At 40.9% G+C, this 288358-nt stretch overlaps 1 protein-coding gene across 4 annotated transcripts; it reads left to right on the top strand.

Moving 5' to 3' along the window:
- The first annotated feature begins 46348 nt into the window (after window positions 1–46348).
- EGFR (epidermal growth factor receptor) lies at window positions 46349–275054 on the top strand. 4 transcript variants are annotated; one of them, XM_030551430.1, is made up of 28 exons: window positions 46349–46390; window positions 193205–193356; window positions 195870–196062; window positions 196731–196865; window positions 201829–201897; window positions 212863–212981; window positions 214345–214486; window positions 215554–215670; window positions 219295–219421; window positions 219543–219616; window positions 220939–221029; window positions 222379–222578; window positions 224909–225041; window positions 226718–226817; window positions 230718–230875; window positions 236927–236962; window positions 239730–239871; window positions 242236–242358; window positions 243643–243741; window positions 249836–250021; window positions 255490–255645; window positions 256469–256544; window positions 258266–258412; window positions 263530–263627; window positions 264500–264667; window positions 264806–264853; window positions 265088–265193; window positions 266295–275054. In XM_030551430.1, exons 2-28 carry the CDS (start codon window positions 193246–193248, stop codon window positions 266669–266671), a joined length of 3531 nt encoding a protein of 1176 aa, XP_030407290.1. In that variant the 5' UTR covers window positions 46349–46390; window positions 193205–193245; the 3' UTR covers window positions 266672–275054. The 4 variants fall into 4 exon arrangements, with proteins under 4 accessions (XP_030407290.1, XP_030407288.1, XP_030407287.1 ...); XM_030551428.1 differs by lacking the exon at window positions 46349–46390 and adding an exon at window positions 46698–47147 and having other exon boundaries at window positions 265091–265193; XM_030551427.1 differs by lacking the exon at window positions 46349–46390 and adding an exon at window positions 46698–47147.
- Window positions 275055–288358: the final 13304 nt, after the last annotated feature.

Genomic DNA, 288358 nt, shown 5'->3' with positions numbered 1-288358 from the left:
CTCCAAAATGTCTGTTAGTCTATAAGGTGCTACAGGACTCTTTGCTCATTTTCCAGGATAATTCAACATAGAAGAGATTTTCAAAAGTACAGATAGCAGTGAGGTGCCTAACTGCCATTTGTGCCTTTGAAAATCTCCCCCAAGCTCTGAAATACCAATTGGAGAACATGACTATATAATTTAGGTCCAAAAAGTGACACACAGTAGCTGGGGTCTTGACCAAAACTCTGCTCCCTTTCCTTTATGCCTTTAAAATATGGTCTTTTCAGAGCTGGCTGAAAATGTTTAAATGGAACAGTTTTCAGTGAGAATCAAAGAGTTCCACAGAAACATGATGATCCTGCCCAAATTTTTGATGGAAACTTGGCCAGCTGGCCAGCTTCCCTACCAACCTGCCTGGTTTTCTGCCAGCACTCCCTCCCTCATGCAAGCCAGAATGAAATGAAACATTGCCAATCATGAATTTCCCATGAAATGGAAATTCCCTTGTTTGGACGGCTCTAGTCACACGTTATCCAGGCCTCCCACTATTAACAGGGAAAGCCAACTGACTGTTTTTTCTCTCCTCTTTAAATTCTTCAAACTTTTTTTCAAACTACATGTTTGCCATCTGGAAATGATTGTTTACTGCCTTACTTTATTGCTCTTTCGCCCCATACTTCTTCCTTGAAGGCATCTCTTATTTGGCAGGTAAATCCACTGAATATGATTCAGTTGCAGCCTTGCCATTATATGAGTTGCAGGTAGCTGCTGACCCACTGATTTCAGCTTTGCAACCCCCACTGACTTTACAGGCTGAAGTTGTATGGAACACAACTTAAATATTATATTTTGTGCTCAGAGCACCGAGTCAATCTCTAACATGCTCTAAAAGGGTGAAATAGAGACTAGTAGAACTAGGCGGTTACTATGTTGGCAAACAAGGCAGCCATTCTATAGTCTGCAATAGATTCCTAGACAGTTGGCGAGAGATAGCGTTGGCCAAGACACTAATATTTTTCTCTTGTTCTTTCAGAAAAGCATCAAGTCTACATTGAGAAGGTTGAGAAGAGATCTGCTGCAAGTTTTCAGCCAAAAGCAAAGAATAAGTCCAGGCTGTACACAGCCCCAGCACCATGTTCAAGTTTAATAGATAGTCCTCAGCTGGAGGTGGTCAGGCTCTTCCTCTTAACCTTCTGAGCCCTCTTTAGATTTTTCTAACAGCATTAGGATAGCCATAAGGAAGACTGAATTTATTATGATGGGCCCTGTGAAAGGACCAAACATCAAACAGCATGCTCTTGTTTTATCTCTGATGGGCTTGTTCAACCTTGCAATGAAATGATTTGACAGGGTGGGAAAAACATTCAAGAGTTGTGTAGCATTTATGCATACTGTGAAAAATAATCTATTGTTTGTTGATTGTTTTCTTTTTGTGGGAGATTTAAGGTTAAGTCCAAAGCTGACTGAAAAGTTACAGGGGGATCTCACTACAAAAACTGGGTAAGTGGACAACAAAATGGCAGATGCAAAGTAATGCATACTGGAAAAAATAATCCTAACTACACATATATAATGATGGGTTCTAAACTGGCTGTTACCACTCAAGGAAGAGATCTTAGAGTCATTGTGGATAGTTCTCTGAAAACATCCACTCAATGCAGAACAGCAGTCAAAAAGGCTAACAATGTTAGGAACTATTAGGAAGGGGATAGAAAATAAGACAGAAAATATCATAATCAGGTCTTCAATTCTTAAATATTATTTCCCAGAGCCCTCTCCCCATTTGGGGCTCCAGGCTTTAGCCCTGCCCAGGGGTGGAGGTGTATGCCAGGGCTTGGGATTGAAGTCCCGTGGCCAGGGCTGAAGCCCCGAGCCCTGGTGCCTTCCCTGGGGCTGAAGCCCAGAGCCTCCCGTGGGACTGATAATATTTACCAGTGGGCTCCAGCAATCTATAAATCCATGTTGCACCCACACCTTGAGTACTTGTCTAGTTCTGGTTGTACTATCTTGAAAAAGATATAGTGGAACTGGAAAAGGCTCCATGAAGAGCAGCAAAGATGACCAAAGGTATGGAACTGCTTCTATCCGAGGAGAGATTAAAAAGACTGGAACTGTTCAGCTTAGAAAAGAGAGGACTGAGGGAGGATATGATAGAGGTATATAAAATTATGAATGGTGTGGAAAAAGTGGATAAAGAAATGTTATTTATCCTTTCCCACAATACAAAAATGAGGGTCAGCCGATGAAGTTAATAGGCAGCTGGTTTGACACAAGCAAAAGTAAATACCTTTTCTCACAATGCACAATTAGCCTGTGGAACTCATTGCCATGGGACACTGTGATAGCTGAAAGTACAACTGGGTTCAGGAAAGAACTAAATACATTCAAGGAGGATAGGTCCATCAGTGACTATTAGCCAAGATGGTCAGGGATGCAACCCCATACTTGGGACACTCCTAAACCTTTGACTACCAGAGCCAGGAAGAGAAGACGTGAGGGATCTCTCCAAAATTACCCTTTTCTGTACTCCCTCTGAAGCTCTGGTACTGGCTACTTTCTGAGACAGGATACTGGACTAGATGGATATTGGTCTGACCCAGTATGGCCGTTCTTATGAGGAAAGAAAATCCATTTCAATTAGATATGTCTCTAGTTAAGCATGCGCTTAACTGTTTTGCTGGATTAGGGCTGGAATGTGCAACCCTTTTGCAGGATTGACCCCTCAAAAAAGAAATTCCAAAGACTGGGGAATCCACTCATTTGTTCTCCCATTTAAACACACTAGCTTGTAGTCATAAGCAAGGAAAGATTAAACGTATCTTGGCAAACAAACTTGTATTAAGTGCACTGGCTAGAAATGTTTATACTTTCTTCCTGAAAAATATATGGAATATATTAATAGTAATGCTCAGTTTGTATAGTGTGAAACATGGGCTGTGTGTATGCATGTGTGACGTTGCAGTGAGAGGCTGATATCTAGTGCAGGAAGTCAGGGCTGTCCTCCCTTATTCATTTTTTTATATATATATATATCTGACATTTGGCACAATCTGATGCATTTCAAAATCAAACAATTGCTTTAATGAACTTTGGAGTGAAGTCCTTTCTGGCAGGGATGATTCAACAGCATCCAAAGAGAGGGTGAATTCCCACAGGCTAGGAAACTACCCATCCCTACATTTCAGATTGATAGAAAGGGGCTCATAGTATTTCCTGGGAATCCCCTACAGCACATCCCTACTCAAGATACCTTACAAACAAGAATGTAAGCTTCTTGGAACAGGGCCACTGACTCCTCTTTGTTCTGTGTGGCACAGTACAGAGTGTCTGGGCTCAGCTAGTAATGACTGAAAATTAAGCATTACAACACCTCTGTTGAGTACATGAATGATGTCCTAGGAAAACATAACTTATGTTCAGCAGCACACAGGGACACTACACAATAACTCAGGACAGGAAATGATAAAAACCTCATTGAACTGAACCTGAAGGACATGTTTTGGGAAGCAGACTATAATATCCCAAATTGGAATTTGGTCAGAGCATGGGACCTAATGCCTCTACTGTTATGAAAATGGTCATGAGATCCTTAGGAACCACATATGGCCAGGCCCTTGGTTTTCGTCTCAGTTGAAGGCCTCTCAGCTGACTCAGTGCAACCCTTTTAAATAAGATATGTTTTTCTTTGCAATGGCTGGCGATAGGCTCCAAAATGAAATTTAGTGCATTATCAGCATTTCCCTGCTGCTTTTTGGTCTCATTGTATGTTTCTACAGGGGAAGCCCTGACAGAATGATTTAATATTTGTGATTTGAAGGAAATGGGTGTAACCTTACAGCTGTATATTTTTAATAGGTTTGGATTTAAAGAAAGTAGTTTTATTTGGAGAAGAGTACAAAAATAATTGGTGTTTGGCTGCCGATAAACACAGACTACAGTAACTTAAAATTCTTACAGTGTGAGGCAACCCAATGTAAACAAATCGAAATAAAGAATGTAAGTAGCTCAAATTCATTCTTTCCATGTGAGGCCAATAACTGTGAGTTCCTTAACCGAAGAGAATTCAACTAAACAATGAAGGTGCATTTAATCGGTTTATATCACTCCACCTTACATGTTCCTAGGACTTCAGTCCCACACAAATATTAATCCACAGAGAGATACGAAGGTGTATATGGCACAGACTAACTATGGTAAGAGCACTTCACCATTTCATATCAGATACTTATTGCTGCCAGGATGTGAGTCAAACATCATTTTTAGTAGTCAAAGTGAGATGATGTAGTTTTAAAATGTGCTATGTGGCAAATGGAGCTTAAATAAAAAATGCTATAAAATAACAGCTGTCAAAAAATCAAAACCACTAATTGGTAAATAGTTAAGTCCCAAAGCAGGGTTTTATTAGTTCTTGATGAGTTTAGAAGCTCTGCCAGGGTAAAAGCATGGCAATATTAAGGGTATTACATTTACAAGAATGTAAATAGCAGGTGAAAAAGAAGTACAGAACACGAGGTTTGGACTGGGGGCATAATCTAGTTTCTAGCTAGTAGCCAGATCCTTCAAAGTGTTGAGTGACTCACAAGAGGTACTAAACCTCCTTAACTCCCCTTTGATTGCAATGAAATCTAAGGGGAGTTAAGTGCTTCTCAGATTTAGGCCCAAAATTAGGCTAATTGGGAGGCACAGTGTACACGCTCTTTTATACTGTGAAGCATTTCTTTCTTCTAATGCAGATTTCATTGATTTTTCCAGAAACAGGAAAGGGGCTACAGCAATGTGTAAGACTCTCATTAAAGTCATTAAGAGTTGGATCAAGGCCCAAATACACTTATAATTTATGCACAGCTGGATGTAAATGAAGCATGTAGGATGGGATAAGGAATGGGCTCTGTAGGCTTCATCTAGATAAGGGGTCGGCAACCTCTGGCACATGGTTCGCCAGGGTAAGCACCCTGGTGGACCGGGCCAGTTTGTTTACCTGCTGCATTGGCAGGTTTGGCTGATCGCGGCTCCCATGAGCTGCGGTTCACTGTCCCAGGCCAATGGGGGTGGCAGGAAGCGGCACGGGATGACAGATGTGCTGGCTGCGGGTTCCTGCCGCCCCCATTGGCCTGGAGCAGTGAACCATGGCCAGTGGGAGTCGCGATAAGCTGAACCTGCTGACGCGGCAGGTAAACAAACTGGCCTGGCCCACCAGGGTACTTACCCTGGTGAGCTGCATGCCAGAGATTGCCGACCCTGATCTAGATTATAGAACACCTAATTCTACAAAGTGTTTTTAGTAGCAAGTGTGGGAGGGGATGAATTTTTTCATTGACTAATCACAAATTTTATTAACACTGTGATTATCTGATGATCTTGGAAAAACAACCCAATATGGATGAAAAAATGTTGCACCTAGTGAGTGGCCAGCTGTCCTGGAAATATTGTAGATTAGCCTTTCTGACTGTGTTTCTATATTCCCACTGCTGATCCAAAACAAAACCAAAAATGTAAACCAGATTTTTTTTTAAGCATACAAATTAGTTTCTGATGTGTTCAAAGGATAAGTAAAGATTTCACTGCACTTCAGGTTGATACCTGCGCATAATTGTATTAGCATCAAGTTGTGACTCTGTTTGATCAAGACATCTCAATGCAGAATACTTGCCCTGTAGAATAAATAACAAAAAGTGATGACTCTATATGAGCGTGTTCCATGTCTCTGTCACAAACGATTTTCTCTCTTTATAGACCATTTAATATTCTGGTTGGAACTGCTATGTGGAAAAAACCTAGTTGTTTGGACTAAAGCCCTGTCTCTAACCCAAGAGATTTAAATCCAAACTGTAGTAATATTATTAGACTAACAGCCGAGAATGCCAAATGGCTCAAGGGAAATGAGGTCAGCGTGGGTCAAAAGGGGTAAAAGTATAATATTTTGGGCCAGTTGGTGTGTCACCTAGTTAAACTAAGGGCAACAATTCCGTAACACAATTCTGAGTGTTGGTGTAAACTGAAGGTTTCTTACAGCCAGAATTAATATAAGGCTTCAGTCTGAAAGGGTTCAATAAAAGGTCATGCTTCTTGCAGCTCAGAATCAGTTGTAGGATCTTAGTTAGTAAGTGAACTCATCAAGCTTTCAGTAGGTTTTTGTCTACATTTTTCTCTTGCAAGGGTGTTTCCAGATCATACCTACAAATGAAGTAAATTTTGCCATTACCTACCTGTGCCTGACTTTTCTAAACAATTTGCTATATGCCTTTTAATATGCAAAGCAGACCTCCAAAACGTGCCTTGGCCATAGAATTGAGCATGGCTGTGATAAAATTGTTGGTTACTAAAATAGATTAGCCTAAATTTACTAAGTGCTGAGTGATTTTTGGGAGCCTGACTCAAAACACCTTATAGAAGTCTGATTTTCAGCAAGTCCTGAGCACCCTCTAAAAATCGAGCCCCTTGAAAGTGGGCACCCAAAAGCACGGGTCATGTTTTTGAAAATTTAAGTCACCATATTTAAAAAAATATATTTAATCACATATTTACTTGCAACACAGAGCAAAAAGCTGGCCCTGCCCCAAAGAACTTGCCTTGGTATTCTGGTAAAATAACTCATAATGATGACTCTGCAGTCACTATTAGAAAGCATGCACACAACCTGCTGGAACACTGCTTCCTTTCAAAATTAAGTTGGATTTAATTGATCTGTGTGATCCATCAGGTAAAATTCCTGTTTGCTGGGCTTGTTTCTGTGATCCTCCCTCCGTTCTACAACACATCCACATGGACGTCGAAGGAATGTCTTAGTTCAGGTTTTGACCCCATAAATGTTAGTAATATTTCTCTCATAGACGAAGGGAGTTAACATACAAAACGGGATGCCTTTCAAATTTGGTGTTAGTCGTTGCATTTCAAATATGAGACTTGTCTGATCCTTCATACATAGTTTTAATTCTGGTAGACAGAATGCTAGTTCTGTAATTACATTGCTCACTTTGTTGGCCTTAAAGTCACGCTCTGTCACGTTCTACGGATGTAGCTGCTGCGTTGAGAGTCAGCAAGCTGCTGCTGGTCTGATCTCCACCATCATTGGTTCTTTACTGGGAATTCAGCTCTAGGGTTTTGTACCCTTGGGACACTATTAAATATCACATTGTGCCTCCTCAATGCTGACATAACTGAGCAGCATACCAAGGTACAGGAAGGAGAGATGTTAGTCTGTCAGGAAAAAGTGTGTGCTTCATATGGGAAAGGCTCCTTTGGACCTTGTAAGATATGAAAGCACTGATGAAGAGTCCCTGCAGACTCTGTAAGGTGCACTGCAGAGACCTTGGCTCAGCCCCCACTGGCAGGTATGGAGAAGTTCCGGTGTCTTAGAGCTGGGCTCCCTCTGTCACACCTTGGTAGGTGTGCAAAACAGATGCTGTGGATGCGTGTGCAGGGGAGGTACTAAACTTCTTAAAATTAAGTCAGGTAAAGTGAGAGCTTCACAAACCATTGCTTTACCTTCTCCGGTCATCTTAAAACACATGAAAGGACTGAGTAAGGGCTTGTTTGGTCTCTGATTGTGTATTTAAGGCTGTAGAGAATATGGTATGACTTTGTATTGTATTTGGAAAAAAGTTTCAGACTATATAACTAAAGACTTTGTTGTAATACAGTGGCAACTAATCTCTGGCACTTGAGGCTCTAAATTGTGGCCTTCAAGGTCAACTGTTTTAAAGAAAGATAGATGTATCTGATTATGCTGTAGCTACAGTGATGGTAGAAAGTTCCCCTTTTTCTCCCCCAAAGTCTTCTTTTTAAGGACTTCAAAAAGGTGATGGTTGAATAATACATCTCATTATTTATCCACAAATTAGGCTTAATTTCTGACATATCAATTTTGGTTTATTGATTTCTGCTCCTCTGCTCCTCTTGTTCACCAGTCATAATCATAACGCAATCCTTGAGTGGTGTCAGCTGACCCTTTCTGTTTAAATTATTCAGTCTTTCTGTCTCCTTCTTGTATCTTTTCTTCAACAGTGTTATATAATAGATGGTTGTGACAATTGCTCACTTTTTGCTAATTAGGCTAACAATTAAAGTAGACCTGCTAGGCCCCAATTATTACAACAGTGCATATATTATCCAAATTTGCTTTTATTGTTGCAACCCCAGTGAGTTCAGTGGAGTTGCATTAGGGTAACTAAGGGCAGGTTTTGGTTCCCATTCTCTACTTCAATCCTCTAAAAATGCTCAGTACAGTTAAATTCATATTACAAATACAGCCTCAAATCTCGCATTTCTATTCTACTGCTAACATTTTTTTTTATCTATTGCCATTGCTTATTTCTTTAAAACATCAGTGTTCTTGGACAGGAAACCACATGTCTGCCAGGCCTGTAGCTTTTCTGATTTGTGTATGAATCACTGGAGAGACTAAGCAGTTTGATGGAGGAGGAGTGACAAAGTCAGACCGTATGGTTTCAGTGTGGGGTGTGTCTGTCTGCACATAAGAAAAATATTATGGGATTTTTTTGTTCAGATGTTTCAGTCAGGAATACTATTAGAGTACTTGGTTTAGACACTTTGTAATCGTGGAAGGGAAGTTAAAATAAGTCTGAGTTTTCAGCTTGGCAACTGGCATGTGCTTTACCTGGGACAGCAGGTGGCCTACACTTTCTTCTGAAGCTCAGTGAGATTACTTCATGTACTTAACCTGGATGCCATTAAAGAATATGTTCTGGTTGCACTGGGCCAAATTCTTGTTTAAACTTTGGTCCCATTTACATCACTCTTCAGTGTAAAGAACCATCGGTATAAATGAGAATCTGGCCCTCTGTCATACCCACTTTTGTTGTTGTTGAATTTCTTTACAATTTTTAAAATTAATATAGTCCACATGACAGTGCTTGTGAGTTTCTGCAAGCACTGAGTAGACCCAGTCTGTTGAATGAGAGAGTGATTCAAGCTGTGATCTCAGAATATGGATGTATATTAAAGATTAGTGGACAAATTCACCAATGACTTGCACTTTGTAAAACCACTGAAGTCAGTTGGTTCTAAACAGGGTGTAAATGAGCACTGATTTTAATTTTAATTTTATTTTATTTTGATCTAGGAATCAATGGGAAGGGTCTTCTAAATTACAGTATAACTTCTACAGCAGAAAGTCCCAAGCTGTGGCCCAGAGATCTGATAGTTCACATGGTATTGGTTCCTTCTTGTTTCTAATCACTAGATTACAATGGCAGAGACTGGGAAAATATTTAATCTGTTTTAATGTTAATTTTCCATTTAAACTTTTGTCATAGTTGCTACATGAATGTTATGTAACCATGAATTACAGGGGTGTGGAGGGATGAGAGAGAATATTGTCAGTGCAGTTGTGAATGGTAGGAAGGTATTAAGTATCTATTAAGATGTCTACTTTAAGAAAAGTGGGAAATCCTCTGTTGCTGAGAAACCAAGCCAAGCAATGCTTTAGCTGGTCTGGAGGCACTGATAGCCCATAAAAAGTCTGCAAGAGCAAAGGAAAAATTCTCCTTATGCTGTGCTGGGCAATCTCCAGTGGCTTTACAGAGACTTCCCTGTGCAAGTCCTGGAATAGTAGTGGGCAAATGAGAGGCAGGAGGAGATAGGGATATAGCATATGTCACTATGGCCTGTTGTATTAATATTGATCTCAGAGGCCTAAAGAGTTAAAGGTGTTTAACCTCTGTTCAACATTAAACAGTGATAGATGGACAGGGGGATATTTTCTAGAGAGACCGTGGATAGACCTGGTTAATTGGCGAACACTCAATTCATACAAGCAGAAAGTTTATTGATTAAACACACTCAAAGCACAAGGAATTAAAAATAAATACTTATATTGAAACTGTAGCTGAATAATCACAAAAACAAATTTAGTCAGATGCTATCAAAGTTACTCTTCAATTGGAATAAAAAATCAGAGTCTTTAATTTTCATTAATAACCTTTCTTTGATTAAAAGGAAATGGTTAATTTTACTCTCAGCACTGATGTGCCCAAGGCATTCACTTATCCTGTTTTTAACAAAGGTGGGGGAGAGGAAGAGGACAGAAGGTAGAAGAGAGAGAGGATAGAAAAGATGGGTGAAACATGGCTTTTGCTGAGGTTTTGGAATACTGGACTGCTGGTTAGTTACAAGTGGATGCTTTGACCAACAAGTCCACCATGACACCTGCTTAGACCCTGGTTCGTGTTCTGGTCCGAAACATCTATTTTGATCCTTTCTCCTTAGGCAAGGCAGGCTTGGATGAATGCAGTACAGTTGATTTCAGGATTCAGTGAATAGCTGTGGGAATAAGAGATAGGATAGGAGGAAAGAGGAAGGGGAACACAACAAGGGAAGGGAAAACTATACAGGATCTTGTATGTCTCTGCGATGCAGACAATTAGGGTACATCTACACTACGGGATTATTCCAATTTTACAGAAACCGGTTTTTTAAAACAGATTGTATAAAGTCGAGTGCACGTGGCCACACTAAGCGCATTAATTCGGCGGTGTGCTTCCATGTACCGAGGCTAGCGTCGATTTCTGGACTATTGCACTGTGGGTAGCTATCCCATAGTTCCCGCAGTCTCCCCCATCCATTGGAATTCTGGGTTGAGATCCCAATGCATGATGGGGCAGAAACAGTGTTGCTGGTGATTCTGGGTAAATGTCGTCACTCAATCCTTCCTCCGTGAAAGCAACGGCAGACAATCATGTTGCGCCCTTTTTCCCTGGATTGCCCTGGCAGACGCCATAGTATGGCAACCATGAAGCCCGTTCAGCCTTTTTTCACTGTCACCGTATGTGTACTGCATGCTGCTGACAGACGTGGTACTGCAATGCTACACAGCAGCATTCATTTGCCTTTGCAAGGTAGCAGAAACGGTTACCAGCCCTATTGCACCTTCTGCTGCTGTCATGGGTATTCCTGGCTGGCCTCGCTGAGGTCAGCCAGGGGCACATGGACAAAAATGGGATTGACTTCCCAGGTCATTCCCTTCTTTATGTTTTGTCTAAAAATAGAGTCAGTCCTGCCTAGAATATGGGGCAAGTCTGCTAGAGAACCAGAGAACACAGCCACTCTGGGTCAGAGCCCCAGGTATCCCACAGAAATGATGAGCTGCATTCCATTCTAGGGGGTGCTCCTGCAACAACTCCCCCTTTTACTTCCCTCCTCCCACACCCCTCCTGGGCTACCATAGCAGTTATTCCCTCATTTGTGTTATGAAGTAATAAAGAATGCAGGAATAAGAAACAATGACTTTTTAGTGAGATAAAATGCAGGGGAGGCGGCCTCCAGCTGCTATGATAGTCCAGGCAGGACATTAAGGGGTGGGGGGGAGAGGAGCTCAGCCTCCAGCTGCTATGATGAGGACAGTTACCAGCCCTATTGTACCATCTGCCAGGACTGAATCTCCAGGAGACAAAGCTTAAAGAAGGGAATGACCGGGAGTCGTTCCCATTTTTGCCCAGTCACCCCTGGCCAACCTCGCCGAGGCCAGCCAGGAGCACTCACAGGATGATGATGAAGATGGCTGTCAATCATATTGCACCATCTGCCGTTGTGGAGGGGAGGGGATGCTGCTGTTTAGCGCTGCAGCACCCCATTTACCAGCAGTATCCAGTAGACATACAGTGACATTGAAAAGAGGTGAAAAACTATTTTTTTTCCTTTTCTTTTACAGGAGGGGGAGGGGGATAAATTGACAACATATACCCTGAACCACTGGTGACAATGTTTTTGATCCTTCAGGCACTGGGAGCTCAGCCAAGAATGCAAATGCTTTTCGGAGACTGCAGGAACTGTGGGATAGCTCGAGTCCTCAGTTCCCCACCCGCTCCCTCCATGAGTGTCCATTTGATTCTTTGGCTTTCCATTACACTTGTCACGCAGCACTGTGTTGAGTCCCTGTGGCGGCCTCTGTCTATCATAGCCTGGGGATTTTTTCAAATGCTTTGGCATTTTGTCTTCTGGAACAGAGCTCTGTTCGAAAAGATTTGTCTCCCCATACAGTGATCAGATCCAGTATCTCCCATACAGTCCATGCTGGAACTCTTTTTTGATTTGGGACTGCATGGCCACCCATGCTGATCAGCGCTTCACACTGGGCAAACAGGAAATGGAATTCAAAAGTTCGCTGGGCTTTTCCTGTCTACCTGGCCAGTGCATCTGAGTCCAGATTGCTGTCCAGAGCGGTCACAATGGTGCACTGTGGAATAGCTCCCGGAGGCCAATACCATCGAATTGTGTCCACACTAACAGTAATTGGAAATGGCAATACCGATTTGAGCGCTACTCCCCTCATCGGGGAAGAGTACAGATATCGATATTATCAGCCCTTTGTATCAAAATAAAAAGCTTCATTGTGTGGACGAGTGCAGGGTTAATTCGGTTTAAAGGCTGCTAAATTTGGTATAAACACATAATGTAGACCAGGCCTTAGATAGCTCCACTGATGGCTGGATGGTATGATAATGTGATGACTTTCAGCACTGGCAGGTGAAAATGAACTTCTTTAAACAAGAGCAAGGCCAGCCAGCCTTCCTCTCAGGAAGAAAGTCCCTTCACCACGTCTGCTCCTGCTGCCTCAAGGTCAAGGAAGCTGAGATGAGTTCCAAAGCTGGCAGGTGAGGGGATGAGCTGGGGAGAGGTTAATTCTTGTTTTTTTTCCCTCTCAAAGTGTCTTTTTAAGAAACCCCCAAAAGGAGTAAAAGTGTTTAGTATATTTTATCCTTATTATTTTGCCCGCCAATTAAATCCATTTCCATTAAAGGCCAAACTTGGCAGGGGTAAATTCATTTCCACATTTTCTTGTTTACCAAGTATGACCCTCACCATAGTCTTTGACTTATATCAGAAGGCCATTTTTGTTTGGACTAATTCCATTTTTCTGTCTGGTTTCTTACACCTGTTCATAACATTCATTTATTTAAAATAACGGGACCTATATTCCATGTTAATTTTCAGTCAGGCAAAAAGTCAAAAGTTATTGTGACATCTTATGAACTTTCACATACTTTTCACTGTTACTTAGAGAAAATGTTTAGGTCCAAAAATCACAGTGGCTTATTCTGCCAAGGCATAGGCAACACTGGGGAGGCTGCTATAACTTCAATTGTTAGATGGGCCCCCAACCCGGGGTGGTGGGGAACAATTATCTAAGTAGCAAGGAGATTACTTCAAGTTGTCCTTGCTCTCCCTCTCCCACTCCTTGTTTTGGAGGTGCAGCACAGAATCTGACCCAGAGTCTATGATAGTTGTCGGTTACATGTACAAAGTAAATGTGCTAACACACACCACTACAGATTAAAAGTCATATCCCCAGCTGGTCTGAATCCATTTGACACCTCTGATAGATCTTCACCAATACACATGGCAGATCTGACTCTAGGGCCACATCACCAGCTTAACATGAAATCAATGTGAATACATAGGTGATGGCTGCCAGCACCAGGAATTGAACCAGGGACTTATGGAGGGGAAAACATCAGTCTCTACAGTCTGAGCTAAAGAGTTGGGCTCTCTAGTGGGGGCTGTAACAGACTTGCATTCCCTGTGGATCAGGCACAGTGGGGGACATGTAACACATCAGTGAGTAACACAGATATGTTGTTAAGAGCAGAACTGGTCACACTATGTAGCCATCATGGAGAAAGCAATTGTAGTTTTGAACTATTATTTTTGTCAAAATGCCCTATAGTCCATGGGTGTTCTTCATTTGCATAGCAATCGCTGTGCACTGCACGGTACAAAGATACCCTGTTAATATAATGAACACCAGCATTGGAGCATTTTGCTTATGCAGGGGCAGGCATCATATTGGGACAAGAGGACTAATTGAGTTCTTCTCTTCAAGAGAATTCCCTTTGATCTGAGCTAGAAATACCAAACCTAACACTGCTGACCTGAATTTTAAATCTTCATTCCTGAAGCATTTGAGTCCTGTGCAATTCTACTGCAATTTTATTGCAAGCTCAGTACTACCATATCTTTTGCTTATATTACACCTTTACATTAACAACTGTTAACAACGTATTTATTTTCTGCAGGCATTGGTATTGCTTTAATGTACCAAAAGGTGGAGGTTGCAAACTGAGAGAATATAAGTGATGGTGGCTCCATCAATCACATTTATGCTTATCCAAAAATTACGATTATATGTATATTTTAAATGTTATAATTGCGATTTGGCATCTGGCCTTTAATGGGCCACTTGATTACATAAAAACATAAGAACCACCATACTAGCTCAGACCAATGGTCCACCTAGCCCAGTATCCTGTCTTCTCATGGTGGCCACAGCCAGGTGCTTCAGAGGGAATAAACAGAACAGGCAATCATTGAGTGATCCATCCCTTCTCGTCCACTCCCAGCTTCTGGGAATCAGAGGCTAGGGACACTCAGAGCAAGCAGTTGCATCCCTGCTCATCTTGCCTAATAGTCATGGATGGACCTGTCCTCTATGAACTTATCTAATTCTTTTTTGAACCCTGTTATAGTTTTTGGCCTTCATATTCCCTGACAATGAGTTCCATAGATTTGTGCTGTGTTAAGAAGTACTTTCTTATGTATGTTTTAAACCTGCTGCCTATTAATTTTATTGAGTGGCCCCTGGTTTTTGTGTTATGTAATTAGAAGTCTGAAGAGGTCGAAGGTCTTTAGGTGAAAGGACGTATGTATACATGTTACAATGGTGTATGATTGATTATAACTTTTTCCCCTGGATGCCTTTGTAATTCAATTGTTGTTTTAGGCCCTAATCCAGCAGAGGCTTACACATGTGTTTAACTTCACCTGTTGTGAGTGGTCCCACTGAAGTCTAAAAAAATATTAATAGGAAAATTTTCAACCAGCTTTAATTGTATTTTAAACTTTTAAAAAAATGGCATTTCTGTTCTTTAAAGTTTGAAAGCAGATGCATTAAAATCAGCGGCCCTCTCCCATGGCGGTAAGCTGTATCCAAATTTGAATAAAATTATTTTTTTTCTAATTTATGAGGAAAAAGATGTTAAAAATAACAACTCATGCTATTATCTTCATATGGGTTGAATTATTGTAAATACAGACATTTACATAATGGTTGGTATAGTGTCATCATTTGCCTGCTTTCAGATATCAGTGAACAAGAATGCCATTTGTTCATTGAAGAACCTGACCCTTGCCACAAAAAATATCTTGTTTTGCCACAGATGAAACAGCTGCCTTTTGTTCAGTGCTACTTCCACATATAAGATAAAAGTCTTTTTAGACTTCATCATTCCCCTCCTGCTCCCACTTCCCACAGGGAATAGCAACCCTTCAATTGTCTTCTTTCTGCGTCTTAGTGCTTTGCATAAATCAAAGGCAATGACAGGGTCCAATGACATTGATATTTCTTTCTAGTTATTTATTACAGGTATTCAGTCCTCCCTTTCCCTGTACATGTGTGCGTGTGCACATACACACGTGTTTGGCATCACAGGCACCAACTTTCCAAAGTACGGGTGGGTGCTAGACCTCTGGCTCTGCCCCAGGCCTCCTCCATCACCCCCAGTCTCCTGCAGCCATGGAGCACTCACAGAGTTGGTGCCTATGTTTGGCCTTATTTTTTCACTGGGCCTCTACCTGGTCTCCACTTGTGCTTATGCAATTTCTGCACTTATACCTACACATGTGATAGTCTGTATTAACCACATACCTCAGGGTGGTGCACAAAATGTGCAAACAACCACAGTTAGAAGTTGTCTTTTGAAAATCAGCCTGTTTGAGCCCTAGACCTTAGAGAACCTGGAATCAACACACTGAAGTCCCACTTCTGCCAGTCAAGATAACAAAAGTTGTACATTGACCTTCAGAGGCCTGGCCACAATTACACTCCAGTTTGTATTATGATTAGACTCACAAGAACAATGCAACTTATTTGTGTATGTATTTAATACAATCTAGAATATATAGAGTGCAGTCTTTCTGTATAGCTCTTACTATGTTATTGATGATTGATATACCTTTAGCAGAAACTCTCTCTAAAGAACACATGTAGCATCTGAGCATAGCCCTCCTGGGTAAATAAATTTAAAAAGGCAAGTGGACGGAGAAACAGCTCCCACTTGTACTGATGGGACACATTGCTCTTTGCTATTAGCCTCACACGTTCCAGGCATTAAATAATTGTTATTCATTGCAACCCATAGGTATCATACCCATTGCAGTGCACCAGAAAGATGTAAGAATGGGAAATATTTCTGTCAGCCAAACAGGGAACAAATACCTCCAATGACTGTTAGAATCCACGGGGCTGAACTGCTAAAACTGGTTACTCCTTGTAATGGGCCGATTTTAGAAGGAATTCAGGTTTGATGTCTAACAAGAATGGTTATCTGAATGTCTGGAGGTGTCTCATTCCAACTCCAGGTGGCTTTTGCATCCATTCCCCCAAAACAGACTTAGTTCCTTTCCGAGTGAGGTCAGGCTTAAGCTGCCTGGGATGCTGGGCAGCTTTCACCCCCTCTGTTTTCCATGATGATGCACTGGTTTATGCTTTTCTTCTCTTTCAGCATTCTTAATGTTATTATTCCATACTGCTTCAATTCCCAAATCAAGGCTTGATAAAACTAGCTGCAATGGTTGTTAGAGGTACCACATTTATTTTGCTGGTGGACCTCCTCATATCCGTGCTGGCACTGCCATGCTACACTGCTGTTTTTAGCACGCTAACTCAAGCAGAGCTAGTACATGTCTGTGTACCTGTTCTGGGAAGCCCTAGCTGTGGTGTAAACAATACCCAGTGAGAATACGTGAGAGTAGCAGAAAGCAGTACTTGGCCCACTAGCTATTGTGGGTTTTTATTAAGGAGAAAACTTCCTTAGATACTTTGAGTGATTTTTCTGTATGAACATACAGATGAGGAACAGATCTGTATTGGGCAATGTCTTTACTAGATACTTCAGACCTGATTTTGCTCTCTGTTTATCCTGTTGTAAATCTTCTGTAACAACTCTGAAGTCACAGAAGTTATGCTGGACTTACGCCAGACTTCAGAAAATTACAACAATTAATGTCATTAACCACCCACTTAGCTACTTTAGTCCTAAATTCAGCACTGGACAAATGCATCTCTATTACTCCAAATGTATGTTAATAATGTCTAAGTTAAGTAGCAGTCATTACAGTTCACTGTCATTAAGTTAAACTGGTTCCTTTTAGGAAACACCCTCAGAAAGCGGCCACCCCAACTAAGCTGAGTTTATCCTGTCTTCTTGCAGTGTACATACTGTTATATTCCTGTCAGAGAGATTCTGTCACATCAGGAGCTCATACACTAACTGGAAATAGCAAGTAAGCAACCTAGATATTTAGAACCCTTTACTACCCTTGATCTTCCATCAGTGGGAGATCTGTACATGGATCAAAGGCAGTATGTGATAATGTGTGCATGTGGTTTGTTAGAGGAAATACAGGCATGTAAACAGAAGTGTGACTCTCCAAACCCTTCCAAGATTAGGAGAAGGCGAAGAATTGGTGGTGCTATTCTTGACTGACATTGAAGAGAGAGCATGTACCACCCTTCAGGAGACGTATTTCCAGTTGTTTCTGCTCATCCGGTTTAGCAACTGTTTTGTTCTTCCACGCTTTACCTTGAGCGAAGGGAGTGTTCAGAATTTAGTTCACCTCTTGGGACTGCCTTCCGTTCTCAACAATGCTCATTTACTGAGGGATATATTAATTAAAGTTTCAGTAAGTATTCCTAAAGAGTAATAAAAATGTTGATAAGCCTTCAAGCAATGTTCACGTGCTACAAAACTGTGTGATTTCATAAGATGGAAAAAAATCTAATGCTCTTGCCAACACTTTTGTAGCAGTTCTACAGGACTTCATGCTTGACAGCCACAAAAGTGAAGATGTGTTCCTGTAGTAATGCTTGTCACCGCACCTAAGCCCCAACTAGAAAGGTGTCATGGGGCAAGTACACCCCATCCCCTCTTGGGGTGACGTGTGGTAATTCCTTCCCCCTGGTCACATCCTTACAACCAGATTTTGTCTTGGGGTGATGGGGACTAATCGAAAAGGTCAATATGGCCACTCTCCTCTTAAGGATATGTGGCCCAATGGCCAGGTCAGTTATAGTGGCCCTTGTGTACAGATCATCATGGCCTAGCAGCCAGAGTCAATATCACAGCCTCCAGACACAGAGCAGTGCAATCTAGCGGCCAGTACCCAGAGGGCCACCACCATGTGGGGGTGGCAGCCTGGGTAGAGGGGTCTGGGCCCACCTGACTCCACTGGGCCCCAACCCAGGGCCCTAACAGTGGTGGAGTGGTCCACCACTGGGTGAGCGGGGAATCCCACTGAAACACACTGACCTCACTCGGGTGGGAGATACCACTCACTCACTCTCCCTGGGTCACTTCCTGCCATGTTTCCCGAAGCCACAGTCCATGGGGTATCAGGGTCTCCAGGCTCCTCAGCATGGATGATTCCCTTTGACTCTGCTGGCCACAGACCTCCAGTCTACCTTTCAGGATCTCCGGCTCCTGCAGGCAATGACTGGGACGGCTCTTCAGCTGGAGCCTCTGTTCAAGGTCCTTCCCCGCCGGTGACCAGCCCTGAATGAGCTGAGCTTCTTCCTTTTATACCTAATCTCCAACTGGAGCTTGCCCAGCAGGGCCACGGGGGTGTGGCCTCCTCGGGCCAAAGAGTGGCATTAACCCTCACAGTACCAGTGTGGGGCAAGTGCACCCCATCACAGAAGGTAATATGATTTTCTCTAAAAAACAATGCCCATTCATGTGCACAGTTCCATCTGCAGATAGAGCAATAAAGGGAAGATGACAGAAAGTACGGTCTACTCTTTTTCTGTTATGAGCTAGAATGACCAAACATAATGCTCCTGATTTGCCCATAATAATGTTCTAAGTGTGCAGCATGACCACTTTGTGCTGTGATTGCTTCAGAGTTCTTATGCTAAGCAGAATCCTGTGGTACCAATATTTGTAGAAGATTTCAAGAAACACCTAAGAGTTATAGGATATAGGTAATTCAGTAGATGGCATTCTTCACTCTGAAACAGAACCAAAACTCCATGCTGTACTGGGGGTATAATGTTTCTTCCAGCTCTGTCTTCTTAATAAAACATACATATGAGGTCCTGATCACTTTTGGTCTTTCACAATCCCATTCTAATTTTTTTAGTAGTAAGATACTTGCTCTGGGGAATGTGACCAAATTCCAACTCAGGTGTTTACATTCTGCTGTCCAAAATTCCACCTATAATTGCAGCTGCAAACAAGTGTCTTTTTCTTTTTTTTAATTTCCTGTCCTATTGGGTAGTATAACTGTTTGCTGTTAAACAGTTGTTGTTTTTCATCCCAGAGTTGGCTGCATTTCAGTGGAGATCCTTATGTAGAGTCTGTATAATTGTGTGAGAGGCAATTTGAGAACTTCGGGGATAAAAGACACTACATATTCAATAGACAAGCTATTAGTAAGGCAGTTCATAAGGAACCTTGAACTAGTGGCAATTGGGCATGAGTTCTAGGTTCACTATATCTTATGATTTGTATGGAAAGAACATTTGCCAGCATAGAAATACATTAACTTCTACTGCCAGGCAGCCAACATCTTTCCACCATAATCAAAAGCTCTCTGCTTCCATCACTGGGATCCTCCACTTATGATTGATGACTTCATGGAAGACCTGTAGGCCTCTTTCCCCGAGTCTGGGTGGCTCATTCCCTAGAATCTTATGGCTGCTTCCTTCACCTTATGCCTTTGGTATGTGGACATCGGGCAGGGCCACTGTCCCACTAAATCTCAAGGGTATTTTATCTACCATGAAGTAACCATAACCCCTGTATACCAAGTTCAGGTTTCTTGGGAATTTGAAGATTTTGTAACTTTTTAAATTATTATTATTATTGTCAACTCTAACCAGAAAATCTTATTTTTAGACAAAAGCAAAATGTATGGAGAAAGTGGAGCCAGTTTTGGATTTGGAACTAAGAGAAAGATGAGAGATCTCATCATAGAACAATTTTGTTTATATTTTTCATTCTTCTCTGCACTGCCTGGTTCTAGACTGGACTAAAAGTGTAAGTACAGAGATGCCAAGATTTTCTTCTAGTGCTGTAGGCCCATGAGACTGTGGTATAATTGAGATAAATTTTCATTAAGTATTCACATCTTTGGGAGTTATACAAACCAAATTTTACTGCAGCATTTCTTGTAGCCGGGGCGGCTCCAGATACCAACACGCCAAGCGTGTGCCTGGGGCGGCAAGCCACGGGGGCGCTCTGCCAGTCACCACGAGGGCGGCAGGCAGGTTGCCTTCGGCTGCATGCCTGAGGAGGGTCCGCTGGTCCTGCAGCTTCGGCAGACCTCCCGCAGGCATGCTGCCAAATCCGCAGGACCGGGGAGCTTCCGCAGGCAAGCCGCCGAGTGCAGCCTGCCTGCCATGCTCGAGGCGGCAAAATACTTAAAGCCACCCCTGCTTGTAGTTCTCCCCAGGTTAGCTGCTATCTGTACATTATGGACTAAATGGAAACCAAAATACTTCTCATTGAACAGATACAGTCTTGATGCCTTATAATTGCATTTGCCCGACAGCGTGAATACCTTTGAGCAATATACTCTTATGGTAAGTTTCATAAGGTGGGGCTGTTCACGTAGTCTTGCAAGCTCTTTTTCTTAGTGTGCAAGCAAGTTTTGCCTCTTGAGGAGACGGGCTGTCACTGTTAGTTTTGGATTAGGCAAGGCTTTTGTGTAGAAGCAGCTTGTGGAGAGAGGGAGTTAAGCAATCAGCACAAGAGTTTGTTGTTTGCCTCAGACTCTGATTAGAGTCAGTTCTTCAGGCAGAATTGCTCCCTGAGATCTGGGCACTGGTGTTGTTCTGGGATTCCTGGAGGAAGGGATTGCGTGCTGTCTGACCATCTCATTTCAAGACTGGATTATGTGTTTAAATTAAGCAAGTCACACTTAAAGTATCCCAGACTTCACATCACTGACTTCTCCCACACTGGGAAGACAACTGGCAAGGTCCCAGACACCTGCTACCGCTTGGCAGAAGGACAGTATTGGCCTCAGAACATGGCACTGGTATCAGAAGAAGGCACAACAATACTGAGGGCCAGATTCACTGTTATGTTCTGTCTCCTTTGCCTTGCCTTGGAAATACAAAGAAGCTCTAACCCCCGTCTAACCAGACAGTGAAAGTGGGTTAATAATGGTTGCTTTGTGTCACCAGAGCTGCACAACGTAGCTGGAGTGTACTAGCGAATCTGGCTCTGATTTCTATTTTAAAAAGGCCCCACCTTCCAGTAGGACAGGTGAGATTTTAAGGCTCCAATACTGTATATCAAATATGAATCAATTTCAACTTATTTGAAGTCAATAGGTGAAAACAGCGTAGCATCCAGCTCTGTGTTGCTGTCCTGGCTGAAGCTGTAACCTTTACTGGGACTTAACAATCTAACCTCTGTTATTGTGAAGACAACCCTGCAAATGGAACTCACTGTCTGCCACAATAGGGCTCTGATGCTAGCTGAAGCCCTTAGGGGCTATTATAATACCAAGGATACATTATACCTAAGGTTGAAAGTTTTTCAAGATGATTTTTAAAAGTCATGGTTCACTTATGGCTCCCTCCAGTAATGCAAGGCTGCCCTTGGGGCACAGGAAACCCACACTTGTGGGACACTTGATCTTTTGAGTAACTCAAGACCAATTGGAGAGTATGGGAAAGGGTCATGTCACTCACGCTGCTGTCAATGATGCTAGGGCTCCTGAGCAGGGCAGGGCCACCCAGAGGATTCAGGGGCCCTAGGGGGCCCCCCCTGCCGAATAGCCTCCGAAGACCCAGCACTTCGCTGGTGGGTCCTGGGGAGGAAGGACCCCTCCACCACCGAATTGCTGCTGAAGACCCAGAGCGGAAGAAGCTCCAGGGGCCTGAGTCCAGCGAGAGTTTTCCAGGGCTCCCAGAGAGAGTGAAGGACCCCGCTCCAGGGGCCCCAAAAAACTCTTGGGGCCCCTGTGGGGTCCAGGACCTGGGGAAAATTGCCCCACTTGCCCCCCTCTCTGGGCAGCCCTGGAGCAGGGCTTTGGAGCGGAGCCTGGAGCAGCTCCGGAGCGGTGGAGCTGCAGGTTTTTGCCTGGATTTGGAGCGGAGCTGGAGCACAGCTCCAAAGCCCCGCTCCTGAGTACTCTCTCCTGGCTGCTGGCTGCCTGCAGTTGAACCAACTCTTCTCCTGTGTAGCCAACATGGCCTCTGACCATAGAAGGGGCAACTCAAGAGCACAAGTGGCAGCAGGATCTGGTGTACTAAGCAGGGAATGTAGAGCAGAGTATTTCATTGTTCTGGTCACAGCTCTGACACTGATTTCCCTCTGTAGCCTTCATCAAATCACTGTGGCCTATGATGTGGACTACATGCCCAAACAGGGGCATAAGGAGTAGTAACCACCTCCCCATTGAACAACTGCACAGATTACCCATACAGTGGGTGTGCTGTGCAGAAGTAAGTGGCCATCTCTGTCCATTACTTCCTCTCTCCTGTAGCAGATGGGAAGTTGACAGAGCACTGGCTCCACCCCCAATAACCAATTAGACCAGCTTGCAAATTGTCATAATACGCAGCTGTTATAGATCAGCAACAAATTACTGTATTATGGGCCATCCCAAAGCAATGGGGAATCAGGTAGGTAGGGAATTATAACTTTAGAAGAGTGTCTGTGAAGCACAGTGTCTCCTGGGACTGCTTCTTGGGACAGTGCCACTTATACAGAGCCCTTTGCTCAGGGCTGTGTTTATAGGCAAAATCTAGTCCTTAACCTTTCTGCCTTAATAAAAATGGTATGAAGTATTATTAGTCTCATATGAAAAATAGGTAAGATAATACTTACCTTTCTCATGGTAGGGTGTCGTAACAATTAAAGTTCATAAAGACCCAGTAATGTCTAAAAATATCTGATGAAATTTGAGCAAAATTTATTAATAAAATGGAGAGGGAAAGATATGGGACCTTCCTGAAAAATAGACATTTTGCCACAAAAAATGCACACATCTGTGTGTCAGTAGAAAAATACACCAACTACCCACTACAAACAGAAGCCCACGTGTTTGAAAGTGTATATATATTTCTAGCCAATGGGATCATTTCTATGCAGCTTGCGTCAAGAGTACAGCCATTTCCTTCGAGTTTGTGGGGAGTTCCATATCTAAATATTCCTAACCAGCACTATTAGTTAGTTATAATGTTTTCTTTTAGAATGGGAACTAGAGCTTTTTAAACTTCCAAAATATATAACCATCTAGACAAATTATCTGCAAACAAATTGATATGTTCCCTATAACCTCAAGGGAGGTCATAGGTCAAGCGTGGCCCTGCTTCCTGATTCAGCATAAAACAAGATCTCATGGCTGCTTCTCTAACCCATGTGCTGTGGCAGTAGTCACAGAGTAGTTACAGAATTGCCCTGTGCTCTGAGTTTGTTTAAGGAGGGGAGATTAGGAGGGTAAGATTCCATTCTCCTCCCCGTCCCCCCATAGTTGTTCTTCATATAAAGGTCATTTTCTTGGGCTTTGCTCAGCAGAAGACAATTGCACCCCAAAGTGAAATAGGTGTCTGTTGTGAAGGAATTAGGTTAAATATTAAGTGTAGACTGATGCAATCGTAAGCACTGAAGCTAAAAGGCTGAGCAGGAGAATCTGCTACCTTAATTCATTTTGACTAGTACAGTACTCTGGCAAGCAGTAATATGGTAGTCAAGCATGAGTAAAGGGTGCAAAATCTGGCCCTGAATTATGACTCGATCAGACTGGTTTATTTTAATTCAAGTGCAGTTATCAAAAGCACTAAGCCATTGTGCATGGCCATGTTCATCTTGGATGTACTTGAAAGCAACTGTGAATATCTTTACAGCTTCAAACTGGACCAAGGCTCCAGTAAGTGAAAGATATTATACAGTCTATATTTTACATTCTGAGGGCTAATGTTTTGATGTCTGTCTTCTCTTCATGCTACCACAAAGTTGGCAAGTAACAGAGTAAGCATATTTTCCCAGCTCCCAACCACATAATAAATTCAGCACTCTTATAAGTAACATTTATTCTGTTGCGTGGTATCCACTAATGCAGAGCATAGAAACACTTTTAACTGAAAGAATGGAAGCTGCATCCCTAGAAGGTAATTAGTGCAAACAATTGCTTCTGAAGAAAGTGCTTGACTATACTGTGGGACAAATTTTTTGAAGTATAATTCCCTTTCACCACATATCATATCTCTAGTATAGCTCTGAACTACACCCAGCCCCCTCTGGGGATCGCAGAAGTGTAGCAGGGATCCAGCAACACCCCTTCCCATTGGGAACACCCTTGGCATGCCCTCTAAACAGGAGCTAAAAGAGGGATGAGGTAGGAGCTAGGGAAATCCATCTGCAGCTGGAGAGATCCAGCTGCTTTCAGATCCCTCTGTACTACTTCTCTGACACAAAGGGAGTAGAGGAGCTGGGCTCTGGATTCAGCCCATAAATCTGGACTAATTGAAATGCAATGATAATATAATAATTTGTATCAAGATGAGTAAGCTATATGCTCTGATCTTAGACAGCACAGTATCAATCAAAATTAATTAAATAAATATACAATAATCAAATCAGGGTGGAATTAGCCCCTGAAAAAAGTTCTGATAATTTTTGCCCCCTACTGATTTTTTTAAGACTTTATTTTATTAGAAGGCAGTGAAAGGCACTTAAAGGCCCCATAGAAGTCAATGGAATTTGAGGTGCAAAGCACTTTACAGAGTCTGTCCACAGGAAGCAGATAGAAGTAGTGGAAGTATTCAAACCGTACATAACCCAGGACAAAGCAATAGGGGAATACTCTGAGTTCCAAGTTTATAAAAGGGAACCTGCATAGTCAATTTGTGGGACCTCATTTAGGAGGCACTCCCTCTTGTTCTCTTGCATGCCATAGAGTCAGCATACAGACCATTGTAAGTCATAGGGGTAGATTCTCAGCTAGTATAAAGACAATTTACACCATCTGAGGATCTGCCCCATAGTCGCCTTGACTTCACCAAGGTTGGCAGACTTTCTCTCCAACATCCAAGTCCTCCTACCATCAGATTCAGTGGAAAGATGCCCATTGAGTTTGTGGGCACTGGATCAGGCTCCAAAACAAACATCAACTTCATTTGTCTACTGTCCTGGCTCCAGCTCAGAGTTCTGGAACAAGCTACTATAGGCAACTAACACTGTACTCCCAGAAGCTGTGTAATTTAGGGCAAGACCACCAACACTGAAAATGGGTTTCCACCTTGCCACATTGTCTTCAACGGGAAACTGAGTAAGTAGAACTGAATTTCTTACATAACAATTCCTTATGCCTAATGCATATGGAAACTTATGGGGCACTATGAAAAACCTCAATGGTTGGATTTGAGAGAGAATTTTTTTTTCTAATCAAGTAATTGAGGTTTATTTTTGTTTTTGAAAACTCAAAATTTTGATGAATTAATACTTTAAACTTACATAGATAGCACCTTTCCTACGAGGATCTTAAATAATCTAGTTAAGGCTCACAAAACTCCTGTGAGATGGATAAACACAAAGGTTAAGTGACTTGCTCATTGAAGCACAGCAAATTAGTGACAGAGGTGGAACTGGAACGCAAATATACTGCTGCTTAACCCTGTGCCCTAGTCATTGTACAACCATGTCTGGAGTAGTTAAGTGTAGTGGTATAGGAATGTCCCTGGCCCCTGTAAGTTTTCTGTATAAACACCCAGGCTTCTGACTGTCAGGCATCTTGTTCTTTTTCTTTGGTTTGTCTTTTTTATCTAAATCCCAGGCTAATATGAAAGGGATAATTTTCAAGGCAGTGCATGGAGAATTAAGCACACAACTTCTTACATAACCGCATTGTACTGAAAATATTGGCCTAAGTCATTTTATGGTCACCGCATTTTCTAACTTCTACAAACCCTACTGCTGAAGGGTAAGATAAGGTGGGATGTTGGTCAGACACTTTTCTACAGTCTCAAAGCAGCACTTTTTTGTAATCATCTCCTCCTCTGGAGTCAGATGCTGGAAAGTTTTCTAAGGGTATGTCTACACTGGCAGAGTTACATCACCAGCAGTTACAGCGCTGCTCAGAGAGTGCTGAAGGGAAACCACTGTTGTGTGTTCACACTGTCAGCTGCCTGAGCAATAGCATGTTCACACTTGTGGCACTTGCAGCAGTATTCAGAGTGGTACACTCTGGGCAGCTATCCCACAGAGCATCTCTTCCTCTTCTGCCTCTAAGAGTTGTGGGAAGGCGGAGGAGGGTTGCAGAGCATCCTGGATCCTGTCCCAATGCCCTGTGATGCATCACTTCACATCCCAGAAATCCCTGTGCTTCCGTCGCATTTGGCGACATCTTTCAACAGTTTATGTACTGCACACCCTGCCTCTTTGATCTGCAGGAATAGATCCCACACTGTTGACCAATATGCTGCTTACTCTTACCAACACATCACAAGTGACAGTGGAGTTATTCCTTTAACTACAAAGGCAAGAGGAGTTCGACATTGATCTCGCCATGCATACTAACTATGTCATGAGATTGCTAGTGTCATTCATGGAGGTGCTGACCACAGTGAAATACTGCTTTTGGGCTCGGGAAACGAGCACTGAGTGGTGGGATCACATCATCATGCACATCTGGGATGACGAGCAGTGGCTGCAGAACTTTCGCATGAGGAAATCCATATTCATGGGACTGTGTGATGAGCTTGCCCCAGCCCTGTGGTGCAAGGACACGAGAATGAGAGCTGCCCTGTCATTAGAGAAGCACGACATGATTGCACTGTGGAAGCTGGCTACTCCAAACTGCTACCGATCGGTTGCTAACCAGTTCGGAGTGAGAAAGTTGACCAACGGACTCGTGTTGATGAAAGTCTGCAGGGTCATTAATCACATCCTGCTCTGAAAGACCATGACTCTGGGAAATGTGCATGACTTTGTGAATGGCTTGGCACAAATGGGCTTCTCTAACTGCAGAGGGGTGATAGATGGGACGCATATTCCAATCTGGCACCAGACCACCTAGCCACCAAGTGCATTAATCAGAAGGGGTATTTCTCTATGGTTCTCCAGGCGCTTGTGGATCACCGTGGGTATTTCACAAACATTAACACAGGCTGGTCTGGAAATGTGCATGATGCACGCATCTTTCAGAACGCTGTTCAGGAAGCTGCAAGCAGGGACTTTCTTCCTGGACCAGAAGATCACCATAGGGGAAGTCAAAATGCCATTGTGATCTCAGGAGACCCTGCCTACCTCTTAATGCCATGGCTTATGAAGCCATACATAGGGAGCCTAGACAGCAGCAAGGAGCAGTTCAATAACAGGCTGAGCAAGTGCAGAATGACTGTTGAGCTTGCTTTTGCCCATTTAAAGGCCTGCTGGAGCTGCCCATATGGGAGGCTGGACCTGGCCAATGACAATATTCCTATGCTTATAGTCGCATGCTGTGCCCTTCATAATACTTGTGAAGGGAAGGGTGAAAGCTTCACTCAGGGCTGGACCGCTGAGGCTCAACACGTGGAGGCTGAATTTGAACAACCGGAGAGCAGGGCTATTAGAGGGGCGAAGAGCGGGACCATAAAGATCAGGGATGCTTTGAGGCAGCAATTTGAAGCTGAAAGCCACTAATATTTGTTGCTGCACTTGGGAGTGCAGTGCTTGTAATGCTAGTAGGTTATCGTGATTGGTGCAGATGATGCACTGTGAAGGTTTAAGAAAATTTCCTGTTGCTTTGCAGGGCTCTGTTTGCTTTCAATTAATAGAATAATTATTGTTTTCAAACCAACACAATTCTTTTATTAAAAAAACAACAACCGGAGGAGAGAGACAAAAAAACCACATCCCCACTGTGAGGGATGCGGGGAAGGAGGAGGAGGAGAGATCCTGGGACGGTTTAAGATTTTTGTATGTCCAGGTATCATATGCGACCTTGTCCTTCAACTGGGCTAAACTGCAGAGGGATGGGTGTTGAGTGCAGTGAGTACTGGGATTCCGCAGGACTGGACTGTGACGGGGCAGGAGTGGAATGCTGCGGGTACAGAGTGGAGTCAGGAGGTGTATAAGAGTGTGTTAGTGGTGTTAGTGGTGCCTGGGGGGCGCATAGGAAAGAGTTTTGTGACAGCGGCTGCAGGGGAGGGCGGGCGCAGAGCTGCTCAGTTTGTAGTGCTTGGAGCGTGTCTGCTTGGTGCTCCATAACATTTAAGAGCCACTTCATGGCTTCATTGTGGCATGCTGAATTGTCCTTTCGGTCCCTCTTCTCGCTGTCCCGCCGCTCCTTCAATTCTTTGGCCGTGGAATACATCATGACCTCACTCAGAAAGTTCTCTTTAGTTCTTCGTGGCCACATTCTAATTCTGCGCAGCCGTTCAGCCAGTGATAACAAAGAGGGAAGCTGGGCTCCCAAGGTCATCTCCGTGAAGCCAAAATGCAACATTTTACAGAAGCAGTATTGTTTGCAACACTGAGAACATTGGTTCAGTGATTTAAAACACAGCCACTATTCACACACCTGTCACTAACTGGCTGATCCCCAGCAAGCACACATGAGCCACAAGACCCCCAAAATGGTGAACAACTGCAGGGGCAGGGGAAATTAGTGTTCCAGAACCATACTGTACACTGGGCATGTGGCTTGTGACGGGGACCCTTATAATCATTACTGTCCCCACATTTTCCACAGGCTGTGTTCCTTATGGAAGATATCTCACTGCTGAGGGTGAGCAGGGAATCAAGGAGTGTGTTATCCAGGACTGTGGCTTCTGCCCTGGCTCTTATGCAGCTCACTTGTGTGCAGCAATGGTCCCTCTGTCCCCGCAGTGATGGCATAGTGGTTACCCTTAATGAGGAAAGAAACAAAGCAGCTCTGCCAAAGAACCTGTGGCAGCAGATTGCCCAGTATCTCCATGAGAGTTTCCTGGAGCTCTCTGAAGCAGATTTCCATGAAGTGAGGGAGTCAATCAACACCCTGTTCCACTGTTCAGACTAGGCATGTGGTGGTACATGCATCATACAGACAGAAGTCTGCTTTCTGCAACCCTTCTGCCCCCAACAACTCGCTTCAGTGATTCCCAAAATCAAAGCCACTTATGAGGGGCCTCCTCTCCTGTTTGTGCTTCACCAGGCTCCAACAGCTGTGACTGGCTAGCCTTCTCCAGGGTAGAGAAGAGCCCCTGGCTGCATGCATCTCTGATGGTCACCTGAGGACAGGGCAGCAGAGTTCAAACTGATGACTAGAGAGGCTAGAACAGGCATTGTGGGACACCTCCTAGAGGCCAATCAAAGCACTGTAATCGACCAGCCTTTCTGTAGTCCTGGTGCAGAAAGCTCTACGCCTCTCATTGGGGTGGTCTTTCATAGCACTGCAACTGCACAGTTTCTGCGCACTAAGTGGCTTGGCAGTATGTACACCTCGGGAGTTACACCACAGAAAGCTGCTTTACTGTGCAGAAACTTGCCAGTGTAGACAAGGCCTGAGGTGTCATTTTAGTGCTCATGAAATGCAATAATCCTTAGGTACTTGGATGCATGCCCTCAAGAGTGAGCCATGTGTAGCTAACTCAGCAGATTTCTCCTCTGAGATACTCCTGTGAAGGGAAGTTTCTATACAAAGAAGATAAGGGTGAGAATGATTCTCGTGGTCTCTCTTGGGGGTTTCAGGAGCATAGCGGTTTCAGGAAAGCTGGCTGTGTGAATAGTGTGGAGATACAGGGGGAGGAAATTGTAAATGTGTTCAGGAAATCTAATGAGCTGGATTTAGCAAACATTTGTATGAATGGGTTTTATTTTCAGGTGCTTTATACCATGCCCATCACCATGGTAGCTGAGCACTTTCCAGAGGTTCACTAAGCATCTTGTCTAGTATGCATTACATTTGTTCACCTGAATGTTCGAGGGAAAATCTTTATTCATCCAACTCCAGATATCCATGCATAAATGAGTGTTTTCAAGCCCAAAGTGCTCATCTGGTCAATACATGCAGGTACATGGTGGGAATATAGCAAGAAAAAGTACAAGTATTAAATAAGACAGTCAATAAATCTTGTGTGTTTCTCTTAAGTTGCCTGGGAATCCGCCTATTTTAAAATCAGAGATCCATGCATATAAACATATATATAATATATGTTCTACTGCCACAGGGGACAGTAACATGTTCTAAGCCTGTTTACTTCTTACCTATTTCTCCTTACCTTTTTACATGGGAAATTACATGTCTCAGTGATTTCTTTGGTCACTGATCCTATTTATTTAGAGGATAAGTTATCAATTCAGGGAATGGAAACCATAGGATGTAACCAGTAGCCAATCACACAGAATTCTAGAGACCAAAGGCACAGAGGAGTGTTTGCCTCATGCCGTTTGTAAAAATGGAAGTATATTTGCTGAGCAATACTGAAAAACAAATTCTATAAAATCATGATTTGTGTGTGGGCAAGTCAATGTGAAAGGAGGACCAGAACAGTCACATTTTTGGTACTGTGGTTGCTTAAAGAACTAGAAGATGTAAGTGGGAGTCTGAGAAAGGAACTACAGTAGAAAGATCATATGAATAACTCTGTTTGTACTGTCAGCCAAGCAATGAAGTCAGCTGGAGCAAGCTGGAGGAATAAACTTGCTTTCCTATTGGTGAGCTTGCTCGTGACTGGATAACTTGATCCAAGTAGTTTTATACAGAGTCATCCCATGTCACCAGCCCAGTGACATACAGAGTGATCTCTTAGTAACCTTGTTAAGTACATGGTAACAATTAAAAGTTAGGGTGATTGATTTTGCCTCTTTCTGTTCCTGGAGTGTCTGCAAGCCCGATGTGATTCTCAAATTTACTAATTATTGTATTTAATCATCTAAATATTTGGGATTTTTTTAAAATTCTGAACTGATCACAAATAGTTGTATACTTGACATATGAAAATTGTGCAGTATTTATTCACTGTGACTGATTAGAAATCACCTGGTGGTGTTTCTGTTCCCTGATTGATTGAAGGAATGAATAACTGGGAAGAAGAAGAAGAAAATTTGAAGAAGCTGCAATTTAGGGAGAGGTATCAGGAATAGGGACTCTTAAATCTTTTGATTTTGGACCATATGTATTTAACAATAGAGACTAGAACAGCACTTAGATTTATTACTGTAAACAAAAGAGTTGCAGAACAGACCAAAGTAGCAAATCTTACCAATGCTGTTTATTTAACAAATAAACTGTGTAGTCATTTGCATGAAAAAGTTAGTTAGATTAGCTTGTAGAGAACACACATAAGCCGTACTGGGGATTGTGTCTGGGTGGTGTAAGTGAACCAAAAAAGAATTAACTTTTGTATAAAGCTTCTGATTCCACAAAGGGCTAGCAACAGTGTCATGCCCAGAGCTGGTAGGGATTTTTTCAACAAAACAGTTTTTCATTCAAAAATACCAATTTGTTGAAGCAAACTTTTTGCACAAATGTATGTGTTTCTGAGAACCTTTCCCAACAGAAGTTATGTTGAGAGAGAGAAAAAGAGTAGTCCAGTAGTTAGGCCACTCGCCTGGGATATTCAAAACCCAGGTTCAAGCTCTCTGTGTCCGAGTACTCTGTATCAGACATATCAGGGACTTGAACCTGGGTCTCCCACCGCTCAAGTGCAGTAACCACCAGGTTATAGTTAACCTCTCTCTCAAGCTCTCCTGTTGGAGCTGTTCTACTTTGTAGAAATAATTAAATATTCACTGGACCAGACAGAGAGAAACTGACTCTATAGCCCAGAGATTACGGCATAGTTGTGGGTTGAAGTCCCTGCATCTCCCACATCCTGGGTGAGTGCCCTAACCACCGAGGTATAGAATATGTTTCTTTCTCTGGATCAGTGAATATTGAGAGATGTTTGCTCTGAATTGGGCAAAACAGAGACTTGAATAGGGGTCTGTCATATCCCAAATTAGTGTCCACACTGAGATCTTCTTCAGTGGGTCTCTTGCTGCCTCTTTCATCCCAGTACAGAATGGGAAAATGTTTGAATTCAGTTTTTTGCAGGATGGAAAAACCATTTCCCATCCAGCTGTACTCTTGCTCCCCGGGTATGACCAGTGAGTGAGCGCTTGTTCTGATAACTAACATGATCTCCTGTGGGAGGGCTCTGAAAGTGTGAGGATTACATTGCATGGAACCGTCTGGTGTTAGTTCTCTCCAGCTTGCTTGTACAACTCCACTTAAGCTCAGCTGAATTACTTCTCCTCTTATTAAAAACCACTGTTTTTTCTCCTTGTCACAAGACTTGCAAATACTGTTTCTCTAACAACAACAAACGGAAAGCATGCATGTCCACTGAGACTGCATGCTTTGAAGAAAATTTTGAACTAGATTCACCTCTAGAAAGTAATCTTATTGTAGCCTAAATGTAAACCAATCATGAGCCCTGATATTTGCTCAGTATTGTTAATTTCACAATGACTTAGTAGAATGTGAAGGTTGCGTTAAAAAAAAACCAGGTTCTTTATAACTCCTGAATCATTTTGCATTTTTTTTTTTTGTCTTCCCTCTGGGTGCAGAACTTCCCATTTGAATTTGTTAGAACAACTAACAGCACTGCACACGTGAAAGTATCTGTGGAATCTGCCCAGCAACAACTGCATTGCCAACTATTCCAACTGATTTGGATTTGGATGAGATTACAAGTTTGGTTGATGAAGAGAATAGCATTGATGTAGTACACTTAGACTTCTGTAAGACATTTGACTTGGTATGTCATGACATTATGACTAAAACCCTAAAACAATGTAAAATTTATGTGGCACACATGAAATGAATTAAAAGGTGGCTAAGTGATAAGTCTCAAAATGTAACTGTAAAAGGTAACCATCATTGAGTGGGTGTGTTTCTAGTGGGATTTCACAAAGATCGGTTCTTGACCTTACCTTATTTAACACTTTTATAAAAGAAAACATAAAATCATCACTGATAACATTTGCAGAAAACATAAAAATTGAGGGAGTAATAAGTAATGAAGAGGACAGGTCACGGATACAGAGCGATCTGGATTGTTTGTGTCCAGTTTATCAAGGGAACAATATGCATTGTAATATGGCTAAATGTATATATCTAGAACATGAGGGATTCTACCCGAGGAAACAGTGATTCTGAAAAAGAGTTGGGAGTCATGAATCATCAGTTGAACATGAGTTTCCAGTGCAACATTGTGGCTGAAAGGTTAATGGGACACTTTGATGCATAAAAAGGGAAATCTTGAGTAGATGTGTGGAGGTTAGTTTACTTCTGTATATGGCACTGGTGCTACTACTACTGGAATACTGCGTCCAGTTCCAGTTTATTTTGGGTAAATAGCTGCTAAATGCAATTTTGCTCTACAGAAAAATGAGTACAACTTTAAAAAAAAACAGATTTCTATGCAAAAAGAGGAAAAACAAGCCCTGAAACAATTTTTAAAAATCCAAAAATAATTCAGTTAAATTGTCCCTATTCCATGCTGCAATATGATGAGTTTTTCCACCTTCAGTAACACTACAATCTAGATTGACTTCCCTGTGTATATTGAACCCCAGTGTGAGCCAATGCTGAGATCGTGTTTCTGCCCTCTTATATTTTTTGTAGGTCTGTAGCACAGTGGTATTTGTATAAAAATCTCTAAAGGATAAAATACTCTTCTTCTTCTCCTTCAGTGCAAACCATTTCAGGGATTCTACATCTAGGAGTGAATGTCCTAGACAGCAAACATTATGGTTTTGAGTGATATTGTCTTTGTGAAAATTTCTATTACGTGTGGAACCTCTCTCTGTAGACAAGTAGATGCAGGTTCATCTCTTTTCATATTCATTTTCATGCCATGTATATGAGTATGGGGCATATCAGTTAGTACGTGGACAGATTTGATAAGTTAGCTACTGGAAAAAAGGGAGCAGATTTTTAGTTATCATCAACATCGTGTTTCTGCAATTTATTGTGAAATAAAAAAGTAGGGCTAAATCCTCAACTAGGGTAAATCAACATAGCTCCATTGACTTGGACCAGCTAAGGATCTGGCCCAGGGACACTACTGCAGTATACATTAATTTTAATAATATTAGTCTATTCATATAAATGCGTACAATTTACAAAAGTATATAACCAGGGCAAGGTGTTTCATGGTTCAGAGTACTGTTTTAGCATGCAAACTTTCATTTGTATTAATTTTTGGCTTCATGATAAATAAAACCTTTTGAATTTCAAAAACAACTGTATAGTCTTACACATCTCTAATAAACACAGAAATTCATGATTATAATTGTTTTATAATAAGATATACAACAGGATATACAAGGCATCTTTCCACATTTCACTTTTTGTGATGTAGTATTTTGATTACTAATATTCATATTGTATATTAAATTTGGATTTAAATATTCAATATTACTAACATATGTTTGATATCACATATTAAATGCCAAATTCTGATACCTTCATTCATGTTCAATATTGCCTTCCTCCATGATAATACCATGGAAGTCAGTGGGTCAAAACGTTTCTGTAAGTGGGAAAACATATGAGTCCACTCCCCTCCCCCCAATGGAAGAATGCCAGGTGAACTCTGAGTTGACACTTGGTGTGCTCACTTTTCCCTGTATAGAAATGATGCTGGAGGATGGGGTATAATCTCTCTGACAAACGAAAAAGATACACATGAGATCAATGAATGACTCAAGAGATTGATCCCAGGATCTAAAGACTTTCACCTCTAGCTTTCCAGTTCTAGTTCAGTATATAATGGCAGTGAGGGAATGTTATTACCATCCGATGTCTATATAGCCTCTGTGAGTTTGGTGATCCCAGTTCACTTCCAGCTGGACATGTGTCCACAGCACAAAACCCCATATGAAAACTTGCATTTGTTAGCAATGCTGTTGGCACTTTTGATGGGTGTAGGCGAATGGGATGAAGGCCAAATGAGCATGAAGACTGATCAGCCCTCTTATTCTCTAGAAATGGTCCTCTCCCACTGCGAGTTGAGGCATATGGGTGGAGCATTGAAAGGAAGCTGACTCTCCTCCTGTACTTGTTCTGTGAATGAACGAAGAGAGGCTTTCATTTTCCCAGGCTGTCATTCTGGCATATTTTACATGCACTAAAGTAAATAAATACCATTTCTAGAGAGATGCTGCTATTAAAAATACCCTGCATTTTTAAAACCAAATGTTTCAACCCCTGTTATATTCAATTGTAGTGAATTACCTTATGTGTTTTCAAGCATAATATAGTTTGTATCCATGTGTAACCATTTTTCACCAAAACTCATCAAAATCATTTGCAGTGTTCCTGTCTAGAGTGTCTTCAGTTGTAAATGGATACAACTCCATGGACTTCTCTGTAGTTTCATCCAGTTACACCAGCTGAGAATCCAGCCCTATGTTTTTCCCTCTAAGCCTTTAATAAATTAAAAAAATAATCCCTCATAGAGACTGAAGTGTCAGATGTTAATATTAATGTAGTGGTTAACCACAACATGGCAATTACTGTTTATCAAGCAAGCTTGGTTTATTCAGTGCTCATCACCCCATGTGTAATTAGGAGTATAGAGCAGTAGTGTCAGTACAAGAAGTTAGCTTTACCAACTTTCAATTTCAGGGAGAATCTCCTGAAGGTGGAGATCCTTCACTTCTGAAATTGTTAAGAAAAGATAATGAGACTCATTCCTAAAACATCAAATATGTATCTTTCACCATCTCAGATACCTCAAACCAAAACCCAGATAAAATAACAGAATTTTAATAATAGCATTTTATAGTGTTTTACAGGTCCAAAATATTGTATAAACACTAACTAGTTAGTCCTCGGAACACTCCACCGTGGTAGGTAAGAAAATGTTATCCCCAGTTAACAGATGGGGAAACTGAAAGAGGAAAAGGCAGACACTTGCCTAAAGCAACACAGTGAGTCAGCACTGAGCCAGTATCAGGGCTCAGGGTGAGCTGACTCTTAAGTAAGTGCTTGTTTCTTGCAGGAGAATTTATTTATTTTGAGGTAGATTTTCAAAAGCATGTAGGGAATAAGAAACAGAAGGCCTATTGAAAGCCAATATAACCCGTGCTCGTACCTCCTTTAGATGCTTTTTGAAAATCTCTTGTTTTAATTCCTTTAGTTTCCATTTTCTCTGTATCAAGATTAAAACAAATTTGGCATAAAACATTTGTAATATATTCTGTATCTTGGAAAACTTAATAAAATAAAACTTGGCAACCCTGGTTATCTTTCAAGACAAGTTTGCATGGGTTGTTCAATTCAGAAAAAGTTTCTCATCCTCTTCGCGGGCTTGTTCAAGTGGGTCTGAATTCCATTCCATGTTATGTCATTTTATGGTGAGATTTCAGAGATAACAAATTGAGGTCAGTAAGGGATCTGTGAATGACAAACCTCAGTATCATGCTGCTCCCGTTAACCTTAACCTTCTTACTAACCTTATAGTGCACTGATGAGGGAATGTATTCTCTTTAAACTAACCTTTAAAAAATGGGGGGGAAGGAAACATTCAGACCTACTGCAAGTAACTCCAGTTCAACTGAAGTCAATGGAGTTGTACCCTCCTATACTAGGTCTGAACTTAGGCCATTATGCCTGACTTGCTACCCCATGCCACTTAGGTGTTTTAAAGCAGGCAATTGTAACATCTTTTCTAATTGCTCTTCTTTTTGTTAGAACCTGCCAAGGTTAGAACTTGAGACTTACAGGCTTTGGGTTCTCTGACACTACCACCTCAGGCTTAGGCTTAGGCTGGTCTCCCATGGGAGGACCCTTTAAGGCTGGGCTCAGCAAGAAGTACCACTCAGCAGGACCAGAGAGGTGGCCTCAGACAGCTCCCTGATTGGCTGATTAACAGCATATAAACCAGGAAGCCATGAAGGAGAGCTATCTGAGCAGTTGTATAGACAGCTTGTCTCTGCTCCAGGCCCTGCTTGTGGGGGACCCTAGACTCTGGCTTCTGACCCCGTGTGATGCCTGACTCTTGGTTTCCCTCTGGTCTATCCTGGACTCTGACCTCCCAGTACTTGCTTGGCCTGACTCCTAGCTCCTGGTCTGACCACTAAATCTAATGCCAGTATCCTGGTTGTTACAATTTTAAATTGTGGCCATACAGAAAACAGGGAAAATCTTAATCAACTAAATCCATCTGTGGGATTATTTGCAATTCCTGCAAGACCTTCACTGCCAAAGGGCTAGATTGGGCAACTCTTGTGTGAATGGGAAATTTGATCACACAAACAAGACCATTAAAGTCAGCAGATCTACTTGCATGAGTAGGGTGAATAAGGGTTGCACAATCTGGCTCAGACTAATGGAGAAATTAGATTACTTCCATTTCAAGGCAGCTTGAGTCATTTTTTTGCCTTCACAGAATCAACATCATGGAAAAAGGAAATACTTTCCTGTAAAATATTAACTTGGATTTTTAAAACTGACTAAAGGAGTTAGTTGCAATACCACACTGAAGTTCAGTGAAAATTGGGGACCTAACTCCAATAGCCCCTTTGAAAATTTCAGGATTAGTTCTTTTAATTCTAACCAAATAAACTGAGTGTGTGTGTGTAGGGGAGGAGGGGAGGGAGAGAAGGGTTAGTAAAAGGAGGGGCCCGCAGAAAGACTAGATGGGTTCAGAGCTCTGGTGATGCATTCAATGGTTAAAGTTAACTAGGTCCCCGGTTTTGCAGCCCCAGCTGAAAAAAAAAACAAAAAAAACCAATGCATACAGTTAAATAAAGAGTCTTTTGCAATTGGTCTGTTGATGATGAAGGTACGTGATACAACAGGATCTGAAATAGCCCACCAGACCTGATTAAAGGGAGGACAATGTTGACCAGCCCCAAGCTATTTTGTTGCAAATTTTCTGCTCGTTTCAGCATACCATGTTATTAGCAATGATGCAGAAAAATGCATGTTCCCTGCTTGGGAGGCCTTCCAGCAGGGAGAGGAGCATGTATTTGGAATTGATATTATGTTAATTTCAGGTTGGCAATAAGTGATGTTTATTTTGGATTGTCTTCTGGTTTGTTGAACTTCAGTTTGGGTGAGAGGAAACTATAGTTGGTCAAACCTTAGTGGTAACCAAGAGAAGGCAAAGATTGTCCACCTCTCTGAACAGGAGAGCCTTGTTGGCAAGGCTGAAGAGCTAGCAGCTCAGGAAGGACATGAGAGCGAGTTGGTATGAAGGAGAGGGAGAGAGAGGATGGATATTCTGAGATTTGGATTAATCAATAGGGAGGTGCAATGAGCATGGCATTCAGATTATACCCTTCTTACACCTCTTATGTGGATGGACCCCCAAAACAGCACTACAGTCATCCTACTGAAGCTGGGAGTGGGCAACAGGGTATAGATTGCTTGGTGATTACCTGTTCTGTTCATTCACTCTGAAGCACCTGGCATTAGCCACTGTCAGAAGAGAGGATTCTGGGCTGATGGACCTTTGGTCTGACCCAGTATGGCCATTCTTATGTTCTTCTAGTTCCCATATCTGGTGGTTTCTAGGTAGAAGTAAAGGATTGAGGTTGTTTGGATTTTGAGTTTTGGTTCAACCCATTAAAAGACAGGGAAAACTTGTTAAATTAAGATTCAGGTCCAGAATTTCAAGTGCCCTATAATTTGTGATTTTGGTTTGTTCTAGAAATAAAATGTGGAGGGTAAGGAAAACAGTGAGGAGAGGAGAGCTCTGAGAAGGAGGAGCAAGGAGGAGAGAAAAGAGAATTCAGGTGGAAAGGTGGAAGAGATGAAAGCACAAGGATCAAGGAGAAACTGCTCAAGAGGAAAAAGGTTAGTTTGTCTAAGAAAGAGAGAGAAGAGAGAATCCTTCAGTGGGAAATAAATTGAGATGGGGGAGAAGAATAACATGGAAAGGGGGAGAGAACAAGGAGAACATGTAAAGATGAGAGAAGTATTTAAAGACAACCACAATTCTTCCAGTAGTGAACTGTATTGATTTATGTTCCTAAACTTGTCTCTATTTTCTGCCTCTCTTGAGTGGCAACTGAGACCTGATCTAAACTTTAAAAGGTTGATCAGCATAGCTCGAACAGTAGGGGGTGCATTGTTTTTTTCTTCCCCCAACATTAGGGTGACCAGACAGCAACTGTGAAAAATTGGGATGGGGGTGGGGCTAATAGGCACCTATATAAGACAAAGCCCCAAATATCGGAACTGTCCCTATCAAATCAGGACATCTGGTCACCCTACCCAACATAGCCATGCAGTTATACCAATATAAGTGTACTTATATTAGAATAGCTTGTGCCAGACAGGCTACTGAGCTTAAGCTATTCCAATATCAGAATATTTACAAAGATAAAACTGCATTCACACTAGAGGATTTTGCCATAAACATTAATCTTAAACAAAAACATCATCTATGAGCACTGAATGTTTTTCTGTAGAAGCATAGCCAAAGAGAAGCCATTCATGGGTATAATCGATGAGGATGAGAATGCTGCAAAAGGCAATGATGTGTTTATGATCATTAGCATATCCATTACTTTTATAGGGCTGAGAAAAGAGTTGTCAGTCCCATGTTAGCTTTCAAAGAGAGATTCACCTCCAAGTTGTGTGTATCATCCTTTCATCTACTGCTGGTTATTGGATGACTGGGTCTTGGAATGAAGTAGAGGATAGAACTGTTGGCCTCAAAACACTGGTAAATATATTTTGTTTGAGTGAAAAATTCAAAAGTAAGATTAAAATGTGAGCAAGTCAAACCCAGAAACATGTTGGTCTCCATCATCCAAAGTAATGAGATCTTGTTCAGATGCATGGAAATCTGAATTTTTCAATTACTAAGCAGCAGCAGATAAGAACTGGAGGCTGCAGATATTTTGGGGTGTCACAATGTCACAATCCCTTGACATACCTGCCTATGTCTTTCTTATATCAGACTTAGATGGATGAATAAGAAAATAATTCCATTAGCTATTCTGCTCATATTATTCCTTCCTTTGTCCACTGACTCAGTGTTATAAACTCATCAGGACATGCATCACTTCAAACAGGTCATATTTTACATCAACTTACCTACGTCTGTCCTAGCCATACACCTCATTTGCTGGGAACACTTGAGGAGCTAGTCTTGGAGCAATAGTTTGCTATGTTGGAATGTGCTATTTAACTGAGGGTGGATGTTGGGAGAGGTGGCAGAGAGGAAGAAGCTGACTTCAGATGGAAAGGACTAGATACAATATGTGATCCCAGTCCAGATCCAGCTGATTTACATGCTCAATCCCTGTTCTGGGGTACTACATGAGGCAAAACTTCTATTAACTGCAACAAGAATAAGATCAGGGCCCTGTCATTTTCTGCTTTGCTAAGAAATCATTCAAAATGGCAGCATACTCAGTAAACAGGAATTGTAAAGAGAAGGCAGAATACAGGATTGAACAAAGCTGCTTCCTTTATCAAAGAAGCCTGCATTGTGACCATTATGTAATAAGCAGTTTATTAATATGGACATTTTAATAATAGCTTTCTTGTATAATTATGCAGTCTGTAAAGAGCAAAACTTATATTGAAGTCAGGTGCTTTGACAACAGATTATAATCTCATTGCTATAGTATAAATATACATGACATTTGTCCAAGAAAAGTAGTTACATAGCATACTAATACAGATACCAAACAATAACAAAATATTGAAGTGAAGCAAACTGCTTATTCTCTATATAGGAAGCTACTGGACTACTCAGGGTCAAAGATTTTATAAAGGGTGTTCGTCATCATCATCCCAACAGAGAGTCCTGAGGTCCTCTCAGTCAAACTCCCAATGACTTCATTGGGAGTTTTGCTTAAGTAAGGACTGGCTAAAGATTTCAGGATTTGTTCCAGTGTTAAAGGATGTGGAGTAGCACAGGCATATGAATAACACTTCTTTTTACTCACTCTTTTCTTCTGAATCTCTTTAGTGGATAGCAGTGTCAACGCCAAGTCCTCTGGCAGCTTTAGAGAGATTTCAGAAGAAGGGTAAGTAATAAGCATATGGAAGCTACAATCATGTATTGCCTTTGATAGTTATTCTGTTCATGTGTTGCAGTCTAATAATTAGCAATCTTTAAATTGGATATTGACTGAGTTTTATCCTTACATTTGGCATTTCGTGTATTCACCTTAAGTGATATCCAAAATACACCCGGACTGTTGCTACATATTGGACAAAAGTGCGGTTTGTTTTCATCACACCAAAGGAGGAGCTATGCTGGCAGAGAATAAATAGATAGCTGACAGTTAGAACTAGGAAAATCTATGATATCAAAAAAATTTCCATTCTGAAACGGAATGAAAGCAAACGAAAAATAGAATTTTCCTGCAAAATGAAAATTCTAAAAAATCTTCACTTTGGATCAATGTTTTGTTTTAATAAAATCAAAACATTTTTTATTTTTTTAACTTTAAAAAAGTATGTTAATATAAAAAAATGGATTTTGTTTTGAAAAGTCACTGTGAAACGAAAAATTAAATGAATCTGTTCTGCACCATTGAGTTTTATCCTAAACAACATTTTGTTTAAATCAGCATGTTTTTTTAAAACAATATTTTGATTTCAACAGAAGCAGCATTTTTCTTCAAACCATTTTGGAAAAGAAATTCAGACCAGTTCTAACTGTGGTGTAGGATTTTGGGGCAAACCAAATCTCAATGTCATACCCATGCGTTAGACCAGGGGTCAACAAACTTTCAGAAGTGGTGTGCCGAGTCTTCATTCATTCACTCTAATTTAAGGTTTTGCGTGCCAGTAATACATTTTAACATTTTTAGAAGGTCTCTTTCTATAAGTCTATAATATATAACTTAACTATTGTTGTATGTAAAGTAAATAAGGTTTTTAAAATGTTTAAGAAGCTTCATTTAAAATTAGATTAAAATGCAGAGCCCCCGGACTGGTGGCCAGGACCTGGGCAGCGTGAGTGCCACTGAAAATCAGCTCGCATGCTGCCTTCGGCACCCGTGCCATAGGTTGCCTACCCCTGCATTAGACTTTATATGGGTACCCATTTGAAGTCTGGGAATAATCCACTGCTGCAAATACCAGATTTATTTGTTTATTTTAATTGACTGAGTACTCATGGAAGGTGCTTTATTTATACATTGTTGACTGAAGCCCTCTGTTATCCACAGAACAGTGACACTATAAACTTGCAATTAAAAACCTCTTGATTTGGACACAGTCACATGTTCTGTAAAGAAATATTGACTAAGGCATTTATGGCAACAAAGGCTTAACTCCAGTGCCCATCTGTGTACCTGCCCACCTCTTCCTACATTCTGTTATGCAAACAACTAATATTTGTGTCTATGTGGATACATATAACATATGTGATATATATATAGCAAGTATCTTCTCTGTAGGCAGCATGATCTGAGGGTTTGTAGACAGCATTTAGGCTTAGGTCCTCCTGAGTTCTAACCCCAGTTCTGTCATGGACACTCTGCCCTGCCAAATTACTTCTCTAAGGCCTGATCTACACTACGAGTTTATTTCGAATTTAGCAGTGTTAAACCAAATTAACCCTGCACCCGTCCACACAATGAAGCCCTTTATTTCGATATAAAGGGCTCTTAATATCGATAGCTATACTCCACCCTGACGAGGGAAGTAGTGCTGAAATCGGTATTGCCATTTCGAATTAGGGTTAGTGTGACTGCAATTCGATGTTATTGGCCTCCGGGAGCTATCCCATAGTGCACCATTGTGACCGCTCTGGACAAAAATCTGAACTTGGATGCACTGGCCAGGTAGACAGGAAAAGCCCTGCGAACTTTTGAGTTTCATTTCCTGTTTGCCTAGCGTGGAGCACTGATCAGCACAGGTGACAATGCAGTCCCAGAATCAAAAAAGAGCTCCAGCATGGACCGTACAGGAAATACTGAATCTGATCTCTGTATGGAGGAGATGAATCTGTTCTATCAGAACTCCATTCCGATAGACGAAATGCCAAACATTTTTTAAAAACTCCAAGGCTATGAGGGACGGAGGTCACAACAGGGACACGATACAGTGCTGCGTGAAACTTAAGGAGCTGAAACAAGCGTAAAGGAAAGCCAAAGAATGAAATGGATGCTCATGGAGGGAGGGGTGACTGATGACTGAAGCTATCTCACAGTTCTCGCACTCTCTGAAAACCATTTGAATTCTTGGCTGAGCTCCCAAAGCCTGAAGGGTCAAAAACATTGTCGCGGGTGGTTCAGGGTATATGTTGTTCCCCCGTCCTCCACTATGAAAGCAAAGGGAAAAAAATCTTTTCTCGCCTTTATTCAATGTCACCGTATGTCTACTGGATGCTGCTGGCAGACACGGTGCTGCAGCACTACACAGTAGCATCCCCTTTCCTTTCCTTCCCTTCCCTTAACCCTGTTAATGGGCAGATGGCAGATGGTACAGTAGGACTGATAGCCGTCATCATAGTCCAGTGAGTGCTCCTGGCTGGCCTCGACGAGCGGGTGCTTGGGGCGGCAACTCTGGATCGGGGCGGCGCTTTCAGGGATTGGGCGGCAATTCGGCGGAGGGTCCCTCACTCCCGCTTGGAGCGAAGGGCCTCCCGCTGAATTGCCGCAGATCACGATCGCAGCTTTTTTCTTTTTTTTTCTTTTTTTGCTGCTTGAGGCGGCAAAAACCCTGGAGATGGCCTTGTGCCTGGGCAAAAATGGGAATGACTGCCAGGTCATTCTCTTTTTTAAGCTTTGTCTAATGGAGATTCATTCCTGCCTGGAATAATCATAGCAGCTGGAGGCTGCCCTCCCCTCCCCCCTTTGATCTCTGCTTGCAGAGGCAATAAAGTCAGTGTTGTTTCAAATTCATGCATTCTTTATTACTTCATCACACAAATGGGGGGATAACTGCCACAGTAGCCCAGGAGGGGTGGGGGAGGAGGGAAGCCCAGGAGTGGCGCTGTTGCAGGGGCACTCCCTAGAATGACATGCAACTCACCATTTTTGCGGGATGTATGGGGCTCTGACCCAGAGCGGCCATTTGTGTCTCTCTGGTTCTTTAGTAGGCTTGCCTGATATTCTAGGCAGGACTGACTCTCCATTAGACAAAACTTAAAGAAGGGAATGATCTGGGGAGTCATTCCCATTTTTGTTCATGCGACCCCGACTGACCTCATCGAGGCCGGCCAGAAGCACTTATGACAGCAGCAGACAATACAGTGTGACTGGTAACCGTCATTGTCAACTTGCAAGGCAGCAGACGGTGCAGTAGGGCTGGTAAGTGTCTGCTAGCTTGCAATGGGAAGGGGATGCTGCTGTGTAGTGCTGCAGTACCGCATCTGTTAGCAGCATCCAGTAGACATATGGTGATGGTGAAGAAAGGCTGAACGGGCTCCATGGTTGCCCCATCAGGAACTAGGATCTCAACCCAGAATTCCAATGGGCGGGAGAGACTGCGGGAACTATGGGATAGCTATGGGATAGCTACCCACAGTCCAATGCTCCGGAAGATGACACTAGCCTCGGTACATGGACGCACACTGCCGAATTAGTGTGCTTAGTGTGGCCGCGTGCACTCGACTTTATACAATCTGTTTCCAAATATTGGTTTCTGTAAAATTGGAATAAGCCCATAGTGTAGACACACCCAAAGAGTGTACAGCATAGACATGACTTCAGACTTCCGTTGGCCTTCCATTTAGGTCAGAAGTGAGGTGGGAGTTCACTCATGATCAGTCAGTTTCATACAAATTCACATAGAAAAGATGATTGACCATAGATAAAGTAGATGTGAAATTCTCCAGCTCAGAATTGCAGATGGTTTCACAACCAGAATGTAAAACACTTTCAACACCTAGGACTTTTGTGTGTTCTTTTATTGGGTTCGTGTTTTGAAGATGGTTTCTCTTTCTTTTGTTTAGTTTGTTTTTCAGTCATTACTTTTTTGATTTCCTTCTTGCTCATTTTAAAAAAGCCAATAACCCTTAATTATTTTTTGTAAATGGTATCTTTATACTGCCTGAATATATATATTTACCTGCAGAATTGATTTGGGGTTCATTTGGTTTTTGGTGAACCCTGTTAATGTCTGGTTCTATTGCCATATATAAACAAGTCAGCACTCAGGAGGCTAACAGTCTGCATTAAATAAATTATTCTTGCACTATTTTCAAGGAGGTAGCTACGTTAGACTTTAAATTATACTTTTTTCTTTTGCTTCCTGTGACAAACTTCTTTCCCAGTGGCGTTAATCCAGCATCCATCCTTAAAGTGCCGTTTGCTACCTTTAGTATGTGCTGTTATCCCACAGTGCTGCAAAGATTATTTATATTGGCTCTGTGTGATTAAAAAATCCTATTTGTCTCAGGTAAATGAAAGCTAGCAGATCTACCCAGAATGCATCTGATAGTGTAACAAGATTTCCAGATGCACAAATTCACAATATAATGCTTGCCATATAAAAACATCATTTACTGTGGCATATGTATGTATGTATAATGGCTTGTACAAGGAAAAATACAGTAATACAAAACAAAGATTTATTTATTTTTGTTTAATTCAGTATTCCTTAGTCAAGTAACACTTCTAATGATTTTTGGGTTGTATAAAGATTGGAAGATCCAGGTCAAAACAAGAACAGAAGCATACAGTATAGCAAAAAAAAAAAAAAAAAAAAAAAATCCCAAGTAGGATCAGTGCCAATGGGACTGGGAGTTACTGGGGGAAGAAAGGATGCACAGAAATAATGTAGTTTGTCTTCATTTTTCTCTCTTTCATACAAACTCCTTAAAGTGTTTTGAGGTAAAATGCACACAGTGGGAACAGGATCAGTCCCATAGAAGCCAGTAGCAAAACTCCAAGATCTAGTGCTATGTCAAGCTTTTCAATCATTAACTTCGCAAGGTAATGATTGATTAACTGACTTTTCCCTATGAGGTCCTTTGTGAAGCTCTGTTGGCGTTTTTTTAAGACGTTCATCTGCAAATCTCTCCTTTGAAAGCAAAGGCGCGACCGACTGGTTTTAGCCTCCCAAGTCCCGCCTCAATCACACACAATTGCTCCTTATCAGCCTTTTGTTTTCTGAGAGAGTTGCTCAGTAACTTATTTCCATTCTCGCCTCCTCAAGAACATAGGAGACTAGATTTGCCAGTTCGCCTTTGCCAGCCATCCTACTCTCTCTCTCTCACGCAGAGAGCAGGGCTGATTCTGCGTTTACTTACAGGGGTGTAAAGCAGGAAAAGTCCAACAAAGTCAGGCCACAGGCCACATGTCGTGTAACCGCCCCAAAAGAGAGCGAGTGACTGTGCAAGCGAGCAGGGCTCCAGTCCGCTCCTGGTTCCCTTCTAAGCGTTCCCCAGCAGTGCCTAGCTTACTCTGCCGCCTATTGACGAATCGGGGAGACTTGAGGCAGCGCTTTATTCCTGCCCTTCCCGGGTGGCGGGCAGGGCTGCAAAGCTGCAGCCAGAGCTAAGGTGCGAGCTTCTCTTTAGCAAAGGCTCCAGCTGAGGGGAGAGATGCCCAGGCTGGGCAGGGGGGGGACAGCTGGAGCCAGGGCCTAGGGAGACGGGGGCAGGGAATTTCCTTCGCTTCCTCCCCGCCCCCCGGGCAGGTGAGCGCCCAGGCCAGCCCCTCACCTGGAGCCCAGCAGGGCGAGGCGCCACCAAGGCCGCCTCCTCCCCCTGCTCATCTCCGCCCCCATCCCCGCCGGCCCGCCCCCTCCTGGGCGGGCGGATTCCCCCCAAGGAAACCCCTGAGCGCTGCTGGCTAGTTTGCTCGCTCGCTGCGTGCGGGGAAAGTTTTGTTGCGAGCGGAGGCGTTAGGAGGAGGGGGAGAGAGCGGAGCTCCCTCAGCCCTGGGCGCGCAGCCACCGCCGGAGGAGGAGACCCGGGAGCAGCCGCCGGCTCCCAGCCAGACCCGCGGGCACTTTCTCCGCTGCGCACATGGGGTGGGAGCCGCTGCCAGCCGCCGGGGAGCGCGGAGCCCGGAGTCCCTTAGCCTCAGCGCCGCCGCCGCCGCCTGGTGCCCGGGTAGCAGCTCAGCATGGTGCGCGGACCCGGGGAGAGGAGCTGAGCGCCGCCGGAGGGACGAGGGAAGAGCCGCGCCGAGCCCCCGGGGTTAGTTCCCAGCCCCGGATGGGGGACTGGAGCCGCCGGCCTCGGGCAGCAGCCGCTGTCCTGGTGCTGCTCCTCGCCCGCCTCTGCCTCAGCGCCGCGGTGGAGGAGAAGAAAGGTACCGATCGCGCCCCGGGGGCTGGCCGCGCTGTGGGGGGCGCCCAAGTGGGGCGGCTCGGACGGAGCCCCGCTGCCTCCAGGGCTGGGGGGCGGGGAAGCTTTAAACTTTCCCTCCGGGAATCACGCCGCGCTGCGATCTCCTAGACTAACTAGGGGGCCACGTTCTGCCCTGGCGTGGTTCCGCACGTGGGGCTGCCGGGGTGTGACCCAGGGGCACCTGGCCCGATGAGTTTCCTAGGCAGCTTGGTCAAGCAAACCCTCCCGGCGTGTCCGCGTGCACATCGTGTCAATATACTTGGAAGTGTTTTAGTGCCTTTCGGAAGCATCGGTGGGGTAATAAGCCACGAGGGGAGAGGCAGTGACAGGCTGCTGTGTCGGTTTCACAAGAGGTTAGGTTGCCCTACTAAGGGGTTACTGCCCCAGGCTTATGATCGTCTTCCTGTAACTAATACAACATGGGGGGGGGGGGAACGCCACGAATGATTCACATGCCTGCGTGAGCCAAATAACTCTTGTTATAAAACTTAAGCTTGAATGGAACAACTGCAGTGATGTTGGTCTCTTCTCTTGTCATTCTCACCTGCTCCTGATCGTTTCCTGAGCATTGTTTATCTGTTCGGCAGAAATACATCAAGGAAAAAGCTCAATATGTGCCCATTCCCCTCACTCTTCTTAAAATCGGGAAGCACTTGTACGTGTGGTGCCCTGCCTAAAGAAATTGTCAAGTTTTATGAATGAACTGCATGTCTCTTACTGTCAGCTGCGCTTGCTGTTTCTCTCACTGACCTGGGCATATTGAAAATTGTGTGGACTAGTTTATTGCAAGATTTTAATACGTTAAGGAACCGGTTTCAATGTCAGGAGAAAAACAGCTTCTGGCTGGTCAAACTCTTCTCCCCCCGCCCCCCCTTTTGTAAGTTTCAAGAGGAGGCAGCCAACTTCAGTTCCAGGGAAAATCGTTTTTATCTTGGAAATCCTCCAACAACAACAACAACACAATGTAGATTTTTGTTAAAAAATCGCTTGAGAAGAGACCTGATAGTTTTGTTTGTTAAAAAATCGCTTGAGAAGAGACCTGAAAGTCTTTTATAACTGCTGAGCATAAGTGAATTTGGATTTTGTGACTCTGACAATAAAACCATCTTTGAAAAGGAGAAACAGGCCTTTTAGAAAAGCTAATTACACAATCTTGAAATCAAGAGACACTCTGGTTCTAAGAAGCAAGTTTGTACCTGTCGTTGATGTAACGAGGGCAGGGTTTTGGGGGGAGTTGACTCCCTTTGCTGTGATTGTGCAGCTCAGATAAAATCGTTTTGAAACACAGGCTGAGTTTAGGTGCAAGGGTAATACTAAAGGTTACAGTATAAAGAGGTAGCAATTGTTATTGTTTTATTGGTATTACTGTCCTGTCTAGGAGCCCTGGGTATGGACCAGAACCCCAATCTATTAATAGCAGTAAAGAAGTGCTAAGGAGTATGTGTTTTTCCACAGTATAACTGTTTGGCAGTAGCTTTTCACACCAGGAGAATTAGACCTGTTGACAAAGATAGAACGCAGTATGCCATCTTCAAAATGCCAGTTGCTTGATAGTTCATTGTAATGTATGATCACAAAAGGTGAGCAGCAGAAGAGTGCTTTTTGGTGGCATGTTTTACTGCTTCCATTGAATTAACTGGTAAAATTACCATTGAAGTGAATGATACAGGATGAATCCTCATCTGAGAATCATAAAATAGCAGTTCTAGATTTTAACATTTCTTTTAAAGTAATAGGTGGATGATAGATGAGACCATCATCATGACTCCAGAACCTGCCTCACTGTTCAGATACACGAGATCATCCTTTTGACACCACATATCCTGAGCCCTGACTCAGGGGTGCTGGAACTAGGGATGCTGGGGGTGCAGCAGCACCCCCTTGCTTGAAGTAGTCATAACAACCAAATACACTGTTTCTGCTTTCAGCCTCCTCACTATAAAAACTGATACAGCACCCCTGCCCTGACTGTAAATCTAAACATATTGTAATGAATTTGTGCAGCAATACAAACCAATGAAGTGCTACAGTAAACTAAAAGGGTGCATCTGAGAAATTATAAATTGGATGTACTTGAGCATTCAGTTTTTAAAAATTTCAACTGAATGTCACTTCTTTATTATACAAAGAGCTGATAACTCTTTTCTTTTTTTGTATTTAAAAAAAGAAATCAGATGCTAGTACAGTGCTCATTGGAGTGCCAAAAATGTACAACTCTAAGTTTTGGTTTTGGTTAGGGAGATGATTTCAGTGTCAATTTTTTATAAAGTTATATCTTTCTCCAAACTTTGAGAATTAAAAACAAATTTCAATACAGCTGAGAGACAACTGACTTTATTGTTAATGTTGTTGACGTTTTAATAATAAAAAAGGAATCATGAACATTCCAAAACCAAACAAAACAGAATTATTGAAAATGTAAACACACAAGATCAGAATCTGTCTCACACGTGTTGGTGTAAATCCAGATTAGCAGAACAGTGAAGCTAACATACATTTTCACCAATCCAGTCACAGTAATAGTTTTAATAGTAATTTCCAGTAATAGTCATGCCAGTTATTGCCTAGTGCACTTTATGAATAGCAAACTGAAGTGTAACTGGCAAATCAGAGGTAGCACTACAATTCAGATAACTTGCTTTCCACTGTATTCTGCATCAGTTTAGTTTTGATTTTCAGTGGTCAACCATTCATGTGAGCACAGTATTATACACTGGGAATGTGCAAGGCTAGATATTGGGCAACTCATTAACTACAGAGGTGCTCTTCGGTTTCCCATAGTGTCTGGTGTTTTGGATCTCTACTTTTATAAGGGTTTTTCATTTATTAATTTTAATATGAGAATTGTCCAATACAATGCAATATTTGTACATCACAAAATGTATATTAGTGTGCATGTTTATGGTGTCTTTAAATTATTCTGTAGACTGAATGGAACAAAATGTTTTACTGATGTTCAAATATTGCTTTGTACTGCTAAACCAATGGTAAAAGTTTCTTTTACAACTTTTGGCTCACATATTGTCATCTGTCTACCAGATACCAATGGGAATTGCATGTACGGGTCAAGGACATTATATGGTCCCAGATTTGTATCACCGCCGTATATTACACTACATTCTAGCACAGAATTCCCATTGACTTGCAATGGTAGTTTTGCATAAGAAAAGAAGGTGGAATATGCCCTTTTAGCATCTATGGGTTTGTCTACACACACATACTTTTTGTAACAAATTAACTGTATTGGTTTACAAACTGATATTGTTAAATTGGTGCAAACCCTGGTGTAGATGTGGTTATACCAGCATAAAAGTGTGTATATTAGTATAGCTTATTTGGATAAAACAACATAAATTGTTCAAAAACTGTGTGTTGATCAGACCTTATTCTGGTACCTTATGTATGAAAGGCTTAATCCTACCTGTTTGAAAACAGACACACGACAAAAATGTATATCCATCCACTTAGGACCCTATTTTACCCCCAGCCTTAGTGCAAAAATTTCATTTCCTTCAAGGAATTTCTCAGTTGTAAGGAGGAAACATATACATTTGGCTGCACTTTTACTGCCATATCATATATGGCCCTTGGTTTTCATCCTCAATCTATGGTTCTGGCAAAAATGGTCAGATTAAAATCTTTTGTGTGAGCAAAATTATTCTCAACAAAAAATTGGGGCTTAAATTAATAATAATTATAGGAAATATATAGAAATGAATAAAATATATGCATAGCTGAGAGCAAAAAATGCTAATATACTGTATTATTTATTGCAACAACAGCGTAGTAAGTGCTTTACATACAATAAAGAAAAAAGGTACCTGCCCTTGAACTAGTCTAAATCCATTGTAATCCATTTATTAATTTAGGGAGACAAACTCCTTCATGGAGTGTCAGACAATCTCATGATGTTTCTGAGGGCTGGCTCTGGCATTTGGGTATGTCTGTTTGCTGTAATCTTTGTGATAGACCAGTTTTAGGCAGCAGTATAAGTGACTGGTCCAACCAGTTTGTTCATAATGTTACAGTTCTTCCATGTTCCTTTTAGATCAAACCTTACTTTGTTTTGTAACTCTTCAAGAACAAGCATAGTGAAGGTACATGCCTGCCTTAACTCACTCTCATCAGACTGCTTGTATCTTAATGAATTGGTTTGGCATAGAAGTTGCTGATATTCCAAGCAGTGCTTGGGTTATTCCAAATCTTGGTGATGCGTATGTGCATCACGAGGTACAGTCACCTTGTATTTATGAATATTGTATTTAAGAAATGTACTAAGTTCACAAATATACAAAATTAATAATCAGTATGTCATATTGTTTGTCTTTATATCATACACATAATGAATATTCCCAATTTACAATTACAGGAATTTCCCTCTAATTGCATTTTAGAAGGCAAATTTCTATCCGGTAGAAATAGCCTCCTAGCCAGAACAATCAAAATTTTGCCTAAGCTTCTTTGGGTTTCAACCTGCCAAGACTGTGGTAATGTTGGCATAACGTGAAAGCTATTTAAAAAGATGGCAAAGATCTTATTTGCCCCCATGCTGGAAAGAGTGTTAAGATTCTTGTTATGCAGATTTGCAATATGGCCATCATGTTAGATCTGCGGTTGCCTCTTGATACTTACGTAGTTGCTATTACCATGAATAGGATTTTGCTACAATTATTCATGCCTTTCTCACCTCAAAATTAGGCCACAGTAATATTTTCTATTTCAGGTTACCTCTAAAGACCATTTAGAAACTAAAGATAGTGTGGAATCCAGTGTGTCTACCTCCTAAGCTGTGCTTCACACATAGCTGTTGTACTGGTGATGCGTGAGCTGCTATAGCTGTCGGCTAGAAAGTCTGCTTCTCTTCCCAGGCCGTTGTTCCACAGTTGCTATTAGCATAATCTGTGGTCAGTGATGTGATATTACTTGAGGGGCCTGTAACTCCAGAACTCGCTTGTCATGTAAGAATGGTCAAACACAGTCTAGACATCTTGATGATGAGGGTGGTACATTCATAGATACTAATCATTGAAAGTCATCCCCTCTTAAGCAATGCTGTCATTCATCCTTATCAGCTTTAATGATTCCATGCAATGCATAAAGATGTTAAGGGCTGGTGATAGTTTTATCTAGTTTATGTTGGTCCAGACACAAAACATTCAGTTGAGTTTCACTTTGCACTTTATGGCCATGAGGTCATGGTACATGTTGTGGGAGTCTGTTATTTGATATCTCATTTGGACTCTGACATGTTGAGTTGACAGTTTTTGTTAGACTTATGAGCACACATGATCTCATTCTTTAACTCGTATCATTTTTATTTTGTTTGTTTTTCACATGCACTTTACGGCAAGGAAGGACAATAGTGCTATTTGGTTAGTGTGTACAGTATGAAGTCTGATACTGTTTCTGTCTATATTAAACGGTGTGCCATAACAGTTCTCTGGTACTGTAATTCTTGGCTTTCAACTATGTCAAAATAGACTATAATACTTTTTTATTTAGGGCCTAATTCTGCCGCATTAATCATACCGAGTAATAGTCATTTTGCAAGTATTTTGGGAGCGAGATAACACTCGGCAGGAATAAAGGTGGCAGAATTGGCCCCTGTGTGTGTGAGTTAATGTATATACAGTGGGGCCCTATCAAAATAAGTAATTGTCTGGTTATATTGCAAGAAGAGTGCTTATTTACTGAGCCAACTATGACATACCTTGGCTGTTTTCCTCACAGGGAAAATGTGTGCATATGGTGGCAGGGTTGTGCTGCCAATAACTTAACAAGAGCTCTCAATTTTTGCTGCTTTAGCCTGAGCACAAGTGCTTGCAGAATAGAGAGGGTTGAAGAATCTATTCATTAGTTTTTCCATTTAAAGAAAAAAAGCCTTCTTATAACCATAATCAACAGAGAAGGCAATGTCAATTGGCAACCAAACTTATAAGTGCACTTGCTGCAAATAGTTATACTAAGGGTATATCTATACATGCAGCACTGCAGTGGCACACTTGTACTGATATAGCTGTGCTACTGTGGCGTATCTGGTGCAGACACTCTAAGGCCACGTCCAGACTAGGTATTAAAATCGATTTTAGATACGCAACTTCAGCTACGGGAATAACGTAGCTGAAGTCGAATTTCTAAAAGCGAGGTACTCACCAGTCTGGACGGCGCTGCGTCGATGTCTGCGGCTCTCCGTGTCGATTCCGGAACTCCGTTCGGATTGATGGAGTTCCGGAATCGATGTAAGCGCGCTCGGGGATCGATACATCGCGTCCAGACTAGACGCGATATATCGATCCCCGAGCTATCGATTTTAACCCGCCGATGCCGCGGGTTAGTCTGGACGAGGGCTAAGTGGACCAAAAAAACACCTTCGCAAGCGGCATAAGCTATGTCAGCGGAAGAAGCTGTGCACACAAACACTTTCATCGGTGTAACTTATGTTGCTTTGGTGTGTGTGTGTGTGGAATATTCACACCCTGAGGGGTGCCAACATAGGTTATGTCTACACTACAGCCTAAGTGCATTTGAGGAACAAAATATTGATAGTAGAGTACAATACTCAACTTATGTAAATTGAACTGGTGTGTGCGTGTGTTTAAAGCAAGGGTTTAGTACTGTATGTGTTTTGTCTGCTGACAGCTCCATCTCTGACAGATGCACAGCTCCTCCACTTATTAAGTTGGTATTTTAATTAGTCTCCTCTAGTGTGTTATTATGTATGTCTATGCATATGAAAGTGAGTATCTGTGTGTTCATATGTATATACCAATATATGATAAATGCAAATGTATATAAAATCTGAAGTGCTTTTTTCTGCATTTTAATTACCAAAAAATAGAATACTTGCTATTTAGGTGGTCTTTACATATGTGACATCTTCTCAGTACAGTGCAAACATTTAAGTAATTAATTGCTTTGGAAAGTGCTAATGGCTTGCACATTAGCAATCACTGATGTATAAGCACCCGTTAACTGCATCCCAAGACTCAATAAAGGTATGTTAAAGCTCTGTAAGGTTATAGAAAGGAAGGTTAAAGCACTCACCCTTGTCCGATAATTTAGGCTTTGCAGTTCCTTTGTGTTGCAGAGCAGCTACACAAGGAGGGTAGATTTCAGAGGAGAAGCCCTGTTAGTCTGTATTCGCAAAAAGAACTGGAGTACTTGTGGCACCTTAGAGACTCATAAATTTATTTGAGCATAAGTTTTTGTGGGCTACAGCCCACTTCTTCAGATGCATAGAATGGAACATATAGTAAGGAGATGTAGACTCCTTTCAGGCCATATGGTCTACCCTAGGAGCACTCTGCTATAGCTACACTGGTCTACTATGTTGCCAAAGTGTTCCTAGTATGGACACAGCTTATATTGGCAAAACTGCGTTTTTGCCGACATGGTGTATTCCTGTCCCCCCTTCTCCCCTCCAAGCAAAACAAGCTATGCTGGATAAAGCACAGTTTTGCCGGTACAGCTGTCTACATTGGAAGCTTTGGCCCGCACAGTTATCAATCACAAATCACACCCCTGACTGACACAGCTTTGCTTAGCCATGTCTACGCTACAGAGTTAGGTCAACATAAGGCAGCTTATGTCAACCAAAATGTCACTAAATTTATGTCACTAAAATGTAGCTCCCACTCGCTGATTACACTGACTTAACTCCACCTCTGTGAGAGCTTAAGTTAATGTAATTAGGTTGACACAGTGTCAGTGTAGACACTGCGTTGCTTACTTCGATTGTTGCTGCCTTTCAGAAGCCATCCCACAATGCCTCACACTGATCGTTAAATTGGTGCAAGTGTTCTTGGTGAGGATGCACAACGCCAACACGAGAGGTGTAGTGTGGACATGCAAAAGCGATTTAATCACTGCGGTGGCTATACATCAACATAACTTCGGTTGACTTAATTTTGTAGTGTAGACCTGCCCCTAGAGACGTCTCAAGTGTAAATGGTGGGCGCTGGGGAAGGAAGAGGAGACTATGAAGCTGTGAGGCTATGGGGAGAGGAAGAGAAGGGCACAAATCAGCTGCTCAGTGGACAGGGCAATGGTGATTTACTTGAGGTTTCTGCAAGAAGAGAATTACTTGTGTCCTGTTCAGTGAAATACTATTTACAAAGTGCACTCAAGTAAACGTATTACAGGAAGATGATATTTGATTCAACATTAGGTTATGCTCCAAATGGGTAACTGCTAGGGCCTTGCAGGTCAATCTGCTACTGCTTGGCAAAGGGGCAATGTAACCTTCACAATTTCTCTCTTAGGTAGCTAAGTATTACTTTGCCTATTGGCAGATTTGGAATCTGAGGCACAGAGAGGTTGGGGAGAGCTGAGATTTAGGATTTTGGCCTCCAGCCCCATGCTCTAACTATTAATCAACATTGTCTGTCATTTTAATGTAACCCACCTCCTACTTCTCCAGTTATGCTTATTGTCAAGCTTTGAAATGATATATATTTCATTCAGCATTCTATTTCCGCTGGTGCACACATGTAAAGTCTGTTTTAGTATTTGCTGGGCTGGCAAGGACTGTGTGCTTCTGTGTGTTTCTACAGCTTCTATCACAAGGCATTCCCATCACCTGACTGGATCTTTGAGCACAACCACAATATAACTAATAATCATCCTCATAAGGAGAGCTCTCATGGACTATGCCAGGTTTGATATCTCACAACCAAAACACATTAAATCCTATCATATGCAAAAATTCTATTTCCGTATCCCCATTGCAACTGCTGATTGGGGATTATGATTAAACACTTTAAGAGCCAATAAGAGGGACCCCTGTGGATATTTAAATAATAGAGAATTGTAACGGTAGAGCGAAATTCTGGGCTGGTTTAAGCAGCTGCCTACTCACATTGGGTTTGAATTTACTCCTAAATCACTCTTCCACTGTAAATGCAGTGTAGTTTTAATGGTAGTTCTGACTTCAGTGGTTTGGTGCTTTAAACAAAATTTTACCCTATTATTTGTATTACCATAGCAACTAGATATGTCAATTTCTGAGTTTTGATATGTGTTCACACTGCTGATTAGATTCAATGGAAATTGTGTGCACATCTGAGTAGAATTTGCCCTGAATGCAGAATAGTTAATACTTCTTTCCAAGTTCTATGCACTTATTTCCATTTATTGCTGCTGATGGTTCTGTGGTTAAGTCAGTCCAAATGATCATTTGGTCTTGAAAATGCTACATTTTTCTTTGATTGCACACATATTTTAACAAGTTGTGAGTCTGTGTTTTTAAATTGCATGTTTGAGAGTAGAAGTGTATCTTTGAAATGAATTTGTGCAGCAAATTCATGTAGGTTTCCTGACACTGATCCAATATGTGGAGATATGTAAAACTGAAAGGGAATGAGGCAGGCCTAGGGGAAGAAGCTTGTTTTAGCAGTTGGGTCAGTTATTTCAACAATGCCTTCAGCAAAGAAGTAAGAAGTTACTTACTGAAATCAGTGGCTAGTTTCCATGATTCAGATTGGAACACATATTACAACTTATTTGGATGAGTAAATGACTGCTAGTAAAGGAGACAACCTCAACAAATAGCATGGCATGTCACATATCTCATGTTATTTCCTGTGTCCTTTAGAATCGATGCGGTTAGGTTGGTTGCTGCAGGAAAGCTGTTTCATGTTTTGAATCAAAGCCACTTAGCAAAAGCTTACATTAAAACAAACGTGCACCTTTTTTTGTACAGAGGGTGAAGTATTCTCAGCCTGTGGTTGTATTTTTACTTTTCAATAAACAAAATTTTGACTGTGAAAATGCTTTTCCGGTCCTACTTAAGTTTTTATAATTTTTGAGAATTCTCAGGCAAGTTTCTCCTTTTTTCCTGCAATTGCTGTCCCATTAGGTGTCCTGCTTACACTGTTACCTCGGTTTTTTATGATGCTCCAAGTGAAGCAGTGCAACATCAATCTATTATCAGGTTCATCCTTTCTCGAATGTGTGTATGTGAGGTATGTATTATCTCTAGTGCTTCCAAGAGGATATGCTCCATGATCAATCAAGTCTCTTCCATCTCCAACTTCTATTGTCCTGATTGAACTTCTGGTGACAGCAACAGTTTCCCAAGATATTCTCAGATAAAGGTTGAGCTTGCTTTTTGTTTCCTAGAAATACTGTGGTTTTGCTGTGGTGTAACAGGTAGGACTGGGGACCCTTTTGGGTGGGAGTAGGGGATCAACACCGTCTACATACCTAATCCCTGGAGATTTCAGTCCTCTGTTTCCTCATTTTCCCTTCCTGCTTCTTTCCCCTTAATATAAATTAAATATCAGGTAATCTACAGTTAAGACATTGAGGATTCTAGTTTAACATTGTAGACTTGTAAGAAAATAAGGAAAACAAGCTTTCAGTGCCCTATGAAAATATATTATTTCTATATGTGGATACTATTTCTTTCACAAACAGAAGTTCAGGTTGGAGTCCTTTCTCATACTTGAATGTCTGAAACATAAATCTGCTGAACGCCTTATTATTTTCAGCATTTTAGCTGGAAAATTAGGCCATAGTGTGTTTTTTGTTTTTTTTTTAAACGTAGATACCTTGGCAAAATTAAGTATACGTTTTTCATTTTGGAGGCACATAGTGGATTAATATTGTCTGTTATGGCAAGTGAACATAGAACTTTAAACAAACAAACAGAAAACGCCCCCAAATGTGTATTAAATGAAATTGCAGTAGTGACTATTCATTTGGCAAAGTTTACTGTTATGGAATGACAGAACAAGAATTTGGTGCTTTTAGCCACGAGCCAGTTGCTATTTCCATTTTTAAACTTTGTTTGATGTTATAAATCAACTTCCCATGAGGCTGAAACTTAATCCGCCTGCTTTTTAAAAAAGGATTCATTTTGTTTAGTGCTATTCAGACTGGTCAGTTTTTGTTGTGACTTCCAACTTTTTTTCTTTTCTCTGGCCTGTTCTAAATTACAAAAGACGTATTTTTAAATTGAAATTTTACAGACAGTGAGGCCCTGATTCTGCAAGCTGTTTTGTGTAGGTGGAGCCCCACTTAAGCCATTGGGGCTCTGCTTGAGGACTGGGTCGGCTCACACTGAGAAACTTGCAAGATGTGGGCCTATAGTTCTTCATATAGACTGGTGTCTTGGTGGTGGTGTATTCAAAAGTGCTACTTCACTATGTTGGATTGACACTGATAATACACTGTCAGATAACTTTAATTCCATCCCTGTTATCACACTAACTACTATAATAGGATGTCAATGTAAAATTAAGAATTTGCTTGTGTGTGTGTTGTATCGTATCAGGTGTCTATCACAAGATCGTATACAATGTAAATAGACGTTACTATGTATGGAGCAGAAACATTTTACTCTCCTCAAATTTATTAGCTATATGAGTGTTGAACCATATAGCTGGTCATTTGTTCTTACTTTAAAGACTTCCACTATCCAAAAAGCAAAACAACATAGATTTCAATGACTGCATGCACATTTGCCAGTGAAAGGATGAGATGGCAGTGCAAATTCTAATAGAATGCCAGAGCAGTATTTATTTACTTTTACATATTTTGAATTTCATTATACCATGGGTAAATTCACAAAGGAACATAACCTTTATTTAAAATTTCATATAATGATCTCACTAGAGGAAGTTAGATTAGATTTATGTGGCCACTTTGTCCAAAAGAGTGAATGAAGTGCATATTTAACATAAAAGATCATATCATGCACTTTACTGAGACCAATGCAGTAACTAGACACCATTCACAATATTGCTTCTCTGAAGCCAGTGTCAAAAAGTTGATGTCAGTGGGAGCAAATTGAAAAAAAAAAAAAAAAAGCTGCACCAGTGTAAACCAGGAGTAAACCAGTGAGATCAATTGAGTTAAAAATTGAGAGCCTGTTGTTTACAGTGAATAACCTGACTAGTTCTAGTGGGCAGAATTAAGGCTGGAAAAAAAACTTTTAGCTCTTTGTTTCTTTGCTTTAGCTAGTTGATAAGTCCTAAAAGTTACTTTAATATGCAGGTTTTAGATATGCATCTTATTATTGGATCAATTTGAGCACTTCCTCAGATTTTGAAAGGATTACCACAGGCTTATTTCCATTTTCAACGAGGGATGCAATTATTTTTGAAAAAATGTATTTTCAGTCTATTTCCTTCTTAATAAGCTTGGCAAGCTGCTCTTGTTTAATGATTTTATTATTTCAAAGCTTGTTCTTTCTTTTTCTCTTTCTCACTTTTTAATCAGACTGTCTTCTAGGCAGCATCATTTGGTCACAGATATCTATACCAGAATAAGTAATCCAGCAACATCTTCTCTGGAGTCTTTTTCCATCAATATATATGCTGCTTCCATCAATACGCATACATGATTCCCCTTGACACTACCAGGAGAATTGTTTGGGCACTAGTAAGGGGGAATAGTAAGGGTTGGTTAGTACTTCACATGAATGTATTTTAAATCTTGAACAGCAGTCTGTTGTGCTTCAATTAATGCAAACTACCAACTGGATTAAAAGAGTAAAAATTAACTATTAATTAACAAAGCATCTGTTTCTTTTGTGTCTGGTCAGTACTAATTATGAACCTAATGAATTAAGGGTAGCATAGAGCATCCAAGAAGCTGCTGGTATCAAAAACATATCGAAGTTCTTGGAGAAAATTTATTGCCCTCTGATATAAATTGTCCCCCCCCAGCTGCATTTCTAGGTCATAAATGTCTGCTCATGTACTGTCTATATTTTGTATTTTTTAAATTACATGAAAAGAGTACATAAGCCAGTCATTGGTATTTACAGGAGAGACTCCGAGACTGTTTGTTTTTTCTTTTCATACAGTGGAAATTGGACCCTGCCTGTAAACTATTATCAAATAATGTTTCAAATGCTCAGTCATTTTAGAAGGAGAAAGTGTGTTACTTCTATCTGAGTAAGCAGGCTAGCCAGAATAGATGGGATTATAAAATAGATTGTTCTGGAGCAACACTGTGTTACTGAAAATGATGCTATCTCACTGGTAATCATATTGTTAGACTTTATGGCCCATAAATTTAGATAAAGGCATTTGTAAAATTGTCTGTCAGTAAGAATTCTTACCTTTTGGAGCGTTTCAGTGAACTTCTTCAGCTCCCCTAATAAATTAACACCATCAGCTGTGTTTTTGTAACTATACAAAATAATACTTTCATTCCATAGATGTAATACCTCTGTTGGAAAAAAAAATGACACTGTCAGCTTAAAATTTATGGGCCAGATCCTCAACTAGTGTAAATCAGCAAAGCTCCATTGATTAGCTTACACCAACACTGTTAATTATCTATGTTGCCAATAACACCTTAGGTTTTTGGGAAGGAAGGAATTTTGAAATTTGTTTTGTTATTAGTTATATTCTGTGTTTAAATGTTTTTCTCAATTTGGACAAAAAAATCAATTGTCAGTTTTACTTTGGTTTCATTGTCAGTTTCATTTTCAGGCTTTTAATGATGTAATACTGGAAACTGACCCTGCAGTGGAATGTGTGTTTAAAATGTGCTTTAATTGGCATTCTAAAATATTGCGGAAACGTTTTAGCTTGTTTAAAACTTATATTTTGTGTCAATCGTAAGTCAATCCTTTTAAGTTTTTGTCATGGTTACTATTCCCCATTGCCCCCATCTCCTCCTCATGACTGGTTAAGTAATAATCATGTAACATCTGTTCATAGGTGATGGGAAATCTTCCCTCTGGAGAGAAGATGAGTGAGAACAAACCACACATGACAAGTGTTTGTCGGGTTGCTTAAGGCACTGTTGGAAGATACTTGCATACCATGGTGATGAGGGAAATTAGAATTAGTTCACACAAGCAGGGAAATAGTCCAAGTCAGATAGCATTGGTGATAGTTGATACTAACATCTACAAAGGGAAACACTGATAATGAGAAGCAAAGCAGAGAGCTGAAAATGAACTCCAGAACTTTCCAGTTCTGTAGTACTAGTGACATGGGAACAGCCTGTCCACCTGCCCAGCCATTGAATGCTTTGCCCCCAGCCCCAGTGTGCTACTAACAGAGAGATGAAATTACAGGCGCTAGTCACAATACAACTTTGTGCACTACCTCCAGCTCGCTGGTATATCTGGTAGCAGGGGAGTGAAGTTGGGGGTCATCATGGAGAACTCAAGAATCTCCTTGATGTTCCCTGATATCTTTCCAGATGAGGATAATCTGGCCTGTAATTTTGCAATGCATTTCTTCTGCAGAAAAAATTGCAGTGATGCATAAACACCCATGGAAGTTAATGGGAAAGAGGAAAATTATGTAGAGTTGGAGGAAAAAGGAGATTAGCTTGGAACTCTGATTTCTTAGTTACAGTGACACTGTGCAGTGGGGACATGATTCTGTAATTGGTCTTTGATCTTGCTATCCTTTGGCATGAAACTCCCCTTAATGCCTATGGAGGGTTTTGTTTGTTTTTTGTTTGTTTGTTTGTTTGTTTTTGCATGTACAAACTGCAGGATCAGGCTTGTTCTAGTTTATTTGCCCAGGCAAGCTCTTCTCACTGGATTTAAAGGCGAAGCCCTAGTCATTGAACTGTTGTAACACATGTTCTATTTTATGATGCTTACAATATAATATAATTCTCCTGAAACAAAAAGTAAAAACATAAATTATAATCAGAGCTGGTGCTAGGGCCACTAGGGGCCCTAAGCAGGACTTCCTCCTATACTACAGCAGGCAAGTTCTTCTAATAAAAAGCAAAGGGAGGGCCCTTGCGCTGCTCAGAGCCCTGAGTGATTGCGTAGTCTCCTTATGCCTAGCACTGGCGCAGATTACAGTCATATTGCTACTACAATATATTACAACACTGAAACTAACTTATGTCCTATATGATGTGTTTGATTGGATGTGTGGTAGAAAATTTCAGTCTAATAACTGGATGTGCTCATCATTCCATTTTTTTCTCTGAGAAACTGATCTCCCATATTTTGCCTTATATGGGAAAAGACCTTCAGTTTGTGTACATAGCATAGCTCCCATTGCCAGTTTACACCAACTGAAGATCTGGCCCTATATGTCAGTGACAAAGAGATACTGCTGAAATTCACTGGTGGTGGGTGTGACTCCACTGAATTCGGTGGCATTGCACTTGCGTATCACTAGTTTGAATCTGACGCAATGCCTGTAACTGGGAATTTATATGTTCATATGAAAAAGGGGAACTTGAAATGAGTAATTTAGTGTAGCCCCCAGGAACTACTTACTGGTCAATTTGTACAGGCCTCTAGCACTCCTGCTTAACACTTAAGAAGAAAATGGTGTTAACACAACAGCTGCTCTACATGGTACTTAAATTGCCATAGTCAAGTTTAAGGCCAGATGGTACCACCAGATTATAATTTGTTGCTGATTTGCAGAGAACCTCAAAAAATCAGACATTTAAAAAATATATCTGATTTAAAGTAAAAGCAACAACTATAATAATGTACATACTGAGTTTGTGCAATGGGAGCAGAGGGGAAATCCTTCCATTTAAGGGTAGAATGTGTTAGTTGATTTAAAGTAAAGAAGTATTCTTAGCGGAAGTAACACACTATGGCTCCGATTCAGCAAGGTGTACTTGAACTTTAAGCATGTAAGTAGTCCCATTGTTTTCAGTTGGATTACACACATGCTTTAAAGTTACAACACAGCCTTAAGAATCTTGCTGCACTGGGGTTTAAAGGCCTACATTTTCAGGAGGGGCTAGTGACCTCGGACTGCCTCAGGTTTTGGTTGTCCAACTCAAGATGACTTAAAGGGGACTGATTTTCAGTGGGTGAGTGCCCAGCACTCTCTGAAAATCAGACTCCTTTAAAGCATTTTTAACTGAGCACCCAAACAAATTAAGGCACCAAAAGTCACATAAAACCTTATATAGATTTTAAGTTTCTATATCTCTTTTATTTGACACAGCAAAAGGGACATCTATGTCTGTATATACAGAAATGCATCATTATAATAAACATAAAGTTGTAGTTAATACAATAAAGGTTTCCAATACAGTAAAATCTTATCAGTGGGAGGAGGCAAGAGATGGGGAGGGAGACCATAGATAAGGTAGTAAATATCTAGAGCCAATGCAGACTCAACTAAAAAAATACCTTATCACTTATAACCCGGCTATAAGATTAATATGCTGTCTTGAAGTTTATCTGAAACCGCTGGAGTAGGAGAGGAAGTTGGGTAAAGCTCAAAGACTTGTGCACAGTTTAATTTATGAGGTTTCTTCATATCCTTAATGTTTAGTTTAATCGTCAGTGACTATTAGGAAAGAAGTGAAGCCAAGGGTATCTGCATTAATAGAATACATATGTCCAGACAAACCATGTCGGGATTAGGAGGAATCATTTGTCACTGTTAATAGCACTCATGCAAAAAGAAGACAGCCATTCACTGCTGTTACTGTTGCACAGAGGGCTGTTGTTTTTCCAGCTACTAGTTTTTATCAGGCTATATAATATAAAAAATAAATGCATATTTTTGATACCTGCAATAAAAGGAGGAAAAGGCTAGACTCTGAAACAATTTTCATTTGGAATCCCTATCTTAATCCACAGTTATCTGTAAAAGGGGTATTGTTTACCTACCATTTTGGAACATTTTGAAATCAGCAGATGAAAAAGCTCTATGCAAATACTTATGCATATCTGGCAGATGTTAATGCTGTTCTTTGCAGCAATAACTTCCAGCCCACCTCTGTTAATATTAATTGGCAAATCTTAAGTGAAATGTGATGCCAGGGACTGAAGGGCTGCACCTTGCAGGAACAGTATATCTAGTAGTCTGGGTGCTCCTCTTCCTGCTGTTGATGCCTTCTCCATGGTGCAGCCAGGCACTATTCCTGGCATTAAAGTTAAGCACGTGCCTAAGTGTTGGCAGAATCAGGGCTCAAATCCCTCCTTCTCTGCGAAGAGCATTAGCTGGAAATGATGAGACGTGAATGTCAGAGTGTCCTGTGCCCTCTGCTTTCCTGCTGCAATTTTTTTCAGTGGGAGATTACCATAAGGCCCTCAGGGTTTGATCCAAAGCCCAATAAAGTCAAAGCAAGGATTGACTTCATTAGAGTTTGGATCAAGCCTTTGTTCTTTTTTGTGGGCACATTACACATCACAGGAAAGCCTGCAAAAAACATGTCTTCAGATTCACAAAAAGTGAAAACTGTCATTTTTACATAGATATTGTGCAATGTTGAAAGGCAACCCCGATTTTCTATTCTTCCCCTGCTGAGCTGAGATAAACAGTTCTAAAGGGTAACTTCAAGCAAATTTTCTGCCTTTCAAACATTTTTCTCTGGGGCTGGTAGCCTGTAATGCACATGCTGATGTTCTCCCACACCACCCAAAGTGTTAGGTCCTTCATTGTACCTCTTCAATAGTTGCCCTTCAGATATGTGCCTTCATTGTCACTAGAGAGAGAAGATGGTTGAGGTAATATATTTTATTGGACCAGCTTCTATTGGTGAGAAACATAAGCTTTCAAGCTGACAGAGAGCACTTCTTCAGGTCACCTCCAGGTGAGGTCAAAAGCATGTCTCTCTCACCAACAGAAGTTGGTTCAATAAAAGATATTACCTCACCCACCTTGTCTCTTTTATAAACCAGGACTGATAGGGCTACAACATTTCATTGTCGCTAGTTAGTTAGGTGTGTTGTGGCATATTTGCATTGGTAACCTGCCTGAAACCTTGAAGTTTGTTTGAACAAATATCAAAGCACTTTAACAAACTTCACTGAGGTTGAGGACAGTACCACTGGTTGAATCTTGGGCAGTTGGCAGTACAGTGGGTGTCAGAATTTATTAGGACCAACTACAAAGACAAGAGAGTACCTAGCAGTAGGGTGGGGTGAAGTTCACTACGAAAATCTATTTAAATAACTTATCGGGGCCTGGGCCTAAAAAGCCCAATAGTCTGTGCAAAAAATTTGTGTAAAGCCAGCGAATGTTGCCTATATCTAATTAAAGGCATTTAAACGTGTGGTAATTTGCCTTGAACTTGAAAAAAGTCCAGTTCATATACTTGAGACAATTATAAAAACAAGCAATACAAACAAACAAACCAAAAAAACCCCAGTACCTTCCAAACCTCCCAGAAGTCTGACTTAATTGTTCGTTTCTTTCCCACAACCAGGGCTCCACTAGCAATTTTTGATAGCCAGTGAAGAGATAGTCAAGCAGCATGATTTGAAAATGAGAAGTCATGTTTCTGTGTTTGCACATAACAATTTGAATAAATTACAGCCCATTGACAGTTGTAATTTATTTTGAGAAAATGTGCATACTTTTACAAGTACAACTCCCCGCCTTTCCAATTAAGTTACTGTACTCTTGGTGATGAAACTGACATTGTATGAAGTATACTTTCCTCTAAAAGCTGTTTTATATGTAAATTAAAAAAAATGCTTTTGGAGTCTGAAACACCAAAAATAGAAAAGCTCAGGAGTTTGATGGTAATTTGTCTGAAAGATGTTCCTAGTGGCGCACATGGTTTAAACAATGAGGGCATTTATTTGATATTCTATGTATAAGTAGGTTGAGGGATGAGGTGACGTCCATTTCTGTTAGTGGTCTGCACTTTGATTTCTTTAAGTTGCTAATAACACAAATGTGGTGTAATGAAACTTGAATCCATCAAACCTGAGTATGTTTTCCTGGAAAAGAACGGAATGGACACCATCCAGGCTGTGAAATAATTTTCTGTGTGAGGGATTCTGTCCTGCATTTGCGGGGTTAAACCCCGTGATCTACTAGGTCCATTGCAGTTGTAACTATTGGTCTGATCCTCCAAGCAGTTACCAAGGATAATAGTGCAAATCTTTACTACTAAGAATAACTTATCATACCCTATGATCTTGGACCCCATTTTGGCTAGGTACTCAAGCAACATGCTTAACTTTAAACTCATGAGTAGTCCCATTAAGAATGAAAATAGTCCTATTGTCTTCAAAGTTAGGCATGTGCTTAATTGCCATGCTGAGTCAGGGCCATAGAAAGCAAGGATTTAAAATGAGGGAAAGTGTTTCTTTGTTGTTTTTCGAATTTGCTGTAAAAGCAGCAGTTAAAAGTGTGTGTCAGAAGTTAGAATTAAAGAGAAATTTCTCAGGGATTAGATGATTATTTGGTCGGCTTTGTGTTTTGTTGTTCCAAGTTCAGCAACAGTATCTGGCCCACCCTGTTAGAACATATGTACCTTGTAGCTGCATTTCCTGATTATATATCATGTGATGCATTCAAAAACAGATTAAGCTTGTTGGTTTAGGGGTAGCCTCTTCGCCTTTAGTTCATGTCCATAACTAAGGGCTATGTCTACACTGCAAAATAAACCCCCAACAGCCCTGAGGCAGTCAGTCTCAGGGCATGGATCACACTACAGGGCTAAAAATAGCAGTGTAGATGTTCCCATTTGAGCTGAAGCCTCAGCTCTGGACCCTGGCAAGGAAAATGGGTCACAGAGCCCAGACTCCAACCCAAGTGGGAATGTCTGCACTGCTAAAAATAGCTCGAGCCCCGCAAGCCTGAATCAGTTGACCTGGGCTCTGAAATTTGCTGCCCGATGTTTTGTTTTGTTCGGTTTTTGTTTTGCATTGTAGACGTACCCTTAGTTATGGGCATGAACTAAAGTCTGCTGCAAGACAAATAAAAAATGAAAGATTATTTTGGTTTGATAGAGGGAGATTTCTTTTATAGGGTGGAATAGCAAACATTTACTTGTGCAGCAGCAACCAGATGTATGGGCAGTTGTTAGCTTTAGATAACAGTACCACAGTGTGTACAGGTATGGAACTCAAGATTTTAAGTAATCGGTATCATGACGTTATGTAAACACAGGGCCAAGTACTGCCCTCAGTTAAGCCAGTGTAGGCCAACTGAAATAATGAGGGTACATAAGTGTAATTAAAAATAGAATTTGGGCCATGATACCCAGAAAAACAAAGGCAAAAATCTACCTTCTTTCCTGTAAACTATGTTGCCCTATATATAGAATTTGTGGCAAAGCCCCAGTTTTGACCTTTATGAACTGTATTCAACCCTACCAGCTCTTATGGATTAATCCAGTGGTCCCCAACCTTTTCGTGGCGGGCGCTGGACGACTAGCCGCCGAGGAGCGTGGTCGCCGGACAAGCAGCCGCTGAAATGCCGCCGAGAAGTGGCGTCATCAAGAGGTGTCACTGCCGAAATGCTGCCGAAAATCAGCAGCATTTTGGTGGCGGCGCTTCTTGATGTTGCCACTTCTCGGAGGCATTTCGACGTCCGCTTGTCCGGCGGCCAGTAAGTGGGCGCACATAGATGCCCTGGCAAGCGCTATGGCCCCCGTGGGCACTGCGTTGGGGACCCCTGGATTAATCCTATTGAATTCAATAGAGAATAACTTTTTTTTGTTTTTTGGACTATAGAATTGAATAGAGAGTTATGTTCATGCTATAATATTCTGTATGATGATTCACAAAAATTATTGAGAGGATATTTAATCGGTATTAAATTCAATTGATTATTTGGAATAATTTCTGTAGAACCCTACTGGCTTAATCCTATTACATTCTAAAAGATTTTTCTATAAGGAAACATTCAAAGCCAGGAAGTACCAGTCGCTTCTCTGTTTTTGGCATAGAGTTGATGAGAGGATGAATGAAAGGAATAAAACAGGGAAGAAGCATTTAACAGGCTTTAGGGCTGTTTAATGCGGTGAATCAGATCACTTGAGCTAGCAGGACTGCACTTTCACCTACATGGTAATATTCTTTGCTATGAAATGGAAGACTTAATTTGTAGTCTCCTAGCAATATATGCTGCATGCCCATTGCGCACTGAAGTGAGCAGGAATTGTGTTGCTCTGCTTTTCTTCAGACCTGGCCCTAAACTGGTTATGTGAGATGCTTATAGATTAATATGCATTGGTCTCAAACAGTACATTTATACAGACAGCAATCATTTGTGCTCATTGAAGAAAAACTGGATCCTCATTGGTAAAGTGAAGAGTAACAGACATTTATTTCCGTAGCCTCTTTCATCTCAAAGCAGTGGGCTTAACAGGAGTAAGCATCCTTGTTCCCTTGCCTTTTTGCAAAGATCTTGTGTGACAGTGGAGCAATGAAACATGTTCTGACTCAAATTGTCATGCCAGTGTGCTGTGAAGCATTTAGGATTGTCAGAAGAATTTTAGCATAACCTTTAACTCTGTGTAAAGCCCACATAGTTACATATTAATTGAGCTCAGTACAGAAGTTCCTCACTTAACGTTGTAGTTATGTTCCTGAAAAATATGACTTTAAGCAAAACAATGTTAAGCGAATCGAATTTCCCCATAAGAATTAATGTAAATGAGGGGGTTAGGTTCCAGGGAAATTTTTTTCACCAGACAAAAGACTATATATAAAATACACACACATACAGTATAAGTGTTAAACAAACAATTTAATACTGGTACACAGTGATGATGATTGTGAAGCTTGGTTGAGGTGGAGGAGTCAGAGGGTGGGATATTTCCCTTACTGCTAAATGATGAACTAGCAATTGGCTGAGCCCTCAAGGGTTAACTCTCTCTCTACACAAGGCAGCAGGAATGGAGGGAGATACACCCATTTCCATTAAGTACACTGCCTTGTTAATTAGATCAGCTTACTGAGACCGCAGCTGCTGGAAATTCCGTCCGTCTTGAGCCCTGGTGTGTCTCCCCTGCTCTATGGAAGATGGGGTAAGTGGGGTGCAGGAGCAGGAGGGAGGGGGACACCCTGACATTAGTCCCCCTCTTCTATCCCTCCCCCCCTGCACAGCAAGCAGGAGTCTCGGGAGCAGCTCCAAGGCAGAGGGCAAGAGCAGCACATGGCAGTGTGGGGAGGGACACAGCTGAACTGCAGGCAGCTGCTGCACAGGGAACTTAGGGGAGCAGGGAGCTGATGGGGGGAGCTGATAGGGGACTGCCGGTCCACCTGGTTCCAAGCCTCCCCGCTCCCAGCTAGCTACAATGGGCTGCTCTTTCTGCCAGTAGTAGACAAAGCAGGCGACTGCCAAAGGACGTTAGAAGGGAGCATTACACAACTTTAAACGAGCATGTTCCCTAATTGATCAGCATAGTAACAACAAAACAACGTTAACCAGGACGACTTTAGTGAGGAGTTACTGTATAACATTAGGAGAAAATGTTTCTGCACTATATGAAGTGCTACTTTTATTAATTTTATCAGAAATGTATTGTTTGGGTTTTTTTAATTTTGTTTACTTTAACTGCAGGGAATTTTGGTTTAGTGTGTCAAATAATAATCCAGTGACCTGTGGGCATATGAAAGAAATACAGCAAGAAAAGTTGCTTTGAGGGGAGCCTATTATGAAAGACGGTCTGAATTCAAGCATTAAATCCGCTGCATGCTCTGATTTTTGACCATATAGGGATCAGAATAATGGATTCCCCTTGAGATTACCAAAAGAGGATTATAAGAGCAGTATCTGTATATTCCCTCTGACTACTTGCACAATTACATATTTTAGGTAAGCCTTGAAAGAAACATTAGAAATTGTAAATAAAATAGAAATCATATTCCTGAGTACGAAATACATGGGTTAAAGGGATCTCTTCTTAACTTTTATGTATGAAAGGAGGAAAAATTCATGGTAAGATGTAAGGATGATAAAACATTAAGGAAGAACACCTTTGGTTTTTTATTTTTTTTTTGCATGTATCTTGAAAAAGGGTGCGTGTCTGTGTATCTGCACGTGTGTGCGTAGACACACAATTAAGTGTTTTTAAAAAAGAAAAGAAAAGAAAATTATTGTAATACTCTTCTTTTCTGGGAACTTCAGTTTTACATTAATAAAGCTAATATTGTCTCCCTCTTCTAAGTGGGTTCATAAGGGCAAGGGGGCATAAGGTGTGACCTTACAGCATAGTGTGGGCTACCTATGTTGCAGGTCCCAGTGTAGGAAGGACAGCAGCTTCCATGAGGCCACTCCTCCATTTTCCTTTCCGATGGTCAAGGTGTGGATGGACAGAGGTGAGAAATGAGCCACACCTGGCTTTGTCCTCTAATGCACTGTTCCATGGAGCTGAGACATCCTGGAGGGGGAAGCAATTTGTTCTCTGCTTCTTGTTCCTGAAGTGAAGTCACCTGTTTCTGGTCTAGATCATTATTTGATTTCTGGTGGTGCTGCTGGTACAGACCAGAACCAGATGATTTCCATTCTGGCATAATGGGGGAAGAAAAATGCAAATTATGGCTCCTGAAATTGCAACTCATTCCAACGTCTGTTCCTGAGGGCAGTGCCACTTGTTATATCACCATCTCCTTGTATGTCCAGTGTCCATGAGGGATGTAAAAGGTTAACTGGTTAACCATTAAGCATTAGGCTTACTGTTAACCAACCTTAACCATTAACCCCGGTGACCCTGTGCTGGCCAGAGGGATCCCAGCCCCAGCCACACTAGGCCAGCCGTAGCAACCTCGGTTAACAGTTAACTAGTTAAACGATATAATTTTAATCGTTTGGTCCTCAGCTGGTTTAAATCCACTTAGCTCCATAATCTGGACCTTGTTTGTTTGTTTCACAGAACATGTGGATTTTTTTTAACATGCTAATACCTTTTTATTTAAAGGCCTGATTCAAAGAGACGGGCTGTGAGAAACCTCCACTCTCACTAAAGTTGAGGATGCATAGCACTTCTCAGAATCAGGCCCTAACACTGCATAAGAAGTCTCATAGAGTCACAATTACCCTCCATATTAATAGCCCCAGAAACCTTACTAGTTGAAGCTTAGTTGTTCTGGGTCTGTAAAGTTAATCCTGTGTTGATAAACTTGAAGGTTCTGTTTGGATTAGACATGGTTCACTGTGTTAAAAATATGGGTATGTGATTATATAATCAGTAGTTTATTAAATTAATTCTAATTTATCTACCTACACCATAGACTAATAAAGTCTGGTAACCTGTATATGTGATGGAGTAATTAAAGGCACAAAAATAAACTGTTGAACCACACGCTGATTAACTACAAATCTGCCCCCCCCTCAATCCAATAACAAAAATGTATTTTAATAGTTCAAGTCTTTGGGATTTTTTCTCTTCCAATTAATATTGAAAATGAACATCCATTGTTTTTTTTGCTGTAGACCAAAATCAACTGTGGATAAAGATGTAAATTTGATATTCCTGATGCACTTGCAATTAATTTTATTGTTATTTTTTATTTCAGTTGTCACTCTACCAGGATAACTGATAGGTATTAAAATTTATTTCATGTCTTTTAAAAAAGTGGTTGATCCTATATATGCTCAGTGGAGCTAAGCTTATTTATGCCAGCAGAAAATCTGGCTCCTCTTTAGCTGAGAAATATAAAGATCACAGTGTAATGTTTTGTTTAAGGTTCTTATAAACATTTAGAAAATGATGATGATCTGATGCAAAAACCTGAAGTTTTGTTTACTGGGAATCTGACCTGAAAGGTTCTGAGAGCTGAAAGGGGCTGAGCAAACTCCTGTTGAAATCGATGGGTTATGAGGGCACTTAGCAATTGGCAAGATTGAGCCCTAAGGGAGATGGAAACTATTCAGTAACAAAGAAAAACTTAGCCAGTCATGGGTGTATTATTATTTTTTCTTTTTTCAGCTAAATTACATTTAACTCTTCACATTGCAATACCTTTGTACTGGCTCACAGATTTGTCTTTGCACGGAAGTTTCACTGTGAAGTGATAGTGAACAGCTGCGCTACTGCAGCGTTTCAGCGTAGACTCTCACTACAGCAATGGGAGAAGTTCTCCCGTCACTGTATTTAATTCACCTCCCCAAGGGGCAGTAGCTAGGTTGATGGAAGAATTCTTCTGTCAGCCTAGCATTGTCTACACAGGAAGTTAGGTCTACCTAGCTACCTCTCGCAGGAATGTGGATTTTTCACATCCCTGAGAGACATAGCTATGCTGAGGAAAGTTTCCAGTGTGACGACCAGCCTTAACATCCACAGAATCAAACAATCACCACAAATCTTAGCATTTTCCAGTCCCAGTGCAAAGCACATTTTTTTCCAAACTTGCTTTCTTGCACATAACATATCAGATTAACTCCCCCTCACACATAGGTGTACGTTATACATATGCAATCTTTCCCTTTAGGGTGAGGAATGAAGAGGAACACACCTTGACAAATATTAGTCATTGGTTATTTTTAACTCTGGAAGATGCTTGGAACCAGGGTGATGAGTGTGGTATAAGAACCTGAAAAGAACAGAATTTTGATTTTTATTGACTTTCTATTATTCTAACACTATTTTTCTGGCACACAAAAAGAGCTTAATGTTCATGGCAGCTGGAAAGTAGATGGAAGAAACAATATTTGTGCTTTATCCTTTTTTTGTTGCCTTCCTAGTCTGGAGAGTGACCCTTTCTCTTATCATAGATTTAAGTCCATTAAAAAACACATCTGCACAGATTATGTAACAGACAATAGCTTCTCATCCAAATTTGAAGTATAATCATGTACAAACATTTATTTGACCAGCATTGCTAGTTGCTTTAGTGTTAAGTGGACAGTTAACAGTTTAGTGGCCCCTTTGAAACATAAGTGCTTTATTTTTAGTATGTATTGACAAAATTGTGTTGGGAGTGCAACTTACTCTCATCCATACAGATCTACAACCCAATGCCTCAAATAGTTGTAATTGTTAGCCTGCTCCAGTTTCCAAATAGTCGCTTGATACAGCTATTTGGATGGACTACAAACATGGTCATATTTCATCCAGAATGTAACAAGTTTATACAGTCTTACTAGAATTTTAGTGAAATGTGACATTTGCTGGGTAGCTCATTACTTACTTCCCTAATCATTGCGGCAAGGCGAAACCTGCCACTTAAATCAGAAATTTATATGATGCAAAAGAAAATCCATCATGCCTTAAATCAACATAGTTTTGAGTATTTCTTTGGCAAGTTGTCATAAATAGGTCCACTTTCAGTACATTGTGTAGGGAATTCAATGCACAATAATTATTATTATTGGTAATACAGAATGTGTGTTGCATTCACTGGTTAAAATGTTATTTGAGTGGGTTTTTTTAAGGGGGGGCAGAGGGCAGAAACTGAGGGAAATCTGTTTCTATAGCTTACAAGGTTTTAATATTTATGGCAAAATTAAAAATCAGAAATCAACATAACAGTTATAAAGCAGAACTGGCAACAGTAAATGGCTTGAGGTTTGGTAATGGAACAGATTGTTAGTGGAATGGAACCTTTCACTTCTAGGTCACCAGTCTGAATCTAGTGCAGGTGAATCTAGTCCAGGTCAGTTGTTACCAAAAGTCATTTCCTTATGATGGGTGGTTGTGCTCTTAGTCCCGCTCCTGGTAAGCAAGCATCCATGTCACAAACTAACATTAACTGGTGACCTTGTTAGCAGTTCTGGTCTTAGAGTGGATCCCTTGAGTTTAGCGTTGAGGCACTTCAGCAAGGTAGATTGGGGGGAAGAGGAGGGGAGATTTCACTATTGCTACTTGTGCTCCCAACCCAGCAACTTTCCCCAGCACTAACTTCACTAGCAGAAAAGTTAATAATAATAAAATGGAACAGATGGTAAAGACAGAATGTACTAGACTTGGCACTAGTCTTCTCATCCAAGTTTAAGATCCATGAGACTTGAACATGTGAGGAAGCACCTCCTGTTGTTCTTGAGCAAGCTCCTCTGGCCAGTACTCAAAACAGCTGCAGGAACCACAATAAGCCTCCTTTGCCAGAGGCGAGATTGTTGCGACACAGAACCGTTTCTGAGTATGGGGGGACAAGTAAAGGGAAGAAAAGAAGGGGCCTTGATAGCTGTCCTCCAACCAAACTCCTCCCAAACAAAAGTGAATTGCCTAATAGGGGGAGTGAGTCCCAATTTTATTCATGGGATCAATTTCAGGATTTTAGAAAATGCCCTTAGAAATGAGTATATGCATACTAAACTGAAGGGACATTATTTAAACAGAAGTCAGTTTACTTTCCATGGATTTGTGGTTATATTCCTTGAGCAACTGGTTTGGAGTTACATATGCATATCAAGAGGCAAACAGGCTCCTTTGTAAACAGTGGACCTCTCCTGCATAATCTCTCTCTTTTTCTTGTTTGTTCATTTCTATTGATGTGGATGGAAGCTGTGTGTTTGGCTCGAGAGCAGTGCAATACATGGCCCTGAGAAATCTTTCTTTTCATTGTCCTTGCTAATATCCAGTTACCAGTTTCATGTCTTTTCATTTGTGGGAGCAGGAATGGAAAGCTGTTTTCTGTCAAATACTTACAGAAAAATGAGGATGGGGGAAAGCAGGATAGTCATATTTGTGATTATTGTCATCTAGGCCTCTGAAATCATATTCTTACTTTTCTAAAGCCTCTAATTTTCACTTTCTGTGGAACTCTTGTTGTTAAGAAATCACTCACCTTTTTAAATGTCCATCTTTGAAAATATACAGTGTGCCTTTGTGATCAAATGCTCAGTCCTATTCCTGTATAATAAATTGGCTAGACTGTTTCTTTAAAAATCCTAAATTAGAGAATAACGTCTAGGTTTTTTTAAAAAAATGCTGTTTAGTGATTGTTTATATAGCAAAATTATGAAGAGGCAGCAAAATATGCATGAGTGGATTGCTTGTTCTGTGTGTATGCATGTGTGTAATTTTTTTAAGTGTCTTCCAATGCACAGTTTAGTAATAATGGGCAGAAAACTATCCCAGAATCAAAGTCCATGTTGATTTACCACTGTGAATAAGTTTTGAAACCTCCTGTGTTATATTGGATGTCAGATAGTTCTGTTGTGAATGCAGTATCACTTTTATGTATCCAGGTAACAGTACAACAGTTGTAACATGTATCTGCATATTGATAAATTCTGGAGTTCCTACAGGTGCAAGTATAATGTACTCATTAGTGGGTATTATGCCCTCCATTGTGCTCAGTCCACAGAGTATGTGAGTCTTTTACAGCTCTCAGCTAAGAACCTGGTTCTTAAACTAAAGCTGCGGATGCTCATACTTCGACTTCTTGACGTCTCCAGTTTAATCCCCAGTGTCAACCAAGATGGTGGTTGCCACACAAGTAACACCAGTTCCATGCAATAATAGATTACTGGTAGTGTATTTGCTTGATTGGGATATTTGAAATTTAGCATAAAACACAGGGGGCCAAAACTGCCGTTGACTTCAGATAGAGTTTTGTCTGAATAAAGATATCTAGACTATGACCATTATTTTTCACAGTGGATTCCTGTTTATCTCAGACTTCACCTTAGTTTCTATAAACATTTAACTTTATTTGAGCTGATGGAAGTGGAGGGAATGCTGAGTGTTGAAGGTGTTTGCTGAACTGTTTGGGAAAGGGATGATAGCTTCACTAGTACACATCTGCTGTTCTCATGTAATTCTTGGAACAGAGCAGTAGTTTCTTTAACCCTTTTGATTTTTCAGTTCAGTTGCTCAGTACCCATTTTTGTCTTATTCATTATCATTGTTTTCACATTTCAATATAATTTATTTGCCCGGTTTGAAGAAGGGAACTTTGGAGAAAAGTGTAATTACATTGCACAGTGTGTGAGCATGCAAAGAAGATAGACACATTTGTTGGAAGTCATTAGCTGACATAAATTATGCTTCCCTTCTGCATAAACAGAGCTGATGAGCAATATACAGTTCTGTTGCACAGTGATTTTAAGCTTAAAAATAACTTGTGGAACTTGCATCTTCTGGCAGATCACAGGCCTTTACCTTTGAAAATAAACTAGACAAAATGCTATCCATATGGTTACCTAGTGGCTGAATGACAGGTTATAAACTACAGACCGTTTTTAAAAATAGAGTAAAACATGCAATGTATTACAATTCCAGAGAACTATTAGCCCAACTTTCATTAGTCTAAGGTTACATTTTAGGATGGAAAAGAAGAGGGGCTCCTTAGCCTCTATGTCCTGCAATAACATTTTATCAGCAGGCAGACTCTCATTAAATACACCCCATCGGCTGCATTCAGGCAAATTTCTGAGTTGAAATGTTATATTAACTTGGCTGTTCCTTGCAGGTTATTACTCTTGGAAAATTATAACAAAGTGAACCATCCACAAATCAGCATTTCTCATTTATACCAGGCCTTAATCTAAACAACAGTATGGAACCATGACTACATGAAGAGTTCCCTTTGTGCCATAGTGAGAAACAGAATTATTTTGTGTGTGCCTAAAGAAAGAATCTCGTGATTTTTTTTTTTAATACTTCACAGTTCACTGTGGTTTTGATAAGTTTTACCAACGCGTGTGCATTATATTATGCCTACTGAGTCAGTCACAACTATATAATTGCATAATGCATGTCATTTCTGGGAACATACTTTAACTTTTTATAGTTGTATTATATGACAAAGTACATTTGTCTGTACAAAAATGGTTCTCTTGCTCTCTTTCACCTGCCAGCATTTTGGGCCACACCTACAGTAGATCATTCAACCTGAAAGCTTTCCAAGTGAAAGCAAGGGAAATTTTATGAATTCTTAATTATACCTTCCCATCAAACCTTTGTTTATAAAGGAATTTGAGGGGTCTAACTAACTAAGAAAGCTGGCTCCTTTGCACTGTAGAAACATCATAAATTTAGTATATGGCAAACATTGGTTTTTTTTTGTTTTTTTGTTTTGTTTTTTAATTTCATGGCACTGCAACAGTTCCAGTAAACTTGGAAAGCTTTAAATACACCACTCCCTAAATCTTTGTGAAAAGAATAGCATATTATGCCATGGCTAGTAAGGGGGAAGCAACATTTTTTTCATACAGCTTTCTTTATCAATGTTAGCAATTTATCAAATGTTAACAATAAGTAAAGACTTGCAGGGAGTTACTCCCTCTTGCCTGCATAACAGTTTGCCCTGAGAAATGAAAATATAAAGTTCTAGACACTTACATTGTAGGCTTCCTTCTCATAGATGGAGTGAGTTGCTAAATTTCCAGAGGAATAGAAAAGCTCCTGGGCTTAAAAAAAATTGGATTTCCACTAGGCAAGGGTGATGGGGAAGTGTGTGTGTGTGTGTGTGTGTGTGATATATAAATAACTTATGAATTACAATGAACATACTTATTGCATTCAGTTTTTATTACTTGCCTGCTTTATTTGTCTACATCCACCAATTCTTACTTTGGCATATTGTTAATTAAAATCCTCTTCAGTGCTACCAGCAGCATAAGAAGCTTCATCCCATTCTAATGAAATGTATTAGCGACTTCTTCCCGCCTCCACCCCCGGTGCAGTGCACGTGCTCTTTCTCTCACTCTCATGTGTGCATTTCTGGAGAATAAGATGAGATTTCATTTTCCCCAAGGGCTTACGTGAGAGAATAAAAGAGGCTAATTGGATCTGCCTTGCTTCTTGTCTTCAGCACAGAAGATTAAGAGCCAACCAACACGAGATAGATAATTTTGAATAAATGCTAAACATTTTTATGTATGTTCATGGAGGTCTTTTATGCTGTGTGTGTTTAAAAGGAGTACAGATACCTCAGTGCATGTATGAGGGTGAGCATGAGGCGGGGGAGGGAGATTAGAGAATGGTATTTATCCATTTTTGGATATCACTAAAAAGTAATACTATTTTCATTATTGTTCTGTGGTTTCTCTGGTAGAAGGAAAAGATCTATCTGAATAAGGAAGGTTTTTCTTTTTTACATTAAAAACATTTGTGGTGTCTAGGGTCTCCTTTCCAAATGTGTTATAAAGAACAGCATCTATTAAGAGACTAATTTCTGATGGCCTTATAGGTGAACTCCTAAAACTGATTTTCATTTTATATTCATTGTATAATGAAGAATAAAAAGTAAACACCTTTTCAGGAGTGTAATAATTGAAATGTAATCCTCAGCAATATCTTAGGCCAGGGATTCTCAAACTTTATTGCACTGAAATCCTCTCCTGACAACAAAAATTTTTACACGACCCAAGTGTGGGGCTGAAGCCTGAGCCTGCCCAAGCCCCACCACTCCAGGTGGGGGAAACAAAGCCTGAGCCTCATGCCGCAGGCTGTGGGAAGAGGAGGGGCAAAGCCTGTAACCTGAGCCCCACCACCAAAGGCTAAAGCCCTCAGGCTTCAGCTTTGGCTCCAGGTGGTGGGGCTTGGGCTTTGGCCCTGGGCCCCAGCAAGTCTAACGCCAGCCCTGGTGACCCCATTAAAACGAGGTTGCGACCCACAGGTTGGGAACCACTGTCTTAGGCTATGTCTATGTGCCCCGCAGTTTGGACTTAGGGGGTGTGAACAGCAGTGCACAATGAAGTTCTGTGCTGTAACTCCCCCGTATGGATGCTTTGGGTGAGAACTAAAAGGTTTCTAGTTCTCATTAATATAGCCTAGAACTAGAAATCTTATAGTTTTTGCCCTCAGCATCCATCCCAGAGAGTCACAGTGAAGTACTCTCGTGCGCACTGCTGTTCACACATCCCTGTAGCCAAACTGGGGGGCAGGAGAGGTGTACTCTTAGAAACAAGAACAGAAAGTGTCCAGTGAGTAAATCCAAGGACTTTATACGTAAGCAAAAAACAAGACCACAGATTTAAAAAAACTGAATGATCATTAAATCTGGAGCTTTCATTGTTTTAAAAACTTCTTTTGGAATGGTCATGTAAACAGTTGGGTTACTTGTTCTTTGAGGGGAAAAATTGATATTTTCCACATGACTCTAGCTGGGTAAAACACACCTTGAACCACATACACTTGTGTCGGAGGGAGAACGCTTCTCTCTACTTCTAAGAGGAGAAAAATTAAATGACCTGGCATCACCCAATGTTGCATATGATCTCTATGCTGATATCAGTTACACTTGCCCATACCTCTTAAAGGACAGAGGATCTCAAGATGAAGAGAAAACTAGTCGCTAGAGAAACATACATTAGGATATCATATCTGCTTACAGTGGGCTGGTTACCCAGGGTGCAAATAAAGATGATCGGAAACTGAGGTGGGTCTGAGGCAAGACGATCACTGTTCAGGAGGGAGACACATTTCTCAGCTGGAATACCAGGAAAGTAGCAACAATTGTCCACACTCTCTGCCCCCTTCCAGTTTTTTAAACCACCTATCTAACTCCTTGAACATCTCCTGTGAACTAATGAAAATCTAGGCAATGACAGAGCAAACATTTCTTCAAGCCACTTTAAGCTGTTGTAAAGAGGTTAGTTAATCTGCTCCCAGAGATAGTGGTGATATTGGTGAGAAGATCCATCAGGTCTTTTGAATAATGTTTAAAAGGTTCTATGGAAAAAGTAACAACTTGCTCATAAAATGCTCTTTTGTTTTTTCTGGTGATGAATCCATGTATTTTTCTCTGCCTGTGGAAGTGCTTTATGGATCCTGAACTTTTCAGGTGCTAGAGAATAGCTGCTTTAGGCCTTCAACCTGCAATTGGCTCCACACAAGCTAACCTGCACCTGTGTAGAGATCCCTTGTATTTATGGGGTGCAGCCGTCTACCTGCATGTGCACAGTCATAGGCTGAAAAGTAGAATGGATTTTGGGAAAGTTCTAGAGATTTTGTGTTTCCCATTCACTTTTTGTTTTACGTGAATTTTTTTTTAAGTTTCATAAACCAAGTAATGTAATAAAGAAACAAGCATCAGAAGTGACTCCAAATCAAGAATAATTGAGATCAAATAAGAAAGCCCAGCAAGTCTAGGAAAACATTTTTATCCCAGAAAGCTATTTTATTATTTATATTGAATACAACTCTTTAAAATTACTGTAAGTATGTCAAGTGAATTTGAAGCAGTTGGTATTGTTGGTTGAGCTGACTTAACTGTATTGATAGTTACTGCATAGACTGAGAGTTTAATGAAGAGAACAAAGAAGTGTACACTGGAAGGGGTCCAGCCCTGTAAGCCTCTACACACAGAGAAGATTATTTGAGATCAGTGGGAGTTCCACGAGTGGCGGGTGTTTTGGATTGGCCTGAAAAAAATGGTTCGTTTGTCTGTTTCTCTCCAAACTTGGATGTTTAAAGTTAGTCCCTGGAGTGTATGTCCTGATTTTCATAGAAATCGTTGGGACTTGTGGGTGTTCTGCACTGATGAATATCCTAGATTTGGCCTTAGAAGCCCAACTTTGGCACCCAGGTATGAAATTTGGTCAGGCAGGAAGAATTTGTGAATTTAATGCAACTTTCTTATGAGCTTTTAGTATGTTTTTGTGGGATAGGCAGAAATAATGTGGTGTGTTTTTTTGAGAGAGACCTTCTCTCACACAAGTACATAAATGGTACAATTCTAGAGATGTCCCCAGCGTACTAGTATTGGAAGAGATGGCCCTTGTAAGCCTAACAGCAGTGAGTCAAAACTTATTTCTTCTTGTGAGACCACGTGGTAATGCTCTTGAAAGTTGAGTATAAAGAAAATGTTGGAAGCATGATTGTTGAATTAAAATGGAATTCTGACACCACCTTTCAAAGGAATTGCAGATGTATCTATTGCACAACTTTATGTAGAGTGCGGTGGATCAGTTACTAAGGCCTGAAGCTTGCTCATTTTCTGAGGTGAAGCCACTGCTATCAGTAAATTACCTTGCATGGGAGAACTTCAGCTTGGAGGCAGTGAGAGCCACACTAGATCTTGACAAAGAGGGTTTCTTAAATAGAGATTATAATACAATAAGTATCTTCTGTACTATATGACTAGCTGCTGTAGATAAACTCATGAAAAATAGCTGCCACATGTAAGCAAGACTCTGACAGCTGAAGCAAGCCATGAAGTGATTTTTGTGGAGCACATTTGAAATGGTCAATGATGGACTTTTCACACTAGGCATCCAAGTTTTTCTTTTGGTATACTCCTTCCTACCATTTGTGAAGACCTCAGGCAGCTTCCTGGAGACAGCAGATCTTTCAGCATCAGTCTTCTGAGGCATAAGTAGAAGAGAAGAGGTTTTCGAACAAATTAATGAATTAAACAGCACTAAGACACCAGGATCACATGATAATTCACCCAAGATTTCCGAAGGAGCCCCAATATGAAATTGCAGAACTGTTAACTGTGGTATTGTACCTATTGCTGAAACAAGCCTCTATCCCAGATGACTTGAAGATAAATAATGTAATGCTAATTTTTTTTTAAAAAAAGAGCTCCAGAGGCAATCCTAGCAATTACAGGCCAGTAAGCCTAACTTCAGCATTAGGCAAATTTGTAAAAATTATAGTAAAGAACAGAATTATCAAACACATAGATAACCCCCATGTATTGGGGAAGAGTCAACAAGGCTTTTGTAAAGGTAAGTCATGCCTCAATCTGTTAGAATTCTGAGTGTCAACAAGCATGTGAATAAGGATGATGAAGTGAATATAGTATGCTTGGATTTCCAGAAAGCCTTTGACAAGTTCCCTCACCAAAGTCTCTTAAGGAAGTTAAGTAGACGTGGAATAATAGGGAAGGTCCTGTCATGGATCAGTGACTGGTTTAAAAGACAGGAAACCAAGGCTAGGAAGATGGCATATAGAATATGAAAACAATGGTCAGTTTTCACAATGAAGAGAGGCAAACAGGACAATGGGCTAGATGGATTGTTGGTTTGACCCAGAATGACTGTTATGTTCTAGATAGAAGCCATGTTGGCAAGGATCTTGAGTCAAGTGCTTCGTCTGATGGGATTGCACTGGGACAGCAGTGAGAAGTATATTTGCCTCCAGAAGGAGGAAGCTCTTTGTAGAAATCAGGGCCGCCATTACCTGATTCAAGGAATGCTATTAATTGGTTTGGCCTGTCTGTGAGAGTGTTATCCTTTCCTGACAGCTATGTGGCAACAAAGATGTCATCTAGTGGGGCACTGCCCAGTTCCACACCTGCAGGCGTTCACACACAGGATGAATGATCTTATTACCTTCCTGCTTGCTGATGTAAAATATAATTGTCTGTCATTTGAATCAGGGCTATGGTTTGTAATGCCACATCTGACTCCTCTTAGTGCATCCAGGACCTCTCTCATCTCCAGAAAACTTGCATGCACATGCTGTTCCTAAACAGAGCAAATCAGTATCTTGGGTGTGATCACTTTAATGTGGTCTCATTTTTTCAGGAAAAATGTATTTGTGATTCCTATATTTTGTATAGGAGGAATTTGGATGTCCCTTCTGAAGTTGATTGCTCCTGAACAGTCACCACTGCGGCATCAGACATCATTTTTCACCTGTGAGAGATGGTTATGAATGTGACCACTGACATTATGGAGGGTCCACTGAAATTATCTCATGTGAGATAATTCACATGGGGAGCACTTTGGAAAAAATTGTTGAATCCTGTAGCTTCACTTGACAATGCTGAGGACTCATATGGCCAAGTCTCTGCCAGTAAAGGGTCTCTAGTCTCCCTTTCAAAGAAAAGTCCTCTAAAAGGAATTGCTGGTCGAGTAGCTGTTTCTGTCAGAGCCTTTTAAAATCATGAAGGGGCTTAGAAGGATGTACTTCCCTTCAGCTCTTTTAGGAGGGAAGCTGAGCATCCTTACTATAGCAATACTGAGCAACCTTGTAGTCTGACCCGAAAACATATAGTCTTCTTGACTAGTGCCTTTCCCTTCTCCCACTGTTGGATAAGAGAGAGGGCTGCCGGAACGACCTTGGGAAATGAAAGATGTCTTCCATTATCTTGGCTTTGGTGAAATTAACCTTTCCCATAATGGTTTCTCACTGTCTTTTGCAAGTCCTTGAGCTTCTTCTGCACTTTCATAATGAAGACTGGATGCTTGCAGCTGTGCAAGTTGGCATGCATCTTTCCCAGAGGCAGTTCCTCTTGCTCAAACATCAGATACATCAAGGGCTGTCCTAACATGTTGATGGTATGTCTCCGAGCTCTTGTAGATAACATGTTTGATTTATATCCATATATCTTTGGACAGATAATTTACAGATTTGTGGGCCTTCTTCCATATTTCAGATTGCTACATGCCTATGTAGGACTGGTAGCCAATAATCAGCATTGTGGACCGGTAAAAAATCCCGTATTTGGAAGATGGTGGATGTGAGAGCCAAACCATGTGTTCTGCCAGTCTTGCCAGCAGCATCTGTAAAAACCAAAAAGTATTCTTTATGTTCCTTTAGGGACTGCTGTTTTGATGTGTGGAATCGGCCAAACATCCCTCATCATAACACAGCTACTCTATCAGCAGAAAGCACCATCTTTAGGTTTTTCAAAATACCTGCCCTGGAGTAATGGACTCCTTCTGAAGTCCACTGTGCAAGGAAATACTGTAATCATTTTCTTAATTTACAGGGGAGAGGGGGAAGTCAGGAGGAATCCCAGTTCTCTGGGAGAGTTACTGGCTTTTCTCTCTTGTCCCTGAAAAAATATAGTTAGTTAAAAGAGTGATCTGGCTTTTTGTGCCAAGGACTGCACTTCTGATAGGTAAATAAATATCCTGTAATAAAGATTGTCAGCGTAACTGGTAAGGATGTGGGTTATCTCAATAATTTTGTTCTGTTTAATTGTGAAATACTTTATACTTGCACTGAATCTTTTATTAAGTGTCCTGTTTCCCACCCATTTAAGCTCTGACAGAGCTCTGTCACTGCTATCAATCAGGCATAGACTCTGGTTATGGAAAATTCACTGTCATGCATCTGATGAAGTGGGAATTCACCCGCGAAAGCTCATGCTCCAAAACGTCTGTTAGTCTATAAGGTGCCACAGACATGTGTTGACTTACTCAAGGCTTTGTCTTCATAGCTTTCTAGCCCAATTACATCAGGCTTATGGTAGTAGGTAGTAGGTCCCAGGGTGAACATCTGGGTGCAGCCAGCACAGTGTAGCCACTCGTGCTCCACCCTAATGTGCTGGTTGTTCTTTATCTATGAGAAACATTGCACATCTGTACTTGCACCATTTAAAACTGAGGCTGCTGCTTCTTTGCCACAAAGGGAGGTGAGGTGGACAAGCGAAAATATGAATTAGAGATACCGCTGCAAAAAACAAATTTTTTATTCTTTTCAGAGTGTTTGAGACTGATCTGAACACTTAAGTAGGCTTGGCCCTGTGCCCTTGCTGGAACAATAATTTTCCCAAACTTGTTTTCTCAAAATAAGTTTAAAGCCGACAGAAGGAGATACTAATAAAACCATACATTGGAAATGAAGAGGGTTTGTTATGGTTGGGGGAAGAGACAACTCTCCATCAAGAGTGCAGATGTAGTGCAGCAATAGCTGAGATCAGCAGCACAACAACCCCCAGGGAGCTCCTGCATGATCTACAGTAAGAGGGAAACTGACTTTTAGATCCTCATAAGCAGTGGTTTTGTTGGATGGATCCCTTTGGAAATCGTAAAAATAGTCTGCAGACCGCCAGGGGTCCATGGCCTCTTGGGAGGCCGTGAGCAGGTTTAGAGGGTCTGCCAAGTATTGCTGGCATTAAACTCGCTAGGGCCCAGGCAGAAAGCCAAAGGCCCACCATGTGGGACTGCAAACTGGGACCCAAGCCCCACCACCTGGGGCTGAAGCCAAAGCCTGAGCAACTTAGCTTTGTGGTGCCCCCTATGACAGTTGCCCTCCTCGCTCTCCCCTAATGGTGGCCCTGGCTTTTATATGCAAAAAAATTGTTGTGGCACAGCGGGGGTGGGGGGGAGAGAAGGGGGTTCAGAAAGAGAGAGGTTGAGAACCCCTGCTTTAGAGACTGTTTTGGTTCCAGTTAATGGATGATGATGATGCTTTAGCCAATGATTAAAGCAGGGGTTGGCAACGTTTCAAGTGGTGTGCCGAGTCTTCATTTATTTACTCTAATTTAAGGTTTTGCATGCCAGTAATACATTTTAACGTTTTTAGAAGGTCTCTTTCTATAAGTCTATAATATGTAACTAAACTATTATTGTATATAAACGAGATAAGGTTTTTAAACTGTTTAAGAAGCTTCATTTAAAATTAAATAAAAATGCAGAGCCCGCCCAGACGGTGCGCAGGAGCTGGGCAGTGTGAGTGTCACTGAAAATCAGCTCATGTGCTGCCTTCGGCACCCATGCCATAGATTGCCTACCCTGGGTTAAAGCATCCAGAGCTGTGGTAGATCTATGGCAGCAGGTGCCTTCTGGAGAGAAGTTTTAATAATTTTAAACCAAACTATAGAAGTTAACACTGCCTTCTCCCTCTACTTTTCTGAAATTATAGATCCATTTTATTTTGCACACAGGGCAGAGAAAGAGTTTCATAGAAACACCTGCTTGCATCTGAGAGAGTGATGTATGGTAATGCATTTAGGGCCTAGTTCAGCAAGTACTCAAGTACGTACATAGACTCATTGACTTCAGCAGGACGTCTCATACTTAGTACGTTATGTGTGTATTCAATATGTTATGTTCGCACTCGTGTACCTTTCTGAATTGGGGCCCTAGATATTTATCTCCCTCTGGAATGTGTAACTTCTTGTCCCAGTGGAAAGACTGCTTGTTATATTACCACTCTCCTTGTTTAATAAATTGTAACTTAGAACCTGAAAATTGGGCTTTGGCAGACAGTCTTTCAGCTCATTTTAAAAATGATACTATTTGCAGTTTCAAAGACTTGTTTCTGCAGCTGTGCTGCATCCTGAAATTTAGACTTGTTTCACATATGGAGTAAATCCAGATCACATGCTAATTTTACACCTGTGCTTTGTTAAAGCTTTGAGATCTTAAATAGTTCTCAGTTTTGTTTAAAATATTTGTTTTTTAAAAAACATTTTAAATTCACCTTTTAATGAAACCCTTAAGATAAGAGGATATTGTATTTTCAGGTGTTTAAAAGGCTAGAAGAAGGAATGCAAATTGAGTGCATAAAGTGATTAGGAAGTCATGTTTAATAATGAAAACAGGCCTTTTTCATGGAGGCTGTGGCATAACTAGTAAATGACTAAAGGTATAAATGACAGATTGATTAAACTAGTATTGAAAAACTGTCATTCATCGAAACATTTAGAAAGGAAAAGCTGTGGTGAAGGTAGTGAGAGGGGACAGACCAGACCTCTCTCTTTCTTTCTAATGAAGAATTCAATCTGATTAATATAGAAGTTTGGAGTGGTGACTTTCATCATATTTGTGCATGCGAGGCCATATCTGAGCAAGAATTGTTTTCTTTTGGTTAATAAACATTTGTTCTTTGCCTCAAGTACTAAACAAAGTTGTTCTGTTCCACCATGTGGAACACCTCTGTAAGGTTTATAAAGGAAACAAAAAATGCAAGTTAACTAAATAAAACCACTAACGCTTATATGAAAATCTAGAACAGGGATTTCCAAATTTGGTTCTCGGCTTGTTCAGGGTAAGCCCCTGGTGGGCCACAAGACACTTTGTTTACCTGAGCATCTGCGGGTACGGCTGCTTGGAGCTCCCAGTGGCCACGGTCAGGGCCGGCGCTTCCATTTAGGCGACCTAGGTGGTCGCCTAGGGCGCCAGGATTTGGAAGGGCAGCAGACTGCTCCAGTGGACCTCCCGCAAGCGTCCCTGCGGACGGTCCGCTGGTCCCACGGCTCCGGTGGAGCATCTGCAGGCACACCTGCAGCAGGTCCACTGGAGCCACAGGACCGGCGAGCCGGCCCTGTGCCTAGGGCGCCAAAAACCCTGGTGCCGCTCCTGGCCACGGTTCTCCACTCCCGGCCAATGGGAGCTGCGGGAAGCTGCACAGGCTGGACCACCTCTTCCTGCAGCTCCCATTGGCCGGGAATGGTGAACTGCGGCCACTGGGATCTGCGAGTGGCCATACCTGCAGACACTTAGGTAAACAAAGTGTCTCGCGGCCCACCAGGTGCTTACCCTGAACAAACCGCGAACCAAGTTTGGGAACCCCTGATCTAGAATAAACACATTTTTTGCTTATTCTTTCTGTATTGTGAATTTGTTTGTTGGTGAAACTACTACTCACTGCTCTATGTCATGAGCTTCAAGTTCATGCAGTCTCTGTAGATCTACCTACCCACAGAGCTTCAGTAATTACAGCTGAATCTTGCTATTAAGCACTTGTCTACACAGGAAAGTTCTACTGGTATAAACAAAAGACTTAATTTAACCCAGCCCCATGTGGAAACTTATTTTGGCATAAGAATGGTTTTTTTGTTTTTTTGTTTTTTTTTTAGTTCTGTCCTCACTGTGGGCAAGGCATTTAGATGCAAGTGATATCCAGAAATTAAAACATATCATTGTTTTGTTCTCCTTGAGGAACACACCTGTCCCACAAAATGTTTTTCTGGAACACAAAATGGAAACCATTCCACAGACTCATTACTAATACACCAACAATGTATACATGCATGTGTCCTGCATGACTTGTAAATGTGGTATGTGGTGGCATGTCTGCTGGAAACTTGTGGTTTTGAAAGTCAATAGGTAAAAAATACATTTCAGGGTGATCGTATGTCCCCTACTTCCCATTCTCCTAGAGGGCTTAAGAAATCCATATATTTAAAATTATTAACAAAAAATGGCAAAGTTAATTGCTTTTTAACAGTAATTCAATATGTCCTCAATAAATTCAAGAATGATACTGGAGGAAAATAAGCCTGATATTCAGACTTTGCAAATGTAAGTTAGTTGTAGAAATTAGCTAATTTATTTTAGGTGAGAGTAGATCGAATTCTTCTGTTCCTGGCTTCTGAACACTTCTGTACTTGCAGAGGTTTACCACTTCTTTTTTCTGGTAACTCATACTTAGTAAATCAGAAAAAGGAAAGTCGAACAGAACATATAGAAGCAAATCACTTAAGGTTTCTGCTCCAATAATAAATCATGACTGCGAACTCTCAGCGATTTAGATTTGTCAGAATGAATTACCACCTTTATCTGATTATTTTTCATGTCTTTTATAATAGCAATATAACCTACACTGAAAACAATAGTTTGATTGCCTTGCTGGTTTTAAGATGGCAATTGGGACCGATCAAAAGAGCTCATGAAGAATGAGGCAGGGTTGTTTGGATTCTGGTCAAGTGCAAATGTTCTGATTTTGGTTTCCCTTAATTATTGAAGATTCATCCAAAGATCTCATTTTTAAACTAAAAACAGGATGTCATACAGAATGTGAAATAGCTCTGCATGCACCTTCAGGATTTATTTTACTGAGTATGGTATCTGAGTTTATATGCCGGTTGGAGTCATTGGTGCTGGAACTAGGGGTTATGGGGGGCTGCTGCATCCCCTGGCTTTAAGTAGTAATAACAACCCAAATACATGGTTTCCACCTTCAACACCCCCACTGTAAAAATTGTTCCAGCATCACTGATTCGAGTAGTATAAATGAAGTAGTAGTGGCCTTGCACTCTTAATTATTTGTAAATTTTCTATTATTCACAGACTGCAAGAGAGAGTAGCATAGGTGGGTCCAATATCTGATTTAATAGGGCCATTCTTACCTGTTCCTATTGGCTTCATGGGGAATTTCAGCTAAGTAAAGACTGCAGGATTTTGTATGTGTTTATACTAGCTGTATGCTGTGTAGTTGTCTTTCTCGAAAGCTTGTCTTTCTCACCAACAAAAGCTGTTCCACTAAAACAGTAGCTCTCAACCTTTCCAGACTACTATACCCCTTTCAGGAGTCTGAATTGTCTTGTGTAATCCCAAGTTACACCTCAATTAAAAACTACTTGCATATAAAATCAGACATAAAAATACAAAAGTACAAAATACAGTGCACAATTACTGAACAATTGCTTACTTTCTCATTTTCAACATATCATTATGAAATAAATCAATTGGAATATAAATATTGTACTTACATTTCAATGCATAGTCATTGTCTGTATGAAATTTTAGTTTGTACTGACTTCGCTAGTGCTTTTTTGTGGCTGTTGTAAAACCAGGCAAATATCTAGATGACTTGATATACCTCCAGGGATATGTATATCCCTGATTGAGAACCACTGCAATAAAAGATATTACCTCACCCACTTTGTCTCTCTTTGTGGTAGCTGTCAGTCAGATTTGCTGAAAGATGAGTTTTTTCTTCCAGTTTATTTACAATGATATGACAGAGACTAGGCAACAAGTTTCCCCAAGTCTCCTGTATATTGGGTGCTTTAGGGCCAAAGAAGGCTGCTTCAGCCATTACACTTAAAGGAGTTCCATAGCTTCTCAGCAGCCTGAGTGGAGGATTCCTTCCTATTGCCTTGGGCTGGCACTGGGGCTCTGTATTGGCCAAGAGGACCATTTTCATTTAGAAAACATTTTACGAATGAGCCATACCACATTTTATCTTTATCTGATATTTATTTCTTCCTTTAAATATTCATTTGGTGAATTCTTCCAAATTTAAAGACCAGGATTTGGAATTTCACACCTGTTTACTATCTGGTGAAACCCCACTTTACTGCTTGCCACTGGGTAGGTGCACTTTGCCATTAAGCAAAATTTAAGCTAATTATTGCCCTGATGAGTCAGCAGTCATTCCCACTCACTGGATAAAATGAGTTCCTGGGGAGATGTTCTGGTAAAAGTGATAATTAAGCATGCCCCAATTAAGTGAAGTGAATGCATATGAATGTGTGTAATTTATTATTATTGTTTGTTTGTATTACCATTGTACCTAGGACTCCTAGTGGTGGACACATTGTGTTAGGCTCTCTGACACAAAACAACATATGGAATCTGCTATAGAACAAAACTTGGAATCTTCAGTTTTTGAGTTTGTCTACACTATGAAGACTATACCAGCAGAGCTATGATGGCATCACTCTGTACTGTAGATGCAGCCTAGCCAACAGAAGAGGTGCAGTAACACCACTTCCCAAACCACATTAGTTACATTGACTGTTCCAGTGACATTGCTGTGTCTACCCTGGTGTTATGTCGGTTTAGCTAAGTCATTCAGGATTTTTCACTTACCCAATTGATATAACTTTCAAGTTTAGGCCAAGCTGTTCTATGAATTCTTTCTGAGTGAATAGTGGAAGAACTTGTCTGTCCTTTCTGGGCACATGAGAGTGATTGTATGGTATCAGAGTGGCATTTGAGTGGAGTGAGCCTGTGTCCACACTGCAAAGTGATCTTTTTAGCTGCTGACAGGTTATGCGAATTCAAGTTTTAGCCTATCCCCCAAATGGGCCAGCCACCTCAAGTTAAAAGCACCACCAAATTTGAGTTAAAGGATGTATGTGTGGATGAGACTTGAGTGAGCCAGTTAGGGACAACATTTGAATTATAACTTGAGTTAACTTTGCTGTGAGGGCAAGACCTAAGTATTAATAGTCCAAAAATCTGTGGACAGGGAAGTTTTTGTCTATACTATGTCAAGCAATGGCATGCTCAGTTGCAAGGGAGTGAAATTAGACACCATATTATTCTCTCAGTAACACTCTTATATTGAGATTGTTTTTCATGTTGCATAATTCATTTAACCTGTTGTTCCACAGCACTCATATCTCTAGGAATCTAAGAGTAATTTATGCATTTATGTCTGCAGTACTATTCAGCATGAATACGTGGGAGACTTTTTCTCTCTTTCCCCTCTCACTCCTTCCCCCAACTGAATTGTGCTGCAGGTAGCTAAACAGTTCACACATACACACAACTCCCAATATTGCTAACAGGTGTATTCACAAATATCCCAGTGCAGTGCACTGAATATGTAACCCTGGGACTAAAATCCAGATATGTAAATGAGGCTGAGAAGATGTAGGTTTCTGCTTTCAAAAGTCTTTAAGGGATTTTTTAAATACTTTGATCTCAGACTGTTAAAGTAACATTATTTTTAATTGTTACAGATACAGGGTTCTGAAAGCAACATATTTTAGAAGGCTTAAAAAAACTCTCAGAAAACCAAGTCGTGCCTCCAAAAACTACAAGCCTATCAAAGGAAGCTATTGTCTTGTGAAAAGGCATTTAGGCTCAGGTTATAATGCCCTGAGCCAGGTAGTAAATGTTTTGAATTCTAGCCTTCCAGGGCATTTCATTCACAGTGTTGTTCTTTTTGACCTTTTCTTTGATGCCATTTACTTTGCTGTGAGATCCAGATGACACTAAAATGTGTCTCACAGTAGAGCAGAATTTAACAGTGCTGTCAAGAGTCACACTAAAGCAATATTAATACTTAGTACTCATGTGGCATTTTACATTTTCTGAGTAGTATAAAGCTAAACGCTTAGGCCCCAATCCTGCAAACATTTACACACATACTTTTCTTTAAGCATTTGAGGAATCCCATTGAAGTTAAGCACCTGTGTAAATGTTTGTAGGACTGGGGCTTTAATCACCTCTCTAGGCATGGTCCCAGTCTCCAGACAATTCTGAGATCTGAGGGGTTTGAGAACCAAATATACTTTGTCCATTTGACACGGCATGTTTAGTTTCTTCCTTTTGAAGGTACCAAATTTGCAGTTCCATAATCACCAACTTCTCCATCAGTCCATTGCTGCATGTGCTCAGCTGGTGACAACTTTTGTTATGGATTGGAACTGGGGCATAAGGTCTGCTTGTGGAGGGGAAAAATGCTAAATTTTGATTCTCTTCAATGCTGTGTAACTTCCTAAGGCTTTCAATATTTTATGTTTCACTGGCAACAAAGAATAATAGAAGTACCCTGGCAGGTTGAGCTTAGCATTGAATAAAATCAGGCTTGCATTTCCCACCACATTATTATACATTTTTATTACAGTTGTGTGCCTAGGGGATCAATTGAGAATGATGCCACTTTATGCTTCCTCTGGTACAAATGTAGACAGGCCCTGTGTTTTTCACTGGTAAGTGATGTTACTGAGATGGAGTCAGTGTATAACAGGGAACTCTCAGAGCAGGAAATTGGTGATCAGAACTTTAACTTTGGGGACTTACAAAAGGAGGGTGATGGGAACACCAAAATGTAATAGCTCCTGGAGAAATTGCACATATTATTGTTTGCTCATTCAGCCAATCCTTACAAAAACTGGTCTATGTTCTCCCTACTGTAAAGCCCTGTGTAATGCTCTTCTTTAATTTCAAGGATGTTTTCTTATTTAAAAAGAACCTCAATCTCTGTCTGTTTCATCTTACTGGACTGCTAAATATCAACACACAATATACGGTCCTGTCCTGTCTCCCACTCCACCCCTATTTGGTGAAAACTTTCAAACAATTAGCAGGTTTGTAAATGTTCTGTGGTTAACAAGGGCATAGCTGAATTGGGCTACAGGCTATTAACTGGCAGTCGTTCAATTAGATTGATGTGATTCATGTTGATCTGATGGAATGGCCTAATGCAATGTTCTAGCCCTTAGATAGTTCTCATAGTTTCGGTAAATAGATTTGTAGAACAATTCTACTTAAGTTACCATTATTCCCTAGGGGAAAATACGCCTATATTAGTTGTTGTCTCATCTTGACAGGCATATTCAGAAAGGCAGAAGAACAATTTGTTATTGTTTGTGCTTTTTCCCTTCTGGCTTGAGTTCTTCTTCTGTTTCAGTAATTTTGAGTATCTAAAAGGACAACATACACCTGTATTTATCCTTCACTGATCCCATGTAAGGTAATCATTCTGTACGTTCAGCCAGTGTAGCTTCTCTTCCACAGAAAATATCGATCCTCTGCCCTTCAAGTGTTCATTTGCTTGTCACATTCAGGGTTAATTGCACCTTTGATTCTCCCCTCTTCATCTTCCTGGAGGGCACCCTCTTAAGATTTCTGAGTCCCAGCTGTCACCTCTCTTAGGCAGAGACTTCTGTCACTCTCTCCTTCCAGGCTTGGGGTTTAGACTTACAGTCCCCCTTCACCACACTGTAGTTTCCCCAGCAAGTCTGCCAAAGGTCCATCACCTGTGGTTAACCTCTCTCCAGGGGCCACAACAGTGTACATGAGTTAACAACCAGCTTTGCACAACAATCTGCATTTATTCTTATGATAAAATCATTAAAGAGAAAACACATACAAAACAATGTAAGTTCCTATACGCATATTAATAGCTTACCAGAGGTCACCCATCGGTCTTTTGGGTCCTAGTAGGCCAAAAGTCCTTCCAACCCATCTGCAAGGGTTGAAGTCATTGTACAATAGATCCTGTCCATTTGCTGGATCAGAACAAAGGCCCTGATCTGGTTTAAATGCAGCCTTTTTAAGCCACATACCCTTTCTTTATCTTCCTAGTCTGTGGAAAACCAATTTGAACTAGTATATGTGAACCTGCTCAGAAAGTATTTACAATGGGAGTGAATCACCATCACCTTACTCACACCCCACTGTTTTAGAACCTGAAGGAGCTGTGGAGTGGACAACAATCCCTGGCCAACAGCGATACATAAGCTTAATGCAATAAGTTACCCCAAAGGTACTGCATGCAGTTACAATATCCATCACATTGCTTACCATTGACTTTGTATCTCTGCCAAATCAGTGGAAGAAGTGTGGCAAATCGCCCTCTTTCTAATTTGCAAAATTCTGTAAACTCAAGAGAGAACCAATATTACTGCATCAAAAATGTACCCCGTTCACTTATGACAGCTGTTGGGTTTATATGGTAATACTTTATAGTGTACAAATGTAGTGTAGAATATTTTATAAAAATGAAGTCTTAATCTAAAATGAAAATTCATTATGGTGACTCTTCGCTTAGGTCTGAGCTCAAACCCTGTGAGGTCAATGGGAATCTTCTCTGGTGTTTAAATCAGAGACCAGACCTGAGAAATGGGGAGAGATCAGTGTTTTGGGAATTATAAGATATATGGGATAGTGAAGCAAAGATTAGTTAAAATTCTACTATAGTAGTAATAAGGGCCAAATTTATGTCCTTGCTTGCATATGTTGCAATTTCTATTGACTTCATTGGGAACTAAGCATTCATGTAAGAGATGGATTCATTTAAACAAAAACTGTAATGGGAAAATTGAATTCTGTAGAGAGTGTAGAAATTAGAATGCATCATGGAAGTATTATCTGTTTATTTACAAATAATATAATCCTGGATCAGCTTGTGCCTATCCTGTGTGTACTTAAAGGCTATTGAAGACTAGACAATACATCTGCTGCATAGGGCTTATCCTTGAAGACAACAAGACTATGCATATGCATAAGGTTTGCAGAATCAGGGCTTGGAAAAAAACATTACTAATAGATAACAGTAATCGAAAGAAAGTATGTTTCTGCACACATGCTTAATGAATGTAACTGGAATATGTGACTTGCCTAATATAGCATATAAGTGGCACATAGTCCCATTTTTCTTTTACTTTTACTTTCCAGGGTGGATTGCCTGATGTATTGTTGTTTAATTAATATTACAGTAGTATCCAGAGGCCACAATCAGGAGTCTCTTGAGTGCTAGGTGCTGTACAAACATGTCTGAAGCTATAGTCTCTATCTTCAAGAGATTGGTATAGTCACATATGCATGTAACTGGTAATGAAAATAGCTGTTTTAGTATTGCAGTGGGAAAGTTTTATTGCTCACAAGTATTGCTCAAGCAATCAGCAGTCTGAACTTATTGCATCAAGACAGCTGCGGGAATTTCCTTGTTCTAAACTCTATCCAGATTCCAAACTCAAGTACATGCCAATTACACGTTGTCACTGGAGGCATTCTTCGAACTACATGGAATTATGTATGTGATCTTTCAGTGTGACAGTACATAGGCAGAAGACAATGATGCAGGTTTAATTGAGCCTAAACATAGGAACCCCCCAGGACTAGAACTAGGAACTACAGGCTCTACACCAGGTGCCACTTCCCCATCTGTACCAAGAGCCTAGGTAGGCTTGTCATTGAGAAGTACTGTGAGTCTAAGCCTCGCAGAATACCCTAAGGAGTATGAGCAACAGCCCTATGATTCCCTGATTAGCTTGCAGTCTCCATATAAACCAGCCATTTCTGGGAGTTGTCTGAGCAATTCAGATTTCTGGTATGCTTCTGCCCCAGACCCTGCATGCCACTCTTCGCTGTGACTCGCCTGGATTCCTGGCTCTTGACCCTGATCTTAGGATGATTGCTGACCCTGGTGAAAGACTCAGCCTAGTCTGAACCTGATTCTTGTCTCATGCTCTCAATTTAGTAATGGACTCTGTGGTTTTGACCTGGCCTGGTCCTTGACCTGTCTTTGGCCTAGATACTGAACAGCTCACCCCATGCCCACGGGCTGCCCACGACATGGCCCTGACACTCAGACTGGCAAGTGTCAGCTAAATAATATTGAAAGAGAAGTTTGCTATTATATTATTGGAATTCATGGTTTCTGTGATACATGTTGTCATCATTTTTTCCTAGTCTCTCATATGATAATCCATACCTGTATGCTTTCCAAAAATACCTTCCCGTAAACTATCAAAGGGAGTACAATAGTTTCAGGTTGTGGAGAACCTGTTAAATCATATTATATCTGACTAGAGAACTCCACAGATAACAATTTTAACTTACTAATGACCTTTTACCATTCTAGCTGCTATTTGTTCTTCACTATGAGAACAAAGGAATTGATGGCTAGGCAGTCCAGTGAGTTAAGAGAGGACACTTTTTCATTTGGTTCCCCAAGTTCAAATTTTTTTCCCAGCCTAGTCACTAACGTATCCATCTAATAAAGCCACATTATAATTTATGGTAGTGCAACACAATTGTCTGCCTAAATTCCAGGGAGGTTTAAATAATTATGGTGATGAGTGCTATAGAAATACCTGAGAGAGTGAGAGATTTAGGCTTAGAACTGGATCAGGAGGGGTAAGGCAGGTCAGGATCAGGATGTGATGCTGTGGCACAATGTCATGATGGCCAAACCTATAGTTGGACTGACCTGTATTAGCAGTCATCTGGGAATGTTGATAGTGATTGGCATGCTCTATTCAGTGCTATTGTAACACAAAAATAATATAAATAATTTATCATGTCTTGTATATTATTGTATGACTGAAAGTAGCTGATATTTTTATCTGTGTCCGATTATGTAGGCAGAAGGTGACTTTTAGATTATTACAAAATGGCATTAGGAAATCAGGAGGTCCAATCATCTGTGTTTGTGGAACCTTACTGAAATCACAAAAAGTTTGGTCCAGAGTGTGTACAGAAGACGTTAATTTTTATCATATAATAACTACAAATACACTATCTGCACCCTTCAGCTTGCGACTCTTGATGCCAGTTTTGGAAATTCTCAGTGGACTCTGCTTCTTTCTGGGTTTTCTGTATTTCTTTCATCATACTAAACTTGTCCTTCAGAGCTGGAGCCAGGATGTGCCTGGCCTGGGGAAAGATAAGCCTTGTCTAAGGGGATTAAGGCAGTCCATGTGGGTAGCTACACTTGAGCAGGTGGAGCTCTAGTGGGCTATAGGAATTGAGTAACACTCCTGAAAAGCCTAACCTTTGGTCATTCAAGCCAGGTTCAAGACCATATTGATAGGATGCTCCCCATACTCACTGGCTGTGACTATGTTTCCTTCCAGCCTGTGTGTCATTCTCTTTGCTTTGAGTTCAGTAACTAATTTGTGATTAATATAATATACCATTAATTAATAATATGTGGAAACAAGGAATAAAGTGCCTTAAATGAAGAGATTTGTCTTGCTGAAATCTTTTAAACCTCTAGGAGTAAATAAATTAGAGCTTTTGCATATACAATTAATGCGTTGTCTGCCATTAATTCTCTTTCTATTTCTGTGAAAGTGAGCTATTGAGGCTTATTAGGGAAGATCTATCATTGTGAGGGAAGGAATCATATGGGATAATTATACAAAATACTGAAGAACAGCAGGTCATTGAAATGCACTTGTGTTGTATATTATTCCCTTTAGAAATCTCCAGTATTTTGTATTTAGTTTTCCTTTTAGGTATTTATCTTCATTTCCATATCTTAGCTTTTAAAGTATCAGTACACCAATACATGAACAAGTTCAGCTATATTTACCGTGGAGAAGCTGTTAGTGCTATTTAAACAAAGCAAAAATCACAGCCCTAATGCACTGATGTGTTTTTGTCCTTGCCAACAAGATAAATACCAGCAATTTTTGTTTTAAAAATATTGAACAAACAATGCTGCCTAAATTGCTCAAGGGAGAATCAATAAGGTATATCCACTTTTAATAGTCCGTTTACTGACAGTTTCCTTAAATCTATAATATAAAAGCTTTGGCATGGATGATTATTGTGCATGTCACTCAGCAATATATTGCTTGTAACAAATGTTACAATTCAGGGCTACAGTGAGACAGTGGTGAGGATGCAAAGGAAATGACAACCAACTGTGACAAAAGAAATTATTGTCTCAGTGTCTTGAAATTAATCCTCATATAAACTTCCTTTTATATAAAACAACCTCTCTTTTGTTTCAGCTGAGTTGTGTAATATAGCATTTTTGTGCAGTTTTAAGCCAATTATCTTCTTACTCTGTTTTTTTTTTGACCACTTGCAAGTGGAAAACAAGTTATCAACTTATACAAGGTGATTTTGTTCAGAAGTTCAGTTACTGTTGAATTTGAAATGAAGTTTACAGACAGACTCTCTTTATCTTTTTAGTTGTTATATGCTACAGGAAATGTGTATGTGCCCTTGTAACTGTAACAGAATTTATAGGTTAAAAAGAACTTGTTAATGACTGGAATAATTTATGATGAGAAAACACAGGCATTGGGAAAGGGTTTTTATTTATTTATTTATTTTTTAAAAGTAAAAATATGTAAAAGTAAGTGCATTAAATGTTAGTTGTTTCAGTGAATAAAATGACCAAACATTCTTCTTTCTTGTCTCCTGTATTTGACTGTTCTGATAGACATTAGTGGGAATGGTTCATGGGAGTAAGCAGAGCAGGATTTGATCCACAGTAAGTTTTTTGAATGGGAGGAATTTAGGTGATTCATTTGGATACCTTCATATCTTTCCTTAGAGTTCTGTATTTTTTTTTATCTCCCTGATTGTCTAATTACCCCCTCTCCCCCACTTTAGTAAGCCATTCTATTCTATATGTTTCCAATACAAATCCAATGCATCAAGAAATGTCTTTCAAACTTCCATTGTGTCTGGTGTGGATTTTTTTTCTTTTTTGAAAAACAAAAGGGCTATATTCTGCTCTTGGTTTTTAAGGAGAACTTGCCAGGGCATTCAACTCCACATTGAAATCAGTGGGAAGTTTTGCATAAAATTTGTGTAGTATGGGGAGTGAAGATGGCCCGGGAAGCAATGCCTAGTAATATTGGAAAGAAGTTCATGAATCACTGCCATTAACCTCAGGATTGAAGAGTCCTCTGAAGATACTTGTCTGCATAGTAGATACTAATTGACTTGCTTTTAATTTGGTGATACTAGAATTTTGGGTTTGTAATTTAATAAAATTATATCTAACAGTCTGACCTCTTTGTTACAAATTCAGTATTTTCCTTCCTAAATATTAGACTACTTCTTGTAAAACTTGTCAGGAGTAAATAGTATTTGTGTCTGCATGTATCGAGAAGGGGGCAGTCTCGAGAGGTGGGCATAGCTTACAAGGGGGTGGATAAAGTAAAATATTGGATCAGCTTTCCTAAAAGCCTGGTGCTGTGAACCCTTATTTCCATCGCAGTCAGAATCAGGTCTCTAAGTGGAAAGCAGGATATAGTCTCTTCTCAAACTTTTAGGGTGCTTGGGGAAATAATGTATGTGTGTGTCTAAGTTAGTAGATCCAACAGCTAGCGTTAACTTCTATAAGCAGCACTAACGCTGCATGTCATCAAGGTCTCAGTGGCTTCTTTAGTGTTTAGTATTCACTTAGTACTCTTGACCAACTCCTCAAACATTTTTATTATGGACAATGTGAGGAAACCCTCACTTGGCAGTCGTGTTTTCAGTTGTCTAGACTCTTCTTACAGTATCCTAGGGCAGTAGATTGCTTCCTCGTCATAGGGGTCTAGTTCCAGAATATAGTATGGGAGTAACTTGCAGAACTTATTTTCTCAACGCCAAACAGTGTACAGGAAAAAGAGAAATGATCCTGTTCCAGACATGAGCAATGTCAACTTTTGGACTGAACATAGGTGAGGAAGTTTCTGTGTGTTCGCGGTTCCTGGTAGATGCTATTTTATGGCTGAAAGCAGTGAAAAGTCCACCTTCTGCACAGTAACTAGCATTGTTTCCCTCTCATGGTCAAAATGAGTCAGAATTTTTCAAGTCCATATTTGAAAAACACATTCCAAGTGAAGCTAAGCTGTTATACACCATATGGAAGGTCTTGGTCTCTCTCAAATTAGCTCTGACCCATAGACTGTCTATAACCATAAAAGTTTTGCTTGAACTTTACCAATGTGAAAAGAGACTTTCAAGTGGATTCCTTCGATAGGCCAGTGAAGAACTGAATACTCATCAACTCTTTGTCAGTCAGATTAAAAAATACAACCACCTCAAAGTCTACTTGATTATCTCTAAGCTCAAGTTTTGGGAGATTTTGTTATTTTAGCTCATTAGGCAACTGAAATGTAACATCCTTGCTTAACATATTAATAAAATGAACGTGTTCGGATTATCTTTTACATACCCTTTTAGCTTGGATGAATTCTTGTTGTTTTTCCCCCTGATTTATATAGGAAACTTTTGTTCAAAAAGTATATTATTTTTAATGCATGGCTAATAAAGTTGTAAATGATTCATACTTGTCTTATTATACTTTGTCATGAATATCAAACTTATGATAACAATAGTAATGGAAAAAGCCACCTTTCTACTCCAAAGTTTGCTAGAACTAGCCTTCGGACTGAGTTTTTACTTCAGTATTTGTTTTTATCTCATTTGGTCTGTCTTCACTTTTGCCATCAATAAACATTTTTCCATTTTCCTTCAGAAACAGCTGTAGCTTGTCTCATGATACTGTTGTAATGGTGCTTTAATTACGTACTGTGCCTTCTGCCTCTAACATTGCACAAAGTATTATAACTTCTTTCAGTACTCAAATCTTACGGGAATTTAGCTGCTAAACTGTGCCACATATACTCCATCCAGGGACTGAATGAAAAAAACAGATGGGGTCAATTTGCACATGAATAAAAAATTAAGAAAAAAATCAACAGGAAATAACCACTGGACTCATAGTGGCCCTTGCTATTCTCATTTCCATCCCCAACCCCCCTGCCTTTACTCCTCTCCCCGCCCCCATAGTCCTTGGTCTGTCTTTAAAGTCTTCATTCTGTTGAAGTCATTAACTTTATATGAGTAACTATAGACAGCTCTGTTTACACATGGTTCTAACTTCCTTAGCAAAACGATAGGCAAGGTGTCATGGCCAATGCTATACAAAAAGAGGGATGGAAATATGATGGGGGCGGGGAGGGAAAGAAGATTATTTTAATAATAGCTCTTGAAATTTACTTCTATCCCAAAGGACTTTCTGGTCCGTTCATATGTGGATCATTCATCCACCACTGAAATGCTGCCACCTCTGGGGAGCATGACATGATAGCCAGCAATGCTGGATAACACATTGTTGGAAAGGAAGCAGAAAATAGCATATCCCACTTAAACAGTGGGAAAGAAATAACAAGTTCAAAAAAAGTTCTTCTTTATTCATAAGTCCTGATTTTTCTGCATGTAGAGAGTTCACATCTTGAAATGGTTTTAAGCTCTATTCTAAAATTCTCTTCCTGTTAACATCTACCAACATACTATTAACCGTACACCTACAGTAGAGAGCAAAGAGAATACTGTGGCCAGCTGTGGGTTATGTGTACTATTACTTGCTGTCTTTTAACCTTATTCCCTCCCAGAGCACTTACTCCGCAAAGATCTGATTAATTTTTTCTTCCAAAGGTGCTGAGCACCTGCAGCCTATATATCCTTCAATTGGGGTTGAGAAACGCCGAGAATCCAGAAGCACTGGAGCAACTCACCCCATTGTAGATGATCTGCACAAAACCAAATAACCATTTAACCAGTTATTGGAGGATTTAAGTGGGGCTTCAGTGTTGCACAGGGTCTTGTACAGGCCGTATGAGTTTGGCATGAATTTGGCATATATGTGGTGGCATTTTGAGGAAAAAGTAAAATTTGGGAACCCAGACAATATTTCAATAACTGTAATCTAGAATAACTTGGTGAAAGTCCCTGCACTAACACTAAATAGTAACTTGGGTCTGGTTATCCTTTTGTCTTTGACTTTTAGTTTTAATGCTAGTGGTTTGTGAAGCTCCAAGTACTTTGCAGATACTTGTGGGGGTTGTGAAGCCCTCAAGCAGTGTAAGAGATTTATATGTTCTTTACAGTGTCTTGGGCATTATGCAGAGGCGGCTCCAGGCCCCAGCATGCCAAGCGTGTGCTTGGGGCAGCATGCCACGGGGTGCGCGCTGCCGGTCGCCGGGAGGGCGGCAGGCGGCTCCGGTGGACCTCCTGCAGGCGTCCATCAAAGCTGCGGGACCAGCGGACCGCAGGACCAGCGGACCCTCCGCAGGCACGCCTGCGGGAGGCCCACCGGAGCCACCTGCCACCCTCCCAGTGACCTGCAGAGCGCCCCCCCGCGGCATGCCGCCCTGCTTGGGGCGGCGAAATGTCTAGAGCCATCCCTGGCATTATGTGAAAAATAGTATGTACAATTGGTATGGACATCATGGTGGTGAAGGTTTTAAAAAAATGTCATACCAAGTCAGGACATGACATAGCACACTGATTGTGATGTACATTACTTGTCTTTAGTCAAAAATAAAGATCCTCTTTTCTGACTCCCAGATTACAAATCCCATAATAGCTATTATTTTTTTTAAAGGCATGTCCACTGATCTTCTGTATAGATGTTGATGATTGTAAAACTACCTTTTCCAGCAAGCCCTCAGTAAAAGACACATCCATTTCTCTGCCTGTAACATGTTCTGCCTCCGCACTCCTGTCTGTAGCATTTTATTAGAATCAGAGAAAGTCCTTTTAAAATCTGGGTGCTGAACTTTGCTTTCAGCTGTGTAGCAGAGGAGGATAAACAAGTATTATACCTGAAAATCTATCACCAGAAGTGAGCAAAAAAAGTCAGACAGATAGAAAACTACATAGAAAAAGCATACTTCCTTATACTTGTCCTGTAGTTAGAGCCCCATTTTTATTATGATTACATGGCCACACAGATGATCATGTCATTTTGGCTTTTGAAAGAGTTGCTACTTAATTGTTCTTCAGAATCTGAGTCGGGGTTGACAGCTTTTCATAAGTGGTGTGCCGAGTCTTCATTTCTTCACTCTAATTTAAGGTTTTGCATGCCAATAATACATTTTAAAGTTTTTAGAAGGTCTCTTTCTATAAGTCTATAATATATAACTAAACTATTGTTGTATGTAAAGTAAATAAGGTTTTTAAAATGTTTAAGAAGTTTCATTAACATTTAAATTAAAATGCAGAGCCCCCTGGACTGGTGGCCAGGACCTGGGCAGTGTGAGTGCCACTGAAAATCAGCTTGTATGCTGCCTATCCCTGATCTAAGTCATCATACCAAAAAAGGAATCTTTCTCCCTTGGGACTATGTGGATAGATAGAGGCTTACTTGAGAGAGAATTCTGATGTCAGCAGTAGCTCTGCAAACCTCTGTCTCTTCAACCTGGTTTTCAAAAGTTTGATGCAATGTCTTGGAAGATTGAGTAATCAAAATATATTTAATTTAGCTCAATTTTAAATAAACAGTCTCTAGCAACATCTTTTTTCCCTTCTGTTGTTCAACCAAGTCAATGAATCTTTTTGGAGTTTTCTGACAGGGCTCTGTCTGCTGATGTTATATCAGGAGCACTGCTTTGGGTCTACCCTGGAAGGCAGAAGACCATGGTAAGCAATTAGCATTGGCCATGTTTTCTGTAGAAGACTTATTATGACAAGCTCTTAAAAAGGCTGAAGCTGGAGAAGAGAAAAACCATGTTTTACCATGATCCGACAAAGATCAGGGAGAAAGAAGTGCTCCTTTCACATCTGCCACCAGAAATTATTCTTGGAAGAGAGAGAGGAAATCCTGAAAGAGAAAAAGATAGGGTAGATGCAGGTCAAAGTCTCATGTAGCCAACCATACTCCATTTTCAGGTCAGTCTGGCGTCATAAAATATAAATGTGTTTAAAAAAAAAAGATTGAGATGAGGAGGAGACCTATAGCATTGATTCCTTGCTGTACAAGCACATGACTACAGTACAGCAGAGGAATTGACACTTACCTCATTCCTATAGGGCCAAGCCACAAGAAATACCAGGGATTCTGTCCAAGAAAGTAACTAGAGTGTCCCAAGCTTCTACGCACTGTAATAAAAATAAATAAATAAATAAATAATATCTGATGAGGATAATTCTTTCCACTTTTCCAAGTGGATTAATAGACTGTGGGCATTTTCTATTAAAAGGACAAAAAATAAGTTCACTCAAAGAAATTGTTTTAAAAACACTGAAATCCTGGTAAGTATTTTATTTAAATCTCCTCAGAACTTGTGAGAGTTCTCAGTAATCAGAAAAAGAAAAAAAAAAAGTGCTCCATAGTAAGCTTTCACAAGGTAACACTGGTTGCAGATTAAATGCAGTAAAACTGCTTTTGGCTTTCACAGTTACATTCACTGGACCCGATCTTGCTTGTTTTTACTCACATAAGGAGTCTTTGTATAGCCTGTGAGACTATTTTCATGAGTAAAGATGAGCAGGACTTGACCTTTGACTTTAGTTTATAGCTTTCTCCGAACTGCATACGCACAATAGCTGTTTGTCAGGACTCCTATATCTCTATATGACAGTACAGTACAGTACAGTATTGCAAACTTTAGGCCTGATTCCACACTCTTAATGAAAGCAAAGTTCTCATTGTCATGAGTGAGAGTTTTACCTGCACAGAGATTGCAGAGGTAGGCCCTGTGTTACCTAATATTTTCCTTCTGGATTGAATTTTTTTGCTCACCTAACATTAAATTGTCTGAAACCTAAGCAGACATAAATTACCTTACTGTTCTCTATAAAAGAAACACCTCCATATATATACACATTAATTACACGTTAGCACAGTATGTCTGTGCTGTTTTCAAAGGGATTACTGTAACTGCAGCGGAGAGCTATTGAAATTCTAACTGAAATTGGGGTTAGTGCCAACTTTGAGCATTTCAGCTTCCCAGCAAAATTATTTGTACCTCAGTGATGATTTGAAATATTTTTTCCATATTTAGAATCCTGAAATTTAAGCTAAGCTGGGAAATTACAACCATAGCAATAGGGACAATTTGATGGAAATAAGTTTAGTTGTTAATGTAAAAATAAACATTTTCAAGAAAGGAGAGGAAGGCATGATTGTATTTTATTTAAAAAAAAAAAAAGAAAAAAAAAAGGCACACTCTTTTCTTTCCAGCCTCTACTCTTTTAGTCTTTCAGATGCCAGTCACTGTGTGCAGGTTTATTAAGATTAAATAAAACATATAGCTGCTTTTTCACATTGAGTCAGAGTGCATAATTGGCTCAATCTGTAATGCATAAATGACAAATGTAAATATTTTAACAAGTGGGCAGCTGCTGCATTTCCACTTCACGCTCCTTGCACTGCTCTTGAAGAAGGGACCGGGGGAGGGGGAAGGAATATAAAGGGAGAAGGAGAAAATGCACTGAAATGACACATCTTGAGAGAATGTGTTTTAATGTGGAGATTTACAAAGTTTTTCTCTATTCCATGGCAACCTGGGTACACAGATTAAACATGCCATTTGAATAACATAGGGCAGGTAATCCCTGCGCCAAAAATGAGAGAGAGAGAGAGAGAGAGAGAAATGGGGAAGCTTGATAAAACTGGCAGATATGTGTGACTCTGTTTGCTGTATGTTAGCAGCAGACGTAATTGTGGAACAAACAGGTTTTGGCCTGGGTCACAGGTTTCTGTTAATCATGTTTGGAGAATCCATTTAATTTTTTTAAAGCAATATTGAGCTCTAATATATAGCTATTTGTACAGCCATTGGCACTTACTTTAAAAGGCTTTAGAACAATGCATTAAAGATATAACGCTTCTTGAAAATGGAGCCTTATATTTCTTGACTTCTCAGTGATAACCCAGTGGTAGAAATCTTAGAAATTGTACATGTGCTTCAGTTGCTTCCATTGACCTGCCATATATACTCAATGGGTGTGTTACTAGATGTCGACTCTATGTTGGCTATCTGTTTAGGAGATACGCAGCTTTTGTTGCCGGATTTGTCCTGCATGTGGTCTGTTGTTTCAAGTTGTTTGTTTATATTATGATAGTGCTTAGAACCTGAGTCAGTGACTGGTGATGCCCATTGTGCTGCCAGTAATCAAACTGAAGAATTCCCATAGGTCCGGAGCCTAAGAGACATTTCAAGCAGCACCAGAAGTCCGTGAACAATTTTAATGCTTTGTGATTGACAGTCCGTCCCCTGATTTTAAGTAACAGCATGAGATCATGCTGAGAGACCACTACTTTCTCATGGCAGTTCAGTTCTTTCTCATGTCAGCATTATTCTCCAGCATATACCACTCAGTAAGTTCTATTATTTTAGCCCAGTGGGTCTGTCTGATTTGGCAGATTAATGACAAATTGTCTTTTTGTTCAGTTTTGTAGTCGAGTGTGGGAATCAAAAAATGAACTGACATCTCTTCTCAAAATAGTTTCCTTCGGTGCTTAATATAAAACATCAGTTGTGCTCCCTGGTGCTAAAGAATGCATATGAACTCAAGTGGGAAAATTCTCCTTTCCATGAAGTCAATATTAGATTAGTAAAACTGAGAGGAGAACCTGGCCTGTGAAATTCAGTTTAAATAAAGTGAGGGCATCTGCCATTTGAAACTGTGACTATCTAGTGTTTGTTTATTTATTGGTTGCATTACAGTAGTGCCCTAAGTCTCAGTCAGGATTGGGGGCCCATTATACAAGATGTTTTACAAGTAGATAGGCAGACGCATATTCTACCTCAAAGAGCTTGCATTCTGTTTTATGACAAGATGCAAGAAACGAGTGTACCTTAACACAGACATTCAGATAGTCATCATTATGTTTCAGAGTTAACATGCACCTTGGGATGGGTAAGGGAAGCATGCTCCTCTTTTATGGCCAGATGCTGTGTCAGACTCACTGCACAGTATCTTTAAAAAGTTTTTGGGAAAATAAATAAACCCTCCATTCCAATGGCTTGGTTTTAAATGGCTGAAGTACCAGCTGGAGCCCCTCTGTATCATCTATGTGGGGATTTAGTTTTTGAACAGGGAGATGACCCCCAGGATCTGCATCAAAGTACTTGTGCTCAGTGATGATGGTAGATTAGAAATCAGGAGAGGGAGCTCTCTCCACACTAGCCAAGAAGCAGAGAGTGGCCCAGATGTGTGGAGGGGAGCAGGGAATCACTGCTTACCCAATATGGGAGGCCAGGAAAGGAAGGTCTCTTCTTAGACTAGGAAGCGAACTGTATTCTCCTGCTTTAAGCTTCATTTACGCTTCTTAGCAAAAAACAGTACTTTTGGGCTACCTGGTATTTTTCCACACTCTTCCCTGTTGCACTTCTATTTGTAGTTCTATCATTTACCATGACAGATCTGGAAATAGAAGGACAGATGGTCATGATCTACACTCAGAAGTCTTTCATCAGGTCAGCAGCATGACTGTCTCTAGCGAAGTCCCCACTTAAAATTAGTATAAGAGCTTTACAAACCTCAGTTAATTAATGAACTCTTTGTCCCAACAGAAAGCAGAGGAGCTATTCTGGCACTGTGAAATACTTCTGCTTTCCCATCAGGCCCCATCCCTTCTTCTGGATGGTGCAAATTAATTGAGGAATATAAATTTTGCAGAGGAAACCGATAGAATCAAAGCGGAGAGTAGTTTTATTTTCCCAAGTTCCTTCGTTTTTTTATTTCAGTACAATATAATTTAAACAGATCAGGATATGGCCCTACAGTCACAGAAACTGTGAAGATGGTCAACCTATGAGAGATGTGACTCATAGCATTCAGTACCAGTGACATCAAAAAGATCAAGGCAATGGTTAGCTACTAAGGAATCCTTTATACATGTAAGTAAACAGAGCAATGGAAATTGTGGTCACAGGGGGAATGGACTAGGTCAGGCTACCCTCCTCGGGTTCCAGAACTGAGTGAGTGTCTAATGTGTAGTTTGATCAAGTATACTTGGACTTTTAATGTTACCTCTTTATTCTTGTGACAGGCCAGTTGATCATCTCCTTAAAGAAGCCATCTTAACCTTGCTTGTCAAATGTAATGTTTTTTGTAAGGTCAGTGAAGGAGCTGTCTTGTTAACACAAGTTTCATGTTCTGTTTGTTTATTTTGGGGACAGCTTTGTTGGGCAACTCAGGCTCAGCAGGGCCCTTTCTGCTATTTTCCTGCGAGAACCCACTCTTCGTGACTGAGGTGCATCCTCTTTTTAAAGATGTTCTATTTTGTCATCAGACTGATTTCCAACTGAGAGAAAGATAAGTTTACAGTTGGAACAAAAGTTGTGGGAGAAAATCATCCCCCTGTAATTACATAGATTTTCAGTAGGATTACTACGTAGCTAATCTAAAATGTTGTGCATAGTTTTGGAAGACCTATGCCAATAATTCATGCTAGGGACCAAGTTCTGCTGTATGTGCAAATCTAGGGCAACACTTTTGTCTCTATATCCTTTTGAGTTCAGGCCAGTTACTCTGGACTTTGTGCCGACTTCCATTATAGATAATCAGAATAATGTCAAAAGATAGTATTGATCTCAACCGCTATATTTAATATTCCACAGGTTTTTGTAATATCCAGCAAACCTGAAAGGTGTGCTACCTTCTCTGCTACTGTTCTGAAATGTTCTGTGTAACTGGGGAGCTGTCCAGCATCTTCTGAGAAACAGGCAGGTATCAGGGCTGAATTTCAAACTGAGAAAATTAGCAATACTATTTACCATGAGAAAATGGAATGGCTACTACTTCTTCCTCTTAGTCTTACCAATGAATTAAAAAAAAAAAAAAGGGCATGAGCTACTCTTCATGAAAAGAAAGCTGTCACTTGCAGCTGCTGGTTCCATCTGTGCACATCAATTTCTAGCCTAACCAATCTTTCCCCCATAGGATGCAAAAGGAGAGGGGCAAGAATTCAACAGTAACTCAGCATTTGGGAAGAAAGTGAAAGCAGTGGCGCTTAGTTAGCCACTGAATCAGCAGTGAAGGATTATTGTTAACATTAGTGCAATGGACAGAGAATACTATCAACCCTGTCCTGTCAGTAGTTCTTTTAATTAGTGGCATCATAAAGAGCACCTCCATGCCAGATAACTGCAGCTGAATTTGTGCCAGTGCTGGTATATTATTCAGGCCTGTGAATGTTACCTCACTCTGAGTGACGTGGAAGGGGGAATCATTAGAGCACATTTAAGAAACAGTGTGATTGATTTTTCACTATTCTCATTTTTTCTTTTGTTTGTGCTTCTGGAGTGAATTTTACTAGTTGTTTCACTATTCAAAGTAACATGGATTGATTATGAGCTATTCTCCATGCTTATCTTATGGAGTATATTATCTTCATGCTATGTGATTAGTTACTGAAGTCACATCCTATTTTCTCTGTTCCCTGATTGGATGGCTCCCAGTCCGCAAAGAATTTTCAAGATGGTAGCACAAACACTTTCAACATAAGTACTCATGTAAATATATATTTGCACAAGTATTCATGACCATTTCCCCTCTCGCCTTTCCTGTGAAATAAAAATTTCTAATACAAAGGGTATGGCTGGACTCAAAACTTCAAAGCGCTGCCGCGGCAGCCCTTTGAAGTGCGAGTGTGGTCGCAGCGCCAGCGCTGGGAGAGAGCTCTCCCAGCGCTGCATGTACTCCACCTCCTCATGGGTATTAGCTTGCAGCGCTGGGAGCCACGCTTCCAGCGCTGCGGTACTGTTTACACTGGTGCTTTACAGCGCTGTATCTTGCAGCACTCAGGGGGGTGTTTTTTTCACACCCCTGAGCGAGGAAGTTGCAGCGCTGTAAAACGCCAGTGTAGCCATGGCCAAACATTTCCAAAAACTGAATAAAAGGGGCTGTTTAAATTCATTGTCAATTGCAGTGTTGATAGCTCATGATATTTGATATACATACATGTCATCATTTCTGGGTACCACCCATCTGTTTTTTAAACACATGGGGTTGGTAGTCCTGCAGGTTTTTATTTAAACAAAAATGTAATACTTTTTCATAACTTTCACCAAGCTCTGTGTTAATAATGTCTATGTATGCTTTCAGAACGTTTCTCTAATTCATACAGTGGGTGAAAGTTTTTTTTAATAAACTAGCTTGAGTTGAAATTTTTGCATGTTAAATATATTTAATTATGGCTGGATTAGGAATAGAAGGGTGTACTGTGGAGCACTGCTGGAGGCAAAATTTTTGTCATTCCTCCTGGTAGTACCAAGCAGACAAGTAGTGAACCGCAGATTCAGGCTCTAAATCTGTATGCTGAATTGTTATAGGCTTAGTGCATTCCTCTATTGTCTTACCGTAGCTCCTGAAAGATAACTTCAATGTAACTAGTAATTAGTGGTATTGCTAATAATTCATTTAAATATCTCTGTATTCAGATTCTCTTGATGTCTCCTGGAGTCCTTTTGACTGTTCCTTCTAAACTAAAGTATAATATATGAATGTAAGATATAGGTCCAGGTTCTTTTTTACTCCCAAAAGAAACTGAACATACTAGAAGAAGGGGAGCATTAGGAGGTCCCTTGATTTTTTTTTTTTGCCAGTTCCAACCATGTCATAGTTTAGAGCAGTGTTTCTCAATGACAGGTCCATGGACCATTGCCAGTCCCTGAGATCTCCCTAACACAGTTTAGGAAGGCAGCAAGCCAATCTCTGGTATTAAAAAGGTTGAAAAACACTGACTTTTGGAGCGTCTTGGGAGTGAAGTAAGAGCGATCTAGTGTAAGGGTTGCAGAATGAGACTTTCTCTTGCCCATGGTTATTCTTATCTTACATTCAATTGTGCAAACAAAAACTCTCAATTGTGTCTCTTTGTGCTTCACTCATCTGCTCTTTCTTTTCCTGTTAATCCTGTGACAACAGGTAGAAGACTCTAAAGCATGCTAACACTCCTAGATTCTGTAGGAATGTAGGACACGTGCAGAGTTGAATGCTGTGTCCGGACCACCTCAGGAGTGCTGGAAGGCCGTGTTTAGCCAGTGAGCCACATTTTGTTCCTGACTATGTTGCCAATTACATAGTAAGCCTAAAACCCCTTTGATGTTGTTTTTCTTGCTCTTCGTTCTGTATTTACCATTGCAGTGACATTGGTGAATGACACTGTTATACAGCTTGAATTCCTTTATGTGACATTAGTCAGTAAGATATCATATGGTTTCACATAGCATGGAAACCCACTAAACACATTCCAGGTTAGCAGAGTGCTGTCTGGTTTCTGCGGTTTTGTCCTGAATCCCTCTGGTGTTCAATCTAAGCAAAAGCTTCTTCTCTTGAAGTTATCTTTATCTTGGTTATCTTTTGCCATACATACCCTGTTGTGAGCCTCCTCTGTATCCTTCTCCAAATAAAGGTAAGGGTCACATCCTCTTCTGATTTACATCATCTGTAATCCCTTTGATATAAACGAGGGTGAACCAGGTGTAAGTCAGCACATAATGTGGCTCATGGGTATCTATTTAGTGAGCTAGTTGGTAGAAAGCGAATTATTGTAAGTCTTTGGAGCAGAGACTGTCTTATTACATGAGTGTATGGCAGTGGTTCTCAAAGTTTTGTACTGGTGACCCCTTTCACATAGCAAGCCTCTGAGTGCAACCCCTCTTTATAAATTAAAACACTTTTAAATATATTAAATACCATTATAAATGCTGGAGGCAAAGCAGGGTTTGGGGTGGAGGCTCATGACCCCTCATGTAATAACCTCACGACCCCCTGAGGGGTTCTGACCCCCAGTTTGAGAACCCCTGGTGTATGGCATCTAGCACAATGGGTCCCTACTTGGGGTTTCTCAGAGCTACTGAAATACAAATAATAAAATCAGCTACTAGTACTTAAGGGGTTGACCTCATCGGTCTTTCTTCACTCAAATTAGAAGTAGGGGCTATCTTTAGAATAAAGTGGATTTGTAATAAAGCAGCATTCCCCTCCACGCCCACCCCATGCAAACAAAGCTTTGCACTTGAAGAGGTGACAGATACAACCTATTCCCACTATCACTAGGGGCACAATGGAAACAAAAAGTACAATGGAAGAAAATCCACTCAGAGTACTAAAAGCAATTAGGCTTCTTATAAACTATTCAAATAGAAGTGATTGATTGAAGTACAGAAATATAACAGTAAAACAAGCCAACCAACCTTCCTTCCTTTACCTACCCTGTATGTGTTTAGGGTTATATACTACCCTCCTATAGATTAACTGACCCAATAGGGGAACTTACTCAGGAAACTCTCCTTTAACATTCACTAAATTCACCTCTGCTCCTCCCCTTAGCGGTGTGGGACAGGAACAAGGATGCAGCTGTTGAACTTGATGAATCCTGAACATCTTGGAGCTCAGAGAACACTGACATTGACCCTGGACTAGGATTGCCAACTTTGGTTGGATGAATTCCTGGAGATTTCATCACATGACATAATCTTTTAATTCCTGGATACTCCAGGACAATCCTGGAGGGTTGGCAACAAGTATCCCGGGACTAGCTTCACAAAGAACTCTTTTTTTCCCCCCTTGCATAGAAGCCTCCTACTCCCCTATGGTGCACTGCTGTCTCTGGAAGGCATGCTGCCACTGGATGCCCTCCTGAGAGAGACTGCAGGAAAAGCCATGGCTTTTAATAGCATTAACTCCCTCCTGAAATTCTGTGGGGTTCTGAGGTGAGCATGCAATGGACTGCCCTGGGCAAGCAGCCTGCCCAGCTTCAAACCTTCTTATTCCTGCTGGCACCTCTTGAAAACCCATGCATCCCTCAAAACCTGAAATAGTCACAGAAGGATTCCTGTGGCTTGGGAGTAATCAGGAGAGTATGTTGCTTTGTTTCTTTCCCTCCAGACCTCTTCTCAAAGGATTAGAGTCCTTTGTGTCACAATTCTTGCTGCTTTGCACCGCTCACTAGTCATGTAATGGTGTGGAACAAAGGACCTCTGAAATATATTAGCCATGTTCTTACTCATCTGCATCAGCCTTTTTACTAAGATCTGTGATTGAATTCACAGTGAACAAGGTAATATGTCAAGTTATACCAGGAGTACAGGGAAAAACACTTCCAACTCAGCCAGACAGGCCTAAATTGGGAGGGGTGGGGGGGATTGGTATCGAACATCAATCAACTTAGTTTGAAAATTTGCACCTAACTGTTTAAGATACCACCACAGGTAGCTGTGGTCATATTAAATGTAAATAATTTAATCTTTGGTCCTACAGCTTTCAGTCTGTATCCCCATTAGTTAACAGTCTTTTCAGCATTTGTGCCTCCTGCACTAGCAAAGGTCATTTTGCATCATTTCTTTTACCTTTTATTGGGTCCTTTGGCAAACATAGTGTAATGAACTTCTGCGTTACAAAATCTATTTAGTAATGTAAACACTGTGTCAAGAGATTTTATATTGCAAAGCTGTTGACACAGTATTAAATAAGCATTAAAGGAGTGATCAATTAACATTTCCGTTTGGTTCTGCAAATGAAAATGTTAATTGAGCTCTCTTTTTAAAATACTGTACCACTGCTCCAAACTTGCATTGTATTTGATTAGATTATACCTTCCATCTGAATTTGTCAGTTATGTACAGCATGTTACCCAGGATAGATAATTCATCTTTGTTTTCTTTTTGTGGTCCTCTCAAAGGCTAGTTTTCCCCTATATACAAAGTACCTTGCCTGCCATCCAAATTAAAACTGTGTTAAGGAGAACACTACATGCTGTGCTTGGAGAGCTGATACAAAACACTACAGCTGTATCCCCCCTGGAACTCTGAAAGCTACAAATGTACTTTGGAATGGAAAACTTATTTTTTTCCAGATGGTTGAGCATGAGTAAATAGGATTGTGCTAAAATCCATGCAAATCAACTTTCTAAAGCAGTGCTTGCTGATCTGAAAAGGCCATTAAATTAGGCATGCCCACTTTCAAATAGCTGTAGTCTAACATGCTTCTGCACAGTCCTCTTCAAAAGACTAGTAAACACAGTACATGCTAATCCCAATTAAACTCAGAAGGTCCTTCTGTGTTACTTTGTTACGTGTTCTTTTCATCCTTAATGGAACTGTAACTGAATAATTCTCTTGTCCCTATTGGGTTATGCACGAACAGCACATCATAGTATTGCTCTTGTTTGACAACAGGGATCTACTATTTCTGTACATTATCTCTGTTGTCTGAAGCAAGAAATTTCAAAATTATTTTCAAGCCATTAATGTTATGATGAAGCAAATAATGAGATTTTACAGTGTGGTAATGCAAAGAAAATGAACATAATTAATGTGACAAACAGCGAGTAAGCTCTATGACTTGTTCAAATAGTCTGCAAAAACAGTATTTACTTTGGCGTCTGTGATTTGCTTGTATGTATGCAGTAGACTGATGCTTTGGAGAATAGAAGTGATGGGAACTCATAGGATATAAAGGATCGGATTCTGCCCCCGAATACCAAGCCCAGATCCTATTGACTTAGATAGAATTTGTCTGTTCATATGTTCAGACAAAATTTAGACCAAAGCTTTTCACTTATTAGCCATTGATTCAAACAAGGCCCAATTCAATAGTGATAAAAAATTATTACCATTTGATGGCTTCTTGGTGGCTTCAGTCTGACTTCTAGTGGACATTGCCACCATCACAATTGGTATCTTGAGTATGGTGAATATAGTTAGAGTCAAGGTTTTGAGGAACAGAAATGGATGCTGTCCAGATCAGCAACATTAAAATTAGATCTACCAGGCTTGCTTTCATTTGTGGCCATGTGTATGCACATCACACAGTACCTCCACTCTGTCTGTCTGTTTTGTTCTTGTAAGCAGGCAGGAAGTTGAAACATTAACAATCTTGTGTTATTGGGTTGGGTTTTTTTAAAACTTTGGAGAGCTGGATTCTTGTACAGAGTGAAACTTAATAAAGGAACTCCTTTCTAAGTCAACCACTTTCCAGTGCTATAATACTATTTACTTCAGTCTCTAAAGAGCACCTGTACTAAGTGACTAGTGTTTGGTATTCCCTGGGAGAGTCACTTAGGGCAGATTTCACTATATTTTTTTTCACTGCCTCCTTACGAGGAGGAGAATAAAAGGGAAATATAGGACATGAGTGCTGTATTATCAAGTGTAAACATGCACCTAGAATCTCAAAGAACCCCAGTGCTTTTAATTGTCAATTACTCAGTAGAATAGTCTGTGTCTGTAATTCATGGTTCATTTTGGATTGAGGGAACTATATGGGTTGGGCGGGTGGGTAGGAAAAAAGCTGGTTTTTATGTTCAAGGGAATAGTTTAAAAAGAAATGCAGTGGTTCTTCAACTAGATAATATTTTGGACGTGCCAGTGCTAAATGCTTATAGACTCTGTAAGGATCATAAAAGCAATGTATTTAAATCATCTTGATGTTGCCTAATATTTTAAAAGCTATGCACTGTTCTCAGGGAGGTTTTTCTCCTCTCTTCAACGTTCTTTGCCATGTCATTCACAAGGAGAAGACATACTTGAGACGTAGAATTGTAACTTTTATAAGTGAAAACATTTTGATTAGCATAGCAGCTTTTTTCTCTTTCACATTTTGCTGAGTGTGGCTATGCTGTTTCTAATTAAATGATAGGAGAAATGTTTGCTTCCTACCCAAGCTGACCTGAGGTAACCTTGCAGCAGCTGTTCATACTAAAAAACTGGGATCTTCTTAGGAAAAGCTATTAGGCACATACAAGAAAACTGTTCTCTCATGGACTAACAAAAAGCTGCTAGGAAGCTGGAAGATTTCCCCTTTGGTTTAATTACAGAGATCTGATGAATTGCAAAAGTTAAGGGGGGGAAGAACCCTAATACTTAAGCCAGTGAGTTTCCCTATCCTAAACAGGGAGACAGACATATATATACCAAGTGAGAAATTTATAAAAGCATAGTCAGGGAGTCTGCTGTCCTCTGAGATATGTATAACTCCATTGAGCTTTAGTGGGAGTTATACATGCTCATTCAGGGAAGAATATTTCTTATAGTATCTATGAGAGGGGGTGGTTGGTGAAGTGAGTTGAAGTACCTTGATCTTTATTTGAAATATTTATAGATTACACACACTGAGAGTGAATGGAAGAGGAAATATAAACATCAAATGAGAAGCCTGTGTATTTTATTATAAATCATTATTTAGGAAAATAACTGTTTTAAAGAGTGAGTACCCAGTCCTTCCGTGTGCTGAGTAACTTCTGTGGGGAGTTAAACACAGTAAATTCCACCTGAAGTCAGCAGGAGTTGATAGCATTTGGCAGCTTTCAGGATCAGGACATTAATGATAGAGTGCAAAACTAGTATTCAGTAAAGGATTGACAGAAGTAGCTGGACTTATTCATTCCATTTGTAAACACTGCCTTTCCCCCATGCATGTGTGTGTATGCATGTACACATTTTTTCTCTTTCTCTTTCTCTTTCTTTCCTTCTCTCTCTGCACATGCATAGAGAATTAGATTACAAAGTGGAGCAAGCCAACAAAACAAGCAGAGCAGGATGTAAGAAATTATATATTTTTCTCAGTGCTGTCTTTGGCAGAACTGCTACATTTACACTATTGCTGGACAGAGGGATTTGAGTTTCCTGGTATTCTATGACCTACTTACAGAAAAAGAGTAGCTTAAAGTTCCAATTAATTATAAAGAGATTTTTTTTATACCCACAAGAGCATGTTATAAGAAATTATGACCTCTACAATGTAATTGCATAATAGTAGTTGCTTATATCTACAGTACACCAAATGCATCTGCACCATGATGGTCCTGCGTAAATGTATATGATATGTCCTAGGAATTAGACTGTGGATGCCCTTTAAAAGCTTAATCAGGAAGTGTAATCTTAATGATAGATATACCTACATCTGTGCAATTTAAAAACAATTTTAAAAACATACATTGCAGCAGCTTTTGATGTTAAATGGCTGGTGTCATAAACAGATAGCTAAGGGTTAATGTTATTTTACCTGTAAAGGGTTAACAAAAAGTGACCTGAAACACCTGACCAGAGGACCAATCAGGAAACAAGACTTTTTCAAATCTGGGTGGAGGGAAGTTTTGGGTGTGAGTTCTTTGTTCTTTGTCTTGGTCTGTTCTCTTTCTGGGCTCTGAGAGTGACCACAGGAGTCTCCAGGCTTTCTAATCTTCTGTTTCCAAGTTGTAAGTACAAGGATAGTAAGATAATAGGTTTATATTGTTTTTTTTTGTATTAACGTGTGTGTAGTTGCTGGAATGTTTTAAATTGTATTCTTTTTGGATAAGGCTGTTTATTCATTTTTTCTGTTAAGCAATTGACCCTGTATATTGTCACCTTGATACAGAAACCATTTTATGTCTTTTTTCTTTCTTTTTATATAAAGCTTTCTTTTTAAGACCTGTTTAAGTGTTTTTCACTGGTTAAGGCTAAAAAACGAAGGGAGGGGGAACATCTCTTTGTTTTAGATTTACAAAGCCTGACTTTGCATACCCTCTGGCTGAGGGGAGAGAGATTGATTTGATCTCTCGGTACTTGTGTTTCAAGGACTTGAAGCAGGGAATCTCCTAGGGAACCCAGGGCAGGGAAATCTGGGAGGAGCTAAAGAGGGGGAAGGGAAGTGGGTTATTTCCCTTGGTGGTGAGACTCAGGGCATCTGAGTCTTGGGGTTCCCCAGGGAAGGTTTTGGGGAGACCAGAGTGAGCCAGACACTGGAATTCTGGCTGGTGGCAGCAATATCAGATCCAAGCTGATAATTAAGTTTGGAGGTTTCATGCTAGCTTCTCATGTTCTGAACTCTAAGGTTCAGATCTGAGTAGGACAGTTATGACAGCTGGCCTGAGGAAAAAGTTCTTATTAGGAACATCCTTTATAATTGGGATATTTTTGTTAGTCCTATTTGTAGTGGTTGCCTGAAAACACTCCATTTGCCTTTGATAACATGATTACTATGATATCTGCAGTAATTGCTGTATTTAGCATAGACACTAGCTAGGGAACATGGCAGTTAAGTTAGTTAAAGGCAAATTACACACTTTAAAAAGGTGTCTGCTATATATAGGATGACATGTTTATGGCTATAGCACAGTCTCCATGGGACCACTTTGGCATATTTTATTCAAATGGCTAAAGTGTTATTTTTACAAGGGATGCACCTCATTTTAGACCCAAAATTCTTTCTTAAAAAACCAAAATAGCTTCATGTTTGATTTCCATGGTGGCTTGGAAGAGGCTGGAGGAGGAAAATGAACAAATGATGAGGATGATGTGCATATTTTCCTTGCTTGTATTATTTGACATTATTCATGCCTCTGGTATGAAGGAATGTTGTTTAGGCTGAGCAATAGTTTTATTCTTTCCAATCTCCTTGCACTTTTACCGTATTGTGTATGTTGATACCTGCTTATGTGCAGAGTCCTTTTCAGTACTACTGGACCTTTTTCTTTCTTTTCTTAAAGAGGCAAATGTCAGACAGCAAAACATTTTCCCAACACTCTGATTAAAATCTTTGAACATACAAGTGTATAGGGTCATCTTCCAAATCCTTGTAAGGATTGGTGGCTAGATCCTTAGCTGTGGTAAATCAGCATAGTTCTATTAAGTTCAGTGGAGCTATGATAATTTACACCAGCTGAGGATCTAGTCCAGAAAGCTATTTCTTCAGAATCTGTTTCACTCTGCTGAGGTATTTGAAATAAAATAAATTCACAATTGAAAATATATTGAAAGGAGAAAGGGCTTGAGCACAGATCTGTTCCACATTGTGGATAAGTCTTGGCTTTTTCTAAATGAGAACTAACTTCCCATCGCTTCTAATTTGAAAAGCAAAATGAAACTGCAACACTGTGCAAGCAAACTGCACCAGGCTAATGTTCAGTGTTATTTGTCAAGGTGGTCCTAGATGGGTGACAGACCAGATTTTGGTCAATAAGTTACTCTATTCCAGAAATTTAGAGATGGTTAAATCAATTTTTAATTAAGGGGTAAGGGCATAGAAAACTTGATAAAATTCAACTAAATTCTAGTTTCTGGCTTTCCTTCTATTCTCCCTGGTTCAGTTTCCAAATACTTGCAAATCCCTTATCTTACAGACAAACAGAAGACTGATGCAGTTCAAACATGCTGGCCCCATAACCCAGGGATCAGTGGATCAACACCATCCTCTCCTAGATATTCGCTGTATTGATTTTGTGAATAAGGAGATCTGGGTTCACCCACAGGTGTCCTATGTGAAGCTGGGCAAGACCATTTACACCAAAATGTGGGCACTTGAATATCATGGCAATGAGTGAGCATTATAAAATATTAGATTGTGGGCAGGAGGCGAACACAGATAGAAAAATCTATCTGTTTTTAAGAATGTCATGTATTTCAAGCCAAAATAAACTGAGAACACTGACATGATGTGGTATTTTAATTAAATGAACTCTAATGTTGAGAACAATAACCCATCTTTTCTCTATTTGTTTGTCTTAAATAGTCTTTTTTTTTTTTTAGTATAGAGTTTTCCTTACTTCCTCAATATTTTGTCACCCTTCTCATTGATGGTCCTGCTTGTACTATTCACTTTCATGATTGTTCAAAGAAAACTTCCTTTGTGAATGTGAAGCACAGTACTGAAAGGTACTTTTTTCACTCCAATCCATGAGCTGATGGGGAGCAGTAGACTAGCTGCACAAAGAGCTCTAACAGTCTTCCATGTTTATATAGCTTCCCCACACTCTCACTTTTTATGAGAGTACACAGAGAGCTTTTTGATGGTAATGACTTAGAATGCATAAAAATTAATGAAAAAATCATAGTAACACCATATAAAAGCTGAGATGGTTGAGTAGGCACTTCTGTGCTGCTAAGCGCATACACTACAGTGGGTCTGGTGATTGTTTCCCTTTTTGCAGTAGATCATGTTTACTTGAATTCTGAAATTTATTTTCATGCAGCTTCCCCTCTAGAGCTCTTCCTGTGGTATTTGAAGCTATTAAGAGCTCCGTAAACTTTGTCACGTAAGGAAGAGCTCTCCTAAAAAACAAAAAACAAACAAAAAAAAAAACCCCAGAACAAGATCAACCAAAAATCCCCATAACATTGAACCTTCAAATATATACACTATTGCTTGTTTCTAAAAATGATTTTAAGGAAATGTAAATTATTATATGGTAGGTGCAACAAAACCCCTTGAGTAGATGCCATTTATACATAAAAATATTGAATGAACACCGTTTTTAGTTTGATGTATTTGGCTGGGTAATGACTAGCTTGCTCTGTTTGTTGCTAACCTTCATAAAGGCTTTGGGTGAAATAGTGAAGTCCATGGGACTTGCCATGGACTTCAGTGGGGCCAGGGTTTTACCTTTGGAGCCAGATATTAAGATCTTAGCACATATTTTCTATTTTAATAGTCAATGGAAATTTCCCTCAGTAAGACCCAAATAAAAACTGAGTAAGGATCTCAAGACTGCCACTCTTACTCCAGTATTGCATCAGTGTAGCTCCCTTGAAGTCAATGTGGTAACATGGGCGTGAAACTAGAATAATAGAAAATTGGGAGCAATGTTTTTAAAAATGACCTTCACTCCTTAAGTACAAAAAGTTGTACAAGTTAGAATTTAGTATGTTACGGCCCAGAAGCTTCCTGATATTGTGGTCATGGTGACCTCCTCTCCCTAATTGGGCAGAACAGTCCTGAAATTTACATTTCAAATTCCGGTCCTGAATGACTCCAGGATGGCATTTGTCTCGGATTCCCTGCGGTGCCGCTCTGCACCTGCTTAAGGCTTAGAGGCAGCACCAGTCTCTTCCTGGTGAGATGGACTCAGGTGGGCCTTAGCTCCCCCTCACGACCAGGCCCTGCCCCCTGCTCTTCCTCTTCCCACTGAGATCCTGTACCTGGCTAGTCCAGAAGCGAGAGCTGGGCAATATTAAGAACTTCCCAGAGAGCCCGGGCCACTCTGGGGAGCCCCGGAGTCCCGGACCTTCCACCTGCCCCAGGTGGTGCATGCTGGGGGGTGGGAACACGGGCCTGGGGCTGCTCATGGGCACCTGTGCCAAGAGCAGGTAGAGGGGCTGGGGATCCCTGGGTGGCTCTTGCTACTGCCCGGCTTCTGCTTCTGGCTTGGCCAGGGGGTGGGGCTATGGAAGGGGGACAGGGCTTCTGCATGTGTTCGGTTTTTGCATTTTGAAAAGGTGGTCCCCCTAATTGTGGTACAAATTTATATTGGAAAATGTTTTATTTAGATCTAGCTTCTGCTCATGAATTAAACTTTTGAACTCCTCCTGTCATTTGAACGGAGATATTTGTTCCCCTCAAAGAAATTTAAAAGAGTTTGCTGGTGATAATGTGATGGGGGACAGAACTTATCATACAGGTGCCTACTGAATATGTATTTAATAATGAATGTATATATCAGCCCTACTATGATTGGCAGAAACATATGTATGTATGTGGGTGTATTTTGAAGTATCTTTTGAATATACGTTTGTCTCTGAAGTTACATTTTCAGACGCTCATCTACATTAATATGTAGCAAAGACAATAAATATTTTACGTTAAATACATTAGCAAACAGAGTTGTGAGACAACTATGTATTTTCCCCTATTGTGTTTTTAAAATTGTTTTCTGTCAGAAAAGCAAAATGAGAGGGAATTGTTTCCCCAAAGAGACAGATCTTTGTGGAGTCTGCTTCCCTTCTCCACCTAACCATGCTTTCAGCTTTTGCCTTGGGATAACTCCCAGTTCATTCACTGCCTGAATGACAATCCTGGTTTATTAATTGCCCACCCTCACTAAAAATAAATCATGCAGCTGTTTACAATTTTATGCGCACTTGGTTTTCTTGTAAAGTCGGATGGATTTTTCTAAAGAACTTTTTGGAAGGGAAGAATTTTCTAAAAATTCACGTGAAAAAGGATGTTCTCCATATGCATGGATAGGGCATACAGTCCTCTGGATGTAATAATGTCATAGGCTAAAAAGTTGAAGCTCGAATTACAGGAGAAATTTGGACACCAACAAGCTTCAAAGAAATCCCTTTTTTTGTGTGTGTACACTTATTCATCTACTGCTGCATGGTAATGGTTGGTGTAGATGGCCTTTCTTCCCTCCGTGTTCTGTCCTTTGTAGCTTTAATGCTCACCAGCCATGTTGAATTAGCATTGAATATCTGGTATGCAAACAGAAAGTTCTGAATAAAATACAGCCCTACAGTAGGAAGTGCCTGCTAATTTTGTTGCATGTGTTGATGGAGTGTGGGAAAACAGATGGAACATGGCTTTACCAAATGCATTTTGAAAAGCATGTAAGCATGTAGGAACAAGCAACACAGACAGCTATTAATACTTCAAACACTTCAGAGCTATAGTTAAATACAACTATTTTTTAAACAAATGATGCTTTTGTCATAATACAGTTGATAATTGGAACACATAATTCAAATGTGTTTGATTTGATCCAGCTGCCTTATCACTGCATTATTTTTTTTTTAACTAAGAAAACCTGGGGTAATGATGAAAACTTGCCCACACAAGTTCTGTTTTGCTAAATAGAATCCATGGTTTGATTTGTTCTCAACCCTTTCAGGTCCTTTAGTTTGTTTGCAGTTTACATTTTTCTATTACTATAATACATTGGTAAATTATGCTTACATTTTTTGTGTGGTGCACCTGCAACGTCTAACTTTTTTAGCTGAGTGTGCTTAAAAAACAGCTGGAATTAGGCTTTTGTCATTAGTTCCATTTTATCAAAGCACCAGCAGCAGGTTGATGGCTTCCAGGCCAGCAACTTGGGCACATCATTGAGGCCTTGTCTACACTACACAGTTAAGTCAACCTGTGTTAGGTAATCATAGAGCCACCACAGTAATTACTGTGTTTTTTCACGTCCACAGTATTCTCCTTCTGCTGGTGCTGAGCGTCCTCACCAGAAGCACTTGCACCGACTTAAGCGGGACAGTGGTGATGGAGGGGGCATTGACAGCCTGGCTGTCGGCTGTCTGTGCAGCACCCCCAGCCTGGGCTGTCGACTCCTCATGGAACCAACAGCCCAGGCTGTGAGCACCCAGCAGTGGAGCTCATAGGCAATGTAAGTAATGTAATATCTACACAGATGTGGTGTCACCTTAACTACATTGACCTAAGCACTATGCCTCTCGTGGAGGTGGAGTTACAGGTTAGAATAATGGGGGATTTACATTGGAGGGAGCAACCCTGTCATGTAAACATTTTCAGAGTTGGATCAACATATGCTGCCTTATGTTGACCTAACTCTGTACTATAGACCTGGCCCGAGATGATTTTTGTAACTGTTGAGGAATGGTAGAGGTTTTGTACCAGAGGTCAGTACACCTCTACCCCGATATAATGCTCTCGGGAGCGAAAAAATCTTACTGCGTTATAGGTGAAAGCCTGTTATACTGAACTTGCTTTGATCTGCCGGAGCGCGCAGCCCCGCCCTCCCTGGAGTGCTGCTTTACCGCGTTATATCCGAATTCATGTTATATCGGGTCACTTTATATTGGGGTAGAGGTGTACTAGTAATGCTTCCCACCAGATCTAGAAGTGCTTTGCAAATATTAATTAATCTAATCTCAGCTTCTCTGTGATGTGCTCTCAAAAATAAATAATATATAGTCTTGACTATCAACGTCCATGTCCTCACTTGGGTTTGTGAGTAAGAGAGAGATGGAGAAGTTGACAGGCTGCAGTTAGGCTGAATTGAGTCCCTGAGACCAACTTACCTGTTCGAAACAACCAGATCTCATCTCTTGAGTTCTGACTCTCTTGGGGCAGGACGGGGAAGGCAGCCCAACCTTGGTATCTTGATTCAAAACAGTCAGAGCGAGGACAAGTATCATACTGTCAAACTCGCATACTAGCAGTCATAAAAACAATCTTTTCACAGAAGTCCATTGTCAACAAGACATTCCATTCTGGATAGTGTTACATAGTTCGAGATATTATTTTATGGGACCTATGAGACAGAACTCTCCCTTTGCAAATGAAAGGTGAACAATTTTGTATCATGGAAGTTTGTGTGGAGAGTGATTTTTCTCTCCCTACCTCCCCTACCCTATCCCTCAAAAGGGAATTATGTTCCATCTTATGCACATAAATCCTATCAGGCTGCCTTTATCGTAAGTTGGACCTGCTGCACTTCTACATAGATGGCTAGAGGTCTTACTATGATGTTAAACTATAGCATCTTCTTCACTCACCTGCAAGAGTGGTGAAGTTGGGTTGAAGAAAGTATTGCATCTTCTATGTTTCTGAGAGGCTTATGATCAGAGATATTTAATACGATTAAATGTGCAGCAATTTTGTAATATGAATTGTCATCCAGAAAGAAAAAACCTGACCCCATAGCACTCATTCCTCATTTTCTTGCAGAGTTAAACAAGAGCCTTGGGCTGGCACAGACAGATAGTTTATTAGTTACCCTTGGTAACTCAAGACAAATATGTGTATATTTTACCCAGCTTTACAAAGTATGAGCCAAATCCTAAGGGATACTGCAGACTTACAGCTCTCAATGAAATCAGTAAGGTGTGCAGGTACTTGGTACTTTTCAGGATTTGGCTCTGTATTATTTAATAAATAATCCCTTACCCTAAACACTTTTTTTCTTCTTTAGAATGGGTTATGGGATTTTGATTAAATAAATGAACAAGGAGGGCTGTCAAGCTCCTTTTTATCTCTCATCTGCCCTGCTAGAGATAATTAATAATTGCCTTTGAAATTGAATACAACAGAGTGAAGCACTTTGTTGCTACATTACAATCCATACTTTTACTAGTTCATCGGCATTTTCCTCTATTCATAGTGTATGATGATGGGAAACCCAGTGTAGGTTATGAGACAAGAACCATCACAACCAACCACAGTCCTTCCAGTTGTAATTTAAGATTTGGCAACAAGAAGTATATTGATGGACCCCAGGCTTTACATACCTACCACTCATGTTTCATACATTTTGTTACTAAACCACAGTGGAGAAGTAATATCACTTGGTGGGGGAAAAGGTTTCCAACTTAATATTCTAGAATTCTCCAGGTGGAGTGTTGTTTATCTTGTGAAATAGAACATCTGGCTGATGTCTTACAGGGAGGAGGGAGCATTGGAGAGGGCAGGGTGTCTAACAGAAATTGAGCTCAAAAACAACTAGAAGGTGCAGTAAGACATCTGGATTGTGTGGTTGGGGGTTTGTTGTTGTTGTTTTTTTTCTCCAAACTCTGGAGTGAGTTAGACAGATTACAGGTCACCTTATTTTCATTTAAATAAGTGTATGGATAGATTCAATTGACAGTCAGGAAAAGGTTCAGAGAAGGGCAACAAAGATGATCAAAGGTATAATGGAACAACTTCCATATGAGGAGAGACTTGGGCTATGTCTACACTAGGGAGCATACGGTAGCACATCTGTACTGATGCAGCTGTGCCGCTGTAAGATCTCTCATGTAGCTGCTCTGGGCCAACAAGAGAGAGCTCTCTCATTGACATAATCCACCCCCAACAAATGACAGTAGCTATGGCGGTGGGAGAAGCTCTCCCACTGACATAGCGCTGTGCATGTTCACCAGCGTTTATGCTGATGTAAATTATGTCACTTGGAGGGTGGAATAATCACACGCCTGAACGACATAAGTTTTGCCGACTTAAGTGGTAATGCAGACATAGCCTAAAAAGATAGGGCTGTTAAACTTAGAAAAGGGACGATTAAGGGGGCATATTATAGAAGTCTATTAAATAATGAATGGTGTGGAAAAAGTGAATAGAGAAGTGTTATTTACCATTTTCCACTATACAAATACCAGGAGGAAGAATTACTTTTTACACGCACACAGCCTCCCTCTCTCTCTCTCTCTTTCTCTCTCAACCCATGGAACTCATTCATAGAATGTTGTGATGGCCAAAAGTATAACTAGGTTTAAAAAAAAAGCTCGATACGTTCATGGAGGATAGGTTCATCTCTGACTTTTGGCCAAGATGGTCAGGGACATGGTCATCCCTGAATGCCAAAAGCCAAGAAAGAAAGAGTGGATCTCTCCAGAATTGCCCTGTTCTATATACTCCTCCTGAATCTCTGATACTGATGGAGACAGGAAACTGGGCTAAATGAACCATTGGTCTGGCTCAGTATGGCCGTTCTTATGTTCCTTTATAATACGCTGCCAGAACCATTGCGTTAGGCTCAGTGGACAGTAGGCGTGCTCTGAAGTTGGGAAAGCAGTAAGTTCAATGAGGACATCCAGCTAATTAAAATTATCTTTTTGAAACGTTTACTTGATAAATAAGCTCCTAGGGTGAAATTCATTTCTGTTCAGATGGCCAGCACAGTGCACTCAAAGTAGGGACTGAAGTGCTGCATAGGTCTTGGATTTGCCTCTGTGATAGCAATATCTTTAGAGAAGCAGTTTAACAAACAGTATGTGTGACCAGGGTACCAGTACTAAACTGCCTGGGGGAAGAATATTCCTCTGTAACTTAACACAGTGGGGTGACGCATTCTACAGATTGCATTTTCACTGGTACCCTAGGGTTGTTTTTTCTTCCCCAATTCCATGCCCTATCATCTATTTCATTGAAGATACTGTACAACTCCTTAAACTGCAGATTCTTAATCCAGCCATATCAAGGGCCTGATCCAAAATTTACTGAGATTGAAACAGTTATGGATTCCATTAGGGCTTCCCTTTTATAAGGTTCTGTGCACCCCCAGCCCCTTGTGTTTTGACCGGCAGGAATGATTTATTTAATTGTCCAATAAAGCCCGGAAGGATTGTGGCAGGCCTTAAGTCACTTCCAATGCCATCCTGATGTTTCTTACAGTCTGTCATTATAGAGGCTTTCAGAATTGTTTTTCTTTTTTTAAGCATGAACTGTGTCTGACTTTTTAATACATGAACTTGTCGTGTTTATTTAATGATAGTCTTTCTAAAAGATTAAACAGTCACTAACGGGACTATAGTCATGAGGGCTTCTGAATTTTACTACTTTTTAATCCTTGGGGGAATTCTGGAATTTGGGGAAACATCTTAGACTCTGGAAGAAATTATGCTAATTTACTTTAAGTAGATTTTAAGATTGTGATAAATGTTGCAGAATTCTTTTCAAAGGAAGAGGTAGTGAGCATTGAGTATGTACAGGTACATATATACTTTGCCCATATATACAGCTGACCCTGTAGTGTTCATTTCCAAGCTTAGAAATGTTTTGTTTTATTTAGCAGTGATTGTTTTACCATTGAAATATAGGTTTATTGATGAATTACAACTAGGTGAATATTCTGTGTTTGAATGTTTCCTGAAATAAAAGCACTGAATTTGCTTTCACTTGTATTTGATATCCTTTTGTAGTCACTTCCTTTGAATCTTCTAGTAATTTAGAGGCAGCAGTGTTTGACGAAACAACAAACCTTATGTGGATATTAGAGACTGTTTCTGGAAAGTGAATTATGAGGGTGAATTTGCACCAGAAACCTGGTTTTAAGAGTTAGTTCCTCCTACACAGGCCCAAACACTCTACAGTTAGTCCATCCTTCCTACCAATAGGCTTGTGTTTCAGTCTTCACTCTGATTTTTCTGTGCTTTTTTCTGTGCTGCCTGCTGTGCCTGAAACATCTTACCTCTCCTCCACAAATCCTTTCTTAAAACCCATTTCCTCCTTTGATGGAAAAGCCAGTGTAAGGAAGCCATGTGCTTGAATTTGAAAATTCAACCCCATTTCTTTGCTAATTGTAACCTACTGGATAGTATGTGTGTTTGTGTCCCTGTCTGTGCATGTGAGTTTGTTACAGCCTCTCTCTAGACAGCCAGTCTTTTCAGCTCTGTGGGTTCATGGTTCAATTTTTGGTGACAGCCAAAGTGGTAGTGGTCACTCTTCGCACTGGACACAACTAAAGAGGAAGTGGCAAGGTCCCTGCCCCAAGGAGTTATGATTAGACCAATGATGCAGTTCATGTACATAATTCACCAGATAACCAACCCCTTACTAACGAACAAATGTCAGAGAGGAGAAGATGTTTCTTGCCCTGGTAGATTATTGATGACAGTCCCATGGAGAGAAGTGTGTGTTTGAGAGAGGATATAAGTGATGAAGGGGTTGTTGTTTGGCATAGTAGGCAAAAGAAGAGGGAGCTCAAATGCAAGAGGTATCGAGGAAGAGGGCTCAGAGGATACAAGAGTGAGAGAATGATATCAAAAGCTTCTTAGGTGAGTGGCTTAGAAGAGAAGACAGTAGGAGAAAATAAGGGAGAAATCAGGCGTTGTGTTGGGGAGGGGAGTAAAGTTCAAATTTGACAAGGAAGCCATTGGAGGTATTTGGAAAGGCAAGTAATTTAGTCTGAGAGGTGACAGAGTAGGATGATCTTAGCAGCATCAGTAGCTTTTTGTGTCAACTTGAGGGAGTTGAGATGAGATGCTGAGAGACCAAGGAGGTGAAGATTACAGTAGACAAGGTGCGAAATGGACCAGGAAGAAATTGAGAGGAAAGGACAGATTTGAAAGGTTTGGGAGAGAAAATGGGTAAGTTCAGACCATAAAATACATACACTCTCTTATGTGGAGTTGAGTTAACCCTGGGAGGAAGGAAATGCTTTGTCCTTTAAAAAAAAAAAAAAAATTTGGTGATTTCATGATAGCCCTTCAGAGAGCTTAGAGTATGACAGGAATCACACTACTGAAGCCTGGACAACTGTAATTGTGCACCACCAGTCTAGGCTTTCCCCTAATGAGCCTAACAGGTTTAATGAAGAAACTTGTATATACAATCAAAAGTGTCCACAAATTGTTAACACAGTTAACACAGGGATGGCTCATTTTATAAATTTCAGATGAATGTGATGGCATTGTGCAGACAGCCTATATGCCATTGAAAAATTGGAAGACAGAAATATGTAAAGAGCATTTGTATTGATCAGTTAGCTGTTTCCTTGTAAAACTTTTGGGACAAAAGAAATTGCATCATAGTATTTTTTGTTTTCTTGTTTAAATACCTGATGTGAAATATCTTAGGTTCACTTGAGCAAGAGCTATTCCCCCTAACCCCCGCCGCCATTCCTCTATCCCAGTTAATTTTGTAACCAGAGATGTTCCTGTGCTAACTTTGTCTGCTCTTGCTGCTGTTGTTATTACTATGTTCTCCCCTCTACACAAATGCATGAAATCTGCCTCTAGGTTGTAGCTGCTTTCCTTTCTTTGCTTTCACAGCACTACTAGTGCTCTGCTGGCAACACTCTGGCTGGAATGCATTGCAGTGCAGCTGGGGAATGTTGCAGCAGCTGGTGTGCTGAGTAGGAATGATGTGTGAAATGTGTGGGTTTCATGCCCCACAATAGAAATGTACTTTTTATTTTCCTGGCTTCGGCTGTATGGAGAGTTCCTACGCCCGCCCACAAACAGACAAACAAAACCTCACCCACCACGCAGCCAAAGAGCAAGCAGAATACATACTAGTTGGCACTCACTCTATGTTTCCTTTTTTTCAGATGGGAACAAGAGCTGTGTCTGTTTTTCTAGGCCATTAAGGAAGTCCTACAGTGTAGTAATGACCCTGTTATCTAATGGTCAGAGTTTACTTAGGCTTTCACTGTTTCTGCTGCCCGTTTGAAACAACCAAAAAGAAAAAAAGAGAGAATAGTTTGTGTTGTTGCTGTAGTCCAATTCAGAATCGACAGCCAAGTGAAAAAAAAGATTGTGTCCTCTGAAAGTGATTTTCACTGCAGTAGTACATTTGTTTTCCATCTGGAAATCTGTACAGACATCATAGTAAAACTTACTGCTTGCCGCCTTACAAAAGCAGATGTGCCACCAGGGCTCATTCATTCGGATTTGCTGATGGGTTAATTCATATGTTTGATTATGGGTGGTGATTCTCTATGATGCAGACTCAGAAAGAGCTAGTCAGAAGGGTTATTTTAAAGTAGCTAATATTAAATGAATATTTTATTAGTATAAAGTTTTTTACAAAGAAGAAAGCTAGAAAAGAGCACATCATTAATCTCTGAGGAAAGTCTCATCTCTTTCTCTTCCTTATGCTTTGATATGTATTGGCTACAGCACAGTATATTTAAATAACACTATAGAGTCTAAGATGCTAATTGCATGGACTTTGTGTAGATAAGTGTCATGCAGGTATTTATGGTGCTATATAATTAATAGTGTATTGGAAAAAAATCTGCTACTGCACTTACCCCACAGCTCCTAGGTGTGGTGCACTGTTCTATCTAGTGGCACCAAGACCATTTAGAGATTAATGAATCTAAGCTTCAGAGGTCCCAGGTTTGATCCTGCCCGCTGCCCACCGGGGTCTGTGTTGGTGTTACACACTTACACACAATAGTGAATTTTGAACATGTTGCAGAGTGATACATGCCACCTACACTGACATTTTGAATTTACATAGCTTCTTTTATCTGAAAATTTAAAGCATCTTTATAGACATTGAAATAGGGCTCACAGCTCTCCCACTGGGTATGGGTTAAGCCCATTTAATAGGTGGATAATCTGAAGCACTGTGCATTTAAGTAGCTCATCAGAGGGGAAGTCAATAGTAGTTATTAGAATGGAACCCAGGGGTCCTGACTCCCACTCTCTACTATAATCACAGACCACACAGAAGTAGGCTCAGGCCCCGGAACTTAAAGGTATATCAGGTTGTATTTTCAAAAGCACTTAAGTCCCATTTGTAAGAGGGACTTATGTATTTTGGAGCTCAAGTCTCATTAAAAGTCAATGGGACTTGCCATCCTAAGTTACTTCGGTGCCTTAGAAAATTTTATGCATCACTGGTAGTGTATCTTCAACCAACATAGAGAAGGGTCTTTGCCAGGATATGATATACAGATTATTGTGGCTTCCCTTACTGAGCTATTACATTTCCAGGATAATGCCCAAGAAAGTAACTGTGCATCTCTTATTCGCAGTAACAGGATTTGTGTGCCTAATTCTCAGTTTGCTGTGCTAAAAATGAACAAATAAATAAATTAAAAAATTGCTGCTCGCCCAACATTTGGACAATTCCTGAAACAAACTAACTTGTGGATACTCACATCACATGTGGATAATTTCCATGTCATTTCAAAGTCAATTGCCATTTCACATTGAAATGAAAAGCTATGTGTATTATTTTGTTAAGGTAATGGTACATTTCAGTACAAATTACAGTACAGTGGAACACCTATGGGCATGTGACATTTACAGTAATAACAAGTGAGTACATTATGCTTAGGGCTATCCCTGTGATTGTCAAATGAATTGTTACTTAAAATAAATCTTCCACAACATCTGACACACGTGAAAGAAAGAATCCAGTCTACTCCTTTATTCTAAATGAGGGTCTTTGTGATGCTAAATTTCAACTCATCTTCTTAAATACTGGCATGTTGTTCTTCCTGGTTTTGTCACATAAAAGGATTCCTTGACAGTTCAAACCTGATCAAGTTTTAACTTCCTTTTTCTCTCTGGTAAGTGGTGAGTTATTTTGGTTTTTAAACTCTGCCTCTAAGGCTATTATTAAAAAATGCATGGGATTATATATATTTTTTATAGTTCCCTGAAAGGCAGTATCCATGCTGTGGTATTGATCAAGTTATAGAGTGGTAAGTGTATAAAAAAATGCAGGTGTGCCTTCTAATATACCTATGCAATTCCCACTGAGGACGATAGGGAGTTAGATCCTCAGATGACGTCAGTTGTTATAACTTGACTGACAATTGACACCAACTGAGAATCTGGCCCTAGGTGTCAAGCATTCATATTTGATGAGAATAGAGTTGGAAGCACAGTATCTGAGGGTATGTCTACACCTACAATTTTGCAGCGCTGGTTGTTACAGCTGTGTTAGTACAGCTGTATAGGGCCAGCGCTGCAGAGTGGCCACACTTACAGCAACCAGCGCTGCAAGTGGTGTTAAATGTGGCCACACTGCAGCGCTGGTTGGGAGTGGTGCATTGTGGGCAGCTATCCCACAGAGCACCTCGTCCCATTTCGGCACTGTGGCTTGTGGGAAGGGGAAGGAAGTGTGATTGTCTTTCCGCTTCCTGTTCCAACGCTCCGTGGTGCTTTGGTACACATTCCGAGCAGTGTGGCAGCATTGTGATTGTACAGCGCTTTTTCTGCGTTTTTTTTTTAAAATGGATCCTGAGCAGCTGACGACCTTATTGATGAATGTTGCCAGCACATCGTGCTTGGCAGTGAAGCTATTCCTTCAGCTGCAAAATGAGAGTGAGAGTGAGAGCGACAGTGAGAGTGACAGTGAGAGTGAGGAGTCAGATGATGATATTGAATCGCCTCACTGTGAAGACAGTAAATTGCTTCTGGCAGTAACAGACGTGCTCAGCTCCGTGGACTGGCGTGTTTGGGCTCGGGAAACCAGCACTCAGTGGTGGGATCAAATCGTCCTGCAATCCTGGGATGACGAGCAGTGGCTGCAGAACTTTCGGATGAGAAAAGCCACTTTCATGGCACTGTGTGCTGAGCTCGCCCCTACCCTGCGGCGCAGGGACACAAGATTTAGAGCTGCCCTGCCTGTGGAGAAGCAGGTCGCTATTGCAATCTGGAAGCTGGCAACTCCAGACTGCTTCAGATCGGTGGCGAACCAGTTTGGAGTGGGAAAGTCTACCGTTGGAATGGTGCTGATGCAAGTTTGCAGGGCCATTAATCGCACCCTGCTAAGAAGAACCGTGACTCTTGGGAACGTGCAGGACATTGTAGATGGCTTTGCAGAAATGGGATTCCCTAACTGTGGAGGGGCAATAGATGGGACGCATATTCCTATTCTGTCACCACCCCACCTGGCGTCAGAGTATGTTAATCGCAAGGAGTATTTCTCCGTGGTTCTGCAAGCGCTTGTGGATCACCGTGGGCGTTTCACTGACATTTACTCAGGATGGCCTGGAAAGGTGCACGATGCACGCATATTTCGGAACAGTGCCCTGTTCAGGAGGCTGAGGGCCGGGACTTTTTTCCCAGACCGCAAGATCACAGTAGGGGACGTCGAAATGCCCACTGTGATCCTTGGAGATACCGCTTACCCCTTAATGCCATGGCTCATGAAACCATATACAGGGAAGCTTGACAGGAGCAAGGACCGGTTCAACTACAGGCTGAACCGGTGCAGAATGTTTGTGGGTGTGCTTTTGGCCATTTGAAAGCTCGCTGGCGCTTTCTTTATGGGAAGCTAGATTTGGTGGAAAGCAGCATCACCGCTGTTATATCCGCGTGCTGCACCCTCCATAATATTTGTGAAGGGAAGGGTGAAGGGTGAAAGATTCAGTGAGGAATGGACCTCCGAGGTTCGACGCCTGGAGGATGAGGTTGCTTAGCCAGAGAGCAGGGCTAATAGGGAGGCCCAGGAAAGGGCTTCAAGGATTAGGGATGCTTTAAGGGAGCAATTTGATGCTGAGAGCCAACAGTAATGTTTGATGCATTAGATGTGCTTTGCTTTACCTTGCTGTGTAATATTTACCACTTCCAGCAACAATAAAACGTAGTGAAAGAAATAGAAAAAAAAACTTTATTCAACATACAGTACATAACAGGCAAGGGGGTAGGGCTGGTGGACTGTACATTTACAGGTTTTAATATGTCCTATTTTGATCAATATTCACTGTCTGCTGCACTTCAGGATTACTATGCTGCAGAATAATGGGGGTGGAGTGAACAGGGTAAGAATTATAGTTATCAGGGCTGGTAGGTGACCTAATAGGTGTTGGGGGCAGCTGGGGATAATACGGAACTGGCTGCTGGAGAAAGTTGTTTTGTGGAAATACTGGGGAACAAGGAAGAGGGCTTTGGGAGGGCTGTGGGTTACCACGGTACATATTTGTCTGGCATGGCTACAAGAGACTTGAAAGACTCAGTTTGGCGAGACAGGAGGCTTATCATCTGCTTTGTGGTTTTTTTGGCAGACAATTCCTTTCTCCTGCTTTCTGTTTGCCTCCATTCATGTACACTCTTTCTCCATTCATGTACAGTCTTTCTCCACTCATGTACACTGCTTCTCCATTCATAGGTCTTCTCTCTCCATTCCTCTGTCTTCCTACTTTCTCTGTTGTAGTGGCTCATTACAGACTTGATCAATTCCTCTTTTGATTTCCTAGGATTCCTTCTCAAGTTCTGTAACCTATGTGAGGCCGGTGATACGGCTGCAGTAGTCAAGGTCCCTAGAAAACAGAGAGATAGAACCATGTAATACACAGAGGCATCATTGTTTATTATCACAGTTTGAAGGACTTTTTAGACTTTTGGTAGCATCCTTCTCACATAACACAGGGAGGGCAGGCAAGCTAAGTCATGGCGAGCAATGGGGTGAGTGGTTTTGCCCCGATTTCCCCTTGGGAGTGGGAATTGACCGGGGGGGGGAACACAGTGCTGGATGCCTGCTCGGAGGGTGGGTGGGGAACACCAGAGCACACCGCGGGGCAGGATGCCTGCTTGGAGTGGGGGTCGGGGAACACCTGAGCACACCGCAGGGAACAATACCTGCTTGGAGGGGCGGTCGGGGAACACCTGAGCACACTGCGGGGAAGGATACCTGCTTGGAGGGGGGGTCAGGGAACACCTGAGCACACCGCGGGGAAGGATACCTGCTTGGAGGGGGGGTCGGGGAACACCGGAGCACATCGCGGGGCAGGATGCCTGCTTGGAGTGGGGGACGGGGAACACCTGAGCACACCGCGGGGCTGCCTACATGCTGGGGGGGGTGGGAAACACCGGAGCACACCGCGGGGCAGGATGCCTGCTTGGAGGGGGGTCGGGGAACACCAGAGCACACCGCGGGGCTGGATGCCTGCTTGGAGGGGGGGTCGGGGAACACCGGAGCACACCGCAGGGCTGCCTACGTGCTGGGAGGGGGGGTGGGAAACATGGGAGCACACCGTGGGGCTGGATGCCTGCTTGGAGGGGGGGTCGGGGAACACCAGAGCACACCGCGGGGCTGGATGCCTGCTTCGAGGGGGGGACGGGGAACACCTGAGCACACCGCGGGGTTGCCTACGTGCTGGGAGGGGGGGTGGGAAACACGGGAGCACACCGCGGGGCTGGATGCCTGCTTGGAGGGGGGGTCGGGGAACACCAGAGCACACCGCGGGGCTGGATGCCTGCTTGGAGAGGGGGTCGGGGAACACCGGAGCACACCGCGTGGCTGCCTACGTGCTGGGAAGGGGGGGGGGGGTAAAAACAGAGCGCCATGGGCTGGGGAACCGCGAATCTGGCACCCTGCACTCAATTATCCCTAAGCTCTCAACAGGGTTTCCTACTGCCAGACATATCACTGCTGCGTGTTACCTGGGAAGAGAGGGAGGGTCTTCTACAGGAATGTGGATACCGCCCTGGCCCCTATGCAGCTTGCCTGTGTGCAGCCATGGACCCCCCACCCCTCGCTGCACAGTGGATCGGACGAGTTAGCCTGACCGGGACAGGGACCACGGTGGCTCTCCCGATCAATTTGAGAAAGCAAATCGCAAACGCTCTTGCAGCAACATTTCAAGAGATTACCGAGGCAGATTACAGAGACGTTATAGATCAAATCAATGGGCTATTCCATGTTTAGGCATGCATGCAGGCAGCCATAACCAAAATCCTCCTCTCCCAAAACATTGAAATCTACTTACCACGAGCACGATCCTCAGCTTCCTCCTCAACATCAGCTACCAGCTGCTGCGACTGGCTAGCCTCCTCCGGGCTTGAGAAGAGCTCCTGGCTGCATATGTCCTGGGACTCCGGGGTGTCTCCCTCCATGCCAGTAGCCTCACTGTCTCCGTCCTCTACAACATCCCCCACTTCTCCCTGCTCTGAACTCTCCATCGTGCTCCTAGGATTTGCAGTGGGGTCACACCTAAGTATGGCATCCAGCTCCTTGTAAAACCGGCAGGTTGTGGGGGCAGCTCCTGAGCGGCAATTTACCTCATGGGCTTTGCAGTACGCACTCCTCAGCTCTTTAATTTTTACCCTGCACTGCAAGGCGTCCCGTTCATGGCCCCTTCTCATCAAGGACTGCGATATCTGCCCATATCATATCATATCATAATTTCTCCTTCTGGAGCACAGCTGTGTTTGCACAGCCTCCTCTCCCCAAACACTAATGAGGTCCTGCAACTCTGCATTGGTCCATGCTGGGGCTCGTTTGGTGCGTGGAGGCATGGTCGCTGAGTGGTTGATAGATTAATTGCACTCCACACCTGGCTGAGCAAACAGGAAGGGGATTTTTAAAATTCCCGGGGCATTTAAAGGAGGGGTCAGGTGAGCACAGGGCAATGGAGTTTGCTTGATTACCAGAGAGGCTTCTTCAGGTATGCTGGGATACCTGCTTATGCCACGGAGATCAACAAAAACGCTGGTGAGTGTCTACACCTGATGACCAGCGCTGGTGATCCAGCGCTGGATCCTCTACACCCGAGGCTCGACCGGGCGTACGGCCAGTGCTGCAAACAGGGAGTTGCAGCGCTGGTAGTGCCGTGCAGGTGTGTACACATCCTAAGTTGCAGCGCTGTCTCACCAGCGCTGCAACTCTGTAGTGTAGACAAGCCCTGAGTGTGCAGACAGTTTAGATTCTTTAATGTCACCTCCAGTGGGAGATGCCTCACCTTTCCAGAATTCATTTTCACCACAACCCCCTTCTCCCTCCCACCCGATTTCTACCTATGTATGTGTGGAGATTACAAAGGAAGTTTTTGTTTTTTGTGCCTTTAGGGGGGGAAAAATCTACCTCTGTTAGATATGTTGTAATACAAAATCACTGCCAATGTGTAGCAAAGTATGCGGATTTGTTTCCTAAATAAGCAGCAAGGATATTTAATAATGGAGGTTTCAATAATGTATGCAGTGGCATAATAATATACATTTATGTACTGGCAACTCCTGATGGAACACACAGCTCTTTATATACTCTGTGTGCATGTAGTGGAGATAGTCATGTGTATAAATTGAGGAGTCCCAGGAGAAATTGCACTTGTCATGTGATTGCCACACCTGCACTCTGCCCACTGATCCCTCTTCCTCAGACTGTCTAACATTCCAAACCTCTGAGCAGTTTTAATACAGCTGGTTTTGTTTGTTAATTATTATGCTGTGTTATTTGTACCGTAGTATCACTCCAGGGCCCCAGTCAGGACCCATTGTTTCCCACTGGGGCAGTGATTGTCTTTTCCTACACATTTGTACAGCAGTAAACACAAAGACTTTACAATCTACAACAAACAGAGGAGTGGAGGGGCTTGATATTCAATTTCTGAACTATGGGGACCAAATCCAGGTTTTCTTTAAGATAAAGTCTTTTCCTCTCCCTTCCCCGTTTTCAATAGTTAAGGCATAAATAGCAGAACATAAAATAGCAATATTATTGTTCACTGAAAAACTGCTTCAGAGATTTTCATGCTTGTAAATTACAATCATTTTCTCCCTTCAAGGATTCAGCTGGATTTGGTACTAAGGCTTTAGATGTGGAGGAGTATGAAAACCAGTACCCGTAACATATTTAAAATGGTATTTCTGGAAAATACGTGACATGGGGTGTGGTATGAAGATTTTATCCGGACTTGTTTGGGGTGACCTGCATTTGTGGCTTTGCCACTCAGGTAATGCACGTGATCTGGAACTCATCTCATCATACTTTTCTACCAAGCAGTCATGTGTTCTCTGGCTATATTCAAATATGCATTACTCACCTACCACTAGCATACTGAAATATAGCTACATCTGGGGTGAATCACAGCAACCATTATTACTAGCAAAGCTATGGTGCATTTTTAGAAAAGAGGGTGGGTGGAGAATAAGTTGTCCATTTTATGACACCAAGCAGACTAGTGAGTAAAAGAGAGGAATTCTGTGAGTTGGAAGACTGGGGTCTTCAACAATCATAAGACTGGTTCAGATGTCCTGAGCTCATATTTGGAATGAGCATTCAGAGAGCATCTTTCTTGGCCTTTAACACCTTTTGTATGTCTGAAAGGCCTCAATGCCTAACGGATGTTAATTCATCTTTCGTCAAAATTTGCAATATTGTAGAAAAATGTTGTGGCTCTCAAGGTTGTATAATACCAGTTCTCAAGAAGTGAATTATGATTTTACCTACTTTTTAGTTTGGGATTTTTTGATCAAGAATAATGAATGCCTCTGCACTCAGTGTCAATCACTGGGTGTTGGGAGTGATTCCCCTTACCTGAGTTCCCAGCTTTTTGTTACGGAAGTTCACTGTTAAGACTGCCTTCTTGAAAATATTTTACCAAGTGTGGGCTTTTTTTCTGACAAATGGTCTGCAAACATAATTAAGAAATGTTTGAGGAACAGCCCTTTTCTATTTGCCAGCTGCAAGTAACCAGGTTATTCAACAATTATTTTGTACTTAATGGTCCTGGAAGCTAAGGGCAAGTCTACATCAGTGCAACGGCGCCACTGTAGCACTTTAATGAAGATGCTCTTAGCCGACAGGAGACAGCTCTCCGATTGGCATAGTCAATCCACCTCACCGAAAGGCAGTAGTAGCTCTGTCGGTGGGAGAAGCTCTCCCACAGACATAGTGCTGTCTATGTGGGGGGTTAGGTCCGTTGGATTTCTCACAACCTTGAGTGGTGTAGTTATACCAATACAGGGTTTGTAGTGTAGACCAGTCCTAACACCTTTAGTGGAGAGCATTGTTTATCATATAATAAGAATGTAATTGTGGCTAGAGGAGTTGAATTAACATCTTTTAACAGTTTTTTAGGAAGGAAAGCTTGGAATTGACATCACTGTTCCATTCATTTGGTAAATATTTGCTGAGATTGGCCTTCTGTATAAGCAATATTTATTTCTAGATTGACATAGTCTCATTCACTGTGAGAACATGAGTAATTGCTTGGAATATTCAACTCAAGGCCCACATTTTTCATGTAATTTGATATTCAGTTAAACTCACCACACTCTTACTGGGCAGATTAGCTTTCAAAATAGTTTTCCGTGGCAACAATGACAAAAGCTGCGTACAAAATTTCTGTACAAAATACAATTTCCTTTGACTGAGTGAAAAACTTATATTGGTACAGTATCAAAGTAAACACCTACTTAGACCATAACTCATTCATTCTACTGTACAAAAGTATCATATCTGAGATGCCTTCTGTAAAAGACAGGCTTCAGAATTCAGGGCAGGTTCTGATTATTTTCACTGAAACAGATGTAGTGATAAACTAATATAAAATTCATGTAATATTTTGCTTCAATTAAAGTGATACTAACCAGGGCTGTCTTCAGAGTATTAATTATGAACTCACTGTTTAAAGAACATGATAATTTTTTATCAGCTAAAGTTTTTTAATTTAGCCAGTGCCAAACAACATATAATCATTTGTTTGTGGTAAAAAGCCTGGCATATAACCAGCATAGTTCCCTGTGCTAGGGTGAGCTGACAAAGGAAGACATAACATTTGCAAGGTAGATGTGTAAATTACATGCTCCTGCTCTTTAACAGAGAATTTGCCCTATGGGTTTACTTCATTGCTGATTAAGTAGGAAAAGAGTTGACAAATATTATTAGTCTATGAGTCTAGTCTATGAGTCTATATTTACTTATTGCCCATCTGTTCAATGCTTTTTTATTTTTAATCTATTTACTTTTTTAAATAAAAAGAGGTATTTAAAAAATAAGTTACCAGATTTAAGCCCAAGTTAACTTTTTTATGTTTGCTTAATAGAATAAATAACATTTTTTAATATGGCAATTGTGGTGACACTTGCTAGCACAGGAGCATTTCTAGTGAGTTGAATCTTATTACACTTTCCAGATAATTGTTTTTAATTCCATGGGCTGAATTTTCTGCTACATCAGTTTAGCTCCACTGATATCCAAGGAGTTGAACTTGTGTAACTGAGTGAATTGTGCCCCATGCATTCTAAAAGTCAGTGGTAGTTCTGCTCTGTTCAGCATGACAGGCAATTGGGACAACTTGCATTAGAGAGTTTGTAAATGTCTCATTGAAGAATGCATAATATAAACTTCCCCTGTGTCTTTACCTTTATTTTATGTAGCAACATCATGCTGAAAGATTAAGTTTTCAGGTTATGGCCCTGAACCTACAGTGGGTCCTTATATTTATGTGAGATCTCATTCAAGTTACTACTTCAGTAGCATAAACGTCTGTGTGAGTGGTTACCTATGCAGAATCAGAGCCTACATGCATGCATGCCTACATATATACAGGACTTGTTTCACCCTACATTGCAATGCAGCCACTTGCAGGAAGGTAGCCAGATAGACAGTGTTGGCTCCATGTTTTCAAGTGTTCTCTAGTTTTTGGATGCCTCAGTGCTAGAGTATCAAAGCAGTCACACCGAGGGCCCTGTTTTCAGATACGTACAGTATCCACCTAGTTACTTCTATTGTGGGTGCTCAGATCATTGGAAAATCAGGCCCAAAGTGCCTCAGCTTGGACATCTAAATACATCAAAAGAATGATTTACTTTTGAACATTTTTGCTGTGGTGCATATCACACTGCCCAACAGAGAGGAGAGAGGGTTGGGGAAAGTTTTGGTCAAGAATTCCATGGCAGTGTTCTAATCTTAAGGGAAGTGCTGTGGAATAATTAGGATCAGAAAGCATCTCAGTATTTAATGTCTTCCCTAAAAGTAAACTTCATGATGGCTTAAAAAAACCCAACAACCTCCTTTGGGTTTTATTCTTTAATTCAGAAACTTTTTAAAAATAATCACAAAACTTTTGCCAGCCAGACTAATAAATACACCAGTTGCTAATACAAAGTATTCTTTATTTAAGGTTATTCTCCAAATACTATGGGTTTGATATATGTACTGGGAATCTGAAATGTAGGAAGAAAATCCATTAGCAAATAACCAGCTTTTTTTCATATTTATCCAGGAACTTTGATTTTCTTTAGCTTTTTTTAATGTGTTTGCATTAGGAGAGGACAGTGCAGAGAACAGTCAATATTTATTCTAGTGTGACTGATAAATAACTGGGTGACTCAGGGATTCTTAGTCAGAGCACCCTTGTCATGGTCATTGCTAACGTCTAAGACAGAGACAAGTTTACTGTCTCTTACACTTTCAAAGGAATCAGCACAGGAACCCTAAACAAACACACTGAAGTTCTAAGCATAGTGGCTGAGCTTTTAGTAATTATGGAATGACTTTTTAATTACAAAAATAGAGAGGGAAAAGGTAAAATGTTGCAGCAGGTTTGGCTGGGAATTACAATTTAACATACAGTACTTTAATTCACCAGAAGTAATTCTATATTTATAAACTTACCTATTCAATGGGACACGTGCTCCAATATTACTTAGGTACTTTTGAAAATCCCACTTTAAGGCTGTATCCTAATATTTGGGCTTATTCCTCATGCAGTCATACAAACAGATACTTAGAAAGGCTAGCATCCTGTTGTAATGTATCTCATATTTAATGCACACAGGATCTAAGGAAGAACATAAATGTTTGGGAAGTATTGACCAGACCCTCAGCTAGTGTGAATTGCCATAGATTCTCAATCAAACCTTCTGTAAAGTTTTACTGTTTCTTTCCCCACCAACCCCTATTTATAACTTGCAAGTCATACAATTTTTGCTAAAAACTCTGCCATTATGCAAAAAAATTTCCTTCAATGACGCTGCATTGATTTATACCAGTGGAGGCGCTGGTGTTTACAAGAAAGAATAGTTAACCAAAGAGGGCTCTGAAAAGGCAGAAAGCTTAATTATAATAAAACCTCTCCATTGTGGAAATTAAGAGGATAAAATGATGATACATGTTGGAATGGCCTCATTATAGAAAATGTAAGTAGGGTCACTTTCCAAGGAGTCACGTTTTGAAATCAGACTGCTCATGGTGTGTGTGTGTGTGAGAGAGAGAGAGAGACGGACACACACAGAGGGAGAGAATCCACAAAATATATGCCAAATGTGTGTATTGGATGGCGTGTATTTGCTGTTGCTCCTGTCTAACAATATTTATGGGACATGTTTAGAAAAACTAAATCCTCACTCTTTAGTCTGAAGCACTCTGTGTATTAGCCTATTTCTAAATACGTCTTCGTTTTGTGAAGAAGGATGGTCTTGTAGTTGAAGTGAAGTTTCGCTCTGTTCAGCATGAAAGACAATTGGGACAATTTGCATTAGAGAGTTTTTAAATATCTCATTGAAGCATGCATAATATAAACTTCCCCTGTATCTTTACCTCCAGTATAGAAGAAAATTGTGGGTTTGAAAAATTATGTATTCTTCACTAGAGCCAAAAGATTATTTAGATTATCCATCCCTTTCTCTCCCTGTCCCGTGTATCATCGTTTCATGTTCTGGATAAATACAAACCTCAAAATGTTGATGAAAGATCTCAACAGTCTTGTAGAATTATTATGAGATTTTATATCCAACTGAAACATGGGTTTGATAGTTCACTCTTACAGAGGTATTCCCACAAGAGTTTCATGGGATTTTTGCCTCAGCGTTATGATAGACAGCTTCCCAAAAGGCACTGTTGTAGTTTGAGACTATACTGATGTCTAGGAACTTAGAGAACTCTGATTTTAGGGAAAGCTTGATGTGAGAGAAGAGGATATGTGGCGGAAGGAATAAAACCTGAATATTGCACTGTCTTCGCTCGCTTTCTCTCTTTATGCTTGAATACTGAGTAAACACTGACTAAGTTGTCATGATTTGGAGGATGGTCCAAAATTTAGAAGGAACAAAAAAATAAGGAACTTTAAAAAAAAAATCTACAAATACACAAAACTGCCTCATTTTAAGTCATTTTTATTAAGAATTCCTATAGGGAATAGTGGATGAATTAATACTGTTCTCTGGACTGACTTGTTCATTTACCTGCCCTCATAACTACAGTGTGTTCTTTTGTACTTCAAGTGATATGTCCTAGAAACAACATTGAACTTTTATCCGAATATATTACTAATGAGTATGGAAACATTACTGGAAACTCAGTGCTAGTAAAATGTCATCTGTCTTAATCTCTTGGTAAAAGCTTTTTCAGAAAAGTTAATGGATACCCTAGGTCTCAAATATTTGTTTGGCAGTGGCTTCAAAAAAACAGAAAGGATGAGAAGGAAGATTGCTTTACAGAGCAGTATAAACATTGGTGAGTGTGGGTACATGCTGTTGCAATTGTTCAATCCAGCAAATTCAGGATCATTGATTAACTTTTTGAATGAACTTTTAGATTTGGTTATTGCTCAAGCTCCTGAGATGATTACACATCAGGTAGAATAGCATGTTTCAGAGCACATTCTGACTCTTTTTGGAAGGTTCTTTTCCTTTTCAAGTCTTGGAACAGTGCTGTTGGTCTGATTTGAGGCAAAAAGCCAGGTTCTTGTGCCATGCACAAACCTTAGTAATCACCTGGCCTGCCCTTGAACTCCTCCCCTGCTTCCATTTTGTGGAGAGAGCTACTCTGGATCCTCCTGTGCAGCCTGTCCTTTATCTATGCAACTCCATCAGGCAAGACAACTTCCGTGTTTCCACTGCTTTTCTGTGAATATATTTGGTCAGTTACGTTGTCTCAGTTGTTTTATTTTAATAACATACACTAGTCTGTTCTCTTTTTGTCTTGGTAGAGTAATTTCAAGAAAGTGAATCCCTTTGTCATAGTATAATTCCCAATTCTGAACCTTAGTGTCCAAAATATGGGTACTAGCATGAATTCCCCTAAGCTTAATTACCAGCTTAGATCCTGTAGTGCTGCCACCAATCAGGACTTAGAGTAGAGTGCCTGATAAACTCGGGGGTCCCCAGGGAAGGTTTTGGGGGAGACCAAAGACCCAAATTCCTTGAGTCTCACAAGAAAGGGGAATAAACCATTTCCCTTCCCCCTCTTCCCCTCCAGGTGTTCCCTCCCTGGGCTCCTGGAGAGATATACAGATTCAAGCTCCGTGAATCTAAACAAAGGGATTCCCCCTTCTCCTTTCTTCCTCCCAGATCTTTTCCGCCCTGGGTACACTAGGAGATCACCGTGATTCAAACTTCTTGAATCACAACACAGAGAAATCAGGTGGGTTCCCCCCCTTTCTCTCCCCCTCCCTTCTCCTTTCCTGTTAAGTACAGACTCAATTCCCTTGAGCCTCAACAAGGGAAAAAATCAGACAGGTCTTAAAAACAAAACTTTTAATAAAAGAAAAAAAAAGAATAAAGAAAATCACTGTAAATTCAAGATGGAATATTACAGGGTCTGTCAGCTTCTAGAAACTGGAGAAAAAGCCTCCTCCAGCAGAAATACAATTTAAAATACTTCCAGCCAAATGCACATTTGCAAATAAAGAAAAACAAATAAAAAGACTATACTGCCTTTCTACCTTTGTACTTACAAAATTGGAATAGAAGATTAGAGAGCCTGTAGGTACGTATGGTCACTCTCAGAGCCCAGAGAGAACAAAGCAAAACCCAAAAATCACAAACAAAGGCTTCCCTCCACCGAGATTTGAAAGTATCTTGTCTCCTGATTGGTCCCCTGGTCAGGTGTTTGGTTCCCTGTTTGTTAACCCTTTACAGGTAAAAGAGACATTAACCCTTAACTATCTGTTTATGACACCCTCCCATCTGCATGCTGATAGGGGGCGACAGAGTGAAATAAAAGCAGTCCTAAGGTAACCTTCCTTTAAATATACATGTGCTTTTTCCTAGCATTGGACACATTCTTTGTGCCCATCATAAACTGGCTTTTATGTTTTCAAGCATCTCTTTCTTCCACTGTTGAAAGAAACGCTTATGTGAACTCTTCACTTCCTCTGGGTTTGTTTTTGTGAGCAGTGGAATCCTGTAACATGATAGCAATTTGCCCCAGGAAGAGACAGTAACCAACAGCTGTTTTACTACAGTATTATTTGGAAGAGGAGGACTGAGGGGGTGAGGAAAAGTTTTTGTATGTGTAACTTTTTCCTTTTGGTTTCTCCCTCCACAAGCAATTTTAACAACCTGACCCCTGGCACTTGAATTCATCAGTTCTCTTTTGGTTTATATTTACACTGTTAATGTTGTGGTTGTACAGCAGCTGTGTGACACAGTTATTTCAAAGCTATCCAGATTATGGGCACCACAGCAGAGGGAAAGCCTGCAATATTTTACGCTGAATTTTTGTGGGGGAACCTAAGAGCAGTTGTAAGAAAATCACTGTGTTTGTGATGTGTCAGACTTTAACTACAGTAAGAGAGGAAAGAATTTAATGGAAAGTGCAAAATGCTTGGTTGAATCCAATATTTGAAAAAGAAAAGACACAATGCATATTCTGCAAGTCTGAGCAATCAGAGACTTTTTTTTTAAAACAGTTAAGCAAACCAGAGTTCAGAAATTCCGATTGCACTTTATATGCACAATATCAAACTATGTAAATTAAAATACATCTGCATGGCAGCGCTGTCACCAAAACTCTGAAAGGTTTAGAACCATTCTGATGTGATTCAGTCATATGGCTTCATGTCGGTACCATCAAAGCCCAGATCACATTTTCAAAATGGATTTAAGAAGCCTAAATCCTGATGATTTAAATGGAATTTTGACTCCTAAGTGCCTGTGTCCCTTTTGAAAATTAGTTTTAGGCTTCTAAATCAGTTAAGCTTCTCAACAGTTCTGTGGCACATTGTCAAGGTGTTAAATGCATGAGAAACTGAAATATAAATTCCACAGTTACCCTTAGTAAGTGTCAGAAAATAAAATAAGACTGGGCTTTTCTTCTGAGTTCAGAGTGCCTCTAGTATACTTATGCTATTCTTTGATATCCAAGGAGAAAGGAGAGGCCTTTCCTATGCCAATGTTGAAGATGACCTTTAATTGTCTATATGACACATCTTGAGGAAGAGGCCTTCTCTTTCATGCTCTGTATGGCATTGAGCATATTGTTAGTGCTCATCTAATAAATACCACCATCAATTTGGTTTTGGGAGGTAAAGCTTATCTGAAAAGCCAATTTATGGTAGAAATATTTTTTAGACTTTGGTGTAATGTTTTGAATAAGAAGAGGTTGGCATTGGAGCTCAAACCCCGGTGCAGCGAAGAACTTAAGCACTTGTGTAACTTTAAGCATGTAAGTCTTTTTCAATGAAGGTAATGAGCCATCTCACATAGTATTAGTTTTGACTAACACTTGTAAAGGTATTTTAGGCATTTCTGTGCTCAGCACTGTTATTTAGGAGCCCAGATCACATTTGCAAAATCGATTTAAGAAGCCTAAATCCTGATGACTTAAATGGAATTTTGACTCCTAAGTGCCTGTGTCCTTTTTGAAAATTAGTTTTAGGCTTCTAAATCAGTTAAGCATTGCAATGCATTGTAATGCCTAAATACCTCTAAAGATCTAGGCCTTGTGTCTAAAGTTATACATGCGCTTTAGCCCTTTTTTGAGTCAGGTGCCAAGGTGATAGGCAACTTACATTAACTCACTATACCATCATCTTATCCATCAATATTAGTTAACTGTATCAACCAATTGTTTCTATAGACCTGTTTTCAAAGGAGACTTGTTAAAGATTGAACATAGTGGGCCTACCTTATTTCTGCCAATGCCAAACCACCACATAGTAACCATGATTGGGCCACTTTACTCAGAAAAGGCCTGCAGGGAAGGTGACAGTTGCTTGGATGCCTGTTTGGCTTGTCAGCTAGGTGGTAGAGAAGAGTTGAATAAAACACTACTTTCTGGTGTTGATGTCACTTCCACCACTTTTCAGACATGAATTGCCTTGCAAGGCAATTCTATAACAGAAAACTCGCTAGTTTAAAAATAGTTATTGTGTAAATTCCCTGCTTGCTGAATCATTGGTGCAGGCAATTAAATAAGTTTTCCCAAGCAGCAAACCCCAGACAGTATAGAAGCCTTCTTGCATAATAAATCCTGGGACAATCTAGCCAGAAGTTCTTTAGCTGTAAATCAAATTTTGATCATTTCAAGGACTTTGTATAGATGGCAACTTCCGTTTGTAAATCATGAGATCATGGTCATGAGATTATCCAATCACAGCTGTTTCTTGCACACAGTGACTGTGTATAATTGTACAGATGTTTTCAGCAAACAGTTGTCTCAATCACATCTTCTAAGCAGAGTTGTAGTTTTTGGTTAGGTTTTTTTTTGCGGGGGGGGTTTGGTCCAGCAAAGAACCAACTGTAATACTGCATGTATGTAAAAGACAGAGATGTCTGCAAATATCTTAAGTTCTCAGTTTTTTAATGAGATCTCTATGGATAGACATACCCAAGCTAGCTTTAACCTATATAGCTTGGGTCCTGGAGCAGTGAAGTCTGTACAAGCTTGCCTGGAACCCTGGGTACTTACTCAGGTGTCTAGCTTGCACTGAAGTCCATATTGTTGTCTGCCAGAGCATCACTGCACCAGTACTCAAGCCAGCTGAATTACAGCTAAGTGGGGTATGTCTACATGAGCTGTAGTCACACCCTGTGCTTGCAGGATAAACATACCCTAAGACAGTTTTAGAGAAGAAGCCTATTGGGTCAAAAAATGCAATCACAAGTCAGGAGATTTGGGTTCTCTGCCACTTGACTCTATAACCTTGGGCAAATCACTGGATATCTTTCTGTGTATCAGATTCTTTATCTGTTAAATGAGAATACTTGTCTCCCAGGATAGTAATGAGGATCAATTCATTAATGTTTGAAAAAGATCTCTGGATGAAAAGTGTTCTGAAAGTGCAAAGACCTTTCGTCTGCAGGTATGAAGCTTCTCAGAATAGTAGAATATATTTGTTTCTGATCATTTACCAGCAGCATTATTTAAAATAGAAAATGCTATCAAATGTGTTTGTACAAAACTTCATGAATATTCCTCTGCCTAAAATCACTTACCTTTTACTTTCTGTTTTTAATTCAACTTTAGAGTAACCAGTCCGGGAACAACTATTTACATCCACAGCTCTGTGCTAAGCACTTATAAGGAAAAGTTTAGGATCACCATTTTGAAGGCTTTATCTCATAGTACAGTTGCGGCCGTTTACTACACTCACTTGTTGCAAACAGTCAATTTATAAATTACTACAAAAATTCATTTATTGTGACAATCTGGCTTAATAGTATTAGATGCTCAGCTAGTATAAATTGGCATCACTCCCTTATCTGCAGGCTCACAATAAGTGCCTGCTCCTGCACCATGGAAGTGAATGGGAACTTTTCCATCGACTTTAATCGGTACAGAATCAAGCCCTAGTTCAGAATTTTACTGTTAGTGCATATGTTTATATATTCCTGTGGTAGGACTCCAGGAAGTTGGTTCTAGCATTTGTGATTTTTGCATGAGACCACTTTACAAGGCAGAATTCCAAGTAATGTTGCTGTTCACAAAACCCAAGGCATTTCGGAAACTCTTCCATTTGCTGTTGCTTGCTGGGTGCCAGACTGCAATTAACTCAATGAAGCATTTAGAATATAATAGCAAATCAATCTGGTCTGCAATTAATGTTAACAGAGCAGAAGAAGATTGATTTTCTTTATCATATATGTTATTGTAGGTCTCAAGTTGTCACAATGGCTTTTATAGCTTTTCATTTTCACTTGTGTAACTCAAATGTCAGGAAAGGACATTAAAAACAATAAAAGGAATTCATTGGAGAGTTTTGTATTAACTTCGTAAATTAAAATACTTAAATATTTAACCTTTTAGTTCTTTCTGAAATTACAGTATTTATGAACAGTACCTTTTAAAAATTCCAGTCATGTGAAACTCACAAGGCCAAGTAATGGTGAAATTTGCTTTTTTTCAGGGGAACTTCTGATTAAAGGAAAAAAAGCTATAGAAAGACTAGCATGTGTGTAAGAGAAATATATTTTTTCTGTGCATTAGATTTCCTTTTCAGTAATGCTATCAAACTAGAAAAGACCAAGAAACAAGATATGATGAGTGAAGAAGGAACTCCCAAACATGCAAGGCCAAATTCTCAGCTGGGTTAGATAGCAGGGCTATAGCACTTCTTACTCTGTTCTTCACTGGAACCTGGCAAAAGTTTGTGTCTCCATAGTCTTTTATTTAATCCAGACGGTTGGATCAATCCTGAGAGAGCAATATTTGTTAATTTAATCAAGTCTGTTGGCTGATTATAATGGCATCTTACGGCCCAATTCTGTTCTCAGACACAGCGGAACATCTCCCACTGGGAGTTTGTACCAGAATTTTGGAGGACAAAGTTAGGCTATACAGGACAAATTCGTCCCTTGTGTAAGTCTGTTGTTCGCAATAGGATTACACAAGTTTTCATTTGTCACTATGGGACAAATATTTAGCTGACTTCAATGGCACTACGTGAATTTACCCCAGCTGAGTATCTGTTGTATATATTAGTTAAACATAGGGTCCAGTTGTTCCCTCTCAACTTTTGTGTCCCCAATCCCATAGTATGCTCACAGAGCAGCCGACATGGGAGCCTTCTATGCCCCCCCCCAACACACTTTGTGCCTCTTACCCAATTCGATTGACTCTTGTTGCTCTCTGCCAGCACAGATTTGGAGGGACTGAGCCTTTACACTATCAACATAAGTGCTGGCTACCCAAAACCATAGTTTTTATCCAGAGGGATTTAATGTAAAAGATACAATCACAACCCCCCTCCCCCATCAAATTTAAGAGGCTGAATATCCATGAAAAACCTAGTTTGTTCCTTGTTGATTCCTGTGACTGCCAGAAAGTTATTCTTGAGAGAGAGAGAGAGAGAGAGAGAGAGAGGATTTTATCGTCTATTCCTGTATTTTTCATTAAGATTAGGTGGAAGAGACTGTAACTGAATGTTTGATGTATAAGGAGAAAGAGAATACCGTGAGCTTCCTCTGGGTGCCATAGAATCAATTGGAAAGCAAAATAGTACTGTAGACAAACTTCTGTTTTTTTCCTTTCAGAGAAACTAGCCCCTATGTCAGCTTTGAAATACTTTGGAAAAATAAATAATTGCCTGCTCCTCAGTCCTAGGGCCACTGGGATATGTGGAAGCTTTCAATTTTGTCAACATCTGGGAATCTGCGGTTTAATGATAGCCAACTTCTTTGTCCTGATGGGATTTAATTTTCTTTCCAAGTATATTTTTTTAATAGTGTTTTAAGAAAAATATCTGTGCATAGTAAGATGACTGGTGGAGGAAGAGTTTATATCTCTGGTTCACAAGAAAGTATGGTGCCACTGTGACCTGGTTTGAAGCACTGTGTCTGAGAGGATCTATTTCTGGAAAATTGCTCCTCTGCCTGAAGTAGGGAAACTTCAAGCAGATATTCTGATTAGTTACAGCTTGAGCTGAAGTGGTGACCACTTGGTTCATACACTAGGCAAGCCTGCTCATCTGACGATATGCTTCCTTCTAAAAGCAGAAATCTGCTGGGAGCTATGACACTCTCACTGATAGTCCCAAGAGTCAAACATTTGGAGGCCAAAAGTAGGATGTTCAGTGAACGGTCCTCAGCTCTGGAATTTGCTTCTCTGTCTGCTCTAGCAGGAGCCTGAGTTTGTTGACCTTCAGGGAAAAAATCTGTCTCTTCACAAAGGATTTTGCTGGCTGGGATGCTGTGAGGGGACACTGAGTTTGATTTTTGTATAGTGAGTTTGTGTTTGGAGTTTTTGGCTGTGTGTCAGCTAATGTTCATTTTATACCTGCTAACATTCACCAATTTGTGACCAGAAAGAAAAATGCATGAGAAAATAGATGTAACAGCCACATCTTCCCCTTCCAGGGCTTTGATGTGAGGCAGTATAGCCTCATGCACATCTCCACCTTCAAAGCCAAATTCAGAAATGTGTCTTGGTGCAGCCACTGTATGAATTTGTCCCTAGAAGTGGGCTTGTGATACTACCTGTGACTGTGTGAGTTGTGGAATGTGAACAGAGAGATCAGTAAGATTGTAAAATGGGTTCTGTACCTTTTAGCAGGGTTGGAGTGACTGAGCTTGCACTAGCATTGCCAGTGCTATCACACAATTGTGTTTTTAAAAAAAATAAGCTGTTATAGCCAAGCCTTTTATCATACACAACAGTATGCCATTGAGTGTACCTCTTCTGTTTATGGATAGGTCTTAGGATTCTGACTTTGTTATTAATATTAGTCGGAGGACACCAATATGAAAGGCTTGAAGCATAAATATATCTGGCATTGGATGGCTTGAAAACCTCAAACCATCTTGCTGGAACAGGTTAAAAAAACTGCATGCACTGATTGCTTAAAAGATGGCTCTGAGCTTGCAGTGTGACGCCATGTGTTTTTTCTTGCATTGAGAGATTCGGTCACTGTCTTAGATTCTCATGTGGCAGGGGGTATGCAGGAGAGAAGGATAATAACAAAGAACGTCTCATTTTTACTGAAAAATAGTAAACTCAGATATTTGACAGTAGGATTTAAGCTCAACTTTTGAATTCACATATATCAGGTGAAAAATATGGAGAGCATGATAATGAGGAAGAATTTGGCTGTTTACATATATAGATTTTCTTGAGTTACTAAATGCTCAGAGTTGTATGTCTTTTTGGCTGACCCCAGTGCAAGCTCCTTGTAACCCACTGAAGCCAGATTTCTCCCTTTCTCCTTTAATGAGGAGAACCTGCCAGTCAAACCATAAATAATTCTCCAGAATTTTGCTATTGGAAAAAACAGTATTTCCTCAAACCACCACCAGGGAGGTTTGCTTCCTTCTTAGCCCACTGAAAAAAAAGTAATTGTCATTTTACTCAAGAGCACTATCTTTTGTCCACAGATGTACTTTGAACTTGATTCCTGAGGAATAGAAAGTTTTATCAGGTTTAATATATGTGTCTTTTGAGCCACATTCTTTTCATATTTCAAATGATGTTGCCTTCCCATTTGGCACAGTCAGTCCTGTTAGCACGTTTGGTGTTTCTGATGTCCAAATGGGACCTCATCTAAGATTAAAAAACTGAAGAAGACATACTAATTCTTCATATGGGATTTGGCACCTTCATCCACCAGTAATGTATATACGTAATATACAGCAAGGGATGATGGCCAGGTTAGAAGAGCATCTTGCATTCAAACCTGTTTTACATTTTTAAGCATGAAAATATATTGATCTGGAATACTTGCAGTCTAAACTAGATTTGTGCAATCCAGGTCAGAATAGTACTCACTAGGATAAGGAAAAGTGGGATATAGGACCCAGTGTGCCAGTGAGAAATGCTATGGGTCAGTTGTGTGAAGGAGTATGACTCTATTGGTGTCTTAACTTGTGGTTGGTTGGTTGTTTTTAAACTAACAAAAGCTGTAGGTGGTCTCTTTGTTGACTCAGAGTAGTTCACATTGCAGGCACAGACACTTTAAAATAGTAGCTGTCTTTTTGGTATGTTGTTCATGGAAACACTTTTCATTTTCATCAAAGCTAAGAAAAAAAGCCTTTCTGGCATGAAATAAAAGAGAATTCTCTGATAAGCAGCTAATAATCACTGAAAGAATATTAATAAAGAAGTGGTCCTCCTGTGGAGCAGAAGGGACCACTTGGTCAGGTTACTCCTCTTAAAAAATGATGCCACATTTCTTTATTTGAAGTATATTATTTTTGCTAGTGAGTCATAAGCTCCTATAGAGTTTAAACAGTAAAAATCCTGTTATTTCAGGTGGTTGAGTAATACTTAGTTTATGTACAATTCTGCCACTCGTAGAAAAAAACAAAGGAAAGGAGAAGAGAAAAGAGAAGTATATACTAGTTTTATGCAGTCCTTTCCTGATGAGTTTATATTTTTGTTTGAATATACTGTATCTAGCATGGGCATTTTTGTTAGTTGTAGTAGCAAAACCTTCCTAGAGAAATGCACCTCCTTACAAAAGAAAAAAAAATATTCCAAATCTCCTCAGATCTGAAACAAGCCAATAGAACCTGATTGGGACAGGCTTACAGGATGAACTGTTTGCAAGCTAAAAAAAATATTTAAAGGCTATGTAAATAAACAGAACATATGCAGAAAACCCACGGTAAATAGATGCTAACTCTCAGCTGACTCCATAGCAAGCTACATGTGGCATCTCTGTGCCGTATAAAGAACAGACACTGGTGATAGCTTGCCCATCTAGTCTTCAGTTGAATTGCAATCTCTACCAAATCCTGCTCTCCACTAGAATGGGTTCAACTCATGTTTGTGTTAGGATTTTGACTGCCGTTGGAGTCACACCTGAATAAGTGATTGCAGGCTTTGGCCCTACACATTTGAATTAAACCAAAAGTCTACGTTCTGTAATAGATGGCAGAGCTTCTGAAAAGTGTTCTTTAGTACAGTGGTAGTTCACATTACAGACAGATAGTTCAGACCTTTCTGCTGTGAATCCAGAGCTGAACCAATCTCTTCACATGATTTCCTAAAGAGGCTGCCCACATGAATGATCGGTTCCGGAACAATTTGCCTTTTAATGTTCCTTAGTGTTACAAAGAAACTTACGCCCTCCTGCACACACTCATACATTTGCACCCACTTCATGCGTAGAAGGAAACAATATAATGGCACCCTTTTTGTGCAAAGAATGGTGTAGTCCTTTATGGGGGTGAGGGGGAAGAAGAAAAGGCAGAAGAAGGCTTTCAAATGAAAGGTTGTGTAATACATGCATATTAGTTATTGGTTAATAATGATTCTCCTCATTGCGAGTAAAGAGCTGTAAAGCAAGAAGGGACAGGTACTAGAAGACAAATTTAAGGCTGTTTCTTTTTCCCAGGTGATTCAGTCTTAGAGTGATACCCTTGCATATATTCAGATAACCAGAACTCTGCTGTAAAACTTAAAGGGGTACAGTCAAATTTGTTAGGGCTACACGTTAATCTACTGTTCCTTGAATGCTGCTTCATATTGTCTCTCTTATCTTCCCTGACACTGGTTTGCTTACAATGTGGAAGCTGAATCAGCTTTTTTTTTTTTATTAATTAGTTAAAAATATGCATTCCTGGAACAGGGACTTAAAAAAACATGTTTGGCTTCTGCTAGGCAGAGGATTAAATGTACCGACCAGCAGCCAAGGAGGGGATTCAGGCCGACTAACCATGTTCATTGACAATACCTAGTGCAGGGGTGGGTAGCCTATGGCACGTGTGCCGAAGGTGACACGTGAGCTGATTTTCAGTGGCACTCACACTGCCTGGGTCCTGGCCACCAATCTAGAGGGCTCTGCGTTTTAATTTAATTTTAAAGGAAGCTTCTTAAACATTTCTAAAACCTTATTTATTTTACATACAACAATAGTTTAGTTATATATTTTAGACTTATAGAGAGAGACCTTCTAAAAACGTTAAAATGTATTACCAGCATGCGAAACCTTACATTAGAGTGAATAAATGAAGACTCAACGCGCCACTTCTGAAAGGTTGCCGACCCCTGACCTAGTGAGCACTCCAGCATCATCCTGTGGATAGGGTGTGGGGTCTGGACTGTATAGTGGTGTGCTGATGCTATACTTGTTTAGGGGTTCTTTCATTTCAGACTCTCGATTATGAGGCATCCAATTCATCTTTTCAGTTCAATGAAAGCTAAAATGTTGAAGAAATTGATGTTTCTCAGGGCCCACCCATGCACACCTCGACAAGTTCTTTTACTCACCAGGGTCAACTGGATCGTTTACAAGCCAGGGCTGGAAATCGTAAAATAATACCTGCCAGTTAGGTCAACTCCTCATGTACAGGAGGACGTTTTGAGGGAACATCATACATTAAGTCATAGTACCTTTCCACAGAGAAGAATGCTACGTGAAACCATAGACTATGCCAATAGGCTGTTAAAATGGAGGCTTCCAGACACAGAGAAATGCCTTCATTGTTCTTGCCACTATATACTACAGACTATATTCTGTACAGACTACACAATCAATTCCTTTGTAAGGGATAGTGTAAGCCAGAGGTCGGCAGCCTTTCAGAAGTGGTGTGCCAAGTCTTCATTTATTCACTCTAATTTAAGGTTTGCCTTGCCAGTACTACATTTTAACATTTTCAGAAGGTCGTCTTCTCGAAGCCTATAATATATAACTAAACTATTGTTGTATGTAAAGTAAACATGTTTTTTAAAATATGTAAGCAACTTCATTTAAAATTAAATTAAAATGCAGAGCCCCCCCAGACCGGTGGCCAGGATAAGGAGGTGTAAAGGGGATGGAGGTGTAAGTTACACACTGAAATGCATGTAAGCCAATAGGAAATCTAAGTTGATATTACATATGCATTGGAGAGGCCAGAAGATAGTATAAATTATATCCAACTTATACTCCCATTAGACTCACCTCTGTATTTGGCTCCAAGTAAACTAAAAACTCACACATGCTGCTTGATAGTGAAGGGAAATCTGATTAACATACCTAATGCCAATTCATCCTTACATAGATTTCCTGTAGTATGTGCCTTAATTCTGTCTAGCAATATCAATAAGATCTTGGGCAACACCTGGAATGTAAATCACCTGTCCCTTCCTCAGTTAATTCCTAACATTTGATTAATGAATAGATAGAATTTATTCATTCAGGACAATTCTTTCCGTTTATTCCTTTGCCCCTTTTTGGACCTCAGCTACCAAATCCCCACCACTGCCTTGGACATTGGCCAGTGATCCCAGAGTGCAATGGTAAATACGGGTGGGAAAATGAGCTCTGCTATAATTTTAAGCCAGTTATATGATCCTACCTTTTTCATTTACCAAAATGTAAAAATCAGAGTTATGGGGGGGGATGCAGTGCAAAATGAAGAGCCCATCCAGTGAGTGGGTGGCTGGGAGTTCTCCAAACATATAATAGTTTTGTTGCTGGTGGTTTTAATTTTTCTGTTTATACCAAGAAACTGATTCAGTAGCCATACAAATTTGATTTTGAGCTATTGAACACTAGTGGACAGCTGACTGGCCTCCATACAGAAATTCTGGCCAACTGTTGCTTCCCTTGCACCCTTTACCACTCAATTTTATATCATTCAGTCCATCAACTTCAATTTTCTAACTTCTCAGGGCAATTGATATTGGAACTGAACATTTTGACTGCACAGCTCAGTAATTCTGTGGTTTTGGACTCAGACTGGGAGGATATGGTTTGTTATAATCCATGGTAACTCTGGTTTCAGACAGTTGTCAAACCCAGGCAGGCTTCATCTTGTCTTGGCTTACCTCACACCTTTTCAGTTAGAGTAAGGATTCAGGCATTCTATCGTGGTTGTCATGCAGTCTAATTTTACTAATGTGATGCATTCGGGGGCTGCCAAACTAATGTACAAGAAGGAATGTATCTCTCAAAGCCACAGGAGTGATTGGGGGAAAAATGTCTATAAAGCTGGTAGTTTGTTCAGTAAAGACTGAATAAAATTCTTTCAGAGACCCTTGAGTTGATCTGCATTTATGATTTTTTATTTGATTCAACTGCAAGTAAATTAGAGCAATTTAACAAGCTGAGGACTGTATTGATGAACACAAACTGAATGATAGGGGAAAACCCTAGAGTTTATGCAATTACTATCTATTGGTGTATAATTGTGATAATTAATCTTTATTTAAAAAAAAAACCAAAACCCTACTATAAGTACACTGTTGGCATTACAACAATGGACCTGATTCATTCCAGGGCAATTGCTAGTGTCCAATGCCCTGCAGACAGACAGCATAACCTGAGAAGTGTGTGGCCTTGTTTAGGGATAGTGATGTGGCTAAGGGGTCTCGAAGATGTGCTTCCTCACATAGGGGCCTCTGCCAGCTGATGGAACCCAGCCAATCTGGGTTTTGGTTGAGGCGCAACCAAAAATCGGGGGGAGAGGTACATGACCTCATGTGACCTCCCCAGATTTCATGTCTGAGGTTTGGTATTTCAAGTGAACAGTTAATTGGAGAAAGAGTTAAAATGCAATGGGGCACAAGGCACAACATATTAATGAAGTGCACGGAAAGGTTGTCTCTGCCATTAGTGGCCTAATTTGCAACCATAAATCTTTAGTATACTAAACACCGAATTTCTAGATCACAAATAGCTCATACTCAATGGGCAATAGAAATGTAAAAAAGAGCCTTACTTTTTCAGTTTTCTAGATGATGATGATATCAAATGCTGCAAGGGAAAACAGAAACAGGGAGAGGCAAAGTCCCCAAGGTGGTATAGCAGGTCCATGGTAGACCTGAAATAGAATCCAGGTCTCCCCAGTCCCCAGCCCATGCTGTCTCTGTATGCACTCTCTCATACTTCTAGATGATGGTGCAATGCTACATATACTGCAGTTACGAATTGCACATTAATGAGAGGGTGTGGACAGAAGTATCCTCTATTGGAAAACATGTCGAAACAGAATATTTGCACAAGGCCTAAATCAGGTCATTTAAACCCACTGTCAATAACTCTTTCTAGAAAGAACAATCGTGATCTCAAAAGCATGTGAGGAACAAACGGCACGGGAGCGGGGGTTGTGAATCTTACTTTTCCTTCTGTTGTTTCAAATGCAAAACACTCAAACTAGGACACATTCTGACATTAGATGAAGAGCCATAAGTTTGCACAGAGAAACACACTGTTATTGTCATCAAGTATCAATTTCTCTGTGGTAAACCTTATCCTAGCTGATGCCAACATTTCCAAGAGTTTCCCTTTGTCTCTTCTCAGTAGGCGTGACTTTATTTAATATGTTCATCAGGCTGTGGTCCATCTTTTATTTATTTATTTTTACTGCATTTGGAATGAGTAGTCAGCAAGCAGCATATTGTATGTTCATTTTCCTTGATTCCTCTCAATAGCTCATATATTAAAAAGAGAATAGGAAACTCTTTTAAAAATATACACTATCTGGAGTTATTGAGGAGTAAAGAGACAATGAGCATACAATATGGTACAAAGCAACCTAGCCTCATGAACTGGAGCTGAGGAGACATGAGTTATATTCCCCGGACTGCCACTGACTGACTCACTGTCTGATCTGGAGCAAGTCTCTTTCCCTCCCACCATTTGGCTAAATTGTCTTTTGGACTGTAAGGTCTTTGAGGCACATGAACTATCATTTATTACATGTCTATAGCCTAGCACAACAGGGCCCTGCGTGGTTGTGGCATTTTGGCACAACCTCAATATAAATGTTTACTAATAATACTTAATTCTTTTATACAATTTTATATTTTAATTTATACTGCTCTTTTTTTTTGTTGTTGTTGCTTCTCTCACACTCTCCAGTCAAGAAAAAAAGACTAGAAAACCAGTTCTGACTGTGCTATCCCTTTAACACCTGTTGATGGTGTAAATCCAAGCCATGATACGAACATGCAGGTCACTTTGAGATAGCTGTGCACATGTATTTCAGGGCAGAATTTGGTCCTAAATCTTGCTAGTAGTGATAATGGCAGTGGCAGGTACAGAAAGAACAGAAACATAACTGCCAAAGAACTTGTTTTGACTAAAGCAGAACAAACCTAATGTGAAAGTCATTAAGGAAGCAGAACGGAAAATTCAGAAATAGTATCCTCTTACAGAGTAACTTTTTTTTCACTTGAAGGATGGCTTAGTCAAAATTGCCGACAGACCTTTGTTACTGAACTTGAAAGAGGGAGGTTTATTCTCCATTTCATCAGAATTTCACAAGTATAAAGTATATTCACATGTTGAGTCTAGCTTTTTTATACTGCTAGGTGGGAAAAGGATTATTTTTGGTTGTAATTGACAAAATACAACCAAGCTGGTTTTAATTAAATAGGCTATAGTCTCTCAGGGCCCTATACTAACTTCATTTTTGCAGATGTAAATTTGGAGCAATTCCACCAAAATCAATGGAGTTGTTCATGATTTGACATAGATGTAATTGAGAGCAGAATCTGGCCTAACAGCTCCATTGCAGAGAATATCATCATAATGGTTCTTTTGTTAGAGGCATTCCACTTTGTTATGCAGACCTTAAAATTATGTTTGACCAAGAAATAAGGTGGGGCTAATTCAATTAGTTTGAGAAAAATGGACTTTCATAAGCACTGAATTTTAGAGGCACTCTCAGAAAGGACAAAAGCATGCCTTAGTCCTGCAAAAACTTGCTTAACCTGCATGTGCTTAACTTTATGAATGTACACAAGTCCTTGCAAAATCTACAGGAAGAATTCACTCCAAATGCACTTTGCTTTCATTTTTCTATGTTTCTCTGCATGATTACTAAATTTAGCAGATGGGATTATTTTGTCCCCCTTGCAAGACAGCTTAATCCCACAGGCAAATCATAGCTCTGTATTTATGCTCTCACTCTTTGAAATCATACTCCAAAATCTGTGATGTCACATACTTGTCCAAACATCTTCAAGTAGGAAAATATGGGCTTGGAGAGAAAAAAAAAATCATGATTTCATTACAAATTCAGCCCTTAGCTGCAATCCAGGCACAAGGATCTCTGATAAACTAGCAAAGAGGAGAGTAAAATTGATTTACATTTAATTCTGACATTATTTGAAAATCCCTCTTTAAAGTTTTATCCTGAGTCCAGGCTGACCCAACTCTGAAGCTTTGAGTATGAAAGACAGTTTTACTTCCTCATTGTTTCAACCACTTTGGAAAGCAGACTTTGTAGAGGAGGATGATAGTGTTTATTGTACACAATAACGTTATTACCATACAGTGTGGAAACAGGGTGACTTACATAAACTCAGTTATGCAAGGTGCCCTCAATCTCCCACTGTCACAGACCTGGGGGTGCTCAGTACCTCCTAGGAATACAAGACTAAAACCATAATGTTCAGCATGAAAACAAGTCTGGACAAATGTCAATGACAGTCTAGAATTTATGAGCAGGATCCTACTTTCCTTGCATGCTGAAAACTCCCATAGACTCTGACAAAGGGACAGAAAGGTTAACGAAAAATCAGAAGTGGCTTGGCAGCACTGCCATGAATGTAACTGTTTCTGTCAACAGTATGAGCCTTTAAAACTCTTCTCAGTGCTGTACAGAGGTGAATGTACATAATGAATGAATGGCAAATTACAGTGATCGTGATATTCTGAGAAGGCAGGCAACAGATAAGAACTCCTTCCATGTAGCGTATTATATATTATTGTATGTAGAAACAATAGTTCATGCTGCTTTCCCCAGCTCCCCCAACCTACTTGCCTGAGTCAATATTTGCATTGGCCTTTGGAATAAGTTATGTTTTCTGATAAATATTTGGTTTGTTTGGAAAAAGCCCCATCAGGTTAATTTTAACAGCTAAATAGTGACAGGTAAGTAATCAGAGCTTTACAAACAAGGTATGCAGAAGGCCGTGTTGAATACTGTTAAAAAGAACAGCACCAGATAATTGCTCACAATGTCTCACTGATACAGATATGACTGTTAGGCTTTTTATCATGTTTGCACTTGAAAATTAACTCAGTTTTAAGAGACCAGTCTCCCATACTTCTCCAAAGGGGTGTGATCAGGTGATGGTTCAACAGGAAATTGTATTGTTTAAAGATCCCGCAAGAAGGAAATGAATCACAGATGGACTCTGTAGTCTGTCAGTCTTAATTACACCACTTTTAATCACGTAGAACATGTGTGACACTGGAGATACGCATCATCATTTTACCCAAGAACACACAATTGTAACTTTTAGTACTGGTCCTGCATTTAACTTCCTATGTTGTGTCAGAACTATTTGTGTTTCAGAGCAATTTCAATATTACTGGTAAACAGGCCAGCAACTAAAAAGAAGGAGGGGTACAATTCCTAATTATTAATGGAATTTCATGTGTTTAATTGCTAATATTGGAATTTTACTACTGCATATATAATTTCTGGGTTTTCCAGTGGGTATCCCTCACTAAAACATACCACCGTTTTTTGATTTACGCTGTCTTGGATCACACTTTTATATTAAAACTTCGTTTATAAATAGTTTATACAAGATTAATAAATTATTAATACAGGTTTTATTAAATGGTCAATCAGTTGTTGTAGGTTGTTAGAATACAATTTGTTGCTTATAACCATGACTTATAGCCACCTATAACAGTGGATGTCAAACTACTTTACTGGTGACCCCTTTCACATCACAAACCTCTGAGTGCAAACCCCCCCTTTATAAATTAAACACACTCTTTAATATATTTAACACCATTATAAATGCTGGAAGCAAGTGGAATTTAGGGTGGAGGTTGACAGCTTGTGACCTCCCCATGCAATGACCTCATGACCTCCTGAGGGGTCCCAACCCCCAGTTTCAGAACCCCTGATCTGTAACATTGTCTATTGATAAGAACAGGGCAATGACCATATGGGCCTGAACAGTGGTCCATCTAACCTAGTATTCTGTCTTCTGACAATGGCCTGTGCCAGATTCTTCACAGGGAATGAACAGAACTGGGCAATTTTTTGAGGGATCCATCCTCTGTTGTCCAGTCCCAGCTTCTGACAGTCAGGTTTATGAACACTTGGACGATGGGGTTGCATGCTTAACCATATTGGCTAATCCTTCATTAATTTATCTAATTCTTTTTTTAATCCAGTTATACTTGTGACCTTCACAACATCCCCTTGCAATGAGTTCTACTGGTTGACTCTGCATTGTGTGAAGAACAACTTCCTTATGTTACTGCCTATTAATTTCTTTACGAGACCCTGGTTCTTATATTATGTGAAGGGGTAAATAATACTGACTTTCTCCACACCGTTCATAATTTTATAGATCTCTATCATTATGAGCTTGTAAGTATCAATAACACATTATATGCCTCTGTATCATGCATATAAAACCTGTTATTCATTTAACCCTGTCTAAACAATTTACAAGTAGAACCTTAATATAAAGTGGGACCCAATTTTTGTAATGAAATATTATTGATATTTTGTCTCCAATACTGAAATTCTTTGCTATGTACAAAACGTAAGCAACATTGATGACCTAACCTGAATGCTTGGAGAATAAGGTACATGGAGCAGGTCAAACTAATATTCAGGTAATTCATACAACTCTGGGTAAGCGATTGCCCTTCAGGTTTTATTCTCCTGGGGCTCTATCCAAAGTTTATTGAAGTCAATACCAGTCTTTATATTGACATCAGTATGCTTTGGCTCAGACCCTACTATATAAAATGGACCAAGTTGGTGGAATCACATGCATGTATACAAGGCCGTAATTTGGCCTAACACGTTTTTGTCATTAGGTCTATATAATAGCAGTTTCTCTTCCTCAGTCTTTGACACTTCACCCGATACTGACATTTATAGTTTGTAAAAGAGAATGTACTATTTATTAGTTGTCCATGTACAGTGAATATGATACCGAATGAAAAATTAAGATTTCATGTTTTTCCATTAAGGAGCCCTCTGCTGATGTGATGTGATTGGTTGATGGACACATTTTTAAAAAACCTGTGAGAGTTAACCATTTGGAAAAAGAGTTCAGAGTTTGCAACAAAAAAAATCACCATATTTCTTCATAATAAAATATACTGAAATCCTTAAGATGCCTATGTTACTAGTCAAAGCAATCTCAGTTTCTTGCTGTAACTCGTCTCCCTTTCTTCCTACCCACCTAATGTCAGTAATAATCTTTAGATATGTCTCAAACGAGACTGAAAGATCTTTGGGGGCAATGATACTGTCTTTTATCAGTCTGTTAAGTGCTGTGCACATATATGGCACTTTTTAACAGTAAATAACTCCATTAATTCCAGACCTAAAATACTTCATGCTTTTCTCAAAATTTCTCTTTATTTCTCCCAGTCAGGGTGGTGGATTCATTATCATAGGCTCCATGCAAACATATGGGAAGATGCTGTCCATGTTCTGAAAAATTTACAATCTAAATAGCATCATGATTTATAGTGTTGCAATGGATGAAGTACATATTATAAATTACTTAGAATATGAGGCCATGTGTTGAAAATTATTTATGAATATGCTGTTATATTTAAGTACTAATAAATAATTATTGCAAATTCTAATTCAGACAGCTGTTCTAGAGGAATATAAAAATACAACTTTTTTTTTAAAATTGTTACCCATTGAAAGAAGTGTTTCCTGTCAAAGTAAACATTTACCGTGGTTGGATTTAGGGCATAATATACTGATGTGAATGATGACACAATGTTGGTGTTTGTTTGTAGACATATGTAGTGGATTCTCGGTTCTGAAATAGTTCCAAACCAATTATTGATACATTGTGTTTTCAGAGTCAGGATTTTCTTAATGAAATTAGAATAATGTCATGCATTTGATCTGTAACTTTAATTAAGTTGTTTCTATAAATTATAGTTGATGAAATGTTTTAATTGAAAATAAGAGAGGGACAAATGACACTGACCCTGTGGGATACTCTTGCAAAACCATGTGTGGTAAGGAGTGTAACTTGTTATAGGGATTTGTGTATGAAGATGTAAGGACTCCAGGTGAAAGCAAGTAGTCAGTACCCCTGTATGGGTGACTTGCAGACCAAAAAACAGTGCAGAAGGATCATGCAGCCTATTTCAGGCAAATCTGTGGACTGATCCAAAGATCCTTGAATGTACCTGAGGGCAAGACTCCCAGTCACTTCAGTGAGTTTTGGATTGGGCTCCCTAATCTGTGGTGACATTGCTTTGTGAAATATCAAAATGAGTCTTCACAGCAAGAGATGAAGAATCAGGATTAGTTTATGGCCCCTGCTATGCCCAGCACTGGGTTATTTTAGTGATCTAAACACTCTTTTCCCCCTTCCCCCTCCCCCCGCCTTGGGTACTGCAGTCACCCTTAGGAGAAGCTGTGGCAGAAAACTTGGATAATTAAACTGGAATGTGCTAGCATAAAGAGCAGTCTCTGTCTTCTAGGCCTGATCTACACTGTGTGTGTGTCGAGGGGGATTTCGATGTAAGATACATCAACTTCAGCTATGCTGTTTCCGTAGCTGGAGTTGTGTATCTTATTTCAACTTACCTCCCATCCTCACGGCGCAGGATCGACTGCCGCGGTTCTCCCATCGACTCTGCTTCTGCCTCTTGCCTTGGTGGAGTTCTGGATTCGACAGGAGCACGTTCGGGAATTGATTTATCGTGTTTAGATGAGACGCGATAAATCAATCCCCGATAAATTGATCGCTAGCCACTGATCTGGCGGGTAGTGTGAATGTACCCTAAGAAGCAGAATTGTAGGGACATTCTGAATGCTCTGCGCCTTTGTCCCCCTCACAGAAAAAAAGAAACTCAAAATGTTAAAAAATACATTAAGAAGATTTCAAAAAAAGATTAGAGCAGATTGAACATTTTCAAATTTCAAAGTTTTTCAGTGAAGAAAATGAACGCATTTTTCACCAATAAAAATCCTGGTTTTTTGCCAGCTCTTGAAAATAAAAAGACATAAATACAAAAAGTGCAAACACCAGTCGTCTTTTTACCATCTGTCAGTCATCTCACATGAAAAAGGGAGCATTATAATAATCTGATTCTGAGCACTTTATTTCAGGAAGAGATTTTTGAGACCCTGATAAAAATGGTAATCAATACCATAGAATCCAGCCCTCTGCCTAAGGGCCTAAAGGTGAATCTGAAGAAAACAAAACCCCACAAAGTCAGTGAGGTTTCCCAGATATAACTTTGGCCATACTTTTTGCCCACTGTATAATCTCAGTGGAGGTTTTGACTGATATCTACACCAATCTGTACATTATTATTTTATTCTTTTTATGCTTTGAGCACCTCTCAACTCTAAAGCAACTTTCTACTTTGTGAAAGTCAAATGATGTATGACACATGATAGAATGGCAATTGTTTCTAACTCTTTTGATGAGCAGTAAAAAATGATTTTTCCATGAAAGTGCTGGTTTATGTTACATTCCTATGGAATATGGTACTGCATAAAATATGTAACAATAAGCTAGGGAAAAATGTGGTGCATTCTCACATTCTCAGCAACACACTGCAAAACAAATTAAGCTCTATTATTGGGGAGCTATCAGCCATATTTCCACAGAGTATTTGAGACAGATTAGCTCAAAACGGTGTAAGTAGCCTCTTCACCAATTGCTGATTTTCACTGCAGCAAATTGTAGAGTCATCTTATCTCTGCAGCACATCTGTATTGCCCGAATGAATGATGTATTAAAATGTTCTAAAGAGCATTCACAGCAGTCTGACACAGAGAAAGTGCCTCACTCTGTCTTGGTGACAATAAAGCATTAATTTTCTGGGTCCAACAGCACTCAGCAAGGGTTGTAGTGGGGCTGTCGCAGTACAGCAGCACTCACAACTGTAGCCACGTGCACATATTCAGTGAAGTATTAATGGGATCAGTCACCAGAGTTCCAGAGGTTTTTGAAAGTTAAATGGAGTAGTGTCTACTTTCTAATAACTGTGTGCTTACTGCTTAGGAAAACCTCAAGTGCAGTATTCTACTTTCATTTTTAATTGGGAACAAGGTATTCTCTTTATCTGTAAACTGAGAATTTACAGTTATTTTCTTCAGTCTAAGGGTACATCCAGACTATCCGCTGTATCGGCGGGTAGTGATCGATTTTTCAGGGATCAATATATCATGTCTCATCTAGACGCGATATATCGATCCCCAAACGTGCTCCCGTTGACTTCGGAACTCCACTGGAGCGAGCGGCGGTAGCACAGTCAACATGAGGAGCCACGGATATCGATCCTGCACCGTGAGGAACCGAGGTAAATCGATCTAAGATACTTGGACGTAGCTGAAGTTGTGTATCTTAGGTCGATACCCCCCTCTAATGTAGACTAGCCCTAAGAAGCACGTTTGGGCTCCTGTAAATTTTTTAACTCTTTACCTGTGTGTGTGTGTGTGTGTGTGTGTGTGTGTACATATATTACATGCAGGGCTGTTAGCACTGCTTATTATTAAGATTGCTTAACCTTTCCCATTATAAGAGCTTGTTTTCTGTTGCTTATAACTTTGTCAAAATGTAAGCGTTTGGGATGACATTTTCTGTGCTGGGTGTCTGCCTCACGCAATTTTTTTTTTTTTTTAAATTTTGGCCAAAATAGCTTAAGCATTTCTGAGTCTGAGGCTAGAGGGAAAATATATTGTTTTGCCCATGTTAAAATATTCTGACAGCCGTTTGAAGAGCTCTGTTATCCCCATGCTTTTGGAGCAGGGACTTGAAATTTGGCAGATTGGTGGCCTTGGTGTCAGGAATATGCTTTTTTACTATCCCTGAAACTCTGCTCAAATTTGGCTAAGTTATAAGCCTTTTGCAAAAAAAAACAACATAGTAGACATGTAGACATGTTAGATTTTAGCAATTAAATTCCCAGAATCCATCTCCCCTGGGCATATTCCATCTTGTGAGAGAGAGGGACTCCCCTGGTAATTTCAGCTCAGGTTGAAGGGGAGAGGGCAGAAGCGTTCAATATGAGGGGAAATGGGTGCCTATGCCTGCTAAAGCACACTCCCCTTCAGAGCCTTGCATGGAACCAAAGATTCCTGAATCTCACCATTCCTCTGCTGTGAGCAAATATCTGTAAAACCCATTGGTAAAGTATGTGTGTTTCATTCCCCAATAATACGAGTCCGCACAGTGAATGACAGCCTACTACTGCTATGAGGAATTCCATTAGCTCAGGGGTGGCCAACCTGAGCCCGAGAAGGAGCCGGCATTTACCAATGTACATTGCCAAAGAGCCACAGTAATATGTCAGCAGTTCCCCATCAGCTCCCCGCACACACTGCTCCCAGCGCCTCCCAATAGTAGCCCTACTGATCAGTGCCTCCCCCTCCCTCCTCGCACCTCCCAATCAGCTGTTTCTTGGCCCGCAGGCAGGAGCGTCGCCAGCTTTTTTGGCGCCCTAGGCGGCAGAAGGTCCTGCCCCCGAAATGGCGCCCCCGACAGAGGCGGCGGACGGTCCTGCCCCCGAAATACCGACAGCGACCGGGGTGGCTGCCGCCTCACAAATGTTAGTACTCTAGGTGACCACCTAGGTTTCCTAATGGGTTGCACCGGCCCTGCACGCAGGAGGCTCTGGGAGGGTGGGGGAGGACCGAGGGCATGGCAGGCTCAGGGGAGGGCGCGGGAAGGCGTGGAGTTGGGGCAGGGGCTGAGCAGTGAGCACCCCCTGACACATTGGAAAGTTGGCACCTGTAGCTCCAGCCCCGGAGTCAGTGCCTGTACAAGGAGCTGCATGTTAACTTCTGAAGAGCTGCACGTGGCTCCAGAGCCACAGGTTGGCCACCTGCATTAGCTCAAGTGACAGAGATCTGTGAAGTGAATCTAAAGGTTCCAGGACTGCTGATGAGCCAAATGGGTGTAAATCTGATGCCATATGATGGAATTTCTGTGTTTTCTGTTTACTCTTTTAAATACCTAGGAAATTACATGTGAAAGAGTGTGGAATTAAAGACAGTATCATAAGTTTGCATGGATAACTTTAATTCTGGCATTTCCTAGTGCTTGACTTTGCAATCTTAGTAATGTTTGTTCAACATTGGCTTTTTGTGTATAATGTAGATGTGTGTGTGTGTGTAATATAATGGCAAAACTACAATAGTAAGCTTATAAAAGGAGCTAAGTATCAATAACCTCTGCTGGCTATTTGGTAGATTCTGCATAATAAGCTGTTAGTGTCCATTTCAGTTCTGATTAGACAAGTATCCACATCACCAGAACATCTTCAGTAGTATATTTATTGGCAATCCCAGCATAGGTGTCAGCAGCTGAATCTGCAGGGGAATTACAGTAGGTCTACATGACAAAATTTTGGCAGCATAGTCAGCTAGGGATATGATTTTTCTGCAACTTTTCCATTAAGAGCCCTAGTGTAGATGCAGTTATACCAGCATAAAGGTGCTTTTGCTGGTATAGTGCATTTCATTCGCTGAATACACTGTATCAGCAAAAGCACTTTTTTGCCACTGCAAGTGCACCTGCCCTGGGAGTGTTTTACCGACATAGCTACACCAGCAACACTTTTAATTGCATGCTAGGTCTTCATTATCCTCTCTCTCCTAGAGGTAGTACTTTCCCTGCACGAATAATGCAGTGTGGGAATACACAGTTGTCATTTATCACCTCCTTGCCTCTCACCTTCCTTCCCCTGTCAGTTTGACATTTGTCTTTCTCTCTCTTCCTCTTGTCCCCTCCTCCTAACTTGATCTTCACCTCTGCACTGTACTCTTACTTAGACACTGTTCTGACTTACTCTTCATGACGTGTGCTGCTCCCTGAGTTTCCCTTCTGTTGTGTTTTTTTTTAATTACTCAGTGAGTAGTGACAGCCAATAACAATGTTCAAACCATTGGAAATGGTGAATTATTTGCGTATTCTATGAGAGAAAAAAGTATCTACTATACTGGAGCAACCTCTACATCCTCTCAGATATGTTTGTGTGTGGCTCCTTTTGAAATACAAGCCTTTATGTTAAGAGGATGTATAGTTTTCTGTCTAACATTTAGTTGTTTCAAGAACAGAGGGATTTTAGCAACCATTCTGTTTATGATGACGTAAAAAAAAGTTTGCTAAACACTTCCGTGCAATAATTGCACATCTGGCAAATACGTAATAGGCTGTCATATTATGGATCCGATCCCTGCAAACCCTCCATTCACTAAATTTCCACTGATTCCAAACAGAATTCCATGTGTGGATGGTTTATTGCAGTTCTGGGCTCCAAGTCTGAAGGAGATGAGAGGTCATGGTTGGCAAGAAGAGGAGTGAGACAGTGCTGTCTTTGGGACATTCCTATAAGAGTGATCCATCTAGAAATTATTTCTTCCTCTGTGAATTTTGCTGTGAACAGATGATTATTTTTCTCCAGGCACGTTATAGACCTCTGGCCATATGTTCATGTGCTTATGTTATATCTGAGCACTGATCTTTGCTCTAGCCATAAGCACCTGTGTAATTCACATTTTGCCAAGTTTCAGGAAAAGCATATATCTATGACACGTGTGTGTAATTTTCAATTTAATTATGCACCAGTCAGGATTCACCAAAACGTATTTTAAAATATATACAGCTAATGGGATGGATAACCCAGAGGATTAGTAATGCAATGCAGAACCTTCCACCTGAATTTCACCAGTTGAAGTCTAGCCTAGATCAGTAGTGACTGAAAGCGATTACCTGGTGTCAGCGCTTCAGTTGCCTGTATGAAAAAAGAGAGACAAGGCGGGTGGGATAATATCTTTTATTGGACCAATTTTTGTTGGTGAAGAAAACAAGCTTTCGAGCTATACAGAGGTCTCCTTCATATCTGGAATATGAAATTAGTAAGCCCAAGGGTTGGTAGACAGGTGTCCACAGCACAAGTCCACCACCCGTTTGCATTGTATAGCACAGAGACAGCCTTGCACAAGTCTCAATAGACAGGCAAAGGGGACAAAATGTTTGTAGGAACTGAACTATCCTCTCGTTCCCTAAAAGAGGTCTCTCTAGGACAGGAGTAAACTACACAGGCAGAGAGCTTGCACCATCACAGCCCATGTTTTCTGGATAGATTCCATTCTCCAGGGTTGTCAGTCTGGCACCTTTCTCCAAAATTTCTTTAAAAAAAAAAAAATTGCAGCACAGCCAATGAGAAAACCTGCTTGTTTTCACATTGGCTCCTGTGTGTAGCTGCCAGTGCAGTACTTAGTACAGTGGGGAGAAGGTGTTGCCATGAAAATTAACACTGTGCTGTTTTTAAGTGAAGCTCACAGTGCATTTAGGATGTGTTTATGTGTACGATAAGTAGTGAAAAAATGCTTTAAATGGCCCACGGCATTTAAAGTGCACAGGATAATACATGTTCCTTGATTGACCACAGGAGTTATAACCACTCCATTATTAAACTACAGGCAAAATAGAAAAAAACAGCAATTAAAGTGCCAAAGCTCCATTAAAAATGTGAGGAGATGCAAGACTCTGATGTGTGTTTAACAGACTTATTCCTTTAGAATTCCTCTGGAAGCTTAGGGCTAAATACTATGATCACTAAAGCTGCTGGTCCTCCGTCTGTATGGTGAAGGGGTGCTAGCTGAGTCTTAGGGCTGGTCTGCACTTAAAACTTTACAGTGGCACTGTTGCAGCTGCACTACTATAGCGCTTCAGTGTAGACACTGCCTATGCCAATGGGAGGGAGTCTCCTGTTGGCGTACATAATCCACCTCCCCTAGTTAGTTAGGTCTACAGTAGTTAGGTCTACAGAAGAATTCTTCTGTTGACCTAGTGTTGTCTACACAGGGATGTAGGTCAATTTAACTATGCTGCTCAGAGGGGGTAGATTTTTTCTGATAATTTTCTATTGTAGACAAGGGCTAAATTTTATTCTGAAAAGGAGCTCATAAAAATGCAGGACTTGGGATATTAAGGCTGGGATTTTCAAAAGCACTCTGCGTTGAACTAACTACTCCCACTGAAGTCAATAAAATCTTTACCATTGACCTTACTGGGAGCAGAGTTAGTCTGAAATCCCACCTTAAGAGTTTGAAGAATAAAACGTGCTTTATTTCCACCAGAAATTTAAAACATCTTAGTTAAATATGAATAAATTGAAAATGAGATGTAAGCAATTCGATATGAATAAGGTATGCATATTAGTAATTGTGGACAAGAATTACTTCTGGGGGAATTCTGCACCAAAAATAAAAAATTCTGTGCCCAATATTTTAAAATTCTGCATATTTTATTTGTCAAAATAACACAATATAAGCACACCAGCTTCAATTATTTTGGTCATTTATTTCAACATACCTGTCTGCAAATATGTCTGTAATGATACAGACAACAGAAAAGATTCAGGAAACATTTTTTGACACACAGATTCTTTACTACGCATATTAATACAGAACTCTTGAGTAATAATAATTGTAAACTACAATTGTAAACCCCTCATAAGCAGTGCAAAGGCTTGTGGAGTCAGGGGTAACAGAGGAGCTCAGGGAGAGGGAAATAAATTGCTGGGAAGGAGCTTGGGTGTGAACTTGGAGAGTAGTTGAGTATGGGTGGGAAAAGTATGGAACAGGTTTTTTTGGAAGGGCGGGAAGGGATTGTTAGGGACCGTCCCCCATGCAGACCCTGGCCGAACCCTAGCCTCTCCCATTCAGTCAGGCACATCTGGCCCATCCCCATGTGTCCCTCCACCCACCCCATGACACCCACTTCGCCCATCCCCATGTGGCTCTGCACCTCGCCCCATCCCCGTGTGGCTCTGTATTCCCTCCCCTGTCCTCATGTGTCTCTGTGCCCCCACTCAGCCATCCTCTGTCCCTATGTAGCTCTGCACCCCCATCCTATCACCATGTGGCAATGCACCTCCCTCCCTCTCTCCCTGTGGCCCTGTGCCTCCACTCCCATTCTACCCCTGCCCCAGTCTGTCCTCCCCCACTAGCCCTTATGAGGCCCTGCCTGACCTTTGCCCCCCAGCACCCCACGCTGTCTGTCTCCCATAGCTCTTGTCTCTGACCTGGCCTGACAGGTACTGCGAAGAAGGCAGGCTCTTTCTCTTCCCTGGCTGGCTGGGAGCTACTGCTGTGTTCTATCACCACAGTACACTCTGGTGGGCAAAAGGCAGAACTGCAGCAACATTTTGGCAGAAGCTTTTTTCTGCACAAAAAAAAATATATATATAGGCAGCTCGTTAATTATGCATGTGCACAATAGCACAGAATTCCCCTAGGAGTAAAGAATATTTCATATTTGTTGTTTGTAAGCAATTCAATCCACTGATCATCCACATAGTTTTGGTTAAAGACACTTCCCCATGGAACTATAGCTTCTGAAACCTTAGCTTTTAGAAAGCTGTTGTTCTGTCTCATTACACCTAATTGTGGTGCTCAAGTTGCATCATGTAAAATGGTGTAACAAAATTGAAAAGCTCCATTGCTATATTTGATCATCAGCTTACAAAGTTTGAAATAAAGGAGACATCTCAAATCACACTTGAAATGCATTTTATTTTCAGTGTGGTATTGGTAGTAACTTATCTGCTGTATCCTCATAATGCCAGATACCCGACCTCAACCCCCATCATACCCAAGGATAAACTGTATTGCTATTTACTGGAAGAGTTCAGTGGAGTACAGTATGTAGATTATACAGAAACTCTTTCTAGACCATTTTAAGACTTACTGCGGAAATATATTGGGTAAAGCTCTCCAGTGCTCAAATTTCCTATACTCTGTTTAACAAGAGTTAGGAACCAGAGTTCAAAATCCTTTTATCAGAGGCAGCCTTATAAAAACAAACCCATGTGACAGTGGAAACGTCACATCATTATATAAAATATTCAGATCACAAGCTAGACTTTCCCCTGGGTATTCTTAACTCTTGTACTGGAACCTTTCGGGTCATTGTAAGCTGAATAAAAACATAATGCATCTCCCAGCAATTATTTTCTATTGACTCCAAGTCCTCTTACCTTTTTGTTAAGGTTCCATTGCATTTTACTTGCAAATGGGATTGAGAGCATTTCAGAATCCCCATGTGATACAGAAACTTGTAATGCCTAGATGCAGCAATTAGATCGAAGTCCCAAGGTCATTCGTGCTGTAGGCAGACTTCACACTTATTACTTCAATACACAATGTTCCTTTCTAGGTGGCACAGCGGATATTAAATCTTATTTGTCAGTAGTGCCATCTTCCTCACCCCTGCTTGAATAGCAATGGTAGTGTCTGATCTTAAAAAAAGAGGAAGATTATTGAAGGCACAGAGGACAATAAGGTATTCAACTCCTGTTGACTTTCAGTGGAAGTTGGGGTGCACAACTCCCATTTTTGCCTTTGAACCCCCCCCTTAAATGCTTGATCATATAAACCCTTACTACTGGGCAACATAGTGGTTATTTGCAGAGATGTGCATGAAGTACTGTGCAGAACAGTGTTTGTAGCATCATGGTCTAACATTCCAGAATAACAATCTGTATCTCTTACTACTTTCCCAGCCTATACAAGAAATGGCTTGACTAGTTCAAGGTTTTAATTTGCTTCACTGTGCACGTTGTGGGGGCGGGGGCCAAGGAGGGGAAGATAAACTCTATTTCTCTGTACAAAGAATTTATTGAGGGAAAGTTAAATTGAAAAGATTAGAGTTGACATCCTGGCCCTACTTAAGTCAGTGCAAAACTCCCATTGATTTCACCCTAGCTTTTGCTGTTTGAACAAGGCAACGAGGAAAGAAACGAGAGACAAATATTACAGGGCAGTAATTCAGCTGCCATACCACGGGATGCTAATATTTTTGGCTAATAGAACTAAAATGGGCTGATTCTCCTCTTTCTTTCTTATACTGATTTAGATCAAAAATAAGTCCATGGAAGCCAGTAGTTACACAGATGAAGAGTAGAGTGTTGAGGTTAAAATTCTGCTATTCAGTCCCCATTTCAGATCTCTCTTATCCATTGCATTTGGTCCATCAATAGAAATTCTGCAAATTAAATGAGCATGGTCTCCATGCCGTAGAGATCCAAGGGGGAGAAACTGGCCTTAACACGCTACCCCCTCTTACCCAATCACTTTTAAATCAGTTAATTGATTAAGAAAGAACACTTGGTTCAGCTCACATAATATATTGGGAACCCTGTTAGCATCACTTACACACAAACTGTTTGGTCATCAAGGCTGCATAGATCATTATTTTCAGCTAGGTGATAAGACTCCCTACTGGCAATTACAATAGCAGCTACAGTGCTTCCAGGAAGAGATGTTGATGGGAGAGTGGAAAATGGCATAAATGGCCTTGTGTCTTTAAAAATTTGCTAGGTGTCATTTCTGAAAGATAAGATGGCTCTGTTGAACTGAACTGATTGCAGTGGAATGGGAGGGAACAAAGAGTATATTATACACTTCTAATTAGAGAATGACTGTGTTGCAATTTTGGAAATTTCCTGAAAATATAGTGGACAAAGCCAAGTATTTCAAATACTAATATTACACCATGAGGGAAAGTATATATAACTTCCAAATTGCAGTTCATAATTATACCCTCTACTCATGTGAGTAAACATTTAATAGTATGCTTTCTTCTCTGACATTATTGAAAAGACATTGGAAGACACAAATCGCTAAGCCCTTTTACGATTAGGGATTTGTCAGCATACAGAGTTGCAGGGAGTGTTCAGATAGGAGATCAAGTACTCTAATCCAGGTCACCGTGCAGCTTGCTACTCTACTGGTTTTAGTATCATACACATTTCAGATCAGAGTTTGAACTTGCATCTCCCTTCTGCCCCAAAAAAGAAGCGGCTGCACATAGTATAAAAAGTTATTTTAAAAAGATCTCTCAGAATACAAAGGGTCTGATACTGATCTTGCAACAGCATAAATCAGGTAAAACTCCATTGAAATCATTCACCCCCATTGGCCTGATTCTCCATTGCTGTACATCTTGTAGACTTATTAATACCTGAGCAGAGTGAGAATAAAGTCCTGCCTGCTCAAAATGGTAGCATTTCACATCCACTTTACACTCATTCTGCACACGTGCAAATGACTACATAGGCATTGGAGAATCACCGGACTTAGGGCAGGTCTATGCTACAGCCAGGATCGATGCTCTGAGATTGATGCACTGGTGGTCAATTTAGCAGGTCAGGTAAAGATCCGCCAAGTCAACTGCAGATCATTCGCCAGTCGACCCCAGTACATTACCCCCAACAAAAAGGATAAGGTAAGAAAATCTCCTGTTGATCTCCTGTGGTGTAGACCCTGCAGTAACTCGAGCTAAGGTACTTCGATAGCTGGAGTTGTGTAGCGTAAGTCGATTTACTGTGGTAGTGTAGACACAGTCTTAAATTTAAGGTTATTTTTTAGTTCCCTGTGTTTCCAGTACAAGATTTATTTTTATATAACCTTATTTATTACAACCAGAGAGTGGGAAAAAAAACCCAATGGATTTCACAAAACTGTAGCTGTCAAAGTACTTTAAAACAGTCTATTTTTTAACAAACGTTGGGGGGATAGAATAGCAGATGGGAACAGAAATGAATTAGATCAGTGTAACAATAAAGCTTTCATGTCTCTACACGAACTTTGGTGTTACAAGCAAAAAGTGCATTTTTTCCCCAAGACATCTTTGGCAAAGACAAGCACAATGCGACTGACTGACTTTTACAGATAACATTTTACATTCAACACTAACTTATTTTCCGTGTAGCTTGTCAACTTTTTGTACAAAATGCATTGAACAGATGTGACGCAGTTCATTTCCAGCAACCTTTTCTCCATAGAATGGGGTATATTTACATGGGTTTGAGGAATATGCAATTTATTTTATTTTTATTTTTCTAATTTGCAGTTGATCTTTTGAATTTTCACCTTTGAAACTTCAGCTTTTGTGTCTGAGTAAACGAAGAGAAGATCTCCCTTCTTTGGCTCCTCTGTCCTTCCCTCCACTATCTCTTTTGATTAGAATTTGTCTAAATTGTAACACAAAAATGTAGAATCCGCCAAACTATAGGGAGATTCAAGTTCCAGAACCCGAATTTGACAGCTTGAGTCTATATCATGCCAAATCTAAACAGCCATAAATTTGGGTAAGTTTGATTTTGTATACATGTCTAAAAACCATGAGCCAGAATTTATCTCTGCTTTTGATGTGTGTATTTTTTATTCTTCTTATAAAAGAAAATAAATACTTTAACCTGTCTCTTTTCTTGGTGTTCCCAGGGATAATATACAAAATAATGATTCCATTAAGGAGTCTGCAGTAATAATAATATTTAATACACTTTTATGTGGCCCTTTTCATGTATAGACCTCCAAGTGACTTATTGTCATAAACAGATAGTTAAGGGTTAATGTCTCTTTTACCTGTAAAGGGTTAACAAACAGGGAACCAAACACCTTAGCAGGGGACCAATCAGGAGACAAGATACTTTCAAATCTCGGTGGAGGGAAGCCTTTGTTTGTGTTTTTTGGGTTTTGCTTTGTTCTCTCTGGGCTCTGAGAGTGACCACACGTACCTACAGGCTCTCTAATCTTCTATTTCAATTTTGTAAGTACAAAGGTAGAAAGGCGGTATAGTCTTTTTATTTGTTTTTTTCTTTATTTGCAAATGTGTATTTGGCTGGAAGTATTTTAAATTGTATTTCTGCTGGAGGAGGCTGTTTCTCCAATTTCTGTAAGCTGACAGACCCTGTAACTTTACCATCTAAATTACAGAAATAACTTTTATCTTTTTTCTTTCTTTGTATTAAAAGTTTTGCTTTAAGACCTGTCTGATTTTTCCCCTTGTTGAGGCTCAAGGGAACTGAGTCTGTACTCACCAGAGAATTGGTGGGGAGAAGGGAAAGGTGAATTTCCTTTTTGTTTTAGATTCACGAAGTTTGAATCTGTATTGCCTCTGGGTGAAGGGAAAAGAGGGGGTGGGGGGAAAGGTATCATTCCTCTCCGTGTGGTGATTCAAGGAGTTTGAATCACGGTGATTTCCTAGCATACCCAGAGCGGAAAGGAGCTGGGAGGAAGAGAGGAGGGGGAAGGAAAATGGTTTATTCCCCTTTCTTGTGAGACTCAGGGAATTTGGGTCTTGGGGGTCCCCAGGGAAGGTTTTGAGGGAGACCAGAGTTTATCAGGCACTCTACTCTAAGTCCTGATTGGTGGCAGCACTACAGGATCTAAGCTGGTAATTAAGCTTAGGGGAATTCATGCTAGTACCCATATTTTGGACGCTAAGGTTCAGAATTGGAAATTATACTATGACACTTATAAAGGTCAATAATTGTCCCCAATTTAGAAATTGAAAAAAGTAAAGTACAATGGGGTGAAATTACTTCTGCAAGGTCACAGAGAGCTAAGATAAGACTTAGTTCAATGTTTGTCCTCTGATTCACAATATTTTTTAATACCCATCATACCATTTGCCGATATAAATATACACTAGGAAAGTGTAACTCTGTGAATTTGAGCAAATATTTGTGTCTCACAGTAATTTATTTCTGTAGTTCAGGCTGTGTATGAGTAACAAGGATGAGTAACAAGGCTTTACCTTTAATTAAATGGTTTGTACAGTATGGAGAGAGCCTACTGAAGTCAAATACCCATTCAAGTGAAGAATACTTAAGAGTTTGGTAGTGTAAATCAGAGATAGTGGGCTGGAGAAGAGAATTGTCTCCAAAGTTTGAACTTTTTATAACTCACCATATATTAAGCTTCAGTAAATTTTAAAATGTTCAAACGTGTTTAAGTTTCTCCACAGGCCTGAAATCTGATGCAAAGTATAGCCAAGATTCTATATTGCTGAACAGGAATACTGATAAGAGCAGGAGACTTGTTTTAACATGCATAATTTATAGCACGAAGTGTAAAACTTAATATTTTCCCCCCAGACTTCGGAGATAAATTGGTGTCATTTTCAAAAGCTATCCAGATGTTGTTAAACCACCACTAGTGGCTTTTCAGCTGTTGTACCAAAAACAAATAATGAAACATGGTGAATCGGTCATTTTGTCTCATTCATTAAATTTCACACTGTTAATTTAAGTATAATATATCCATTGAAGTCAGTGGGAGTCTTTCCATATACATTTACTGTACTTTTCAGCTATCTTTTAAAGCTGTACATTACTAAAGGTTTGAAAAACCTCTTGCTAGCATGTCAAACCCATGCAGGCATGTATTTACTTGTTCTTTTTTCAGAATCTGCAACTATCTAAATATAAATTCAGATTTCTGCTGGAAGCCCTAATAACTGTGTACAGTTAATGACAACACTTGTTCTCATTAAAGCACATTTGCTAGATAAAATCTTTCAAAAGAAACAGATTTTATTTGTTCTCTTTGGTTATTAAAAATATTGTTGGGTTAACCTGATCTTTATAATGTCAAGCAGCAAACACTGTAGCTTACACATTTTTTTCACAGGACTCATTTGAGTCCAGCCTAGTTCAGAAAGTCCTAATCCATTCCTGAGAGACAATATGGCTCCAGGGGACTCTAAAGTGAAATGGATCCTTTCATCTCCAGATCTCTGGTTTGAATCCATATACTGTTTAAATTAATAACATCAGTAACTATATAATGGCTGTTTGGTGATCTTCATGAAACGAGCTAATTGTATTGTTGCCATTGCTGGCAGTATCTGCGGAGAGGTGAAGGACTGTATCCAACACCCACTAAAATGAGTGGGAGTATTTACATTGACTTCTATGAACAATAGGTTAGGCATAAAGATGAACAATCATGGAGGTGGTCTGTCTAATTCCAAGATGCTGTCAGAGCTTGTACTGTTGCAGTGTTTTCCATATATATGGCAAATTTCAGTCTTCAGTGTTGTCGATCTGATGGCTTTAATCACTAAAAATTAACTCCTTTTTTTTTTTTAATTAAAAAGGAGAAAGTATTGCATTTGTAAGTGTGTGCTAATATAGACTGGTACTTGGAATCAATTACAGACTGTATCTTTCACCCTTTCTGGGTCTGCGCATGAGTGTTTAAGTAGAATTTACACTTTGAGGGATTTGCGAAACTTTTAGAAAAGCATGTGAGATCACAATAGCTCACGGTTTCAATATTAATTTCACAGATGTAAAAGATTTGTTCAGTGGTAGGTGCTGGATAATAGAAATCAGTGTAGGAGAGAAAAACATGCAGTCTGTCTTAATGGCAAAGAGCAAACAGAAATATACAGCGGTAGAGTATTAATAAAATTCCATAGATTACAATGTATGTGTGGTACAATCTCATATTTCAAAACTTCATTTAGCAAATTTTAAACTATTTTGAATCTGTCCTAAGCAATGCATAGCTGATGTTACTCAAAAATAATCTCATGTATTTATTCCTATGTACATGTCTTCAGTTTCTTTCTATTAAGATATAATATCTTACTGAAGCTGACTGGGTGCCAGAACAAACAATATAAAGGATGAACTTTCTTAACTTACAGGGCATAAGCTTGCATCTGTTACTATCCAGTTATTTCCCTAAATAACAAGGTGTTGATCTTAAAACATCAAACCCCAATCATACATCTCTCCCATAAATACAGACTTGTTGACGTATGACAGTTGTACTTGACCTTTCAATCACTTGAAAGTCCATTAGAAAAGAGACTTTACACAACACTGGCCTTGCAGGAGCGCACAAAATGCCTGTTGCCAATAACAGCTCTATCTCTGTCAGTACTGCAAGGGTGAGGGGGGCACATAGACAGACAAGATTGGACCAGGATCATAGCAGAGACTAACTCTGAGGTGCCAGTTAAATAAGAGGGGAGGGGTGAGGGAGCTCTCCCTAGGCGCATTAGTACCGCGTACCCCTGACACTACAATGCCTAGCTGATGTTCTGTGCAGCAGGTTTTTTATGTCTCCTTTCCACCATAATACTATTATTTATTAGCACGGCATGCTGATGGGTGCATAAAGTACTGCCTCCAAGTTTTTTGACTTAAGTAAGTGTGCACTGAGTGCAGTGGTAGCTTGTGACTCTTTTGACAGGTGAGGCACAAATCACAAAATAGTTATTTCCACTTCCACCCAATAAATAATATAATAGGTATTAAAAGCTCACCTTGCTCAGAGTGAAGCAGCAGCAGGCGAACGTGGGAACTGGAGCCACCACTGCTGCTAGTGCAGGGGATTGTCGAGGTGCGGGGAGGAGGGTGGAGCATGAGATGGGCCAGGGGATCAATGAAGGCACCTTGCACATCCACACATGGGGCTTGCCCCATGGGGGAGCAGGTTGGGGAGGTACAGGTCCCACCCTCTGCAGTCCAGGCTTAACTGATACAATCCTGCCCAGGCCTTATCAAGCTGTGGTTACCACAGCAACATGGCTTCTCCTGGATGTGGTAAATTGCCAGGTTCACAGGGCAGCAATTTATGTTTTCTTCCAGGTAACTGGTAGAGATATTGAATATCACTGGATCAAGAACAGATCCCTGTGAGACCCCACTAACGCACCCAAAGGATCAGGATTTCCCACTTAAGATTGATTTTTGGGGATCTGTTAACTAGAAAACTCTTGGGTGTGGATTATTATCATTCTATTGAAATTCTGCTTGTATTTTAAAATAACAGCACAGTTCTAATTTGTATAGTTCATAAAATGTTATCCCACAACATTTACATGGCCAAATTCCAACTTTATGGACTTCAGTGGAGTTACTCCAAATTTACCCAAGTGTAAAAGAGCAGAATTCAAGCCCTGATCCAGTTTCCACTGAAGTCAATGGACAGGCTGCCACTGACTTCAGTGAACTTTAGATCCGGCTCTTAGTCTACAGAGTTAAGCAATAGCAGCACTACAGAAAATATGAGGTATAAGCAAGTGAAATAATCTTGTTACATGATATTTGAAAGGAAGTGAGGAGTCACTGAGGCAGAGGGAGTGAATCAGTAAGGCTGACTTCACTGCTACAAGAACTGTTCTGTCTTGCTTGGCAAGTCCTTCATTTAGGAGAGGGACATTTTTAAAAATAAAATAAACCCTATTAACTCCCTCCTGGTTCTACACAACTGTATTCCAGAGATTTGTTTGAAACCACAAAGGGAAACAAAATTAGCTATGTCTGGAAAAAAAAAACTACTTTCGTCAAAACAAATATAAATTAAGCAGCTGGGAGGTTTTTTCCCAAGGCATGTTCTTTGTCTCCACCATGGTGCATTTGGTTTTGAGACTGGTTTCTTTTGCAATGTGATACCCCTCTAAATAGATTTTAAAAGCTATGTCGTCGTTTTTACTAGTGTGTCTAAGAGTCTGAAGCAATGTGTATCGTTGTAGTATTCCAAACCATACCTCGTGGATACAGACACAAAAATCGTATTATGATGTGTAGAGGGGTTTTTGGGTTTGGTGTGGTATTTTTTTGCATTGTTTTTGTTTGTGTGTGTGTGTTACCATGATGTTCTAAATTATAGAATTTGAATACATGCAAAGATAATTGTTGAAAGTGCTCTGGCTGTGTTTTCAGTGCCAAAATGCTATTTATAACTCTTTTAAATGAATGCTGTTTTTTAGATAGGGTTTGTATTTGCAACCACTTTTTTCAAAGGAGAACATCCCCCATTCGCTGATCATATATGTATTCGGGGGCTTTTTCCTACTTCTTTTTCCTTTCTGAAACGTTCGAGACCAAATTATAGCAGATTGCTTGGTTTAGGGTTTGTGCATGTTTTTTGGTTTGTTTTTTGATATTGTGCGGGCTTTTATTTACATTCTACTTGAAAGTCTTACACTGAGATACAGTATGTAATTTAAGTCAAAAAATACAGAAACATCCCCCCTTCCCTCCAGTATACAAATAAAGCTAGGTACTTAACAAAGGTTTACTTAAATGGCTAATTATATATAACAAAACATCAGTGTTCCCAGTCCCCTTTTACCGCAAGCCTCAGAAATTCTATGCCCACCTTCTTTGTAGCATCATGGGTTGTTGTTTTTCTGGTCAGGCAGCATATTATTCATGTTGACAAACCACATATCTTCCCTGGGTCTTTCTTTGTAATATTAACGCTATTACTTTGGTCAGTTTACTGAAAAGAGCTTGAAATTGTGCTTTCCCGGTTTCCACAAGAAAGTACTGCCAATGCTGGAGGGATCGTATCTTACATGGATCTGTCCCATATTATATAAGACCAGCGTTCAGGATGTTTTAAAAATAGCCCATATTAGAGCCTTGTTGTCCATGGCTCACATGCAGGTGCACAGGGCTGGGACGTGAGGATGCAAGGAATCTTCACTCAACCTTTGAGTGCCCAAGTGGGCTGTAGTTACTTCCAGTGCTCCTGAAAAAACAGGGCCTGCAACAGCTACATCCAAGCACTCATATGGGGCACACATGTCCTCAAGGTGGCTGGGAGCAGGGAAGGGGTGAATGGGGCTGCAAGGTATGGAGCAGAGGCATGGCCAGGACTCCATCCTTCCTTCTGCACTGGTGCACACAGGGCAGTCCAGGACGGTACACGCTAATGTGAGCTGGTTTTTCATGCAGTGCACACCAGCGATCCCAGATTTCCTCTTTCCTACTTAGAGCAATGCCTAAATAACCCAGCCTAGACCTTGGAATCGGTCACTGAACTGGCCTGTCCAAGCTATGTACCAATACAAATGTTACTACAGCACAAGTAAACATTGTAACATGATTTTGTCCCCAAGGGCAAAAGTTTTGTTTCTTTAAAAGCGTCCAGAAAGTACATGCCTTCTCTTTATCCGACTGGATGAATGATGTATGTTTCAGTGAAAGTGGTCCTTTTTTAAAAAAAAACAAACAACCCCTCAGATGTTAAAGGAGAGTTTTTGTTGTTGCTGTTGCTTTTACCCTATGATTCATTGTTAAATGGAAAACAGATGAAGCCTCGTTATGTGGGACATTTTTAAATTGAGGCTTGACCAAATAACAGTAAATGGATCAACTCATCTAAGAGATCTTTTCCGTCTCAAATTTCAATGCTTCTGTCAAGTCCACATGATGAACAGGATGAAGGGATGGTTTGTGGACCTTCTGTCTGAGATGGCATTTCACAAGCATGCAGAATATGGAAATACATTGTGACATGATAGCTTACTAACCAGATAAACAGCATGACGACACTATTCATTGGCCTTTGCTATTCTTTGTCCAGGTAATGTGATATATAACCTGCTCTTACAACCTCCTAAACAACAGTTGTGGGCCTTTGCCGTGAAGGAAAAAAAATAATTTAGGGGGCCCTCCTTTTAAACCCATTTACTGCTTTTGTGGATGTATCTTGCTTTGCTACATCTCCATTGAGCTGTTAAGATAAACAGCTTGTATCCTAGCTTCATTGCTGCGCCTTTTAAAAAAAGAAAACAAAAAACGTTGAAAGCTGTCACATATACCTGTCTCCAACTGAGCTACTTCCTTGGGAATCTCCTCAGGCCCCACAATGCCTTCTGAAGTGTCTGCTTTCACATAACTTCTGTACCGCCAATAGCAAACAATACAAGCACTCATTTCTGTTACGGGAACTTCTGCATCATAAAAGTAAAGCACTGTGAGCAGAGGTCAGGTTGCAGGCTGAGAGCATCTGTGTGGCCTTGTATAGCCCTAATCAGAAACAGAACTTCAAAAATGTTTTTGTTTTGTCCGCTTGCTCAGATGAAGAGAGAGTGTGTTTCCATTTGGCTCCCTGTTTTCAGTTGCTCATAACTTTAAGAAACTCTCTTTTGCTATTGAGTTCTCCAGGTTTAGGCTCAGACTAAAGATATTTTTCACAGTTATAATTTAAACTGTTCAGCTGTTTTTGAGTTATACAAGAGCAGAGACTGTTCTTTCCATGAAGTTTTAAAGATACTTCTGTAACTTGATTTATGGACCTGATCAAAAGCCTATTGAAGTTATTCCATTGACCCAGTAGGCTTTGGGTCAGGCCCTCGTAGCCCCACAGAAACCAGTGGGAATTTTGTCATTGTCTTTTATGGGGCCAGGTACTTACCCTATGTGTATAGCTCCAAATTGGATGCATTTAAAATATGCCAAATATTTAATTCCCAGTAAGGACCAGGTTTCGGACCAGTACATGTACAGACTTAAACAAAAAACCACATCCAATATATATATATTTTGAATTATGGGAATGATTTTGGAAGGAGTCTCTCAGTTTGGCTTCCCATTTAACACTCACAGTTTAAGAGCCACAAATATTTGTGACCACAAATTATGTGATTCGCATGGCTAGCTACATGCGTTGTGGGCCCTACATTCATTATTTACAAGTTGTATACCAACAGATCCTTGAAAAAATGTGTTAAGCACTTGCCATTTCTGGACTCACCTTTACTCTTGTGCATTTTTGAGGAGTAGGGTTACCAGGTGTCTGGTTTTCATCTGGAACGCCTGGTCAGCACTGGACCCTTGCAGCTCTGATCAGTACCGCCGACGGAGCCATAAAAGTCCAGTTGGCGGTGCCGCAGGGCTACAGAAGGCTAGTCCCTACCTGTCCTGTCACCGCGCTGCACTATGGATGTGGCCAGCAGGTCTGGCTCCTAGGTGGGGGGGGGGGGCATGGGGCTCCACATGTTGCCCCCACCCCAAGCACCGGCTCCACACTGGAACTGTGTGTCTATGGGAGAGAGCAGCACATGGACCCTCCTGTCCCCTCTCCCCCACCCCCCTGCCTAGAAGCCAGACCTGCTGGCCACTTCCAGGGCGCAGTACAGAGCCAGGGGAGGCAGGGAGCCTGCCTTAGCCCTGCTGCATCACTGACTGGGAGCTGCCTGAGGTAAACCCACACACCAACCCCAAGCCCCAGACCTGAGTGCCCCCCAAACCCTGAGCCTCCTCTTGCACCCCAAAGCTCTCATCCCCAGCCCCACCCCAGAGCCTGCACCCCAAGCCAGAGCCCTCACCCCCCTGCAATCTAACCCCCCACCCCACCCCAGATCCCACACTCCCAGCCCAGAGCCCATACCCCCTCCTACATCCCAACCCCCTGACTCAACCCGCAGCCCCCTCCCACACTCCAAATCCCTGAGTCCCCACCCCACAGCCTGGAGCTCCCTCCTTCACTTCAAAACCCTCATCCTCAGTCCAGCCCCAGAGCTCACACACACACCTCTGAACCTTATCTCCCTGCCCCAGCCAGGAGCCCCCCTCCTGCACCCTGAACCCTCATTTCTGGCCCCACCCCAGAGCCCACCTCCTCGGTTAGAGCCTTCATCCCCTCTTGCACCCCAGCCCCCTGCCCCAGCCCAGTGAAAGTGAGTGAGGGTGGGGGACAGCGAGCCACCGAGGGAAGGGGAATGTAGTGAGTGGGGGAAGGGGCTTTGGGGCAGGAGTGGGGCTAGGGTGTTCAGTTTTGTGTGAATAGAGAGTTAGCAACCCTAGTAAGGAGTTGAGAAAGCCGAAAGTGTGTGTTTGTGCTTGTGCGTCACCATATGGAGGGGGAGAGAGAGAGAGAGACACAGATACATTATATACATGTCTGAGAATGTGCACACACACTGAGCAGCATTAAATGAAAAAAGTATTTCTTTTCATTTAATTTTTTTCCCACATCCCTCTTAAAGAAGTAGAATCAGTTACAAACACCACAGATATTAGGACAAACAGTACTGTTATCTCTACTGTCCTTCACAGGCAGCTATGTCTGGAACAGTAGCCTTGGAAGATACTATTCTTCTGTAGAATTCTGAAATCTGTCAGAAGCAAAATTCTGCAAGTGGAGGAGTGGGGAGAGAGGAAAATTTGTAAATAGATTGGCAGGTGTAGATGGCAGAATACAGAAATGTGCTTCTGTTGTCCTCCAAGTTTTGAGTTACTTTCAATAAAGGCTGAAAACGCTGTAGGGAAAATAAATTAATTTACGAGGACTAATAATGTAGGATTATAGGTAACACATGAAGTGAAAGCAGCAAAGAATCCTGTGGCACCTTATAGACTAACAGACGTATTGGAGCATGAGCTTTCATGGGTGAATACCCACTTCGTCGGATGCATCCAACGAAGTGGGTATTCACCCACGAAAGCTCATGCTCCAATACGTCTGTTAGTCTACAAGGTGCCACAGGACTCTTTGCTGCTTTTACAGATCCAGACTAACACGGCTATCCCCCTGATACTTGACATGAAGTGAGGAAATTGACCCAAGCGTCTCTGAAATCACCTTGTTAGATTATTTATTTTGTCATGTGTCAAAGCTGGGGGAAAAGCTGCGCATCATAAGCTGCAAAATGTAGACTTAAACAGATGATAGAGATTGATGGTAATTTGGTTTCATAGCATTCCCTACACTCATTTGAGATCTTAGGAAAACATGCACAACAAGATTTGTACAGCGGTAATTGGAGACTTTCTGAAAAATTTAAAAAATGTTTCCATTTGTATTAGGACTGGGGACCAGTTTTTAACTCTTGAGTCAAATAGCAATTTACAGATGACAACATCTTAACTAGGTGGCTGGATTCTGCTTCGCTGAAACCATCTGTATATGGAGGCTTTAGAAAATGTATTCATGAAATTATTTGGTCTCAGCCCACTTCTTTGTGCATCACCCCAGTTGTCAGTAATTGGCACCTTTGCTGACAGTCTTACAGAGCATTAAGAGGGCCATGGACACTGAGCTCTTTTCTTAGGTTCAAGGTTGCGACACCTTGATGGGACAATGAAGAGAAACCTGCATTTATTTCTGTGGATAAACAGAGGAATTTAGTCTCTAGGGCTGTCGGCCCCATAGCTGTCACAAGCACTAAAATTCAATTGATTTATATTTTAAAGAAAATAGACACCTCTGTATGGTGTCTTGTGACTGTTTCATTCTTGCTTACTTGGGGTGGTGTTAATTTCAGCTTATGCAATGCTAATTGGGCTCACTGTGCTTGGGTCTCCTGCATAAGAGTTACACGTTCTTCTGCACCTGGCTTTTGAAAAGCTGTTTCCCTGATCATTTCAGCCGTATCTGTACATGTCTATACTGCTGCATACGAGAGCAGAGGTTGTTCAGTGTTGACATTGGCCTCTACATACTAAATTTATCGACAATTCATATTTTTGTATATTTTATTTAGAGTATAATTATGTAATTGCCTAATAAGATACCCACAAAACCTTGGCACTTATAAAGTACAGAGTATTCTGAGAAAAAAACATCACATAGGAATATCATACTTTAATTTTATGTGGCATTGTTCATCCTTGAGTAGATCTCAAGGCACCTTACAAAGACTGAGCAACAGCCTCATTATCGCTGTTTTACAGATGGGGTGACTGGGTCTCAGCCAAGTTAAGTGACTTCCCCAGAATCACGCAGCTAGTCTGTGGCAGTGTTAGGAACAGAACCCAGACTTTCTGACTTTCAGCCCTGTTCTCAATCCAGCAGATCGCAGCTGCACACTTTTGTGTATCTAAAATATTCAGGCTAGCCATATTTGTGTTATATTCACATTCGGAAAAAACAAAGTCTGTTTCTTTTAAAGATTAGCCCATGCCTTGAAGGTCAGATCTGGATCTCAGCTTTCTTAATATTTGGAGGAACACTCTGACTCAGGGGGTTGATATAGAATTTTTATTTATTTATTTATTTATTTATTGCAGCCTTTTATAAATACAGAATGCTGCAACTATTTAGGATAAGTGAAAGTTTACACATATGGGCTGTGTATGGAAGTGTATCTAGCACAGTGCATAAGGTATCCCAAAAGAGATCAGTACTGTCACTGATGTTTGAAACATGTAAGCATCAGTGGTGTTATCTTAATTCTTTAAAAGAGTATATGTGGGACCAAAATCTGTCCCTCTGAGTGCAAGAGAGTGTGAATACATCCATCTTTCAAGAGGTTAATTCATTGTATATTTCTCTATCACACACACATGCATACTGCTGAAATCTCTGTTTAGAGACATGAATCCTGAATTGTTTGTGTATATGGCCTTCACAAATCCAGGTTTTTGTGGACTAGACAAAATTACACTCCATTATAATCCAACAGATATAGAGTATCAAGATGTATTGTTTAGTCTTCACAAATTTATTATAATAAAAACTTTTTTTCTCTTCTCTGGCCAAAACTAATGTTTTAGAACAGAGTTAAAATGACAGTCACATTCAGAAAGTATAAAGCAAAGTATTGGCGATTAATGGCACTATTCATAAAAAATTACCACGCCATTTCCCTCTCTTTCAAAACATTTTATTTGGGAAATTTGTCAAGTGCTTCTTTAAAAATTATTAATTTAGTGGGTTTGGTAGGGAGGGGTGTTTTGTTATTAATTATTCTTCTTACCTAATTTACCCAGCACAAAAATGATGAGCCAGATCTTCAGCTGGTATAAATTGGCATAAAGAGGACTCGGTAGAACTAGATCTGCTTACATCAACTGAAGGTCTTACCCTATATCTTCTGTGCAAACAGAAGTCAAGGAAAAGTTGCTATAAGATGGCCTTAAACCTCTTACTTTCACTTAGAACAATGGTGGCTGAGGCCTCCCCTAGAGTATCAAACAGTTCACTACCTTCCAGCAGGTGACTACATACCCTTGCTTGGGGGGGAAATCTTTATTGCAGTATTGTGTCGTTCTGTGTTCCTCTGAGGCTGATGGTGTTCTTGTTTTGATCCATGGCTTATGACAATCTGGGTTGAACGTTATCAAATCTTTCCCTACCTCCAAAATGCTGGGAAGGAAATGGGTACTGGGATGCCTATCAAAATGCTATCACCGGACCCTGTTTTGAAACGCCATCATTTGTATCAGGCCTGTGCTCATACATGTCCATACCGCCCAGGCACTGCTGCTAGAAGGGAAAAAGGAGCTCTCTCTCACTCTTTTTCTATCCCCTGAGACTATTAGAGGGATATCTGCTACTCTCCAGCCTCTGTATTTTGGGTCTTCCCATTGACCAGCTCCAGCATCTGAGGTTCCCTGTAGCTTTCACAAGAGGCATCAGAAGAGGGAAATCAGAAGATTCTTGTCCGCATCCCCCCTTTCCATAGGAGCCTATACAGCACCAATGAAATCAACCAGGTTCTTGTTGATTTCTGCACCCAGTCAGCAGCAGCAGATGCACAAAGCTGTTTTGCTGCAGATTCAGGAAAACCGCACTTCATTGGTTCTCTTTTGGAAGGCTTTCATTGCAACCATAAGAACTAGAAATGTACTTTTTTAAATTAAAGAGTACTTTCTGCAAAAATTGATGGGTTAGGTCTCCTTACTTGCTACAGGCAGGATTTTTCAAGCCCTGACAATCATTTGTTGGCAGACACGCAGAAGTTATCTTGGTAAAATTGTACAATGGGATTTGGAGCCAGTTTTGTCAGTTCTAATAGAGCTCCAAACTACCTTTAAGCTAGAAAAAGACATAAATTAACTTATTCACAGATTATTAATGTAAATCTCTGAAAGGTCAACTACTAACTCAGTAATACGTGTGATTTCAGTGGCTGATTTAAAATTCTTGAATACTTTGTTGGTCAGTGAACACAGGCAGGGTACCATGAACGAGTGCTCCTCTGGAGGAGAGTCCTGCTTATTGTGTGTCAAGTTCTGAAGATCGGTGTAGGTTGATAGGTTACTTTGGCTCCAAGACTAACCTAAGCTTTGTTTGCTACTGATCATCTGTATTGGACCGGGTGCAAAGAGATCATTTTAAATGCACACCATTTTAGAGTCAGATCTTCCACCTACACCCATTTCTGTCAGCTGAGAATCAGGTTCTTTATTATGAAGTTTTAAGAGATAACATTTCAGTTGGCCGAGGAAAACAGAAGGACAAAATTCCTCTTGTACATCTCCATAGCAAATCTCAGCTCCGGCACTCCTCTCTCTTGACATATGCAGAATTCCTATTAATGACACATTCTGCAATGTATTTCAGTAGTAAGTAGTGTTTCCATCTTTCTGCCTTTCTAATATGACTGTCCTATGGCGAGAGAGGCCTGTCGTATGACTCCTGTGATAATTCACAGCTCTCATGCTTGAGTCAAAAGGACTCAAGGCAACTTCTTAAACATGTAAGAGTTGGGGATGCTGAAGTTTGAAATCAGAGTTGAAATATCTTGTTTGTTTAAGGAATTTTTCAATCAATGAAACAATCTAGTTCTGAAGCAAATATGAAAGAGCTGTGTACTACTCGTGATCCTCTCACACACTGTGTAGACATAAATGAGAATTGTGTGTGTAGTTCAAAGACAGTAAGTAACCTTAAACATATATCTATTTAGCTATCTTCAAGACACTACTGACTTCCTGAGGAAACTACAATCCTCTAAGGTGCCACAAGTACTCCTGTTCTTTTTACAGATACAGACTAACATGGCTGCTACTCTGAATACAATCCTTTGATGATCTTCCAGAAGACACCATCCTAGCCACTATGGATGTAGAAGCTCTTTACACTAACATTCCATATTAAGATGGGCTTCAAACCATCAGGAATAGCATCCCTGATATCATCACGGCAAACCTGGTGGCTGAATTTTGTGGCTTTGTCCTCACCCACAACTATTTCAGATTTGGGGACAATTTATACCTTCAAGTCAGTGGCCCCTCAGTATGCCAACATTTTTATGGCTGACTTAGAACAACGCTTCCTCAGCTCTCATCCCTTTATGCCCCTACTCTTCTTGTGCCACATTGATGACATCTTCATCATCTGGACCCATGGGAAGAAGGCCCTTGAGGAATTCCACCAAGATTTCAACGATTTCCAGCCTACCATCAACCTCAGCCTGGACCAGTCCACACACAAGGTCCACTTCCTAGACACTACCATGCTAATAAGCGATGGTCACATAAACAACACCCTATACCGGAAACCTATGGACCGCTATACTTACCTACATGCCTCCAGCTTTCATCCAGACCACATCACACAATCCGTTGTCTACAGCCAAGCTCTAAGATACAACTGCATTTGCTTCGATCCCTCAGACAGAGACAAACACCCACAGAATCTCTATCAAGCTTTCTTAAAACAGCAGTACCCACCCAGTGAAGTGAAGAAACAGATTGACAGAGCCAGAAGGGTACCAAGAAGTCACCTATGACAAGACAGGCCCAACAAAGAATGTAACAGAATGTCACTAGCGGTCACCTACAGCCCCTAACTAAAATCTCTCCAGCACATCATTAAGGATCTACAACCTATCCTGAAGGATGATCCCTCACTCTCTCATAGATCGGTCCTTGCTTACAGACAGCCCCTCAAACTGAAGCAAATGCTCACCAGCAACTACACAACAAAAACACCAACCTAGGGACCAAACCTTGCCACAAACCCCAGTGCCAACTCTGTCCACATATCTATTCAAGGGACACCATCATGGGACCTAACCTCATCAGCCACACCATCCGGGGCTCGTTCACTTGCACATTTACCAATGTGATATATGCCATCATGTGCCAGCAATGCCCCTCTGCCGTGTGCATTGGCCAAACCAGAAACTCTCTTCACAAAAGAATAAATGAACACAAATCTGACATCAGGAATCATAACATTAAAAAACCAGTAGGAGAACACTTCAGTCTCTCTGGTCACTCAATAACAGACATAAAAGTGGCAATTCTTCAACAGAAATATTTCAGAAACAGACTCCAATGAGAAACTGCAGAACTGGAATTAATTTGCAAACTGGATGCCATCAGATTAGGCCTGAATAAAGACTGGGAGTGGTTGGGTCATTACAAAACCTAAACTTAATTTCCCCAATACTAATTTCTCTTTACTGTTACTCACACCTTCTTGTCAACTGTCTATAATGGGTCACGCTCTTACTACTTCAAAAGTTATTTTTCCTCCTTTACTATCCTGCTGTTAATTGAATTGTCTCATTAGACTGACCTCATACTTGGTAAAGCAACCCCCATCCTTTCATGTATTTATAACTGCTCCTGTATTTTTCATTCCATGCATCTGATGAAGTAGGTTCTAGTCCACGAAAGCTTGTGCCCAGATAAATTTGTTAGTCTCTAAGGTGCCACAAGGACTTCTCGTTGTTTTTGCTGATACAGACTAGCACGGCTACCACTCTGAAACAGTTCTGTGACACGAGGCTTACATTATGTAATTATAGTGGACCCTATTAAAAAGATCCCCTTTGCTAACAGTTGCTACACAACAATATCACGTACCACCATATTATCCTATACTTATCACTGTAATACATGAGCCAACCACCTATTTTAGATATAGGCAAAGTAGTGTGGTATCTGATATCATTTTGTGCTGGCTGTGGGTAAAGGATAACTCCTTAACAGTGATCACTGTACTGAGAAATAAAAATGTTTTCATTTTTAGCTCTGCTTTATTAGGCTATTCTTTCTACTACAAAAACATCCGTTGTGGAGTGAATCTTTTACAGGTGTCGTTTCTGCATCCCTGGCTCTAACATCCTGGTTGTTTCCTTAGCTTGTGTTGTTTCTTCCCTAAGCACAAAAAAAGCTCATCCTTCCAGTGTAGCACTGAAAGATTTGGCGTCAGCTTTTGATTGCAAACAAGGTCCCAGTCCTGCTCCTGCTGAAGTACACCTCTACCCCGATATAACGCTGTCCTCGGGAGCCAAAAAATCTTACCGCGTTATAGGTGAAACCGCGTTATGTCAAACTTGCTTTGATCCACCAGAGTGCGCAGCTCCCCTCCCCCCCACCGAGTTTTGCTTTACCACTTATATCCGAATTCATGTTATATCGGGGTAGAGGTGTACATGAAGTCGCTCCTGCTTTGCACCAGTATGGGTGAGCTCAGAATTGGCCCTGGATGTGCATTTGTAAGGTGGCTGGCACCGAAGTGTTCAGTGTTTGAATGTGTATTGTTTCATGTGCCATTCTACTTCTCTCACTTTTGTTGGTGTGGCACAGAGATATGTTTTAATTTTAGCTATGGAAAAATAACCTGGGGAATGATGGGATGAATGGGGGGTGGAGGTTGGGAGTTGTCAGAGAGGGTTCTGTTATGTAATACTGAATTGAACAGTTAGATGAGCTGTGTTATAACAAAGCATTTCACACAAAAGCACTTGTGCTATTCTTTTGTTATGGTTAAATGCACTGGTGCAAATTTTTGACAGTTCCGCTAGTTTTGCTGAAAAGGGGATAATAGAATGCCAGGCAAGTACTAATTTTTCCATCGCCCCATCCTAAACGTACATAACCTCAGCAGCGCTCTGTGTGGAGCCACTTGCCTCCCCACTGAAAATGCAGACTTAGGCTAAGTATGTTTATGCTCCAAGGCAAAAGTATGTCAGTACAACTCTCTCATCAATCAGGCATCCAAATGTTTATCATGGCTAGAGCTGTGTGAACCCTGCAGGACTCAGTTTGTTTGGGATTCTCAAGCTGAATCCTGCCGCTTTGATTGGCAGGGGCAGGCAGCAAAACAACTTGCCTGGAGAATTGGGTTCAATAAACTCAATATGTTACATTGCCCTCACTGTGTACCCTTGTATCTCTCACCTCTGGCTTTTTGAGCATGTGTCAGGTGGTCACTTGCTTTGCCTAAAGCAGCCCGGAAAGGTACTTCAGGCCATTCAGAATATGCCTTTTCCCCAGTCCATAAAGACTCTTCTGAGGGACAGGACCTTCTTTGACCCCCATGGTGTGGCATGGAGTCACAAGCCTGCAGCTTCTATTACTTTTGAGATGTAACTGAAGGAAACCCTATATTTCTTTTAATGGTCTTACAGGGCACAGTTGTTTGGAAATGCCTAGGGCTCTCTATCTAATGCACCAGGCATTATGGGGTTTCTGCCAGCCTCAGCTGAGCAGAATTTGAGGCTGGCAGCAGAAAGCCTGAACAGCTAATAGTCAGCACTCCCTTCTATTCAGTGGAATGGAAGAACATGATGGCTCTAAATTCCTGTCTTCATGTGTTCTACTGTGAAGAGTGACCACAGGCATCCATTTTGGGATTCCATGTCTCAGTAAATTTAATACAAATGTGTTTAATTCACAAGTAAAAACTAAAAATATTTTTTTCTAACTTCCAGTCATAAAGCTGGGATCTGAAAGTAATGCTGGGTCTTTATCTTGTATCATCATCAGTATATTGTCTCTTCATCATCATTCATACATTGTCTAGGCCAAATTATACCCTTAATTATGTTTGTGAAGCATTATTAGATTGCCTTGTGAGGTTGCACAGGTATAAACAAGGGCCTAATTTGAACTGCAGTATTTTTTTTTTTCTGAAGATGATGCATGAGGAGGACACAGTCTGATAAGTTTGTAGCATTGGGAGTTTAGAAGAAAACACAACCCACCTACCCTCCCCGAATGGCAATTGGAGCAAATTTCAATGCCATAAAAATCCACACCCTCCTTTTTAGTCACCTTTTGAAGCACGGTTCCATTTTAATAGAGTTTGATGACATTAAATCCATGAAAGCAGCAAAGACTCCTGTGGCACCTTATAGACTAACAGACGTTTTGGAGCATGAGCTTTCGTGGGTGAATACCCACTTCCTCAGATGCATGTGATGGAAGTGGGTATTCCTCATTCCTCACAGTTTCCTCATGCATCTGAGGAAGTGGGTATTCACCCACGAAAGCTCATGCTCCAAAACGTCTGTTAGTCTATAAGGTGCCACAGGAGTCTTTGCTGCTTTTACAGATCCAGACTAACACGGCTACCCTCTGATACTTGATTAAATCCATGGCCATTCACCATGGATTTTAATTTTGTTTCAGGTACAAAACTCCTGGGGCTACTTAAATCAGGGTCCCAAAATCAGAAGCCACCCATTGGCTCTTTCCATGACAAAAAGTAGATGATGGAGGGATATTCGTTGCTCATTCCTAACTAATTACAGTTATTAGATAATGGGAAACGCAGTAGAGAGCTGGTATCGCTTTTCATGACAATCTGTGCTTACACTTCACTTATACTGATTTAATACTTGTAAAGGTGGCTGGACAGCTGCCCATTCTGTACGTGTTCATCCTTGTTTCATGCTGCTTTCTTTCTCCCTACAGTTTGCCAAGGAACAAGTAACAAGCTGGCCCAGCTGGGGAACATGGAGTACCATTTCATCAGCCTGCAAAGGATATATAACAATTGTGAGGTGGTACTTGGCAATCTGGAGATCACATATGTGACACGCAATCATGATCTTTCGTTCCTGAAGGTTAGTGTAGCTAATCATGTTGCTCTGATCCAGCACACAATGTGCATTGGTGAGATGTGCACAACTTCAAGAGACGTTAACTGCTAATCGAGATATTTTTCTAGTCTGATGAGTTACCTGTTTAAGGAATTGAATTGTTTTTGAAGGTGAAGGGTCAGATATATATAACATGTGGTGACTAATGTAAAAACCTGTTCAAACACATAGTTACTGATTGTCAGTTAGAGACATCACAGAATGGAATTCTAAAATACCAGTCTACCATAGGATATACTGTACTTGTATCAATGATTTCACAGCACCTAGCAAGCAGTTTTTCTCATGCTCATCACCCACTGCTCAAAAGTAATTATTTTAAATGGGAAAAGTATTGCACTCCTGTTCCCCTCCCCCCCATGCTTCCAAAGGAAATGAAAAAGCTCTGCACTGTGCCCTAAGTATAACCAAATTTGAGGGTTGTCAGCCCAGTGAAGCAAACTGCAGTGTTGATGGCTCTTCAGTGAAGATGACCTATCATTAGTTTGATCATTCTACTGCCTTGGTGATACCTGGCAAAAGATGTAATCTCCCTAATAACTAGAAATCAAAACATGTAACATTACTTGTAACATCCATCATTACTTGTGTAATATGTTCCTGCACCAAGTAAGCCAGCTGCGTTCTGTCCAGACAATAATTTTGAGTGACCTTCAAGGATAATCCTAGACAGTAATGCATGGACTACTTTCCAGTACTACACTTGTCTCATGCTCATGCCCATGCACAAGTGAATGAACTATTGTTGGGAGGGAACTGAAAAGAAAGGGACATAAACATTTTAGTGGATGTATTGAAAAAAGTGCTTTCTGGCATGGTGCAACCAGATAGCACAGGAAGGTTGTGGAACAGCTGGGAGTAGAACTCAGCTCTCCTGACTGCCAGTTTGATACCTTACACGCTAGATCAGCGGTTCTCAAACTGTGGGTTGGGACCCCGAAGTGGGTCATGACCCCGTTTTAATGGGGTTGCCAGGGCTGGTGTTAGACTGGCTGAGGCTGAAGCCTGAGCCCCGCCACCCGAGGCTCAGGCTTTGGCTTTAGCCCTGGGCTGTGGGGCTCAGGTTACAGGCCCTGTCAAGGTTTTTTTCCCCCACTTTGAACTTTAGCGTCCAAAAAGTGGGGACCTGCATGGACCCTTCTAAGCTTAATTCCTAGCTTAGATCTGATAACGCTGCCACCAGCCAAAAATATAGTGTTTGGCACACTTCCTGTTCCCCCAAAACCTTCCCTGGGGAACCCAAGACCCAAACCCCTTGGGTCTTAAAACAAGGAGAAATAAACCATTCCCCCTCCTTTCCCCACCCCAGACTTTCTCCCCCTTGGGTTGCCTGAGAGGCTACACTGATCCAAACTCCTTGGATCTTAAAACAAAGAGGAATTAACCTCCCTACCCCCTCGTTTCCCCGCACCAATCCCTGGTGAGTTCAGACCCAATCCCCTTGGGTCTTAAAACAAGGAAAAAAATCAATCAGGTTCTTAAAAAGAAAGCTTTTAATTAAAGAAAGAAAAAGTAAAAATTATCTCTGTAAAATCAGGATGGTAAATGCTTACAGGGTATTCAGATTCATATAGACTAGAGGGACTCTCCCTACCTCCCCCCCCCGCCTGAGATTCAAAGTTACAGCAAACAGAGGTAAAAATCCTTCCAGCAAATACACATTTACAAGTTAAGAAAACAAACGTAAGACTAATCCACCTTTCCTGGCTATACTTACTATTTTGAAACATGAGAGACTGATTCAGAAAGATTGGAGAAAACCTGGGTGTACATCTGGTCCCTCTTAGCCCCAAGAGCGAACAACAAACAAAACAAACAGCACAAACAAAGACTTCCCTCCACCAAGATTTGAAAGTATCTTGTCCCCCGATTGGTCCTCTGGTCAGGTGTCAGCCAGGTTTACTGAGCTTCTTAATCCTTTACAGGTAAAAGAGACATTAACCCTTAACTATCTGTTTATGACAGGCCCCCTACCTGGAGATGAAGCCCTTGGGCTTTGCTTTGGGCCCTCCCTTCCCAGGATGATGGGGCTCGGGCTTTGGCCCTTCTGCCTGGAGCAGCAGGGCTTGGATGGGCTCAGGCTTCAATCCCCTCTCCTGAGGTCATGCAATAATTTTTGTTGTCAGAAGGAGATCACAGTGCAATGAAGTTTGAGAAGCCCTGCACTAGATCATCCTTCCTCAGATTTGTGCTTTTAAAATAATGTGTTTTCAGTACTCAGTTCATTTCGTGCTTGGTTATCAGGTTACAATATTTTTGAATGCAGAGAGATTATGGGAGTAATTATATCAAATATAGCTCACCTATGTGTAAAAAGTAAAGAGCTGTGGGTTACCAGAGATGCATGGGTGGATCAATGATCTGAGTTCTGAGGGGTTAATCTCTCAAATGAATCTTGTTTTCCTCTCAGCAAACAGTGTAGAGAAACAGCTTGATACAATGACACTAAATGTTTTGTTCCTTCTGATTTTCCTCAGACCATACAGGAGGTTGCAGGCTACGTGTTAATAGCACTCAACAACGTAGATAGCATTCCACTGGACAATCTCCAGATCATCCGAGGAAACGTGCTTTATGAGAACTTTTACGCACTGGCAATTTTTTCCAATTATCACACAAATATAAATAAAACCAGTGGACTCAGGAATCTGCCAATGAAACGATTATCAGGTGAAGTGGTTAGGGCAGACAATGTAGTTGTGAACTGTTACTTTATTTGAAGCAAACTCCCAGATCTTTATGAAAAGCTTTATTTAAGAAGCATTCACTTTTAGAGTCCTGTTCCAAATGAGACACACTCTGAATGAAGTTGAATGTAGTTTATTCAAATACCTGCCCACTTTATAACTACCCAGGTTACTGGTAGTGATGGAAAGTTCCTTGTTTTACAATGCATAGGCCTAGGACCTCCAGGGGTTAATCCACTTAGGCCCTATATAATTACAGAGTAATGAGTGTTGGCCCAAAACAGAGATTTTTTTGTGCCAATTTGAGATGCCTTAGAAGGGGCTTGATTTTCAGAAAGTGTTGAGAACCTCAAAGTGCTTCAGTCTGAGCACCCAGAAATGGTGACACTGATTTTGACACCCCGTTTGCATTTTGTGCACATCCATAATTAGCATTGGCTTCACTTTTGGGGGGAGAGGGTTGGATGTGCAAAGGCTGCAGCACTGGACCCTTATTCGACAGTTAGTTATGTGACTTCTTTCAATAATATATTGTACATTGTCCATTTCTATTAACATGGCATCTGATGAATGTGTTTATCTCCTTTTCATGAGGGAAGAAAGAGAGCGATAATGCAATTGCTTCATTTTTGTCCTATTTTTCTTTTGCAGAAATTCTTAATGGAGGAGTTAAAATCAGCAACAATCCACAGCTGTGCAACATGGACACAGTTCTGTGGGATGACATTATTGATTTGAATAAAAAACCTGTAATACAGTTGGAAATTCAAAATAATCTGGCTGATTGTAAGTATACATTTAACAAAACAGTAGTCACTCCATTACACACAGCAGTACCATCAACCTACTTATTGCATTATAGTGCCCCATTTCTGCAAACACTTTTATGTAAATACATTGACTTCAAATCCTACTCACACAGAAATCAATTATATTTTGTTATTGAATTTACTAGGACCAAGATTTGGACCTAAGAGACTGATCCAAAGCACACTGAAGCCAGTGGATTGACTCCCACTGATATCAGTGGGCTTTGGGTTGGGCCTTAAATGTGTGCTGCTTCCATGAAAACGACACACATCAATATAATGCATACATATTTTCTTTCCAATGATTTTAAATTTACAGCGTAAGGCCCTGATTCAGCAAAGTTCTTAAGCGTATGCTTAATTTTAAGTAAGTGTGTACTCCCAAGGTGCTTAAATGCGTTGCTGGGTTGAGACCCTAATTCCTATTTGTGAATATCATGAACTCTACACATATTTTGACAGTATTAGGAAATCTTTGCAAAATTAAGACCAGAAATGGATGAATAGCGATACTTTAGATCAGCATGGAGGTAGGTGTATATTTGAAAGCTTACATGACATGTCCTCATGCTTAATTCTGATCCATGCCAGTACTGTTAATCCTTTTGTAAGATCTAAATTCTGTTCACAAAATTTTAAGAGGGGAGAAAAGAGTTTTTTTATAATTCCTGGGCATTTTTGGCACTACAGATTGGCACAACGTGTATTTTCTGATCTACTTCAGTTGAGTAATTGACTAAGCACTAGCATGCACACACACTGTTGACATACACCCTGGAACGCCACTGCAGTCAATGGGATTGCAGGAGGTGTAAGTCAGCAGAGCTTGGCCCTGAGTACTATGGAAATTTTAACCCTTAACTTTTAAACTTGAATCCCTTTGGTGCAACAGCAAATCAGTCAGTTATTAGACAAGTATTGGCATTTGTTCAGCTATTTTGGCAGTGAGGGGTTGGAAAGAGCCACATGTTACTAGCTGGACAAAACTGTCCTAGAAAGAAATACACCTCTACTCCGCTATATCGCAGTCGTGGAGAGCCAAAAATCCCTTCCATGTTATAGCTGAAACCCTGTTATATCATGGTAGGGGCAGCAGGACTCTGGAGGTGATTTAAAGAGCTCCGGGCTCCAGCCACTGCCGGCGAGCCACGCTACCGCAGCCTTGGGGTAACAGCGGCAGGGCTCCAGCGGGACTCCCCGTAGTAGCCAGAGCCCTGGACCCTTTAAAATGCCGTCAGAGCCCCTCTGCTACTGTGTTATACGTGAACCCATGTTATACTGGGTCCCGTTATAGTGGGTTAAAAATGTACGCCTTAAATGTAGTGAGTTTCAGATTAATCTGTTCAGGCAGCCATTTTTCTTTTTAAATAATGAGCATGCAAGATAATTGTGTCCCTGGGATTTTACCTATCCTTAGAAAACAAATAAAAATAAAAAGCAAAACAAAGCAACAACAACAAAAAACAATAAAAAAAATAAGTGGGGAGGGATAAGGATTGGAAGGTACTATCCCTGTACTAACTCTACAGATCAGTTAGTTTACTTGTTTTCATTTTGTGTGCTGCATAGTTCAGTGCTGACAACTACTTTTGTCAGAGCTGTGGAAACGAATTACCCTGTGGTTAGAGTAAATGTTGCCAATTGTTTGCAAATACAGTCAAATTTGTTTCATTATCAGTGGTGTATTATTCAAAAATATTGATTTATAGGACAAATTACTATCCATGTTACTGGCCATGAGCTTTAACCATACAGAGTTTTCAAGGTGAGGAGGCCAGTTAGTCTTTCAGTTTTTAGTTCCCAGAGATGATGTATTTGTTTCATGTTCCATTCTGCCCAGTTCTAGATGCAGATTGCAGATACACATGCTCTTCAAGTTAGGGCTCTAATTCTGACTACCTACACATCTACGGTATCAATAGCAAACACTAACTGTCAAGTTCTTAGTTTCGTTCATTTTATATAAGCAATTTTAAAAAGATGGAATCCTGATTTTTCCTTCAGAAAATCAGCTTTGTTAATTCAGCATTATATGCAGCATTCTTAACTGAGGTAATAGTCCAATAACATATACATGTGGCTGAAAAGTTTCAGCTAAAAAGGTTGAGCTACTTCTGAGAACAAGATTAGGAGAAAATAAGTAATTTTGCTTTTATTAAAATAATTATTTCAACCATTTTGTTGAGAAACTCCATATTTTGGAGCAGGCATTTGAAATTTGTCAGGGGGTTGGGAGTTGCCCTGATGTCAGGAATGTGCCTTTTGCCATCCATCTGAACATTCATCCAAATTTAATCAAGTTATTTATAAGCCTCTGAAAAATCACAGTTCATACATGCTCAGAAGAGGCTTAATATAGTATGACAGCCATGTTATCTGTACTGGACATGCTCCATCTCCTTACGACTCCCGTGTGCCAACCAGACTTTGCATGTGCCATCCCCTAAAGTAACTGAGCCCTGGTCTACAGTACAAACTTATGCGAGTATAACTATGTTTCTCCAGGGTGTAGAAAATCCGTACCCCTGAGTGACACAGTACTATCGACCAAATTCCTGGTGTAGACAGTGCTGGGAGGGCTTCTCCTGTCAGCACAGCTACGAGCTCTCAGTGAGGTGCAGTACTTACGGTGACAGGATCGTCTTGCTGTCTGGAGTGGCTCATAAGTGTGAGTGCCTGTCTCGGGGCAGACTGTCAGAAAACAAGGGCAAACACCCCAGACTGGTGGTATATTCTATTATTAGATTTCACCAAGCCAATAACAAGCGTGAACTCCTGGATCACTATGCCCATCTTACCATGGAGTCACAGACAGTCCCCTTAGCCTCTCAAGCCTAGCTTGTCACCCAGACAAACTGAACTTAGTGATGATGGTCACATAAACCAAAAATCACACCCTGTCAAGTTTCTCCCAGTCCCAAATGACCAGTCACTTACTCCCAGATCAGTTGGTACTCAGAATCTTACACCAAAGACCTCGCTGGCAGCCAATTCTATAGTAAATTAACTATAGGTTTATTAGCTAAGAAAAAAGAATGAATTATTGAGAGGTTAAAGCAGGTAAAATATTATAACAGGTGAGTCAAAGTTTGCAAATCCAAAATGATAGCAGAGATGTAGTAATCTGCTGGTTTCCCAAAAGTCTTTTCCAGGGCTACCCAGAATAATTCTGGAGGTCTCTGTCTATTTGTTCAGGTATTCTGCCCTGTTAGAATCCAAATAGTCTAGAGATAAAGGATCTTCCTTTGAATCAGTACTAGTAGCTTCTTTTCACAGACAACAATCTGACAAGTATCTGAACCCACACAATGGTCAGTTGCTTTGAATTTAGCACTCCTCTTTATTTGCATTTGATGAGTTATTTAGTTCAATGCCTGCCTTTACATTGTAATAGCAATAGATAAGTGAAAACTATACAAATAACATTCCATTAGTTTTCATGAAATTCTAACACCTGACTACACTTTTACATTAACACACGCTTTGATCTAGGGTTATTTAATTATCAGGCATGCTTAATGTAATGCAATAGTAAACAACATGATATAGATAGGCAAAAGCAATACAATTAACATCTCCTTTGATCTCTTTTAACACACATGTGAATTGGCCTAAATATATACTAATACATTTAACTGCTTTGATATTCACACACAAATGAATTGGCCTATGTCTCTGACCTGAGCTAGTCTGTCAGTGTCATAAGGAGAAAGTCTCCTGTCCATAGGTAGCTTCTTCACTAAGCACGACAACACTGTTAAGTGTAGATGAGCCCTGAGCATTCTCCAGCCCAGAGCTTCAGGGGCTAAGCAGAAGTTTCCTTGCAAGTGCTTCTCCTAGGCCCTGTGAGCCACTATGGTGCCTAGCACTGGAACCAAGAGCAGGAAGACTCTCTCTCTCTCTCTCCTGTGCCCTCAGTGCCTCCCCTGCTAGAACCTAGGCAGTGTGAAGCAGTAAGAGGAAGCAACCTGACTTAAATGTAGAGGGGGAAGAGCAGGAGGTAGTGGAGCAGGGGGGTGAGGAGCAGAAGAGGCACAGATTGGCCCAGGGAGAATAAGAATTGAGGGAGACTGATACAGGAGCTGGCGGGGTGGAGAGGGACAGAAGTTGGAGAGAGTGGATGTGAACAGAAAGGGACAAAACTGGGGATGGAGCAGAGCAGAGAAGGACAGAGACAGGCAGGTGGGGACAGGGAAAGAAGGGTTTATAACCAGTAAATTACACTCCCCTCCAAAGCCTGGAATAGAATCCATCTCAATATTTCTCTGCTGTCAGCAAAATAGTTATGAAATCTACTGGCAAAGTGTCTCTCTCCTCCTTCTCTAGTGGCTGATCTACATAAAGAATAACTGCCTACTTCATTACACCATTAGCTCAGGCAGTAGAGGTATGTGCTGTGGATTGAATATCCCAGCCCTGCCAATGACCTATGCTGGGGTCACTCTGGTTTCATGTGATAGAATTTCTGTTTTTTCAATTTGCTTCTTTAAAAACATCGGGAATCACATACAAGAAGAGTATGTTAGAAGAAAGTTACAGTGGTAAAGTCAAGCAATCAAACATTAAGAAATGCCAGACTTAAGATGTTGCTCCATCTCCCTCATGCTCCACCCTTCCTGCTGCCCCTCCACCCATATATGCGTATGCATTAAGATGCAGTTAATTACAGGATCATATACTGTTTTTTCCACAGGACCCCTGCCTCATTCAGTACACAGCATGGATAGTGCTTACTGAATGGGTATCTATTTCATGTTTATTTTATCCTCATTATTCAGTGTGTGGCACAGAAGCTCTCCTGTAGCGCCAGTAACAGGCACATGGGGGATATGTTGTGACTGAAAGACTAAGATTCAGTTCCTGGCAGCCCTGGTGTGTTATCTAACAATTGCATGTTACATCATAAAGGTTTTCCTATCAATGTAACATTTACATTTTAGGTTCCAAGTGTCATGCAAATTGTACAGAAGACCACTGTTGGGGTGCCGGCATAGAGAACTGCCAGACATGTAAGTCCACAGATTAATTTAAAATATGCTTGTCTGAATGCTCTTAGGTATTTGTTTGTTTATTATTCACTGAATAATGTCCCTGTCAAGTCCTGATGTGATGGCCAGTGTTTTATGGAGAACATTATGCTCCCCTCCACTGCTCTGAGGACCCATAAGCCCACCGCACACATGGGTGGCTTGCTCCCCTAGCAACCATCAGGTATCTGAGTGATAGTTAATAATGTTCCTTGCAGTAGTAACTTCCACTATGTTTTTGCATATGCATGCACTGCTCTTCTTGTATAGCAAACAGAAGGCAAACAAAAGCCATTTGCAGCTCCTCACTGAGTAGCCACATTTGTGGAGAGAAACGGGACCTGGTGAACTGCACAGAAACCCCAAAATAATTTGTATTGGACTGAGATTTCTCCATGAATGCTCGGTCTTTGCATGACACTTTCAGTTTTGAAACCCCTTTTCCTGCCTCCTATAGCTTTTTCCCCAAATATAGGCCTTAGTAATTATAAAGGGATAATGAAGTAGCTGTAATGTGAATTTTTCTCCACTTCTGTTGTTTCAAGTAGAATGACAGTGTATTAACATATAAACTCCTTACCTAATATTTTAGGCTGAGAATGGGAATAACTCACCACTACTGTGTTGTTGTTTTTAAAATCCCCTTTTGTAGAATTCCAACATGAATACCAGATAGTCCGAAAAAGTCACACTCGTATACCTGCAGGCATGTAAAGCAAGTCCTGAGCACTCTCAGAAAATGAAGTGATGGCCTTTAAAGGGTGCATGGTCCAGGAGATTCACACCATGGGAGAGGTGTCCTAATTATTTATAGAGCACTTCAGAATCCTTAGGCAGTCCCGTTGCTCATAGGCTGAACACCCTTTACCCTGTAATTTTACGCATTGGATGCTTACTATGGGCATCAAGAGAACAACAAACACAAGATGTTTAGAGACACTTAAAGATCTTGTGAGGATTTTACTTTTCATAGAATCATAGAATATCAGGGTTGGAAAGGACTTCAGGAGGTCATCTAGTCCAATTCCCTACTCAAAGCAAGGCCAATTCCCAACTAAATCATCCCAGCAAGGGCTTTGTTAAGCCTGACCTTAAAAACCTCTAAGGAAGGAGATTCCACCACCTCCCTAGGGAACCCATTCCTGTGCTTCACTATCCTCCCAGTGAAAAAGTTTTTCCTATTATCCAACCTAAACCTCCCCCACTGCAACTTGAGACCATTACTCCTTGTTCTGTCATCTGCTACCACTGAGAACAGTCTAGATCCATCCTCTTTGGAACCCCCTTTCAGGTAGTTGAAAGCAGCTATCAAATCCCCTCTCATTCTTCTCTTCTGCAGACTAAATTCCTAGTTCCCTCAGTCTCTCCCCATAAGTCATGTGCTCCAGCCCCCTAATCAATTTTGTTGCCCTCCGCTGGACTCTTTCTAATGTTTCCAAATCCTTTTTGTAGTGTGTCCCAAAACTGGACACAGTAATCCAGATGAGGCCTCACCAATGTTGAATAGAGGGGAATGATCACATCCCTCGATCTGCTGGTAATGCCCCTACTTATACAGCCCAAAATGCTGTTAGCCTTCTTGGCAACAAGGGCACACTGTTGACTCATATCCAGCTTCTCGTCCACTGTAACCCCTAGGTCCTTTTCTGCTGAGCTGCTCCCTAGCTATTTTTACTTTTTAGTATATAAAGACTGATGGGGAATGTACTTTGAATACTTTTTGTTTCTTTTGATAGTTTATTTATTTCACTGCTTTATAATATGTGTAGTCTGCATTCAGGGAAATGCTATAGGTCCTTATTCTTCTCTCATACCAGCTTTACACTAGCATAATTCCACTGACTTCAGTGGAAGTACTTTTGATTTAAATCTACACAAGTGACAGCAAAATCCAGCCCTACAAATGTATTTAAATCTGAGCATCTTGCTCACAATTCAGGTATCAGGTCAGATATACATAGCTTCTAGAACAGGTTGGGAAAAAACCCACTCAAATATTCCCCCCTCCCTCATTTTTTCATCAGTTTCAAAACTTTTCAACCAGCTCTAATGGCTTCACTCCTCAATCATTCACAGCTGCTCATAAAACACCCTATGCTGGATATTGTGGAACAAATTCTACTGTTACTCTGTACACATTGATGTAAATAGTGGTTCTACGTGCAAAGCACTTGCAGGATCATGTCCACTGTTAACATGGTGTCCAGAGGTAATACTAACCTTTAGGCTTAAGAAATTTAGATCCTGATCCTGCAAACATTTATGCATGTGCTTAATCATACAGTAGTAGATTCATTGACTTCAATGGGGTTACTCAAGGGTGCATAAAGTTAAGCATGTACACATGTGTTTGCAGGATGGGGCTTATTTAGCAATTAACACTCATTTTGTTGAGCTTTTTATGAATCTGGCCTATCAGAAATGCATCCCATATATGGGAAATTTGTATGTCATATTTCTTTCCATCCTTGAAAAAATGGGGAAGATACTGCACAAAACACAAACATTTGCCGTGATAGACCTCCAGTGGGAAGCTTTTGTCAGTTGTTCTCAGAATGATGAGCTGTTTTACACCCCTGCTGATGCTTACAAAAATGATATGAAAACTCTGTTGTTGTATAACAATGTGTCTTTTTTCCCCACTGTTTCTGGTTGTGTGGAGGAGTTACTGCTACACTAGTTATGTGTATTTTGGAGATAATATGTTTCCTTGAAAATGTAGTATTTGATTGCAAATATGAGATCATAAAATAATAAAGCTTAGGTGCAAAAGTTTAACAGAAAGAAAAAGTAAATAATAACAAATTAAGACAAAAAAATAAAGAGGAAAGAAACAAGCCTGTACTGGTTGATTATCCTGTAGCACAGTGCCATTCTCTGATGATTTAAGTGTTAACTGTGATTGAACTGCAGTGTGACTATTTCTGAGTTACAAAAATTTTTAAAATATTTTAACTACTCTGTGCCCATTTGGGAACTTTATAGTTGACACCATGCTGTACACCAGTCATTCTCAACCAGGGCTCTGAGGCCCCTTGGGGTGAGGCGAGCAGGTTTCAGAGGGGCTGCCAAGCAGGGCCAGCATTAGACTCACTGGGGCCCAGGGCAGAAAGCCAAAGCCCTACTGCCTGGGGCTGAAGCCCAGGGCCCTGAGCCCCACCACTGAAAGCTGAAGCCGAAGCCTGAGCAGTGTAGCTCTGCGGGGGCCCCTGTGGCATGAGGCCCCAGGCAATTGTCCTGCTTTCTACCCCCTAATGCCGGCCCTGGTTTTTACATGCAGAAAACCAGCTATTATGCCACAGGTGAGCTGTGGAGTTTTTATAGCATGTTGGGACAGGTCTCAGAAAGAAAAAGGTTGAGAACCCCTGCTGTACACTGTGACCACTCAGCGCATTAGAAATCAAATCCTCCTGCTTAAAAAGCACAGTCACCTCCCCGCTGAATCTAAGGAAAATCAGTTCACCATGAAGGATGCATAGTTGAGCAGTTCTGGTTCTGTCCTTCCCAGGGCAGTGGTGCAAACCCACATAAGTCAATGATTGATTTTTTTTCGCTATTCTAGTCCAGATGATTTTGATACTAAAAAATTGTCGCAGGTGATTGTTTTAGTATTAGAAACAGCTTCTGGTCCAAAATTTTCCTCTTGGTTATATTGGTGAGCTGCATAACAGGGAGGAAAACTTAGCCCAAGTATTGAAGTTTAAAAAAAACATGTAGAAGGCATATGAAATAATTTGCGGGAGAAGTGTTCCTCTCCCAACATCAGGAATGTGTTTAGTATACTTATCACAGGGTGGGCAAAATACGGCCCGTGGGCCAGATTCGGCCCATCTAACATTTCTGTCTGGCCCACCATGACTAGCATTTCTGTCTGCCCCCTCTGCCCCCTCGCGATCTCCAAGTCCAGGCCACTATAAGTGCTGCAGCACAGCAGTGCTCAGGCAGGCTGCCTGCCTACCGTGGCCCCACACTGTTCCCGGAAGCAGCCGGCTGCTGCTGGCAAATCTCTGTGCGTCCCTGGTGAGGGGGAGGCAGCTCCGTGCGCTGCCCCTGCCCCCAGCACCAGCCTCACAGCTCCCATTGCCCAGAAACTGGCCAATGAGAGCTGCAGGGGTGGTGTTTGTGGTGTAGGCAGTGCATAGAGACCCACTGTCCCCCTCTAGCTAAGGGGCACACAAAGACGTGCCAGCAGCAGCCAGCCGCAGCCCCTTCTGGGAGCAGCTTGAGACCACAGTGTGCAGGCAGGCGGCCTGCCTGAGCCCTGCTGTGTCACCAGCCGGGAGCCGCCTGTGGTAAGCGCCTACCCCAGTCAGAACCCCCTCCTGCACCCAAAGTTCCTCCCAGACTCTGCACCCCAATCCATTGCCCCAGACTGGAGCCCCCTCCTGCACAAAACTCCCTCCCAGAGCCCACAATCTTCACCCTCTCCTGCACTCCAACACTCTGCAGCAGCCTGGAGCTCCCTCCTGCACCCAAACTCCCTCCCAGAGCATGTACCCTCTCCTGCACCCTAATCCCCTGCCCGGAGCTCCCTCCTGCACCCAAACTGCCTCCCTGACCCCACACACCTCCATTAATATAGGAGAAATGTATAGCCTGTGACAACTTACCACCTGTGGAGTGGTCCCCCTGTGAAAATTATTGGCCACTCCTGACTTAACAGGAACCTTAATGTCACAAAGAGTATGTACTGTTAATATAAAGCTGGTCTTCCCACCAAGTTGATATCGCAAAGGTAGCACCAGGGCCACCCAGAGGATGCAGGGGGCCTGGGGCAAAGCAATTTCAGGGGCCCTGTCAAGGTTTCTTTCCCCATTCTGAACTTATGGGTACAAATGTGGGGACCTGCATGGACACTTCTAAGCTTAATTATAGCTTAGATCTGGTAACACTGCCACCACCCAGAATTCCAGTATCTGGGGTACTCTCTGTTCCCCCAAAACTTCGTCCCCTCCCTGGGTTGCCTTGAGGGACTTCACCAATTCCCTGGTGAACACAGATCCAATCTCCTTGGATCTTAACACAAGGGGAAATTAGCTATCCCCCCTCCTTTGCCCCACCAATCCCTGGTGAGTCCAGATCCAATCCCTTTGGATCTTAAAACAAGGAAAAATCAATCAGGTTCTTAGAAAGAAAGCTTTTAATTAAAGAAAGAAAAGGTAAAAAGTATCTCTGTAAAATCAGGATGGAAAACGCTTTACAGGGTAATCAGATTCCTATAGACCAGAGGGACCCCCCTAGCCTTAGGTTCAAAATTACAGCAAACAGATGTAAAATCCTTCCAGCAAAAAGAAACATTTACAAGTTGAGAAAACAAACATAAGACTAACACACCTTGCCTGGCTAATTACTTACAAGTTTGAAACATGAGAGACTGATTCAGAAAGATTTGGAGAGCCTGGATTGATGTCCTGTCCTTCTCAGTCCCGAGAGCGAACAACAACAACACAAAGAGCACAAACAAAAGACTTCCCTCCACCAAGATTTGAAAGTATCTTGTCCCCCTATTGGTCCTCTAGTCAGGTGTCAGCCAGGTTTACTGAGCTTCTTAACCCTTTACAGGTAAAAGAGACATTAACCCTTAACTATCTGTTTATGACAGGCCCCTTCCATAAAAAAAAGTTGCAATATTATAGAATACTATATTCTTTCAGGGCCCAGGGCAAATTGCCCCACTTTTCTGTCCCCCCCCCACCCTCCCCCAGGTGGCCCTGGGAAAAATAAACATTTAGCACATGAGTAGGCAACCTATGACACAGGTGCCGAAGGCGGCACGCGAGCTGATTTTCAGCCCTCGTCCAGACTAACCCGCTGCATCGGCGGGTTAAAATCGATTGCTCGGGGATCGATATATCGCGTCTAGTCTGGACGCGGTGTATCGATCCCCGAGCGCGCTTACATCGATTCCGGAACTCCATCAATCCGAACGGAGTTCCGGAATCGACACGGAGAGCCGCGGACATCGATGCAGCGCCATCCAGACTGGTGAGTACCTCGATTTTAGAAATTCGACTTCAGCTACGTTATTCTCGTAGCTGAAGTTGCGTATCTAAAATCGATTTTAATTCCTAGTCTGGACGTGGCCTCAGTGGCACTCACACTGCCCAGGTTCTGGCCACCAGTCTGGGGGGCTCTGCATTTTAATTTAATTTTAAATGAAGCTTCTTAAACATTTTTAAAACCTTATTTACTTTACATACAACAATAGTTTAGTTATATATTATAGATTTCTAGAAAGAGACCTTCTAAAAACGTTAAAATGTATTACGGGCACACGAAACCTTAAATTAGAGTGAATAAATGAAGACTCGGCACACCACTTCTGAAAGGTTGCCAACCCCTGATTTAGCACAAACCCAGTTTTAAGAAAACTTCTTTTCAAGTCACCTTAACAAGGTATCACTGGTTTTCAGCATCAGCTAGTGCTAAAAGGCACTAAAGGTTATTAAAAGGGTTGGACACACATTTTCCGTCAAAACTCTTTTTGGATTGAAAACTATGGGTTTTTTAAAAGCAAAACAAATCATGGACAATGTCTGCTTTCCCTTCAAAATTTGTTGTGGCTTTTTAAATTAAAAAGCAGAAATTAGTCTGCCAAAACCTGAATATGGTTTGGGGTTTCAGAAGTGTGTGGCCAAATATTTGCTGCTTGCTGTGTTTGATTGTTTAAAGAAACAATAAAAAAATTCTCCTTAAAAAAAATCCAAAACTTTTGAACCACCTCAGCTTGTGACCAAACGCCTGAGCCCATCCAGTCAGAGATTTTTCCAGGTTTCTGATACTCTGCTGGCTTCTTTGATTCATATCTGTCTCCATAACTTTGGGTTCATTTAGCTTAGAACATAAGAATGGCCATACTGGGTCAGACCAAAGGTCCATCCAGCCCAGTATCCTGTCTACCGACAGTGGCCAATGCCAGGTGCCCCAGAGTGAGTGAACCTAACAGGTAATGATCAAGTGATCTCTCTCCTGCCATCCATCTCCACCCTCTGACAAACAGAGGCTAGGGACACCATTCCTTACCTATCCTGGCTAATAGCCATTAATGGACTTAACCTCCATGAATTTATCTGTTTCCTAGAGACTGGCTCCATAGGGTCCCTCACAAACTGGAGACGGTTACTGTGGGTTTGTCTTTAGTATAGCTTATGTACATAGTCCACGAATTGAGTATTTGAGCTTGTTCCAGAATCTGGGATGAGCCTATGGGTATGTCTACACTACGGGATTATTCCGATTTTACATAAACGGGTTTTGTAAAACAGATTGTTTAAAGTCGAGTGCATGCAGCCACACTAAGCACATTAATTCAGTTTATGTGCGTCCATATACCAAGGCTAGCGTCGATTTCTGGAGCGTTGCACTGTGGGTAGCTCTCCTGTAGCTATCCCATAGTTCCCGCAGTCTCCCCCGCCCACTGGAATTCTGGGTTGAGATTCCAGTGCATGATGGTGCAAAAACAGTGTCATGGGTGATTCTGAGTAAATGTCGTCAGTCAATCCTTCCTCCGTGAAATCAACAGCAGACAATCATTTTGCGCCCTTTTTCTCTGGATTGCCCTGGCAGATGCCATAGCATGGCAACCAAAAAAGGCCTGTTTTGCCTTTTGTCACTGTCACCGTATGCATACTGGATGCTGCTGACAGAGGCGGTACTGCAGTGCTACACAGCAGCATTCCTTTGCCTTTGCAAGGTAGCAGAGATGGTTACCATCCCTACTGCGCCGTCTGCCATTGCAAATTGGCAATGAGATGACGGTTATCAATCATTTTGTACGGTTTGCAATTGGAAAGTGGCGATGACGGTTATCAATCATTTTGTACCGTCTGCTGCTGTCATGGGTACTCCTGGCTGGCCTCGCTGAGGTCGGCCGGGGGCGCATGGACAAAAGTGGGAATGACTCCTTGGATTATTCTCTTCTTTATGTTTTGTCTAAAAATAGAGACAGTCCTGCCTAGAATATGGGGCAAGTCTACTAGAGAACCAGAGAACACAGCTGCTCTGGGTCAGAGCCCCAGAGATCCCGCAGAAATGATGAGCTGCATGCCATTCAAGGGGGTGCCCCTGCAACAACCCCACCCGTTGCTTCCCTCCTCCCACACCCTTTCTGGGCTACCATGGCAGTGTCCCCCCATTTGTGTGATGAAGTAATAAAGAATGCAGGAATAAGAAACACTGAGTTTTTAGCGAGATAAAATGAGGGGGAGGCAGCCTCCAGCTGCTATGATATTCCAGGCAGGACATTAAAGGGTGGGGAGGAGAGGAGCGCAGCCTCCCGCTGCTATGATAATCCAGGGAGTACAGAATCTTTTCTTTAGACATGAAATGGGGGGAAGGGACTGATGGAGCTCAGGCTCCAGCTGCTATGAAGGGGACGGTTACCCAGCATTTTGTACCATCTGCCAGGAATGACAGGGAGTCATTCCCATTTTTACCCAGGCGCCCCTGGCCGACCTCACCAAGGCCAGCCAGGAGCACTCACGGGCTGATGACGGTTTTCCCATTTTTTACCATCTGCCATCAAGAAAGGAAGGGGAGGGGATGCTGCTGTTCAGCGCCGAAGCACTGCGTCTACCAGCAGCATGCAGTAGATATACGGTGACATTGGAAAATGGCAAGACACTATTTTTTTCCCTTTTTTTTTCACGGAGGGGAGAGGGGTAAATTGACGAGATATACCCTGAACCACCCCGGACAATGTTTTTGACCCTTCAGGCACTGGGAGCTCAGCCAAGAATGCAAATGCTTTTCGGAGACTGCGGGGACTGTGGGATACCTGGAGTCCTCAGTCTCCCCTCTCTCCCTCCATGAGCGTCCATTTGATTCTTTGGCTTTCTGTTACGCTTGTCACACAGCACTGTGCTGTGGACTCTGTATCATAGCCTGGAGATTTTTTCAAATGCTTTGTCATTTCATCTTCTGTAACGGAGCTCTGATAGAACAGATTTGTCTCCTCATACAGTGATCAGATCCAGTATCTCCCGTACGGTCCATGCTGGAGCTCTTTTTGGATTTGGGACTGCATCGCCACCCGTGCTGATCAGAGCTCCATGCTGGGCAAACAGGAAATGCAATTCAAAAGTTCACGGGACTTTTCCTGTCTACCTGGCCAGTGTATCCGAGTTCAGATTGCTTTCCAGAGCGGTCACAGTGGTACACTGTGGGATACTGCCCGGAGGCCAATACTATTGATTTGTGGCCACACTAACCTTAATCCGACATGGCAATACCGATTTCAGCGCTACTCCTCTCATCGGGGAGGAGTACAGAAACCAGTTTAAAGAGCCCTTTATGTCGATAAAAAGGGCCTCGTTGTGTGGACGGGTGCAGGGTTAAATCAGTTTAACGCTGCTAAATTCAGTTTAAATGCGTAGTGTAGACCAGGCCTGAGTTGTGAAAACTGAAATGCTCAAAATAGCACGTGCATGTGAAAAAGTATTTTTCATTTATAAGGCCGGGGGTGGGGGGCTCAGAGGTTTGCTATGTGAAAGGGGTCACCAGTACAAAAGTTTGAGAAGCACTGAATTAACCCCTCTGGAGCCTCGGGGAATGCAGGGGAGGGAGGTCTCCCTTGGTAGCGTTGAGAAGGAGGTAGGTGGTGTAGGATATTGCTCTTTTCATGTGATCCCTCCCCCATGGCTCTCTTGGCTCTATCACTGTTAATCTAAAGTGGCTAATTTTAATGAAGTACCCTCCCGTGACATGAACTTCCCTATGGCACTGAAATTAAATGTAGACTATAATTTGGCATTTGAGACGTGAAATGGATGGTAGCCCTAAGGGAAAAGATAACAGCTTGGCTTTTTGTGTTAAATAGCTGTCTGCAAGCCTCAAACTGCTGAAAGAGCTTTAGGGTAGGGAAGGCTATGCCTCCCCAAACAGCCTGGGCCTGCCCCCCATCTGCCCCCCACCCACTTCCTGCCCCTTGACTGCCCCCTCAGAATCCCCGACCTATCCTGCTCCTTGTCCCCTGAGCGCCCCCTGAAACTCCCCCAGCCACCACCCTGGGACCCCACACCCCCATGAACCCCCCCTGCTCCCTGTCCCCCCAATCCCTGTTCACTACCCCCTGCCAAGTCCTGACAGACCCCCGGAATGCCCACGATCCAACCCCCTGTTCCCCATCCCCTGACCGCCCCCCCGAACCTCTGCCCCCTCCCTTTCCCCTGATTGTCCCTGGGACTCCCTACCCTTTATCCAACCCCCCCCAGCCCCCTGCCATGCTGCTTTCCCCCACCACCCTCCTCACCCAGAGCCTCAGCACGCCGCATCCAGGAGCGACCCTGGACAGCACTGCAGCGGCCTTACCATGTGGCTCTGAGTGGGAGAAACTCAGGACTCGCCCGAGCCATGCCGCTTTAGCTCTGTCCAGGGGGGGCGGGGCTGAGGGGGAGCCTCCGACATTCTTGTCTGGGCCCCTGCGGGGCCCAAGGCCTGGGACAAATTGTCCCACTTGCCCCTCCCCCGGGGTGGCCCTGGGTAGCACCAACTGGTATTTTATTATCTCAGTAAAACTATTAGATACGAAGGTTAGATTCCACTGTCTGATGCCATTGTAAATTGGGAGTGACTCCACTGATGCCAATGTAGTTATTCCTGATTTAGCAAGGTGCTGAGCACTGGCCCCTTTCCCACAAAGCATGTAAGCCTATCCTTAATGTTGCTTAACTGTGCTTTTCTGGATCAGGGCTAGAGTGTTCAGTGCCTTGCAGAATTGATGCCTTACTGCAGGTTACTGAGAGTTGAATTTGGCTCTAATACATTGGTGAGGAAAAGCTCAGAAACTCCCTTCTGGCCTCTCCATCCCACAAATTCTGCTTAATGATGAGAATTGAAATTGGTGTCTCGTGAGAGGCTCTACCTATGTGTTCTTTATCTGGAGTTTTCTTCTTGTCAATCTTGGTTTAGCAAATATGCATTTTAATTCGTTTTTTTTCTGTCTTTCAGTAACAAAAGTCATCTGTGCCCAGCAGTGTTCAGGCCGATGCAGAGGAAGAGTGCCCAGTGACTGTTGTCATAACCAGTGTGCTGCTGGGTGTACAGGGCCTCGCGAGAGTGACTGCCTGGTAATACTACAGCAACATGTTTAAAGTTCAACAGCAGCAGCTAAGCTTTGGGCTGAATGCACTGTAATTTTTTTTAATCTTAGGACCCTTGAAAGTGATACAATCACAAAATATCTTTTTAAAATATGTACGGGACAGACTCTCCACCAGTGTAAATCAGTATAGCTCCAGTTCAGTGTAGCTATGCCAGTCTACACCAGCTGATGATCTGGCCCATGTATTTCTTACGCTTGGCAACAACAGCTTAGAATTTTAAAACAAAGAATGTAAAAAATGAAACTTACTTTTCAAAATTTTTAATACCCTTTTTGCATTTCATTTAGTTTAGACCATGAGGATAGATTATGCAATTTTCTTTTTCTGTCTTTCATTTACTAGAACAACTCTGCTACGGTTCACAGTGCTCATAGGGTTGGAATCCAGAAAAACCTGTTTACACTAGTTTTTGGCTTTTTTTTTTTAAACTGTTGCAATGTTTCCATTGATCTGTTTTGTGAACCTGTCCCCCTTTTAAAACACGTGATTCTATTTAGTTTCCACTTAATTTAGTGTTAAGCCCAATTCAGGCAACTTCTGTGGAAACGGTGCAGTTTACCTTTGTTTGGATATATTTGTGTGTCCATTAAAGATGTAAACAAATCACATTAATTATGTTCTTATTGATTCATGGAAGGGAACGTTAATTCTCTCTTCTCAGAAAACCTAGGGAAGAACCAAGAGAGGAAGAAAGATTGTCAACTTGAATTAGCTTTGTAAAAATGACTTGCACTTCATAAATGCCCATTAAATTGCTCATCCCCTGTAGCCAAGCCTAATGGCATTACTTTAATATTTAACTGTCCAGGTCAGTAATTGACTGCAGAGACTTTATTTCATTAATGTTATTAAAAAGTTGCCAGTAAAGAAAACAGCCATTTATCTTGATCTGGTTTCTGATTTCTTAGCTCTGTTGTTGCTATCCAATACATGCAGGCAGAGTCCTGTTTCTAGGCGGAACCCATGGGCACTCCATACAAGTAGAAGGGTCCACCTCTCAGGGATCTGGTCCAGTTTTGGAGCCTGAGTTTGTGAGGACTTTGTAATGTAGAAGTTATTTGCATGAGTCCATGAAGATTAAGAACCCTCATACTCTATTTTTGTAAATGTCACCCAAGATTGCTCTTTGCCCTTGGACTCTCTTACCTGAATAGCACAAGGGCCCAATCCTGGAAAGTTCTCTGTGCCTCAATTAGTGCTAAGAACCTGCTAGATCTGGCAGTAGCAGCCTTATAAAACAGGAATTATACATTTATTGTATCTTCCTTTTTGCTGTAAAAATAAATAGTCATTTACTTTGCACCATTGTCACATTGTTCAATGGCAGGCATGCCGCAAGTTTCGCGATGAAGCAATGTGCAAGGATACTTGTCCACCGTTAGTGCTGTACAACCCGACCACCTATCAGATGGATGTCAACCCAGATGGAAAATACAGCTTTGGAGCCACTTGCGTGAAAGAATGTCCACGTAAGCTCACTTAAGCCTGCAATCTGGTCAGACCAGGGAAAATAGAGGGTCAAGGAAGCAGCAGGCAGAGGTTGATATTGGTTCTCTCCCATCCAGTTCAGGCCCCCTCAATTTAGTGCCCCCCTTTAGGCCACTCTTCTCAGCTGCTTTTGCTATGGAAACCAGTAGCAGAAAATCAGAAATGAGATGTAGCTGATAAAATACAAACAGCCTAAAATTTTTGTATCCATTCTTTTTATTGGTTTTTCAGAGTGGTTTTTGTTTTAATTGTGAAGATTTTAGCTTAGTCTTTAATCGTGAACGCCAAAAAGAAACACTTTATAAAACCCATCAAACTCTTATAAGACCTGATCACGCTCCCATTGAAGTCAGTGGCAAAACTCTCACTGACTCCAATGGCACAGGGGCAAGCCCATAAATAAAGTGGGGCTGGTTCTTAGTGGGGGCTTACAGAAATCTACTGTTTTTAACACCTATGGTATCACATCACAAAGCATATGGGTTCTTTTTAGCTCCTGTATTCATTGCCGTGTGTATATCTATTGTGGGTTTTTTTCCTCTCTATTCCCTGTCCATGGTCTTTTAAGAATATTTATTTAAAGGCAGAAAAGAACCCGAGTCACAGAATTAGGACCTGTATCTGAAGGTCACCATAGCCTATTATAAAGATGGTGTTGTATTATAAAGACTGAGGATGGGGTTGGGAATCAGGAGGTGTTGAGCTCTACTCCAGCTTACACTAGTGATTCGCTATTTGGCGTTAAGAAAGGCCAACTTTCTGTCTCAACTAATATGATGATAATAATAGTTATCCCTCCCAGCCCTCCAGGATATTGTGAGGATTAATTTGTTAATGTCTGTAATTTGGTTAGTTAGTGCTTTGAACGTAGCAAGCTCTAAATACACTAATATTGTGTGTTTTAATTCACCCCTTTTCTATTCAAAAATTAAAAGGCACTTCAGCATTTTGTATCAATTAAATGCCTGTTTACACCATAAATACAAACCCCAAAGCATCTCTCCTTTGTTTCATTGCCCACATTGCATTTCTCTTCCTGTCTTTGCAGATAACTATGTGGTTACAGACCACGGCTCGTGTGTTCGCTCATGTAATATCGATACCTATGAAGTGGAAGAAAACGGTGTTCGGAAATGTAAAAAATGTGATGGGCCATGTAGCAAAGGTACGGAAAGTGCGTCAAGATATTAACATTTTTAGTGTTAGGAGAATTTACTTGACAAAGCATCCAACCAAATGGGACCCTAATCCTAACTGGAACCTCAGGGTGCTACTGCAATATAAATATTGAATAATAAGATGGAGGCCTAAGCAAGTAGTTTAGCAGGGAAATTAATGCTCCAGAGTATGTACTCAAGCTGGCTCACTCGGCGTGTGCAGAAAGTAAATGCTGCCTCTTGCACAGTTTTGCCTAGTTTGTCTTCTCACCTCCATGCCTAGCTAAGCTACATTTTAGGTCCTCGCAATATGAGAGGCTTTAAAAAAGAAAAAATCTAACTCCATTTCAAAATTTATCAAAATCGGTTAATAAATAAAGGAGAATCTCTCTAAATATAGACATTATCATTCAAATGTGACACATCTGGCTACACAAATACCCTTACCCCATCCTTAAGTAATTGTTCATTAGTGAGAGGGTTGAGGAAAAAAAACAATTGCTCGTATCAAATTAGTGTTTCTATGAGTAAGTCTTACCAGTATCCTAAGGCAGCAGTTCTCAACCGGGGGTCTGTTGCCCCCGGGGGTCCATGAGCCCTTTCAAGGGGGCTGCAGGGCCCTGCATCTGAAGCCCTAATCTCTGGCACCCCATACAGGGCTGAAGCCAGGGGGCGCGGGGCTGAGTCCCTGAGCTCATGGGCAGAGTTGGGGACATGGAGGGCATTGCCTTCCCGCATCCCCAAACTGCAGCAAAAGAGCACAGCAGTCCCTCCCAGGGGCAGCTCCACACCTCCCCTCCACAATCTCCTCTCCCCATCCCCTGGTCAGATCAGAGGCAGGAAGCCAGAGCCAGGCAATGTGGGGCAGCTGCTGCTCTGGCTGGTGCCATGGAGCAGGCAGCCGCAGCGTTCCCTCCTCTCCTGCTGGTGCCCCAGGTTGAAGCTGCTCCTCAGCACCCAGCCCCCTTTGCTCCCGCAGAGGCAACTGTATGACCCCCCTGAGTGGGGAGACTCAGCTCCATGGCTGGCAAAGCCCTCTGGGAACAGGGACCACAGGGGAGTCCTCCCAGTACACAGCCCTTATACCCCTCTCTCTATACCCTGAGCTACCCTCTTCCCTGCACCCTGAGCGTCCCCTGGGCCTCTTACACTTGACATAGCTTAGGGCCTCAGAATGTCTGAATCCGGCCCTGGGAGTAACACAAAAACAGCTGTGTTTGGAGAAGCACGTGTGTGTGCATGCACCTTTATGGGCTTACACTAGATCCTGGGCTGCACAAATAATTGAGCAGCAGCCATCTTATATTTAAAAAAAAACAAACAGAGGTGAGACCTATCTTGGGAGCAGATTATCCCACATCTGCCTATTGCAAGGTTCTTGTACCTTCTTCTGACACATCTGGCACTTGCCTCTGTCAAAGAGAGGATGCTGGACTAGATGAACTGTGGGTCTCATCCAGTATGGCAGTCTCTGTGTGCCTAAACCTCTTGCACTTGAGTAGAACTAGGGGCCCTACTCATATCCTAGTGTTGCAAGTAGCGTGTCCAGCAACTGCAACATCATATGTATCATCATAAATGTCTGTTCACCACCACCATCACTCCTTAGTTCAGACTGCGTTGTGGTTTGTGCAGCGTTTATTAGGATCATGTCCAGATCTTCTATGTGCTTATATGGCAATATTACTCATTCACATCACAGCCTTGACTTTCCCTCTACTGAAGATACACATACATGCCTGCATCTCTTCTCACCTTGACTATGTCCAAGCTCTATGGCCTCCACAAACCCTAGTTCTCGGGGCCCATCATATACAGAATGTAGCTGCCTGCCCTTTCCTACCAAGCAGCACATCTACATTCTCCCCATCCCTACACAGCCCTATTGGTTCCCCATCCAGTTCCCGCTCCTCTTAATACACTTGCTGCTATCTATCTCTTAGATCTTGTGTGTCTCTCTCCTCCCAGCTCATTTTCTCTGTCTCTTCCCATAATCCTGCCACTTGGTACAAAAGGCTTTTACACCTGCCGCTACTGGACCTTATTCTCCTCTCACACCAGTTTGAATGAGGAGAAACTCCATTAAAATCAAAGGAAATATCCTTATGGGAAACTAGTATAAGTGAGATGAGAGTCTGGTGTACTCTAAAGGTTATCTGCTTGCTTGCATAAATATATCTTTTCTTATAAGTTTAAGTATTTGATTTATTGTAATAGATTTGTAGATTTATATTGAAATTGAGTTTGTCTGCAGTGCAAGGGACCTACAGGCCAAAACCTGTATGTTAAGCTTAGGCAAAGTTAGCATATCTATATTAAGACCTTTTACCCAGATAGCAAAGTTGACCTACATATTGAGACCTGTTACCCAAACAGATAAAGACCTACGCGTATGTCTAAGACCTTTTATCTAGACCAATAGACAGTGGAAGAATGCATAGGGTTTTTTTCAGTGTTGTACCCACAGACTTAACAGACTTATGTGTGTATGTACACGTCATCAATACACACAAACATACTAGCCTATGGGGTAAGTGTACTCTAATATTTCTGTGGGTGAGGAATGAAATTTGGGCATAGGAGGAAGGATTTCCGGTACTTGTGTCCTATAAAAGAGGTGACCCACCTCGCTAGCATGTGCCATCTATCCACGATGACTACTAACTATTAGTAGACCATACTCATTTTCTTTTCAAACTTTAAGTTTCAAGGGGACTAGGCTAGGCTTGATTTCTCTAACTGATTGTTCTTAGTTTTGTTTATTAGGTTTTAATTAAGTTTGTTAGTTAAGTAAACTCTAAGTTAGCTTTGATAGCTCTTAGCATTAGCTTCCTCTGCACCTCTCACTCAAGAGTTGAGAAATCAGAACCACCAGAGGCGAGGTCCTGTGTCTTTCATTATCAGGTTATCAAGAAGGGATGTGAGTATATTAGCCAAAGCTTTGTAGCATACAATACCATATTAGCATATGTATCGCTTGAATAACAGTAATACAATTGTAACTTTGTAACTGATTATTTTACCATTTAATTGCTATTTCACTGATTTTAATAAAAAGTCTTTACGGCTACATCTGTCTCAGTGTGAGCTTTCTATCACACCCCCGAGAGTCCTTGTAAAGTCTGTGGAGCTTGATTTGGGACAAGAACTTTTATCTTATGATCAAATAGATTGGCGAGCCTAAAACTCGCACTATCCAAATTAATATTATTAACACACCCTAGATCAAGGTACACTGGGCCTCGGACCCTTTTAAAAAAAACTCACCTGAAAACAACCTCTTCACCCTTGCTTTTAACTGTTAATTTCTCTTCCCTCTGGTTTTGGCCTTAATACTGAATTATTATTATTTTTTTTAATTTATTCAACATACAAGTCCAGAGCAGTGTAAAGGGGCCTTATTGTGCATGAGTCTAAGTTCCCCAATATCTATGCACTCATGTTTTCTCAGATTATTACCATGTCTTGCCAGCTGTCTCACCTTGGGTATTTCTGTAATTAATTTTATGGCTACAGATCTAGAGATAAAACAGCTACAATAGAATAATGTCACACTGATGTTTGTTTTCTTAAATTCATTAATTCCTAAAATCCCTAAGAAACCTGCAGCTTTTGTGCTTTCATTTTAACAGTCTGCAACGGGATTGGAATAGGTGAACTGAAAGGGATTCTCTCCATAAATGCTACAAATATTGACTCTTTCAAAAATTGTACCAAGATCAATGGGGATGTCAGCATTCTGCCAGTAGCATTTCTAGGGTAAGTCATCAGTTGATTCATATGTGGTTGGGGAAGAGGGGTCATGATTGGTCTTTTACCAGAAGCAGCCTTTAAAGTTGATGTATTCTTTTTCAAATTGCATGATCTGTTTGATTTTTAGTGATGCCTTCACCAACACGCAACCACTGGACCCAAAGAAACTGGATATCTTCAAAACAGTAAAAGAAATATCAGGTAGCATTATGTTTGGCTTAAAATTTTGTCTGATCTTGTAGTCCCAGAAAACATAAACAAAAGGGGGAAAGGAATAAGAACAGCTTTTGTTAAGAAAGACACAAGAAACTAAATAATCTGAGTTAGTTTTGGTTTAAATCCAGAGTAACACCTTTCAACCGCAGTCAGTGGAATTACTCTGGATTTACACTCATGTAACTAGGGTGACCAGATGTCCCGATTTTATAGAGACAGTCCCAATTTTTGGGTCTTTTTGTTATATAGGTTCCTATTACTCCCACCCTATGTCCCGATTTTTCACATTTGCTGTCTGGTCACCCTACACGTAACTCAGATCAGAATCTGGTCTTAGGTGTTTGGTTTTACCAGCCCATCCCTTTTGCTGAATTGTCAGACATATTAAAGTGCAAAACCAGAACACTTTCAGACACCCAAGAAGTATGATGAAGCAGAGGCACAGTAAATGGCACTCACTGCTAACCCACCCTGAAATAATGTCTGCATTTCCATTGGTGGAAAACTTTTCAAAGGTTCTTTGGGAAATTGTATTCCGTTGCTTCCATCACACCAATGGGAGTCACAAATCTGAATGCCTTTTCCTTTTATCCATGCATTGAATGCTCTCTGTGGCAGCACAGATGGCCAGCCTGGGCCTGATTTTGATCTCACACCAACAAAAACCAGGAGTACTTCTGTTGGAGTCAAAGGACTTCACACCATTATAAAAGCAGTGTAAAATCTGAACGGGACCCAGGGTCTCCCCTTTTTCTCTCATTTTAAATATGTCCAGTTATTTTAAATATAGTTGTCACTACGTTTAGAAAACTTTTATATAAGACCGTTCCCCAAATTCTTTCCCCATTGAATGTCCAAGCAGGGAAATCAATGTCTTTAGCAGTTAAACTCTGCTGTGCTTTTCCCCACTCACTTTTTTCCATTTCCTAAATGCTTCCAGTGCTAGAAAGCTCCAGTGATGGCCTCATGTTTCAATGAAATCCGGGGACACTCTACTGCAGCATTTCCTGATAAGAGCAGAAGCTCCTGTGGTCTCTCAAGTGCTGCAGGATGTACAGCTCAATAACACACTAGACTTGTACAATGTTAAGCCCTCTTGGTGGCCTGAAAGTAAACTGTTTACAAAGCAGCGTTAAAAATATCTGTAGACTCCCTAAAATGTAATTCTTCATTTTGCAAGTCTCATAAAGATGCGAAGAAGATAAAAGTGCCTTCCCCAGCTCGACAGGAATTCACAATAAAAATCCCATTTTCAAGCTGCTGAGGTTATGGGGGTTTTTTTGTTTTTTTTTTTATTCCTGTTTCAGGATTTTTGTTGATTCAAGACTGGCCTGCAAATGCCACAGATCTCTCTGCTTTTGAAAATCTGGAGATTATACGAGGCAGAACAAAGCAACAGTAAGTAAACCATGTGCCAGAATGAGGGTGAGATAAACTGTGTTTACAGCCAGGTTTGTCTAAATGATAAAAGGTTTTTGCAAAACTTGGGCTAAATTCTCTGATGGTGTAAATTTGTGTTGTCCTGTTGAAGTCAATGGAACTGCACCATTTTATACCAGTTTTATACCAATTTGGCCCTGTGTGTCCAAGTGACTGTGTCAAGACATTGTCCCTGTTTATATCTGAGAGGAAGGATGGATTTGGGATTGGAGTGTTGGAATGGACTTTGGGAGATGTGGCTTCAGTTATTGGTCCTGAGGCAGTCTTCCTCTGTAATCTTGAGCAAGTCACAAAATCTCTCTGGCTCCGATTTTTAAAGATATTTGAGTGTTGCTCTGCTCAACATTACAACACCTGGGAGCCTAAGTTACTTTTTGAAAATTAGACTTAGGCTCCTAAGTCAGTAAGGCCTGTAACTCAGAGCAGAGCAATGCCTAAATACTCCAAAAATGTGGGCCTCTGAGCTTCAGTTCCATAGATATAAAATGGTGATAATATGGGCTTGTCTTTACGCTGGGGCAATACGCTCTACCAAACTGTGATGTCAAAGGCTCACATTAATTGGTCTGGGTAGACCCTGCTGATACAGACTAAAAGTTCTCTAGTACACCATAATATAGTACTATTTGAAACAGTAATGTGCATCAGCAGGGTCTACATGGACCAATTAATGCTCAACACATTAGTGGGCTTTAGAAATCACAGCCCCAGAGAGCACATTGCCCCCACCATGTAGACAATCCAAATATTTCATTGCTTCCATTCCTTGTCCGTCTTTTATGTAGATTGTTAGCTCTTTGGTACAGAGATTTTCTCTTATTCAGTGCATGTACAGTGCCTAGCACAATGGGGCCCTGATCTCAACTGGTGCCTTTAGGCACGACTGTGATATAACTAATGAATTACAGCAGTGCCCAAAAGTCCTTATACGAATCAAGGCCGAGTTGTGCTTAGTGCTGCACTAACATGCTGAGTAGTATGGCAGACTCGAGTGAAAAATAATGACTTTAGCTTTACCTCCATACAGTATTCGTGCATACATGATGCAGTGGGTCTGTCCTGTGTCATAGGACTTAGCTTTCAGTCCCTACAGAAAATCAGATGTGAATATAGTACCTTTACAATAGATATGGCATAAGAACATCTGTAATATCACACAAATTAAGTTTTGTGGACCAAGCAGTATCTTTCCTTGTAAAACACTCAGTTTACAGTAACCCAGATGGGTCTTCGAAATTCAAAAAGAAAATAAGACCACTTTTAATCTATTTCCATCTGTTGTTCTTTTTGCCCCACATCCATTTTAGTGGTCAGTATTCTCTTGCCATTGTTAACCTAAAGATACACTCTCTGGGATTGCGCTCCCTCAAGGAAATAAGTGATGGTGATGTCGCCATTATGAAAAACAAGAACCTCTGCTATGCTGAGACAATGAACTGGAATAAACTCTTTGTGACAGAAACTCAGAAAACAAAAATCATATCCAACAGAAATCAAGACGAATGCAGTAAGTTAATATTGTTCTTTTTTCCCTCTTGGAATGCCATTGTGTGGTGCAGAAAAAGAGATTGTGACTAGTAATTTAAGCAAACCTTTCTTCCTCCTTGTATATTACCACAAACAAAAATCTTTGTTAAGCTGCAGTTGATGTTATTCAACCTCCTTTTCTATCAACACAATTACTAAAATTCCAGGCATCAGTTAAACTGATAGTCGCATCCCCCTCAACCTCAATTCACATATCTTGCCTGCCAAACACAATAATAACTAAGCACTCCTCTGCTCCATAGCCAGCTCCCATCAATGCCAACATATAACCAAGTACAACTCCCAGTCCCTCACAATCCTCCTCAAACACGCAGTCTTAACTCCATCCTCAGATAGACTGAGGGTATGTCTATATCTACAATTTTGCAGCGCTGGTTGTTACAGCTGTATTAGTACAGCTGTATAGGGCCAGCACTGCAGAGTGGCCACACTTACAGCAACCAGCGCTGCAAGTGGTGTTAGATGTGGCCACGCTGCAGCGCTGTTGCACACCGCGGGGAAGGAGACCTGCTTGGAGAGGGGGTCGGGGAACGCCAGAGCACACCGCGGGGAAGGAGACCTGCTTGGAGGGGGGGTCGGGGAACGCCAGAGCACACCGCGGGGAAGGAGACCTGCTTGGAGGGGGGGTCGGGGAACGCCAGAGCACACCGCGGGGAAGGAGACCTGCTTGGAGGGGGGGTCGGGGAACGCCACAGCACACCACGGGGAAGAAGACCTGCTTGGAGTACACCTGATGACCAGCGCTGGTGATCCAGCGCTGGATCCTCTACACCCGAGGCACGACCGGGTGTACGGCCAGCGCTGCAAACAGGGAGTTGCAGCGCTGGTAATGCCCTGCAGGTGTGTACACATCCTAAGTTGCAGCGCTGTAACCCCCTCACCAGCGCTGCAACTTTGTAGTGTAGACAAGGCCTGAGATAAGAGACCTGCGTGTAGTGGCAAAGCTCGTAATGTGGAGTTTCTCAAGGACAAAGTGTGAGATAAGAGTTGAAGTGGTGCATTTGAATGTGATTGTAAGGATGTGGGTGTCTTCGTTGTATTTGGTTATATAGTGGAACTGAAAGGGAATTTGTTGTGGAAGAGAGAGGGGAAATCCTGGCTCCACTGAAGTGAATGAGAGCTTTGCCACTGACTCTAATGGGACCAGGATTTCACATGAGGTGTTTGGGAATGCATATGGGTATGATACTGTGAATATAATGAGGCATGTGTGTTGCAGCTAATGTGAGTGTCTGCTTCAATGGTGACCTCCTGAAGTGTTAGTTTCAACTTCTGTCCACTTGCATGGCAGAGGCAGGGAAGGTCAGACCCCAAATTTAACTTGTTGCCTGTCAAAGGCTGTGGATGATGCTGTACTGAAGTAAACCTGGGAGGAAAGGAGGGCGGGGAGGGGGTTCACCCTTGAGAATATAGACTAAATTGCTTCCTCAAGCTGCCCCATCTCAGCACTCTCAAAGCCTCACTGAGATTCATGAGCTCAAAATTTTGAGGCATTAGCCATGCAGAACCTAGATTCTGGCAGTTTTGGTGCAAACTACTCTTCCCGCTCACACAGTGGCAGAGGCTCGATTTATACATCCCAAATGGGGAGCAATATAAAAAGATAAAACTCTGGAGTCAGGTGTTCTCTTCTGAACACGTTCACTTGCACTGTAGGGACTGTGTGCGAGTGCACGTGTGTGTTTGCACGATGTTGTCCTCTAGCAACTGGCCTACACAGAGGATAAAGGATTAACAGTGACTGACAGCTAGGCAAGATCTGCTTTGCTATGGCTCAGCTAGTAGAGGTTTGTTGTTTTGGAGCAGAAAAACAAAGGTGAAAGTTCGAACTCCGAATATTTGACTCATTCAGTCAGGGTCCAATTTGAGCTTCCCATTGACTTGCATGGATGTTGGATCAGGCCCTTATGTGTCTCTGCAGCATATTGATTTGTTTTATGTTAATGTCCATTTTAGGAGTAGATTTCTTTACAACAGATTAATCCATACCTGATTAATAAATAGCCACAGACCAGCATTTTTCTTTTATATTGCAAAACTAACAATCCCATTTAATTTCAAGCTTTGGAAACTAGAGAAAAGCATGAATGTTTCTCCTCCTGCTCTGTAATGCTGTCAGGATCCTTCAGATCTACTCTAGGTTAATTTGGAAAAATTAGATCTCAAAAATGAGTCATTTGTGGTGCTCTAATACTCTGCATTTTTACAGAGCACAAAATGTTTACTCTCTCTCAATTGCTCTCTATGAAATTCCTGGCTATTGTTTGTCTTTGTCTCTGTCTCTTTCAGCTGCTGCGAAACATGTTTGTGACCCTCTATGCTCAGAAGTAGGCTGCTGGGGTCCAGGGCCCTTCCATTGCTTTTCCTGTCGTCATTTCAGTCGCCAAAGGGAATGTGTGAAAAAATGCAATGTTATGCAAGGGTAAGGAGGTTTTTTGGGGACAAAGGGAGAGAGGAAGGGTTAATGTAGGAAGAAAAATATTCACATTACTAGGGGGAAATAAAAACCAGGAATTCTAGTAATATCAATTTTTGTTACTTTTGCAAAAATGTTGGTTTGAATGTAGTACCTAAATACAGAAAAGAGGGGAAGAAATCCCCTTCTATCTCTGAGAATACTTAGCAGTCTGTTCCCCCAGCATCAGTTGGGGGATGTACATGGATAACTCCCCTAAGACCTACTGGGAGAAGACTGAAATTTCAAAGGGGCTTAAGGGAACTAAGCACCCAACTACCACTGAAAATCAAGCAGCCTACCTCCCTTAGGCCCTTTTGAAAATCTCAGTCTTTAAACATATTAGGTGCAATCTTAACCCTATTGTAACCAATGGGATTTTGATACTGACTTCAGTGGGACCAGGATTTCACCCATTGATTAGCCTCATTTACTTCAATGGGACAACTCAGTGGGGTTAAATTTATGCACATGCTGCAGTGATTTTGCTTGATTGTGGCCTAAACATCTTAAGGTCATAGTCTACCATCAGATTCCCAGGCTCCCATCTAAATTACTGGGAGCCTGGTCCAATTAAATAGTTTGTCCTTACAATTTTTACTCACTTTATTGCTGAACTACAGTGGAGGCATGATGAACCTAAATACGCTAGCCCCAGCACATCAGGACCAGTAGTTTCAGGCAGAATAATCATATCAGCTTCTCTTATGTTTAGCAACAGTTATAAGCATCCTTTGGTCTTGAAAAGGAGCATTGTCATAACTGTTTAAACCTGTAATATATATGTAAAGAAACAGCTAACATGGGTTACGCTGATCCCAAAACTGAAGGATTTTAAATACTCTGCATTTTTACAGAGCACAAAATGTTTACTCATCCATAGAACTACCAATGGACAGATTTTTCCTATTTCCTTTTTACTAATTCTTTAAAGCTTGTTTAACTTTTGAAAATAATTAATATTATGACACTAATTTTCAGTATGCTGGTGTCCATAATGTTTATATTTGTCTAGCAATTTGCAGTTCAGCAGCTGTTGTCTTTTCAAGTGAATTCCCTCCAGCAGATATTATGACCTACAAGGCAGATCTGGGCATTTTTTTAGTCAAATGATGGGTAGATTTGGTTTCATTAATAACACAATTACTTGAAGTAGAACAGCTTTATTGCTATCAAAACCATCTGTTCTCAGCTTTCATATTTTAATGATTCATTATGTGTTATAGGGAGGGCAAGAATCTAATTATCGGTCAATTTGTTTAATTTCCCAAGTTTTATTTAGAGGCTCAAAATCATTAGACATATTTTTGCTGGTCAGCAGTGATAGAAAAAATGTTTTGGAGATTTTTGAGAATATTTTTCATCTTCATTAAAATGTAAAGACTAATTTGTAGTTTACAATCTGGATTGCCCTGTGTGGCACTGTCAGCCAAATTTTCCTTATTCTCACCTTTTCCTGTGTTATGCCCAGCAAGTTATACTGATGTGCTAGAGCTAGTCAAGAAGTTCTTCCTATATCCCGTCCCATCTCATTATACTCATCCTAATATAGCCGACCTGGAAAAAGTAGTGGAAGCTCTGAAATGTAAATTTGAAGTTGACATCTTGTCAAGTATTCCTTCTATTCCTTTTTTATTTTTCAGGGAGCCAAGAGAATTTGAAAGAGAATCTGAATGTCTTCAGTGTCACCCAGAATGCTTGGTGCAAAATTCAACTGCGTACAATGCAACCTGCACAGGACCTGTAAGCACATATTTGACTTAACAAACTTGTACATGTAGAGACCCTGTAACATGGTGAACATATTAAAATACTTAGATATTGAACAACCAAATCATTATAAATTGACACTTCCCGCTATGGAGGCAAATTTTTGCTTACCTAAGGCACTGTATAAATAACAACTATGGCTAAGAGTGAATTAATTCACTAACTTTGTGCCACTGAAGACCAAAGATCAGATTTTAATCAACAGCAGATGTTTATTGGAAAATATTAAGAAAGCAGTTTTTATTTAAAACCAAACTCTACACCCCAACACAATTAAAATTAATGCGTCTCTTTTAATGTAAGTACAAAGTATTGGGTGTTTGTAAAAACAATAGTCAACTTTTCTGAAGTTACTTGAACTTTCTGAGTTTATATAAAGGTCCCTTTTATAAAAGTTAAAATACCTTGGTCTTTCCCAATATCCAATGGCAATCCTTCTCAGTTTTATTTTTCTCAGATTTTCAAAATACTTTGAAATAGGGGCCAAGCTAGGAACTTTATCAAATAACAAACTCTTATCTTTTATTTTATTTTATTTTTTACAAGTTGTATCAAATTCAACCTTGAGGGTAAGAGTCAATGGAGAGTTGTACTTCTTGACACTCAGGGCTTAATTTAGTCCCTTAGTTTTATTTTGCAGAATATTTCAATTCCAGTGTAGCCATTAGCTCAATAATATATTTTTCAGTAAAGGGATGGGAGGAATTTTCTGTTCCCTGCCAGAGCGTCACTTTCTTCCTCCCCAGCACCTTACAGCCCCAGTCTTGGAAAACCCCTGCACCCTCCATTGCAGCCACTGTCCTGACACAGGATAACTGTCCATCCTTCATCAATCAGAAAGTCACTGTTCAATAATGCAGGGTACTTGCTTTTTTCCATTATGGCTTAGAACAGGCCTGCACAACTCATAAAGCGGCGACAGCCATATTACTCCAAAGAAAACAGCTGAGGGCTGAACCCCCAGGCCCCATCAACCCCCCCCACAGCACTGCCAAGTCCCCACCAAAACACAACACTTCCCCCAGCGCCGTCCAGTCCCCCTGAAATACTCTCCCCCCCCATCACCGCCCACTCCGTGGACACAAACCCTCCTTCCCCAGCACTGCCCCACCGAAACAGCGGTATTGAACCTTGATAATATGTTATAGTGGGCCCCTAAGGTAGTATAATTAAGGTAAAAGAAAAGTGTCTTGTTGCTAGAAGTAGAATAAGATCTTCCCCCAACTTTGTAATCAATTGCCCTGTTAAATGAGTGAGGTGTGAATGAGGAAGGCATGGAAAGCAGCACCTCCAGATAGCTGCAACCCTTGGAGAGGGGATGGGAGCCAGACCAGATCAGTAGAACAGGTCAGCCACTGACTCCTCGTTCGCCTCCTCAGCCCCCACCACTGCCCACCCACTTGCCTCCTCAGTCCCTCACTCCCACTGATGGCTCACCTGCCCCGCCCCGCCACTGCCCTCTCACTCACCTCCTCAGCTCCCCACCCCCCAGGCTCGCCTCCTCACTCGCCACCACTGCCCACCTGCCTCTTCAGCCCCCCCATCACCCGTTGCTTGCCTGCTCACCCCCCATGGGCCGCACAGTGAGCCCACGTGGGCCACATGTTGTGCAGTCCTAGCTTAGAACAACGGTTCTCAACCAGGTGTCTTCGGCCCCCTGGTGTTCCATGAGCAGGTTTCAGGGCGTCTGCCAAGCAGGGCCGGTATTAGACTTGCTGGAACCCGTGGCATAAACTGTGACATGGGGCCATGGGCAATAGCCCTGCTTGCTACCCCTTAACGCTGGCCCCGGCTTTTATATGCAGAAAAACAGTTGTTGTGGCACAGGTGGGCTGTGGAATTTTTGTAACGTGTTGGGGGCACCTCAGAAAGAAAAAGGTTGAGAACCCCAGCTTAGAACCCTGGGCCAGATGCCCAGCTACTAAGATTGCGAGCTCCTTGGAGTAGGGACCATCATTTTGTTGTGTGTTCATACAGCAGGAAGTACAGTAGAGCCCCAGTCCATGAGTGGGGCTGCTAGACATTACAAATAATATACTTCTACCCCGATATAACGTGGTCCTCACGAGTCAAAAAATCTCACCGTGTTATAGGTGAGACTGTGTTATATCGGGGTAGGGAGAGGAACAGCTCCCTCCCCCAGCTCACCTCTATTCTACCTTCGCCTCCTCCCTGAGCGCGCTGCCATCACTCCGCTTCTCCTTCCCTCCCTTCCAGGCTTGCAGCACCAATCGGCTGTTTTGCTCGGCAAGTCGGGGAGGAGGGAGAAGTGAGTGGCGGTGGCGCACTAGGGCAAGGAGGTGGAGATGAGTTGTAGTGGGCAGTGGTTCCTCTGCGCCCCCCATTATTTGCTGCGGCCCACCCCGGGGCCCCCACATCCCAGCTCACCTCTGTTCCACCTCCTCCCACGAGCATGCCCCAGCTCTGCTTCTCCCTCCTCCTTCCCAGGCTTGCCGTGCCAATCAGCTGTTTGGTGTGGCAAGCCTGGGAGGGAGGAGTAGCGGAGCTGAGCAGTGTGCTCGTGGGAGAAGGAGTAGGAGGCAGCGGGGCGGAGGTGAGCTGGGGCAAGGAGAGGTTCCTCTGCACCCCCCTCCGCTCCCCCCTGTTTACTTGCTGCAGCCCCCCTGCCCCAGGTCACCTCCCCTCCGCCAATTGGCACAGCAAGTCTGGGAGAGATGGGGGAGAAGCAGAGCTGCTGCACACTTGTGGGAGGAGGTGGATCGATAGTGAGCTGGGGCGGGAGGGGCCCGAGAAGGGCTGCAGCAAGTAATGGGCAGGCACAGAGGAACCGGTTGCGGTAACACGAATTTAGATATAATGAGGTAAAGCGTGTTATATCCGAATTCACGTTATATCAGACCGCATTATATTGGGGTAGAGGTGTAATACATAAATACATTAGTGTTATTCCACTACGGTCAGTGCTAAGGTTCTAGCCTACTACTTTCTGGAGCATACCTGGGGCTCCTGTGTGGCAATGAGCCATCAAGGAAGTTTCTCTTTTAAAGTTAGAATAGTCTCTTCATGTTTGTGATTAATTGCTTACTCACATCATAAAACTAAAAAGTTATATGCTGCTGACATACTGATTGTCATGAACACAATTGATTCCTTCTGATTGTCATGAACACAACACTTCCAGCTTTTCCTTCGGAAAAGGCAATTTTGCCTGGGACTACTTGTTCCTCTGTTTAGAGCGTACCTAAATCATTTTGGGTCCTGCCACAATCTCAGTAAAAACAACATTATTTCTGATCATGCCAGAGCAATTCATCTAAACTTTAGCTAAAAGCACTTCAGATTAGAAATTTGATGGTTTTTTCTATTTTCACGCAGTTTCTGCTTCAGAGTAGAAGAAAGAAATGTTCTCATAGATTATATAGAGAATGAAAAAGCTTTATGAGCCAGATCCTTATCTGGTATAAATTGATATAACTCCACTGATTTCAATAGAGTAATGGTGATTTACATTAAATGAGGATCAGGCCCTTTGATTTTAAACTTATTTGCTATCAGAGCATCTTTATTCACAGTATTAAACCAAAAATGTAAGTTTTTATTAGGACAGATAATAGAAAAATTACAGAATAGCAGGAATCATACCTCAGCATTGATACCCAGAGAGAAATTTATTTAATTTAACATCAGGTGCTGTATCTCACCCAACATATTATATAAGAGGCTTAAAACTTTGCAAGCATTTCATGTAGTACAATAATAGGATAATAAACTAGGATAAAACATTGAATCATGTTTAGAATTTCAAATGATCAAACATGCATTTATTTATCTTCTGAGAGGCTCTTCTTGCATATGCCAATATATGGTTTGGGCAAATCTATTACAGACAACAATTTCTTGCTCTTTATTCAGGGTCCGGACAACTGCATGAAGTGTGCCCACTATATAGATGGCCCTCACTGTGTTAAATCCTGCCCTGCTGGAGTTCTGGGTGAAAATGATACATTAGTCTGGAAATACGCTGATGAAAATTTAGTGTGTCAGCTCTGTCATCCGAATTGTACACGTGGGTAGGTAAAATACTTGCTTACACAGAACTGGAAGGAGTAAAGTATTTCTTCCTTGTGATTTTTCTCACTATAAAGTCATCCATTTGAAAAAAATAGAAAACTAAAGAGGTTATGAATTTGCAGGTAATGTAAGCAAAGTGCTGCTGAGTTTGGAATAGGTAAAGTTCTGTAGTGCTTCTAGTCTGCAGGAAAGGCAAACAAAGTGGAGAAAATGGTTTAGCAGACTTGAAACAAGGTTATTTTTAAAATTAGACTTTCTGGAATTTTACAAGTTTCCTATGTTATGATTCACTTTTTTCCCCACCAGTTGAATGCTCTGTCTGCTGTATTTGTCTGGAGCAATAGTGACATCTGATGCACTGTTAGATCATTTATAAACATGTTTCTCACAAGAGTACTAAGTATGTCCCATGCCTTTAAGATGAATGTAATAGTATGAGTGGCTGCTCATATATCTCATTGTGACTTTGATTTTTTTGGAGCAAAATACCAACAGATTGTCTCAAGCATACACTGCATTTTAATGCTTCCCAGAGGTTCCTCTCTTTTCATATGCTAAGAACATCCGAGCTGCCATACTGAGTCAGAGTGTGGTCCATCTTCTCCATCAGTGACCCATACCAGAGCTTCAGGGAGAGCATGCAGAACAAGGCAATTTCACCTGGGTTGGAATTTAGGGCCTGTCTGCCCCATCAGTACAACTATGTGACAGGGCCTGGCTGCAAACACAGTTCCATTTTGTGGTACAGCCATGGACTGGCCAAGGGACTAGCATAGTTCAGAGACACAGAGAAGTTTTCATCTATAATGGGGTCCCCTCATACTGTGCGCTTACATTAGATGCACAGAAAGAGGGATGGGGTTTGAAATTTAACTCTTGTCCTGCACTGGTTTCAAGTAATTCTCTCTCATTGGTGTTTTTCCCAGGCTCAAATTGACATTTGGCCCAAGCCTCATGTCCTCATGTATTCAACTACCTCCCTGCCAAGCCTTGAAAAACAGAGCCTGCTTTTGATAAGGCACAAACCTGTACATTCATGGAGAGAAAGAAAGGAGGGTGTTAATTAGGCTACACTATCACTTCATAGATGACTGGAAGCTAAGGGCTTGTCTGCAAGGAGAAGTTAGTGCACAGTGAGCTAGGGTGTGTAAGTAAAGTGCACTAGCTGTTCCACCCTAGCTCCCCATGTAACTTTCAAAATGCACTACGTTCAGGCACACAAAGCACTCTTAATGCACAGTAACAGTGTCCACATGGGGAATTACTGTGCACTAGGTACTGTGGGCTTTTTTCCTCATATAGACACGCCTGAAGCCAGTATTTCTCTACCTTTCTGAGATCAGGGAGCAGCTTACTGCCTTCTTAAACTGTGTCAGAGGGTATGGCTATATTTGGAATTTCAAAGCGCTGCCCCGGCAGCGCTTTGAAGTGTGAGTGTAGTCAGAGCAGCAGCACTGGGAGAGAGCTCTCCCAGCGCTGCATGTAAACCACATCCCTTACGGGTGTAGCGTGCAGCGCTGGGAGAGCTTCCAGCGCTGCTGCCCTGATTACACTGATGCTTTACAGCGCTGTATCTTGCAGCGCTCAGGGGGGTGTTTTTTCACACCCCAGTTGCAGCGCTGTAAAGTGTGAGTGTAGCCGAGAGATCTCAGGGACTGGCACCAGTCTATGGATTGGTCATTGAGAAACACTGCCCGCAGTCACCTGTTCATGATAAATTATCATGAAATTCAGTGCAGTGTTTTTCAGATTATGTCATATGGATTGATGATTTCCCTGTGTTTTATCATGATTGCAGACAAAGTTTGTTTATGCTTTTCAATCATACGGTGAATGATCTTCATTGAAAAATGACACTCTAAGTAACCATTACCATTGGTTCCCATTGGTAGAAACTTGGCCATAGTAAACCAATGTCATTGTTACATGATTGCCCATGTAAAAGCATAGAGTCACAGAGCCATTCTATCATCTAGGCTCACCTCTTGCATGTCACAGGCCACCAATACCACCCAGCACCCGCACACTAAACCCAGAAGCCAAAATTAGACAAAAGTATTACAGCCCACTTTAGCTGATAGCGTTAGCAGAACAATGGCTAATCATGTCTAAACAAAGCTTTTAACTGTGTGGTTCTGCTAGAAAGATAGAAAACTGAAGTCAAATGAACAATACATTGTTCAACAATACATCAATACAAGTTGCTGAATCTGGGTGTAGCTGTCAGTTCTGTAACAGCTTGTTGTGAACTGTTAATGCCTCAGCCCAAAGTTTTAAGCAGTTTGAATTTCACCAGGAATGTCAACTTTTCCGCTGGCTTGAGCAGTGGAGAGGTTTAAAATGACAGAGCCATGGAGGATGAATGTGTAGTGGGGCAAGATTATTCTAATATCCAAAAAAGGTTCAATGTTTCCCATAATATGACATATTAAGGCAGTGAATGAAGATGAAAATTCAAATTAATCTCTGATTTGAGTGAGGTGTGGGATAAGTTTGCAGTTGTTGTTTATTTGTATTACAGTAGCTCCTAGAGGTCCCAATTGAGACCAGGACGCAATAGCTGCCCAAATACACAGCAAGAGGCAGCCCATTCTCCAGGTTTTGGCAAAAGTTCCCCATTTTGCACTGGGTTTGCGTACTCACCAGTTCTCTCTTTCTTTGTGCTTGCCGTTGAGGATTTCACTTCTTTTTCAACTTTCCATAAGGCAAACTGAAAAGTGCATCCGTCACTTCTTCAGCCCAAATGGCTCTTTCTCTTCCACCTCCCTCTCTAATAGCTTGGGCATTTTTCTGCACTAAGTCTCTGTCTCTCTCTCCGAGCTGAGAAAATACACTTCCTTTAAAGAGAGAGTAACTGCTCCAAAGCCCTGGAATTACCCAGTCATACTTCCAGCAACTAATGAAACACAGTAACATGATTAATCTCTCAAACATGATAGAATTTAATTTCCCTAATTATTTTCCCAGGATACTACAAGTAAATTTCATTCTAATGGGTGTGGTAGTGCAGCAGGAACTACAAAGAGAGAGGCAGAAGTATAATTAATCGTTCTGGGCTTCATCACTGATAGAGCCTCCCTACAAATTTAGTTACCACTGACTTATATATTCTGAGATCATTCATGTTAAATATCCACGAAGAATTTTTGCAGCCATTGCATGTGTGGGACATATTTGCCTGTCATTTAGAAGGTTAATGAAAAAGAAAGGACAGAGGAAAGGTCTTTTAAGGCTTTAAAAAAAGCCTGATAGTTTCCCATTTAATTTATGACTATAAGGTAACCTGTGCTGTTACAGTCTGAGTCTCCTCTGAAAGGCCATAAATTAAAACAACCTGGCTATATGACATCAAATTAGAAACAGTGGGTTCAGGAGAAAGTTGTTTAAAATCTTGATGGAACTGGGAAATAATTAGTTGTATCTGCACCGATACAATTAATATTTATGCAGACAGATGAAAAAGTTCCAGATAGCACCAGGATAGAATCATTTCAGGGTCTGGATGCTGCACTAATTTTACAATAAGTGAATAGCAGAGAGAGATCTCAGAGTACACTCACCATTAGGTTCAGGCTAATATATACTTAAGATCCCCGGACAGTGTATAATACAAGGTCACATTTCTCATTTTAGTTTCTGTAAGAAGTAGAGGAAAAATAATTCAAGAATGAAAAAAAGTGATATTTTAGATTCCATAAAACATAGCTTACTTATGTTAGGTGTCATCATAAAATTCCACATTAAGAAAGATGGTTATATTTAGCCTTGGGTGGATATTTGTTATGTACTTTGCTTCTCCTTTGACTTGTGATATGAATCAGAAAATCACATGGGATTTGAAAAGCATAATCTGATCCATCATTTTTCTCCCCAAACATCTTTTAACTTTATCTTGGTACCCTTCACATTGTTGGATTTGTATGGAGATTCATACTAAAGGCCACAGACGAAAATCTACACACCTTTTTCAGCCTCTAGTTTCTAATCTAATCTCAGACTATGGGCATTAAGGGAGCATTTCCTTTGTTGAGAATAATACATCTTCTTTTGAGACAGAAACCATTTGGAGAATTGCTTAGAATGAAGGGAGCATGGAAATTGGCATTTTGTAAAAGAAATACCCTTGAAACGTTTTATTTGCACAGCTATAGCAGAAGAGGGTGTTATACACCCTTTTCCCTTAAACATTCATTTAGTGGTGTTAGAAGGTAGTGGAACTAGAGCTTGCGTCCTAGGCAAATATTCTAGTCAGATGACCTAAAGGAGAAGCCCTGCACAATCTCATGCACATTCCCTACAGGCGTAGGTATTCCCTCTGTCCTGCTACACACACACACACACACACACACACACACACACACACACACACACACACACACACACACACACACACACACATACACACACTTGTTATGTTTCCTTATACAACTGAACAAACAAAGAAAACCATAACCAGATGAAGAACATTGGCAGAGTTGCACACTCAGGCTTCAGGAACCAATGTGCAAAATACCTGAAGTGTGTTCTGGACAAATTCTTCTATGGGAGCTCAATGCACTCACTGAACCTTTCAGACGCTGAGCCCTGTTGCACTGTGTTGGCACTGAAAACACAAGGAAAGATTAGGATAACAAAGATAGATCCAAGAAAATGAGCAGTAGGCTCCCCAAGGACCTTAAAATAATTTGTGGAATAAATTCTCCATCTCCACCTGCCATTTTAAAATGGCTCTGACTCCTTTTTCCTACTAATGGAATTCAGAACTGCATTCCTGGCCCTGGCTTACTTATTCCCTGCTTGACCTACTCTGTGTCTGCTTTGAGATGATGTATTTTCAGTAAGAGTGGGAGGCAGAAGCCCCAGACTGGACTCTTCTCCTTGCTCGGCTCCATTTTTCCGAAATGATGTAATTGTTTCTGCAGTGCTGTCCCCTTCTTGGTAGATACCGCAAGGACCACAATCCCCAGGAGGTGCACATATCTTACCGCTCAGAAGTACTTAAGAATGTTCTGTTTATCTCATACTCTGGTACTTCTAGTTAGAATATGCAGTCACTGTATTTTCATCTTCTAATGCAGCTGAGGTGTGCATTATATGCTGTCTGCCAAAATGAATTTAAGGCATCTGGAAGGTGGTGTGCATTTAAACTAACACAGAGGGTGAAATGAATGATTCCTGGGAGGATTCTACATAATATCGTATCTTGGCATATACATTCTAGCGCAAATCTGCTCAGTGTCAGTAAAACTTGGTTAGACCCTCAGTGAAAAATATCATAGATTCTTATACGAATGGTGCACTCAGCGGTAGAATAGTGCAACCAAATACCATACTATTAACTGATGAAGAGATATGTCTGCTAGTGATATTTTTCATTAGACTAGAAGGCCTGGACACTGATGTCCTTTACTGATCCATAAAACAGATGCAGTACCATGTGATAAGCAGCAATGCAAGCTTTTCCTCATAGGCCCATGCTTTGTATGAAGGATCTCCACTAGGGAAAGGTTAGTTCTGTTTCCAGACGTATTCAGTCCTTGCCGCCCTGTTAACAAGAGGGCCAGCCTGTTGCAGTGAACATTTGCCCACTCAGAGCAAGATCACTAGCTCCTTTCACACAGGCCACCAAACAACTCTTTGTGATCAGTTGTTTTGTGCACCCCCAAGGTAGGGATGAACAAGTCAGTTCTTTTGAAGTTGTTGAATAAGACAACACTTGTAGAGACTGCAGAGGTATTGGAGGGAAAAAGATGCTGGGGATCCATAGTGCATTCAAATAATGTGTATATCTGCCATGACTGTATTCTTCCACGTTTATAGGCAAACATTCATAAATTGTCCTTTCAACTGAATATATAGCACACCTTAGCCTGTGGACCCTGATTCTGCAGCAAAGCTTTCAAAATAATACTCCCAAAAAGTTTGATAATTATTAATCAGAAAGTTAATATTCAGACAGCTTTTTAAAAAGGTAAGTTGTGAATGACAATACAGTTATTCCAGAGTAGGTGCTTATGCTAATATATATTTGTAATTATCATTTTTTACAGGTGCAAAGGACCAGGTCTTGAAGGCTGTCCATTGGGGTAATTATTGCATTCATCACAATTAATGATATGGTTGGGAAGAACATATCCATATTTGCATTTTTGTACTGGACACTGCACAGTAGTGCCCTGATTCAGTGAAGCATGTCCTTAACTTTAAGCATGTGAATAGTCCTATTGAAGCCAATGAGACTACTCGAGTGCTTTAGTGCTTCGCTAGCTGAGGGCCTAGAGCACGGGTCAGCAATCTTTCAGAAGTGATGTGCCAAGTCTTCATTTATTCACTCTATTTTAAGGTTTTGCATGCCAGCAATACATTTTAATGTTTTTAGAAGGTCTCTCTCTATAAGTCTATAAACTATTGTTGGATGTAAACAAATTTTTTAAAATGTTTAAGAAGCTTCATTTAAAATTAAATTAAAATGCAGATCTTATCAGTTTATGCAGTGGTTCTTAACCTGGCATGCACACCCCCCCGGGGCAGGGCTAGTGCAAGGATATTTTGTGCCCTAGGCAAAACTTCCACCTTGTGCCCCCCCCCACACACACACACACATCAGTTCATTGAGGGGCAAATCCCAACGAGCCTCTATAGACCCCAGGGGCCAGCCATGCCCAGGAGCTGCTCCCCAGACCAGGTTCCCGCCCTTTCTCCCCCCTGAACTCCCCTGGAGGGTGCACAGCCCCCCCCACAAGCCCTCGCCACCCCACCCAGGTGGCCCTGCCACTGGCTTTTCCGAGTAGCAGCTCGGTAGGGAGGAGCCGCCTTCCGGAGGCACCAGAGAGCCAGAGCGTTCCGCTTCTGGCAGCCGCGACCCCCAGCCATGGAGGAGCTGGCAAGGTGCAGGGGGGCAGCAGCCCTGCAGAGGCGGCGGCACCGCTAGCACGGAGCAGCTGCGCCCCCCACCCGTCCTGCCCAGGCTGTGGCCCGGCACCTCCTCGGGGGCTCCCACGGGCTGCAGTGGATGTATGCAGGCACCAGTCCCTATGCACCCCCCGGCTCCCCCCTCGTCTAGGGTTACCATATTTCAACAATCAAAAAAGAGGAGAGAGCCCTGCCCTAGCCCCACCCCCATCCACTCCCTCCCACTTCCCACCCCAATTGCCCCGGTCAGAACCCCCAACCCCTCCCCTACTCCTTGTCACCTCACTGACCCCTCCTGGGACCCCTGCCCCTAACTTCCCCCCAGAACCCCACCCCCTACCTAAGCATCCCTGTTCCTTGTCCCCTGACTGCCCCCTCCCTGAGACCCTCCCACCCTGACTGCCTCAACCCATATCCACACCCCCACCACCAGACAGACCCCTGGGGACTCCCACACCCCATCCAACCACTCCCCACCCCCTGACAGGACCCCCAGAACTCCTGACCCATCCAGCCCTCCCCCTGCTCCCTGACTGCCCCCCACGACTACCCTTACCAGGCCCATGCCAGTCAGACGCTGGCTCCACGTGGAGGCAAAACTCCACCTGGATTGCTGAGGCAGTTGGGAGCGAGGGAGCTGCAGGAGGGGTAGCAGCAGCGGCGGGTTACACTTCCAGGAGCTGCAGAACCCGAGTGCGGTGTGGGGAGAGGTGGGGGGCACACCTTCCCGGGCTGCGGCTGGTGCCCCCCCAGGGCAGCAGATGCATGTGGGCAGCGGTCCTCGTGTGCCCCCCAGCTTCCCCCTCACCGCACTCGGGCTCCGCAGCTCCTAGGACTGTGAGCCGCCACTGCCGCCCCTCCTGCAGCAGGCTCAGGGCCCCATGCCCCGGCGGTGAGGGGAGAGTCGGGGGGCGTGCCTGCTGGAGGTCTGGGGTCCCGGCCGCCGACCCCGCTCTGCCTCTGCCGGCCTGGAGTTCCGTTCACACATCTGGCTGTGACCCCAGCTAGCAGCTGCATGCCAGGCAAAATCGGCTCGCGTGCCAAAGGTGGCCAACCCCTGGCCTAGATGAATGGGATTCTTGGTGCTGTCAGTGAGAGATCTGTGTACTTCAAGTGCATTGTTTCTGAGGGAAGATCCTTTGTGAGAATCTGAAAGCAAAATTCTGTTCATATTTTGAAATAACAGTTTTAAAATCATCAAGACAAACAGAAAGAGTAAGTCAGTCACCATCCAGTTACCATACAGTGTCTCTTCAAAACGGTTTTAAAACTATTTGAGCAGATAGTGATATGCAGAATATAAAGAGACCGTGACAATGGTTTCACAAATCCTAGATTAACATGAGAAATATATTAATTTGGCTGTTTAAGACCAAAGCATATTTTAGGGTCTCAATTACTTATAAAATTCTGCACAATAAAAGGCTGGAAAAAAGGAATCAAGAGATTAAATACATATATACCTCCAGTAGACAAGGTCAAAAATTTTCAAATGAAGTTTTTTTTCATTGAAGAATGGTCGTTCTTTTTAATAAAAAATTTAATGCAAAACTGTTGGCTTTTTTTTTTCAAAATTTCACATTTTTCCCCACATTTACTCTAAATTTTTATTGAAAATGTTCTTGAACCCCTGTTTTCAGTCAAAGAAAATGTTCAAAAATAGTTTCCATAAAGGTTTAATGAAAGCATTTGGAAAAAATATATACTGTTCTATTTCAAACCTGCATCTGAAGCCATTTTGAAGTTTAAAAAAAAAAGTAAACAGCTCTATATAAAACCCCACAGACACTAAATGAAAAACTTCAGAATATTGACACCCATGTTGCTTGAATGTAAGCAGATCAAAACTGATCTGAAGCCTTCAACTGATCATGTTTCTAATGTGGAATGCTGTTATTTCTAATACCAAAACAGACCTCTTTCCCCTTTTTTGTCTTCTAGCTCCAAAATCCCATCCATTGCAGCTGGTGTTGTGGGAAGTATCCTTTGTTTGGTTGTGATAGCCTTGGTGATAGGGCTTTACATGCGCAGACGTCACATAGTTAGAAAGCGTACATTGCGCAGGCTGCTTCAGGAAAGGGAGGTATGTATTGTAGACGGTTTCTAAATATATTGACCAACTTTGTTGATGTGCCGCAGCATCTCAGAAAGAGCTGTTTTATTAGCTCAAAATATAGTGGCCCTAACATCACCCTGGTACAAACATAAAGTACAATATTATCTGGTGTTTGGATAACATGTTATCTGCAGTTCTACTTAGAAAAGTGACTATGTGAATATGACACCATATTACTTAATCTCAGATCTTATCTTGATGGATAAAAATTGCAATAGCTCACAGGTGAGTTGGGTGCCTGATTTCCACTGAAAGTTATTGGGAATTAGGCTGCTGAGTCACTTAGGTGCTTTTGAAAATACTACCCTGTTATGATCTGCTTACTCTAGTGACAAAAATAAGGGATTTTTTTTTTGGCCGTTTTTACTACTCGTTACTCCTGTTAGTGCTGCAGAGCCAGCACAGCTCTGGGAGGCTAAGATGGGTTCTGTTCTGGAGCACACAGCATGAACAGAATTTGATGGACTAACTTTCAGTTTCAAAGCCAACGTTGCCTTCAGTTGCCCTGTTCCATTCATGCCTTATTTTTTGGAATACTATAGCTTTCTAAACTTGAGCTTAACAATAGTGAAAACAGAAGTCTTTTATTATACTATTGGCTACAGTATATTCAGTGCAGGGAGTGATAACCTGAGAGATTACTCGTACCAACCATCCACATGGACAAGAATGTCATCCTGAATGTAGAAATCTCCCTTAAAGCCGTTGCAAGACAATGTGTTTACCATGCTGGATGAGAACTGGGCTTTCATGCTTCTTGTACTAAACTTTATACGCTGCATAGTATAGACTTCATACGGGTTATAGTATTATCCTCTGAGTATTTTACATGTGAAACACCAAAATGCATTATTCAGGATCAAAACAAATCAGGTACAACTCTTCCCTTTCTCCTTCCAAGCTACTAGCAAATTGTATTCACGGTTCTACTGAACACCCTGCTTCCCTCGCTAGCTTTGCAAAGTCAAGTGATAAAAGTCCCGAAACTGCCCTACGTTTTGCTACATTACCTAGCAACCTTTTAAGAGCCTCCATATTCTGCAGTTGTAGTGTTATAGCACATATTGTGTTTGGTTCACATTATACATTTTGTACTCCTTAATATGAGAATCGTTAACTGAAACAGGAAAATGGCTGGCATGCAGAAAACAGATCTGTATCAGGCTAAATGTGGGCTTCCACTTAGGAAAGCTATTCAGGAGAAGGACACAACAAGACGGTAGTAAAAGAGAACTTTAAATGTTAGAAAAGCACCTAATTTCTGTCATATGAGGGAAATCATTTGTTGTTTCTTTAGAAAAAATAGTGCAACAAAATTCAGATCAAATAAATAAAATCTATTAGTCAACTTAAAACCTCCTTTTTTGCCTGGATAACTAGATAATCTTCCCTTAGCATTTGCAGTAATTCCCTATACTAAGTATAGAAACTACCTCTAATACCATAGTAAATTCATCTAGTTAAGCAAGGCAAAGCTACAAAGTTTCAGGGTGACCACAGTGTAATCTTGTAAAATGTAGATAGTTAACTTCTGGCTTATTTTTAGAAATGAATCTTTAATTAAATTGGTCAACATTATGTGCATGTTTTAAGGGTATAAATTTTACATCCTAAAATGAACAATAACATCTCTCCACTTTCTTTTAAAATTTTAGTTACCATGCCAAGATCACATTCTGCTCTCACTTATGCTACATCAATCTGGTTTAATAATTCCATGGAGTTCATTCTTGTCTCATTTACACAGGTGTAAATCTGGAGTATCTCCACTGAAGTCATGAACTCTGGAAATACTCTAGATTTTTATAGATGTAAGTCAGAGCAGAATTTACCCCATGTTTACTTCATGTGGGACAAAATTTACTTTTACACCTTTACCCCGATGTAACACGACCCAATATAACACGAATTCAGATATGGCGCAGTAAAGCAGTGCTCCAGGGGTGGGGCTGCGTACCCCAATGGTGGGGAGGGATAGCATAGGCCTCCTAAACCCAAGGTTATGAGTTCAGTGCTTGAGGGGGCCAATTAGGTTTCTGGGGCAGAGAATCAGTGCTTGGTCCTACTAGTAAAGGCAGGGGGCTGGACTTGATGACCTTTCAGGGTCCCTTCCAGTTCTATGAGATAGGTATATCTCCATATATATCAAAACAAGTTCAACATAACACGGTTTCACCTATAATGCAATAAGTTTTTTTGGCTCCCGAGGACAGCGTTATGTTGGGGTAGAGGTGTACCAACAGTTTTTGCTCAGTTTCAATAGTTGTGTTCTGCTTGCTTTCCTCCTCTACAGTATAACTTTCTAAAGTCCAATTCCTTTGTACACAATAGCTTGTTGAACCTCTAACACCAAGTGGCGAGGCGCCAAACCAAGCTCTTCTGAGGATTCTAAAGGAAACAGAATTTAAAAAGGTCAAAGTTCTAGGCTCTGGAGCTTTTGGTACTGTTTATAAGGTAAGACCACCATGTTTTTCTCACCACACACACAAAGCCATCTAAACAGTGTATGCATTGAAAGCTGAAAACATAGTCATGGGTTTTTTGAGTTATTTTCAAATCATCTTTAGCTTGGGCCAGGTAAAGTAGATGTGTGAATCTGCGTGTGTGAGAGATTGAGAGAGAGAACACACAAGAAGTTTTTCATAAGATCTTACGAGAGTCATACAGCTGAATATGGAGCTGATGTGTCTATTTTAAAAAGTACCACTGCCAGAAATACTTTCTTAGGGATGTTAAAATGTTAAGAAGAGAAATCAAAGTATGGCCAATTCAGTCTACTGTGCTAAGCAGAATTTTTATTTTTTTATCTTCTCTTTTTATTTGTGGATCACTTTTATTGGGTCAAAAGAACCCCACGGGGTTACAGAAAAGCAACTGGAGCCTTTCTATTTTATTGCTGTGCAGAATGATTTCCCTCCCCCCTCCACAGTCCCATTATTCTTCCTTCTCTAGAGAGTATCTCTCTAAAAAATTTCTCAGTGAGGAAGCTTGAGGGTTGTTTTACACCATTTGGTTATGAAATGTAAACTATAGATTCACTTATCAAATTTTAAATTTAGATACTCGGGGGGCAGATGTGCCTAAGAAATTTAGGAATGCAAATCCCTTGGGTGCTTTTGAGGATTTGCCCTTTTGACCCCAAATACCCCTTGCCTAAGTGACTATGTAATACAATAGACGATGAACAAGAAACCATTCTGACGTGAATTTACTTCTCATACTATATATTAAGGATTGGATTATTGTGTAACCCTTGGAGCAGGCTGGCTGAAATTTAGTTTCACATGAGAAAACCCTGGTTCCCATCATTCAGCAGCTGATAAATTAGAAGTGACGCAATAATCAACATAGTGAAAAACAAGTTCAGCAAAGACTAGTAGTGTCCAGTTGTGTCCAACTCATGTGTAGAATTGCCATGATTGTTAGCACTGATTAGATATTGGTGCACACATATTGCCATTTATGCATCTTCTGGGCTCTTTACACATGTGACTCAAGGTAATTGCACATGCATGTTTTTGAAAATCAGGCCCAAGAGATTGAGACAGATGCCACTCCATTAACAGGAGTCTACCCAGAGAGGGTGACTGCTATATACCTCCTTCGCTGCCTGCTTAGAATGTTTGTCTGGTCTGAAAACAGCATACGTATAAATGTAAAAACAAGCATTTGCAATTACCTCAGTGATAGTGAATCACTGGATTAAGGACCTAGGTCACCTTTCTTCTTCTTTTATAGGGGCTCTGGATTCCGGAAGGAGAGAAGGTTAAAATTCCTGTTGCTATTAAGGAATTGAGAGAGGCTACCTCCCCAAAAGCCAACAAGGAAATACTTGATGTGAGTTTTCATCTCTATTTGGTACTATTAAATCTTTGCTAGTGGTTGTCTTAATAAGAGGAAAAATAAGAGGAAGATGTAGCACTGATGACATTTGCTTTGCATTTATATCAAGTGCATAAGACATCTTTAGCCTTTGAAGGGCTGATTTTCAAATCAGGGTTTCCTATTGCCAGATATAGTGAGCTGGTGTGGAAAAAAGACCGAGATAATTGTATACAAATACTTGAAGGGTGTATATATGTAGGTAAATGGTGGGAAGTTGCAGAGCCTTTTAACCCTGCTCCCACTGAACTCAGTAGGAGACCCATCTGCTCTCATTGTAGTCAGTGGGGGGGGTTACCATTGACTTCAGTGAGGGCAGAGTTAGACCAAAAGCAGAGCGCTTTTGAAAATCCTACCTTAAATGGTACAAGCAGTACTGACGTGAAATTTTAAAATCTGAAATTAAGACAGATTATCCATTAAAACATTCTAACAGTGATATCTGTTAGACAATGGAATAATCTGCCAAGAGAAAAGTGTGAAAGCCCAATCACTTGAGATCTTTCAAATAAGACTGGACAAAGATAATAATGTGACACAATCTCTCCAGTTGCTCTCCCAACTCCTCAGGGCTTTACAGAAGTTACAGGATCTAGCTCTAAACACTGTTAAGCTATTTTACTAGCAGCAGAATAGCTGATGGTATTTTAAAATGGAATGAAGATGACTATTTTAGGCTAATAATTCCACTCTGTGCCTGCTGTGCATCCCCTGAAAAGTGTGGTTTTGAGATACAGCAGTCACCATTAAAAGATCAACATCTGTTGACAACTGGCACATCCTTAACCAGGCCAGCCAAATCCTGCAGCCACTCTGTGTGGCTGGTCGGTGGGTACCATTGCATTCCCTTTACCTCCCATGGACCTCTTTGTGCATAGGTCATTAACACTGTGCACAGGGACCTTGATTTGGTGCTAAGGGGCATGTTAAACTGAGCTTAAGGCAGAGACTATCTCTTTGTTCTGTATTTGTACAGCACCTAGCACAGTAGGGCCCAGGTATGTGACTGGGGCTCCTATGTGCTATGGTAATACAAATTATAACAATAATAATGATCACTAATGCTCTTTGGATCCTGATATTTCAGAGTATCATAGGGTTAAATGCATGGTTACATAGGACTAAATGAAATGTTTAAAAAAGAAATCTGTCTGGCTCATGTGCCACGGAAACTGTGAAAAATCATCTGGCGTTGTGAACAAATCCAGGGACCACAGAAGCCAGTTGGATTTTATTTTCTCTCTTGGATCTAGCCCATAATTACAAAGGGGAAAAAAAACTCGTATGAATTCCACTTCTAATATGCTTGGACAAGATAGACACTCAGTGACTCACAAGTAGAGCTGGTCTTTATCTTGACCCCTTCCCAAGCCCCAGGCACTATCTGCTCCAGCCTGGAAGGGGAGGTACATTGCACAAGGTTTAGATCTGGTACAGGGTACCTTCCACACTGAGCAGGGGGGAAACGGGGGATGGAGTGTGATTCTGAGTCACAGTCTGCCTCCCAAGGCTGCTCCAAGAGCTGCTCAACAATGTACTGCCCCTTTCTTGGAGATCATGGTGTACATTTTGTAGAAAAAAAAACGTAAGCATATGCTGTAAATATCTGCGAGTGATGAAATATACATACATTTACAATCGATGAACTATAAACCCAGATCCAGGGATCCTTGAGATTCTGAGTCACAGTCTGCCTCCCAAGGCTGCTCCAAGAGCTGCTCAACAATGTACTGCCCCTTTCTTGGAGATCATGGTGTACATTTTGTAGAAAAAAAATGTAAGCATATGCTGTAAATATCTGTGAGTGATGAAATATACATACATTTACAATCGATGAACTATAAACCCAGATCCAGGGATCCTTGAGCTCAGGGAACAATCTGGTATGGAGGGAAATCTGAACTTTGCTGTTTGAGCCTAACTTGTATGCATATATACACATACACTTTACTTCATCCAAAAAAGTTATATTAAAAGAACATGAAGCTTGAAACATAAGCAAAGGTTAGGAGATGCCAGTATAAAGGTTGCTCATGCAACCCCTGTGTGTGTATGCATTTTATGGCACAGTCTTTAATTACATCAGTGATACTCAAACCTCAGTGGTTCAGGAGCCAGATTAGCAGTCAACATTACCCAAAAGACTGGGGAAATATTTAGTTTATGTATCTCACAGCAAATAAGTTCAATAACTCAGTGCAAGTTGATAATTTAATTGGTTAATAACATAGTAAAAGCCTTCTGATTGGTTAATAACTGAGACTGGTTAATAATTAAATCACGCAGTGTTTTAATATCACTTGCTGCAAAGAGCCACTGGAGACGCATTAAAGAGCCACTTGCTGCTTGAGAGCCGCAGTCTGAATATCACTGAATTACATGATCACATACTATTTGTATGAGCCCTGGACTGGAGCACGCTCAGTAGCTCAGTGGGACTGGTGTGTGCACAGTCTGATCAGCACATACATAGCTGTGAGAGGCTGTGTGTGCTCACTGCAACTGGACACTCCAGAGATTTTAGCTTACAAACTCTTAACAAGTCTCTACTCAGTATGCGCAAACTGTGATTTCTCAGAAGCTTGTAACTTGGGTAATTTGGGAAAATGTTCACGGGAATGGCAAAAGACATTTCCCTGGCACCATGGCAATCCCTCTGCCAAATTTCAAGATCCTGCCCCAAAAGCATGGAGGTGCTAGAGCTTCTCAATGAAATGGTTGCAAGCATTTTTTTTTTAAACGTGGGCAAAACACTATATTTTTCCCTACCCTCAGTCTCAGAAGTGATGGAACTATTTTAGCTGAAACTTTCAACAACAATAACAACAACAAAAAAATCAGCCCGAGACTGGAAAATTTCAGCCTAAATGATTAAAGTTTTCCAAAATGATAAGCAACTGAAAACATGGTCTCACAATGGAAAAGTATTGGGCAACCTTAGCTATGGACCACTTACAATAAAGCACTTTTGCATCCTCATTTCATCCTAGAAAACCTTTCTATTTCATATATGTTTTAGTGTATTGATATGGCACATCATTTTATACATATCCTGTTGAAATACAAAAGAAAAGGTGGTTACTTTCAGGACTAATATGTCAAACAAAATCCCTGCTGATTTACATTGTTTTACTAAAAGCTGGCTATGTATTCACAAACCCCATCCATGTATCTGCCCTCTAACAGGCAGACACAAAGGATGCAACCATGCTGTCAAACCCCTGCTTCAGAAAAACCTATGGCAAAAGGAAAACTCACTGATATTCCCCCTCATGGAATATTTTTAGCCTCATTTAATAACAGAAATAAAAAGGACATTAAAAAGCTGATGTAAACTGTCATGGAGAAGATAATACAAACTTGACAAAAGCTGCCTTGGACCTAATTGTACTAAATTCACATAGAGTGAAGGAAGGGTTAATTAATGAGCCAAAATGATTGCCTCGGCGTTCAGCAGATCAAGCTATTCCCATAGCAGGACAGTAGATTGTGGCATGTGTGCTCTTCTGAGATATCAAAGTGCTATTTTTTTTTTAAAAGTTCAGATATCTCCACATGATCTTTTTTTCTTTTTCCCATTGAAGTAGGACTCTTAGCAAGCGGTTCTTACCATTTTTAGCACTGTTTACTTTTTAGATGACTTAGTTGATGGAATTCATTCCACATTTCACAGGAAAATAAAAGATACAAAGCGATGGAAGCAGCGAGACAGAGAAATAAACAGAACTTCAAACAGATTTTACTGAACAACTCTCCAAGGTCACTGATCCCTTGGAGATAGTGGCTAATTAATTAGCCACTTTCTGTAAGAAGAATGGCTAGGTATTTAGCATGTAAAACAGCATTTGTTCATATAACCCAGTTTATTCTCCAGCAACAACTCTCGTTGGCTTTATTAGGGCAGGGCTAATTCAGGAGATTTGTTACAAAATACCATGCATAGTTGGAGCAGGTCAGAGCGTACCTCAGAGATTTCCAAGATAAATAATTGAAACAAAGACTTGCTTTAATTTAGTAAAATATTTAAAGAAACCTGTGACTGCACAATGGTTCCATTATAAGTTCAGTGGTTCTTCAAAGAGGCTATGGCCTATTTTACTTTGCAGTATCAGATTTAATAGGCAGTGTCAAATCCTGGAAGAGCTCCATACTCCATGTGGCCCATACACCCACTCCACACATTCAGTTCCCAATTTCCCAGTCTTGAAGTCTGCTCCTTGTAGGCTGTGAAGCAGATGGGCAGTGAGAACAGCTCTGAGCTTGCAGTTTTCATTGAGCTAAAATGAATTCAATATGGATCTGAGACTAAACAGGAAACAGTACAAGAAACAGACTTTCTTTATTGCTGTGCTTACATGGTTTTTAAGCCCATTGGGATGAACATAATTAGGCCTGTGTTCATATGGAATCATCTTATAGAATGCGTGAGGCATGAACCAAGAGATTCTATACAAATTAATCTGAAAACCTGTATAATTTAGTAGAGAATGACATGCTTTGCTTCAAATTTTTAAACTATGTAGAATTTAATTGGCAATTATATCCTTCAACTAGAATTCTATAGGTTAGTTTTAATATTTTGTAGTAAGTTGATCATTCTTTATCCAGTTCTATAGTAATCTTCTGTGATCCTTCTGTCCAGGAACTCTTTGTAAAGGGCATCTTGAGGGTGGTTATGTGTCAAACAAAAAACAGAGTTATCCCTCAAAGCAGATCTCTCAACATCATTACCTCAGTATCATGTAATAAATATCATGTGTCAGTAACACACATCATCCTTAGGCTGGCAATGTGAAATAACAGTGCAGTGGCAAAGGAAAATATTGCTCATGGATTTCAGATTTTTTTAATGTCATTGCTTAAATGTGCTTTTAACAATAACCCCCTGCCAGCCTCACAACTAGGTACCATCTGTTAAAAGGCCGTTAGATAATTATTAAACTGCTATCATATTGCATTTCTTAAGCCTTTGTAAAGAGCAGAATATTTTCTACCTCCACCTCAGAAGTATCTTGACATTGTTTGCTTGCATGCTTGTTTTGGGCTGCTAACTGTCAAGGGATGATTAGTTGGTGTCTGATGTCATTCCAGATGCTGATTTAAATGCTGACCTAAAAGTTCACTGCGTGGAAAATTTCCCACTTAGTTCTGTATTAAAAGAATAACCAAAAGCAATATCCTGTAGATTAGAAACAAAAACAAGTAAAAATATGATGGCTAAACATTAAAACTGATTTTTCCATAGTACCTCCATTTTTGAGTGAATAACTTTGTGCTTGTAGTTTACAGGGAGTGTGAAAACTAGCTTGCAAAAAATGGAAGTCCCTGTTTAAAAAATAGACCCAAAGATGCTCTAAAGTCAGGAGTGAGAAGGGGGAAAAACCTACACTGGAAGTTAATAACTGAATGCCATAACTGGCCATTGCATGCACAAAACCTTGATAGATATTTATTTTTGGCATGATCATGTTAATGAATGCACATAGTAGGTGAGCAGTAGCTCACACATTTTTGAAAATCAGGCCCTAAAGTTCTATCTAATTACAAAGCTGTTCTGATGGAAGGCTGATTTCATCCTGGCTCCCAACTGTATAAAAATGCATTATAAACACCTTCATTATATTGCTCACATTGCCATAACACATAAAAAAGCTTTACCAACAGGTCCAAGACTTTCAAAAATGGTTGCTTAAAATTAGGCTCCAAAAGCCTCATTTAGGCTGCTAAATATGCTTCCTGATTTTCAAAAATGCTGGGCACCTAGCAGCTCCCATAAAATTTGAAATTATTAAGTCCTGTTAGGTTTTTGTCTCTGGAAGTTTGCACTGAACACACTGCTTGGTATACAAAAATCAGGAAAATGGGTGGCCCTGGTGCCATTTTAAATGATTTCTCAACATTCAGAATCAGGACACCTCTCAGTGCAGTGGGAAATATGCATTAGAGACCCAACGTTTTATAAAAAGGTTCAGTAATCAGGTCTTGCATCCTAATATTTCTCTCATACATGAAGGGACTGTTTCAGGATGTCTTCTCTTTTTCTGATCAGGAAGCTTATGTGATGGCTAGCGTTGACAATCCCCATGTGTGCCGCTTGCTGGGAATCTGCCTTACTTCTACCGTCCAGCTTATCACACAGCTTATGCCTTATGGCTGCCTCCTTGACTACATCCGAGAGCACAAGGACAACATTGGCTCCCAGTACCTTCTCAACTGGTGTGTGCAGATTGCAAAGGTAAATGAATGGCAGCACAATCCGTCCAAAACTCTGATCATAAACAGAACCAAGAGATCCAAAAGTATGTAATCTAGCTATCCTCTCAGTCTTTGTATTTCACGTGAGAATAGAAAGGCTTGTTGTACTTGTTATTAAAGATAACAATACTTTTTGTGTAGTGCTTTAGATTTTCAAACCATTGTGTAAATATTAACTGATCCTCAGAATATTCCTGGACAGTGCAGGGTTGTCACCACTGGCAAGTGATGAAACTTGCACAGATTGCAATTGAATGATTTGCCCAAATGTGATGCAGTAAATTAGTGGCAGCAGGAGGGATTAGAACGTGGCACTGTCTTCACTGTTGCAGTTCTTCACTGTCAGTCCTGTGCAGTACCATGCTACTCCTCCAATAATCCATAAATGGTTCATTCCAAAACGCTGTTTCTGTCATGCTGTGTTGCAGGGCAAATGTGATGGTGAAATCTCTTCTGTGTTGGAGATTAATGCCCTGCTTTTGCTGACTGCAGAGGAATGGTGATCAAATGCAGAGCCCTTTGCTACTAAAACACCAGCTCATTCTGATGCTGGTTGTTTATGACTGAAAGACAGTGCCACTAGGTGGTTCTTCTGTAGCTTGTGTGCAATAAGTTGGTATACTTAGCCCAGTTCCAGTGGACATGTATCCATATAACAAAATCACTATCACATTTGGCACAAATTGAAACGTTAGATTCAGCACAGAGACAAAGGAGGAAAGGCAGCATGGAGACTAAATGATATTCTCTAGCCCTTAGAAGTAATCCTCCATATTAAGGCTGTGTCACCATGACAGGGCAGTGTAGTGGATATTGTACTGCTCCTACCTAGGCTCTCTTTTTTTTTTTTTTGTATAAACAGAGAAGGTCTTTTTCCTATGCAGTCCATGCTACACCTCTCACAAGCATGAGGTTTTGTAACATTTTTTAATGTTCAGTGATCATAGCCATTTGCAAGGTGTCGCATTTGAACAACCTGTTCAAACTTTGTTTACATTCATATTTCTGTAATTTGATTGAAACCCTTGCTCTGACATTTTCATTTAAACTGTACAACATCAATAGACTGCCTCTGTAGCTTTGGTGTACACCTTGAAAAACGTAATTAGCGTGGGAAGGACATGAGAGATGTCTGTGGATAAAGACAGGAAAGAGTGTCCAAATTAGCAGAAGGAAAAACAGTAACTTGGAGATTCCCTGTGCTTACAAAAGAGAGAACCAGCAGCATCAGTAATCTCTCTATCCAGTAGAAGCTTGCATCTGCTGTGTTAACATTTCATAGTGTGTCATTTACAGCACCGACTGTATATCCACGTACCCATTTTTCATGCATTTGTATATTATTAACCCAAAGAATGTGGAGAAAATAGCTGGAGTTACAGTTAATATAAAATCAGTGCACAATAGAGCAATTCAATATATAAAATAGGTGCATAGTAGAGTAAGTCAACATTTCAGCATTGTATAAGCATGAACTGGGACTGCACAGAGCACATAGTGGATCACTAGAAATTAAAGTAATGTTGTTTACAAGGAAAATCATTAGCCAACAAGATATATTGGCTCATTGTCATCATTTATTGATGGCATATGCAAAGTCATGATCTTACAGTCAGTCCTGGGATGTTCTTTAAATAGAGTTATCTTCATAAATTATTCTGTCCCATGTAATGCAGATTTACAGACCTGATTAAATAACTAAGTAAATAAAACTAAGCTACTGTAGCTCATGACAAAGAAGAAAATGAGGTAGATTCCAACAAAATTACCCACAGCTAAGTCAGCATTTTCCTTTCTTTATAGAAGGATTTGTCCTGGAAGCAAAATAGTGGTTGAATGTCTAGAATGAGGAAAAGGGGAGAAGAAAGATAAGGAGCTTGGGAAGCACATAACCTTTCCATCTTTTTTTTCTAAATCCCTGTATTACAGCAGTTACTATGTGTACCCATTATTAAGGTGGTAGAATAGTTCCTCTTATAACATCCCATTTTCAGTCACTAAGTGAATCATCCCCCTTGAGGACTATTTCTATGGTTAGGCTAGTTCCAAAGTGACTTTTTTGGAAAGCTGGAGCAAAATCCCTTTAGCCATTTTAAAGTGCAGGAGGATGAAGAACAGTTATCTCATTTTTAAATAGCATCGCAACATGGGTCATTAGTAGAGTGACCAGATGTCTCGTTTTTATAAGGACAGTCCTGTTTTGGGGGACTTTTTCTTATATAGGTGCCTATTTCCCTCCCACCCCCATCCCATTTTTTTACAGTTGCTGTCTGATCACCGTAATCATTAGGAAGTGGTTGGGAGGGGGGAGCTAAAGGGAGGAAGCAATAGATGTAGTTTGTTATCTTTCTTAATGATACTAACAATCTCTAAGATGCTCATGTCCCTGTAACCCTCTGGTTGCATTATATTCTTTTCTGTACTATCTGTTTTTAATTTAACCAGAACACATTGCACACTTCTTCTTAATCCCCTGAGACTTTGTACACATTCCAAGTTTTGCCTGCTATGGTTTGCTTTTGATAAACATACTGAAAACTTCAGAGATGTATCCACAAACTACACAGCTCCTTTTCCCTCTAAGACTTTTGTAATGTACTGAACACAATACGGTCAATAAACTTTATTCAGAATATCATGCAAACCACCCCTGTTTCTCACCTGTCTAATTTTAAACTGATTACAGCACCTTCCTGATTTTGCCATTTTTGGAGATTTTATCTCCTCACTACATTTCCCATCTTCCCCATTATTAATTTCTATGGGGACAAAACTGGTCCTAAAATTGTGACATCTCATTAGTTACACTCTTCTGTGCATCTGAACTGTTACCATTCACAATTGTTAGCGTCTGTTTGATTTTCATGCCAGTTCACCCTCCAACTCAGAGCAACTTCCATCTTCACAGCTACTGACTGTCTATCATAGTCTTTTGTGTGGTTCTTTACTAGATGCTCTTCTTAAAATCCACATAAATAATGTTTATAATTTCTCCTATCAACATTTTCTTTGTTACTACATTCATAAATCTTGTCCAGTTTTTGGACATGATCTGCTTCTTTAAAAACCCACACTGTTGTTTTTCTGTAAATCCTAGCAAATCTGTTCATCTCTCTTGACTAACAAGCAGGAAACAAGCTCCCTTATAGACCCTTTCACCGTTTATTTTTGTTTCTCTTCCTGTGCCTTTGAAATCATTTTTTAAAAAACGTTATGGCTCATATATTTCATTAGTGTACAGAATAACTAGCTTTCAGATAAAAGGATTTTGAAGACCATCTTTAAACTCAATCAATACAAAATGGGGAATGACTAGCTAGGTAGTGGTATGCTGAAAAAGGATCTGGGGGTTATAGTGGGTCACAAATTGAATATCAGTCAGCAGTGTGATGCAGCTGTGAAAAAGGCGAATATTATTCTGGGGTGTGTTAATAGGAGTGTGATATGGAAGATAATTGTCCAGCTCTACTTGGCTGTGGTGAGGCCTCAGCTGAAGTACTGTGCACAATTCTGGGTGCTACACTTTAGGAAGGAGGTGGACAAATTGGAAAGAGTCCAGAAGAGAACAACATAAATGATAAAAGGTTTAGAAAACCTGACCTATGAGAAAAGGTTAAAAAAAAAATCTGGGCATGTTTAGTCTTGAGGAGAAAGACTGATGTGGGGACCTGATGATAGTCTTCGGATATATTAAGGACTGTTATAAAGAGGTCGATGATCAATTGTTCTTCATGTGCACTGAAGGCAGGACAAGAAGTAAGGGGCTTAATCTGCAGCAAGGGAGATGTAGATTAGATATTAAGAAAAACCTTCTAACTATAAGGATAGTTAAGCACTGCGCTGGAATAGGCTTCCAAGAGAGGCTGTGGAATCCCCATCATTGGATGTTTTTAAGAACAGGTTAGACAAACACCTGTCAAGGATGGTCTAGGTTTACGTGGCCCTGCCTTAGTGTAGTGGGCTGGACTAGGTGACTTCTCCAGGTCCCTTCCCACCCCACATTTTTATGATTCTATATGAAGAAAAGTTGTTGAGTGGCCTTAAGAGTGTATTATAGTCCTCTGGTTTATAATATATAAATCGTGATCCTGCACACAGTTAAGAATGTGTTTAACTGTATATATGAACAGCCCATTGTCTTCTGTGTAACACTAAGCATGTGCATAAGTATTTGAAGGATCAAGGTCTTAAGTAAATTAATCTAAGACTGATTCCTTGCCTCTCAGCTGCTTTGAACCTCTTTACCAAAACTGATTTAGCAGGAAAATTCTCTTCTTCCAGACTAGATCAAATGATTTTTCCAATGTAGGCTGTTTTCTTATTGATAGCTCAAGGTTTTTTGTTTTAAAAGCTCAGCTCATTAAAGTTACGTTTATTCAATTACGTTAACTTACATAGTGGCATTATGCCAGTTTGCTGGGGTGGTTTATTTTGGCAACATTAACCGCCCTTAGTACATTGATGAGGTTTTGCTTAGAAACTTCACCGTAAGATTTGGAGATGGTCCAACTTAATGGTGGGGCAAGAATGGGAGTGGGAGCTGGAGAGAGAATGACTCCCCAGGTGCTTTGTCATCACGTTAATAGGATCCTTTTCGTGCTGTGTGTGTAGACTGAAAGTGCTTTCTGTATTAACTGTTCAAAAAACAACAGGGAATGATTGTAGTTCCTAAAAAGGATCTTGAAAGAAGCTTAACAACCTGAATGGTTCTCTCTCTTAACGCAGTTCACACGCAAAGGGGTGACGGGGGGAAGCTCCAGGGTCAGAAATAAACATTAGGTTCATGGCATAACAAAAGTAAACCAACACCATTAACCCTTTTATCTGCCTGAAAGAGCTTTACAATCAGTATGGAGAAAGATGTCCTATTCTTCCCTAAGAGGAAATTGTATAAAAAGAGCATACATAGTATGTCAAGTGTTTTCTGTTCACTGGGGTTACTGAAACTGTTTCAAGGGGAACCTGGAAAAGATCTGTGTCATTGAACTCAGACATAAAAATACAGGGTTTTTTGTTTGGTTGTTTTTCATCATCTCTGGAACAATATGCCTGAGTATTACCAGTTACAAAAGAGGGTCTGCCACGATGAGGCAGAGAATCAATTGCTTGGTATTATTACTTATTTTTGATTAAACTGGAAGAAGAGTCTAATGATGTATTTATAGTATATGTGAAGTTAACCTGTAGGTATATCGACATTGTATATGAACATGGTGGCCAAATTCTACTCTGACTCACACTGAAGTCAGTCAGGTTGCACAGAGCAGCATTTGGCCCATTGTTAAAAGTAACATCCTGTATGTAGACTTCTTGGGCTTGATCCCAGTCAAGCTGTGCCCATTTACCCAAGCTGCAGATCTGACCCTTTATCCTCCCCTCTCCTGTACAGAGTGAGTGTAGGTGATAGAGAGAGAGGTATGCCAATTGCATGTCATACGTATATTGTAGGGAATGAGCTACTTGGAAGAACGTCGCTTGGTGCACCGTGATCTGGCTGCCAGGAATGTCCTTGTGAAGACTCCTCAACATGTGAAGATCACTGACTTTGGACTGGCAAAACTGCTTGGTGCTGAGGAAAAAGAGTACCATGCAGAAGGAGGCAAAGTAAGAAGTAACAGAGAACCATCTTTATGTGTTTCATTGGATGTAGATATTTGCACTTGTGTATGAATCTTCATTTTAAAAATGAGACAAACAGGGTGGAATTTTCAAAAGTGCTCAGCATTGGCTTAATTCTGTTCCCATTGTAGCCATTGGGAGTCCATTGACTTTAATGCAAGCAGATTAGCCCCTTCAGTGAAAACAGAGGTAGGCCAATGATGAGCCCTTTTGAAAATCTCCACCCATAATGTCTGGGAAAAGCCAAGATGAACTTAAAAAAAATGGGCAAGGCTGAATTCTGTCATGTAGACAACACCAAATAATGTGTAGTTTATGAACAGAAAGGGAATACTATATATTTATATATGAAGAAGGGCCTGTCAGATCTCATTCAACACCCCTGTTTGAGAGAATATGCTCTAATGAGAAATTCAAGAGAAGCTGCTGGTGAATATTGCAGAGAGAATAAATGGAAACCATCTGATCTCCAATCAATCTTCGTTGTACAGCCTGGGATTGGATTTGTGCCCTGATCTGATATGAGATGTTTAAACAAAAAAAATCTTATAAAAGTTCAACTGTTAAGAATTTTGTAAAAGTGAGTAATCAGAGATATTTGTACTAAAAAGCAAAATATTATCCAAGTTCCCAGACTCAGAGTGACAAATCAAAACAAAGATAATTGATCCCTGCAAAACTCAAGTTGCTTGCTGTACATCTCAGATTTTCTGCCTATGGTCAAATTATTGGTATAAACAACTCTGTATAAACAATATTGTTCCTAGATTTGAGGTAGGTGTCTTATGGCTTAACTGGATCTTCCTAGGTTCCTATCAAATGGATGGCTTTGGAGTCCATTTTACACAGAATCTACACCCATCAAAGTGATGTCTGGAGTTATGGTGAGTCTAAAAATGTGATAATGATTTTAGATGGGTGAGAACAATTGTAAGATTTGTTAGGGACACTACACTACACAGCCAATTTTTCTCCAGAAATTCAGTCATCCTTTTATGATACTTATAACAGGATCTTAATACCAAAATGTTGGGAAGAATAAATCTTAATGATGGGCCAAATCTTGAGCTTCTTAATGAAGCAAAATTCCCATTGATTTGAATAAGTAATGAGATTTTGTCCTTGAAAGAGACACAGTCATATTGTTTTTATGCATATATACACATTTTGGGGGGACAGGGAGGTGCATGTTCTTTGGAGAAGTTGTGCAGGTATACTTTCCAAACTGCACAATGTTAAAAGTAACCAACCTCCCCAAAAAGTAGCATGATAACAGGAGGTCAGCATAGCTAACCTAAAAGCTAAAACCATTGTGGCAGATTGACAGATTGTGTAATTTGGGCCAGATGGTCTGCTGATGTAAATAAGCACATCTGTTGTCTTCAGTGGAACTACGCTGATTTACACCAACTGATGATGGCTAGAAGTAATTACCTTCCTGAGTCCATGAGCAAACAAGTGACACAGTGACTAAGCAGAGTTCACAGTATTCCATAGGGAATACATTTGAAAGGTTGTAGACTCATAGCCTTTGAACTAAAACATACAGAGACTACTGCAATTGAATAGGTAAAATATTAGTTTCCCAAAAAATAGCATGTTTAAGGTAGGCTGAATTTTGGGCTTGAATGCCCATTACATTGGCCCATAGGTGTTTGAATCAATATTTGATTCAAAAAGAAATTGTGTTGTATGGTCATTTAAAACTTCATAAAGTCAGGTTGTTAGGACACCAATCTCCTTTATGTAGGAATATACACTAATTGTTTTTTTTACTGAGATCAGACCTGAGAATTCATTGTATACACTCTTCCTGGAGTAAGCCAACCTCTAATTTAGGGGAGTTAGGAAGAAATTTTCCCTGGGAGCAGGTAATTTCATAACGGCTGTAGCACTGTTTCTTTCACCTTTCTGTGAAGTGCTTGGAGATAGGTAGACTAAAAAGACCTTGGGTCTGATCAAGTATGGAAATTCCTATGTTCCTATTAAACCACTTAAATACATTTTCTTCACGTCCAAATTCCTATTTTAGGGCCCATGCAAATGGACAGCATGATGTAATGGCTACAGCATGGAATAGGTGACGTGCTGAAAGAAAATATCTTCCTGCAGTTAATTTAGAAAGCCTTCAAAGAGAGGAGATATTATTTTACCTCCAAAGAGATTATTTAAAACAATAACAAACCTTTTATTTAAAAAAAAAAACACTTTGTGGGTTGGAATCAGTAATTAGCAACCTAATAACTTTCTGTTGTAAGGAGGTGAAGTCATGAAGTAGAGTTGAACATTGAGATTTTCCCTTCTGTAAAATCATAAAAGAAAGAAAGACCTGATTATATCAAATTGTAACTCAGACTTCATTAAAATAGCTACATCTGTAAGAAGGAACATTTTCTTCCTCCATGAACAGTTGGCAAGTGAATAAACAATGATGGCCCCTTTAGTGAGCCTTAGCAGCTCTAAAACAAAGGTTAATGCCTCCACTCTCTCTCTTATATATGCTGTTCCTAGGCCAAACAGACCAGGTCTGCTGTGCTTTGGGGAAATCATGAATCCTTGCTGACCTGATGAGACTTTAACATTGTCCCTTTCTTCTGCTCTTCAGGTGTCACTGTTTGGGAGTTAATGACATTTGGATCAAAACCGTATGATGGCATCCCAGCCAGTGAAATTTCATCTGTCTTGGAGAAGGGCGAGCGTTTGCCTCAGCCTCCTATCTGTACTATTGATGTCTACATGATCATGGTCAAATGTGAGTTCAGTTCTTGTACATGTCCATGCAGTTCATATTAGTAAGAAGGAAAATGGTTCTAGTTATGGAACGTTTGCATGCTATGCTGTATTCCTGAGATTCACAGGAAAACATACCTATGTGTTATAGAAGAGTAACATCACTGTGGTATGTTCAGACATCTCATGCTTCAGACAAGACAGCAGATTTTTCTTTAACTAAAGCTCACGCTCCAGATTCTCATTTCTCATCATTGTGGTGGGGATCATGGTATAAAAATTTAGATTAAATTTAGATTACAGGAGTGTAAATCCAGACTAACAGTGGAATTACTCCAGAAATACTCCAATGTTGCTGAGGTTAGAATATAGCCCCAGGTTTCCAATTTTGTACACTGACTCATCAGTCCTGACTTCTCTTCCTGTGTTTTCATTTCATTCAATAACAAACACAATAGGAAAAAATGTCTGAGAACCGCAGACAATCATAATATTAGTGGCTTCACATGAAGACTTTGAGCCAGGATCTTGAGCTTCATAACTGGTCTGACCCCCAATTTTTTATTACTTATACTCAGATACATCATTACAATAAATGCACAGGAGCTAGCAGATTTGGCAAATCAAGTTTCTGTGGCATTGGTTCCATGTCCTTATTACTGTAAGTACATTAGAAGACATTCACAAGCACCCCACTTGGTGGCGTTTAAACACTTTCTTAGATAAAATGTACAAAGCCCTCAATGACATTAAACTTTTCTTTGGCTCAAAGAATTTACTTCGACTAATGTTATGGTTTTAGGAGTCTCTGAATACATACTTCTTACTATTAATAACAACAATAAATCACTCATCCAAAAAAGGTTAGCCTGCTAAAATGAGATCTTGACAGATCTAATGGACAAACTAGCTGATTTCACAAATAGCTAGCTGATTTCACAACCTCCCTTAGTGCATGGTAATGAATTTATACACATGCTATGCAGAAAAAGCACTGACAATGATACTTCTCTGGAATTCACAATATTTCCTGATTTAGTGTAGTTCTAGAAATATTAAACAGCAAGTTAAGACAGGTCTGTGGTTGAATACTGATAGAGATTCTACTCAATTGTGGGGTAGGAGGGATAATAACAGAAAATGTGGGAATGGCAGAGGTGCTTAAAGTCTTCTTTGTTTCGGTTTTCATCAAGAAGTTTGGCAGTGATTGGATGTCTAACATAGCGAATGTCAGTGAAAATGAGCTAGGATCAGAGGCTAAAATAGGAAAAGAACAAGTTTAAAATTACTTAGGTTAGATATCTTCAAGTCACCAGGGCCTGATGAAATGCATCCTAGAATACTTAAGGAGCTGACTGAGGAGCTATATGAGCCATTAGGCCATCGCTACACTCACACTTTACAGCACTGCAACTTTTTCGCGGTCAGGGTGTGAAAAAACACCCCCCTGAGCGCTGCAAGATACAGCGCTGTAAAGCGTCAGTGTAATCAGGGCGGCAGCACTGGGAGCACAGCTCCCAGCGCTGCACGCTACACCCGTAAGGGATGTGGTTTACATGCAGCGCTGGGAGAGCTCTCTCCCAGCGCTGCCGCTCCGACTACACTCACACTTCAAAGCGCTGCCGCAGCAGCGCTCCGAAATTCCAAATGTAGCCATACCCCTAGAAAAGTCATGAAAGATGGAGAGATTGCAGACAACGGGAAAAGGGCAAATATAGTGCCCATCTATAAGAAGGGAAATAAGGGCAACCTGGGGAATTACAGACCAGTCAGCTTAACTTCTGTACCTGGAAAGATAATGGAGCAAATAATTAAGCAATTAGTTTGCAAACATCTAGAAGATAATAAGGTGATAAGTAACAGTCAGCTTGGATTTGTCAAGAACAAATCATGTCAAACCAACCTGGTAACTTTCTTTGACAAGATAACAAGCCTTGTGGATGGGGGGAAGCGGTAGACATGGTATATCTTGACTTTAGTAAAGCTGTTGTTAGTGTCTCACATGACCTTCTCATAAACAAACTAGCGAAATACAATCTAGATGGAGTTACTATAAGGTGGATGCAAAACTGGTTAGAAAACTGTTCCCAGAGAGTAATTATCAGTGGTTCACAGTCATGCCGGATGGGCAGAACGAGTGGGGTCCCTCAGGGATCAGTTCTGGGTCCGGTTCTGTTCAATATCTTCATCAATGATTTAGAAGAAGAGCTCTGTGTAAACTTAACTTGTGCCTTCCACCAACAGAAGTTGGTCCAATAAAAGATATTACCTCATCCATCTTGTCTCTTTCAAAACCTGGGACCAGCATGGCTACAACAACACTGCAAATAACGATTAGTAAGAAGATAGATAGATATGTTTATCAGTGATTTAGATAATGGCCTAGAGAGTTTGTGGATGATACCAAGCTGGAAGGGGTTGAAAGTGTGGTGGAGGATAGGATTAAAGTTCCCAGTGATCTGGACAAACTGGAGAAATGGTCTCAAGTAAATAGCATGAAATTCAATAACGACAAATGCAAAGTACTCTACTTAGGAAAGAACAGTCAGTTGCACACATACAAAATGGGAAATGACTGCCTAAGAAGGAGTACTGTGGAAAGGGATCTGGGGGGCATAGTGGACCATATGCTAAATATGAGTCAACAGCATAACACTGTTGCAAAAAAAAGCAAACATTATGCTGGGATGTATTAGCAGGAGTGTTGTAAGTAAGACCTGAGAAGTAATTCTTCTGCTCTGCTCCATGCTGATTAGGCCTCAGCTGGAGTATTGTGTTCAGTTCTGGGCGCCACATTTCAGGAAAGATATGGACAAATTGGAGAAAGTCCAGAGAAGAGCAACAAAATTAATAAAAGATCTAGAAAGCATGACCTATAAGGGAAGATTAAAAAAAAATTGGTTTGTTTAGTCTGGAAAAGAGAAGACTGAGAGGGGACATGATAACAGTTTTATAAGGTTGTTACAAGGAGGAGGGAGAAAAATTTTTGTTCTTAACTCTTGAGGATAGGACAAGAAGCAATGGGCTTAAGTTGCAGCAAGGGAGGTTTAGGTTAGACATTAGGAAAAACTTCCTAACTGAGAGAGTGGTTAAGCACTGGAATAAATTGCCTAGGGAAGTTGTAGAATCTCCATCATTAGAGATTTTTAAAAGCAGATTAGACAAACAACTGTCAGGGATGGTCTAGATAATACTTAGTCCTGCCTTGAGTGCAAAGGACTGGACTAGATGACCTCTCGAGGTCCCTTCCAGTCCTATGATTCGATGAGATCTGAAACACAATTTTACTGGTAAAAGATCAGCCAAATAAACATACACTCTTCTAATCTCAAAAGACATCTAAACATGAGTTTCTACCAAAGGGCCCATTGAAGCCAGTGAGAGTTTTACCAACTATAATGAGATCAGGCCCAATATTATACTTAGTAATGAAGACTGTAGAAACACTTAAAGGAAACCTTAACTGAAATATAAAAAAAAATCATGTCAATTTAGAAAGACAAAACTAATAAAATGTGCAAAATAATCACTACATCAAATTATAAATAAAGATCTAAGCCAATAAAATATTAAACATTAAAATATGTATAAAATTAACTTAATATTATATATTAAAACCTGTTTTCAATGTAATGGGCCAGTTTCTGCCCTACTGTAAATCACTATAGAGCCTTTGACTTCATGTAGAATAATTACTAATGAAGAACAATGCTGCCCCTCCATACAGAAGTTAGGGCACAAGAAACTCATCTCAGCACTGGAGCCAACTGTAAATTGAGTTTTCTTTCAAAGTTTTTATAAAGCAAAGTTTATTGGTTTTAAAGGTACGTGACAATATTCAACCCGCAGCTCAATTAACCAGCGTGTTTTTAAAAATGAATTGACATTACTTTACGATAGCAATCATATTTCAGATTCCTCATTTACCCCAATGGTGAGATAAATTTCCTGAATAGGCTGGAGTATCTGCGCAAAGTGGAAGCCATTATTGCAGAAACAAGAATTCAGTAAACCACAGAGAGGCATGCATTCAACTCCATGCTCCAATGAATATTTAAGGATTTAGACAAAGTGGAATAGCTTCAAGAGTAGAGACTGAGTGCAAACCACCCTACAGTAGTCGATAACCTATTGGTTAGGTAGTGGAAGAGTAAGATCTGAGTTTGTCACTACTCCAGAGTGGGGATTCAAACCTAGGTGTCTCACCTCCCAATCCAGTGCCCTAACTACCAGGTTAAAGGTGACTTGCATATTCATTTTCTTTCTTTCCTTCCTTCCATCTTTCTTTCTTTCTTTCTTTCTTTCCACTCATCCCGTCCTCTGAAGCTGGTTCCTGGCCAAAACTGATAGCGTTAGATCAGCTGAAACTCCATTTTTCAACAAATCAACTTTTTGTCCCAGAAAGTCTGCCCAGTTCTGTTAGCCTATCTGTAGGTTGCTGTGCATAGGAGATGATTAAAAATCAACACTTACTCATGAGGCCCTGTTCCGGTCTCAGTTACCCAGGTGATTTCCATGAGAGATGCACCTGTGTAAATGATAACAAAATTGGTGCACTAGAGGCAAATCCAGATACCATCACCATGTTAGGTACTGGTCAGATATATAGGGGAATGAGGGAGAGGAATCCTCCCCACACCATTGTGAAGTGGCTCTGAAGCTGACATAGACTTCACAGATCAGCCACGTGGAATGAGGGTATGTCAGGGCCTGCGTAGCATTGGATCCCCTCCCTGTCTCCTGGTTCAGCACTTCCTGCCCCATCCTGTGGGCTATTATGTAGTGAACTTGTGTGAAGCAGGGATCCTGACTTTTAGGGGGACTATGCAAGCAGGAGTTAAAAGAGGGTACTCCCTGCATGTTGATGCTAAGCAGGAATCTTTCTACCATGTCTTTTATTTTGTGGTCTTGCAAGAAGAGCAGGGGGTACTGTTCTTAAATGCCAAAAAGGAACAAAGAATAGAGTCTAACAAAAAGCTGATGTGAATGGATTTCTATTTGTTATGGTTTGATGTAACAGCTTCATATGTACCAAGCACAATACAGTTCCTATCCTTTGCATCTTATTTTAAAACTCTCTTCAGGTTTAATATCTAAGATCATTTGATTTGTGCTTTGTTTTCCATTCTGTCCCTTCAGGCTGGATGATAGATGCAGACAGTCGCCCCAAGTTTCGTGAGCTGATATCAGAATTCTCCAAAATGGCTCGAGACCCTCAGCGCTATCTTGTTATACAGGTATTGATCAGTTTGTTTTAACCGGCAACCAAGATGTCAAACGGTCATTTAGAAAGATGCCTGGGGAAATAACAGCAAATATGAAATAATACACATGGTATGCTCAGAGTTGAGCAAGCTAAGGAGTTCAACAATTCCATGACCAAATCTCAAAAGAAACTGGACCACATGAACATCAACAATATAGTCTCATGCTATTTTTTTCAGTTAAAGAAAACTGTAACACTGTTCTAGTCCATTTCCAAGTTGTGGCAGTAAATACTTTAGCATATTACCATTTGCTTAAAAATGAAGAACAGAACAAAAAATAAATATGGATTGTGCTCTTCAGAACATTTGCTAACATTTAATGTGGAAAGAAGGGCTACTTAGGAGAACAGCAGCAGTAGCAGCAGAAATCTCAAATAGCCTCTTAGTTTATGGTGGAAAAAGGAAGCACAGGAAAGCTGTTAGTCTGTTTTATGGAATTATTAAGAGATTTCACAAAGGTAACATTCAATAACATTATAACAAGATTGAAAAATGTATTTTATTGAATTTACATCATGCCTCCGTTTTAAAGTCTGATATACTTGGGCCCATACAAACGCTTTCAGGACCGTAAATTTTTCCACACATGTGTCCTGGTTCAGGATTATCATCATTCGAGAAAGGAAGTTGGATTCTGAACACTTTAAAAAACAGATACTCTAGACATAGGCCTAACCAGAAACATCAGGTCTAGATTCCCCCTGAATTTACATCCAGGTCTAATTTTTGCAGCATAGGCTCATCTCCAGAACATTTGTTTTTCTCCAGAGACAAAGCTGCTTTGCTGTAGCGCAGGCAGGATGGTGTCCAGCAAGCTGCTCTTATTGTGGTTTGGTTCACAGGGAGATGAAAGAATGCACTTGCCAAGCCCTACAGACTCCAAGTTTTATCGGACCTTGATGGAAGAGGAGGACATGGAGGACATTGTTGATGCAGATGAGTACCTCATTCCACACCAGGGATTTTTCAACAGCCCCTCCACATCCCGGACTCCCCTCTTAAGTTCATTGGTATGATATTTCATCTACATTCACAGACCTAACTGTTTAGAATTAGTCATTTCCCAGGTCAGACAATATTTTTCTCTTTTTAAAATATCTTTTCTCTCTCTCTCTCTCTCTCTCTCTCTCTCTCTCTCCCTTTTGAAGAGTGCTACCAGCAACAATTCAGCCACAACCTGCATTGATAGAAATGGGGTAAGTGTGAGCAGCTACTGTTAAAAGTATCTCGTCATTGTGTTAATGCTGTGAACTGAATTAAAGAATCAAGTCTTGATTTAGCAGAGATAGTGCCTCAATTTCAATACCAGATGTTGGCTTTCTCTTCCTCCCCACCTCTTTTATTTCTGCAGATACACGTACCTATACACATTAGCCTCTATGAAATAGTCTCTTCCATACTTGATTTCTTAACCTGTACCTTTAACCTAGCAGGGATACCCCGTGAAGGATGACAGCTTTGTCCAGCGCTACAGTTCAGATCCAACTGGCATCTTCTTGGAAGACAGCATAGATGATGGCTTCCTGCCTGCTCCAGGTGAGTACATCTGCTAGGTATCACCTGATCCTCAAGTTCATTCATTGATCAGCAACTTGGAATCCCATCTGCTTCTCTTTTAGATCTTTGAGGATTCTTGTTGATCTCTGGGTAATCATTTTCCTTCCCCTCCCTCAGCAAAGGAGGAGTCCTTCACATCCCTAAAGATCCCCACAATTCTTTGTTACTAGTCAATAAATGGGGGTGGGGAAATTGTGCAGAATTTTTCTTTTCATTTTTTCCTTGATCTTCTCTGACAGCTTCTTGACCACATATCATCCACCATCACTGCCAATCAGATTTCTACTTTTTGTTGTGGGTGCCTTATCAAGGTTTTTTTTTCCCTTTTTCTACTAATCAGACATTTCAGAAAGTCTCTTCTAAGAACTCTTTAGTCCTCTTCATTGTTTTTATTGTAGAAACTCTGCTTCTTGTTATTACTGTTTTACTGCTTTCCAAACAGAAATATACTCAAGCAGAATGGATGGCACAATGAATTACACAGTGTTGCTAACCACAGTCTCACATGTACTTGTGTAGTAGTTTGCTGGAATCAGAACTGGTTGACTTAAAAGATCAGTAAGAGTGTTACAAGGATGTTTTAATAAAACGATACACCTGCAATGCTTTGTCCTCAAATAGTACCGCAGTTGAGTAAGGGAAAAAAACAGCATTGAGCATTGCATTAGTGGGATATGGAGTCTCAGTTACTGTTGGCCTTTTTATTTATTTATTTATTTATTTTACGCATTTCCATTATCTTTAAGTATTTCTCCAGATATATGGTTGCTCTCAGCTAAACTCCCTGGCTAAGATTTCAGAACACTCCATGGGGATTTAGGCAAACATCCTTCACTAAAAGCCATGGAAAATGTGTGGCTAAATTCCCTTGGCTGCTTTGAAAATCTGAATACTTGAACCTTTGTTCAATGGAACTTCCTGCCTTGGCTTAGTCTTGGAATTCTGAGGAAGATCCAAAAGACTTGTGGGCTGATGTGTGAAAAGATTGTTTCCACATGATTAAAAATACACGTCAGATAATTTAAAGGACTGCATTAGTTACATATCTTAATTGCTTTTTTCTTTCTTTTTAAATCTCAGAATATGTCAATCAGTCAATCCCCCAAAAACCATCGGCATTTGTAGTACAGAATCAACTCTACAACAACGTCTCCCTCCCAGTAAACCCAAAGCCCTCTACAGCTTCAAGCTATCAGAATTCCCACAGCACAGCAGTTGACAACCCAGAGTATCTCAACACAAACCAGTCTCCTTTTGTCAAAACGGTTTTTGAGAGTTCCCCCTACTGGGACCAAACAGCCAATCACCAAATGAATCTGGACAATCCTGACTACCAACAGGACTACTTTCCTAAGGAAACTAAGCCTAATGGCATCTTTAAAGTTCCTGCAGCAGAAAATTCTGAATACTTAAGGGTAGCAGCACCAAAAAATGAATACATTGAAGCCTCAGCATGACCACAGAAAAACTCTCTCTTCTTGCAGTAATACAAACTAAAATCCAGATGAACAACCTGGCTGCTGCAGGATCAAGCTATGAACTGACAGGAGAGCAATCACAATTCACTGACAGACACGCTTTTCCTTTCAAGCTGGTGGGCTGAATTCACCAAGCTCATTTTACTATATATTTTGGGCTTTTCCTTGTCCATCCACATACATAATGTAGGCACATACCGTACACATGCATGCATGTTGGACTAGAGCAGGAACTTCCTGCAGATAAGAAATTGCAGATGCATTCCTTTTTGTTTTCAAATGGTAGCATTATAAAAAGCCATTTTGGGATTAACTGTAAGAATTCCTTTCTACAATGCATATTTTTATAAACATTTTTAATGGAATTTTGGATCTTTTACAAGATGAGACGCTTGCTTGTTGTACTGCTTTGTGACTCTCGGACCACAAGGGGGAAAAAAAAGCAATACATTATTAAATCCCCTGAGAAGAGGTTGTTGGTTTTTTTCTTTCAAACTCTTGAAAGTTTAATAGCTGTTCCAAATTATTGGATCTTAAATATTGACTTCATTTACTGTACTGGTACAGACGGGGGAAGATGAGTCAGAGAGAAGTGTGGAGATTCTGCTTGATGAAGTAGTTTTTAAAATGGAACAGGTCGGTAAAATTTTATAACCCACAGTGTATTTAGCACAAGGACTGGATGGCAGCACACATTACTGACCACTACTGTTGGAGACCAGCAGGAAGAACTCAGCACACAGAAGAGTTGTTTGTAAATATTTATAAAATGCTCACAAGTCTGTTTTCTGTATGTTGAATGCAAGCCTTTCTTTTTTCTATTCCATTGATTAGCTCTAGATTTGTCAAATTACATTTTTAACAAAAATTTTAAAGATGTTGCTATGACTGAAAAATGAAGTGTCAGTTCCCTTTGTCTCAATTTCATTTGGACAGACTTTCCATAAAGAGCAAGGAAATGCAAAAGGTGTTAATTGGGTTATTTGTGAGAGAGCCGGTGATCAGAATGCAACTGCACTAAATTAACGTTGGCTAAGACAAAAATGCAAAAAAATGCAACTTAAGGAAATGAGATTTTGTTGTTTTTTTTAAATAGCTCAGTCAAAAAACATTTTTCCTGTATGAAAATTGCAAAGAAAAGGGGGGAAATACAACAGTATAGTCTGTTAAACTTGTGGCAGAATATTGCCAATTGCTGTACCATTGTGCGGGAATCTGTTGTCTCTTACACGACTACAGCTGCTGTATTAGGGTGATCTTCTTTTATGCGAGGTATAAAGAAAATACAGAGATAATTGATCAAAGAAGAAAAAGAATAGTCTGAGGTGTTTGAATGCAATTGCTTAGTTTACTCTTCTGAAATCAGGGGCTGGGAATGCCACAGGCTTTTTTGAAGTCCAAGCCTGGTTGTCTAATTGTCACAGTGGAATAGTCCAAATCTATATTTGATTTAATAATAAATATACAATATATCTATTGTACATAAAACCATTGTAGCACAAAAAGTTACAGAGATTCTCTTTAAGTTGTATGTAGTTTTTAAAACTCCTGCAGTTCTTTTAATATCCTTTTTGTTAACATTTTTGCTGTCTTCTTTGAAAGGAGTAGGAAAAAAATGGTTAAAGCATTCATTCAAAGAGTAATAGTAATATGGAGGCATCACTCCACTGCCTTGGTGAAAGGAATATTTTAGCCAAATAGCTGGATCTGAAGCCAGATTTGAATCAAGCGATTTGCATGCTAAGAGCCATAATTAATAGTTAATCATTGGAAAATTACTTGATGACATAAAAACTGAAGCATAGAAAATATGTAACGTTTATACTTGAGACATCAATGCATCAGGGAATGGTCAAATTTCACTCCTCCTCTGCTATGTTTGGAATACCTCAACGTAAATTCCAGTTGAAGTATTGCATTTGAGTCCAGGATCAGGCCCAAAACTCTTAAAATGTTGTCATGGCAGGTTTGTTGGGGAGTGGGGGAGTGAAGACTGGCAGTGTAAAATTTCTCATGTTAGATCAATGCAATGCAGGCTGTCACTGAAAACCAATATACATATAATAACGTGTCTCTAACAGTACAGGGTCTGGAACTGGAGCGCAAATGTGATCAATGTATTGTCATCCTCTTTGGGCACATCTCACTCACAATGATTGGAGCCCAGCCACAGCCTTACAGAGAATATGTAACAACTTGTATTATTTCCTTGGAACTAAAACATTGAAAAAAATTCTGCTCTCAAGTAGTTTTCCTCCGATCTATACTTGTGTACCTGAGAGCAAAAGTTTGTCCCAATACGATGTTCAAAATGCGCCAGATACACACATACTCACATAGACACACACAGTCATTTTAACAATCTTTTTTCCCCCATTAACAAACTCACAAGGGGATAGTATGTTTGTCAAACGACTTTCCAACAGAAGTTATGGATCATTTACTAAGTCTACTACTCAAAGCAATACAGTACTACATCTTCTCCTACAGTCTTTCCAATGCTATTCCCAAAATGTTTCAGTGACATTTTTAGCTTTAAAAATGGTTATTAAAATAAAAAAAGTAGCACTATATGTTACCAGCATTATGTAGCATGGAAACTATTTAATACAGATTAACCTCTCTACATTTTTTAAATGGTTCCTGGAGGATTTTGTAACATGACCACCGTGAAAGCCAATGAGAGTCACACAGCTATATCCTTTAAGAGTGTTTAAGAAATCTAAGGTTGAGTTCTCTTTTTTATTTATTTTTTAATGGAAAACATAGCAGAGAGAATATGGGAACCAGCTTCTGATGCAAGACTGTCTGTAATTTATGAACTATCCTAATTTATGTAGTACAGACTCTAGGTTTATGAACTAACAATATTTTTAAATAATTCTGATAAATGTGTTGTGATTTCCTAATAGGCAGTCCTAAGTTATTCAGACACCAGAAGAAAAGAAGGGCAATGAGCACATTAGAATGTCAGCTCAGTTTCATTGTACCAAATCATTTCAATGCACTTAAAATAAGTAAATGTGTGGTTTAAATGATCTGATTTTTTTTTTTTTTTTTTTTTTTTTTAATGGAGCACACGAATTGTGCAGCAGCAAAGATTCCACTTTATATTGTAGAGATCTAAATGAATCCATGGGAGTTATGCATCACTTTCACTTTTGTTGTGGAATCCTGATACGCTGCTGTTATACTATAACCCTTCTCCTTCTGCATCTCAGGCAATTTAGTAAGGCCTCTCTATAGTTGAGATAAAGGTGAACCATCTCAGCCGGTAGTAGTCTAAAGTCCCGTATCCTTTCTGTGGGCAAGTCACTAGAGGGCAACAGTGAGCATATGTGCCTGTACACAGGCATAAAGGCAATGATAAATTACACTTCAAGATCTCTTACAGATCACCTCCCCTAGAGTGTGCTAGATTTCAGTGTAAATCGTACAGTTTCATATGATGACTATGAAACAGCTGTGTGTCACCACTCAGTGATCTACTATAAAACAATCAAACAAACCTAAGTGGCCAGTGAAGTATCACAAAGCCCATGTAGCTTTGTTTGTCCATAACCAGTTCACTAGAAGATTTATGAATCTAGCCCCAGGATCCAACTGATAAGAAACAGACTGTAGGTATAACTGAACAACATTTCACTGGTATCCAAGTTGCTCACTTGTCTTTGTCACACGAGGGTATTAGTTGCTGTGTTGGAATGGGATTTTGTAATTTTTTGTGTTATAGAGAAGGTCTGTATAACAAGAAATGGTTTTTTATTATATTTAAAGTGTGATTACAGATGTATTGCTATATAAATTATTGCAGCACTAGAGTAGAACCTAATTATAACATAGACTATATTTATGTATATATTACATTTTTCCTGGGTGTTCAAGAGTGGTCTCCATTACAAAGTGATCAGAGCTCCTCCAGTTTAAAACTAGGAGAGTAGCTAAAGGGGGAATCTTCTTGCAATATCTGAGCAAAACTCAGATTCTCATTTTGAGCAGTTTGCAAGGAAATTAAAATTGCAAGTTGATTAATAATAAAGCAGCAGCAATTATGCCATTATGATTAAGAGTCTGTAGTCAGGTCCATTTTAAAAGAGTTTCCCTAAATACTAATACATGATAGACCAGAACCATTTTAAAGGGTGGTTTATCAGGAGTTGTGTGCATAAAATGTCTTTTTAAAAAATATGCCTGAATAGAGACAGACCCACCAGAGCACAACAGCTTTTAAAGGATCAGAGACTCTCACATGGGAAGGAGTTTTAAAATACTGCCTCTAATTTCTCACATAAAGAGGAGTGACTCTGAACAGCATTGTGTGTACTTACTTAATTGGCTGCAATTTGTTTTGTTTTGCGCTGGGAAGGAGTTGGCTTGGGAAATTCGGAAAATGTTTCAATATATCATATAAAGTGAACTTTCTGCAGGGTCCGATGCCCTTGTCTCATTTCCAAGTGAAGCTAAATGACCTGATGAATTTCTTTGGTCAGAGCACGTTGGAATACATGGCACTCCTCAAGTTTTTTTAATCTTTAAGGTTGATTTGCTGCTCCTTCCTATCCCATTCAGCTAATCTTTAGGGTCCTGAAGTGATAGATAGTATTGCATTTCCTCTAAAAAGAAACAGGCCTGCGTGGGATGAGGAGGCTGTAGGCAGAATTATGTAGAGGGACCATAGCCAGGGAATCTACACACAATACAGATCCACTAGCCCAAAATTTTCTTAGAGTGGAAGGCACAGCAGTCATTGCCTACTGCTTCAGCTCAGGATGATAGCAGCAATTATGAGTGGCCAAGCGGGTGCACTATGCCCTATCTGCTGATTGGGAGGAAAATCCTCTCAACCGTCACATAGGTTTGAGGTTTTCTGTTTTGGTTTTCTGTTTTGGTTTGGGTTTTTTTGGTGCAAAACCCATTTACTCAGGCTTTGTGCTACAAATGTGAATTTTATCCTATGCACAGAAGATCAAGTATGTGTATTCCAGATCCAATTTAACAGGACCACAGGACTTCAAATGATTCAAGCGCTTCATACTGAGAAGTGCATGAGGTGTCCTCAGTCTGTCTGGTGATGAATAACTGAATGTCAATGATACTTTGCATTTCCTGACAACCATTCATTTTTCAGGTTAGAAGTTTAACATCTACTATAGCACACAAGCTGCTACCTCGTCACTGTCTTCTGGTAAAATTGCCCTAGCTTTTTCTTTTTTTCTTTTTCTTTTTTTTAAAAAAAAAACCCACATTTCTCTGTGAGAAAACACTTTAGTCAGGACAAAATGAGAAAATGTATCTCTTTGTATCCCCCTTCCTGAAGAAAATGTACAGTAATGTAATTTTAAACTCTGTATAGTTATACTGCCAAGTGGGACACTTCACCCGAGTGTTTTGTAATGTTGTTGTTAAATCACCACTAAACCAGATTTTTATATTGAAATCCCATTTTTTTTGCTTTGCTTTCCCAATAAGTTTTGTTTCTGTCTGCTCTAACATATGCCTTTTAAAAGTCTTTTAAAAAAAATAAAATAAGGAAAAAAAGATTTATGAAAAAGAAAAACAAGACACCTTTACGTAACTTTTTAAGTGGGTTGCATTAGGACCAAAGAGAGTGTGTCTTATTTTCTTGCTTTAAAGTAATAAATCAAAATACCAATTGATCACCACTTCCACGGTTTCTTATTGGGGCCGGGGGAGGGGGAATCATTGCCCCCTAATCCTGCAAAACGATCTGCTGAAGTCACTGGGGCTCTCCATGAGAACAAGGATCTGCTCATAGAGATCCAATTGGAGCCATGCATAGCACGTGGGCCAAATCTGATGTCTTTATTCAATCTTGACTTGTGGTCCGCTCAGTTAAAACTCTCATTAAATTAAGGGGAGTTTGGACCAAATAGGGACTGACTGAAAACTGAACAAGGACTTCAGGTTTTGGAAGTGTCAGGAAAAAAAAATGTGAGTGGAAAATAATGAAGTGATTGGATCACTGCTTTTCATCTGGGGAAGGTTGTAGGCAGATAAGACTGTCACTTTGCAAGCATGTTTTTGATTACATTATTTCTTTTAATGTGGAGTGCGAACTAAAAGCATGAGATTTTCATGACTTACTTCTATCTCCCTGCCAGACGTTCTGCCTGCTTTGAACACTGCACAGGTTTCCAGGGGACCTACTGGTCCTTAAAACTTCCTTAAATTCCTTAAAACTTATGGACTGTGAATTATGGTTATAATTTCCAATTAATGGTAATGGGAATTAAGGTAACTTTGAGAGAAGGATGTAATATTCTTTGGATATAACACAGTTAAGAGTGAACGCAAACATTCAGTAGTGTTAAAGTCAAGGAAAGAGATTCTTTATAAATGAATGAAACAATCTGGAAGATGGCTGTCAAAAACCACATGATGCGTTGAGCCACACCCTGGTCCCAACAAAGGCAGTGGCAAAATGCCTGAAGCAAGGATTTTGGTCCTTTATGTTCTGCCATATATATATGAATGACTCTGAGGTAACAATGAGGTGGTGGTGGTGGGGGAGGCTATAAATATATAGCCTCCCCCACCACCATCACCTCATTGTTACCTCAGAGTAATTCATCCTCCTTATGAACAAGCTGAAAAATCAAACCCCCCAGCTCTGAACCTAACCAACAGCTTTATGAGGGATTTGTCCATATGTAGGTGATACGGTACATGTTCTTAGCTCTCTCAGTGGTCCTGGAGCTTTTTCCAAAACATCCTTCTAATATCTTAGAATCTATCTGAAGGGTGAGAGCAGAGTGAGACTAATATTGAGTGTTTTAGAAAATCCCTCTCGCTATGCATAGGGATCGAACGGATCCAGTGCCCATTTTAGGCTGCTTTGTAATGATGCAATCAACTGGGAGTAATGTCTTGGTTATAGTAAACTATCAAGCAATATATCCATATAGAGAGTACCTTTTAGCATTGTAAAGTTAATCAACTTTGAAAGCACTATTTGTACAAATAAGAAATGCTGTCTTTTATACAGTTTAATGATTTATACTATTGATCAGAGAATGTTTGTATATTGAGTGATAAAAATAAGGTGTATATTATTCTTTCTTGTTTTTAATTTTTGGAGAACATTTATTTTAATATACTGTATCGTGTTTGTGGGGGAATAAGTCAGGTTGGCTGGTTTGTAGGGTGAATAGCCATGGAAGAGCTAATGTTAAAAATCTTTTATTGAGAGATTTTGAAAAGGTGTCACCATGGGGATTTAACCAGAGTTTACTGATCTTAATAACAAGGCGCCTTTCCTCTCTCTAGCACATTTATGCTGCTCTCATGCCCAGTATTCACTGTTGGCGTTTCATAGTGCAGTATGATACAACTAACAGTTTTGGGCATTGCAGCTGCTGTTTACCGAGGTGCTAGGGAAATGCACTCTTTGAAATGCACAGCAATGTCTGTCCTTAATTTTTACCACAAATGTAGCAACCAACGCAGAACAAACCCTCAATCTCAAATCCACAGGATATTTTGCTTTTGAGGCCCATGCTGTTGCCCATTTATAAACCGTGTGCTATTTTAAAAAGTCCCTTCTTAAGCTTCTCTCTCCATCAGCATTAACAAAGCAAGAATCCATGGTAAGGCAATATATATACATAAAATAAAACTAAACTAAAAACTCACAAAAGACTTCAGTCTATAAGGGGGGGAAATGACACCACAAAAATGCCTGGAAAAATAAATAAATAAAACTCACAACCCCCACCCCGACTCCAGGCAACACACTAAAGAGTCATATAAAAAAAGCAAACAATGAAATCTAGTTTTCATACATTCAGACGAACAACATGGAAGCACGAATGAGTAGGGTTGCAGAGAAGGGGAAACCATATCAGTGAGGGTCATACCAGATGCAGGATATTAATTCAAGTGGTGGAACTCCCTGCTGAATTAAATGAGAGCCGCATACCAGGGTCAAGGGAAGCACATAGTCTTAAATGTAATGGAGATTTCTATGGGGTATGTAGAAGAGAGAGAAAAGTTAAACTGGGCTTCCTCTAGGAGTAAAATACATTGTGTAGCTGAGATGGTAAAAGGTCAGAGGAGTTGGAACTGGATACATGAAGCGCAAGATCAGTCTGGATAAGTCCCCATTATACTGATTTGTAAATTAGTAATTTTTTCTTTAGAGATGAACTTTGTACACAGAGAAAAAGCTACTCTAGCACTTTTCACCCAGCCCCTTCCATCACATAAGCTGCATGCTGAACCACCTTGACTTATTTTATGCAGAAAATTATGTAGTCTTAAAATTCATATCACTGGTTCTCAGCAATGTCTAATGTATATTAATGCATGATATTTTTATTTTAATAAAAGTAATGAAATATGACTTTGCTATTTTGTAGTACTTTGTTCTTTCTAGAGATTAAAGCACTGCAAATCTGCAGATATCCACAGATATCCATGAACCATGTTTGCGGATCGGTTGCAGATACAAATTTTATGTCCATGCAGGTCTCTACAGATGAGCAAGTCCAGCTTGGGGAAGGTTTCTTAATATGCTCCAATTTCCTTCCCAGGTTATAATAATGCTTTGCACTTCTATAGTACTTTTCATATGAGGATCACCACACAATTTACATACACTAATTTGCAGTACTGTATGCAATGTTGGTGCTAAGGTATCAGAGAGAGAAAGTGGGTGAGGTCGTGTCTTTTATTAAACCAACTTCTCTTGGAGAAAGAGACAAGTTCTTGAGCATACACAGAACACTTTATTGATACTTATCAGAGAGCTGAAGAACAGCTCTGTGTAAACTCAAAAGCTTGTCTCTTTTGCCAACAGAAGTTGGTCCAACAAAAGATATTACCTCACCCATTTTGTCCCTCTAAATACTAATTTAGGCTCACAACTTCCCTATAAGGCAGGAAATAGAATTATTATCCCTATTTGACAAGTGGGAAAACCCAGGCACAGAGAAGTTTTTATGATTTGCCTTAAATCCAACAGAAAGACCGTAGGAAAGCTGGGAATACAACCCACAGCCAAGATCTCCAAAAACATAAGCCTAAAGTTAGGGTCCTAAATCCATAATAGTGCAACTAAGTTAAAGGCCTGATACTCAAAGGTGCTGAGCACCCATAGGTTTCCACGGACCTCAGTGATAGCAACATCAATGTCAACATCAATAAAGAGTGACACTAGCACTCCCTTCATTGAAAGTGGATAAAGAGATTAGAGGGCCTGATTTACGAAGGCAGGGCAAAGGAAGTTAATATGTAGAGGTGGCAAAGGGGTATATGACTGAGTTACAAATACTTGAGAATAGAAAGATAAAAGGAGAGCATTTGGTTATGGCCACAGTATGTCTACACTTTGATTGGGGTGTGTAATTCCCAGCTCAAGGAGTCATACTTGTGCTAGCTCTAATCAAGGTAACATGCTAAAAATAGAGTATAACCATGGGGGATGAGGAGGGGGTGCAGAGCAGGAGCTAGCTGCCCCACGTATGTGCCCAGAGTAATGATTGAAACAAAACAAGGGAAAATTGAAGTTAGCTTATAGGAAAATATTTCTAAAAGTTAATTAATCTGTTAGAAAAATATGAATTTGCCAAGGGAGGCCACTGAGGGAATACACTGTAGAGTTCAAAGCAGACCTGATAAAACACTGGCCGATAGCATAGAGACTGATCCAGCACTAGGTCACCCTACGTGATCCCTATAGCCTGTTCCAACTTTGGGCCCAAGCTATTGTTGAGCTGTGACTTTGCCTCATGTATTATTTTAAGCTTGCTTTAAGTCGAATGACACCACTGGCATAGAATACCGATAGGTGTGTAGTGCTTCTTAAACTGAAACACAAGGGGGCAAGTAGGCAATTCCTATGATTGGTTTATTAGACTTTGCTATGATTAAAGGCCTATTATATTAGTGTAACGCTTGTGAAGGTAGTCATGCTAAAGGCTGGTTTTAGCTAAAAGGATTGCAGGCCCAAAAAGCTAACTCTAGATCATAAATTCTGCTCTTTCAGTCTGAGTCACAAATGGGGACCACAAAGGATACAGTGCACTGCAGGATTCTCTGGGGATGGCTTTAGCAAGTTGGTAACTAGGCAGTTAGACTGCAATAAAATATAAGACATAAGTGATGTAGGTTATTAATATTAATAAGTATAGGTGTGATTATGGAGACCTGGAATGCCATATATGGATGATAGGCAAGTAGCAATCTTGTTTTGGTCATGGAACCTGGTCAGATATGGCTGGGTATCCAAGAATTTACATAAAAGTGGGGTATAAAATCCTCATTGCCGTTTCCTAGTTTTTTGTGTGCTCTCAGGTCTCCACTGGGTCTGTGACTTTCTGAGGCACTCCCTTAACATTGCATTCTTCTCTTTATGTCATCTAAGCGTTGAAAGTATACGATGAAACCATATTGGCTTAAAGCTCTACCTGAATTTATATCTTGAGGCTGTTATTAGAAGTGGCGTTATATGGGGTTATTTTAATGTAAGGGGCTAATTGGATACATCTGTCTCACTCACAAATCACAGCAACCCCCTAATGAAAGAGAAGTATTCATCAGGGAAATTTCTGTGTAGCCCACTTTGGGCAAGAACCTGCAATGAGTTGATAAATAGCATGTGTATGATTATTTATAAACATCAGACATGTATAGTTTCATTATTGACTGACCTACACTATAAAGTTTGGCTCTTCTGATCTTGATGGTACCAAAATTTGGGGATGTCCATGTCAGGAATTTGGGTTTGAACCATCTCTCCTTTTAGCCAACTGTACGATTACATTAGCTTTGTTAGCCACTGCATAGATGTAATGGTGGCCAGTTAGGTACATGCCTGTGATAAGGACTTAAATCTTTCCCACAAAATATACGTAAGTACATACAATTTAGGGGCTATTTGTCTCAATATTTGGATCTTAATGCATGTTCCCTCTGCTTCCCTTTGCATTGTTCTCTATTTCCTGGCATATTATGGAAGTTATTAATTCCTCACAGGTGATTCTCTATAACTTCACAATTAAGGCAAGTAATTATAAATCTTTCTAACCTTTCTTGCCAACTCAGGAATGAACCTAACCACCCCCATCACAAGGGCCTTATGGAAAATACATATGCAATTCTATTTGAGGAAAGGCTTTCAGCTGTGGTTCCAAAATTGTGAGATGAGACTGGTAATGAGGTAGGGACTTGGCCATGTATTTGTGTAGGAATACATGACTACACACTAGATAATTCAACAATTGCTCATTGTAATTCATGAAAGAAAACTTATCTCCACGCAGTTCTGTATGCCATGTGCTTTACATTAGAGCCATCTTTGTCGTGTCACAGGTCAACAAAAATCATAATGCAGTGATGAAAGAGGGTAATGGGTCATGCCAGAGGGAGAGACTTCAGTGACGCTTTTTTGGCATTGAAAACCCTGCTGGAATGAAATGTCTGGGTCAGCTAGATGGGTCAGGCTATTAATATTCTAGTGTGGTGGTAGCGCCAGCTGAGGCTGCTGAATTGGAGTTAGTTTGTTCATGGTTTTTATAATGTCATCAACCAGAGCGGGGGCTTCTTGCCTTGCTGAGATTACAGCGGCAGGGCATTCTGCTCCATTGAGGATTCAATCCTGCCAGGGGCTGAATATCAGCACTTATGCACATGCTTAACTATAGGCTTAAATGCTTTGCTGGATTAGCACCAAAGTGCTCAGCACCTTGTGGGATTCAGCCCATATTGGTCAACAATTGCCAAATGCATCAGCCCATTCACAAAACAAGTTTAAAACCCATGGTGTACATAACATTCCTTGACAAGCAAAGGTGTGTTTGGTTTGCTTTTAAAACCGTGTAGAGGAAAATCTGTTCAAATAAATGTTTGGGGGGAAAACGAAGTATGAAATTGATCAGTTACACTGCTCCAGTACAAATCAAAGGCCCAATCCTGCAACTGCAGCATCAGACTCTAATGATTGAGCTAAGTTACTAAGTAAGGCTCCCCTGCCCCAGTCCAGCAGCTGTGTGAAGGTGGGCTTCATTGGGGCAACATGAAGGGAGTCCACTGAAACCCACCCATAAAGATACAGGTGCAGGACTGATCCATAAACCCCATGTAGTGAGGTGGACTGGCCCTCCCCAGGCACAGAGGAAGAGGGTGGCTCCACCCTATCTCTGCCCCCAGAAGCCAAGGGGCAGGGCTGGAAGTATAAAGGCGGGACCTGGAAGCTCAGTGGGGCCCAGCCACCTCCCCGTCCTGGGACGTGGCCACAGGCCCTCAGAGTGCAGATGACTGGCCCAGACCACCTGGACCCTGGACTGACCTGACCTCGGGGGAAGCAGACAACTGGCCCGGACCACCCTGACTTCTGGATGACCCGGCCCCGCAGGAGACAGATGGCTGGCCTGCACCACCAGCTGGCCCAACCCCGGAAGAGCTGCTGCTGGCAACTGAGGCCCTCACCGATCACCTTACTTCATTGGACCAGTAGGTGCCTTTGGAGGGGGAGTGTGGAAGTGGCCATGGGGTAGTAGGCCCCTGTCTGGCTGCAAGGCTGGCAGAGGGTGAGTCAGTGTGTTGCAGCTTGGATTCCTGCTGACGCGGTGGCAGACCCCTCCACCATCCCTAGGGCCCTGGGCTTGGACGCAGTGGAGTGGGAGGGTCTGTGTCCCCCCACCACCCAAGTCTCCCCCTCCCTCAGGCTAGCTGAAGGAAAGCCTGAGTTAACTGACTTTGGTTGCAGGCCCAGGCTGAGTGACTTTGTTTCTCACCCAGCTCTGAACCAGAGTCTGGGCTCATTAACTGTCTGCAGCCCAGAGCCGTAACTAGGTATTTTTGCGACCGAGGCAAGAATATAAAATTGCGCCCTCCCCCAGCAGTTCGGCAGCGGGTCCGTCAGTCCCTCTCGGAGGGAAGGGCCTGCTGCCGAATTGCCACCGAAGAATGGATGAAGCAGCGGCAGTAGAGTCTGTGATTTTGGGGAGTCAACTCATGATTTTTGACTGCTTGGGCTGGTAATGTTGCTTCCAAGATGGTCTTTGGTTCCAGTCCAGTTCCAATCCAGAGAGGGACTCACAGGTTAAGAGAGGAGGGAGGTGCTGATATCAGCAGTGGCCACTAGGGATTAGCAAATGTCCTGAGAATGCTGGGAGTTCAGGCTTGCAGGGCAGGATCAGAGGTGGCAGATTTGTAGAAATGTTGGTGGTGCCCAGAACCTGCCCCCGCCCAAACTCCATGCTCCCACCCACCCAAGACTCTGGGAGGCAGGCCTTAGGCTGAGGCAGGGGATTGGGGTGCAGGCTCTGGGAGGTAGTCTGGGGATGTGAGGGGTGCTTAGGGATGGGGTACAGGGGTGAGGGCTGTGGGTTGTGGCTGCAGGTGAGGGGTTTGAAGTATGGGAGGGGCTCAGGGTGAGAGTAGTGGTGAGGTACCCTGCCTTCAACCAACTACACCCTAGTTGTGGATCTGAACTTTTCCAATGTTGGAGTAGTGGAGAGGGTTGGTTCTTGGGTTTTGGTTTAAACTAGTCTTCAGGGGACTAGAATCCAACCTTAAAGATTCACCCTACATGACACTTAGCACACATGCTCTCAGTGCAGAAAGCCCTGTGTTTTAAAACTAATTTTTAAATGGGATTATTTATAACAGGTATATCTCCAATCTCCTAGAACTGGAAGGGACCTTGAAAGGTCATTGAGTCCAGCCCCCTGCCTTCACTAGCAGGACCAAGTACAGATTTTTGCCCCAGACCCTAAGTGGATTCAAGGATTGAACTCACAACCTTGATTTAGCAGGCCAATGCTCAAATCTCTGAGCTATCCCTTCCCCCATAAAGTATTATGATTGCTCAAAGCAGTTTAGCTAGTTTAAAAAATGAGAGCAACTTGTAGGGTTTTAGCACACCTTAACATGGTATGATTTTAAAAAATATATAAAATGTTGCACACTGATGGCCCATAATGCAGAGCAGGGTCTTTGCTCATGTTGTGCATAACAAGTGAAATAAAGGCTTTAAAAACAGTTTCTGTATACACAGTAACCTGTAATTCCTGATAGCCTTTAGGCCCCAATTCCCCACTGTGTTACTCTAGTTTAATGCTGGTGTACTTATATAATTCATGTAAGTGTCTATGACTAGCGTTCCTAGGTGCTAGGGTAACACTAATAAGTTTAACATCATTGACTTTTAACTTCTATGGAGCTACATCAATGTAAAGCTGGATCAATGCAGTGATGAATCAGTCTCATAAGTTGCAGTCCTCCTATGTTTGCTTAATATAGTAGGCAGACCATATAATATTATTTTTATATGGTAATTTTGGAGTAATTTTGACAGTGATATGTGCATTCAAGTTTCACAACAGTAAGAATGGACTTGTTTGTCTCTGGCACACTTAGATGGGTGCTGACGATTGTGTGAGTGACTTTCATTCTTGTTTCACAGCTGACATTTAAAAATAAATGATGCTTGAACTAAAATATCACCATGTAAATGCATAAACTACACTTAAAGTACTGAATAAGCTGCCAGCTGGCCTGATCCTGTTGACTTCTTTGGAGCTACACCAGTTTATATGAGGTGGAGATCCAGCCCTATGGATTTTAATAATATAACTGTCAAAGGCAGTGGAATTCAGAGTTCTCTCATGCCCCTGTGGATGTACTGTGGTACGTAACATCCCACATTGAGCTTGGAGACGAAAAATACCCAGTGGAATCAAGTAAGTTGAATCCAGAGGATGTAACCAGGAAAAGTTCTTACCAGTGTGATTGACAACATATTTCAGGCAAACAGATCTCCTGCAGGCAGCACCTGAATGGAAGAGGAGTAGCAATTAGTAAGATCCAGGCAAGTGATTCATCAGGAAGGGCTGGGCAACCTATAGAATTCTTTATATGGTCTAATATGTGTGCAATACATATATTACAGTACCTAGTGACAACACAGCTTTAAAAAGTATTTTAGATTTATGTGTTTGTAGGAGAGTTTTTAGAGAACTCTAATAGAAAGGCTAATAGTGCCCTCTCTTGGAGGAAAATATATATATAATTAATGTGTTCAAAATAGAACCTTTGACTACGTTAATACATATACAAAGGAGTAAATCCTGGTCCCATTCTCAGAGCTAATAATATAACCTTCTTTTACAAATATTTTCCATACAAGTCAAGTTTTTCCTATACGTCCTCTGTCAGTTTGCTAAAGTCGCTGCTGCGCCTCAGACTTTAAAATAACTCACAGAGTTAATTAATCTCTCTTGGCTCATCTCTCTCTCCCATCCTACACTGCTTTCTCCCCACTTCTGCCCTCTCTTTGTTTTAAAAGTTAGATGTTACAGTTGTTACAGAAACTCCTGTCACAGGAAGAAACGGAGAAACAGAAAAAAAACCATAGAACTCATCAAAATGCTTGAGGTGGTAACTTTACTTTAAATAAATCTGGTAAATTAATTATTTTAACCTTTCAGGAATGCAATAGCTAATGGTACTTTAAAGTTTCTTGAAGATATGGTTGCCAAGCAACAGAAATGTTAACTCTGCTTCTAATCCTAGCCACTAATATGTGAAACATGGGTTTTCCTTATTCCCTCACTGTAATATCCTTAAATGTAAAGGTAACATAAAGTAATGGAAACTGCATTAAATGATCACAACAAAGTGGGCAAATAACCTAACAGGCATTTTTTATCAAGTCGTATTAAAATTTTAAACAAAAATGTAATACCTTGCCTAACTAAATGTTTAACCCTGTGCTTTACCTTTTCATTTTCAAAAAATACATGGCCTTACTGCCTTATCTTGTATAGTAATGTACAATTCTGGTACCATTTGTCTTCAATTGTAAGTTTGTCATGTACATTGTCCTGTGTTGTGTGTCACGTGACTAATTTTTTATTTTGTTGCCACAAAAGCCAATTTGATATTCATAACTATATGAAATACCTTTTTGATATAAGGGGTACCACACTATTTTAATATCATAGGTGGGTTATAGCCATCATAATACTAATTAATATGTTGCAAAACTCAAAAAGGCCTCAGTTATAAATATTTGAACATATATTTCTGCCTCAACAAACAATGAACTTGCAAAGAAAGGCTTTTCTTTTAATACTCAAAGGCTTTTTGTTCAAAGAAAAGAAACTCAGGCAGGGAAACCTCAACATTAATGCAAAGGTAATATTCACAAAATGTCATAATTAATTTTTGGAGGATTTGGATAAACTTATTAGTGTCTTTATTAAATATTAAAATATAGTTGTGAGTGTTGTAGCAAAAAATGTTAAAATATAACAGTATATACTATGTCTGATTATGTTGCAAAATCTTAAAGCTAACCAAACAATTTCAATAGATTTCCACTTTGTCTCCCAAACACAATCAAATGTCATGAAAGTTTAATAGCCTCAAAGTGTTTGCATTTTCCTACACATATATTTTGTTTTATATATTTAACCTGCAGGATGTTTGGGATATTTTTAGCAAATAATCAGGTCTGTCTTTTCTTTTTTCACAGAAGAAAGATCCATATCAGGATCATGGTACCACTAAAAACAGAAGTTATTTTTCATTAATGACAGCTTACATAAAAGACATGTTGTCGTCTATTGCAAACAATGCATATTAGTTTGTTTTCCCCACTGTTTGCCTATGAAACATTACTTTTCCCCTCAAAACTGTTTGGCGATTATTATGATACAGATGTGCTAAGATTTTGAGTGTTTCATGTTTTGTTACCAACAAAAAGGGTACTTAAGCACATGCCTAATTTTAAGCACATGAGTAGTTCCATTGGGCAAAATTCTGAAAAATGTCTAAGTACTTAGACTGTAGGTTCTTTGGGTTAGAGACTGTCTTTTTGTTCTGCATTTGTACAGCATCTAGCACAATAGGGTCTTGATCCAAGGCTGAGGCTCCTGGATACTACCATAAGATAAATGATAATACTAGAATAAGTGATTGAGGAGCCTAAGTTCAACTGAAAGTCACTTAAGCACTTTTGACATTTTTCCTATTGACTTCAATGGGACTATTCACACACGCTTAAAATTAGATATGTGCTTAGTTGAATTGGGGCCTGGAAATTTTATTCCTCTACCTCTTTATATACAGAGATTCTTTGAGAAAGACCCATCTTTTTATTCAGACATACTGAAGGACTGTTGTAGTACTCCAATACCAGATAACAGCATCAAAACAATGACAGATTAGTTGCCCATTAACTGCCACTGTAATAATGTAAGCAGTGCACAGGTCTTGCGCTGGCTGTCCGCACTGGGCCTAGTTACAGCATGAAATGTCTTTTGAACTGTGGTTCAAGGTCTTTTTGGTATAAATCCTAACTCTTGATTTGTGCACACACTGAAATGGAAAACTATTGGGGTGATAAAGGAATACCATCTCTCCAGAAATCAAACTTTATATAAAAATTTAAGAGTGGCCATCCTGGGTCAGACCAAAGGTCCATCTAGCCCAGTATCCTGTCTTCCGACAGTGACCAATGCCAGGTGCCCAGAGGGATTGAGCAGAACAGATAATCATCAAGTGATCCATCCCCTGTTGCCCATTCCCAGCTTCTGGCAAACAAAAGCTAAGAACACCATCCCTGCCCATCCTGGCTAAAAGCCATTGATGGACCTATACTCCATGAACTTATCTAGTTTTTTTTGAACCCTGTTATAGTCTTGGCCTTTATAACATCCTCTGGCAAGGAGTTCCACAGGTTGACTATGCATTGTGTGAAAAAATACTTCCTTTTGTTTGCTTTAAACCTGCTGCCTATTAATTTCATTTGGTGATCCCTAGTTCTTGTGTTATGAAAAGGAGTAAATGACACTTCCTTATTTACTTTCTCCACACCAGTTGTGATTTTACAGACCTCTATCATATACCCCCTTAGTCATGTCTTTTCCAAGCTGAAGAGTCCCAGTCTTATTAATTTCTCCTCATACGGTAGCTATTCCATTCCCTAATCATCTGAACCTTTTCCAATTCCAATATTTTTTTTGAGATGAGGTGGCCAGATCTGCTTGCAGTATTCAACATGTAGGCATACCATGGATTTATATGGAGGCAATATGACATTTTCTGTCTTATTTTCTATCCCTTTCTTAATGATTCCCATCTTTTCTTGACTGCTGCTGCACACTGAGTGGATATTTTCAGAGAACTACCCACAATGACTCCAAGATCTCTTTTTTGAGTGGTAACAGCTAATTTAGACCCCATCATTTTATATGTATAGTTGGAATTATGTTTTCACAGACATATTGCTATACTGGAATTATGGTGAAAATGTGGTCATTATTTATTTAAGACTATGACTGAAAAGAGGAGAGAGATTTTTGTTCTAACACTGCAAGGGGAAAGACATCTGAGAAACCCCCTAGGAGAAGAGGGTCTTTAGTGTGAAAAGGAACATTATTCTCTTCAAGATGTAAGCAAAGAGAACTTGCATCTTGACAGTTATTTGACAGTTAAGTTGAAAGGAGCATTAGAAATTAGCATGAGAAGGGAGAAGAAAGCAGAAACCAGCCATTTTGCTCAGAGAAACCAGGATCCACACATAATCGAATAAAACTTGAACATATAATAGGCATTGTAGGCAACAATTATCCCAATTACATCTTTATAATATCTTTGTCAGAATGCTAACTGCATTAGAATCCTCTGTGCCTGGTATATTAGGGTTTGAACTAATGTCCACTGGAATTAATGGAAAGACTCCCATTCACTTCAGTGGAGGCTAGATTAGACCTATAACTCTAATTCCTATCTACTAGGGAAAAGGTGGTGATGGGAGTTTATAAGTTTTAGCGAATGTATTTTAAAACACCTTATAGCACCCAATGTAGAGAGTATTAAGACCTTTAAAGTGTGCTAGCTGATTGTGCTCAGCCCTAGGCTTTCCCCTTGAATTTCAATTAAATTTGTTACAGTGGGAAACAGAGACTCCGAGGAAGTATTCAAAAGTGGAGGGGACACATTCAATATCTTAGGTACTTCTATGGACCCCATTACTAATGTATCTGAATACTCTATAATCTTGAATGGATTTATCTCAACCACAGCCCTGTGAGATAGGGCAATATTGTCCACATTTTACAGCTGGAGAAGAGAGGCACAGAGAAAGCAATGCTTTAACCATTGAAAAATTCTTCCTTCATTGACAACCAAGGAAAATGAGCATATTAACTACATTTTGTGATGACTGGAGGGTGGGAGAGGGTGGATGGGTGTCAGGGAGACAAAAGAAGAGGAGATTACAGTTGTCAGGATGAGATATAGATATATAGACTTTAAGGTCAGAAGGGGCCAGCATAATCATCTAGTCTGACCTCCTGCACATTGCAGGCCACAGAACCTCACCCACCCACTCCTATAATAGACCCCTCTGGCTGAGTTACTGAAGTCCTCAAATCATGATTTAAAGACTAAGTTACAAAGAATCTATCATTTTCACTAGTTTAAAGCTGCAAGTGACCCATGCACCATGTTAGGGAGGAAGGTGAAAAAACTCTCGGAGTCTCTGCCAATCTGACCCGAGGGGAAAATCCTTCCCGATCCCAAATATGGCAATCAGTTAGATCCTGCGCGTGTGAGCAAGAACCCCAACCAGACACCTGCGAAATAATTTTCTGTAATAACTCAGAGCCCTCTCCATCTAGTGTCCCATCACCAGCCCCTGGAGATATCTGCAACTAGCAGTCGCAGATTGGCTACATGCCGTTGTAGGCAGTTGCAGCATACTCCATAAACTTATCAAGCTCAGTCTTGAAGCCAGCTAGGTTTTTTTGCCCCCACTGCTCCCCTTGGCAGGCTGTTCCAGAACTTCACTTCTCTGAGGTTTAGAAATCTTCCTCTAATTTCAAGCCTAAACTTGTTGATGGCCAGTTTATACCTATTTGTTCTTGTGTCCACATTGGTGCTTAACTTAAATAATGCCTCTCCCTGGTATTTATCCCTCTTACGTATTTATAGAGAGCAATCATATCTCCTCCTCTTCTTTTGATTAGACTAAACAAGTCAAGCTCTTTGAGTCTCCTTTCATAAGGTAGGTTTTCCATTCCTTGGCTCATACTAGGAGCCCTTCTCTGCACCTGTTCCAGTTTGAATTCATCTTTCTTAAACATGGGAGACCAGAATTGCACACAGTATTCCAGATGAGGTCTCACCAGTGCCTTGTATAATGATACCAACACTTCCCTGTCTCTACTGGAAATACCATGCCTGATGTGCCCGAGGATTGCATTTGCTTTTTTCACAGCTGCGTCAGATTGATGACTCAGTCATCCTGTGATCAACAATATACTCCTCGTCTGTCACTTCCAGCTGATACATCCCATCTTACAGCAAAAATTCTTGTTATTAGTCCCTAAATGCATGCACTCTGCACTATTAAATTTCATCCCATTTCTATTACTCCAGTTTACAGGGTCATTCAGTCACCTTATATGATAATTCCCTATAGCATATCTCCCCTCTTTTAAAACAGGATATCATGTGAACAAGATCTTCAGGACAGAAAGAAAAGCTTGGGTCTTAGGAACTGTATGATGGAAGAAGTGTGGGGGATAATATATTATAGTTGATTCCTGAAGGCAGAAAAATGAACTTCTGACCTCTGGTGATTGATGGAAGGAAATGAAATTTCTCTGACCTGCACCAATTAGTTTAAAACAAAAAACCCACAACACCTGGAACTTGAACTGAACTAAAACAACAGAACTTTAGAAATACATCCATCAATAATAAAACAGCAAGCAATTCCGAACCAAAATTTCTCATAGGGTAGCAAAACACACTAAGGAACTAGAGATTGTTACCTAAGTATTATTTGTGACAATTACTGCAGTGGATGTTAAAATGGGGGATGAATACTGTCTTCTTACACAGCGGAAAACAGAAAAAGACACACATGTGATGAAGATTGGGGCAGAGCACCGCAGCACATCAGCAGATTTGCCGCACACTGCTCCGCACCCCTTCCCAGCAATATACAACAACCCCTCTAAATTACTTTATGCAGTCAGGGCTCAGCAACTTTGGGAATGGTCTGATGGGGGCAAAGCTGGAAATCAGTTGCCACTTATGGGGAAATTTTCAAGCATAAATCCCTATGATGGTTTGTAATGCTAAATGCAGTTCTAACTGTTTTCCATAGGTCTACCTAATGAATAACTACAAGGAAAGTAGCCAGTGTCAGCATAGCTCCTAAGGGCAACCAAGAACAATTTCCAGAAAGTGAAGGAGGCCAGCACCTAGGATTTACTGCGATCCATGGGATTTGTTGCACCCCTCCCATGTGACAGCCATGATCTTGGCCAACACACAGGAATTGGACCAGGAATTCCAAAGTTGCTACAGTGTGAGTTTATGAGCCAAGACTCTCTGGATGGAGGCTGCAACAATTCATATCCCCTGTAGATCAAAACAGAAAGGCACCTGTAACATGCACTCACCATAGGGTTCCATGAACTCTTCCTCTTTAAGGAAACCATCAGGCAGACCCTCTGAAAGCATCTCTTCATGAAGTTTTTGGATTATTTTCCCTACTACCACTATGGGATTTCGCAGTAGAGGAGAATGTTTGGACCTATAATAACAGTTTTCTATCCTCACGAGGAAGTGTGGCTTTCCCACAGCATATCTCCCCTCTTCCAAAACAGGAGATCTCTAATG

This window comes from Gopherus evgoodei, chromosome 2, assembly GCF_007399415.2.
Source record: "Gopherus evgoodei ecotype Sinaloan lineage chromosome 2, rGopEvg1_v1.p, whole genome shotgun sequence".
Lineage (NCBI taxonomy): Eukaryota > Metazoa > Chordata > Testudines > Testudinidae > Gopherus > Gopherus evgoodei.
The sequence above is the reverse complement of the archived record's forward strand: the minus strand, read 5'-3'. Positions and strand labels throughout refer to the sequence as shown.

Coding starts and splice junctions, on each gene's coding strand:
- EGFR (XM_030551427.1), top strand. CDS start 46,859: ATGGGGTGGGAGCCGCTGCCAGCCGCCGGGGAGCGCGGAGCCCGGAGT. Junction 196,866..201,828: donor TCAAAATAATCTGGCTGATT/GTAAGTATACAT, acceptor TTTACATTTTAG/GTTCCAAGTGTCATGCAAAT. Junction 264,668..264,805: donor CTCCCCTCTTAAGTTCATTG/GTATGATATTTC, acceptor TCCCTTTTGAAG/AGTGCTACCAGCAACAATTC.